This window comes from Filicampus tigris, chromosome 1, assembly GCF_054856515.1.
Source record: "Filicampus tigris isolate MCC_2025a chromosome 1, RoL_Ftig_1.0, whole genome shotgun sequence".
Taxonomy (NCBI): Eukaryota; Metazoa; Chordata; class Actinopteri; order Syngnathiformes; family Syngnathidae; genus Filicampus; species Filicampus tigris.
In genome coordinates this window covers 34820296-35108653 of record NC_141217.1, presented here as the reverse complement: position 1 = coordinate 35108653, position 288358 = coordinate 34820296, and the positions used below count along the sequence as shown (strand labels likewise).

General features: G+C 41.6%; 16 protein-coding genes, 1 long non-coding RNA gene and 1 other non-coding gene across 22 annotated transcripts in view; 6 read left to right on the top strand and 12 right to left on the bottom strand.

Moving 5' to 3' along the window:
- The window catches only part of cpo (carboxypeptidase O), a 1992-nt gene extending 1586 nt beyond the window's left edge, over positions 1-406 (bottom strand). Inside the window, exons 1-3 of the mRNA XM_086043422.1 lie at positions 317-406; positions 138-242; positions 1-39 (exon numbers count right to left, since the gene is read on the bottom strand). The exon at positions 1-39 is cut by the window's left edge and continues 78 nt beyond it. Of these exons, the coding sequence (XP_085899548.1) occupies positions 1-39; positions 138-242; positions 317-406 (234 nt within the window). The remainder of the gene's footprint in view (positions 40-137; positions 243-316) is intronic.
- Positions 1-5952, top strand: part of nudt15 (nudix (nucleoside diphosphate linked moiety X)-type motif 15) — a 13520-nt gene extending 7568 nt beyond the window's left edge. Inside the window, exon 4 of the mRNA XM_086036543.1 lies at positions 3517-5952. Within this exon, the coding sequence (XP_085892669.1) occupies positions 3517-3553 (37 nt within the window). The 3' untranslated portion in view covers positions 3554-5952. The remainder of the gene's footprint in view (positions 1-3516) is intronic.
- A 312-nt stretch (positions 5953-6264) lies between these two features.
- On the top strand, positions 6265-29512 carry LOC147153797 (cholecystokinin receptor-like). Of its 2 annotated transcripts, XM_086036397.1 has the most exons (6): positions 6265-6596; positions 7363-7577; positions 16638-16886; positions 22385-22646; positions 25119-25249; positions 27637-29512. In XM_086036397.1, exons 2-6 carry the CDS (start codon positions 7436-7438, stop codon positions 28242-28244), a joined length of 1392 nt encoding a protein of 463 aa, XP_085892523.1. In that variant the 5' UTR covers positions 6265-6596; positions 7363-7435; the 3' UTR covers positions 28245-29512. The 2 variants fall into 2 exon arrangements, with proteins under 2 accessions (XP_085892523.1, XP_085892515.1); XM_086036389.1 differs by lacking the exon at positions 6265-6596 and having other exon boundaries at positions 6865-7577.
- A 21563-nt stretch (positions 29513-51075) lies between these two features.
- trnav-cac (transfer RNA valine (anticodon CAC)) lies at positions 51076-51148 on the bottom strand. Its single transcript has one exon. It is a non-coding gene; the product is annotated as a tRNA-Val (tRNA).
- A 6225-nt stretch (positions 51149-57373) lies between these two features.
- Positions 57374-72109, bottom strand: nalf1a (NALCN channel auxiliary factor 1a). The gene is made up of 3 exons (XM_086036376.1): positions 70545-72109; positions 59287-59458; positions 57374-58147 (listed from the first exon to the last, which is right to left on the bottom strand). Exons 1-3 carry the CDS (start codon positions 71229-71231, stop codon positions 57855-57857), a joined length of 1152 nt encoding a protein of 383 aa, XP_085892502.1. The 5' UTR covers positions 71232-72109; the 3' UTR covers positions 57374-57854.
- A 9235-nt stretch (positions 72110-81344) lies between these two features.
- Positions 81345-86757, bottom strand: lig4 (ligase IV, DNA, ATP-dependent). Its single transcript, XM_086036361.1, has 4 exons — positions 86520-86757; positions 83536-85232; positions 82841-83211; positions 81345-82758 (listed from the first exon to the last, which is right to left on the bottom strand). Exons 2-4 carry the CDS (start codon positions 85225-85227, stop codon positions 82089-82091), a joined length of 2733 nt encoding a protein of 910 aa, XP_085892487.1. The 5' UTR covers positions 85228-85232; positions 86520-86757; the 3' UTR covers positions 81345-82088.
- Positions 86758-95713: 8956 nt separating this feature from the next.
- LOC147153793 (insulin receptor substrate 2-like) lies at positions 95714-111651 on the bottom strand. The gene is made up of 3 exons (XM_086036347.1): positions 107547-111651; positions 106734-107218; positions 95714-98932 (listed from the first exon to the last, which is right to left on the bottom strand). Exons 1-3 carry the CDS (start codon positions 110195-110197, stop codon positions 98928-98930), a joined length of 3141 nt encoding a protein of 1046 aa, XP_085892473.1. The 5' UTR covers positions 110198-111651; the 3' UTR covers positions 95714-98927.
- A 4284-nt stretch (positions 111652-115935) lies between these two features.
- Positions 115936-131627, top strand: acp2 (acid phosphatase 2, lysosomal). The gene is made up of 13 exons (XM_086036339.1): positions 115936-116111; positions 120036-120131; positions 120472-120558; positions 123010-123070; positions 123187-123278; positions 123372-123470; positions 123591-123680; positions 123790-123873; positions 123946-123994; positions 125741-125829; positions 126175-126281; positions 128153-128328; positions 130723-131627. Exons 1-13 carry the CDS (start codon positions 116025-116027, stop codon positions 130863-130865), a joined length of 1260 nt encoding a protein of 419 aa, XP_085892465.1. The 5' UTR covers positions 115936-116024; the 3' UTR covers positions 130866-131627.
- A 92-nt stretch (positions 131628-131719) lies between these two features.
- On the bottom strand, positions 131720-147084 carry gpr137c (G protein-coupled receptor 137c). Of its 2 annotated transcripts, none has more exons than XM_086036329.1 (8): positions 146273-147084; positions 139413-139462; positions 138950-139057; positions 137340-137472; positions 137017-137163; positions 136492-136617; positions 134450-134568; positions 131720-133753 (listed from the first exon to the last, which is right to left on the bottom strand). In XM_086036329.1, the coding sequence occupies exons 1-8, from the start codon at positions 146648-146650 to the stop codon at positions 133534-133536; spliced, it is 1281 nt and encodes a 426-aa protein (XP_085892455.1). In that variant the 5' UTR covers positions 146651-147084; the 3' UTR covers positions 131720-133533. The 2 variants fall into 2 exon arrangements, with proteins under 2 accessions (XP_085892455.1, XP_085892446.1); XM_086036320.1 differs by having other exon boundaries at positions 137340-137478; positions 146273-147083.
- Positions 147085-147556: 472 nt separating this feature from the next.
- Positions 147557-163433, top strand: txndc16 (thioredoxin domain containing 16). The gene is made up of 20 exons (XM_086036257.1): positions 147557-147948; positions 148727-148910; positions 148994-149076; positions 149194-149267; positions 149408-149482; positions 149961-150082; positions 150875-150965; positions 151089-151236; positions 151360-151529; positions 151618-151678; positions 152731-152866; positions 152952-153098; positions 154149-154208; positions 154322-154526; positions 155474-155610; positions 155782-155866; positions 156364-156505; positions 156734-156921; positions 159545-159735; positions 162839-163433. Exons 2-20 carry the CDS (start codon positions 148751-148753, stop codon positions 163039-163041), a joined length of 2478 nt encoding a protein of 825 aa, XP_085892383.1. The 5' UTR covers positions 147557-147948; positions 148727-148750; the 3' UTR covers positions 163042-163433.
- LOC147153789 (uncharacterized) lies at positions 158717-164576 on the bottom strand. Its single transcript, XR_015087526.1, has 3 exons — positions 164366-164576; positions 163848-163963; positions 158717-163782 (listed from the first exon to the last, which is right to left on the bottom strand). It is a non-coding gene; the product is annotated as an uncharacterized LOC147153789 (long non-coding RNA).
- On the top strand, positions 164115-236875 carry nid2a (nidogen 2a (osteonidogen)). Its single transcript, XM_086036249.1, has 60 exons — positions 164115-164619; positions 165265-165401; positions 192719-192946; positions 194179-194364; positions 195257-195376; positions 202201-202302; positions 202455-202594; positions 204418-204550; positions 205633-205962; positions 206948-207056; positions 207875-207914; positions 207996-208105; positions 208211-208344; positions 208480-208591; positions 208796-208996; positions 209076-209306; positions 214526-214672; positions 216473-216601; positions 217348-217470; positions 219479-219615; positions 219696-219801; positions 219952-220085; positions 220150-220255; positions 220376-220503; positions 220640-220745; positions 221210-221343; positions 221416-221521; positions 221615-221739; positions 221813-221918; positions 222302-222435; positions 222524-222629; positions 222720-222844; positions 222921-223026; positions 223117-223241; positions 223307-223412; positions 223503-223627; positions 223704-223809; positions 223899-224023; positions 224100-224205; positions 224282-224406; positions 224472-224577; positions 224666-224790; positions 224867-224972; positions 225076-225200; positions 225321-225426; positions 225534-225658; positions 225986-226091; positions 226187-226311; positions 226385-226490; positions 226603-226730; positions 226979-227084; positions 228308-228437; positions 229068-229168; positions 229252-229424; positions 229507-229636; positions 229711-229882; positions 232607-232764; positions 233386-233509; positions 233615-233727; positions 236280-236875. The coding sequence occupies exons 3-60, from the start codon at positions 192740-192742 to the stop codon at positions 236288-236290; spliced, it is 7407 nt and encodes a 2468-aa protein (XP_085892375.1). The 5' UTR covers positions 164115-164619; positions 165265-165401; positions 192719-192739; the 3' UTR covers positions 236291-236875.
- Positions 174587-188125, bottom strand: ptger2a (prostaglandin E receptor 2a (subtype EP2)). 3 transcript variants are annotated; one of them, XM_086036285.1, is made up of 4 exons: positions 187970-188125; positions 184867-184922; positions 184000-184795; positions 174587-177317 (listed from the first exon to the last, which is right to left on the bottom strand). In XM_086036285.1, the coding sequence occupies exons 3-4, from the start codon at positions 184747-184749 to the stop codon at positions 177030-177032; spliced, it is 1038 nt and encodes a 345-aa protein (XP_085892411.1). In that variant the 5' UTR covers positions 184750-184795; positions 184867-184922; positions 187970-188125; the 3' UTR covers positions 174587-177029. The 3 variants fall into 3 exon arrangements, with proteins under 3 accessions (XP_085892411.1, XP_085892396.1, XP_085892403.1); XM_086036270.1 differs by having other exon boundaries at positions 184000-184922; XM_086036277.1 differs by having other exon boundaries at positions 184000-184918; positions 187970-188051.
- rtraf (RNA transcription, translation and transport factor) lies at positions 236868-241487 on the bottom strand. Its single transcript, XM_086036299.1, has 8 exons — positions 241291-241487; positions 240317-240441; positions 239865-239964; positions 237979-238059; positions 237796-237884; positions 237637-237705; positions 237350-237398; positions 236868-237262 (listed from the first exon to the last, which is right to left on the bottom strand). The coding sequence occupies exons 1-8, from the start codon at positions 241349-241351 to the stop codon at positions 237108-237110; spliced, it is 729 nt and encodes a 242-aa protein (XP_085892425.1). The 5' UTR covers positions 241352-241487; the 3' UTR covers positions 236868-237107.
- A 763-nt stretch (positions 241488-242250) lies between these two features.
- On the bottom strand, positions 242251-245541 carry sap18 (Sin3A associated protein 18). The gene is made up of 4 exons (XM_086036237.1): positions 245287-245541; positions 244146-244255; positions 242619-242741; positions 242251-242524 (listed from the first exon to the last, which is right to left on the bottom strand). Exons 1-4 carry the CDS (start codon positions 245356-245358, stop codon positions 242368-242370), a joined length of 462 nt encoding a protein of 153 aa, XP_085892363.1. The 5' UTR covers positions 245359-245541; the 3' UTR covers positions 242251-242367.
- A 1664-nt stretch (positions 245542-247205) lies between these two features.
- LOC147153784 (gap junction alpha-3 protein-like) lies at positions 247206-262994 on the top strand. Its single transcript, XM_086036224.1, has 6 exons — positions 247206-247454; positions 249834-249895; positions 255781-255870; positions 256016-256566; positions 257868-258688; positions 261930-262994. The coding sequence occupies exons 3-5, from the start codon at positions 255802-255804 to the stop codon at positions 258649-258651; spliced, it is 1404 nt and encodes a 467-aa protein (XP_085892350.1). The 5' UTR covers positions 247206-247454; positions 249834-249895; positions 255781-255801; the 3' UTR covers positions 258652-258688; positions 261930-262994.
- A 4197-nt stretch (positions 262995-267191) lies between these two features.
- hpxb (hemopexin b) lies at positions 267192-272685 on the bottom strand. Its single transcript, XM_086036211.1, has 10 exons — positions 272492-272685; positions 272018-272043; positions 270407-270505; positions 270097-270254; positions 269848-270001; positions 269276-269488; positions 269088-269180; positions 268883-269013; positions 267564-267711; positions 267192-267492 (listed from the first exon to the last, which is right to left on the bottom strand). Exons 1-10 carry the CDS (start codon positions 272548-272550, stop codon positions 267272-267274), a joined length of 1302 nt encoding a protein of 433 aa, XP_085892337.1. The 5' UTR covers positions 272551-272685; the 3' UTR covers positions 267192-267271.
- A 2031-nt stretch (positions 272686-274716) lies between these two features.
- Positions 274717-277638, bottom strand: LOC147153782 (uncharacterized). The gene has a single exon (XM_086044866.1). The coding sequence runs from the start codon at positions 277636-277638 to the stop codon at positions 275161-275163; it is 2478 nt and encodes an 825-aa protein (XP_085900992.1). The 3' UTR covers positions 274717-275160.
- Between the last annotated feature and the right edge of the window lie 10720 nt (positions 277639-288358).

The window sequence follows — 288358 nt, the reverse complement described above, 5'->3', positions numbered from 1 at the left end:
CTCTCCCAGTTTAGCGTCTGTCTTGTACGTCTGCAAGATCTGAAATGAAAAGATGCTGTTTCAGAGTCTCTGCTCATCGAATGTCCCCGTCCATGCGTCGTCGATGCGGAACACGTTCTACGCGGGGACACGCCTACCTGACTGACAAAGTACTGACAGAAGGCCGGAGCGATCCACTCCCTGGCATGAATACCACAGTCCATCCAGATAGCTTTCTTCCTAGCTCCAGTATCCACACCAATCTGCAAAGCAAACAGGGCTACGTATTTTTAGGTCCTGCTACTCGTTTGCCATTGAGCATTAAACAATCGGTTACCTTGAGCAAGCGAATTGTCCGCAGCTCATAGGTCTTTCCATAATCCACTATGGTCACAATATCAGGATATTCCTTGGCAAGATGAGCCATCCATTCAGAGATCTGTTGGATTCAAAACGGTTAGGCCTTGGTCAGTCTGCAGGCAAAGACTTTTTTTTAAAGAAAAAAATCCATCTGGATCTTCAAGGTGTACTCTCCATTTACAACTACATTTGCAGCTACGTGATGAAATAAAAAGTAGTAAATCCAAACAAAAACGTTTTTCAGTGTATGTGGTTGGGGATCTGTGCTCAAATCATATTTCGTGTGATTTTTGCCGTTGGGATTTCATCAAGTCAGGGCAGATGCTAGCCGGACATGACAAAAATTTGCCTTTGAGTCTGTCAGTCTTTTGTGTGAGCGTGTGTCCCCTTACCTCTGGCATGGGATGGTATTTGTAGTAGTTGTACTCTGGTCTGTAACACACACACCAAAGAAGATTAGCAATAGTTCTTCCCACTTTTTGGAAACATACTAAATACTATATTTAAAACCAGACATTGCTCATTTACACCACTAACAAACAAACATCCAGTTATGAAAAAAACAACAACAAGTGACTCACTTTTCTAGCATTGCAGATCCTGCCATTGAAAGCAGAGCCGCAAGAGCGAGTCCCAGATCACTGATTAATGTCATTTCGAGGAGAATTCTTGGTTGTAAACTTTAGGACTCGTACTTCCTTTTATACTGTAGGTAGCGTAAAATCAGATAAAGATGCACCTTTGCCTCGGTTGCAGGTGTGTTATCATTACGCTGGTCCTGTGTTTATTGACTTCAGTGCCCAGTTAATTTGTAATTTGATTTGAAGGTTACGTGATAATATCGTGTCATATATCATCTTCCACACCGCTTATCCCGTCCACGGGTGTGGGGAGGCGCTGGAGCCTTTCCCAGCCGACTATGGGCGAGAGGCGGACTATACCCTGAACCGGTCGCCAGCCAGTCGCAGGGCGCAAACAAAACCCGTCACTGAGCGGGAACCGATCCCACGCTTTACGCTCAGGCGTAACACTAGACCATCAGCGACCCACATGATAAGATTTCTGAATAAAAGATTATTAATACAGGCTAAAATAGAAAGTCATCATTAAATAAAAAATATATTTTATGGATAACATATATGTTGTCTACTTCTTCACCAAGCGGGCATTAGTGGAAGCGCTCTTGAGTGGTTTGAATACTATTTAGCTGGCAGGACTTTTTCTGTTAGCCTCGGTTGCTCTGGGTCCCCCTCTTCCCCTCTGTCATATGGTGTTCCACAGGGTTCTTGTTTGGGGCCCTTGCTGTTCTCATTGTATTTGCTGCCCCTGGTTAAGACAGGCGGATAGACAGCTTCAGCTAGGCGAAATGTCCAGCTCTGATGGTTTCCTCCCACATCCCAAAACATGCTTGCTAAGTTAATAGAACGCACTAAACTGTCTAAATAGATCACAGACGGCAGCCACACCTCCCAGCGCGGAGGCCCCCCTTTTTTCTAAAAGAAAATGACAACGAAGCTAAAACGACAAAGAAGCTAACAACTTTAAAACAATAAGAGTGGATCAAAGAAGTAAGAGACTAAGAACAATTATTTAAAGGCCAAACTAAAAAAAGTATGTCTAGAGCTTCCCCTTAAAAATATCAACAGTCTCTGCGGACCTGACGTCGTACGTGTGATGAGCGTTGACATTTATAAGATTGTCACTGTTAAAACCACATTGTTTGTGAGTGCGTAGGAAGCGTCTGCCTGTTATTGTCCGAATGAAAAAAACTGTCCGATGGGGGTGCTGGTGATAACCGGGGCCCGCAGGGGGCGCTAGTGAGGGTAGTGAGCTCGTTTTTGCAGTAGTTAGAGGTAGGAGATGAAGAGGGGAGAATGTGTGCAGAGTGATTAGTAAACAGAAGTCGGCCGGGGGTGGAGTTTATGACAGTATGGTGGATATTAGCAGCTAAAATGGAGCTGCCCAGAGTGTTGGGATGAACCCCGTCCGGACGGTATAACGACTGGCGGTTCCAGAATAGGTTCAAATTGTCAATAAGATCAAAGTCAAGGTAGCCACAAGTGCGCCGGAGCCATGTATTCAGACCCAAAAGACGACTAAAGCGCTCGGTGCCGCGAGATAGCGTCGGTAGAATGCCGCTAATCCAGACTGACAACCGGGACGTTCTCGGCGAGGCAAAAAGGGCATGAAAATCTTTCTTTGTCTGCTCTGACTGTCGACGTACTGTCTCGTTCGTCCCCATGTGGATAATAAGCCGGGATATGGATGATGGAAGATTGTCAAGAACGCCAGGCAAGATGCTCACTACGTCCATAATTTTGGCTCCGGGATAACAGCGGGTGATAGTGCGGAAATAATGAGAGCGTCTAATGCTGTCCCCGACTATTTATGTGTCATTAGTTTTATACTGCTCGGCTCTGCCACTGACTAAACAAGAATATGATTTGTTGTAGTTTTTTTTTATGTCTATTTTCCTACATTTGCCACCTCATCTTTTAATTGCATTTCTCAAATTAGTCAGCCAAAGAATGGACTGTTTGACTCTTGAGGCAATAAGCTCACAGTGTTGTGAGAAATAATCACACATGACACGGTGACTGTGGGAGTGGGGAATCCTTTTGTCCAGATTGGATTTGTAGAATCCATTTCAAACCACATCGCTATGTGGTAATAAATCAAAGCATGTAAAATTCCTGCTGATATCGTTTCGGTCGATATTGGCATCAGGCAGTAGTCAAGGGTGCAATATCAGTATCGTATCGGAGGTGAAAAAGTTGTATCGGGACACCCCTAGTAAAAAGTTCAGGAGATGAAAGAACAGAGAAGTTCATACGATTTGTCCAAAAATATCTCCTTTTTTACATTTCTGTTAAGAATCAGAATTGAGAATTGTTAGGAACCGGGATCGAATCAAAGAAGGAGAATCAGAATGATCCAAATTCAAACTATGCCCAACCCTAGTTAATAAATAGCAAAAGGGGACATGATTACCCGTTTGACAAAGTACTGACAGAAGGCCGGAGCAATCCACTCCCTTGCATGAATACCACAATCCATCCAGAGAGCTTTCTTCTCCTTCCGAATATCCACACCGATCTGCAAGTCAAACATGACTGTTTTTTTGTCTCTGTCCTGCTTGTAGTTTGTAATTTAACATCCATCCATTTTCCATATTAGGGTCACGCAGGAGCCTATCCCAGCTGGCTTTTGGTGAGAGGCGAGGTACACTGTGGACTGGTCACCAGCCAATCTTGGTGGATTTTTTTTTTTTTCTGGCATGTGCAATATGTGAGCCCCCCCCCCCCAAGTAAAATTGCTACTTTCAATCATGTTATGCAAAGGAATGACCATTGATGTAAATATGGGGAATTTGCGCCCCCTTGTGAAGAGACGCATTGTGATGCAATAGCTCTCAGCAAACGGCAGGTTTATCTGAGGTCTGACTCTGAATCACAGACACTCAATGATGCATTTTGAAAAAATGGATTCTGCATATACGGTCCAGCCACAAGAACGGTTGTGTCAAACCCTAACATTGCGAAAAGGACAATAATGTAAACACACAATTCCTACGATGATGTTTGCCTCGGACATTTTCGAAGGGTTGTTAAAAGCCGACAAAAGCAAACGTCCTTGGATCAGTTCTTTGCAAAACGCTAGGCAAAAAAACACTTCTGAGAGAGAACAGGAACCAAAGAGGGCAAAAAACGATGGGGACAGCAATTAAAAGGTAAACGACCATCATTTTCATTCTTTATTCTTTTTTTTTTTTTTTTTTAATTAGGGCATTTACATGGAAAACATCTATTTAAGAAATGTCTTCCTGAACCAATTAATTTTGTTGGTAGAGGTACCACTGTACTTCCCTTCTTGAAACGGAAAAGTCTCTGAGTTAAACCTAAGTTGTGAAATGGACCACTGGTCCACTGTTCCATTGCCAGGACAAAAACCACAGTGCTCCTCCTGAATCCGAGATTCAACTTGTTGACGGACCTTCCTCCCCTGAATAGACCTAACCAGGGAGTCTGAAGAGTGTGATTAACCTTGTAGTGCGACGGTTTATAATTCAACTCAACTCAACTTTATTTTATTTATATAGCACTTTCACAACAGCTGAAACAAAGCACTTTCGAACAAAAAACATTTTCAAACTGTTAGTTTGACTGCAAATTACACCACCATGTACAATGCCATATGTGAATCCACATTTTATTTCTTTTAATACTGTTTTTTTATTTTTTTTTATTTTTTCTGCCTTTACAGATCACCCCAATGGATGTAAAACAATCCAAATTTGAAGTGTAGACTTTCAGCTTTGTCAATGCAAAAAACAATGTTTTTAATACCTCACTTTTACAAAAGTCAAGCAGGATAATACGAAGTCAGCGTATTACAATCTGTACATCTCCAGAGACCTCATTTCAGACAGCAGTAAACTATTAGCTTGGTGCATGTTTTGCTTTTTCTTTTCGGCTTTAGGCGACAGCTCTTACGATATATGGATGGTGGTAAAAGAAAAAGGAGAATGTGAAATGAGAATACAAAGACATTATAGGTCGGACAAAATTGTGTCATAGCATGGATTGTGGTCAACCTTTGAAGCGCCATTATACTTTTTTTCCCTTTCCTTTCCTTCTGTGGTACAGCCACAAACACATTATTTTAGTTTCCCCCCCCCCCCCCCAATCAAATATTCCAGTACAATCATTCAACATGTATAGCGGTAATAAAAAAAAAAAACAGAGTACAAAGATTTGAAAATTGTGTTCAACCTATATTTAAGTGAATACACTACAAAGACAAGGTATTAATGTTCAAACTGGTAAACTTGATTGTTTTTAGTAAATAATCATTAACTCAGAATTCTATGGCTGCAACATATTCCCAAAAAAAGCTTGCATGCATATATTTGAGAAACGGGACGGACCAGGCCCGCGGTGGCCCATCTGGAGCACCGTGAAAATTCCTGGTGAGCCACTAGGGGACGCTATTTCAGCCAGTGGTCTTGTTAAGAAAAACAGTAAATAAAGTGCTTTTGGCGGCCCTAGCCAAGCCTAGAGTGACTAACCTGGAGCGATGTGAATTGTCCCACTTGGTCGGACTGGTTTATCGACCATTCAGGCTGCCATTATGTGGATGCTGTTAATGAATGGATCATAAAGCATTTTTGAAGCGTCTCTTTCTCTCCCTCTCTGTGTGTGTGTCTCTTTCTCTCCCTCTTCCTCTGTGTGTGTGTGTGTGTGTGTCTCTCTCTCTCTCACTTGCTCTCTTTCTACCCTTCTTTTTTTTTTAGCACTGTTCACTTTATTATTTGTCCAGAGGTGGGCATTCTGTCGGACTGGATGCCCGTTTTTCTGACGCTAGATGACAGACGGGAAACTTAAGAATAAGAGATGGACTCAGCACAGACGGAAGTGGAATTTTGTCTGTGTGTGTGTAATCATCACTAACTTGGTTAAGTTCGAACAGACCTCACAGTCCATCACTGACGGATGCCCGTTTTGCTGGCCAGATACGGAAACGCGACCCAGACTGCAATGACTGTATACGTACAGCAGGTGGTGGTATGCACCAAAAAGAGAATCATGACTTACTCAGGCTTCTTGACTAAGAAATAATAAAATAGACAGAGAAGTTCTTGCAAATATATATATATATATATATATATATATATATATATATATATATATATATATATATATATATATATATATATATATATATTATTTTTATTTTTTTAAATTCAAACAATAGGTGATTGATGAAGGCTACGTTGCACAGTAGGTTTTTAATTGCGACAAGACGGGTCTTTTTTGTAAAAAGATGCCTCGCCGTACCTTCATCACAGCAGAAGAGCTCAGGTAACTACTCTCAGGGCTCAGGTAACCACCAATCACAGCTCGCCTCTTTTCTCAGCCATGATTGGTCGTTATCTGAGCCCTGAGCAATAGTGATGTCATTTTCAGTAGACAGAAGTGACAAAATGGCAGTCCCTAGAGATGGCTAAAAACGGGTGCTTCCCGCCCAACTGAGCTCGTTTACCTGCCGGTTGAGTAGAAGCACCTGTGGCTAAAGCCAAACTGTGTAATGGTTTTCTGCTATGCTTTTATTTTGAAGGCCGGGAATAGGAGTAGAGGGGAAGTGTGGAAAATAAATAACTTGCTGGAATGTGACTTCTTGCCGTCCGTTGGACTCGCATCATTTTACAATACGGCAAAACCAACCCCAGGGCTCACAGTGAAAGTACACGCAGTTGGGTAAGTACTAGTGGTGTGTTTGAAACATGTTTAAAGCGTGTCCACAGGGGCTTTGAATTGAAAATTTAGCCAGCTAATGATCCTTAAATCAACCTCTGCCGTTAGCGTCACTCCCGCGGCGGCGTCATGCACGGACGCTTTTTTTTTTTTTCGGTGGAGGGGGGGATCATTTTTATGAATAAGGGCGGAGGGTCGAAGCCATAAGGGTACACAAGTCAAGGGGGGGGCGGGGGTGGGGGGCGGGGATGTCGAGGCCGGACCGGCCAAAAAAGTGTCAAGTGCCCAGCTGTGGTTTCAACTAGTGAGCCTGCATTGAACATATTCTGGAAAAAAAAAAAACATGTTAGGGTTGACTTCCCCTTTAAGCAGGTGTGCCTCTTGATGCTGATGAGGGATGTCGCTCATGATGTCGGTGAGGGTTGCAACTTGGAAGCGGCATCCCGATTGGCTGTTATGATGCTGGGGGAGAGAGAGAGAGAGAGAGAGAGAGAGAGAGAGAGAGAGAGAGAGAGAGAGAGAGAGAGAGAGAGGAAAAGAGCGAGCTAGAAAGCTCGAGCTTTCATTCCTCTACAGTAGTGCCTCAGTCTCTGCAGTGTACGTTGTGCGTCACCGCTTCATCGCCACGCTCACAGCTCAATCACCCTTCCTACAACCATCTGGGTGTGCGTGCGTGTGTGTGTGCGTGGACGTGTGCGCGTGTACGTGTGTTGTTGTTGTTTTTTTTTTTTTTTTTTTTTCCTCCTTCTCACTCTGCTTCCCGCCCAAGTTTCTGCCAACCTTGACTTGGATTCCCGCAAGGACGACGGCGGCTCCTTAGTGCGAGCTCAAACGGCGGAGAGATGTCCCTGCAGGAGGCAAACGTGAGCGCGTCAGACGCGTCGGGCTGCGTGGAGCTGTGGAATATCAGCGTGGAAGTGACCGGTTTCAACATGAGCTGCACAAACAGATCCGCCGTCCCCAAATCCGCCAACAGACCCAAAGGTAAAAAAAAAAAAAAAAAAAGGAAACAATTATATATATAATAATAATAATAATAATAAATTGTCATTTTCCTTACGCTGACTCCCTTTACTCCTCGCATCCACGATTGATCGTCACTCGACTCAGCGTGTTAAACTAAAAGTTGTCTTTCTCATTTTTGATCTGGTGAATTTCACCAGCTCTGCGTTGTAAGGAAGAAGAAAAAAAATCTCCCTGCCACATTAGTGTTTAATTAATGTTGCCTCTGAATGCTTGTTGTCCTTTTTATGATCAGATGCAGAAATTGTGTTTTTGTGATGAATTAATTCATGTTCTTCCCAGCGTACTTGTAGCGATTAATAAAACCCCAAAAGTGCAAGAGAGCCTTCCAAAAAAAAAAAAAAAAAGCAGTTACGTAGAGTTAAATTTTCAACTAATCGTTTGCAAAGATCTATATAGGACGTTTTTATTTATTTTTTTTAATGATAGACAGGGATGGGAAAACTTGTCCAATGGACACATTGGATTTTAAAAATGGACAGAAGGTCATTTGTGCAGAAGAAAATATGTGTAGTATAAAACTAGTCATTATCATGACCAACACTAAAATACCACAGGCCGCAACAATGTTCATTTCAAACAAGACGGAAGTCTTAGTCTTAAAACTATAACAATCTAATTTGTAACATGATGCAGTTTTAACATTAGCAGTTATCTTCAATATGTTAAAATTGAAGCGGTGGGGGCAGGGGGGTTTGTGGGGATAAAGAAGCGTTAAGTGTTGTTTATTTTGGATGTAATTCCCCTGTCGACCACTAGACAGCGGCACACTAGTGAGAGAGTGTAAAGGCGAAAAGGGAAATAGTTCAGGACAGACAGTTTGTTGAAAACGATTGCACGTCATCCTCTGTAATCCTGCGTTTTTACACCTCCTAAAAGCGATGGCTGTGGGTTCATTTTAAAACGTACATCTTTGGACATGAATATTGATGTGTTTTCCGACAAGTTGGTTGGCTTTGAAAAATAAAACGGATTACTGTACTTGCATAGCAAGACCTGTACATACTGTTTGTACAACCATTTTATGATTGCTCTTGCTTTCAATACCTTGTGTCAATATTTTGCATTTTCAGTGTTTAAAGAACTTTTTTTTTTTTTTTTTTTTTTAATTAATTGCCATAAAAAAAACAAGTACAGGGCCCAATGTAAATACTGGGTGGTTTGGATGAAAGAATGTGCAAGCATTAGTTTGCCCACCGTTGGTTCAGCCCGAAGAGAACGGTGCTCAATTTGTTCTTTGACTTGTCATGCTTCAGAGAATTCTTGCCAGAAAGCCAAACTTGAGGAATCAAACTCATTTAATTATTTTCTACGATGGATCAAATGGGAGCATTTCTACCGGTCTCAGCCTCTTATCGATCTCGCCGCCGGCCATCTCGTAGTAATCCTGCAATAGAGCCTCAAACTTGGCCGCCTGACTCAACAATGCACAGAAAGGCCGCGGGGGTCTAGACATAAGATTTACACCGTTTATTTCACAGCCACACCAGTAAATTATTCATGGCATTCGCTCTCATTTGCACACATACTGTAGTAGTCTCTGCAGAGGCAGACGGACAAAAAATGGCATCTTTGTTGAGTGTCCACTTGTTGAAAATTAAACCATCAATTATTGCTAATCACTGCTGCCGCCAAACCAGAGCTTTGCCGCGGAACGGCCGAAAGTTGCCTTTTGACGTGATTCGGGAGCGATGCATTGGGCTTCAGAAAATCAGCTGAAGCCATGGTTCTGCATCAAGTCATATGAATCTTCAAAGAATAACAAGCCGACTTAAGTTTCTACTTGTGCGAGAGTCAGATTTGGGGGAATATGGATAAGCAAATTGCCATTTTTGTGGCACCTTAAGTGACAAAACATTGCTTAACTAGGCAAAATAAGTCATCGGCAGTTTAAAATGATTGGAAAGTTCTTAAAAAGCCTTCAGATCCTTTTATTTATTTCTTTTTTTTCAATCAACTGAATGGAAAGGCAATGGGCAGGTGCGCGTGACACTTGGTAACCTGAGCTTGTTCACGTGGATGAGGTGTGCTTCTTGGTGATGGAAGAATTTTAATTGGGTCCTGGTGAAGGATTTGGATCGGCGGCGCTATGAGGCTATGGATTTTCCTGCCTGGAGCCGAATAAAGTCAATCGTTCCTGGAGAGTTAATTAGCGAACGTCATCTGTCTTTGAGTTGAAACTTTTCGGAACCGATGGCATAATCAGGCAAGGAACCAGTTTTGGTGTGTTGTATTTAAAACGTGTTAGCATGAGGCGCCGTGGCGCTTTCAAATATTTGTTCGTTCTGCAGCTATGCTTTTTACGCAAATCTTTTCTCATCGAAATGACTGAAAATGCCGTTAATCTGGTCCGGCAAAATATATATATATATATATATATATATTTTTTTTTTAGCAAGGAAAATACCCCCTTGGTTATATTGTACTATTATAAAAACACGACAACGCAATAGAAAAGGATTCAGCCGTTGTTCCCACTTTTTTCGCTGCAATTCAATCTGCTGCTCTTTTTGGTTATGTGCACCCTGGCCACATGCGGACAAGAAAATATTGACAGACGTAGTTACATGAAGAGTTTCACAACGGACTTTTTGGCAATCTTTGAATCATATTGTTAGTTTGCATGTCATGCTTCACTGTTTGTTGTCAAATATTCTTTGCTTAAAGTGTGAACACCATCACATAGATGGGCTAATGAATAGGATCTATGGCGTTTCCTCATTGTGTTAGCATGAAGCTAACAGACCTAAAGGTGAAGTTACGTGCTTGCTCTGAACACACAATGTGCAATCCTGTTGTGTTAAATTCAACAGTAAACTTTACGGGCTATAACAAACGTCTCGAAGCCTCTTTTTTGTTTAACGTCAAACGTTTCCTCGTGTTGAATTGACATCATTTTTCACTGCCGAAATGTCAAAGGGAGGAAAAAAAAAAAAAAAATCATCCAAACGACAGCTTGTATTTCAAAACATCCCCATCTACAGGATCATCACATGCCAAATTAACCCCCCCAAAAACGAATCGGGTTATTTCCTGAAATGTACTTGCTTTTGTTATATGATAGTTTGTGTTTTATGGCCGTAATGTGTGCACAGTGTAGATGGTTTACATTGATATTGTGGCTCTGAAAGCTTACGTTTGTTGGTTGGAAGCGCAGTGGACGCAGAATTTACTCAATATGTAATCCTCCAGAGAGGCTACAGTGCTGTAATTCAGCCTCCGCTTGTCTGTGCAAGGCTCCCCTTTAAATAGATGTGCGCTCACGCCTACAGTACATGTTCCTTGCGTCCTACTGTTTCCTAGTTAACAGCTCCTTAAAATTCCCACCTGCTGACAAATGACAGAAGTTGATCGACAAAATGATGACCAAACCCTCCAGACGAGACCTTCTAACTAATTGAATATGTGCCGAGCTTGTCGCTAACGTTACCGACCGCTCCGTGAAACGTCGAAGAATGTCCACGCAATGGAGGATCAATGCATCCCCCCCCCCCATGGGATGGCACTGTGTAAGAACTAATTGAGTTGAATACTGCTGTATCAGTAAGTTGCTTTGCAAAAAATGAGTGCGGCCTGAACATTGAGTGCTGTCAAAGGACTCATTTGCCTGCACTTCAATGAGAACCTACCGAGCAGTAGCGCTAAGAAGGCCCGCGCTTTGTATGGGTACGAAAAACGTTTCTTCGGTTAAAAATGGCTGCCTGTTTCTCAGGGGCTGCTCAACCTGCATTCAGCCAACTCCTATCGGTGGAAATTTGGCATTCGTGACAATGTAGATTTTTGCAAACCAACATAACTGTCTTTTCTATTTTATTTATTTATTTTTTAATTTTTTTGGCTCGATGGACAGATGATATAATAGAGGCATTCTTTATCATCTGCCAAGAACAAATATTACTGCAGCTTATGGAGGAGCCGAGGCCAACTATGCACTCTACAGCAGTTTGAAATCCAATTCCCCCCTGGTGGCCAAAGAGCTCCACAATGTCTACCGAATTAAAGCAAACACTTATTTTTTTAATATTGTATTTGTTTTTATAACATAGAACATTATAGAGTGCTATTTTTTTCTTTAAAGTGGTACTCAGACTCTTGCTACCCCTCACTAATATTTGAAAACGGCGCTCAACGGGGGAGTTGTCTGGAGGGCTTGAAAGGGGGGGGGGGGGGGGGGTTGGGCGTGGTTTGGCTGTGATTAACAGCAGCCGTGACAAACTATGACCTAAATCAGGGGTGCCCACACTTTTTCAGCCTGAGAGCTACTTATGACATGACCCAGTCAAAATGATCTACCACCTACTAAAAATGCAAAACACATGATTTATAAATATATTGAGAATGATTTTTATATGTACCGTATATGCTCCATTCAGCAGGTATAAAACAAGTCAACTTTTTTGCACACTACGCTAATGCTATCAATATTGCCTTGTCTTGGTAAAGTTCAAAAACTGTCAAAAAAAAAAAAAAAAAAAGCTGCCATGCCCGATGCTGATTGGCTGCCGCGAGGCGGGATGGCAAAAAAGTTGACTTGTTTATACGCGCCTAGCGGAGCGAATGGGCGGATTTCCGGTGCTTCGCTCCGCGTCCCACCGCTTCAAATGCATCATTCGCGCCCGCCCGCGCGAACTACATTGACTCCAATTGAAACGCGCCGCCAGAAACGCTCCCAACGCAGTTGGTGTGAACGATGCAATACAGTAGTGAGGACGGATAATAGGCTGGCGATCTACCCACGACGCCTTTGCGATCGGCCGGGCACCCCTGACCTAAATCATTTCTATATTATGACAAGCTATGCTAACCAAATTCCATATGAATAAATCACTAACCTGAATATTGATATAACGATGCTCGCAAACGCTCCTCTTCCAACTGCAACTCGCTACGGAGGCGTGGACGAGACTGAGCCACATAGATACGTAGCCGCGGAGTGACTACATCAAGCTCTCTGCTAGTCCAATCAGAGGACAAAAAGCAAAATACACGTGCAGTGCTGTGTTTAGCCTGAAGATGGCTCACCACAAATAGTTTTTGCCCCAAATTCTAGATTTTAACAGACATGCACTAATATGTCAAAATAATGACCAGGACATGAAGAAAGCATTAGTAGACACCCGATTATACTGTTTATCTGTAAAAAAAAAAAAAAAAAAAAAAAATCATTTGGGGTGAGTAGCTCTTTAAAAAAAAAATAGAAAAAACAAATTTAATTTGTTGGGGGTTTTGGATTGCTGGAACGGATTAATGGCATCATTCATTCACTGGTCATGGAACAACTTAAGTCAAGACACCACTGTTATTAAAAAACAAAACAAAAAAACAGGCTAATGTAACAGTTTACAGTTATGAGGAGTTGAGTAAGTAACAAAATGTGCAAACCAGCCCCCCCATACGTTTGAGCTATGGGCTGACATCTGTTTGGACGCTGAGTGTTTGAGTTGACACGTTGCGTCTCTATCCCGTTTTTAGATTTAAATTCTCAACAAGTGGTGTATGATTGGCATGCAAATTAACAATCATTTGCATAAAATGGATTTATCCGATGTTGAAGCAAAATCGTGCGCACTACTGAGCTTGAGACGGCAACATTGTGCCAAATGAAACAATTAAAATTCATACAAGAAAAGTAATAGGGTAATATTTTAATACAATGGTTAGTGTTTAAATAGCAGTTTTTAGGACAATCTGTTGAGGCTGAAAAAAAAATGAGTGAGTACTGTGTCATATTTGGACAAAACTGACTGTCATTGAAATAAATACGGAAATATTGCACAGTCCATTATAACTGCTCATTATCAGACAATCTTTGTGGAAGGTTATTTGACCCAGTCAATCATGCCTGACAGTCTGCTATGAAGCGTCTCATCGTCGCCCGACGATAAAACCAAACGACACGAGGTGTTGAAACTTTAATGACCCCCCCCCCCCCCCCCCCCCCCCGGGGCAGTAGAATTATGGCGCAGCCAGCCAGCCATCATCCTCAGTCAGACACGAAGTGCATTTGTAACGCTTTGCTCCAATGTTTCATGTCAACACTTCGGAATGTGTCTTATGTGCAAGCAACCGTTTAGAAACGTGGCAAACAGTTGTCAGGCTTGAGGGAGTCGATGCGAACAAAGTGGATGGACTGGCGCTGGCGCTCGATGAAGATGAGCCCGTTTTCATTCCACGCCGTCACAAGACCGAGCGCGACTTGGGTCAGCTTCCATCTCTGACATCTGCGTAGCGGCAAGGCTTTTTATTTTTTCCTCGTTACTGCCAATTATGTGGTATTATGTGTCCAAGCAACAGATTTACTTTTATACAGCCTTAGTGAAGGGTGAAATGTGATTAAAACGCCCCCCCCCCCCGCCCCCAACCCCGCGGTGGACTGTCGTTCTGTTATCGCTTTTTGTAATCATCTCAGACAAACTATTGCTTTTTGTATGTGAAGGTGGCAGCAGGCGCTGAAATCACATGTGGCTTCAATTGCAAATGATTCAATGAGCATCGATTTTTGTATTTCACCATGGATCAAGAAAAAAAAAAAAAAAGACACTTTTTGTTTCACACTTGAGAAAATCTTGGGGTGATAACTTGGAGGCATGCACGCCCCACCCTCCAAAATCCTGTGCATTTAATTTTGTTAAAATCCAATGAATTTTTTTTTTTGCAATTTCATGACTTCATTATTTATTTGAGACCTTCAGAGCTGCGAGCGGCACGGATAACGTCAGAGCGAACTGATTTGAATAATTAGTGTGACATCATGACAAGCTTTTTTTTTTGTCCATGTTCTCACCTTCTCAAGTACATCGGAGGCACTGGCTTGGCCAGGAAAATCAGTCCATAGATGTTGATTATAATTGCATCGGGGGAAAGGGGGAGGGGACGATTAACGTTTTTACACACACAAAAAAAACAGGGGTTGGTTCCCCCAAAATAAAAATGATGATTAAAAATAAAAAATCTGCAAATAGGTGACTCCGCAGGTGCCAAAATCGTCAGCATGCAGGGTCCACTGTAAGGTAAAATTTGTTCTATAGAGCGACGGGTAACGAAGCTGCTAAAGTAAGCGTTTTGGTTTTTATGGTAAAAGAGAAGTTGAGCTGTTTGATGCTTTTAAAATGACAACAGTACACTGAAAATTAAATATACTTGTTAAAAATAGCCCTTTGAGTAACTCATAGTAAAGTTCACAAACAGTAAAAAGTTCATGAAATTAAAGTACAGAGAAGTTCATACCATTTGTCCAAAAGTAACTCCTCCTTTATTTTTTTTGTGAAGAATCAAAATCGAGAATCGTTAGGAACTGGAATCGAATCAAAGAACCGTGAATCGTCCAAATTCAAACAATGTCCAAACCTAGTAATTATTTATTTAAAAATATTGTATATTTCCTAACTTTATTTTTTTCTGTGAAGAACCCAGGGAAGGTTATTTGGCTATTTATTTCACAAATAGTCTTATGTATTTCCTGATTTTTTTTTTCTGTGAAGAACCCAGAAATGATCATTTGATTTTTATTGATTTCATAAACAGTGTAACTTTATTCCAGCGTTATTTATTTCCCGACTTTTTTCCGTGACGATCCCACAGAGGGTTCTTTGATTATTATTAATTTCATAACTAATGTTAGTCATTTAAATAATCGTGTTATTATTTCCTGACTTTTTTTCAAACGGGTTCTTCTTACAAACCGACCCCCGGTCCCCTTATCAGAGAAGGAAAAAGTCATATTGCCCGCGCAGCAAAAAGTTTGCGGACCCCTGCCCTGTTCTCAATCTCAACCCAAGCGACGAAGCAGACGGCTGACGGTGTTTCTTCTGCAGAACGAGGCTCACGCTCGACCCGATTCCTTTTCTGACAATGTACGAGTGTGATTCGTAACCTACCCGATGTGCAAAGTGCCTAAAGATCATTTCAATATACATTGGCGCTATAAAAATAAAACTTTCACCTCTTCGGAACTAAACGCTGCACATTCGGGTAGGGCAGAATCCATACAAATGGGAGAAAATAAATACTGCCAACCAGAGAGTGAATCGGTACATAAGAAATAGAAAGTTGTTGCTATAGTACGAACTTTACGCAATAGCCGAACCATTTTGGTTTCTTCAATTGTGAGGAGTTTCATCCAATAACAGGATGTGTGTGTGTGTGTGTGTGTGTATACTGTACATTTGGAAAAGGCACGGCGGGAATAATTGCATGATGGTTACTGGAACGCAAGTACCAAATCTAAAAGTCAGTTAATGCTTAATCATCATTGGCCAGGATGCAACGCGGGGTGACTTGTCGTGCCAAAACGTGTCTGGAGGCTGCGCCGCGGAGCCTGCGACTTGCGCCTCGTCACCAGCGTTAATCAGAGTGCCCGGTCAGCGCCGCGCTCGGCCGTTTCTCGACCTCGTCCTGTCACATGCTCTCACTCTCAAACGGACTGGCAGTGACAGGCAAGGGCCGAGCGCGGGCAGTGCCCCTAAAGTGATTAACGACGATTCGCTGGCGGGGAAAAAGCGTCTTGCCGTCTTTTGGGGAAAACCCCCAGTACAAATATTGATTCAAACTCTCGAGGCGGATATTTAATTTCATTCTCCCCTTTCCAGTTTGACAAATACGTCCTAAAGCGGTATGCTAAGCCTTGTTTGTTGCTTCATCTTCAAGATGGCAAATATTGACACCGGGACGCTAATCTGTTAATTTTGTGACTCGAGTCTTCAATGCGGAGCAAGTCGATCGGCTACCTTTTCCCTCGCTTTTTGCTGGACTTTCCCCATTTTGGCGTTTGGCACCTGCCATACGTCAAGCCGCAAAATTGGAAGGCGTCTGCGTTTTTGTCAGCAGAGACGAACGTTCCAATTATCTTCTGACATTTTATTCATCGTTTCCCCCGCGGGCCCGGGCGTGAGAAATCATTTTGCTGAATGACTGCTTTCTAATTGAGCGCGCGATCCATCGTCGCCGCGCTGCGTGCTTCCTTTAAATGGAATGAAAATAGGACGCTTGCAAATCACCTTTGCGGTTATGGTCTCTCCTCAGAGATGGACACGCTGCGCATTGTGCTCTACACGCTCATCTTCCTCCTCGGCGTGTTTGGCAACCTGCTCATCATCGTGGTGCTGATTCTCAACAAGCGCATGAGGACGGTCACCAACTCCTTCCTGCTGTCGCTCGCTATCAGCGACCTGATGATGGCCGTCTTCTGCATGCCCTTCACGCTCATCCCCAACATCCTGGAAGACTTCATCTTCGGGGCGGCCATGTGCAAGACGGTCGCCTACTTCATGGGTGAGAACGCCGCTTTCTGGCCTGCTGACGGAGTGACGATCAGGGCAGCATTTGGAAGTCACGTTGGAAACAGTGGAGCCATTACTGGAATCGGTGATTTCACCAAATGGCTCCTTCGACCGTTAGTTCGAGGGAAACGTTCATTAGGAAGTGAATTTTTCAATTGCTGGCGTACTCTCGGGGGCCTGCCTGTGAAATTGCGCGACCGACTAATTATTTTCGAATCGTATTTGCCATAAATCAAGCCGGTGACTTTTTTGGCGCAATTGTCACGTCACACTATTTGCTGTCCTTTCAAGTGGGTTCCTGTAAGTCATGCTTGACACAAGAAAGACTGTGGTCCAAATGCTATGCAGGCTAAGCTAACTTTGACCAATCCTGATGAGAGGACCAGAACCACCAAAGTGGATCATCTACGCACTTATATGACCTTTACAGAACTTCTCATCTCGACCTGCTAGATCTTTTCGCAAATGAAGTCTGAATGTGTGTGTGTGTGTGTTTTTTTTTTTTTTTTTTTTTCCCCATCTTCCAACTGTCAAAATGAGGCCTCTTCCTGTGGCTGACAGCCCATCAGAAAATGTGCTGTAACTTTAGAATCCCTCTGACAGCCACTTGACGCCTAACAAGAGCCCGTCTCTCAAAAAAAGGCTTCGCTTAGCTTGTCGGATGGTTAGCCATCGCGCTACAAAACGGTGCCGGCGGTCTCACGCCTCGGAAAGTGTGACTTGGCAATGAGCTGTCTCCCATTCGAACAAAGTCAGGCAGGAATCGGTGTAAGGCTTTTTAGTCGGGGTGAAGCATAAGGGGGGGGGGGGGTTGACTGTAATACTTGACATCTTGGATATAGCTTTTCATCTTTGATGTAGAGTTCAACAATCCCATTTTCACAAGAGTATTTGAGAGGAGGCCTAGCGGAACAATATTCTGATATGAAGTAATGAAAACCTGGCCGACATTCCCGGCAGGATGCTTGCATTCTTTCATCGATATACACCGAAGACCAATAATTGCGGCCCCTCACAACGCATCCACAACTTCAATCTTATTTGGCTTATCATTTAACTCTGAAGTACCTGCCACCCAACCTTGTTGCTACGTAATGAGCGGAGAAACCCAGTGTGGCGCTAGTCTTATAAATGGGCTTCATTGTTTGGAGTTAGGCAAAAATTTTAATAGATTGCTTGACTAAAATGGATTCAATGTCATGATGGCATTGTATTGGGGTTGAATTCACATGCGTTGAATCAAAAAGACACCTAACGTTTGAATACTCGCTGACCAGTGCAAGGCTTCAAACTGGATGAGATTCTGCGTCACGGGTAGTTTGCCAACAGATGTAAACACAGGAAGAGTCACAAAAGCATTGACGGGGTTGTCCGTGGAAAGGTGTTGGTTCATTTTTGGATCAAACACAAGTTGTGTATTTTGCCATTCGGCTCTGTTACAGAGCAGCAAGTTGTGCAAAAAAAAACGACTCAAACGCTCAACATGTACTATCAAAAGTTTTTAAATCAAGTTTTTTCCTTGAAAGCTGTATTAAGATAACTTTTTGAGAGTTGTGTCATTTTCTATTTATATTAATGTTATATTTATATTAATCTCTCTCTCTGAGTGCATTTCGGGTTCTTGACGTCAATGCCGGATGTCAATGCCCAACTCTTGATCTCGGAGAGCTCGTGTGACTCCTTTTTGCCCACGCTGCATTTCAAGTTATTTGCCTGCCTGTGACCGCACCTTCATTGCTTATCATTTAAACTTTAAAAAGCTCCGGTAAAATACAGAATGGTCAAAACATTCCTCGCGGGGCTGTACCGATAATATATTTTTCGGGGATCAGTCACCTAATTGTCTGAACTGTCTTATTTACGTTTAGATTTTTTAATTTCAATACAGCGTTCCATCATTTTTATATGGCTCCAACTTAGTGTAGTGCAGCGGTGATTGGGGAAAAAAAAGCAAACTTTTTATTGCATGTCGGTGGTGCATCACAAAATGATGTAAGCAAATTACATTTCCATCAATCAATCAATCAATACATTTTATTTGCCCCCGAGGGGCAATTTAAAAGGCGTAATGAGCAGCATTGTAGGACAACACAAACACAACACCGTAAAAAACATGCATCAATTACGATAGTAAAAAAAAAAAATAATAATAATAATAACAAATAAATAAAATAATATATCCATCTACTGCAAAGTAAAAAAGTGCTCCGTGCTTGATGCTAAAGTGCTGCGTGCGTTCATCGGTCCATCAGTGCCAGTTGGGACAAGGCAGGGTCATTGTTCAGGAGCAATGCCTAAATTAAATATCCCATCTTAGACTAAAATCTAAATTGTGACAAGTTCCACTTAGCGCGATAACAATTTTTTTCAATGAATACATTTCCCACAGTGGGGAAATTAGAGTGGCCTGCTGATAAATGATTTGATGTCAGTATTGTCAGTATGACCTGTACAAATGTAACATCAAATCTTCACCCATCTGAAAGTTACGTGATGCTCGCAAATTTCCAATGACACGATTGGATGGCCCGGATGGTTAAAACCAGTGGGAAGTGTTCTCATTTCATTCATTTCAGCCCAAAATCTTGTTGTTTTTTTTTTGCTTGCAACCCTAGTCAGCAAAAACCATATATAGCCTTTACCGGATGACTTTTATCACATGGCCATTAGACTCTAATATACCACTGAGCCTTCTCTTCCACAACCTTCTGCCCAAGCATCCGTCTGGTGACCCGGACTTTCATAATCACATCAATCGTAAAACCCCGTTACTCTGTCGGGGGCAGTTATTAGCTAAATTTAACATTGGCCGTGGACGTGAGCGTGTCGCCCTTCATGGAGTTTATGACGCTATGCGGAGCAGTTGTTGCGATGCAGTTAGCGGTCAACCCGGTGGCTCAGTCTCACTTTCCCCCCCCCCCAAAGCTACCTTTTTGCATAATGTATTTCGGTCTTTTGTGCTCTCCACTGAGACAGAACCGCTTTCCGCTTATCCAAGGGCGGCAATTGACTGGAGTCATTCACGTTTTAGGGCATCATCGGGTATGCGGCTAAGTTCATTTGTGTGCAAGGTGTGAAGAAAAACCTTGACTGCAGCCGTTGAGCGGTCTAACGTGAACATCGGCTTGCATTCCTTTCCCCCCCCCCCTAAAGACTATAAATGATTGATAATAGATGCTCCTCGGTTGGCAAATGGTCTTGGGAGTGCTTTGAATGTCCTCGAGCAATTGTTTCGAGAGCAAAGTGCACCTTGCATGGAAATGCTAACTTCCAATAATAATTCCACAGGTAATAAACTAGAGGCAAAAAATGGAGGCGTGTCCAAAGAACAATTTGAATGAATCTGGGGCACATTTTACTGACCGACCTGCTAATCCCTTAAAATGAGAGGCACAATGGTCGGTTTTGAACTTTCCAGGTGTTTGGCAACCACCCACTGTGAAATGGACCCACTCGCGCCTTTCCCATTAGATGGCACTCAACTTGCATTGTTTCCATGCAGCCTAAATGAGCCAGTGCAGCGTTTGTGCTTGTCTGGCGCACCTCATCCAAATGCTCGCAGGCCTTGCGAGAAGTGCGCTGTCCCCCAAAAGGCAGAAAATAAGATCAAAGTTGGCAACAAATTCCGAGAAAATCAAATGTACTTTTGCTTGGCATACTGGAGTAAAAGCAGAAATGCTGATGTCGATAATCCTGTCAGGCATAATTTTGTTTATGATCAGTCTGTATGACATTAAAAATGACCGAACCGAATTCGAATCTTACGCTTAATGGTTTCTATATCAGTTGTTTTGTTGCAAATGTTTTCTTTTATGCATCTACTAGATTATTGGTCCTTCCAAGAGGCAGGTGCGCTCTATTATAACATTTAGTCAGGATGAGACTCGGACCTTCAAATTGAAGTGCGGGGATAAGTTCATCCGCGATGAGTTTGACAAGTGTATATTTTTTGAGAGCTAGGGTTCCAAAACTCATAATCTTTACTTTTCACCATCGTCAATTATTTCATTATTACCACCCGCCGATATGGGAATGTAATCCCTTAAAGTTCCCCAAAGTAGCAATAACTGTTGAAAGAAAAAGCAAAAAGAAATTTCCCAGTTGCTTCTTTTGCATGTATTCTCAAATATGAAGCTGGTGTCGGACCAAATTTTTTTAACGTCCAAGTTGGCCCAAGTAGTATTTTTAATTCTTGGCTTTGTCAGTGACAGACAATCCTCCTGATTCAATTTTGAGCACCAAGGCCTGTTTTTTTTTTTTTTTTTTTTTTAATATGAATGCATTTTTTTCTTCTTTATCTAATCTGTGGCAGACCCTACAACACATAAAGGAAAAACCCGGACATTTAACAGTTTTGGTCGTATTGAATGTAATCTGCTCAGATAATCTCAATGCAGAGCACCACACGTTAAGATTCTATCATCCTCAGAGGCGGAAAGTCGTCATCACCTGGTCTCACAAAAACAAATACGAAAAGTCACTTCCAGTATGCGCCGTTCTTTGAGAGGACTACCGGACGTAGGAGCATTGTAAAATGGCAAGAAAAGATTTGCTTTGGAAAATAGTTCTCTGCATCTGGGCAAGCCACTTGGATTACCTTAACAGCATTTTTTTACTTCCTTGTTCGTCAATTAGGGCGCTTCTTTGAGTGGCTACGTTCCGTTCACGCCGCAGCGAAACGGAGTCAAACGGTTCAAGACGTCGGCTTTCCCCGCACAGATGAAGATTTGCGGTCGTAAATAATGGACGCATTTAAGAATCGGCCCGGTTAACGGGACGGATGCACATTTTAACACACCAGACAGGTGGATAATCTTCATTGATTTTAGACAGTTTGATGTCCTTGGTCAGGAAGGGGCAAAACTGGGACGGATTGCGTTTTTGTGGACCCAGCCTTAAGCGTGCAGCTGAAAATACTTTTTCTCGCAAATCGTTCAATTTCTGTTCAGAATTCCCGATGACTGGTTATGTTGGTCTCGATGGTCCAAAAATTAGCACGGAAACACTTTGTGTTTTTGTAACCTGATTTAAAGTCCAGGCGCTGGTGCGGCTCACAAATGTTCCGGGCGACTGCAAAAACACACGATTTCAGGATAAGATGGATGACGACCGACCCGGGTACAGCGCTAGGGTGCGACTGGTTGTTTCCTGTGGGGCAGCCTCATTCATGTTATTTATCACTGTCCGTATTCTCTGGGCCGCAGCCTGTGCCTTCATCGAAATGCATAGTGGCTCACAGTCATCCCTGCGGGAATTGCTTTGCTCGACTATAAAAGGGGGGGACATGTCTTGCTTGATGATTTTAAGGCAGCGGTGGTGCCATTAAATAGTTAGTCCTCAGGAGAGCAAGACTTTCACCCAATTGCATTTCTTTGAGCCTTTTCTGGCGTCGAACACGGCGAGAGAAGTCAAGCGGCGGTGCGCCCTGTCCGGATTTGAGTCCCGTAAAGCAAGCCAAGTGCGTAAGGTCTTGTTGTTTGCTTCCCGTAGGGCTTTCTGTCAGCATTTCCACCTTCAGCCTGGTGGCTATTGCCATCGAGCGATACAGTGCCATCTGCAACCCGCTGAAGTCCAGAGCGTGGCAGACGCGATCCCACGCATACCGCGTGATCGCCGCCACCTGGGTGCTCTCTCTGCTCATCATGATTCCCTATCCGGTGTTCAGCATCATCAAGACTTTCCCCAAGGCCAACGGTACCGTGGGCCACATGTGCCGCCTCACCTGGCCCAGTCACCACGCGGAGCAAAGCTGGTATGTATGCGTGCGTTTCATTTTGAGTGGGGGGGAAAAAAAAACAAATCCGCAAAACCCGGCCCGGGGAAAGATAATCACGTGCCGTGCTCCAGAGTTCCGGCCAAAATGATTGAACGCATTTTAATCAGTGAGGTTGTTTGAAATGAAGAGAACTGACAAGCCTGGATTGAGGATTAATTAACAGTGGCGTGAAATGAGTTATGAGCCGCAAATGACGACATCCGCGACAAAAGTGCTCAATTGTTGTCCGCGCAGGATACATTTTTAATTGCCTAGCGTCTACAAAGCAATCCATCCACCTGACATGTTCCCAACAGGTCTTTAAAAGGCAGCACACGTCGATGGAGACTGAGAAAATATTCTCCAGCACAGGCTGGTTCAAATTGAGGAGCAATAAGGGGGGGGGGGCAGGTGGCGGGGGCGTTGTCTTCTGGCAGATTTAAAAGGGCTCGCTTATATGAAGGTTGCGGGAGGCAAGAGACGAGCGGAAACTAGTCAAGTCTGTCGGCTTGGTGAACCATCATGCAGTCACTTTCAGTTTTGCCCGTGAAGGCACTGAACATCCGAACCTGCTTTGAAGTCCCGCCCAAGCTTTGCTCACCAACGGTTCGCCGATTTGGCTCATGCGCTAAGGAATAGAAACGCATGGATTCTTCTCTGACCTCCTTTATCCATTCGCTCAAGCCATTCTGGCGATGTGGGAACAATGCAAGACGTCTACCAGGGTTTAAAAGCCTAATAATCCTCTCGTGTATCGGTTTCAAACGGCCGGCTGACGCCCGAGTGAAGCCTTCTGTCCTTTCAAAAGGGGTTTGATGTGTTCAAAGGTTAGAATATCAGAGGGAGAACGCTTGGGCCAAACCTTGATTTTGTAGAATTATTGCCATCAAAGGGACACTTCACTTTTTTTCAAGTTGACGCACACCCAGGAAAACTAAAATTAACCCATTCGTTGATTGTCGGATGAAAGCTGGTCCTTTTTTTTTTTTGAAAAGCATGAAATGCGGCAATATTTCGCCGAGAGCGGAACACAAACTGTTACCAAGCATGTTCATAATCATCACAGTATGAATGTCGAAGTAGTGTTTGACATTTTCTAAGCAGACTTGGAACTGTTTGTGTGCTCTGTCCAGTTGGTAATGCAGGATATGTAGTGTTGTAGATGCCTTAAATGAGGGGTCTTCAATCCTGTTCCACAAATTGTCTTCACAAGGGGGAAGCTTCAGCTCTGACTTCAGCGGGTTGCAAGTCTCAAGAGTTTCCAGTAACATCGGGATAAGTCCCTAATTTTTTTTCTAGTCAGTTTGGAAACATTTACGGCAGGGTTCTTCAATCCTGTTCCCCGAGGGTCGGCGTCCTGCCTGTTTTCCGTCTCTCCCTGCTGCAACACACCTGATTCAAATGAGCAGATAATCAGCAAGGTCTGCGGAAACCGGATAACGACCGTGGTCATTTGAATCAGGCGTTGAAGCAAGGAGAGATGGAAAACAGGCAGGACGCCGGCCCTCGAGGAACAGGATTGAAGACCCCTGCCGTAAATGTTTCCAAACTGACTAGAAAAAAAAAAATAGTGACTTATGCCGATGTTACTGGAAACTCTTGAGACTTGCTACCCGCTGAAGTCAGAGCTGAAGCTTCCCCCTTGTGAAGACAATTTGTGCCTCAAGTGCCAACCTGTCACTGGCTGATTTTTCACAGATGGGATAGAATACTTCTTTCCGTTTTTAACTTGTGCAGACAGAATTTTCAGTTACTTAATTTACAAATAGTAACTACTCTATGGCCATTGACACAATAAGGGAGTTGCGAATGAGACGGAGCCAGTTGGTTACTGTGATGCCTTAAAGCGAAAGTCAACGCATATTTCAAGAATATGTTCCATGCAAGCCCACTAGTTGAAGCAAGGCACGCTGATAAATATTGCGTTTGTGGAATAAGAGTTAATCCACCCGTTTTTAGCCATCTCTGGGGGCGGCCATTTTGTCTTCTGTCGACTGAAAATGACATCACAACTGCTCGCGACAACCAGTCACGGATCAGATTCAGATGATGTCATTTTCAGTCGACAGAAGACAAAATGGCCGCCCCCAGAAATGGCTAAAAACGAGCGCATTTTGCCGCTTAACTTATATTCCACAAACGCAAAATTAATCAGAATGTTTCGACTAGTAGGCCTGCTAGGAATATTTTCTTGAAAAAAAAATACGTTTGGCTTGACTTTCCGCTTGAACAATTCTGACCGTCTTCAGCTAAGTCGTTGTTTTGAAGAAGGTGATTACAGTTTTGGCAAAGCCTTTAAGAATCTTGAAGTTGAGTGTTTGCTCAGAAATGACTGTAGTTCCTTTGGCTTCGTTCACAATTCCGATGATAATTATTATTGATACGATGTCCTCTTTTGCTAGCTTCTTTGCCCTCGACCAAATCAATAGTGACTGTATCCTATCCTCCTGCCCGTCCGCTCTTTTCCAGGTACGTGCTTCTGCTGTTCATTCTGTTCTTCATTCCTGGTGTGGTGATGGCCGTAGCCTACGGGCTGATCTCCAGAGAGCTTTACCGGGGCATGCGCTTTGAAATGAAGCAGACCAAAGCAGAGACCACTGGTGAGATCCCAAGTGCAAATGAAAGCGTTGCGTTCCTCACGGCTCTTCCATTTGATGCCTTATATACAGCTAGATGGCGTCGATTGGTTCGTTGAAGCCGAAAAGGGAACTGCTTCGCTTCATATGCTAATGTGTTTGCCCGAGGCAGCAAATTATTTATCCTCTATCCTCAGGTTCTGCACCCGATTCCAAAATATCCTTGTACTTCACTTTTCATCCCTGCCAGCGTAGTACAGCGCATAAGCTTTGAATACGAATTGCGCAGGCTACTTAAATAGTCCCTTCGGGTTAAATGGGACTACAGCGCAGTTCATTGTTCGGGCCCCCGCTGTACCGCAGTTATTTTTAATTGGATTTTACACTTTACTTGCTACCTGTAATACCCTTGCATGTGGGAAAGGAGAGTCGGTGTCAGCCATTTGACCACCAATAGAACAGTTGAAAGCACAATCTGAACATGTTAGCCGGCATCACATACCGCAACGTCAGGACCCACATCTCAAGGGCATATTTTCTATGGATTCATTTGGCCACTTTCTTGTTCAAATATGCACGTTTAAAGTGTGTGGGAGGAGTTCAACAATTTGTTTGTACAAGTCTGGGCCCACTCAATGGCACCTTGATGGATTCAAAGAATGTAAAATGAAGAAATGTAGAATGAGGAATTAAGTACAGCAAAGGAGTCGAAAACAAGAAGCAACAATAACAAAAGTGGTTATAACCAAAATTACAATGAGAATGCCTGTTTTAAAAGTAACAACCAACCACGGCTCGGCTTCAGAAAACAGGTGTGATTGGTTGATACCTGAGCAACTGTTTTGTCATTTTCAGTTGACAGCAAATGACAAAATGGCCGCCTCCTGAGATGGATAAAAACAGGTGGATTTTGTTTCTTTACTCAATATTGCACAAACGCAATTGTAATCAAAGTGCCGTGTTTGGACTTGTGGGGGCGCATACAACGTATTATTCGAAAGAAAATTTTGGGGTTCGCCTGTGAAAACGCTGCGCATGCACATGGGTGTTAATTGTAGGCATGCGGGAGTGTTAAAAAACGGACCATGCTGTTGTTGTTTGTGCTGATAATGCTTGTCTAGCATTCAATACTGTACACAGCTACTGTTTACTCAACCCAAATATATTTTTTTTCAAGAATATGTTCTATGCAGGCCCACTAGTTGAAACAAGGCATTGTGATAAATATTGCATTTGTGGAATAAGAGTGAATCCACCTGCTTTTATCCATCTTTGGGGGCAGCCATTTTGTCACTTCCGTTGACTGAAAATGACCTCACTGTTAGTTGCTCAGGGCTCAGGCAGCGACCAATCATGGCTCACCTGTTTTCTCAAACTGGGCCGCGATTGGTTGTTACCTGAGCCCTGAGCAGTTGTGATGTCATTTTCAGTCGACAGAAGTGACAAAATGGCCGTCCCCTGAGATGGCCAAAAAGGGCTAATAGATTTAGCTGCTTAACTCATATTCTACAAACAGCAATATCAATCAGAAATATGTTTGTTTTGATTTCCCCTTGAAGGAGTGTTGACGATATGATTTCTGTTCTTGAGCAATTTATTTCAAGTTTCAGTTTATTACGAAATATTGTATGGTGTGTTTCAATTCGCTTCTGTTCAAAAACATTTAGTTTCAGGTCCGAGAAAAGTTTCTCCTATTTGGCATGCGACCTAGAGTGGCCCCCTGTGTGAGTTTAACACCCCGACTCTAGCGGATTTTCCCATTAATTTAATTCCTAGAGCACTTTAACAACCACAGCTGTGACAAAGTGCTGTGCATAAAACAAAACACAAGAATTAAAGCTATGCAGTAATAAATTACAATTATTTTCCAATTAAAATATACCTGAGCTCCCGTTACGTTGACTTTTACCATTTATGAGGCGCGGAGTGGAATTCCTTCCTTGTTGCGCAGTCCACATGCCGCGCAAAGCCATTTAGTCGATGACGGGGGTTTGAATGCTCACAAACAACCGCGTTTTTTAACGGCTATCGTGTTGTCCATTGGGGAGCAACGCGCGTACGAAAAGGAATGGTTTGAATCTCCTTTCCCATTTCGTCCTCTTCACTTGACATTTCCTCATTGTTCCGGATCCTCTCTCACTCGCTCGGAATGCTTTCCCTGCGGAGTGGACGTCGCCGGCCAGGTCCCGCGCTGGGGCGATCATCGCAGGCTATTGGCAAAAGTACAGTTGTGCCAATTACTCTCCGCTCGATTAAAAAAATGGCTGTCCCGAAATGCTGCGATAGTGCTAACGGCCCAGCGAATGGGTGGGGGGAGTAGCAAAGCTGTTGTAAACAGGCTGCCGGTGAAAGTTGAATGTTGCATGGCTCAATGATCGGATCTGCAATCAAACGTGAACTGTCCTCCGCAGAGCTGAAAAACGGCACAATTGCAGAGTCGAACGACGAGGACGAGGACGCCGACGACGGTTGCTACGTTCAGGTTCCCCAAAGGTCGTCCGCCATGGAGCTCCCTGCCCTCCCTACCTCGTCGTCGTCATCATCCGCCGCCGCCGCCGCCGCCGCCGCCGCTTCCACAGTGGCCAAGACTGAGCGCGCTCGCAGCAACACCTCCAACGCCAAGTTACAGGCCAAAAAGCGAGTCATCCGCATGTTGCTGGTGATTGTGGCGCTCTTCTTCATCTGCTGGATGCCGCTGTACTCGGCCAACACCTGGAAGGCTTTTGACTTGAAGGCGGCCTCCAAAGCCCTCTCGGGGATCCCCATTTCCTTCATCCACCTGCTGTCCTACACCTCCGCCTGCGTCAACCCCGTCATCTACTGCTTCATGAACACCCGCTTCCGCAAGGCCCTGCTGTCCACCTTTGCCCGCTGCTGTCGCAACCGCCTGTGTCGCAAGTGCTGCCCGTCCCTGCTGGAGGCGGGGGAGGACGGCGCCACCGGCTATTCCATGGCGACAACCATGGCGACTTCGGTGTCCAAGTACAGTTACACCACCGTGGGCTCCACGCCCACCTGATGAGCCTCCCCAACGGAGGAGATCGCTGCAGCGGTTTTGCTTTGTATGTGCGTTGAGTCGTCTGCTGAGCAACGTTTTTTTTTGGTTTTTCTTTTAAACGCCTTTTTTCTGTTACTCATTTCCGAGAGCACGTCGTAGAATGTTGGACTGAATGTGCCCGTCGAATCGGCGGCGATTGCTTCATCACCCTGAAGAAAAGTGCCTAATTTTTTCTGTTTGTTTTTGTTTGAAGGATTTATAACACCAAACCGTTCTCCTAGAAACACCAAAACGGATCAACTAAAGGGCCCTCCCCTCAATGCAGGTCTTGTTTGCTATCATCGCTTTCGATGTACTGTATCTCGTGATTCTTGTCACGGGCAATGTGTAGCCTCCTTGGACTTTGGGCAAAAGGAAGACCACGCCGGAGCGGTTGCCCGTCAACGGGGATTGATCCATCACCAGCTGCGCAAAAGTCGGTCGGCTATGTAAACAGCGACACGACCAACAGCCTTTCGGTGTATCTGAATACTCAATTTGCGTTCCTTTGCATGTCTCGTTCAGGGCGTCTGTCAAGTCTGGACACAACGGCTAAAAATACAACTTTGAACACCTTCAATGTGACTTTCAGCAATTTGCAATGCAAATGTTGACGCGTTTCCCAGAATTTTCAGGAACTCCATGCAATAAATCCACACGGCCTTCAATTTGGGTGCATTCACCCCTTATTGGTTGAGTCGGTTGATTTAACGTAACCTTTGAGTCAATGTCAACTCTTTCTTCCTTTGACAGAGCCACGCTCAATCTATGGAGGAAAACAATAATAAACGGTTGAACTAAGTGGAAAAATACCCAATTACCCTGAGTCCAGACTTTACCGCCACCCTGTAGATTCATGTCGGCAAATATGAAACTAACATCATTTTTTGCCTTATTACCTCATATTTGTAAGAGGCTTGTTTTGAAACAAGCCGCATTCGTGTTGTTCACAAAACTCATCTGAATTTCTCGTGTTCTTCAAAGCATAGTCCATCTGAGAAATGCAGCATATGCTTCCGTGCAAAACCCCTTCAGTCAGCTTGATTAGCTTTCTCGGCTATTCTACCTTTGACGCCCTGAGCCAAATGTGCTTGAATTTGCCGAAGCGCAAAGATGCTTCTTTCCCCGCAAAATGTTTTGGCTTGCCGAAAGTCAAATCTCCTAACCTTTATGCTTACCCTTTTGAGTGAAATGTCAAAGTTGAGATGAAAAGGTGTTGTCTTTCAAACATACACTCTAAAAAGAGTTGGGTTGAAAATAACACAATTTGGGGTCAAAATTGGACCAATCCACAAATTGAGTACATTTTCACCTACCTTCTTGTGGTTTTTTTTTTGTATAAAACAACCTAGTTTTTGGGGTTGTTTTGTACAAAACTACCCATTTTTGGGTTGTTGTCTGCAAAGACAATCCAGAAAGTTGGGTCGAATTGAGCCAATTAGTGGATCGGTCCTAATTCGACCCCAAATTGTGTTATTTTTAACCCAAGTGTTTTTAGGGTGTAGACTGTTGAAAAATGAATCCAGCCCCGTTTTTTCGGACTGATATGATGGCGCAATGGCGAGTGTTGCTGACGCAAGTCTCTAATGTGGAACTGCAGTAAACGTCCTGTTGCTTGACTACTGCTGCTGTAAAAGATGGTGGGGTAGCCTAACGTATCATCTGTCTTTGGTCAAGGACGGCTTGGAGTAACCAATGCCAACGGTGGGATGTAGGGTTGGATGGAGGCACTTTTTTAGCGTTTGTAAAATTCAAGCAACCTTGTCACCTTGAGGGACGTCCCTTAGCAAAAAACAGAATCCAAATAAAAGTGTCAAGCAAGACGTTTGATGCATTTATTTAGAGTATGGTCATGTTCATCTTGCATAGTTTATTTTGTTAAAAAAAAAAAAAAAAAAAAAATGGGGATAAGGTCATTTTGGAAGGAAAACATTGAAACGATCCCATTTGAAACGTCGTTTTGGCAACAGCGATATACTGCAGCATAATTCAAATCTTTCTTTTGACGGAAATCACCACAACAATCAACTTTAATCCCGATCTCAGTGGCACTTTTTGAAGTTATTGCACCCGTGATCCCTAAAGGTGAAATTTGAGCGGCACGCTGCTGTGCGCGGGATTTTGTTGTGCAAAAGAAGCACACGTGCAGTCATGCAAGGAGAGTTGCCGGAGTGAAAGGGACACGCAAACAGTTGCGAGGGACGCCAACCGTGACCCTCCATTCCAAAGACAAATCCTTACACCTGCCTTTTTAGCTCCGGAACAACACAAAACCGTCCACAGTGACAACGTTAGTATTCAACACGAGACAGACTACACTCCGAACTGGTCGGCAGTCAATCACAGGGCACATACTTTAGAGACTGACAACTGTTTAGTGTCACTGCGTGGTCATTGAACCCACACGGCCTGCACGGAAGTCAGCAAATGAATCGCTACACCATCAGTGACCTTATTTAGCTCTATGGAGCAACACAAATCCATCCATAGTAACCTCCAGACGGGTAACGTCAAAATAATGGATCGACCCAGGAGTACATTTGGGATTGATGACCACATCCCCAAAATTGAGAAAATGACATTTCGAAACCATTCAATCTCAAAAGTATTTCAAGTTTGCTTTGTTGTTGTTGTTGTTGTTGTTGTTGAAATGTGTTAACGATGTAAAAGCGAGGCATTCATTTCAAAGCAGTTCATAGACCGAAGCAGCAATCCATGCTGTCAATTAGAAGTTCTCTATTATTCATAATGGCCTGCTGAAATTAGTTATTGTTTTCAATTATCATTAACTTTTTTTTTTTTTTTTTTTGTTCAGTTTGTCCCCATGAAACATCCGTCACTTGTTGTGAAATTGCGACGTGGCTTGTGTTTGCATTTATAAACGTCTTGTGAAAAACAAAGTCGGATACAGAAAGAAAGAGGGGAGGGGTTGCTGACCTCATATTTATTGATATTGAATATATTTCTTCATCTATGTATATGGTAACCAAAGCTTTTATTTATTTTTATTTGTAAGAATTTGCCACATCCGGTGCCTGCCTGTGCCATGTTGCAAAAGTGTACAATATAGTTTCTGCTTAATGTGAACATGCTCTGTTGTAAATATTTGTGAGCTTATTGATGTAAATCACGTTTAATGTGTTGACTGTTTCCCATGCTTTAGGCTACTGTCTTATTTACAGTATATTTAATGTAATAAAAATGGGGATATATACTTTTTGTGTATGCGTACATATAAAAACAACAGCTTAGTTTTCTTGGCGTTTTTTTTATTTATTTATTTTTTTTAATGTAAAACAGATCCCAGGTGTCATAACGTGTTCTTCAACTACCTAAAAGACTTGACATGACATTGCTATTACGCGCCCTTCTTTCCCTCCCTATAATTAGCCCATTCGGTGTTATGCGGTATTATGTAAATTAACCAAACTGTTATGTCACAAAGTGGCAATTTTTTTAGAAGTGGGCAGACAACTCCCGATTTATTGACTTGTGTAATTTGATACTTGATGGTCGTGGAGGCACTCCAGAGACCCAACTAATCATATACATTTCAAAAGTAAATATTTCACAATATGTCCACGTCGATGACGCCGTGGTTACACTTGGATTCCTCAAGACATTGGCTACACACTAAAATCCATAGTAAGACTGAAAAGGAGTCGCTGCCATAGCAACGCCGAGTGCTGCATCACGAATCAGATGTGTTCAACCAGAAAAGTGGAGGGGGGGGGGCATTTTTAATTTATTATTGTTTTTTTTTTGTTTTTTTAAATCGTAGTTGTCCCTCAAAGTTTCTTTCCACAATTGAAAGACACCCTGTGTTTTGATTAACACCGCACAGATTTGATTTAAAAGCACCACCAGGAATTGGTGGGAATGCCATGTAATTCGAGGTTGCTAAATTCCAGGCATCAATACAGACGATATAGATACAGATACAGTGTGACTGGATTGGTGATTCAAACCTGATTTAAGTCGACTTTTGACTGAGGCAATGCCGTCATTGTATGGAGGGGAGCCAAAGTGCGCCACTGTAGCCATTGACTTGAACTGAAAATAGATTGCGATGTTATTTTGGATGTTTGCATGACGGCTGCGTTTTGTAGCGTGTGAAAACGGAGCACATGCACATGGGTGTTAATTGTAGGCATGCGGGAGTGTTAAAAAAACGGACCATGCTGTTGTTGTTTGTGCTGATAATGCTTGTCTAGCATTCAATACTGTACACAGCTACTGTTTACTCAAAGAGGAAGTCAACCCAAATAATTTTTTCTCAAGAATATGTTCTATGCAGGACCACTAGTTGAAACGAGGCATTCTGATGAATATCACATTTGTGGAATAAGCTCGTTTTTATCCATCTGGTGGCGGCCATTTTGTCACTTCTATTGACTGAAAATGACATCGCACCTGCCCAGGGCTCAGGTCATTTTCATTTTCGGTCGACAAAAGTGACAAAATGGCCGCCCCCGGAGGTGGCTAAAAACGGGTGGATTTCCCTGCATAACACAAAGGCAATATTAATCCGAATGCCGTGTTTCAACTAGTAGGCCTGCATAGAACATATTCTTGAAAAAAATATGTTTGTGTTGCTTTTCGCTTTATGGATGCGCAACACTGTTTGGCGATGCTGTTCTTAACTGTTCAGTATTGACAGGGATGTGACACAGTGGCTATATTAAAAGTGCTGTTTTTTTAACAACCCTGCCAAATTTGAATGATTCAGAAACTCGCCATTCACTACGATCTATTTTTCAATTATTTACATGTTTTCAGTAATTACCCTCAAACCTGTATGATGCATGTCGAAATAAATCTTTGGATTTACTTTACAGGGTCTTTAATAGCCTTAAATTGGTTTAGATTGTAATGCCGCAGGAGTTCATGCTTAGACCTGTTTTTTCTGTCTTTACATGCGCCCTTAGGCAGTATTATTTTTAAAAAAACTCGGCTAGCGTCTAGTTTTATGCAAATGACACACAACTTTATCTCTCAATTAAACTTCATGAAACCAAACCAGTTAATGGAACTTCAGGCGTGTCTTACAGAAATGGTGAATTGGATGAGTGGCAATTTCTTCCAACTGAATTTGGATGAAAGCATAATTACAGGTTGTTGAGGCATGGGCTCTAACAACATCGGCGCTCTTGATCGCTTTAGCCTCTGGCAAAACAGTGAAGAATCTTGGCATTAAACTTTGATCGGAACTTAATATTCAGCTCCCATGTACAAAAACTGCCAAGGGCTGCGGTCAGCCCCCACCCCACCAATTGCGCACCATCAAAAAATGTACATTTCTTGCCACTATTTGATGTTGAAAAACTACTGAATGCTTTTGCGACCTCTGACCTTGAATACTATTTCCTGCCACTATTTGATGTTGAAAAACCTACTGATTGTTTTTGTGACTCGATAGTGACTAGATCAAAGAGACGTGATCATGTTTCCCGGTGCTACGTCCACTCTCCACACTGATTAGAGTGTCCAATCAACTTACCATGCATGTTTTGGGAATGTGGGAAGAAACCGGAGTACCCGGAGAAAACCCACGAAGGCACGGGGAGAACATGCAAACTCCACACAGGTAGGCCGGAGCCGGGATCGAATCCACGACCTCTGAACTGTGAGGCGGACGTGCTAACCAGTCGGCCACCGAAAGCTCTAGTCATAATTATTTCTGTTTCTATGCAATTTACAATATTTATCTATTTCTATAAAAGTCAATAACACCAAGGTTCCTTTCAGAGTTGCCCATTTTGGCACAATTACAAAATCCTGGTCATAATGTCACACAAAGGGTTTCTTAAAAGAGAAGTTAACCTGTACTGACAGGGTGGACAGCAATTTGAGGGACACATGCAAAATGTTATGAAAATAGAATCTACATAATCAAAATGAGTCATTACATCAAATAACTAGTTATGGTCAATAAAACGATGTACAGAATTTTTGATGTAGGATTATTTAACCACGTATAACAATGAAGTTAGTAGAGCAGTGTGTGGCACGTGTATTGCATTCAATGAAAAAAAAAAAAGCTATAAAATGAAGGAAATATTTTAAGGGACATATCATTGAACTGCTATTTGTGTAAATGTTTGCCCACTTATACCTCAGAATTTTGTTTTTCTCATAAAACGTTTTCATGACGACTGAGTGATGCTGATGAAGGCACCAAGGCCACGTTGTAGTGCTATTGATTGATTGATTGATTGATTGATTGATTGATTTTGTGCTGCTTTCTGGTGCCTTAATGTACCCGGATAAATAAAGTTTCCTGACTCCAAATGCCTTAGTTAAGCTTTTCCATAGGTCTGGGACTGCCGGGGATCTTCTCTAATGCAACAACTCCATCCTGTTCACATTTCTACACTGTCCCTGTATGCCACTAACGCTCCCGCTCCCCTTGTAGCAGGTACTCCCACTTCAGTGCTGCAGTAACAGATATTACGTGCACTGTTCTCATAACACTGAAATGCACTGAATGTTGATGTATGCACACGCGCATCTACCCAAACAACACGCATTAACCATTACAAAATGCCAATTTTAAATTTAAACATTGACAGTTAAATATGGGCTACGTACCGTCGCTGTCCTGTGAAAAACATGTACGTATGTCCAATTTGGGATTTAAATTTTTTTATTTTCACGTTAATGCGATGTCTGTAACGTGGAAACGCAATTCACGTAAAAATAAGAAAAATGAAAAAAAAAATGGACATAAGTGTTTTTCACAGGACAGCAATGATATGGTACATTCGATGAAATGAGTATTACCAGTTTTCAACATGTGTAATTAAGTATGAGCAAGTTGGGTGTTATGGTATTTATGTGTCATTTGAAATGTAGAGTACATATAAATAGAAACATATCGGCATTAGATGATGGACTAGTTGACTAGTTGATGAGTCGACGTTATTAACCTGCATCAACGTTTTAACGCATGGAATACTAATCGCTAATCACGTTTTTGGCATCTCGTCTCCAGTCGACTTTGAACTTAGCCGTCAGCTGCCGTCGCCGGACTATAATACTCTGTGGAACAGTGAAATATCCAGCCAACAAAGTGATACGGTTCTTCAAACATCTGCTAAGGTTGGAGACTACAAAACCAGCTGGTTGTGGATAAAAATACAGTAGCTGTTAGCCTCGCTAGCTTTGGCTGTTCTGATGAGGAATGAGGGTAGCCGCGTAAAGCGAAGCTCTATCTTCATCACCAAAATGTCATGCCTAATACACAAACGACAACTACGTGATAAAGACAACTTGATTGATATCATAAAACCAACATCGACACTTTACGACACTGTGCGGTAACACTTGTCAGCATTCTACCGTACTATGCTACAAGCCTGTGAAAACATTTCAGCCCAAATGAAACTGTATCAATGTCCCTTGCAAAACAAGATCCTTAGATACAATAAAAGCACAAGCGTAACAGAAATAGTAAATCGGAGAAAGAGTTCATTTTTGGCCGTCTGGGTGCATTGCCCCGCTATCTTGTGGAACACAAGTTGAGACAGGCCAGCCTTCGAAGAGAAACATGCACATGGCTCCCACTAATTACAACAAGTACATTCAGCATTAACTTTCATCACATTATCTTCGACTACAAAAAAAAATCTTGAGTCGTTCAACCCCTAATAGGCATTACAATGGAATGATGAAAATCCCTTCGACACAAAGAAGGATATCCAAACCATTGCTAGCTACGTCCTGTATGTAGCATGCACATCGCAATGCGCATTTTTGCATATAAATAACTGAACGTACATGCAAGACCAGTGAAAGTTTAAACACGCTTTTCAAGCTTCAAAAGAGAAGTGTTTCTGTGAAAGCTGTCGAATGAAAATGCCAATTTGGTTTTGAAGATTCCAACAGTGGCGACAATGCCGCCTATTAGCAAAGCCCTTCAGTTCCTCTGTAACAGCAGCATGTACCGTGTAGCGCACATCGTAAACCTCCATCTCTCCAAGCTATTTGTCCAAACTGCCATCTGCAACTGAGATGAGTAATGAAAGCAACAGCAGAGCCTCCAGTAAATGGACACAACCTATTTTAACCCCGCCCATTTCCCCACGGCATAACCATAGCCCCACGGACAGCTCGTTTGTCTTCTTTCCGACCCTCTTGCAGCAAGTTCCTAATAATTTATTTACCCTCTTCTGCACGTTCCTCTCCTTCCTCTGAGCCTCCTCGCTCCTTTGCAACACATACCGATACGTTTTTGTTAGCGAGGGAAAAACACTGGATACATATATATTTCATCCTGTAACTCATTGCGGTGGGAAGGTGGTGGTCGCAAGCGGGGGCGGGCAGGGGGGGGGGGTCATTCTATGTTGCATAGCTGAGCCAATGCACCATTTAGGAAATGTTTCCCATTTCTATTCTGATGGCTGGAACATAAATGTAATTTTCATCTCTCACAACAACCTGGCGTGCTTGTGTGCTTATTAAGGAAGCCTGAAGGCTGTGAATAACAATTATTTTGTCGCAGTGCCAATCATATCACATCTGAGTGAAGAAGGTTCATTAAACACATCAGGCCTCAATCATTACCGGCTCTTTGGAAGCAATACATATGCAGCAACAACAAATCATTTACAGTCGCTTCAAGATGCAGACGCGCATTTGAAGTGCACTGGCTTGTTTTTCCTTTACATCTATTATGTTGTTTAAATGATACCTTCTGATTAAACACCCAATAAAAGGGGCCATATTTAAACGACTATGGGCTTCATCAGAAACGGGATTTGTTCACGTTAATACGGTTCGTTGGTAGTTGGTAATTGGGTCATACGTTCATTTTCTACTGCTTCATCCTGTTCAAGATAACGAGGCACCTGGAGCCCAACCCAACCGACATTGGGGCACCGGGCAATCGCAGGGTGACCGAGGATCAATTCTCATTCGATATCCTGTTCAATCGCCTTGTAACCGGTGTCCAGGGTACAGATAGTATACTTTCTGCTGTCACCTGGAATAGACTCAAGCTTTGCAGTAACAGGACACAAGGCCAGATTGACGATGGCCAGGTTAATGCTCTGGTGGGAAAACTGATGTCCGTGTTTAGGGAAGCCCAATGTCAGATGGGACAGTGGACAAGCTCGACACCCTCGGCAGGCCAACTAGTCTACAAGCGCTTTGTGGACCTGGAGAAAGTGTCTGAGCGTGCCCCCATGGGGTTCGCTTGGGGGTTGCTCCCTGTCTCTGTGCAACCGATGTCAGAGTTTGGTCCGTGTCGCCGGCCGGGGGATTTGTTTTTCGGTGAGGGTTGGACTCCGCCGAGGCTGTCCTTTGTCACAGATTCTGTTGATTTTATGGACAGCCTTTCTTGGCTTTGAGGCTGTCTGGCTCGGTGACCTCAGTCCTGCATCTCTGCTTTTTGCTGATGATGTGCTTCTGTTGCTTTCATCAAGCCGTGATCTTCAACTCTCACTGGCAGGTGCGTGTGAAGCGATTAGGATGAGAATCAGAAATTCCAGAGCTAAGACCTTGGTCCTCAGTCGAGAAAAGATTGAGTGCCCGCTCCAAGTCTGGGAAGAGTTTCTGCCACTAGTGGAGTCTTGTTCACAAGTGAGGGAAGAATGGAGAGGGAGATCGAAAGGTACTTTGACGTAGCGTCTGAAGTCATGCAAATCTTGCATCGGTCTGTCGTGCCGAAAGATTTACTGGGCCGACTTGCCTTCACTTATGTTCACGAGCTGTGGGTCATGATTGGAAGAGCAAGATCCCAGATACAAGAGGCCGAAATGAGTTTCTTCCACCCCTTTGAATGATCAAGATTCTATTCAGGCTCCTGCAGAGCTTGCTGATGAGCTGATTGTTCAAATCAGGTGTGAATCAGCGGAGAGCAGCCCTCGAGGACCGCAGTTTGACACGTGTGAGTTAGTATGCTTCCTGGACACTTCCCCGAGGAGGTGTTCCAGACCCGTCTCACGGGAAGGAGACGTTAGGGACGACGCAGGACACTCTGCGGGGGGACAATGTCTCTCAGGTGGCCTGGGAATGGCTCAGGATCCCGCTGGAAAGTGACTGGGTAGAGGGAAGTCTGCGATTCCCTCCTTAAATTGAGGTTGTTGGTTTTTTTCATGTCTTAGGTAAAATAGGACCTCAATGTTTGACAGTAGAAAGTATTTTTTTTAATGAAAAAAAACAAGTGGTGTAAAAAAATAAAATAAATAAGAGAATACACCATCCCTTTTCTCTGAAACATTGATTAAGGATTAATCGTCCATTTATCAATGTCAAACGGGCTAGTAAAACATCTGAAAAGATGTGTAGCTCATCTTTTGATTTTATGAGAATAGTCTTGGCCTGTGTCAAAATGTACCTGTGTAAGCAAAATAAATTGGATGTAAGGGTTAAGCAATTCTGAGGCCTTGGATGTAATAATGTAAAAATAGCATAGAGCTGGCACATTTATCTCTTTTTTATTGGACTGCATCAGTATTATGTATTATAGCTTTCTCATTTTCCACAACATTGCCTCAGCACCTTTAAGGATACTTGTCAAGCAGCATTTTTATGCTTGCTGATGACATTGGCGAGGACCTCTGGCGGAACTATTCCCACGGCCTGCTGGCTCACTGATAGGAATGTGAAAGTATGGAATATGATGGGAATGTCTCGTTTGTTGTTGATGTCTCCATATCTCCAAGCGGGGGCCAACGGGATGATTTGCTTGGCATTTGGTTGATTAAGGTCCTACAATGAGAGACGTGCCAGGAAGTATCCGTCCAGAAGAATTCTATCTTGAATTTGGCCGAGCTATGACATTAATCCCTGTCCGTTTTTGATCTTACTCCAACAAATCTACGAAGAGGTGTCCTGCATAAAGTTGGGGCATGGGGAATGCCGCAGAAGCTCACTCGTAACTCAAGCGTACAAACAGGAAAACTCAAAAGCCAAGGTACCACTGAATCGAATTCAATGTTCACATTCAGTGAGATACTTTTCTAATACACTTTTATTAAATGTCTCTTTTTCAAAAGCAGACAAATGAAGTCATTGAAAAGACAGAAATGTATTCATTTACCACCAGCCCTTAGACGCAAATATCTTCAGAAAAAAACATTCAAAAAGACCTCAAAGCCTTGCCATCACTTAGTTTCTTCACTTCACTAACCCTAACCCACTAACCCTAACCCTAACCCTAACCCCAACCCTAACCCTAACCCCCCTAACCCCAACCCTAACCCTAACCCTAACCCACTAACCCTAACCCTAACCCCAACCCTAACCCTAACCCCCCTAACCCCAACCCTAACCCTAACCCCAACCCTAACCCTAACCCCAACCCTAACCCCCTAACTCTAACCCTAACCCTAACCCTAATGAGATGTCTTTCATCTGGTGTCGCCTCTGTACTTTTGCTCACGGTCTTGTGAGAGCAGTAGATTGTGATACCTTTTAGTCGTGCTCTCTGACGTTTGTGGAGGATGTCGCGACCTGTTGTTTTTGTAGTTCTCAAAATGATTCTGTTGTCAACTGCTGTGGTTTTCCTCAGCCTCTCGGTTCAGTGTCCGTCGCTTGCGACAACCACAGGTTTCTTTCTTCTTCAATACATTCCAAACTTGTTTTCCACTCATGGAGCTCTCTAGTGTACATTTTGTTACACCCAGGGGGCGTGAAAAGGGTGGGGTATATTCGTATCTCAAAGCACCAATGAAATGAAATGAAAGCAGAAATGTGATTTGTTTCATCTTTTTGGCCCCACGGTAAAACCGTAGGAATCAGCCTCACTGTTTGTGATTTGATGCAAAAAAGCATTTCTTGGCAGCTCGTCATAATCCACATCTTCATCTAAATTTGCTCGATTCCTTTCCGCCTCCATTATTGAGTGAGAGTGACTTTCTAATTAAGAGCACCAAAGTGGATGAATAATAACTGCAAGAAAGTGCACGGCCATGCCTCATAACAAAAGCCACCAATGCTTTCAGCAAACCAGTCGCGAGAACGGCTCAGGCTAAATTGTTAATTTAATTTTCATTTCATTAAGTTACGCAGCGCTTGTGTTACATTTATTGAACTTTGGTCAGACTTGAAGTACATCCGGATTCCTTCTATCAATTTATCAAGCCATGTAAATACATACCAGCTGCTGTAATGACTTCACCGCCCACTTATGCAGAGCTAATGTGTCAATTTAATTATAATCTCTGCGACACTATGCATCGGTAGCAGAAGGCCGCCGTGGTTAGGAATTATTAGCAGCAAATGAACGAGTATAAGAGCAACGAACAGCAACGAACAGAAAAATTATGTTTTTGAAATGGAGTGGTTTTTTTTGTTTTTTTTTTATAGCTTTCTATCGTAAAAGGAAAAAAACACTTACTGGCTTCTTCCCCCTCAAAGCACAAGTATTATGGTTCGATAGCTTTTTGAATGAATCCTGATCACTCACAAGCATTAATATACCGTAACCTCCATGTCAAAGATAATGGTGAAGGAATACACACTGCAGCCGTACCCCGGCTCCATCGGTGGAACTTGATTCGAAAGTCAAAGAGTTCAGACAGATCCTTGGAGGAATGCGAGGCCCGCTTGCATCAGCCGACGTGCGTTGATGATGAGAGGGAAGCAAAAAAACGCGTAGTAACGCTGCTTCTGCCTCGTTATCTGCCACAGTCGCCGCCGTCGGAATTATGATGTCACACTTGTGTGCACCAAATCGGGTGACGATCATGTTTTATGTACCATTTCATGTTAAGGTCAGTGCTGGGCAAGGTTATTATAGTGAACGAGATGTTAAAAAAAAAACGAAATAACTGAAATTGAGAAAAGATTTTCGTTAAAGGAATCAAATAAAAATGAGAATGCTTTAAAAAAAAAAAAAAGGAATAAATGAAACTACAATTTAAGGTTGGGGTTAGGGAAGTACCTTTAGATGACGTACTGCAGTTCCATTTTGTCTAATCATGTGACATGTCTTTGCTTTGTCTAAATAAAGTCACGTGATGTCATGATTGACATGACATCTGTTTTTCTAGCAGTAGTCAGTCAATAATGAGGATGGCGGTTGTTGCCTCGTTGGAGTCACAAGGCAGAGTAGCTCGTTCGCTGTGCAAATGTTCATGAGACTTTTACCTTTCTGCAGTGTTTTGCCAAAGGGGAAGTATGAACTCACCATCATTTGACTTTTTCCATAAATGTTTGAAGTCAATAAGCCTGGCTCGCTCAAATATTTGTTTTACAGTTCGCTTGTGTGCGAGCCCTGCAGCAGTGTTTTTTTTTTTTTTTTTTTTTTTACTTTATTTGGAGGACATGTTTTAGTAACACATGAGCACACAAGCATGATAAAAGAAACAAATTCCGTAACGAGGTCAAGGCTTATGGTATTGTGTTATTGTCATACCAGGGGATTATTCGCCATTTCAAAGGATAAAATCAGCATGCTAGCCATTTCGCAACAAAATTCAAAAATCCGAGCAAGAGAAAAGTCATTAACGCTAGGAGTACGAGAGCAGTCATGTTGACTGTTTTCAAAATTTGATGTGTTATTACTCTGCGTGTATGGATACAAGATGCTCCTGGCTTCTGGACTTTTCCTAATTCTGTATTTCATTACCGTGGTGCGATTTTATGGTATTAAAAATCCAAAAATAGTTACAAGTCATTATTCATTTAACTATGGCGTCCTAGTCAATCTGACAATTCTACTTAATCTTACGGGACGGCGTCGCCAGGTTTCTATAGCAACCAGCGGTGGCATTGAGAAACGCCGCTGGTCACCATTATCGCAAAAAAATAAAATAAAATCTTATCGAGTAGAGGAGGCGTTTACATCTGCTTCAAGATACTGACGAATTGCTCGAAAAATAAAATCAAATCTTATCGAGTAGAGGAGGCGTTTACATCTGCTTCAAAATACTGACGAATTGCTCGACTGACACACAGCGAGTCAGAGTAAAGTCATGACCTTGTGGGTGGTACATTCCGGATAAATAAATAAATGAATAAATAAATAAATAAAATAACGATCTTATGTGGTGCTTGTCGACATAATTCCCAGACGGAAAAAGAGTTTTGGGGTGCGATCGGGACGGAGTTGTTTCTTTTTAGTCGATGATGTCTTTGCCGGAGCGCAACGGAGCGCAATCCGTCAAAATCACTGCTCTCGTAAGTTGTAATAGTATCAAAATCCTGGTAGTCCTATTTAATTAGACAGATGCTGAATCATGTCAACTAAGACTTGATGGGAAATTCAGTCAATTTTTGAATTAGCATTCCATCCCACTTGTCAGCAATTTACAGTGCAAAGTATTCACAGTGCTTCACCTTTTCCACATTTGATGTTACAGCCTCATCCCAAAATGGAATAAATTCATTCCCCCACCCCTCAAAATTCCACACACAACATCGATTAATGACAACATGAAAAAATGTCATGTTTTCGTGTTTTTAATTTTTGCTCATTTATTAAAAATAAAAAAACTAAGATAACATATGTACATAAGTATTCCCAGCCTATGCTCAGTAGTTTGTTGATGCCCCTTTGGCAGTTGATTACAGTCTCAAGTCTTTTTTGGAATATGACGCCACAAGCTCGGCACACCTTTCTTTGGACAGGCTTGCCCGTTCCTCTTTTCAGCACCTCTCAAGCGCCATCAGGTTGGATGGGCAGCCGTTTTCAGATCCCTCCAGAGATGGTCCATCAAATTCAAGTCCGGGCTCTGGTTGGGCCACTGGAGGAGTTGTCCCGAAGCCAGTCCTTTGTCGTCTTGGCGGTTGGAAGGTAAACCTTTGCTCCAGCCTTGAGGTCCTGAGCACTCTGGAGCAGGTTTTCATCTAGGATGTCTCTGCATTCATCTTTCCCTCAATCTCGATTAGTTTCCCAGTTCCTACTGCTGAAAATCATGTCCACAGCTTGATGCTGGTGCTGGCTGTCCTTCAGGAAGGAAGTTCTCCTCTCGCCACAGAGAACCGCTGCAGCGCTAATATAGTGTCCTCCGGGTTCTTGGTCACCTCCCTGACTTCCGTTTTCTCAAGATTTTTGCCTCCAGACAATTCTGTCTTCTACAGGCAAGTCCTTTGACTTCATGCTGGGTTTGTGCTCTGACATGCACTCCCCTGTGGGACTTTATACAGACAGGCACGTGTGTACCTTTCCAAATCATCAATTGACTTTATAAGAGGTGGACTCCCAATAACCTGTCAGAACCTCTTAAAGATGATCAGCGGAAACATGACGCGCCTGAGCTCAATTTCGAACTTGGTGACAAAGGCTGAGCATACTTATGTAAAGGTGATTTCTTCATTTTTTTTTTGCTTTTAAATAAATAAACAAAATGAAAAAAAATGAAAACGTTTTTTCATGTTGTGATTATGGGGTGTAGTGTGTAGAATTTTGTGGGTAGAAATGAGTTTATTCCATGAGGCTGTATTATGACAAAATGTGGGAAAAGGGATGCGCTGTGAGTACCAGTACTTTCCTGATGCATTGTACCTCAAATAACATTTTTTTCGACTGACACTCAAAATCATCATTCAAGCCGGGTTTCCCGTTTTCTCAATCACTCTACCTTGGTCAAAGGACATGGAAGGGTTTGCTTGGCTGGTGGGTAATGATGACGATGATGATGTCTTGAGCTTTTGCCACCTCCAGTCGACGTTTGTGTGACGTCATCCTCCAAAAGCGTTGGAACAGTGAGGCGAATTGCTGTATTTATTCCGTAGGCTGCAAACATTTGGGCGTGACATCAAAAGATGTTGATTGCACCTCTATTATGAATGTGTACATATTACACTGTACATATTTATGTAGACATACATATTACATATGTACTGTATACAAACACACACACACCTAAATTAATACCTGGAAAAAAAACGTTTGGCTTCAAATGAGTTATTCAAACACCTTTGAAGTGGTGAATAGTAAACAACAGAGCTCGGCATTGTACTAAAATTTCCTGGTCCATTTCTCACCTTCTGTCTGCAGCCGGGGTACCCTTCCGACGTCCGCCTATCGGCCGATTAGACCAAATAGTAACGCCAATAGGCCAGTCCGACTATCATTTTAACTGGGTTTCCGTTAGCGTTTCCGACTGCCAACTTCGACCGACTTCCACTAGCACCGCCCCTCCCCCGATATTTGCCATATTTGAAACGAAAGACGCACCGCGGCCGGACTAAATGCGTCTCCTTTTAGGACCCGTCAAAAAAAGCCTCGGCCACGGCCAACAGGAAACTGAAGCCTCACTGCGAAAATAGATGATGGAGGATTACATAGACGGAAAAAATGCGCTTCCGACTGTGGTTAGTCCGTCTATTTTTTAAAGTTTCCGCTTACAAAATGGGCGTCCGTCATAGGCGGGTAGACGGACCAGTCTGTCACATAGGTGTAATGCCCAGTTCTGGTAAACAACCACTGTACCAATTTTTTGCATGGATTTTGGTCCAGTCATAACGTAATTTTGTTCTTTATTTTGGGATGTAATTCCACTAGTGGCCACTTGGTGGAGGAGAAAACAGGAAGCGTTTCAAACTCAGCCTCGTTTTTGATGAAGGGATTAGAAAAAAAGATTGATGAATGTCTAAATCTTCTATCGTCTTGCATTTTATGTACAGAAGGCTACCGCTATAGGTTTATTTCATAGTGTACATTTTTGGGCATGACAGTTATGATTGTTAAAATGTGATTTGTCATTGTCATTACAATGTCAGGGCAGTACAATATAGTCATGCAGGCACAAACAAAACGAAGATTAACTTCACAACCGCAGCGACTCAGTATGCTGTTGTGTTAGCAGTCGTTTTTCGCAGAGGATAAAGACTATATGCCTCTGAGTATTGTGATATTGTCGGTTCAATTACTTTGTTTTTTAAATTTTAATTTAAAAACCATTTTAAAATTGTTGGTTCAATTATCCGTTGCTTAAAGACTTATAACACGACGACTATCGATATATTTCCTTGGGAGGAATTTCAGGTATACTATTTAAGGGCCCTGGATTGTGCTTTTACAACATTGTAGACTACGAATCAGATTTGACACCCTAATTTTTGTGCTGGGATAAGAAGCCAAATACTCCCAAACGACTAGTCATTCCTTTCAGTGTTCAAAGCAATGTGAAAAATGGTTTGAAATTGCTGAGCCGGCATCCATGACAAATAATATGAGCTGATGGCAGGATAAACAAGCAGCCTCTTTGGAACACATGAAAGGAGTTCGTTCGGCTTTTATGATATAAAGCTCCTACGTTCAGCATTTTTTTTTTTTCCATCTCGACTTTACTTCCCTGTTGGGCTGAAATAAGCAGAAAGCCACTCAACAGCGTGTTTTAACTTCATTTTGTACTATTATTACTGTTGCTATTGTTATTTGATCTTAGATCCAAAGGAACGGCATGTAGTAATCCGCGCATAGTTAAATCATTCTGGCGTTAAAATACATAACCTGGTGGTTAGCACCTCTGACACTTTATCTCATTTACAGCTAGTTAGCTCATAAAACAACACAAAGGGTAGAAACATAAGTCTAGCCACACCCCCCCCCCCATAAAAATAATTAATTAATGAATTAAGTAATAAGAAATCCTGTGTTCATCATACATCTTGGCATAACACAAGCCTTCCAAATATTCTAGAAAATGATAATGGCAACGAGGAGGTATTGCAGTAGCCCAAGGTGCTCCATGTCCCTTACGAATGTTAATGGTGTGTCAACACTTTATGTTTGTTCTTTGGCGCAACACAAATCAATAGGAGAAACTCTTTTTTTTTTTTTTTTTTTTTTTTAAAGGGAACCCTCACTAATAAAAACGACAAGTGTGTGCTAACGTCTTATACAGTGTGTGGCGTACTTGAGATGACCAACACAGCAGCGTAGTACAAGAATGACGTAAAGTAACGTCCACTCAAAATAACTCAGCAACCCCTGTCAACAAAAGTGACTACACCCCTAAGTGAAAATCCAAATTGATTCCGGTGACGACCTGTGAAACGTTTGGTGAACTCCACGCCCAAGAGGTAATAGTGACACTTTGAGCATAATTTTGACCTTTGCACTTTTGGGGTTTTCACTTTTGTTGCAAGTGGTTTAGACATTCAATGTATTGAGTTATTTTGAAGGGAAAGTAATTTCCCCTGAACACAAGCCGTACATTGACTACGTTGTAGAAAATTGTCATTTCTACAGTGTTTACCCATGAAAGGCTAAGCTACACAAATATTTAGCAAAATGTGTGGGATGTACTCACTTTTGTGAGATCGAGGGGTTTTTTTTGTTTTTGTTTGTAATGAAGTATTTTACGCAGGTTGCCATATTTAACAATTAATGATTTCAACTACACTCATGGCATTTATTTCAGCGCTTTCCGATTTGGAGCACGGTGCAGTCTTCAGGCACAAATAGATGTCTACACTGATTAGTTTTTTGGGGGGAAAAAAGCTGCAGTCAATCAAGATGATGAAAGAGTGAGGTTTAATAGCTGATGACTGGTACAAAGAAAATGGAATGCACTTTGTGAGATCACTGTATTTGTGGGTTTGTACATTTGAACTGTTGTAACCCAGACAGGTTTTACAACATCAATTACGTTGGCCGAAAATAAAACGGGGAAAAGCATCTTGGTTTAGTCGCTAACGTCTTCTTGTTCGAGTCAAGACATCAACGTGCTTGTGAGCTATATAGATGCCATGATGTACACTCGCTGGGGAGGAGAGTGAGCAGGAAGACGCGTGGGTGGGGTGTTAGCATCTCATTTAGAACATGAGGAGACTGTAGGACCACAGTCAACGCTAGCTCCATTTAAGTACTGTGAGCAAACAAACACGAGGAAGGAAAAAGCTTTCCAGACACCAGTGCATGGCCTGGGTCCAATACAAGAGTTGTCGCAATATTTGGGTCATTCTAGACTTGAAGGACATTGAACTCCCGCTATAAAATCAGTGAATACTTGACGCCCTCCCGAAAAGGAGTATGTAATTGCGTATGGATGCCAAAATATGGCAGTAATGCATTTCAAGGGGATCATAAAGCATCAACGTCATGTATCCAGTATGTACAGTGTTACATAAACAACTGTATTCAGTAAATAAATTCTGTAACAAAAACAGCTAGTATCAGCTAGTACACTAACCTAAATAGCTCTTTACAAAGACGGCAAAGAGTTATAAAGAATCTTTGTCAGGCATCTCGCATGTAAACATTCATGAACCAACCATTACATAAACGGTATGTAGGTAAATTATTCAACACAAACAAACCACCTTTGCATGAGTCTTTTCAAGAGTATTAGCTAGCATACTAGGCTAAAAAAAACCACGCTAGTACGCTAAAGTAATTATTTTATTGCTTTGCCCTGACAACAAATTATACAACAAACAAACAGCAAATAATGCACCTATGCTTAACTATAAAATGTTTTTTTTCTTGAAAACAAAACAAATTACATGTTATGTTATTATAAAATAAATGGGCCATTTTTAAAATGTCGGTGACTAAATTGTCCTCCAATTCTGGAATGACCAACTTTCTCCAACTATATTTATAAAGACAGTAATTCTCATTTGTAATGGGAGCAACTTTGTCAGAGACGTATGATATTCATTGAACAATATTTTTAACATCATGGTCATTTTTAAACACTTTATCAACAACTCAATTTATGGACAATTCTGAGTTTACGCCAAAAAAGATGACTGTCAAGTCGGTGGAAACAACTATCCGCTCATTGAAAAGCATCGAACTTTGGGTCATTGTCATTTGATTTGTGAGGATTATTTTGATTTCAAAATGCGATAAAATGTCGGCTGTCACATAGACGGAATGCCCACCTCTGCCTAACACCATATGGCCCCCCCCCCAACCAAGTGTTTATTACGTATGAAGGTAAAAGGCTTCCCCTTGCTGCCGTTAAACTGGTCTTTTTGGACGTCCGCACAAGTTGACCCATCATTCACATTTATCCCTGAGTTTTTGGCTTCGGGAAACAAATAAAGAATACGTACATCCGTCATATGTGGATAGTTGAAGTGTCTGGAGTCGTTTCTGCAAGTTCCATAGCAGCAGTGTTTACTCGACATGTTTCTTTCTGGGAAGCAGCGCGCACCTGTACTTGTCTACAGTCTAAGTTGACCCTTTTTTTTTTGCTCGATGTGACGTCACGTGGCTAAAAATAGCAGTCACGAGGCACGCTATTAGGACCCATTAGCTGACCAAAAACATGCCTGATGTAAAATACACGAATCAAGCAGCAAACTTACCTGCATCGAACGAAACAATAATCATCAATGTCAGATTATCGATGATTACATAAATGGGCGAAAATCCAACTCCGCTGATGCTTAATCCGTCTATTTTTTCCTGTTTTCTTTTCCACGTTTATCATCTATCACCTACAAAATGGGCGTCCGTCATAGGCGGATAGACGGACCGGTCCGTTGGCTAGGCGGAATGCCAGTTCGGTTATTTTACGGGGGTGGGTAATCCAGATCCAGAAAGTAAAACCCCTGCCACAGTTTGGCACAGGTGCTTCTAATCAACTGAGCTTGTTTACCTGCCGGTTGACATTCACATTCGCATGGGTTAATCATCTAAATATTTTATTTCAATGAAGCAACAAAATGTATGCTCAATTGATCAGGATGACTCTAATAATACATGAACATGAACAATAAATGAACTAAATGCAAGGACAGACACTATTGATTGAGCAACACAATTTTAGATCAACATTATTTTACTCCAGATACACAATGCTGTCTCACCAAGATTCAGAAAAAGGTGTGAGAAGGCTGTCTTGTCATTACCAGAAATACCCGAATATTCTGAATTGTCGATTGTGGATGTTGCTTGCAATGTTGTCGGATTGCGTAGCTTTGGCAAATAATTAGAGCTGGGCATTTTACAAAAATTTCCCAGTCCGTTTATCGCCTTCCACCTGCAGCCGGGGTACCCTTCCGCCGTCCGTTTATCCGCCTTTTTGTCCGGCCGGAACAAATAGTACTCGATGGAAGCCTCACCGCGGCCGGACTAAATCCTTTTAGGACACAGAAGCCTCTGCCGCAGCCAAAGAGAAACGGAAACCTCGCGGCCATTGAAGACTCATAGTGAAAATGGACAATGGACAATGACATGGACGGAAAAAAATGGGCTTCTGACTATGCTTAATCCGTTTATTTTTTTCAGGTTACTGTCTATCATTCATCAACAACAAAATCCACCATAGGCGGATAGACGGACCGGTCCGTCACAAAGGTTGAATGCCCAGCTCTGCAAACAGACTTCCGGGGTGACACTGATTACACCACAAGTGAACCGTAAACACACTTTTAAATGTCTTTCATAAACCAGAGCGACTGCGAAAACAGGATGAATGTCTTGAATGATGATATTAGTCATCTTCTCTACCGCTCTGGTTTGAATGAGTGCGGTGTCAGTCCAAGTGAAGATGTTACGTGAGGCAAAGAGTTAAAACTGCTTCAAAGGGAGATTGTATTTAATAATAATTGACATTTCAACAAAATAAAATTGATTCAAAAGACATGGAGGAAATTTTGACATAATTAACATGATTATTGAGGGACTAGCTAATTAAGTAACTTCTGTTGCCCGGCTAGGCACACATATGCTCTTTTGACGTTGAATTCAATGGAGAGCGCAATGTCGTGTCCGAGCAGGTTAGCCATTGTTTTGCTTCAATTTATCAGGCACAGAAGATGTGACACTGAGTCAATGTTTGAATAATTTGAGACAAGATCATAATTAATGTCATTGCAGTATTTATACATTTTGTGAATATCTTTCTTCGGCGATGTGCCGTGAAACTTTTCCAAGGTAAAGTAGATGCCTTGGCTCAAAAAAGGTTCGAAAAACGTATTCATTTTTAACCTTTCCTCGGACGCCATCTACTGCTTAAAAGTCGGCAATGCTAACAATAAATATGCCATTTGTTGCCACGGTGAAGTCAACCGACACCGCTGTAGTTTACGGCTTTAAGCAGCTCAAACGCCCCTCTCTTTTTCATTTGTTTTTTTTCCAAACAAGCTCGAAAAGTGCATAACCATACAGTATTTTGTTGAAAGTCAATATTTAAACAAAAATAATTCAGCACCCACCTTGCCTCCAAAATGGTTTGTTCCACCCAGTACTTCCCACCTCGTTCCAACTAGGCCCCGAAAGTGCTATCTTATCTGCCCAGAGCAATACGCTGCCTTCCAGTGATATAAAGTTGTTGCGTAAGGACCAGGCTGTCGCACAATACCATCATAGTTAACAGTACCATTCTTAATTTTCCTACATTTAACCATAGGTCACTCCTTATGCTGCTAGGTAGGAGGTAGTTGACAGGTCACGTGTTCAGAGACAGCGCCACTGTCCTGTTTGAACTGGAATGAGAGAAGCTAACTTTGGTGTCCAGAGCCTGTAGCCAGAAATTGTTCAGTGGGGTGGTCAGAGTGATACAATACCTCACTGAGGAGCGGCGTGGCCATACATGCACACGCATCATTCTAATTCCCTTGAGAAGCCATTGTTTATCATATCGTCCACAGTCAGGGCTTCATGAAATAAAACACACATATATCCTGAACCTTGCCCAACACACTCATTATACATGCAGGAACAAGTTGAAGTAAAAGGCAAAGTTTTATTGATCTTAATTTATTGGATAATGCAATTTTCTGTGCCATTGCGTTTATGTCCTATCACATAGTCTAATTCTAAATCTCATGCCCCGATTCATTGATAAGAATAAGAATAAGAAGGCCTTTGTTGATCCCACAGTGGGGAAATTTTCAAATATTATAGGCGCTAATAATATAGAGGGCATTTGCAGGGCCAATAAGATACACTAAAGAGTGTTTCCGCCCGGTTTCGAACCGGGGACCTTTCGCGTGTGAGGCGAACGTGATAACCACTACACTACGGAAACCGCTTCCGCAGATTACCAACAACCGACACCTTATTGAAATCATATCTAAAAAGCAGAAATTTCAATTCTTCACAATTTTAAATGTTGCTTTATACTTTGGTTTGTTCCTGCTTGTATTATGAATGTATTGGACAAGATCGGTATACGTGTGCATTTTATTTCATGAAACGTGGATCGTTTGATAAACAATGATTTCTCGGCCATGTTGTTTGCTTGCCATAGTGTGACTGTGAAAGTGATGATTTTGGTTAGCGTTAACTGTTAGAATCAAAAGTTGTTAACTGAAAGCAGATTCTTAAAGTTTGGATTCGGGTCAAGTTTTTTTTCTCCAAATATGCAGTTACTCCCAAATTAATTGTGGTAGAGTATTAAGGGGTCTATAAATATTGAAACGGGCAGAAAAGTCACCGTTATCAAAATGTTCCCTTACATGTGGGTGTGGCCAGAGAGTGACAAGGGGGCGGGAGGCATGCCCACCACTTAGCTCCACCCCTGGTATTGCCATGTGCATGTGTTGATACTAAAAAGCCGAAGTGCTCCTGACTCCAGACTGGATGCCGATTAGCATTACACTGTAAACTCCTATTAGGACAAGAGGAAGCGAGAGGGATGGTATACATCAGTATTAAAAGCATTCTCAAGTCAATACTGTTATTTTGTTTTGCTTGCTGTGCATTACATTCCGTATGAAAAGTCACAAAAATAAGTCCGATATTTTGACTGTTTGTCACGCAATGCATCAGTTGCCATGCAGTTGCTATGGTCCTTTTATGCTTTGTCCTTTATTTTGTCATATAGGCCTGATGTCTGACAGTTTATAAGCTTGAGTTACTGCAGTGACATACCTCCGACGTTTACCCGTATTTAATACGTTTTTTGATCATTTCAAATTGTGTACACCATATAACAATTTTTGTACGGGGAAAAGAAAATTAAAAACGTTTTTTTGTTAGACCGATCTCGTCTTGCCCATCTCGGCTCTAATTTTCCGTAAGCGATTCCGACTGCAAACTTTGGCCGACTCGACTTTCCCAAGCAAAGCCCCCCGCCCACTACCCCCCCCCCCCCCTGTTGAGCGATAAACACTGTGTAAGATTCAATCTAGAAATGTCCGTTACGTTTCCCCCACCTCTCCCGCTGAGCGATAAATACTGTGTAAGATTATATACAGAAATGTACGGGCTAATTACAAGTTTTGTAAGATTCAGCACAGCCCGGGGTTGACAGGTATGCGTTGTCAGTAAATCAAACCTTCTTCGAGTGAGGATGCAAACTCTCTCCCAGTCCAGCTCTCTGTTGTTACTTTGTATTTTCGTTGATAACGACTTCCATGTCTTGTCCGCGTATGGATCCAAATCCCCTTCCCCACGTGACATCCGAGGTCCATTTTTGGTATTTGGGGCTGATTTCCTCCGGAAAAAAAAATACATACGGTTAGTGAGTATGTAAAGGTGCTGTTGTATCAAAATGAGTTGTCTTCCCTCATAAATTAGTAAGGTCACAGTGTGTTTGTTTTCTAAATACAATCCACTCCTCTTTTGCAGTTTAACATTTAAATGACTTCTATAAAATTTGATGATATAGTCACAAATTTTCCCAAAATGTGTTGTGCTTCTCTTTCATTTAAAATGCCTTAAAAAGTACAAAACAGTTGAATTAAACTTGCAATCCTAGAATCGCCCCCAGCTCCTGTCATCACAGCAGCTACTCATAAAAAGACAAAGAAATAATAATAATGTGTAACATAATTTATATTTATTTTTTTTATTTCGAACAAAATGTTAATAAATACATTTTTTTTTACGTCCAAAAAAGATCATGACTTGAGGGACGCATTTTTATAAATAATTTCATTTCATCAAGTCCTTTGTAGAAAAGAAAGGAAAATAGCAAACTAAAGCATCTCTAGTATGACAATATGATAACGTTATGATTTTTTGTCTGTATTTGAACCCTTTTCATAATTCAAGTGTTGGTTTTTTTTTTTTTGTACGTTTTTTTTTTTCACAACCTCTTTCATCGCATCTTTTTAGACATCCAACTTAGTCCTACTCATCAAGTCACACCACTGCAGTAGACAACATAAAATGCGGCAAGAACAATCCAAAAGCAGACGAAAACTGAGGAGGCCAACAGAAATCACAGTGAGATTCAAACAGAGGGTTCGAGAAGGACCGGATGTGAGTCTGCAGAAGGCAATGGGGGGGGGGGGTGCATTTTGCGGGGACATATTTACAACAGAAAGCATCTTCTGCATAGATGCACGCAACATGAACAGGTCGAGATCAAGGGGACGAATACATCCACTGCTGTCTTCCGGGGAATGTTCTCATTATTCAGACAAAGGGGGTCGGACAGGGGTGGCGGTGCAAAGGTCAGGAGGTAAAAGTTTATCAATGGATTTGAAATGGTACGGGAAGAAATGGACGTGAGCAACATTGCTTTTGGGAGATGAGGTTTAATGAGGAAAGAAGTTATGGGGGAGTCGGGCGGTTGCACCGAAAAGCCAAAAGAAAGATAACAAAACGGCAATATTGTAGCAAGAGCATTCGGATGGATTTGAATTTCTATGAGAAAGTTTTAGGGTTACACTAAAAAGAAAAAAAAAAAAAAAAACTACGACCAATCGAAAGAATTCTGACAGCGTCATAACGAAATATGAAAACAAGAAAACCATGTAATCTAGACGAGTGTTTTTCCAAATTTAGAACGAAAAAATCACAGAATTAAATGTTCGAAAACTACACATAATCTTAAAACTTTTTTTTTCAAACCTGAACAGACCACTTTGTTTAATTTAGTTCAGTTGGACATTGGCATTTAATCTTTTAGGAGACTTGTTTTCCAAAAAAATATTTAGGTAGTTTTTAAACAGCCTTTATTTGAATTGTCATTATATAAGTATATAGTTTTTTTATTTTTCAATATTTAAGCATTGTATAAAAGTTCAAACTGTGCATAACGCTACAGTGTCTTACAATAGTATTAAATATACTTTTTAGGAATAAAACCTCTGCCTTGTTTGTTTTGTGACATTGTGATTTGTGTCCTTGTAGTACAACGGTATTTGTCTAATAATACAATGTTTTTTGGTTTTTAATTCGGAGGGGGGGTTATTTGCTGGTGAGCAGGATTAAAACAAAAATACACACTCAATAATCAAACTTCACGGAGGGAGGGAGGGGCAGGATCTCATTTTCGGTGCGTATCCAAATGTAATAAACATTTTACAGTCGAAAGCCAATTTGCTATGGCGCCAAGTGGTGCAATGACCAACCAGATCCAGCAGATGGAGCTGTACCTACAGCACTGAACTTGGAGAGTCTGTACATGGGCCTTTTTCTTTTTTTTTTTGTAATTTCTTTTTTTTAAGTCACACAGGCCTTTTTAGGGTTGTTCTTTCTTGAAAAAAAAAAAACCGAGTCTCTAATTTTACTCTCCCTAATCCCCCTCATTTCTTTTCAGTGTGGCCCTACGACTCCGTTATCTTCCCGATATTGTTGGCATCGGCAAATTCTTGTGGTTGGGTCACTCCTTTTGCCAGCACTAATCAGACAGCACTTGTCTCTTTAAAGCAGGGGTGTCAAACTCATTTTTGTCAAGGGCCACATTGTAGTTATAAATTCCCCCGAGGGCCATGATGACTGAAACCATATAAATGTTCGATCAACTTCGTTTTCTTACATATCCAGTACCAAACAAATTGATGTATCACTGGTTTTAAAATCCCAAGTCAAGAATAACAGTTTGTTCAAGTTACAACAACCTAACAAGAAAACGTTTTGCGATATCGCTTATTTAAATGACAAATTGAAATGTTGGTACAGATTTCAGCAGGCATTACAGAAGTTGACATGCTCGATTTGCTTTCACAGGCCACATAAAATGATGTGGCGGGCCAGATCTTGAGTTTGACGCCTGTGCTTTAAAGAATGCTAACTGATGATGTCATGATTTCAAACTCCATTGTGCACTTTACACAAAGATGGCCAAATAATCATTTGAAAAAACACAAGACGGGTGGGATGGATCAGCCCTTGAATTCTCCTCACATGCCGATGCGAATGGAGCCCTTTGCTTGTCTGGGTCATCAGTTTGGCAAGGGTGGCGTACGTGTTGCGAAATACACACCTTTCTGTGATTCATTTTTCGCTATATATAATATTGCTCCATTGCCAGTACTAACCCGACTAGGGGTGTACAGCATAGAGGCACTCAGCATACGGGGTCTCAATTATCAACCTGAGTGTCGAAGAACAAAAAGTGTCGGAAGGGAACACGTGTCAGCTCCAGATTGATAGAAACATTTATAGCATTACTAAAGGTAAAACTACCGTCGGATTTTCTGAATGTGCAGCTAAATTTATTTCAGTGCTGCCTTAAGATACGGGCGCAATCCGTTCAGTGACCATGCCACGTGGTAAAACAACAACCTAATTCAATACAAGGCCAAGATTCGAGTCGTTTGCGCATCACGAGAATTTGCAGTTTCTTCTGCTGTGTGCAACTTGGCCACCAGGCGGCAGTAAAATGCAGGAAGCGGGCCAAGAATTGTACCTGCAATAGTCTCGTTTCAAGAGGAGAAAGAATAAAGTGTCTTGCGAAAGAATTCGGGCCACCTTGACCTTTTGCCACATTTCAGGCTTCAAACAAATATTTTATATCCAAATCCCACGTTCAACTTCTCCACAATAGTAACTCGGAATTGCCTGGTGTGGCCTTCGTGATGCTGTTTGCGTTTTTAACGGACCTCTGAGACCATTACTGAGAAGGTGCATTTATATTGAGATTGATTACACACACGTGGAATCCATTTGTCACCATCAGTCAGTTAGGTCAACATTAAAAAATTCGGAAGTCCTCAGGGAACTTTTGGAATGAGTTGGCTGCTCTGACAAAAAAAAAAAGGCGCTGAATGATATCGGACGCCCCACTTTTCAGTTTTTATTTTTCAAATAAGTTGGAAATGTCGCGTGCATTTCGTTCCACTGCACGATTGTGTCCCGCTTGGTGTTGATTCTTCACAAAAAAAATGTTATCTATATGTTTGAAGCCTGAAATGTGGCAGAAGGTCAAAAAGTTGAAGGTGGGCCGAATACTTTGGCAAGCCAGTATATATGCCAGTGAGTTTGTCTACATGTGTTGCTGCACCATTTGTGTTCAAAACACTACCATCTAGAGGCTATTTGTTAGCCCTTCTATGCCGTTTCCCTTTATGCATTAGCATTAAGATAGTGGACTTAAAGGCAAAGTTATGTGGTTGTTTTAAATGTACAATGTGTAATTGTCTTTAGTTTGACAATAAACTTTAAGTGGGAGTGGCAATAAACAACTTGAAGCCTCTTTTTTTGAAGAATTGTTGATTGTCTGCCAAACTACTGCTTGTTGTGAAGTGAGCTGAGTTGACTTCACTGTCACCATCCAGCACTAATATCCATTTTTTTTTGTTGGAAATTCAACATTAAAAGAAAAAAAAACAAAAAACAGCTCAGCTTTTATCTGAAAAAATAAATTGGGTCACTCGCATTGCAAGGCACAACTGTATTTTTGGATTTGCTTGAAATGTAACACACTGTAATTGGGAGAAAACCAACTTTTTTTTTTTTTTTTTTTTTTTTTTACGGAAAAGATCAAACGTAAGCACCTTGAGATGACAACAAAATGTTACAATTTTGTGGCCGAACATGCTTTCAGGCTGCGCTTAAAATGCGGGAACAATTCTCAGCTGTAACACAGTGATTAACTCTTTCTACCTTGTCCAAATATATTATTGTGAATACTGTCAATGTAAAACTACAAAAGAGGGAAAAAACAGCAGTGTGTAGTAGTCTTGAGTAGAACGAGATGAGTATATTTACTTAAAACCAAATTATAAGCCCACACACGTGAATAAGAGTTGATTTTGTGTGTGATAGAACTGGGTCAACCAATACTTTGCGTAGGCATTGTTGATAAATGAGGCCCCCGGGGGTTTTGGTTTCAACAACGTTCCTGCTTTCAGCATTTTTCACCCTTTTTTTTTTGTTTTTTTTTTTTTAATTCCGACAGTGTCACAGACAACAAGTCCATGAACCACCTGTCGTCTTCGTGCCACCATTGCCATCGTGAGGTACATTTAACGCTACCAGGTAAGCGCTTGCTCGGCGCCGTTACCTTTAGTCTCAGTGCACTTGAGGCCCAAACTGTTGAGGCATGTCGCATCACAGGGAGGGAGGGAGGGAGGGAGGGGAGGAGTTTAGAAAATATCTACGAGCTGAATTTCGAAAGACCCACGTGAGTGATGGATGAGCTACGAGAAGGTCGCAAGGAAGAGGAATAGTGTGGATTAGTCAAAAGAAGGGATCAACAATTTGGATGTAATGACAAGCAGGGGCGCACACCTCATCGCTGTCCATTTTGACGTGCAATCCAGACATAGAAACACTGAAAAAAAAAAAAAATAATAAAAAAACAGAAAGAGAGGAGAGGTGGAGGCACAAGATGCTCCTAAACATATGGCTGGAATAGAAACAATGAGCAGGTTTTAAGTGGCAAGAGGTCACTTCTTTATAAGGGCGGTCCGTCCTTCAACCAAGCCCTCCGGCGTCCTGTGCTGGGTGTTTTTTAAGAGAGGCGATGCCGAACGTATCCCCGGCCGTGACATTTGCAAAAGCCAAAAAAAAAAAAAAAAAAAAAAAAAACCTTAAACGTTGGCCAATCCCGGCGCTCACTCCTCGCTCTTCTCCGGTGATAAGGTGACGGCCGCGCCCGCCAACGTGGAGTTATGGGAGGCCGATATGATGATGACAGTGTGCAGGAGGACGAGCGCCAGCAGGCAGATCTTCAGCCGCCCGCTGCACAGTCTTGGGGCGGCGGAAGAGGTGACCGAGGAGGCCCCCTTGGGCCGGCAGGAGGAGGCAGTCCTTTTTAGCGTCTCGCCCGAGGGACCGTCCACGTTGGAGTCCCATCGGACGTCACAGCACTCCGCCTTGCTCTCTGATGGATGCTCTCTCAAGAGTCCTGAAATGGGATTGACACGGACCAGAAAAAAGATCTTTTACATCGACATTTAAAACAGGAGAGTCCATTATCAAATTTAATTAGAGAGTAGGGGCTGATCCAATTAGCCGACGAGTCAACTTTACGTTGATGTTTAAAGCTTGGAGTTGATTATTTGGGCATCTTCCCAATCAGTCAATTTACAGAGGACCCTTCGACCCGTCCGTCTCTGCAAAGCAGCAAAATGTCTGCCGAACAAGGTGACAGTTTTCATTTTGTGGCCGCAACTAACGATTATTTGAATAATCGGTTAATCTGTTGATTATTTTGTCAATTAAGCAATGAATCAGATTAAAAAAAAAAAAACTTTTAATTTCCTCCACTTTAATCCCCAAAAAGGACATTTTTTCAAATGGATAATGCAGAAAATGCATGAACAAATAATTATGACTCAGTTACCGGTTTGGTCTGGAAATAGGCAAAAATGTCGTATTTTATAAAAAACAGGAAGGCAATCAGTCTGCTTTTATGGACGACAAAAGAAATCTGAAAGTATTTACTGTCGAGAGTCTGCTGAAATTCCACGGATTGGGACGATTTAAAATTAAACAAGGTATCTAAACGATGATTCAATTCTCAGTTCATTTGATCATCGAAGCAGTCGATTAATCGATTAGTCGTTGCCCCTCTACTTCATACGCTTGAACAAAAATAAGAAATAAAATGGTTGCGAATGAGAACGGCAGCTAGACTCGCTAGCGTCGGCATTCTGACGGATGAAAATCGATAAATACCTAAACCTTTTTTGTCGTCATTTTACGGTCGGGTCAACGCTGGTCAATTACTCTCTGCAACCTCGAAGTATCCTATTGTTTGACCAACTTGATCATAAGGTCGATAGAGGTCTCGCGTTCAACTAAACAGGTCCATCTTACACACAAAGTTGTGAAATTGATGAGCAAACTCATACGAGCTCAACATTATTTCAGTGTAATGACTTTGCGAAAAGTGCCGTGAGAATTATTTCCAATGAAAAAAACGGCGCAAAGGGCTCGGTAAAGATAAGGAAGCATTTCAACACTGTATACGATATTATATCGCTATATATTATACAAGAATAGTGTGAAAGAGTGGAATAGCCAGACAGAGTGGACAATAACCCGCGCAGATGAAGCTGGGGCTGCCGCCGTGGATCAAGTCATCGTTGTCCGGCAAGATGAATGGACAGCTCTGCTGGACCTCCAGGCAGTACTGGTGGCACGATACCTTTCTTTGACACGACTGCTGCATGGTGGGGAAATACTGAGCACACAGCCAGGGCTTGTAGGCTGTCTGTAAGGGACAGAGAAGAATTCATGATTCGAGGGGGGAAAAAAATAAATAAACAAATAGATAAATTAAAAAAAACATGCTGGTCTATGATACAATCTCTGACCGTTACGCATAAACTTGAAAATGAAATTGCCCCCAGTTCCCCTCAGTTCTTCTTGGGAGACTTTCTGTAAGAATTCGGGAGTATGCTGCGCCTATTCATCCAGAAGAGCATAAATGATGTCGGACCTGAAAGAGAGCCTGGCTCACCATCTGTGTTCTTCCCAAATGTGCTTGATGGGATTGAAGTCAAGTTGCTCCGCAGCAAGCTCGTTCAAATCAGTCGGCGGGTAAGATCAATGATAATCACACTTATTTTGACGGCTATTCAAATCACGATTTGCAAACACGATTATTCACTGATTTCAAAACGCGGTATGGATTCAACTCCCGAAAATCAACTTGAAAGAATAACCAGGAATTATTAATACATTAAAAAAATAGCAGTAACATTACATTAATTAATATAACTCCTTTTTCACAGATTAGATCATTTTCTATTTATATTGTTTCTTCAACCAAGTATGTCATGTTTCTAACCCTTGTATGGTGTTCGTATTTTTGTTACTCAGCCAGTGTTGGGTGATGAGCAACGACCAATCAAAGCTGACCTGTTTCCTGCAGCTGAGCCGTGATTGGTCGTGACCTGAGCCCCGAGCAGTTGCGATGTCATTTTCAGTATTTATCCGAATGCCTTGTTTCAACTAGGTGGGCTTGCATAGAACATATTCTTGGAAAAAAAATATGTTTGGGTTGATTTCCCTCTTTAAAAAGAATAAATAAATGGGAACTAGTTTTCTTCCAAGTTTAATTTGCATGTAGTCACTCACAAACAGAAGCATATCCTAATGTTTTGAATTAATAACACATTTTGAAAAATATCAAGTTTTAATTCTGCTGCGTTAGCTGATTTTCGATTTTTGTTGAGGTACCGTTTCGGTAACCGGTATTTAGCCACTTTATGCGGGTATAATATCAAAGTCGAAATATTGGTATCGTGACAACACTACTCTGCAGAATGTAGAAAACAAATGGAACCAAATCTTAAATTCAATCACGCTATGAGGCTTGACACGCATGATGCTCGTCTTGAATTAATAGTAGTACTAAAGTGCAAAAGACAGAAAATGGATCACGGCCAAAAACAAGAAATGAGACACCTCAATGGCTGCATCATATTTCGAGAGTTTGCGCTGCTCCCGAACGCTCCTCTGAAGACGCGGTGGCACCATCATTCCTGACAGCTGAGAGGTGAAATAAGAAGTCCAGGGATGCCGCGGCAATCGAGATGGAACCAAAACAATACTTGACGGACAGAAAATCGGGGTCCTCCTGAAAGTGTGTGCCCGCGGTTACCACGGTAACGTCAGTCCTGGCTTTTCATGAGCGCTCAATAGGTGCTGCCCCACTCGCTGTTGGCTTTCCGCACGAGCGCAACAGCGTGAAAAGGGGAAGCGTATGAGAGCAAATTGAGTTAGCCAGGAAGCAGGCCCGCGGTCTGATTTGATCAGCCTAATGTGTGATCATTGTGAATGGGGGACCTGGCACTCAGAAATCCTCCGTCACCTCGTAGCTCGGTGGGCCGTCGGCCATGTGACGCCACGCCGAACTGCTCCGGACAGTATTGAAGCACGGGCTCCATTATGAACGTTCAACTTGCGAACGCGTCGGACAAACGAGTTGCTTCCGCGTTGGTCGGAAAATGTATTCGCAAGACTCCCGCAGCTCCAGATGTTGAGCGCCGCGCCTCCTTAGACGCTAAAGCGACCCATGCTGAAGAAATACAATACTATACAATACAATTTTATGTATATGGCGCGTTGCATAACAGCTAGAGCTGTAACAAAGCACTTTCCAAACAATAAATAATAAACAATTAAAAAAGGCCATAATACAAAAGTGTTAATCAATAAATTCATATAAAATACTATATACGATTGACACCGGAAAAGAGCCGAAAATTTCAGGTCGGATCAAAAGCCAGAGAATAGAAATGTGTCTTCAACCGGGGGGGTCAAGCCCTATTTACAGTAAGTCAATAATAATAGTAATAATTATAATGAGCTTCCCCCCCCCCCGCTAATGCTCCATTTACCAAATCTAGAAGATCACGGTCCCATTTTGTCCCAGTGTAAAAGTGAAAATATCTGGTTCAACACTCCCTTGCAACCACCACCCCACACCTACTGTGTGCTTTTCCCTTTTTACATTTTAACCAAACAAACCGACTACAAAGTCACGAATCACCAAAAGAAGATCGAAATGATAAGCTTAACCTTTCACTCACCAACCTCCATGACCTGAACTTAAATTGTCACTCGAAGCAAAAGAAAAGTTCTTAATGGTCCTCTTTTATGCAAATCACCTGCCCATGTTGCCCGGTAAGAATATTCTATATTTATAATAATCACCCTAAAGCACACAATTACTGCTATTTCACAGAAACAAAAGAGGGAAGATGTTTACTGATGCAAACAGAAAGCAGCGGCCTAATTAGTAAGTCCTCAATTATATTGACAAGCTTCCAGGGATTTTCAGAAACCCTCAGCTGTTTACTAGAAGTGCCCTGTTGAGCACTGATGGAACCTCAGGTGTTCTCAGGCGAGAACATTATGTGTATTATTGGCGGTCGCCATTCAAAAATTTGGATTTATACCTGCGAAAAATAACCCCGATACCGGCACTGAAACGATACCACGGCAAATACCGTATTGGCCCGAATATAAGACGGCCCTGATTATAAGACGACCCCCCCCCCTCTTTTTTGAAAGTTTGAAAAAAGTTTTTTTGAACCCCAAATTAATTTTTATACAGAAAATAATTACAGTGCATCTGAAACAAATGATTATAACAATATATTTGAGGGAAAAGGCACGTTATTTTGCCTCATTCAAATCTTAATATCTCAACATTTAAACATGTAAACTAAAGTGCGATCGCATTCGTAAATGGACGGCTTCTGGTTTTTGAAATGCAAATAAACCAATCTATTATGATCAAACAACAAAATTAACAAAATAACGGCATTAACCATCAAAGAGAAGTCGAACACATCCGAATAAGGAAAAACATCGCACTAAAATAATGCAAACTTGAGAGTAGCTGAGATCTGTCATGACAGAACATTACTCCTCACAAACAATTATCTGCCTCGCTGTGCTCAGTGTCGCTGTCCTTAATGCCATCCTCTGGCTCCTCCCATAGCACGTCATCCTCACGTGTTGCTTTGGCCAGCGGAGTCAAGTTCAGCATTCGCTTCGATGATATCAAGCGTCGTGAATGGGTATAACGTCTAGACCCCGAATATAAGACTACCCCCACTTTTTCAGTCTTATTTCAATGCAAAAAACACCGTCTTATATTGGGGCCAATACGGTACTTCAGTAAAAAGTTGTTAAATAATAGCTGACAGTGAAATAACTCTAAAATACTCTAAGGATAATAATAAGCAGAGATGGGCACTTTACCCTATTTTGTCTGTCCGTCCTCTGTCCTGGGTAGTACCCTTCCGTCATCGTCCCTCCGTCCTTATTCATAAAAATAATCGCCCTCAAACCCTGTCCGTCCTCGTCCTTTTAAAGCACCTCCGTCCTTACAGTCCGTCAGTCCCGGAACAACCCGCCGCCCCAAAAATCAGAAAAGTGTCCATGCATGCCGTTGGGAAGGGATGCTAACGGCAGAAGTTTCATGATTTAAATACATGATTTAAAGTTCATTAGCTGGCTAATTTCCTATCCACATCCATTTACCGGCTCGGAGTGAATTGAATTGTTTACAACTATTTAACCAAGACAGCATTTAGCTGCCCACACAACCACCATCGGTCACCGGACGACGCAGCCCGCCAGGGGACATCACATGAATATTTAAGATTGCTTTATAACGCAATACTGTTGCATTTTATTGCAAAACTTTTGTGTTATAAAACAATACGTTTTCAGTTTTTATTGCGTTATTTCACAATAAAATAATTCTTGCAAAATAATGCAACGTTAATTTAGGAGGAAACAAAAGACTTCCTCTTCGGGCCTTAGCTTTAAAGCCAAAGTCAACCCAAACATATTTTTTTTAAGAATATGTTCCCAGCAGGACCACTAGTTGAAACACGGCATTCTGATTAATTTTGCCTTTGTGGAATGTAAGCGAAGCAGCAAAATGCACTCATTTTTAGCCATCAGTGGGGGCGGCCATTTTGTCTTCTGTCGACTGAAAATCGCGGCTGATCTGTTTTCTGAATCTGAGCCGTGTTTGGTCGTCAGGGCTGCCAAGATTAGTCGACTTATCACGACGACGTCAAACGATTCAAATCGTCGACGATTAATGTAAGTCGTCGACGGGTCGTTTATTTGGAAATTTGCTAAACTTCGCATAGCTTGAGATACGTCTGTTGTCAACACGTCACTAAGCAGAGCCTCCATTGTGAGTGTAAGTGACCTGAATTGAGGGCAAATGTGTATCAGAAGTCAACTAAAATAAATAGCAGGCCAACGTCATGCACATCCATGGTTCCCGGGGGTCGTGGGCTCACGATCAGATCCTTAAAGGGCATTCCATCACACTGTATTTAAAAATAGTAATGTATGAAATGTAGAAAAACGTATCTTTAAAAATAGTGCTTCTCTTGCACTGAGAAGAGAACCATAAAGCACCAACTTCATGCATAGAGTTTGTACAGAACACAATCATGAACCCATGTTACATAACCAACTGTAGTAAGTAGCTAAATTATTGAACACATACAAACCACCTTCAAACGAGGTTCACAGAAATGTATTAACTTGCATACTAGTCTCAATAAAACACTAATACAAACTGACATGACATTAGACATGGGGCAAACAAGTATGAACACTAGAACCTTACCCAAACAATATTAAGTTATTAAATTCGTTTTGGGGCATTTATACACACGATAATAAATGTTGGGGAATACTGGAAAATTGTAAGAGCAAAGTAGACCAGACAAGGCTTTTAGAAGCTGCGCCGGCAGAGAAACAGAAACACTTTCAATTTCATTTTTGAAAGTGTGGTCAATGACTGCCAAAAAAAACAGGACATGTCAAAAGCAGACAAAAACACCATCAATGAATGAAACCTCAAATCAACACCGAGATTACACCAGATGGAGCCAAAGTAATACTTGGATTGCTTTGGCCTGAGCACAAACAAAAGCGAAGAGACAAGCTTTTCAGCAAATAATGGAGGATACTTGAAAAAAAAAAAAAAAAAACATCTCTAAATATGCGTATTTGCGAATACTGAACCGCGACTTTGCAGGGGTTCACTGTATACTATTAGTGTTAATAATAATAAAAATAACAATGTCGTTTTGCAAGTATTTCTTGATCCACATACCAAAAAAAAAAAGACAAGCGATACTGCCAAAGGGAGCCAGCTAAAAAACATGGCTTGTTACGGATACAGCAGTGTGGATTACTTTTGGTTAGTTTTAGATAGTTGGTGCCTTGTTTGTACTTTTTGGTTGGTGTTGGACTTTTTTTTTTTTTTTTTTGTCACTGTAATGCTCATTTTGTCCTGTTATCGTTTTCACCTGTAGTCTTCTCATGGTCATCCAAGTTTAAATTTCAACTCAAGCTTTGTGGGTGTCTACAAATTAAGGCGCAGGTACGTGCGTGCACGCACTGGGGCACCAATGCACAGGCACACGTAAGATTAAATAGTCATTAAAAAAAAAATGTGTCTGGGGGACGGGGGGGGGGCAGCACACACCACATTAGGAAAAAGATCATTTAATTTAAACAGTAAATATGTTCATCTTACTGCAGACAGAGTAGACCAAAGTGACATCAGGCTTCAGTTGCAGTGCAGGAGCTCATAATGTTCAAGTCTGATGTCCCTTTAAAAAAAAACAAAAAACAAACAAAAACTGACTCACTCATTACCGAGTGTCAATGACCACTACATCATCAGTGACCGTGAAAACTCCTTTTTTTTTTTTTTTTTTTTTTTTTTTTAAAACGTGGAAAATGCTGTATTTCCATTTAAAATCAGAATCTGTATCCTTCTTTCAACCTGCCCACACTCTAATGTCAGTGGCCACGTCCGGTCTGAAGTCTGGCAATGGCGACAAGTTAGCCCTCTGCAAATCTCAGACCTTCCCACTTGCCTGAACACGCTTTTACCCGCCCGCAGCCAACCTCAGTTTCACTGTTTGCTCGACGTGCAAGCGCTGCGGTGGCTAGCTTGTCTCCCTGGATGTGCCAAGGGTTGTAATCACGTGGGGCAAAGTTCCTTGAAGGGTTCGGCTCAAAGCCATCTCTCATGACAACAAAGACTACTAGGAAGGTACGAGTAATATATCGAGTACATGCGAGTGCTCCACCGAGACAGGTGAACAATACGATCCATCAAAACAAACGTTGCCCTCTATAAAACGGCAACACGGTGTGACCCAGGATGAATGGAATAACAATTGAAAGGCACAACGAGTTAAGACGCATCAGTGATCTCAGGATAATGCAGGCTTTAGGGTCAAAACAAACCGACTATGTCTACAGCAGTTTGCCAGTTGAGTTCCACTCTTTTTCCCCTGTGTTCATCTACTTGGAAGCTGTTGTCATGTCATCAACAAATACAGTATTGTTTACCAATTCACTACATGGTTTTTTTCCAGTTGTTAAATTGATTTCATTTTCACAGAAGACGCGGACGTGTTTACACAAATACGCTCAATTTGAATAAAAAGAAGCAGAGAGACGAACAAATGTCATAGTTGTTTCATCAAAACATACTTGGGCATTCATTTGTCTGAGTTGGTCATTAGGTCGCATTATCACTTGAAAAGAGCAAACATGTTCAAAATTTCCCGGTGACAAGAAAAGCTGTTTGTGACCTTAAAACTGTTGGTGAACATCTTTGCAACCATCCGCGACCTTGAACGAACCCTGACGAAGATCAATTTTCGGTTTGTATGCCAGTACTGGGACACAGTTGGGATACAAGTGGGCATTTTACTCAATTTTGCTGGTCCGTCATTCGTCACCCGTCAGTCAGTCCCGTCAGTTAGTCCGTCAAAAGTCCTTCGGTCCATCTTTCTGCAGCAATTTACGTCTTCCTTGACTGACACTCCATCTTTTAATGGATTAAAAAAAAAAGTGTTACGGTACAACGTAGGGCTGTTTGCCTAATAAGAAAATCCCGATTATTTTCTCTCAATCCCGATTTTACGATTACGATTTCTTTGTAAAATAAAAAATAATGAAAGATGAAGTATTTGGAATGTCTTTTATTTAAACTGAATTTTTCTTTCTTTAATCTCAAAATGCCAGTCAATTTAAGTTCAATGAAGGGGATCGGCTGGTTAAAATGCAGCCTCCTACCAGCCCGGCCAGAGCAGGGACGGTTCCGAATGGTTCAGTTCTATTCCAGGCAATTTCCAAGTTTCAATCCTGGGCTCCTAGCTCACCATCGACCTGGTCAATTCCGTCGGTTGAGCATACGCTCCACTTCACTTCCTCACTCACTCGGCAGTCGGCTCAGATAGTCGGTCGGCTCCTGCGGCAAACAATCCCCCGCATGTGTCACTTTCTCCTCGGCCGGCGGACAATCGCTTCCGCATTCCAGCAATTGGATGGAACGCGCTACTCACGTGAGCGCATGACAAAATCGGAAGTAACCGCCCGGAAAAAAGAGCTCTTAATACGAAGAGAAGAGTAACAGAAAGTACAAATACGAAGAGAATGTACAAACAGAACACAATACAGAAAGTACAAATGGGCTACACTTTGATACACCAAAAATAACAAAAATCGAACGTGCCGATTTGAACGTTTCTAACATGGTTTTATCCGGAAAATTCGGTTACGGTTCAAAATCGCTTAGCAGCCCTAGCACAACGCATTGTAAGAGGAGATTCAGAAGGTGATACATACTCGCACAGTTCACATCGCAGTGAGTCCTTATGCTAAATCTCCCAATGAGCGGGGGTGAGCGGCCAACTGTCTTTTTTTTTTTTTTTTTTTTTTTTTTTAGCAATAGTCGCATCCTTGTCGGATTTTTTTTTGCGACCTTGAAAGGAAAACTCCTTGAAGGAGCTCCGGACAAACAAAAGCTTTGCTGGTCGCATAAACCGATTCGTGATATTTTTTAAGATGGCCAGGCATGAAAGGAATACCTGCATTGTGCCTTTTTGTATTGCGGATGTGATTGCACAGACATTCAACATGAATACGTGATAAAATGATGACATGGCACCTGGTTAAGGTTCTACCAACAGATGACTCAAGCAAGAGTATTCAACCGTGGAAAGAATGATGGCATACAGCCTCGGTAGTCAAAGTGTCAGTTCACAAAGCATGCCGTGTTGGCATCCAAACGCGTTTGGGTTCGCTTTTTAGAGGCAAGCAGATGGCTTTGTGGGATTTTCGACATGTATGTGCAGCCTCGCTGTCGGTGTTTGGGTGAATAGAGGCCGTCTGAGATTGGCTGGGGCTTCTGTGAATGGAGTCTGGCATCACCATTCACTAACACCGACGGCTTCCACTCAGATATTCAGCTCTTCACTCCCTCTGAAAAAAACATAGCTGGGGTACCATGTTTTTTTTTGTTGTTTTTTTTCAAGGGTGGTACCTGAAAACATATCGCTTTTTACAATTCGGGAACATGCCAATTCTAATCAATATGGAGTACGTGGAAATGTAAAAGTGAAGCACGTTAACCTAAATCTGTACAGACATTGGCTTCTGTTGTATCAATATTTTGGGTAGTGTATGCGTGCTGTAGTTTTAAGTTGGACCCCCTCAAGCGTAGTCTAAACCGTGGCCGGTGATCAAATCAAGCTGGTCGAGAGGCTTTTTAGTGCATCTGACTAAGATGAGCAAACAAGAGCCTTCCGCCACATTAGGCCGCCAAACCACCTCTTGACTTCAACAACTCATTCTCCATGTGGAGTGGCACGGGCCCGGTGAACACCTGGCGACGGGCAACGCGGTTGAGTATTCCAACAAAGCAGCTTCACGCTGCTCAAAGGAGTCAAAGAAAAAGTATATTTTTTACAAGTACAGTACAATACATGTTCATTTAATATTTAACTGGGCGTTTTTCATTCGGGTACAATTTTTATTTAACTTCTGTGAAAATACATATTAATCAAATCATTTTACAGTAAGTAGACAATTTACTTTCCTAAACGCTGGTTATTATGGCGGTACTTGGACGGTTAATTATTTTTGAGGTGATACATGTTATAAGTAGGGACGGATGTTCAATACCGCTTATTTTCCAAACAGAAACCGGGACGAGTACTCACTCTTGCGTACTTAACCAATACAGAGTACCGATACCGCTAGTACTTCTGCTACATAAAATTTAGATTAACATAATGACAGATAACGGTGACCACTGTGAACAATACCAAAGACCACCCTTTCTTTCTTTCTTTCTTACTCAATGTCAGATTTTTCTTTTTTTTTTGCCTTCGTTATCGGTAGCTGCTGGTACGGAGGACCCAATACCTTGAAATAAGGCTGGTATGGGCTTGATACCGATAGTATCGATACGGTGAAATAAGCATCACTTGTTTTGTTCCTTTAAACAATACATAATTGTCAATGTTATAATATGGTTGATCATTTGCTAGATTGTGGTGGTGGCCAAAACGGAATGTGGAGGCTAACGTTGACAAACAAGCGTCTGTTAATATACAATACCAAACCCCCGGGTCACATAATCACCAATAATTGAATATTATAGTCAAATTCAGTTATGTGGCCCATTTTTCCATTTGATTTTTAGAACGGAACTATGAAATATCAAGTATTTTTTCACAACAAATAACATAACCTCTCACTTTTTTTTGGTTTTTCCAGTCCACCTCACAGTTTTGGGGTTCGGGGGACCGAATCTGGACTCCGATTTTGCTCCTCCATTCCGAAACCATGCATGTTTTTCTTCATTCATTTTTTACTCTAAATTGTCAGCATGAATGATTGTTTGTCTGAACGACAGAGTGGTGCCTTGAGATAAAAGTTCAATTCAATTCAACTCGGTGTGCAGCGCCTTGTTTTTGTGTCTGTCGTCTTGGCCAACAGGGGGCAGGACAAAACAGTCATACAGAAACAGAAAAAGAGGTCACCGCTACTGTCAATACTTCAGTAAGTTGCAATAATAGTAGTTTTTACAGAGGATAAAGAATATATCCCTGTGAGTATTGCGATAAGTGATATGATGTGTAGCGCCACCATTTTTGTTCAAATGTCTGATGCGTACGGCATTATAACTCGCCGACACGTGTGCTAATGGTTAGCCCTTTTCTAATATGTGTTAAGTTTAAGATAGCCAGGGCATTCCTAAGGCAAAGTTGTTCAGTTGTAAATACATGATGTGTAATTCTCTTTGCTTTATGTTTAGTTTGACAGTAAGTTTCACAGATTGAAGCCTCTTTTTTGAGGAACGTGTTCGCTACCTGCCAAATTGCAGTTTATTGTGAAGTGAGTTGAGTTTGCTGACACCATGCAGCACTCGATATCTCAAGTCTGTGGTTACAATCCAAAGCAAAGCAAAAACCAAAAAAAACTGGCCGAACGACTATTCATTATCTCGAGAAAACTCAGAGGCTGTGTCTTTCGTATCTCAAGGCACTGCTGTACGTGCCCTTTGATTGGCTGGAAGCCATTCCAAGGGACGCCACCTCTCGCCCAAACTCATCTGGGATAGGCTCCAGCTCGCCTGCGACCCTGGTAAGGGTAAACAGTATAGAAAACTATGGTTTAGCTGATTTTTCAATTGGAAATGTACAAAAAATGGAAAGAATGAATGATACACAGACTGGAGGAGTTCTGCAGTAGGGCCTCCGTGCGCACACGTTAGCATAGGGCCGCCAGGCAGCTACATGAATGAACATGGGGCCGGTTCATCTCCTTGAATCTGTCACCCGTCTCCATGGCGACAGGAGGAGGAGGGGGACCACAAAGCTGGCGTCTATCCGGGTCCAAATCAACAGATGGCCGCAACATCACCCTCGCCATCAGCCAAAAACCACCAACACCCCCGCTCCTCCTCCCCCCCAAACCGAAATTCCCTCGCCTACCTTGCACTGCTCCATGCACGTCCGTACCGAATACTCGGCCGGCTCGTATTTCCGAGCGAGGAGCTCAAAGTCGTCGTACTTCTCCTGGGCGTGCTGGTCGTAGCGCTGGTACGCCTGCACGCACAGGCTGCATCGGGTCGTGTCGCCGTCACCGAGCACGTCCAGGCTGCAGTTCAAATTGTCCGGACTGGTCGAGCCGCCGAACAAATCCAGCAACGAGTAGGAGTTACAAAAGGAGAGGTACAAATCGCTCATATTTACACCCGACGTGCCCTCTTTACCGGAGAGGCCCCTGCACAAATGGTCGGCGTCGGCGAAAGTCAAGCAGGTGTTGGACAAAGTGTCCGTGTGGCAAGTTTCCAGCCGCCACAAATGCTTGCTCGTGTTTCCTACAAAAATAGCGAGTGGGTTTTCTCTGAGGCTGCTGTGTGCTGAATGGGTCCGGGGGAAGAGGAGGCGGGACGATCCGAACTTGTCCCGGGTCCTGGCCAGTTTGGCCTCGGCGCAGAACCACAGGTGATCAGAGAGAAGGATGGTGAGAAACAAGAGGGATGCCAAGGACAGTCGCCATCTCTGCGCCCTCTCGGAGTCGGTGAATGGCTTTTGGTTCTCGCGGGGGGGTTCTATCCAGATTTGGAAGCCGTCGTCGTCATCTTGCTGCCAACACGTCCCAGCACCCCTGGTCATATTTTGGGAACCGGCCGACTCCACCGTGGCGGCTCCTCTGCCGCAACAGTCATTGACGTGGGGTCCGCTTCGCGTTCCTCCCCCTCCAGGTGTCGGCTGGTGGCTTGTCCCGGCTTGCCTTGGCCTCCGCGTCTAATTCCCATCCAAGTGAGCGTGGGCCGGCTGGCAAATTAGACGCTGGCAAGCCCGGGCCACATCCTCCATGGCTGACCGATGGGCGGAAGCCGCCGCTGTCCTAGCCCCGCGCCGAGGCGAGCCGAGCCGAGCCGAGCCGCGCGCCCCGCTCCGCTCCGCTCCGCTCCGCTCCGCTCCGCTCCTCCTCTCCTCTCCTCTCCTCTCCTCTCCTCTTCTCTTGCGTGGCCTCGCGAACGCGTCTTATCTTATCCACACGCTCACCGACACCTCGGTCGTGCTACGCTGCGGCGGCTGTCTCTTCCAACATGGTCTTGGCTCGGTGTCGGCGGATAGGCCCGCAGCCTGTGACGGACCTCTTTGCTTTTTCAAGCCCTCACCCTCTTCATCCCGCTGCCTTCGTCAAGTCGCCGCCATATTGGCCAAGGAACTGTGCGTGTTCGCAGGAAGCTGTCAGGCTGGCTGTAATAACGCTCGCCAGTTCTGGTCCCTTTTGTACAAAATAAAAGCTCTCCTCGAAAATTGTAGTCAGCGATGGCTTAATGTGTTCCTGTCCCAGAATGTATTTTTGACGCTGATTTCCAAAATGTCTTTACTTTTTTGTGTAGCACATCGGGTTTTTGAGATGTTTTCATTTTTTGTTTTTAAGTTTTATCCTATAAAAGCTTGAGCCATACGGATTTTACCACGCGTTGTTATTAATAGCTATGACGTTTCAGGGAATAAAAATCGACTTGTTCATATTACTAAATTACTATATTACATTTCTTCTTAGGTCCGCTGATAGTGTAGTGGTACACACGCCTGAGTTGTGTGCGGGCAGCGTGGGATCGATTCCCGCTCAGTGACAGTGTCTATGTGTGCCCTGCGACTGGCTGGCGACCAGTTCGGGGTGTAGTCTGCCTTCGCCCATTGACGGCTGGGATAGGCTCCAGCAACTCCCCGCGACCCTATATAGGATAAGCGGTTTGGAAGATGACATGACATTTCTTCTTCTTCTTCTTCTTCTTCTTCTTCTTATTATTATTATTATTATTATTATTATTAATATTATGTAATCCTGATGTGCTAGAGAAAAAAATAAGACATATTGGGAATCAGCACATAAAAGTCATCCATAAAGGTTTACTCGCATCTCTGATTAAAATATTTTGTTATGATTTGTTGACCAGTTTAAGTGCAAAACACCATATCTACGAGTCATTCAATTTAATGTTAGTGTAATTTCCAAAACCGTGGTGCCTTGAGATACAAGTGACCTGACAGTTTTTCAAATTTGAACTGTTGTTCACCCTAGTTTTCACTTTGACTTGCAAGTACATGTGTGGTGGTCTCAGTGTCTGAGAAAAGTAGTGAGCAAAAATAGTGAACAACTCATCAAAAAAGAGATTTCAAGCTGTTTATTGTCATTCCCAGTTTAAGTTTACTGTCAATCTAAATATCAAACACAAAGAATTACATATTGTGCATTAAAAAAAAAACCACATAGCTTAGCCTTTAGCACGCTAATGCTAAAATGGACAGTGATTAGCATCTATGTGACTGTGTTATAATTAAGCTATGAACATTCGAACACAAATGGCGCAGCAGCACATGCAGACAATGTAACAGCACTCCTAGTCATATACTATGTTCTGTATCCTTTGTGAAGAATGACTTTATGAATCCCGCTTGAGTTCTGCTCAGGACACACCCCTCTGCAGTATGATTGGCTGGTGCATCCAGGCAGGAAAATAAGCATGAAGTATTAATAGTACGTGACTGGCTTTCGCAAGTGATTCCAACTGAAAACATCAATACAATCCCCCCGACGCTGGCCAATATTTGAACAGAAAGACTGACTCAGTGACTCTCTGCGCCATGGAAGCTTGTTCACAGCCTGGTCCCTCACTCAAATTTGTCCCCCAAGCATGCAACTCGCTATTGTTGCTCGCCACTGCCATCGAAGCCTGGCCACGAAAAATAGACAAAAGACGGACTACAGACGAAAGACGAATTAAATACATGGGCTTCCGACTATGCTCAGTCCGCCTATTTTCAAATTGTACCCGCCATTCGTCAACCGTCAACAAAACGGGCGTCCGTCATAGGCGGATAGACGGACCGGTCCGTCACATAGACGGAACCTGTCAAGAACCATGTACCGGTAGTCGTCACTCAACCATTCAGAAGAGATCACCCTACATCACAGATCACATGGCAGTGATCTGAATTATAAATAAATAATTAAATGATGAATTACAAATTATCATTTTTTTAGATTTATTCCAACTCTGCTTATGGCACCCAATAACACTTTAAAGTTCATTTTTTTAAATGTCATAGTATTTCAATGAGTGCCCTATTAAGGATTAAGTCATGACTGTATGTTTGTATAAAATATAATATTTCAGTATATTGTTATGTTTCTCATTAAAAAACACATTGCAGATTTTGTTTTGTTTTTCCGTTTTACGGGGGCCTCGAACGGATTCATAGCATGCCCATAACATTTGAATGGAAAAGATATTAGATATGAGTATTTTGAATAACAAGCATGGTCAAAGAACAAATATCTCAAGATACCATGTGTTAATATAGGCCTACTCTTTAAGGGCGCTCAAGGGGGAACATCATCTCATTCGGGTCTAGTTTGAGTTGCTCATCGCATACACTAGAACCAAATAACACACATGTATGCATCAAAGAAGATGATCGAAGGAGATGTGCAAAAACCGCTGCACCACTCGAGCTGTAGTGGTATGGAGGATGCTTTGCTCAAGGGCACCTTGACAGGTGCCAGTATGCTAGCAAGCATCTCTCCAACAACAAGTTGTCACGTTTACTGTACATTTGACCCACAGTGTGACTTGAACCCATGCTCTCTGAATTCAAATCCTGAGACCTTACACACCGAGCTACCGCTTTTAACACCTTCCCCACGTTGCCGTTGTGTTTGCACGCCGACCGGAAGTTGACGTTCCACCTTACATCAAACGGGAAGGGCTGCGTGCATGGAGTCCATCATCATTGCCAACAGCTACGGATCAATTTACATTGAAAAGCCACTCTCCCACGCGTCCGCTCGCGACCCTCCTCAATCTTGTTCAATTGATAAGACACCTCCAGCTCTGACGTTAATGCCGCGCACCGTAGTCGCCACGTCCCTCTCCTCCACTTGAGGTGAGTCAAGTCCAAGAGAGTCAGAGAGAATTTCCACTGGAATACGAAGATTGTGATTTCAAAGTTGCAATTACATAGTCAACCTTAAAGGCATTAGTGCACGGAGAAGAAAATATTAGTACCGGTAATAATACACTGAAAAGATACTGGTTGAAAAACATCAACCTGGTGTCTTAGTGGCGACTACCCAGCAGTAGTATTGCGTCCGACTATTTTCAGGATCAACAAACCGACAATATATCACTATATTGACAGAGGGATAACCGCACACAACCCTGTCTCGTCTGACAGTGTGGAAGGAGTGAGAACTTTGATACGAAGCAATAAAGATTGAAAGGAACATTGTAATGTAACAGACATACATGCAATGCAGTAGTAACACGTTGAGAGCACATATCTTTAACACCCCCATTTGCTCTCACGTTGTTATCTTGACCACACAAAACGCATTTTGATTTAAACGCTGTGTATATATGAACAAACACATCAGCTCCCAAATATGTATTCAACTTAACTTTTGTTGCTGCTTTTGTTAAAACATCTGCCACCACGTGGTCTGGTGGACAGTATTCCAAACTTATTTTCTCATCATTGCTCACTTTTGTGGAAACAACAATGATCAGCTGGGTTTTGCATCGTTTTGTTTTTGTCCAAATAGTCATGCAGCATTTTGTCCCAATTTCTGCCAGACTGTTTTAGTCCATTAAGTGACTTTTGTAACTTGTACACCAATGTCTCAGGTGCCTGATTTGACCTCACATCCCTCCGGCTGCTCTCTGTAAATTTCAGTCAATTGGTGCGTTCAAGTATGCTGTTTTGACATCCATCTGATGTAAAATCCGTTTATCTTGTACTGCCTTTTGCGTTAGCACTCTACTGCTCGTCATGTTTGCAGTGGGTGAAAATGTCTCCTCATAATCTACAGCCATCTTTTGACTATATGCAGCATAACATGCTTTGTAATTGTCACATCCTTCAGTATCGCTTTTGAAGCGCATACACCAATCTACCCCCACCCCCACTGCTTTCTTACCCCTAGGTAAGTTGGTCAGGTTAAATGTGTTATTGTCTCTTAGCGACTACATCTCATCATCCATCGCATCAACCCATTGCTCTGCGTTGGATGGGGTTATGGCTTTGCTGTATGTTACAGGTACATTGACCAATAACAGTCAATATTGGTGAAAATCTGATCTTCAATTTCCTCACCACATATTCGCTTAAATATGTATTTTGGGGACATGACCCTGTGTGACCTTTTGGCTCACACCAATGTTTGCTGCTCATTGGTTTGCCCTGTTCTTTACCAGGTCATTATCATCATCACTAGTGAATAATTTGTGTTTGCCCCTCTGCTGCTACTTTTGTCACAAATGTCACAAATCGGTGTTATTGCACTTTTCCACTATCTGGATAGAACACCAAACAGGCAGGGCTATTTTTGTCATACCCAACAAATATTCCCTCCCTCACAGTTGGAGTCTAGTTGATTTTTGTCTTGTTCATAAGCAAAACACTACGAACCAATTTTTTTGCATCCTACAGAGGTTAGGTCGTTTCCCTGTTCACATTTGATATGCTGTCTTTTTGATTCGACTTTTGAAACATCTGTTTCTCACAATAGCTGCTGACTGGACTGCATAGGTCTGTAACATCTTTGGTAAATCACTCTCTCCCGATTAGCGTGCACCGTGACCTTGCCACGTCAAATAGCGTGCGCCAATTGCCCTCAGTGGTGCCATTTTGATGTGGCGAATATGGTGCTGATGTCGATCATGCTTAATGCTATTTTTAGTTAGCAAACTTTGGTAGGTTTTTTTGTTTTTTTTTACCCGAAAACTCTGTTCCGTTATCAGATCTGATACAGTTGACCTTCCCGTGTGGGGCAGTATCCGCCAGGAATTTATCACTTGCTTGCACTGTGTCACTCTCGTGTTTCATGAAATGCACAAACGCTGTACCGGAATAATCCTCAGTAAATGACAATGCAAAGCGTTGTCCGCCAATTGACTCTGAATCAATTGGTCCTGCTATGTCTGTGTGGACCATATGTCGAGTGCAGCTTTAGCTCTCGCAACTGGTTCTCTACTCCTAGTTTGAATAAACTTTCCCTGAGTGCTCACATCACATTGTAATGTCGCTTTGTCAATGTTACCCTCGATCACCATGCCATCAACAACTTCTTGCAACCTTTGAATATCATCGTAATTGCAGTGACTCATGATCTCATACCATGTGTGCATGTCATAACACCTTTTGCATTGGTCATCATTGTCGCCATTCACAGTATGTAAATAATACAGCCTGTTGTGTTTGTGTCTCAGCGTTACTTTGTGCCACTCCCCGTTGTTGTCCATCCGGCACACCTCCACGTCTCCCCTGCGTTCTGCTACTCCACTCCATTGCATCTTGTGCAGTCAGCCAGTTCCACGCAGTGTCTCTGGGCTTGGAAACTGTCATTGAACTTCCTCAGATCAGTTATGATGTGTGAAGTGGCGCCCGCGTCAACCATCAGACTTGTTTTCTTGACGGTGCGCCCCGGCTGGATATCCGTGCCATCTTCATTCAAGTGAAATGCGTAATCATTGTCATTGGACAATTTTGTGCCCTATTCGACCGTACGCGCCTGCAATTTTGAGTCGCGGTGCTTAAGCGAGAGCAAGAGCTGCGGTGTAATCAGTGGTATTACACGTATGGGACCTCTAGAGGGCAGCCGAGGCTAGTGAGTGCGGTGTTGTGGAAAAGGGAAATAAAGAAAGCAGCTTCGTGATAACACTACTGAAGTGAGCGGCGGTCTTCCTTTTAAAACGAACCCAACACAACAAGAGCCACGATAATGCTTTTGAATAAATCAATCAGAATGCCGTGTTTCAACTAGTGGGCCTTCTGGGAACATATTCTTGAAAAAAAAGTTTGGATTGACTTTCGCTTTACGGAGCTATCTGTTCATGGCCTTCTAGCTACTCAATTGAATTTGAACAGCTCAGAGGTAAGGCGGAGTGAGACCATTGAGCGATTAAAAATAAAGAGTAGAATATTAAAATAACAACAACGATCAAATATGGGGTATTACAATTGTTAACAATTGTAACAATTGTTACATATATGTAGAGCATTTTCAATTAAAGTGCTGTGCAAGTGAGTAACAACAAGTATAAATAGTGTAAAGTGAAAGGCTGCTCCTGTGCGGACTTCCTTAGAGACATTATTCCCATAGGATTTGCCATCTTTCAGCTGCTTCTTTCCCTGTGATTGTCAAAAGAGCAGAAATTGAGCTTTAGGCTCAACAATGTGCTCCATCCACACGCACACAAATGCCCTGCAGGAGTAAATACTAGTTGAGTACCTCTAATTAAAGCCTGACAGTCATACTAAATTCTGCAATACCTAAATAGTCCAGTGTGGGAGAAGCATTTCTGTGTTGTGCATGCTAAAGCACAATGTACTGTAGTTGTAAGAAATATGGAATTGAAGCCTTGCATTCTTCTCAGAAGTGTTACATTTCTGTTAGAATCCCTTGCCGTGATAAAATGTTTAGGGCAGAAACGTGATGTAATCACACAAGGTGTCAATACTTCATGAAAATGAAAACTGCTATCTATTGAATTGCATTGTTTGTACTCTAAAGTGTATTTGAGCATCTTGGAAAGTGCTATATAAACAGTGATGGAAGTTAATTAATTTTAATGCTACACTGTCACTTTCATCACAGTCTTTTCATTTGTACATTTCAGGAAGCGGCCTAACTTGCATTACGGGAAACAGGCTCTAGTATTACTTTGACCTATACAAAAATGTGCTGAAACTTACTTCCACCCGTGCTTTCGTGATTAAAATTTTGTTATTCTGGTTGATTTGTTTTTACAGGACAGTGGACCAAATCTTTTACCACAAGATTTTCTTGTCAAGCAGTGAGCTTTCCCCATCACCCGCACCTCTAAGAACCCAGGAAATCCAAAGAGCACACTGTCTCCTTTCATGGGCAGCAGTACAATAAATTTGTCTCACAATGTTATCTTTGTAAATGAAAGCGATATTGGCAATGCTGGAGTGTAAAGTGAGGTTTATTTTCCACTGTAGGAACTTTTTTTTTTTTTTTTGCAGTGTGAAGGGGAAATGGTACGTTCCAAGGGTGAGGTGAGCTTTTAGTGAGGTTAAACTACAACTCACGGGGGCTTAGGGACTGGGCCGGCACACGAATACAGAAAATCTGTGTATAATTGACCCATATTATAAATGCATTGAAAAAATAAAATGTTAACCTCCAAAACCATCAGTGTCTACATTGACCTAATCTTCACTTGAATTTATTGTACTGTATTTTCAACTGGCTAACGAGTAAACAGTCAGTCAAAATTCTATTTAACTCCCTATTGGATGGACTCCATAATCTACCATTCCCGTATGTAATTTTAAACTGATGCTTATTGCTTCTTTGCATCTGCTAATCAACATTTCACAGCCATGACAATAAAGTTGTATCTAAAAAAAATACATTGCGCATTATACATGCATAATAGACACAGCTTTCATGTTAGCCAGCATCCATGACATCGACTCAGTTGTTGTCGACATCCTAATGTCATCATTTCTCAACTACCTTCCTCCCTTAAAAAAATCAGCTGTTGAGTTGGACCTTCAGGTCATAATGGTGGAAAGTGATGAAGAGGACTTGCTTGACATCTTTACAAGGGTTGGCTTTCACACCACCAAAACAATTGCTCAGAAGGCCCGACTATATAGTTGATTGCCCTTTGTCACCCATGGTACTTGTACAGCAGAAACCATCAGATGAGGAAAGTGTGTTGTGCCTGTACGACTCAAAGAAAGTCACAGACAAAAGAGTGCTGCAGCTGTTTGGAACAACAACGACGATGCTGTCTCAGGAGAGCAGGCAACCTTTAACTATCTCCATCATGCTGACCAAACTGAAGCTGATGAATCCTGCCTTTCTGGACTGGTTCCTCTGTCATATGTGTTGACAAAATTAGAGGACGCTTTAATGGTGACACTGGACTGAACCGAGTGAATGCTGCTCATAGCTGTAGGAGCCATGCTTAGACCCATTTTAGGAATAGAGAATATCCAAAGTTTGTGATCATTTTACAGTTAAAAAAAGAAGCTAAAGTGCAATTAAGTTGCGCAACTGCATATCTGTCGGAAACATTGTTAGCTAATTTGAGCCCACCACCGCTATCCAAACGAATTGCAATCCCTCCAACCGCAGAAGGATAGACACAGCCGCCGGTGCATGTTCAATTGCGTTATTGAAAAACGACAACAAAATAAACACGTGACAAGCACATTCATACACTAGCAGCGTAGCCACAACAGTCACTCAATGCTGCAAACTGGCTCACCGTTAAGCCAGTGGCCCTACACTCTCGTTTGCTGAGTCCCATGTCCTTCAGCTAGACAGGCCCGGCCTTTTAAGTCGCAGGCCTTTAGTCACAAGCACAGATACCGCGGTACAGTTGAACATGAGGATGGCGACCCCAAGTGGCCAAAAATAATACCTTCACCTCAGACCGTAATAGAGCAAAGCAATATAATTATACCTACGAGTGCTAATTCAAAGATTTTGCCCGTCACTCTGGTGGTGGGCGTGCTGAAATTTAACCACCTTAATAAGTGATAATTGTATTGTTTTTTAATTCGTTTTCGTCTCTATTCGTTGTTTTGTGATTTAGACATCTGGTGAAGTGAACCGCTGTAGAGCAGTCTGCAATTGTATTTTCTTTTCTCATAATAGTACACCAACATAATGTTCACATTTCCATTTATCCAATAACCATCCATCCATATTGTACACCCTTGGACTGGCAACCACGCAGGGCGCATACAGCACAGACAAACAACCAACCACTCCTATTGACAATTTCGAGTCCCGAATGAGCCTAACTTGCTTTTTTTTTTTGAATATGCGAGGAAACTGGAGTACGTGGAGAAAAAAAACACGCGAGAACATGCAGATTCTACACGGGACGGGAAGGCCAGAGCCCAGAATCAAAGCCCCAGCCTCAGAACTGTCTGGCTTCTTCCCACATTCCAAAAAATGCTTCTTAGGTTAGTTGAAGATTTAAAATTGTCCAGTATACACCACCTCTCGCTCGAAGTCAGTGAGTCAAAATAATATCTACAGAAAATGGATGCTAATGAAGTCATCCAGGACCGCCAAGTAACAGAATATTTTCAGACAACAGCATCCTCATGTTTGGCTGTCACTTCAGATGTCTCTTACGTATTTGGAGAGAGTGTATAACGGGCAAGCACTGACATTTTATGTTTTTATATTTTAGGCCAATCTCAATGTAAAATTCATTTTACTCTGCAATTGGTTAACGTCCTTCAATGTGGCTGCATTGTATTGACTGGAAGTACATGCACAGAAACTTTACGTCCCCCAGATAAATATTTGTGAGAGAACAAAAATGTTTGCGAGAAAGTGGTTTTTTTTTTGTCACCGAAGAAACTCAGTAGAAAAACGATCGCACACTCCCTGCAAAAAAATGATTTTGCACCCAGTAATGCCCAGGACACCACAGGTATAGCACCCCGGAGTGTGAGGAAATGAAGCTAAGAACATATAAATTAGTCCCAAGACGTAATGGTGACATTTTGGAAGACAGAAAACACAAGGATGTGTTTGTTGTGAGGGGCTTTGCCAGTTTTTACACACCTTAGGCAGGGGCGGAGCCAGAATGTGGCTAATGGGTGTACCTGGAAAAATCAGGGTGGTCCTGTATATTTTTCTCACTGAGCACAATCCTCCTCTCCCGACACATTGTATATTCAAACAAAATGACAAACTGAATAATATGAATTTCAGATCTTCCCGTTTATTTTGTTAAAAACATTCAATCATAAATACAGCCATTATGTGTATTGGAAAACAGTCCATTTTGCACTTACAAATTTCCCGATTATACAAAATGCAAGTGAACTACATGAATCCGGATAATTACAGTGGAAAAAAGAGGCTCTCACAGTGAGGCATGGCCCTAAATGAGCTGTGTGAGATGAGCTATGAGAGCTGCATTGTGGGAAATATCAGAGAGTACAAAACCTCGGCAGCTGTATGCAATACAGTAATTGCTTTCGGGACGTTGGAATAATTTTATATGAACCTTGTAAAATGTGGCAGGTGCCAAGCACAAAAAATACAACTCTAAAACCTAAGCACTTAACCCCAGAAAAGTAATCAAACGTTCACATTCACGCAAACAGTAGCATCACTTAAAAGTTTTTTTTTTTAATGTAAGACTCATATATATATATATTTTTTTTTTACTTTGAAAGGATTTTTCTCGTCATATAATATAGTGGTTCTGAATCATTCAATTTTTTTGTAAGAAAAAAAACTAAACGCATGAGCAGACAAGTGTTGATGTGGAAATGAGGTCATGACCATTTCCAGAAACCTGCCAAGCTAAGGAGTCCAATCGGGATAATCAGCAGCATAGTCCTCAACGCCTTCCTTTTTCGGCCGTTAAACTACACCACGAACCGATCGGCATTCACCACAGGAAGGAATTCAAATGCGGTCTCGGGCGGGGAGTCTTTTCAAACTAAATAGTTGTCGTCATTCATCAGATGCCCCGCTTCGATTGAGTCGGTCACCCAGGAGTCGCGGACGATTTTGAACTTCTTTCGAAAGCTGCGCCTCAATCTCCTCAAATCCTCGAGTCTTGTTTCCGCCATGATGACGACGTGCGACACGCCTTCCTCCAGCGTCGGCGCCACTGCGCCGCCGTGGTAACGAAACTCCATGGCCCTGATGTCCAAACAACTTGCGGGAATGGCGGTGGAAGGGTCGTCGACGTCCGCGTCGTCATCCATATAAGCCGTGAACGGTCTGAACATACTGGCGGGAAGGTCATCAAAGCCGTAGCGCCCCTCAACCTGGCAAACGTCGACGGCCGTCGAGCTGTCCGCCTCCCCCATGCGCCCGAACACCTCCCGGAGCTGCTGCTGGTCAGTGTCCAAGAAGTAGCTGTCGCCGTAGCTGTCGTAGCCCTTGGCGAAGTGTTCCTTGGTGGAGGGCGACATGTGGATCATGTGGCGCGGTTGCCACGGAGCCACTCGCTTCTGCTCCAGACACTCCAGCAGCCAGGAGGCCCGCACCACATCGTGCTGGTTACACAAAATCAGGTTCTTCACGCGCATGTTCTCCACTCCGGCTACCACACAGTAAGTATCCGGCCCTGGGTTCTGAACGATAATACCGCCGCACCTGAAATAAATGCACAGCGCGGGACTTTCATCCTTTGGCCCGCCCACGATCCATCACAGTTGGACATGACTGAGCGATTTACCTGGCCACGCCTTTCTCCAACTCAGCCTTGGGGTGATCCTCCGTCCCGTTCAAGATGCAGAACTCCACGTCCTCAAACACGTCCGTCTCCTTGGCAATCCCAGAGAGATCCTGCTGCTTGTAGAGGTCACTGACCGCCCTCTTGGATTTCGCAGGCAGCTTTTGTCTTTTTCTCCGCGGCTCACCGGCGGCGTCGATGCAAAGGTGGCGCGAGGCCAGTTTCCCTGACGCCTTGCTGCGGAACTGCTCCAGCTCGGCCAGGGTAATGCACTGGTGCCACTCCTTGTCATCGCGGATCTTCTCGATCCTCGGGAAGCGCAGGGTGCAATTGGTTTTATACATGTCGCTGCCGACGATCTCGGCCGCCTTCACCTGTAGGACGACAGAGTTGCCGGGCTTCAAATTTCACTTATCTTTGGTTTGATTTCAAACAAAAACCCAAAGTTCAGAGTGTTCCCAGGGTCAGTAAATAGTAATTTTTTTATTGATTTATTATCGGCCATCAGATTTTTTTTAAAAAAAGCCGATGCTGATATTTGTCAAAATGCTGAATATCGGAGCCGTTAATCGGCCTGGACGATAATCGTCGACCCCTAATCGATAAAGCTGATCTTTCCTGTCGACAGCGCTTTCGCGTTGGCAAATGTAACCACATTTGGAGGAGATTTAATTCCAAACTGATTTCATTTTTTTCACCTGCAGGATGACAGAGTTGCGAGGCTCGATGTACACCTCGGGCTTCTCCGCTGCGCACAGGATGCTGGCCGGCGGGTCGTTTTTGCGGTAAACTTTCCAGTGCTTGGCGAGCCTCAAGCCAAGGTCATACAGTTCCTTCATGGTGTAGCCGGAGCCGACGCGGCACAGCGTGTGGAAAACCGAGGGTTTCTCGCCGGGCTTCGGCGCTTCTGCAACAGCACATAGGAAATGGGACATCATGCCGCCCCTCCTCCCTTTTCCCCAGTAGCCGCCAACAATCAGAACGTCGAGCTCGTCCATCAAGCCACCCACGTATTCGGGCTTGATTTTCAGCCAACCGTCCCCCCGCTTGTCCGGTTTGTACACGGAGAGAGGGTCTTTCACCATGATGCCCTCTTCTCGGTGGTCTATGGCATCATTGAGGGAATTGACCACATCCTGCATGGTTCGGGCCTCCGTCTTCTGCACCAAGTGGATCCTGCCGTCGACCGGTGTGAACACCGTCCGCAGGATCTCGTCGCGCTTCTTCAGCGTTTCCTTGCCAAGCTTCTCCGAATTGACCAGCAGGACGTCAAAGACGCAGTAGCAAGTCTGCAACTCGGAATCGTCCATTAGTCTCTTGATGTCAAATTTGCTCCCTTTCTGCATGAAAGTCTTCGCGCTCGGGTTGTAAGCCATCATCTCGCCGTCGAGAATGCAACTGACGATATGGTGTCGGAATACGTTGTGGATGTGCGGCGTCAGTGAGCCCTCCAAAGGGGAGCCGCCAAACTGCTGCGTATACTCAAAGGCGTTTCGACTGAAGTACTTGTACACGTCGCCATCTTTATGCAGTTGTATTCGCTCCCCATCCAGCTTGGTTTCAATGTAAAAAGGGCTGTTTCCCATCTGCTTCTCAACATTGCCGATGTTAGCCACAGCAGCCAACATGGGTTTGAAGGCGGAGAAAACACCGATGGAAACGTCGCTCAGAGACACCGAGGGGTTGCGGAGCTGCTGACACACTTTGTCCAGGTCCGTGTTCACGTTGTAGAGCTCGGCGGCATCCGGGTGAAAGACTTGAAGGACAGTTTCCTTGCTGATGCCAAGCTTCATGTCCTTCAGGATCATTCTAATGAGCCATTTTTGCTCGAGGGCAGAGCTCTGCGTGATGAGGTGCAGCAGGCTCGTTTTCACAAGCTCTTTCTTCTTGCTTGCGTTGTTGATAGCGACCGAATCAAGAAAGTCATTGACTTCTTTAATGCTGAGCTTTCCCTGGCTGGTGCAACGTTTCTTTAGCACAAAGTACGCCATGCCGGCAAAGTCTCCAGACTCCCCTTGAGACGTGGTCGGCGTGCGGTAATTCAACAGCTTGTTGGCTTCGGGACCATTTTTCGGGAGGCATAATACGTCGATGTAAAGTTTAGCTAGCATGTTTTCTTTGATGCCATAGGCCATTCGCTCTCGCTCGAACGAGGGAACAATGAGACGCATTGCTGGGTAGAAAGAGTCGGTTGTTTTGGGCTCATCCTTATGCAGGGCGCGATGAAAGGTTCTCCACGACTCGATAAAATCCCCGAGGGTCTTGGACTTTTCCGGACGCAGTTTCAATTTCTGGATTTTTTCCAAAGTATTACACAGGTGGAGGAAGGGAACTTGAGCAGCAACAATAGATGGCTGATCAGCAGCAGCACTTTTAGATGTCCCCTCCATTCTACCTGGAATATAATGACAACTTTTTAAAATCAGTCCACACACTGGCAAACAATGCAACGCGATCTCAAAAGGAGTGAAATGTAACCAGATAGTTAGCATTTAGTCTGAAAAATGTGTCGCACCCTCAGAAAACAACTTGTTCTGTTTGACAACAACTGTATCTTCTCCTCCATGTGTTCAATATTACAGAGCCTCAGACATGACATGGGGGGGATTGGAGCCACAATATACAATGCACGCACCAAATTCCAATTTGCGTCCATGAAATTGGTATAACGTGCACACAAATGACTATTTTGCGGGTTTAATATCATTGCCATGGACAACAGCGATGTCAATCAAAGCAACTGGAGCGCATCTTTACTAGAAACTTCTTTCCTTCAGTCCTAAAGGCTATACCTCTGCCAGTAGAGTGACCTGACTCTCAATAGTGTACATATTTGAATGCCTCTCAGCAAAACAGTGACAATTCCTTGCAATGCCTAAATTTTCAGAATGCCACCAGGATTTAGCCACAGCGACTTCAAGGCCACAAATTAGCACAGGTATTTTGTGAGCACATGATGAATGGATGGATGGATGGATAGATACTTTAACTACCCGTTGAAGCAAATTAGAGTGCCACAGCTGTAATATTCACAAGCAACTGAAAAAGTGAATGAAAATAAATAAATAAATACAAGAGCAGCATTCGAGGGGCACCCAAAGATTAACTAACCAAGAATATACACAATTCCATTCCATGTCATGTCTGGTGTTACATATATATTGTTTATTTATGTACAGTATATGTTTGTTTGTTTATTCATTCATTCATTTATTTATTTTAATGTTCCGTGAAAAAAAAACCCAAAGCTCATGTATGTTCTACCCGCATGTACTTCTCAAAGGTTTTCTCCCCAGGTGTGTTTTTTTGTTTTTGTTTTTTTTCCCCTTGCCCTCCAGGGGGTTAATATCAGCAGATGGTTGTTAATATTTGTCAACCGTGGGAATGTTTTTTTGAGATTTTTCTGAGATTAAGTGCAAACAAAAATACATTTGACTTGCCTCCACTTAATATGACGTCATGTCACTCACACATTGTAAATCACGATAAACGGGAAATGTCCGGAAACATTATTTACACATTTCTATGTCGTAATTTGAGCACGCAAACTACGCTGACGTTAAAAAAAATAAAAAGTCTAATCATAAGGTTTGGAATTGAATTCAATTCAATTCAAATGTATCGTTCGCGATCTAAAGTCTTAATTAAAACTATTGTGGGTGTGAGAGAATGTGTTGTTTACCTTGTTACTGAAGCTGTCCGGTTACCTTCCCCAAGTAAACGCGTGCATTTTCATTTTATATTTCTGTTAAACTTGCAAGAGCTCAAGATTGCAACAGTAACAGTACATACACTGATACAGTACATAGCTACTGAATAATTTTTGAATGTATTTAATCAGTACTCAGTGCTTTTTATCCTCAGAGCGGAGCGACGAACCAGTATGGGTACTTCCTGGTTGAGCTTTCTGCAGCCGGGCAGAGATATTCCCCTGGAAACGAAGGCGGAACCAATGTGATATTATATGTCCTGAGCAGTAGAATAGTGTAAAAATAAAAAAAATAAAATAAGATCCACAACATAGAATTCTGCAACCTTTCCAAAAATATACTGTCCATGCACAATGAAATATAATTCAGGTGACCTAAAAATATAACAACATTAAACCGCAGTTGCGTTTGGATTACCAGTAGCCTGCAGAGAAATTAAACAAGTGTGTTTTAATACCCACAAGCCGACAGAGGAAAAGTAAATATTGTCTCTTTAAAAAAAAAAATCTAAATCCTCACCAAATGTATGGCGAACACAATGCTACTGGTACATCTCAATCAATTAGAATCGCGTGGAATTTCAGTTGTTCAATTTAAAAGTCACAACACATTATTTTTATTTGATTTTATTATTATTTTGATAATTATAGCATAAGGGCTACCAGAACTGACGATAAAAATACTACCTAGGATACAAAAATCAATTTAAATATAGAAATTCGACAGGAACTGGCCTTCTGAAAAGTATTTTCTGTGTTTAATGAATTTGGATGATTTGAGTTTCACTTGAACTAAATGGAGTTCTCTATAATTAGCCACAACTAAAACATTAATACTCAATAATAATAAATAATAATAATAATTATATATATATATATTTTTTTTTAATGAATGTATATATATGTATTATTATTATTTTTTTTAATCCTTTTTAGAAACACCACTGTACGGCATACACAACATACTAAAGTAGTGTATGCCAACAAGCCAACAGGGGGCGACCACTGCTCGTACCAGGGGACATGGGAAGCGCTGAGCTGCCAGGGTTGTTTACTTCGCTGCTGCTGCCTCGGAGGATGCTGGGAAATGTGTGTGCGTACGTGTGCGTGGGCCTGTCACATGGAACTATGACGTGCACTTGCTGTGCTTTCACATGCGCATACCTCGGTGCAGCGGGGAGGAAAAGCACTTGCGTCCATTGAGATGTGCTTTTCGTGTTCGTGTGCGTGCGTGTCGCTACGGGATTGGGTGACTCGGTGCCGGGGTGCCTCTGCAGCAAAGTGCCTCCTTCTGTCATGCTGGCCTGCAGCGCGCACGGGGTTGTATTGCTTTAGTTACGTAAATCCTGTCCGACTGCAACCAGCTACAAGATAGTAAACAGATGACGTCACTGTCAAGGAGCGGGGCGGAGGGGTGGGAGGATGAGGTGAATGCTTGTTTACAGAGTATTTTAGAAGCATGATCCGTCAGTCATGGGCAGAAGTGTTCGGAAAAGAAGTTAGAATACTTCGTCACTGGACTGTATTATGTTTTTCATTTGGTTTATTTATGGACATCAGAAAAACATTGGACAACTTTGCCTTTGAAATCCCCTCGCTGGCTTAATAATAAGTTGCCATACACATGCTGATGATTAGCATCGATAGTAACTTGCAGCACAATATATATATATATATATATATATATATATATATATATATATATATATATATATATATATATATATATATATATATATATATATATATATGTAAAACTGTTCACAACATAAACATACACAGAAGAGGTGGGAGGAGCATTAGCTTCTTCATGACTTCATGACGGCTAAGCTATCAATAAACCAATAACTGACGATTAGTTCGTCACAGCCAACAACATTCGGTCACTGTTTAGCACAGCGTTTATAGAAAACAGCAACATGAAAACAACAGAATAGTTGGAGTAGTGGAAAAAGGATACATAATTGCAACACTTGAAAATTACAAACGCAAATTAGTATGTTTAGCTGAGGAGAGTGCTAATAAATACATACAAACTATTTAACTTGTTTGAAGATTTTTGAGCATAAAGACAGATATTTGTATGAAAGCAACTACTAAACAGCGACCGAATGTTGTCAGTCCTAACCAACCCATAGCCACTTGTTTATTTCATTTGTAGCTTAGCCGGCTGACACGTCTAAGCTCGTATTTGCTCCAAGTTGTTAAATAATAGTTAACATTATCATCAGGGGACAAACTAATAATATTACTTCTGTTGGTCACATTACAGACATCGTCTTTTAACCCGACCCCACGTTATCTAGCAGGCTAGCCATTGTGTTTTGCTTAAGTTCTCAAAGACAATCAGCTGTTTGATTGTAAAGACAACCAAAACATCTCTCTATGGCCACAAACAGATCAGTGAGCTCTCGTGCAGAAAAAGCTAGCAGCTGGACACTCTTTTTAGTGTCTTGGTGCAGTAAATCTGTGCATAAGTCAAAACACATTCAACTACTCTAATAGTGAAGTCATAATTACAGTCAATATTTGTATGAAAACTGCGTCCACACCTTAAATCTAAAACAATCAAATGAAAAATAGTAAGTAAGTCATTAAGTGAATCATTGTACCTTTTCATGCGGCGTGATTCTATTCTTATGCAACTAAGCAAGCTGGTTCATTGCACGCCATTCGTAACCTCGAAACATCATATGTCAGGAACCTTAAACAGAGGCCCTTGACTGTTAGAACCATTTGACGTGGTGTTCCTCAGGGAATGGATTGTGAGCTCCTCGTTTTTTCTGCTTCTGCATATTCTTCTTCACAACAGGAGTCATGTGTTTGGTCATAATTTACACATTAGCAACATACATTGTTTCAGTGTAAATACAGTATTCTTGAACACGGTGACCCATGATTCTTTTTTTTTTTTTTTTCCCGAGCATCAAGCGACCTTCAGTCAAGTAACCCGGCTGTCAGCGTCCCACCCAGAAGCTAATCACGCATCAACAGCCACCTGGAAAACAACAACGCTGCACCTTATGCAACCTTGACACTTGCCCCTTTAAGATGCGCTGCTTCGCTCTGAGAAAAACTCAAAGTCATTATATAACATTTAAATGAATAACATACCAGAGTTTGTTGATGCCAACTGGAGACTATCCGATTTAGACAAAGTAGCAGTGCTTAATAGGACTTTGAACCTTGCTATAGCAATGCAGTTTAACTCCCTTTATCTAGCCATTGAACCAAATACACACCACGGCTGATATCGCAGCAATCGGGAATGATCATCAATTTTTTGTTGATATGTCAGCAATTTCTGTTTGTTTACTTCTCTGTGTATGGCAAGACGCAAGGGTTCAGGCATTGCTTACCTTGTATATTACAGGAGAGTCTAATGTTACTTTTGATTTGGTCATGCTTTGATTCGAAAAATAATGAAGAACAAGTTACTCATCAATTACCGGAGTACTTGAGTAGTTTTTCACTGAATACATACAGTACTTTCTCAATGAATTAGTCCTATAACTGCTTTTTACTTGAGTCATATTATTGTAAAGTAGTTCTACTACATTACAATAATATGACTCAAGTAAAAGTACTCTTACTCGAGTGTCCTTTTTGCCCACTCTGCCCACCTCTACTCATGGAACATTCAAGTTTTGAATGACTCATGCAACTTCCGGTTCGTGCACTTTTGTTTTTAGGCACATTAACATCTTTTCATGAAATGCAAATGGAATGAAAAACATGTAAACACGGTAGTTTGGACCAAGACTGCAAAACAAAATGCAGGCGTGTGGGCTGGTTGTGTAAGCATGAGACATATGAAAGGTTCCAAGGCTCTTGTTGTCATCATGTTATGTTGGTTTTACAACACTTTTTTTTTTCTTTGTTATTTTACTTAGAGACGGCCCAGTTTCCTCATATTTTTTAGGCCAACATCTTAGTGTGTGCACGCACTCTCCATTAAGCCCCTCCAAGCATGTGTGTACAAGTGTGTGTGTGTGTCTGTTTTAGCTTGAGCCCTGGAACTGGCATTTTGACGGACACACACACACACACACACACCACGCAAACATGGCCCCCATGTGACCTTGGTTCTGTTGGTGTACATGTACTGCTGAGTAAGATTCCTATCGGCAGTAATTCTCTCTTGCTAATTGGATTAGGTCCAGTTTCAATCATTTGATGACAGTTTATGGAGAAACAATAATATTTGGCCTTTGCAAAGCTGGGTAATATGATAATAATAATTATAGTTATTAAGTCAAGTCAAGAGCCAAGTCACCTTATTAATGCAGTCTTCATAGAGCAAGAATATTAATAAGGTTAAAAAAAAGACAATTTTGGCCAATTTAGCAAACATTATAATAACATCTCATTAAATAATGTATCCCAATTCAACACCACATTTAACACAACTTCAATTATCACGTATCATGTATTTAGTATCTGAGTGTCAATCAAAACTGGTTTTACACACTCAAAGCTCCTGCTTTAAATTTTAAAAAATTACAGCAAAACTACAAGAGCAGTCTGGACACAGAATAGTTTTTTCTTATTTTCTTTTTACAAATTGTTGCGCTGGGAAAATATGATATAACTACATTTTTGAAAGGGTCTTGGTTGCAAACTAAGCATGATGTGGCCTTATAAAGTTTCCAGCGTGGCTGAAGACCTCAGCAAATGAGGCCATTCATGCTCTCATTGCCACTGGGAAAAGTAGTTTTTGGATGAGACTTCGGTTCACAAGCTAATTTATTCCATGTACTTTTTAAAACTTCAAATGCCATCATATTGATATTATACTCATCCCATGTAGGGGAGACTGGGGTAATTTGTGCCAAGGGGCAAGTAGTGCCACACCTGTTACTTAGACAACCATAGAAGTTGGTCATGTGACCACATATTGCACATTTCAGTTCAAAAAACATTTTTTTGCCTTCGAATGTAAAATTTCTATATGAAGTTTTTGTTGATTGGTGTATTTGAACAATTATAGAAAACCTTTGAAAACAGTCCACACGTTTTAGTGGTTTAGTAAGCTACATCATGAGTCTATACCAGGGGTCTGCGAACCGCGGCTCCAGAGCCGCATGCAGCTATTTCATCCTTATGTTGCGGCTCTGTGCGGCTTGGAAAAATAAATTATAAGTGTCCGACTGAAGTGTATTGTAGCGTCTACCAAAGACACGACGTCAGACGTATCTTAGTTATCTCCCGTTGTATTATTCCAGCATGGCTAATGTGGGCCGTAGTCAACGCCAACTACAGTGCAACAACAGCTCCGTCGTACGTACACACGGATCTCTGGTCCTTCGCCGTCTGCTCAGTGCTCACTCCTCTCACTCGCACACCCCTCCAGTCCAGCGAGTCAGGTGATGCAATCAGGAACCTCGGAAACAACGCAACTTAGCAAAACACAAATGTCACCACAACACAAATAACCCAATTTGTTACAGTATGTCTCAAAATACTCCACTCCACAACCGAGTGTGGCCGCATTGGAACGCATCATTTCGGCCCTTACGTTCCATTGGACGGCGAGTGAAAAACTGGGGCCATTCCTCGTCCAAATAAATGTGCACGTCCACTCATTCCCACTTCAGTCTCTGTAAATAGCCTGACTGGTGTGCCTCGCCCGTCCTAACTGTGATCAGCAAAGAAGCAGTGTTTTTTTTTTGTTTGTTTTTTTTATAGCAAAGAAGCAGCGTGCACTCGCTCCAGCACAAATCTATGTAACTCTGCTCGCTTCCACATTTCCTCATTCTCATATAAATCGTCCACGGAGAGGTTAATCCTTTTGATATGTTCAAGTGGTCATTAGTAAGAATGTCCACCTAAATTTTGGTGCCAATTGATCACCGTTTTTGGACGTTACAAGCAATGAAAGAACAATGATTTCCAATGGAGAGATTGTAACCAGTTCCTCCAGTCACTCCGACCGGATAGAACGGTAGAGGCGCGCGGCCATTCTCCTCATTAACAAGAGGAGTTATTCATAGAGTCACTTATTTCCTAATTAGTCCCAAAATTATTGATAAAGTAGAAAATGACAACTCTTTTCATTTTCCTGATCAAAAAATATATAAAATGAACTTGTTAGTGAAAACATGGCCAATACCCCACCGTCGCTTTAAGCTGCCTGAGCTCGCTTCGCTCTGCTTCTGTATTATGGCCAATTAGCAGCAAACAAGGGATGGGCATTTTTCCCCAGAGGTGGATATTCCATGATACTTTCAGCAAGAGCTGGGCATTGGGATGCCCATTTTGCTGATGATAAACGCTAAACGGGAAACTTAAAAAAAGAAAGACGGATTAAACACAAGCAGAAGTGGATTTTTGCCAGTCTATGTAGTGATCTATAACCTGACATTGATGATTATTGTTTCGTTTAACGCAGGTAAGTTTGCTGCTTGATTCATGTATTTTACATCAGGCATGTTTTTGGTCAGCTAATGGGTCCTAATAGCGTGCCGCGCTAATGCTACTTGTAGACGTGATGTTACATCATGAACCGGAAGAGGTTCAGGGGTCAACATGGAAGCGCGCTAGCAGACGACTCCTGGTCGACGGAAGCGTGTTTAAAATGATAGCCGGACCGACAGATAGGTGATTACTATTTGGTCCGCCTGGGCCAAAACGGCGGATACATAGACGGTGGAAGGGTACCCCGGCAATAAACAGATTGCGAATTTTTAGTAAAATGCCCAGCTCTGCTGTAACAGGTTAGCGCAAGGCTGCAATGTGCGCCCGCTGTATGCGAACCTGCGAGTGTTCAAGAAATAATTGGCACCTTGCTAGTCATGCCTTCTTTTTCTGATTGGCTTGTTTGGTCAACAATCATGACAAAAGATTATTTTATTTTTTATTTTTTTATTTCAAACTCTCCTTTTAAAGTACAGTACTGTAATGCAATGGCACGTGGGCAAGGAGTCTCAATCACTAAATCACTTTTATTAAATGGCAGAAACAGTCAAACACAAATACTGTCCAAAATCACAACACTCACAATGAGCTGCTGTAGGAAATAACTCACGACCAGACCCTCAGAAATACCACAAATGTTTATTTATTTATACCCTCATATTGCTTGTTTTCTTTTAATTACAGTGCTACTTTACTTAATTAAAAACACAAAAAAATTGCAGTGTATTTTTGGAGGGGTTGGAAGGGATATGACATTGCTGTAATTTTAACGGGGAAGTTTGATTTAATATTGAGCTTATTTAACACATTTAACACCCAAGTCAAGGTACCACAGTATCTAAAAGCTCATGTATGTGTGTGACTACATTTGAATTTTTGAGATGTCACATCGTGATTTTACAACCGCATTGTCATTCTTTCAAAACATGTTTACAAGCGGCGCAAGCTTTTTGATAAGCAGCCTGCATTTGTCCGCTCTGCTGCCTGCCGCTAAACATCAACAAGGGGTGGGTAGGAACCATGCATGCTCCACATGTTGCCTAAGCACGTGGATTTGTGTGGCTGTGCACAAGTGGAGAGATGAGACGGTTTTTATTTCGTTTTGACTGTAGATTTTTGTAAAGTCAGTTACTTTTAATTAGATTTTGGGTAGGTTATTTTTTTTTTTTTGAAATGCTTCCTTTTTGTTTAGTTTTTAAAAATTAGTTTTAGTGTTGATTTTACTTTTTTTTTTTATATATGTTGCAGTTGTTGAGTGTAAGATGAAAAAAAGGGTAATGAAATGTTGTGTCATAAACTACAATTCCTTAACGACTGTTCAACCTTTCTTTTCTATAGCTGTACAGTTATATGGAAATTAATACATTCAAAAATAATTCCCAAAAGCTCACGGGTGAAATGAATTAAAGACAAAAACAGAGGACATTTTCACTACTATACTTAATTTTATAAACACAAAATGTAGTTTCAGATCGTGATAGTTACTTTTTAAAAGCACTCTCGTTATTTTGTTACATTTCATTAACAACCGTTTTGTTTTTTTTTCATTCGTTTTCAACAGCTATAATAACCTTAACTGGAATCAATGCAATCATAAGAAACGCTCTTATCTAATTACATGTAGTTGGCTATTAATGATCAGTGTATTAATAATTTATAAACCCCGTACTGTTTTTTGCTTATTGTGGAGAAGGATTTGCAGGACTGCCATGGTGGGACCCTGACATATCAATGGAATGCCATGCATTCATCGCTGGGATATAAAAGTCAACATGTGATGGAAAGGCAGAGCATCCTTTTAGAAAGTGGGTCAGGGAGTTCATTGAGGCGGGCTGAAAGCCTCCTTAGGCTGATTCGGGGAGAAATAATGGGGCCAGCCACTTTCAATCCCCTCCACAGCAGCAGCAGGCTGGCAGGGAAGCCAAGTCCAGCAGTTTGGTTGTGGTTGCCAAAGGAGCAGCTAAAGAGCCTCTTAAATGCTTGTAATCTGTGGTCCTTGGCACGGCCATCTCCTCCGTCCCGAAATTTAATATTTAATTATATTTATATTTATGTGTGTATACACACACACACATAGCTGCTATTGTCAATAAGAAGGGGGCCTTCGCAGTCCACCGTCACATTCTCCTCGAAATGTTCACTGGGCGGGAATTCATAATCGTTTTTTTTTTAATGCTGGAAGTGTGGCCATAGTCAAAGTGGAGGGAATTGTGAACAGTTTAAAATACCAGTCAGTTGTAGCACAAACTATTTTGGCTTCTGGAAAGCAAAGAAATGTCAGGAAAAGCCTACTAGCACCGCTAAAATACGATTGGCTAATTCTGTGTACAATAACATAAGCAGTTGTGAGGGTGTTCACACTTGTGCAACCACATTCTCATTTACATCGAAAAGATTTTTTTTTTTTTTAATTCAATTACATTGCATAGGTTAAAGGTCACATTAATGAAGTCATGTTTGTAAAAGATTTATCTCTCAGTCTCATCTTTTTTATTTCACAAAAACCTAGCATTGGAACATGGGTGTGTAGACTTTATAGCCAATTATATGATAAAGACTCAATGTGCATTTGCATTCGTTTTTTTTCCTTAAATTGATGGTGATAGCATACAACATCAAGAAATCACAAAATTGCACACTGAGCAATCAATGATTTTAAATCTTGAAGTTATTGAGATTTACCTGTTGTGTATGAATAGAACATTAGGGACATAATTCATGAGATATTGAAAAAAAAACAAGGAAAGCAGTTGTACCGGTTAAATAAATGATTTATTTAGGTCACTATGCACAATCTATACAGATCAAAGCAATAATTGACCACCAGAATCCATAAATTGTTATAATAATTTCCTGTGAGAGTCACAATAGAGAACATAATGTTATATGTACAATGGAAGACATTGACACGAAAAAAAAACAAAAAAACTCTTCATTTGGCGTGAAGAAAAAAATTGACATCAAACCAAAACAACTAGAATCATAGACACGTTTGTTACATTTGGTTCAACCGTTAAAAACTAGATCATATTCATGTCACTATTGCATAATATACCATTGGGTTAGGTCTGTCAACAAGGCAATTTATTTTTATATTAAAATATTTAGCTTTTAGACAGTGAAGGAGAAAGCATACAATACACTGTAAAACCCTTTTACAGAAATACCGTATATACACAGTACAAGTAAAATCTAGATTTATTACCGGTAATTCTCTGTACTCTCAGAAGAATAGTTTTCACTTTAAACTCTGTCTATTTACACCATATTCACATCCGGGTAGTTAATAAATACAAACACCAGTACCGTCAAGGTATACAGCTCGAATGTCATTCGACAAGGTTAAAACCTGTCACGAGCTCATTGATACTTTGGGGCCTGATACTCAGGTTCACAAGCTCTATAGTACCCTGAAAAGTGTGGAGGTGGATTCGGCACATGTGTATGACGCCGTGGAGGACTTGACATCTAATGTTAACCGCTTTAAGACTGGAACGGGTGGGGATGACAAAAAATTGGGAATGGATCAGATGTAGTGACGGGCTTAAAAGTGTGATTCACTGTTAAACCGATGTGACAATTGTGTCAGAAGCTAAAGCAGGCAATGAACACTAACGCAACAAAGATGTTATTATCATTTTAGGATGCAGCGCAAACAACCGGATGTGGCGTGATTCGTGGTGTTAATTAACATTGATGCTAACGCAAAGATGAATGTTGTGCATAGACCGTACAGTACGTTGGTGATCAGATGCAGTTCTTATTACAAGCCAGTGCAGCATCTCATCCATCCTAAAGCTCTTTCCGATACAATAATTACATATTGTCGCTTTAATTTCATCTCTAGCTTTAGTTCTTTCGACTAGTGGTTCTCAAACTTGGTGGGTCCAAGTACACGATACCGGGAGGAGGCGGTGGGGAAATTTTAAGGACTTCAAAAAAGTCACTTTGCCATTTCCAGTTGAAATTTACTGTCAAAGTAAGCATAAGACAAGGACGAGTACAAGTTGCCGGGAACATTTGCATTGAGTGTTCGGGCCAGAGAGCACATGCAAATAAACAAACAAGCCAATTGACTACCACTGAGGGCTGTGCCTTTCCAACGTGCAAAAGAGCTCTCATGCAGGTAATGCGTTTGTGTGAATGACTATTCAAGATGTGGCGTTTACACACCTGTTCGTACAAGTCCTCTCCCCGCCACTTCAGCGATTTTAAACAGATATTTGAGCCTTTTTCCTTTTATGATTTATTAACAATGTTCACGGGTTAGTAGTGTGACCTGCTCTAATGTTTAAACATCCCCCCCCCCAAAAAAAATCACAACGCAATGTTTTTAATATTAAGAAATGAAAAAAAAAAAAAAAACAGCCAGCCGACAAAGTCAAATCCTTTTTTTTTCTTCCTCTATTGTTTTTTTATAAACGGCTCAATTTTAACTCACGGAAGGGTTAAAAAAAGGTTTTGACATTTGTTTCCATTATAAAATATTAACGATTAATAATTTGTCCAATAATAATAATAATAAATACCTCTTTTTCTTACTAACATTTGAACGTTTAAAACATGAGAAATGTGAGCAAATGTTAATGATGAGGTTTACAGCTTTAAAACATACAGTATAATCATTGTAAAGGAAAAAAAAAAAAGTTTCCTACTTCGCGGATTTCACCTATCGCGGGTTATTTTTGGAAAGTAACCCCCGCGATAAACGAGAGACCACTGTAATTGGGGGAAAAAAAGAGGAAATGACCAAAGAGGAAATGAGTGGAGGACATGAACAAAAACAAAGTGGGATCAAATTCATTATTTCAAATGTACCCAATACAAAATGGTCGCTACAGTTTGGCCACAAGCTTTCGCTATTTCACCCATGTGAAACTATGAATGTGGTCATGGCTAAGAAGTGTTGGAAAACTCAATGTGTGTATATATGTCTGTGTGTATATATATACTGTATATATACTGTATAATCTCCATCAATGGTCAGTGCGCCATCTACCGGGGAAACGCGGGCACCGCAGCGACAAGATGAAATTGAATGATTTTTTTTTTTTTTTTTTTTTTTTTAGTTGGACAAGTTCGGCGGGCCTGATTAAAAAAAAAAAAAAAAGACGTTCATGACCCGCGGGCGGTAGTTTGCCCATGCCTGTATTAGTCCCTCCCCATAGATAGGTATGGACGTTTTAAATGACAACGACAATGTATTTTAAAAGAATTTTGCTGCCGACCACCGTTTGAGAACCACCGCTTTCACTTCCTTTTAACTTTCCACACGGCAGATTCCCCCCCCCCCCCCGAGAGTTTCCATGGTGTGTCCAGATGTTTCAGCCTCTCCAGTCTAGCCCCACTAAACAACACACTCGTGTAGCGTTCTGTGGCATCATAGCAAGGTGGGGGGGCCTTGCATGCGTGGCGCAAACATCAGGCTATAGAACTTTATATATTTAGAAATATATTTTCCTACGTTTGGATAAAAAAATAAGTCTTGTGAGAATAAATAGCAAATTAAGAAAATACTTTGAATGTACTTTTCTGCAACAATACTACTTTCCCGAGTGAATAACAATATAGAAGTTCAGACATACGGCAATAGAATACTTTTATCTTATTTCATTGAAAACAGAGAACAATATAGACATGTAAGGCATCGGGTGGGACCCATTTAACATTCGTTCTCAAGAAATAAATAAAGTCGTCAGATATAATTCTGTACTCAGTGTACTTATCACACGCCTGGTAGTCAGGTTTCATGGTAACAGTGTTCACTGACTGAGTTGTTGCTCCATTACACACACACGCACGCACGCACACACTCTAGCTAATTCCCAACATGCATAAATGGTGGCCTACTTTAGACATGCGCGCGTGTGCGTGTGTCTTTTCATGTAGCATCGAGGTTTGCATTCCATCTCTTGGGGTAGCAGAGGTAAAAGGGGGTCACGATCATTAGGACAGTTGACTGCTTCAATCTGCAAGAAAAACAAGAAATAAAAAGACATTTTACAAACAAAACAAAAAAAAAGAATTCAATGAAATAAAACACCAAAGGATGGAGACCAAATTGTGCGCCATCAAAGCTACTTAGAATATGTCAGTTTTTTTTTTGTTTTTTTTTGCAATGTCCATTTACATGACAGAGAGATGTGGCAAAGTTGCCGTTATCAGCGGCGACACCGCACGCCGGTTGAGTCCTCGGGGGGAAGCACGCAAATGATAGCAAGCGGGGGGGGGGGGGGGGGGGGAACGCTCGGAAGCATTTCTGCAACGGTCATAATTACATAATCCGGGATGGAGAGCGATGGGGGAAGGGCAGGGGGATCTTGTCGGAATGCTGTGTTGCTATGGCCACCAACTGAACAGAGGACGACTAATTACAAGGTGGTACCCGATGAAGTGTTTGAATTATGGTGTGGAACACTAAATCTACAAACAAGGGAAGACATATCTTTGTTTGGTTGTAAAAAATAAACAACTGAAGCAATGCGGTTGCACAAGTGTACACACCCTCTCCTAACTGGGGACTGACTGTGTTCAGAGTTTAAGTGCCTCCTATTAACCCCAAATAAACCTCATACATTCTAAAAGCCTTTTCCTGACATTTTTGCTTCCCGAACAGAAATTTTTTTTTGGTACCGCATTGACTCCTATTTCAATCTGTTCATAATCCCCTGCACCTAGTCCAAGGCCGCAGGTCCAGCTGTAGAAAAACAGCTCCAATATTCAACCATTCCTTGATGGTAAAAATGTTTATCATTCACAACTACAAGATGTTATAAACAAGCTCGTATCCAGACATGCTTTGATTCCATAGTAGGCAGCATCTGATCAAGGCCTGCTGTCTTAATCTGTCCCGCAGAGGATGTAATCTCATCTGGAGCCGAGGCTGGCCACGCACTAATCGAGCAGCTAACGCGTCTATCTGGAACATCCCAGCCTAGTTTATCCTGCCACGCACACACACACACACACATATATATATGCACAGAGACTGGAAAATGTGACACACTTTGCCTGCTGTGTTTATATATGACATGGTTGTTTCCTACAGTATACGCTATCAGGTGACGCGGCCATAATGCGTTTGGATACGCATGTGTGCAGCACGTGTCTTTGTCAGCACACGTCCATTTTTTTGTTTTTGTTTTTTTTTTTGCTGTCAAAGGGGTTGGCGGGTGGGTGACAATGCAACTCACACTCTTGCTAGTGCGTTTCAGTTGCAAACCAAATTAACTATCGGGATGGCTTCAAACGCACAAGTGTTTGCATGTGATGCAAAGGTCGTCAATTTGCATATGAGCGCTCACATTCTTCAGCCCTGTAGTTTGATCAGCCCTGAACCCTCATGGTGTTCATCTTATTTCCTCTTAAAAATGAAAAAAATAAATAGAATAAAATAAAACTAGGTCCGGACCGCCTATCCGCCTATGACGGACGCCCATTTTGTAGGTGATAAACAATTGAAAAAAAAAAATGAAAAAAAATAGTCAGACTAAGCATAGTTGAAAGGCCATTTTTTCCCGTCTATGTATGTCTTTTTTTTTTTTTTAGACCCTCTTTTACCCTTACGCAGTGTTTTTCAAACTGTGTGCCGCGGCACGCTGGTATGCCGCGAGATATTGTCAGGTGTGCTGTGGCAAATAATCTAATTTGTGTGCCTGTGCCGTCTAGCGACTGGCAGCGTAATCCTGCCTTTACTACATTGTAGTACTCTTCCACACCAGCAGGTGGTGGCAGCAGCGGCAGGTAGCCAATTGTCTTTGTTTAGAGACAAACGAATTAGTGACGCATGTTCATCCAAACAAGGTAACAGGCCCATGTTTCAGACTGAGTATCAATATGAAACATTATAAAATACTTTTTTCTTTGTGTTTATTTAATTCCTATTCAAGACGTTATAATATAACGTCATTCTTCAATGTTAAAAAATGCTTATATAAACAATATAACACTTATCTTGTTAAAATAACCTTTTTTTCCCCCCACAATTCCAGCTGCTGGTGTGCCGCGGGATTTTTTCAATTAAATAAATTTTGAAAGTTTGAAAAACACTGCCCTAACGTTTGAATGTTAATTTTTTTTTTAAAAATAAAGTTCTTGGGATTGAATGGCTGGACTGTGAAAAAGACAAGTAAATTCGTCAATAGCAGTGAATGAGTTAAATAAAGGAAAATCCATCATTGTCCTTATATAATGAAATGTGTTGCACAAAAATCGGACAATTATGCCTAAATACAAGATTCAAAATAAAACGTTTTTTAAATTTGCAATGTATTTTAATTAAAAGATGAATACAACTGAATTGTAACTAGCACACATACTATACTGGATTAATTAAAATAATAAAAAAATAAAATCCAGTACAGTACATTATGCACAGTTTGAACATTTAATGAATTGATTTTTCTCGCATACCACTAGAATTACTGTAATGTTATAAACAAACTCCAGTTTGGGATCATTTTGTGTGGACTTGTGCGTCTGAAGTGGCTTATCCATCGCTAGTCTGTAAAGCAAAACTTCCTGTTTACATACATTCTTGTGATCAATTAGAGAAGCAACTTTTCTTCACTTTGTGTTTACACATTCTGGTACACTTGAATTTTTCACTGAGTGAACAGAACACTAAACAAACCGGGGGGGGACAGACTTTGTTTACAAACCATCACCTGAGACGAGACGGCGCTGAGAGCGCCGACTCTAGATGTGGACGCGCCCTTGAAGTGATTCACGCTTACGTTAGGTCTGGTCGAAACTAATTGATGTGATTGCTCTGCTTGTGAGTTCATTTGGTCAAGTGTGAAAGGTGATGAGCTGTTTTTACACCCTGAGGCCTTCTGGATGAGCTGGTCTTGGTCCGCTTGCAAGCTAACGTTGGAGCAGCTAACTGCTAATCGGAACCCTTGCTCTTTTCTGTCTTTCCTGCTCAAATTTGAACGCTACACAAGGCAAACGCATGGACCAGCGTTAAAACCGACCGTAGCCATCTAAGATCTCTTAAACGTGTGCAACGTGTATCCAGTACGGAATGTGCAGTGAAGCGTGCCTGCCGATGGATCAGTGAGATGACGTCACTAGCCATTCTAGTGGATATCTACTGGGTGAGCGGCGTTGGAACGAGAGACGGGGGATTCAGGAGGAAATGGACGCGAATGTTGCTCATCTTCCAGATGATTTCCATAATGCGGACGGTCATGCTCTCTTTGGCCTGTAGGCGTGCCAGATGGCGTCCCTGTCACTACCACAGCAGAGCGAGTGTGTGTGTGTACTTATACGCCAGTGTTGACGTGAGCCGGCCAATGGTTGCAATGACAGTATTTGAATGAGTGTGAAGGTAAAAGCGTTGGTGGAGGTGTTTAAGCCCATCTCTTGCCCTCCGGGGTTTGGGGGGGGTGCGGTTTGGCCATCTGCCACAAGCACAGCTCATCACGTTTCCACAAAACGGGTCAGTTACTTCATGTCAACAAAACGGATTGGAACAGTACCCTCAGTGTGTGGAAGGCATGATGTCATCTATTAGAAACATTTGGCTGTGGGAATTCATGACATTTATGCATTGTATTATTTTCATCTACTGTACGTTTCATTAGTGCAGCGCCGCAGTTAGTCAGTTTGACGGGACAACCACCAGAAATTGCAATTCAAGGTTTATTGCGTGGGACAAATACCTTTGGAGACCTCCTGTGCAACTTATTATTCTTTGAATAAGGAGCGAAACAGATGGCAGCCAAATCCAACACATATGCCACCATGTGATAACTCCATTAAGGTCACCATCGCAGTACTACTTGAGCAACCGGAAACAAGCGGGATGACGCGTTGGAAGGGAGCTAGTTGACCAGAAGCCGCGACCAGACAGCTGAATTTGCTAATTCAATCATTTGTTGTTGTATTACGGGATGGAATTGTTGCTTAATAACCACGGATATAAGTTGAGTCACTTGCTTTTGAGTCCAATACAATCCCTCGGCAACACGTAAATGCTATTATGTTATATTATACTATTTCATTAACTAGCGTGTAATTCCAATTAGCGCATACTGAAGAGTGTATGCAGCTACGTAGTTGGCGGGTAGTGGGGCACAACTTTGCTTGTCACTAAATAAATCACACTTGTTAGACTCCCGTTTGAAGGTAAGTTGTTTAAATGCAGCACTTTTACCAACCTCAAGATTTGATCATGTGATCAGAACAGGACATTCCTGTGAATAAATACAACAGAAACTTAGAAAAAAATCTTTTTAACAGAAAAATAAATTTTAACCTGATTAGTCGATTAAGATAGACAAATGCTTGGGGTTAATCACTTTAATCTTATTTTAGATGATTTGATTTGATTTGATTTATTATTTTAATTATTTATTCATTCATGATTTATTTCATTTATGTCAATAACATTTTTTTTTTCACTTTCTGCAATGCTTTTTAATGTTTCATGTAAAGCACCTTGAATTTGTTCTACAAATAAACTTGCCTTGCCTAATCAACAGGTTGCATACTTGACTGTAAAAAGAACCTATAGCTACACACCTACCGAAGCTACGACGTGTCCGCATCATTCCCATCCACACTAATCATCAGCAAAAATGCTTGATGGGTGCCGGAGTCTAACGTGACATCTACAAGTGAGAAAGCCCGAGCAGTGTTGAACCTGGCTCCATTTTACCCAGCGGTAGGATGGAATATTTGCCAAACTAGCCATTAAGTCTGCCCACCCCAGTGAGTGTTTGGTGGCTAAAGAGCAACCGTCCATTCTCCTTGCCTTTCTGCAAAGCATGCAATACTCTGCGGCGGCCCCTCCCACCTCTGCTTGTCTCACTTCTTCTAAGTGAAGGGCCTAATGAGGCAGAAGGGCAGGGTTTTGCACGCGTCTTCTTGTCCCATTATGCATACATTCATACGCTCTTGCATCACATCAGCCAAGCAGCAAAACAAGTGATTCTTTGAACATCGCAGACATGAATAGGAAAAAAAAAAAAAAAAAAAAAAAGAGCTTCATTCACGTGCTTGGAAATCGAAATGTTAGTCCTCATTTTGTTGGTGCAACAAGTACATATATTCTTGATCACTGAAAGAGTGAACATTATATTCATTTACCCTAACATCTGTATCATCATCAAGTTGATGCTGCATTAAGTCTTGAAGCAGCGTCCATCCGTCATGGAGCACAGGGCACAATTAATTCAAACCAAGCTCATTTGCCCTAAAATCTTTTTCTGCCATGCCCGAAAACGCGACAAGATTAGCCCTGGCTGAATAGGAAAGTAGTAATTGGTGTTGAAGTAATAGATCTTAACTGAGAGACACACTTTGGAAGACAGGAAGGAGCTAAGTTTATCCTGTGTCGTTGCGCAATGTGCTCCCAGTACCTTATTTTCAGAATCAAAATGATCTATAAGCCATTTATTTTAATCGGAATGTTGTAAGATGAGTTTGAAATGATATTCAAAGGGCCTGTATCATGCTATTTTAAGATTTCCGTAGTTAACGATGGGCATATACTATATAGGATTATAGTTCGTTGCTGTCCTGTAAAAAAACTGAAGTCCATTTTTTTCATGTTTACGTGAATGGGGTTTCCACGTTACAGACAGCCCTACAACGTGAATTTTTTTTTTTCCAAAAATGGACATACATGTTTTTCATAGGACAGCGACGATATATTACCTTTGGCACAATGGAGATTTAATTACTCATAAAATATGAGCTATTTTATGGGGTATTTTTTCTAAACGGGAAGTAAGACGCCTGACTCACTAAAGCGTATGCCCTTCCCAGACTAAAAAAAGACTCCTGAAAGTTTGTTACAGCATACATAATGCCTTTTGTGTCATACTACCTTGGCCCATTCAGTCCTACCGCTCTTGCATTATTCAGTGGAAGCGAACCATCTCGCCATGACACAGTTCAGGGAATAAGTCAACACTCTAAATGAGAAATGGGCAAATTGTAAGTCAGGTCCAACTTCAGCTGTAACTGGTTTCATTTATCTTAGTTTGATTAATTCAATCAACTAACTCATCTCAAATTGCACCAGGTACAATGCTCTGGTTTTATGGCATCTTGCAGTTTAATGACATAACAACAACAGCTATGCTAGCTACAAGAACTACGAGTGAAATCAAAGGCAATTCCTGTTGCGCGTTTCTTGCTTAGAAAGCAATCAGGAATATTGTAACAGCCAATTACCTGAAAGCCGCATAGCAACACAACCGCTTTGTTGTTTCCCCCTCTTGCCTTCAAGGACAGTCATTCACTTATGCCAGATCTCACATGTCAGCTCTCAAAGCGCCACGCGCTGTCTCCGACCTTTGAGTGCTCGCGGAAACATGTGAGCTCACGGTGCACGGAGCTCAAATTTCACGACAACATTTTGGCCCTCTCCGTTTCCAACGGACGCTTGCCTGTTTTGTTCATTGAGATATTTCGGTATCGATCATATGGTGAGGAGTCCATCGAGGTCACATTGATGAGCAACACATATTTAATGCCTATCTCACTGCAAAACAACCGCCGGAAATAATGATTACGAGTGCGACAAAGTCCGCTATCAATGAGGCGTTCGCCGTCATTCTCACTATTATATTGCCATTTTAAAGGGTCGCCCTTGATGAAAAATAACCTTTAAAATAACCTTTTTTGTCAAAGTCACCTTTGACAAAAAAAAAAAAAACATTCTTAGAAATAAGGTACAAACTGTACTGTGAGTGAAAGTGTTTGCAGGCTGCATGCGCAGTGGCGTCACGCTCACGCGCAGGGTTGTTTACTTGCTCTATTCTCGGGCCGGTCATGTTCCACAGCAGCCTCACGTTGCCTTCACTTAATGGGGGCAAATGATAGGATTGAACCACTTGGTTTACATGGTTTGTAATTGAGAAAATACATAAAGGTGCAGAAACGGCAATCGCACGCCTCTCGCTTTGTCATTAAACCTCTTTTTACTTCTAACATACTCTGACCACAAAAAAAGAAATCACAACAGGAAGAGTAATGCATCATTTGAATGCAGGCACGCGAGGATGGCCACATGTTAACTAGTCGAAAAGAGGGGTTAAAAAGAAAACCCAAGTCATTATTTTCACAAGCCATTAGGGGCGTGGCATCTCTCCGGTAAAAGAGTATGATGCGATGACTTTCTTGTTGTCGTTTCATACGAATGAACGTGTGGCATTCCGTTCCAAGATACAATTAAGGACAATTCGCTACATATGTCGACGTATTTTAAAGTGGAACGATTCGATTCAGTTTGATTCAATACGCTCTCATCTTTTAAATAAAAAACCCTTCCCCGGTTCAAATCGCTTTTTGTTACACCTCTACAAGTCATAGAAATCAAGGTGTTTAATTAACTATGACCAGGTTTTTACTAAGGATTTTTTTTTTTTTTACATGACTTTCACGATAACTATAATAAGAATGATAATATGGTTACATAATATCACGATATAAATAGATAACAATTGTTATCATGTATCACCATTTGCTGTAATTAATTCATACCATGTACAAGGTCAGGAGAATTTGTATTGCCTTCTGATGATAAAGAAGTTAAAATCTAATTGAGTTATTCACATTCGCTTTTGGATATGTAAATAAGTGAAAAAATAAACTCAGTAGCACACCCAAAGACAGCATATTGACCATGTACGTGAAATCAACAGACTATTTCAAGTGCACGTTTACCACCGTCATTAATCATATAACTGTTGTGAATTCCAGGTAATAAATAAAAGTGATCAATTGTTGCAGGGGAAAAAAAAAAAAAAGTCTCACCTTTGGCAGTAGTCGCAGACTCCTTGAAGCCCAAGCAGACATATGGCGTGCTGTGTAATCCATTGATACCCTGTTTGCAGCTGCTAACTGGTTTGAAGCCAACCAGCTCATCACGTTTGTTGTCCAGCAGGTTCAAGGCAATGTAGTTGTTGAGTCCGTTCGGATAAGCGGCCGAGCCCCGGCGGTTTACGGGGCTGCCGTACTCCTCGTCGGAGCCCTCGCTGCTCCGCGAGATGTTCTCCACGGAGCTGTGCCTCTTCCCGGTCTCACCGCGGGCAAACGAAGGGAGGACGGGCATCACGGTGGCCGTGGAGGAGAAGGTCTCAGAGCTGTGGCGTCTACGTCCTTGCGGATTGGCGCGGATCACCTTGGCGGAGCAGTCGGGGTCCAGCACGGATGACGGGGCAGCCCCGAGGAGGAAGACACCAATTCCTTCTGGGACAGCCGGCTCTTCCAATGAATGCCTTCTCCCTCTGCTTCTCTGACTATTAGAGCAGTTTACAAAAAAAAAAAAACACCTTAAATTCAATATTATAAGACATCAATACCGCTACAAAGGAGAGACACATATCATTAGATACATAGATTACAATTTGCCACCTATTCAAATTTGCATTCCAGTGAGAAGCATTACAATACAAGAATAATTACCCACAAGCCTTTGTTTGAAATCCACGACTTCCTCTATTGATTAGTCAGTTACTTACCCTAAAATGCTGAACTTCCTTGAGCTTGTGGTCAAAAGTGAATAAACTACAATTAATGGTATTAAAAAAAAAAAAAGCAAAAAAAGAAACATGAATACGCACATACCTTGTTATTTGAGGAACGAGCTGAGGGGGTGAGCTTGTCATCCCAAATGTCATCTGTGTATAGTCATTTTGCCCGTCTTCGCCTTCACTTGGTTCTTTGTGCCCATCCAAACGGTACACCGCATCCTCCTCTGAGCTGGGACACAAGGAGAGATCCGGGAGCGCCTCCGGGTGTTCCGCAGCAAGAGCGTCCACCTCCTTGGGCCGCCGCAGGGCCATCTCAAGTTTGACGTAAGGAGTCAGACGGGGCCTTCTGGAACCCTCGTCGCAAGAACGGAGTGACGGCGACTGGCTCTCCGCGGACTCGGTCGAAGGCGGAGAGATTCGAGCGCCGCTGAAGTCAATGTTAATGTATTCTCCGGGGCTGCGGGGCTCGCCGGGCAAGGGGTACTCATGCATGCTTGGTAGGGTCCTGAGAGTTTCCAGGGACAGCCTGTTGGGCCTGCCGAGCCTCCCCCTGTGGGTCAGGCAGGGAGCCCGACTTTGTCTGGCCGCGGAAGCTGTCGAAGGGCTCAGCGGCGAGTCCTGAGCGGCGGCAGGCTGCATGACGGAATAGCAGTCCATATCTGCTGCCCTCTGCCTCGAACTTTGAGGGCTCATCAACACATACTGGTTGCTGTCGTCATTGTTGGAAGCTTGGACTTTAGCGGGGAGGGAGCTGGGCTGGTACGCCGGCCTCGCGGATGTCGCTTCTCCCGCCATTAAACCCGTGTAGTAGTCAGGGGGGGTCTGGAGTGCAGGTGGGTTTCCGGGTGACATGTTCATGTATTCCCCGTGCCTGTCCGGGCTCTCCGCAGAGGACTTGGAGCCACACCACATTCGCATGTAGCCGTTGTCCTCCAGGGAGATGCTGGAGGGGGAGCCGGTTTTGTAACCCCTACCGGTGGCCCCGCGAGGGTGCACCCTGGGGTTGACAATCTGCTTCGGTGCAGAGACGCACATGGGGCTCATGGGCACGTAGTTGTCCACCTTGCCGGATTGCGTCGCCACGCCTGGAGTCATGGGCATGTAGCCATCGTCACCAAGGTTACTGTTCGAGCTTCTGGAAGAGCCAATTTCTATGTCTCCGTAATCTTCGGGGTAGCAGACTTTAGGTGAGGCGGAGTGAGAGTTGTGTCCGTCGCGGGCCCGGATGAGCGTGTACTCATCCAGGGAAGCGGACGACAGCGGCGCCACTGCTTTCTGTTGACGGGGCGTGGTGAGGGAGTGAGTTCGCTTCCTGTACGCCATATCCGTCGCCACCCCTTCGCCACCTGCCCTGGACCTGGCGCCCACCATTAGCATGTAGCCACAAGGGTCGCTCATGTCACGGGACGAAGGGGTGCTCGACAGGGAGTCGGGGGTGTCGCTGCGGGTGAGGGGGAGGAACTTTGCTTCAACTGGACTGCAGCTGTAATCGTCGCACAGCAAGAAGCCGGCGTCGCCGAGAGACCCGCCGCAACCGAAAGGTTGCCCGGCCTTGTTGGGAGTGGAGAGATTATGTCCGGGTGACATGCTGATGGGGCTGGAGGCGACGGGAGGGGAGTTGGAACCCGGCATGGACAGGCTGTGATGCAAGTTGGAGGACGACTCGAGCATCCTGCAGGTGCGTCCGTCGCTCAGAGTGTTGGACCTGCTGAGTTGGGCGCCAGCATTCGGGCTGGCGGGTCTTCCATTCACGGGCATTGACATGGACACGGGCCGTGAGACACCCCCGTCGCCCTCGCTGGAGGTTCTCACCCGGCAGGATGTCAACTTCTTCCCTGGTGATGTGGCGGTCGCGCTGGCTGTTCTGGATCTCCTCACCAGGCCCGTCTGACTCGGGGGCAAGTTATTGAGGTTGCGGCGCGTGGGCACCGATATGGGGGTGGTGCCGGCTGACTGACTTTTGCTTCTGGGCCTGAACTCGGAGAGCTCCTTCATGGCCTTCATGGCTTCCAAGATGGTCTCGTGGATGTTCTGGGCCACCACAGAGTCCTCCGCCTGCATCCAGAACTCCCCAGCCCCGGTTACTGCTGATCGCCCTACCTCGATGAAGAAAAAGCTGTCTGAGTGGCCGCATCTCCTGATGTTCATGAGTTGTAAACACACCGCGGCTGTCTCGGAGTTCAGCTTGACAAAACTGATGGTTCGGCTGGACAAACAAAGCCTATAAACTCCCGTGAGGTTCTTCACCTGACCCAGACCTTTGGATTTTAAATTGACCTGCCATACCTCCTTGTATTCCGCCGTCGCCGGAGTAACGAGTCCATAGTTGGCCTCTTCAAAGCCGACGAGGGAGGAGGTGGAAGCGGGGCTGTCGTACACCCTGCCCTCGGCGAGTAGGTCGGTCAGAACCACGTACCAGCTCTCCTGATCCTGCTCGCTGTCCGCGGCCACGGCGAAGTACTCGTCCTTGGTGTAGAGGGCGATCAGGTGTTTGTGTTTGGCGTCTGCCCGCTTGTTGACGCAGAGGCAGGAGTCCAAACTTATCATCCGTTTAGCGGCGCCCTTGTTACGCCATTTCTTCTCACTCTCGTAGTACTCCAGCCGAGCCGGCGAGCGGTCGGCGGGCTCCCTCAGCACGAAAAAGCGCCTGTGTCCGTGTTTCTGCTTCCTCAAGTAGCCGCACTTCTTTACGCCATTGACGCCATTAGATAACAGGTGTCCCGCCGCCCCTGGAGGACTTGCCATCTCTCGTCACCGAGCACCACAATGCGCTCAATTTGGAAAAAAAAAAAAAAGCCGAATTAAAGATAATACGACGGCACTTTCATTTAATCCATTTCAGACGTGTCCGCTGTGTTCAAAGTAAAAAACGTGCGGCGAAGAGAACTGTAGGACTGATCAGGTTGTGGAGAAAAACAACATGTGACGCGCTGCTCTAAAACCACAGGAGAACACTGAGTCATAGGGGGGCGTGCCTGTCAATCAACCAGCTCCGAGGCCGTCTATTGGCTGTCTCGATCATTCAAACACGGAAAGCCCTGCCCCTTGTACTTACCTCTTTTTGCGGAGACAAACAAGATACGTTGACGACCACTGAAACATCTATTTCTTCCAAACACAGTGAAAGGTCTGCCACAAGATAGCTACATCCATTGAAAGTCATTCAAAAATGTGCATATTTGTGTTGAGACTTTGATGACTAAGGATTTGCAACATTAACGCTGGCTTGTTGGTGTGCATTTAGCATGCACTACCACTTGTAAACAACCCCGACCTCCCAATTGTTATATAAGCGTAGTCGTGGCGTATTTTTATCCCCGTGATTCTTCCTCTCATCTCGTTTCAGTGCAACACATCACATTTTACACTCCCGGCCAGCAAAGGGTTTATCGGTGACTGCATTTAAGTGTATCTCAATGCAAACCTAGAGGAAGAACGAACGTAGAATAGTTCGAAACGTTAAAAAACGCCACTTGACAAGAGTAAATAGTTATGGTCTTGTCTTGCGTATCATGCGTCATAAACGCTATTGCTGTACAAAACATCAGAGGGAGGATGACTTCAGCAAACGTGTCAAAGGGTTCAGTCAGCGTACTGTACTGGTAACAGCAATGTGCGGGAATGCTGCCATCTTCTGGCCTTTTAGCTACACTCTGTCCAAGTGAAGAACTCGAGAGAATGTTGGATACATTCATATTATTTAAAGATAATGGAAAACAATTGTCTTATTTCCACGATTATTATTATGACATGTACCGTTCATGATTGACCTGCATTTTTCTAATAATGTTCCTCATGCCAGAACAAATTATGGACAGTTCTCACAATGTGCTTACAGACACTTAAATAAGAATGACACAACTACTGGTCATCAACGCACACTACTAAACGAACTCACAACCCCATTCGCATGCTAGCCCCAAACACCACACTGTGCTGCACACTCCGTTTCGAGCCACATGTGAAAAAGTGCATTAAGTCACAAGAACTTCACACAAGAATGTTATACAAAGTATGCAAATTAGCAGAGCTGGGCATTTTACAGAAATTTCGCGGTCCGTTTATCGCCTTCCGCCAACAGCCGGGGTACCCTTCAGCCCCCCCGTTTATCCGCCATTTTGTCTGGCCGGACCAAATAGTAATCTCTATAGGCCGGTCCGACTATCATTTCAAACGGGCTTCCGTTAGCGTTTCCGACTACCAACTTGAATGGAAAAAAAAACAAAAAAACCTGGGTCTGGCGCGACATCCACCCTAACAAGCACTACGCATTCAGGATGACAAAAAATCTGCAAATAAAATGTTAAAGCAACCCTGTGTCATATGTTAGTTTTTGTTGATTATGGCGGTACTATGTGGACAAAAGCGGTAGTGTTTTGACAAAAATCAACCACATTTCCCATGCGTGCCAGCGCGTAGTGTCGTGAAATCCTGAGCCGTCCTTACAGTGAAAGGAGGAAGTGAGTATTCCGTAAAGCAATTCGGGACATTTGTATTTTTTTGTGTGCCAGGGTTGATCCCATCCTCCTCGAAGTTGCTTTGTGCCAGTAAAAACGATACAGACCCCCTCAGGGCATGAAGTCCCATTCAACTACTTTACTTGTAAGTCAATGTTTCATCAAAAGAGTTGTGAAAAATTGTATTAAGGTCAATTTCTTGCCCAGTACTGCTTTAAAGTGTTTGTTAAAGTTTGTCTTAGCTTATTTCAACTAGAATCCCGTGTTGCATTTTATCCAAAGGGCCTTGTTGATGTCTAAATCGAAAGTTAACTTGCCATGATTACTTCCAATATGACAGAGCTTCTTCTTCGTCGTCTAAAAAAAAAGACGACAATGAAGAACAAGAAGTCACCACAGCAGCAGCAAGAGAAGAAGTATTGACACTCTTGCTTCGCACAGAACCAACAAGGGTTTAAAAGTGCATTCATCCACTAGGATTGTACCTTTGGCTAAAATGCACCGTGGGATTCTAGTTAAGGTATGCAAATTTTAGGATAAAAATTAAAACTTTAATCGCTTCGCGATATTTGAAACGAAAGACTCCCAGCAAAAAAAAGGTTTCGACATCGCAATCAAGTGGCCTACACTCCCCTCCGTGCAGACCAAATGTGTTCAGTGCACAGCGTTCCTGCTGGGGCTCCCAATGGAAGTAAGTACGCGCAGTTGGGTAACTATTAGTGGCGCGTGTGAAGCGTGTCCACAGCGGGTTTGAATTGTAAATTAGCCAGCTAATGAGGTTTAAATAAGCATCTGCTGTTAGCATCTCTCCCGCGGAGCGTCATGCATGGATGCTTTTTTTTTTTTTTTTTTAAATTTGGTGGGTTGGAGCGGATGTAAGGTTAGAACCGCTTTAAAAGGACGGGGTCGGGGCCGATAATTTTTATGAGTAAGGACGGAGGGACGAGGCCTGAAGGGTACACAGGTCATGGACGGAAGACGGACCGGCAAAAAAGGTTCAATTGCCCAGCTCGTTTTGTTTTTAAACGTGGCACTCAAGTTTCACTCAAATATAACACTTTTTAACATAGCATGGCATGTTTTTCAAACACTCTTGCCAAACATTGCACCTTAATGATGACTAATTGTAACTGTTAACCAAATGTTTCATAGACTGCATATTGGGTCTTAGGTCCAAAACAGTCAACTTTATTGTTTCATGTGTTTTTTTGTAAGGTGTTAGAACATCAATCTTTGTGAATGTTGACTGTTGTTGTTTAAACTGGAAATCAACCCAAATCTTTTTTTAAGAATATGTTCCCAGCAGGCCCACTAGTTGAAACACGGCATTCTGATTAATATTGCATTTGTGGAATATGAGTTAAGCAGCAAAATCCACCCACTTTTAGCCATCTCAGGGATGGCCATTTTGTCACTTATATCGACTGAAAATGACATCACAACTGCTCGGGGCTCAGTTAACAACCAATCACGGCTAAGCATCAGAAAACAGGTCAGCCGTGATTGGCCTGAGCCCTGAGCAGTTATGACATCAGTTTCAGTCGACAGAAGTGACAAGATGGCCGCCCCCAGAGATGGCTAAAAACGGGTGGATTAACTCTTATTCCACAAACGCAACATTTTTCAGAATGCCTTGTTTCAACTAGTGGTCTTGCATAGAACATATTCTTGAAAAAAATATCTTTGGGTTGAGTCCTACTTTAAAAAATTTATAAAGTTAAAAAAAAAATGTATTGAATGATCTGTTCCATATTAGAGTCAGCCTGGTAATTACTAACTCTATTTAACCAAAAACAAATATGTTAGCCATATGTTGATCAGACAGTAATTGCATTACACATTTATGTAATGGTATTATCGTTATGGTCATCACACATAATCAGTTGAAGATCAACAGTAATGGAATCAAGACACCCTTTGTGTCTCGTGTACTTTTTTGTGTGTTCTAATGTGCCACACGCTCACACGCGCACTTCGCACACACACGTGCATTCACACGTTAGTTCACACACGTGCATTCAAGTAGTCTTGTGTAGTGGAATGTAAGTTCAAGGATGTTTATGGGAACAAGGGGAGAATTTGGAGGTTAGGACGCCTTGGTAAAAAAAAATGCAGCTGGAAAGAACGAGCTATACAGACATCTAAACTTTGTCCCGACTTATTGTCGGGACAACACAACATTATAAATGTGAGGGTTGCATTTTAGACCGTGCGCTTTTCTGACTTCGCCTTTCACGGGTGAAAGCATTCGCGTGGTAAGAAAAGCAGCCCAGATCTGATTTTGTATGATTCCACTATTCCAGAGATTGAAAGAAATATACGAGCAAATTCAATCAACTTGGGCGAGTTCTTATTTCCATTGGATGCCTTCTTGAAAGCTAACACGAACGATTGAGTAAATAGTTCGTTTTTTGTGAACTATAAATTGAGTTTACGCCCTATGGACCCGCTAAAAATTACAACAGTATGTAAATAACTTTATTTCAAAAATATATTTCTTTAGTTTCATGTTTGACCTAGTGAGTACAGGTTTGGCTATACAGGGTATATTATATTGTACCCCGACGCACCCGAGGCGTTGCGCCATCTGCTGTCTCCCTGCTAAAATTTGTTTGCGTTGATCACGTGTATGGGATCATGTGACCATTCAAGATGGCGATCTCCGAGTCAGAATAAACTGATCTTGAAGCCGAACAAATATCGCATCGCCTTGTACCGTTTGTGCTTGTCCTATTCCAAGGACCTGACACTGTAAAGGCAGGCGCAATCTTGCCAAAGATCAACTAATTTGTCCTCCAGGAGAGCCTCCGAAATGTACTGAAAGGGTGCCGCCATATTTGGTGTTTGAAGAGCGCATGCGCTGTGGTTAATAACCGCGTGGCGTCACACCGAGCGCCTTGGTCGAACAACCCAGCTCACTGATTGTGTGCATGGTTGTCGTCTCTGTGTGTACCTAGCGATTGGATGGCGACCAGTTCAAAGTGTAGTCCGCCTTTCGCCCGAGGTCAGCTCAGATAGGCTCCAACCCCCGTGCTGGATAAGAGGTCTCGAGAATTACATCCTCTTTGATCCTCGGCGCCGATGGCGCAGCGACATACGCGGTCAAAATTGTTCCCGCACAAGACGGCAATGATCGCCAATGGCACCACATACGCGCCAGGCTTTAGGTACATATTTGGCCGACAAAGGGTCCATATATTGCGTGGAATGAGGGTACCCTTGGCTGTACTCTTGAGGTCGCTGCCCCATGACAAACCATCGGACCCTAAAAAGTACACATTTTAACGCCTTTTTAAAAATTCCATCATATTACTTGATCACTCGACGGTACCTTGTAAGAAAAAACTAAAAATTGGAGTGATAGGTAAACAACACGAAACGTGTCAGCATAACTGCCTGGAGACAAGGCAAACGTAGAATGCGTACGTCAAACATTAACTTTGGTACTCTGATGTATGAACATCTGTACGTCGATGCGACATGCATGTCATTTTAGCTAAGGCGACGATCACCTAGTGTGGGCAGTGTCACAGCGTTCATGTTTGTGGACAGCACGAAAACAAATCGTAACAAGGATGCTTGCGCATTGTTTTCACGTACTCAGTTGCAGACAACGCCAACTTCATACAACGGATTTAGGAATAACCTTTCATAGGTAATAATTTTTGTTTTAAACTAATTACCCCCCACCCCACCCCCAATTTGTTGTAGTAATACCACAAGGTTTGATGTTGACAAAATCTACAGTTCAGGATTTTTCTCTTTTTCTAATATGTCCATGATATACTGATTTCCTCGTGCATTATATGCAGTACTTTTACTGCAATTATAATAAACATTTTGTAATCATCAGATTAAAAAGGACATTCATTGTTTAGTTGCCTAACTAACTGTGTATTATGCATTTTGTCTGCGTGAATGATAGACGAATTATAGGACACATCTAATATGGCGGACGCGCTATCGCAAATATGCATCAACCAAGGCGGGGTCTATGTAAATGATGTCAAAGCTCGTTCATGTGTAGTGCTCGCGGCATCACGTGACATAACTGCGAGCTGTTTGGCTAAAGCTGTTGCAGTTCGCCGAAGAAAAGATCGGCTTTACAGACTGTCATGCTCCCCAGATTTCTGCTCCTTCTGACGGTGGACGCGCTCTGCGTGAAAGTGACAGCGGGGAAAAAACTGGAATATGTAACCGTGGTGAGTATGTACGGTCGGTGCTGGTTGCGCGACCCGCGCCAACTAGACTCGTTCGGCGAAGCAGATTCCAAAACTCATGACAAGACTCGTGTAATTACTACAATACAGTCTACCTGAGCCCCCAGACATGAAATCTGAGGAAGTGTGTATGTTTGGGAGGTGGGGGTGAACAAATTGTGACAATTTAAATATAACGTGAACACAAAATGCTTATTTATGACCAATGTCCAATTTTAGCCTGGGAATGTGGATTACGTACGCACAAGGAGAGACATTTTTGACACGAAATAACTTTCTGGGCTTTTGTTATCCCTTTGAGTCTTTCCGACGTCTGGGTGGTATACAAATGGAGCGCAACTAAGCTTGTAACTTCAATGTTCAATGTCCTGAAGCAACATGGCTTGCTATCAAGTATACTGTATTTAAATGCTTCTCGCTGGAACCAAGTTGCGCGATTTTATTAACATGGCTTCTTGTCAACTAAGTGTGTTTAAATGACTTTTGCCAGTATGACAGTAATGATTATTTGCAATGCCACAATTTTTTTTTGTAGCCAATCGCCCTCAATCACACTAAATTTGTCCCTTAAGTAGCCTCAGAACAGTATAGTAACAACCTTATCGATTCTACAGAAGATGCGCATGATTTGGTTACCTAACCTCCCAAAACAAAACTACAGTTAATTCATGCCACAAATAAGTATTTCATGATCATGCTGTACCTATTTTTATATATCTGTGACACTTAGCGTTTCTGAATCATATTCTTTTCCATCTGTAGGAAACCATGGTAATGTTTTCCTTAGTTTCAGACATGAAACAAACAACAACAAAACAAAACATAAAAAATGTACATTTTCCTATGTGTGGAAACTTACGGCAACAAAACAAAAAAAAAAATCTCCTCATGTTATGTCTGTGGCTCTATCCTATCTGAATACAGTACATTTGAATGGTCATTTAGGCAATTCACTGTACAGCATTTGAATTTCCAGCAATATATATTGATAGTTCCTTCACCACGGTGTCCAGTGACCACGCTCTCTACACGTCATTGTCGTATGACTGCAAACAACTTTACATGTGACAATTTTACACTTTATACATGTTAGAATGAGTGTGTGCTTAGCTGATTAATTCACTCTCCGGTGTACTTAAGTGGCTTACTGGGGAACAGGTGTGTCCAGGTTATTTTTACAGATAAATTACAATGCTTTACAGCTACTGTCGTTCAACTCTGCTGCTGCTCTTCATATCTGTGCAGGTTATTTAACCCTTCATAGCTTTTGTAATTACACTTGATGATATGCTGCCAGTGCATCGGTAGGTTGTAATAACTAAAGAGACACAGAATCTGTCAGGGATGTGACAATTGAAATCGTTTTGGACCCAGTCATAATTTAGCATTTTAACACCATGGCATCAAACATCTGACATGTCACAGTGTTACTGTACAATGTACAACTAAAGGTCTTTGCATTGATGTTTTTCCCCCAACTCTAAACAAAAGTTGTTTTGTTTGCCATTGGTCCGGCTAATGATTGAACTGATTGAGAAGTCACATGTTTTTATTGAGTTTATACTGGAGAACATAGAGAAGGTCAAAGACCAAATAAGCACAGCAGTACACACTATTTGGGTTTGTTTTTGATGGTGGAGTCAGCAATGTGTGATTGGTATTTGCAAGGAATACACTGATACCGATATTATCTTTACAGTACTGCTAATCGTAAAAATGCACGATACCACTTCAACAGCTTGACACTAGGGATAGACCGATATGCTTTTTTCAGGGCCGATACCGATTTAATGTAGTCAAGGCGGCTGATAATTATTTGTAGAAAAAAGGGATAAAATGGTGTCAAATTTAGGAAAAATAAAAACTCCAACACTTAGTTTAAATGCCTTTAAGCCCATGTTTATTAAACAACTTTAGTGATTTACAAGATGTTTTTGTTTTAAGTCTCACCAAAAAGTGCAGGGAGCTCCCAGGGCTCAGCTGCATGTCTAACAAATATCTCCTGACAGTAAATAGTTTTCTAAAAATCCACTATAACTGAAATGTTTATCTTTCACACATCTTTGTTTTAAAGTTCAAAAACATAAAAGTGAATCCTCAACACAGCTACTAGCCAGAAAAATAAGCATGTTTCCAAGATCGGACTTTCACATGCAGTACTTTGCCGTCAATTTTTGCACCATGTACAGCACTTGGAGCAGTTGGTTGTTTTGAAGTGCTCTATAAATAAAGTTGAGTTTAGCTTTTCATTACGTGGCTCACACACAAACACGCACACATTGGCACTCACTCACTTCTTACTTTTACCACCATTTCCCGATATTATCAGCAACTTCTCTCAGGAGCCAACATCATTCACAAAGCAAATTAACTTTTGTGACATTGGGGGAGTGGTTAGCTTGAGGCGCAAGGCAGCTTACTGTGGCGAGCAGAATTGCCCCTTGCGTTTATATGACACAGAAGGTCTCATAGTAATGTTACAAGTGAGTTATAGTAGACTGACATTTACAAAAATTTCGGCGAAGTCTATTGCATTACCTTGAACTACTAACTCGCCGACTCCCGTCGTGTATGTGCCTGGCTCGTCCAGGAGACACATAGAGAGAGCGAGCAGGGAGCACACACGCAGCTTTATGCTGATTGGCTGTTACGCACGTCACTGGGAAGCAATCAGATGGTGCTTTGGGCGGCCCAATCTGCCTGTGCAGGCGGGGCCAGTCAAGCACGAATAAAGCAATTTTTAATTTATCGGCCTTAAAATAAAAAAAAAAAAAGGCTGATGCCGATAATTGCCAAAATGCCAAATATCGGCCCCGATAATCGTCCCGGCCGATAAATCGGTCTATCCCTACCGATTACATAACATTCGGTGCCGGAGACATGCCAATCCTGTGGAGATACTGTTAGGTAAACACAGACGAACAGTTTAAGGACAATGTTCCTCATTGTACAATTGCAAGGAATTTGGGGTTTTCATCATCTACAGTCCATAATATCATGAACAAGATTTGCAAATCATTATATTCTGTTTTATTTATGTTTAACACAGTGTCACAACTTCATTGGAATTGGGTTTGTAGAATGTATTCTTTAGAGAAAAACAAAACAAAACATCATTCCTGTCTGCTGAGTCGAGCTGTATGGTGCTGACTGTGTCTTAGTGTCTGTAACTTGAAACTAACGTGTCTAGAATTCGCTGAAATGTATATTGACAAGCCACAATGAGTTGTGGGACAATGTTCTTTTAACGATTGTGGGTTTTTTTCTATCACAAGAGGAAACAACAATTTTGCCTGTGCCATCTGTAGAAAGACAAAGAACACCGAAACCAATTGCTGAATAAAGAGCAGGCCCAGTTATGTTCTTCACTAAATCCAACACAGGGTGCGTTGAACCTGTACTGGGTGCAAAGGCAACGCAGGACTGCAAAGAATCCTGGAGTGAAATGTTCTGCCCAATGTCAGAAAGCTTGGTTGCAGATCCGGAACATGGATCTGCCAACAGAATTACGACACAAATCAGTATTTACTAAAACAAGAATGGCCAAGAGCAAAACATGAGCCTAATCTGAAGAGTACTGATAGAAATACTATTGGACATATGTGAAAGAAAGCCTGAGTAAGGTTAGAGCACTTTGCTTACGATTATCCATCCCGTAGGGACCAAAAAGGCCTTGAATCGAGAAAAAGTCACATTGATTGTTAAGAAACGACATTTGTGTTGACTTACAGTATTGTTGTTAAATTGTTGAACGTGTAAAAAAGGTTTAAACAAAGCGTGGAAACTATCTGTGGGTGATTGGTAGGGGGTGGACTGGACAAAATAGGAGCGACCAAGATAAGCGTTTTGGAATCCAATCATGGGGGAACAGTTGAGTCTGACACACGTGGCTTCTCTGTCATGCAGTTGTTTCGACATGGGGACAGATCACCAGTCAAAGCCTATCCCACTGACCCATACCAAGAGAGCGCCTGGCCTCAAGGCTTTGGACAGCTATCACAGGTACCGGACCGTACGTAGATATAACATGACATTAACATTTGTTTTCCCTCTACTGTATACATAATGATTCCCTTTGTGACGTCTCTTTGGTCAACCCTAAAACTGGTACATCCGAATTTTAAGAGACTCAAGAAGCTGAAACGACTCGTTGTTGCTTTTATGGGTGCATTTTGGAGGCTTCCATCGGGAATGTGATCAATTGCTCCTTTTAGGTTAGGTACATATCTTGTTACGTTATCAAAATATTTGAGAATGCAAATCAAATGAAGTTGACCTGAGTCGTGTGACACGCGTGCTCTCCTTGTAATGAGTCGTGCTGCATGGTTTTGTTTGTTCTCAGGAAGGGATGCGGCAGCACCTGGAGCTGGGCCAGTTTCTGAGGAAGCGTTATAACGGCTTTCTTAATGAAAGCTATCTCCGACATGAGGTAAATGTTTGGACCTTTTCATCGTGTATGTAAACAATAGGCACCATTTTTTTTTTTTTTCTGATTCTGGGTCGATCACGTGACTTTCAACTGTTCTGGTGAAAAAGATCAAGTTGAAAAAAATCTATGTACTAAAAAGAATCCTTAGCTTCAAAGATACTGCCAAATAGAACAAACCCACAATTTCAGCACAAGTTGTCACGCCCTCAAATCGTGACGAGACTGTTGGATTGACATATCAGCCAGACTACACCAGTGAAGTAAGGAGGCAATTTTGTAATTTCCTGGCTCAGTTGTCACGTTCTGTTGTCACATAGTATCTGAAAACCATGACCAATTTCCACCAAAATCCATAAGCACATTCCTACTGTTGTCCACTTCAATCTGTGAAAATATCAAAGTGGTCTGCGCAATATTTTAGAATTTATTGACATTAAATGTGAACGTCCACAGGAAAAAACATTATCACCTGCACAAAATCCCAAATATTGGGCTGTGAATATGAATTTTGGAATCGCGGTGCAAGGTGGCCCGTTCGACCGCGTCCGTTTCGGATGCGCAGCTGCGTGACAAGCCCCGGTGGTCAGCTTGGCGAAATTTCAAAGTTGGACTTTGAAAAAAAAATCCAACACTTGAAGATTGCTGCATGCAGCCCCTCCTTCTGGGCGGTGGCGGCGGCGGTGACTCAAGACGGGCCGGGCCCTTCCCACAGATCTCCACAGCTGCGGCGCTAGTCGCCCTTCGCGGGGTCGGTGAAAAATAATACAAAAAATAGAAAAAATAAATATGCTGTTTAAAAACAACCCTTTGAGTAATTCATAGTAAAGTTCACAAACAGTAAAAAGTTCATGAAATGAAAGAACAGAGAAGTTCATGCGATTTGTCCCAAAATAATTGTTATGATGATAATTCTTTCGTCTTTAAAATCACAACTTCGGAGGACATTTCCACCTTATAAAGCACCAGCTCCGAGCTATAGAATAGGCCTTTTACAAAAACGCATGTAAAGATTATATAAAGAATTAGGTTATTTTTCCTCCAAATGGCGTCCCGATAGCTTGGAATGTACGTAAGCCGGAAACTCGTACGGGGGGAAATACGTCGTGAGCTGCCGTGCATAGTAGGGCTGCTCGATTATGAAAAAAAAAAATATATATATATATATGTAATGTATATATGTATATATATATATGTATATGTATGTATATATCTATATGTATGTATATATATATATATGTATATATATGTATACATACCTCACGATTATTTTGGTAATAATTGAAATCACGATTATTCAAACAATACTTTATAATATATTTTATATATTTATATTTATTTTATATTTTAAAATACAAAAGGTGCGAATGTATAAATTCAAGTATGATTTCCTTGTGTAAACAAGTTGGATATAATTGCGTATCAATAATCGTTTTTTACAATTATGCCAATTTTGTAATTGTGGGAGTGTAACAATCGTAAGTGTAAGTGAATTTCGATTAATTTCACAGAAAATGACATCATTTTGTCTTCTGTCGACTGAAGTGACATCACAACTGCTCGCAATGACCAATCACGGCTCAGATTCAGAAAACAGGTCAGCTGTGATTGGTTGTTGTGAGCAGTTGTGATGTCATTATCAGTCGACAGAAGACAAAATGGCCGCCCCCAGAAATGGCTAAAAACGATTCCTTTTTGCTGCTTAACTTATATTCCACAAACGCAAAATTAATCAGAATGTCATGTTTCAACTAGTGGGCCTGCTGGGAACATGTTCTTAATATTTCTTGTTTTAAGTGCCCCAATTCAGCCAGTTTTAGATGCCTCCTTCCTCCAACACAACCTGACTCAAATGACCAGCTCACCAGCAAGTTCCGAGAAACCTGATAATGATCCTAAATGAATGAAACATGCCGGATAGGGGCTCTCGAGGAACGGACTTGGGCTCCCTGCACTAGACAATAGTGTACTATCCACTTCTGCGTTACAAGAATCAGGAAACTCTAAACTCAGTGAACCAGTGTAGCCGCTCCGCCACTCCCTCAATGAATGTTAAAAAACGTCTCAATTTCTAAGTCGAACCTGCTTTGGAAACAGATTATCTGTTGAAATGCAAATTACAGCCCCTGGTCCACCCACCTAGCTATGAAGCAATTTACCTCAGTCAAAACCGACGCGTCAAACATGACAACTACACTAAAAAAAAAGGAAGGCTAAGCAAGCCGTTTACCGTCTTTTCTGCCTTGGTCAAATGAGAGAATGGTCTTCTCACCGGCGGTTCCATGCGAGGTTCCATGGATCGGACAGTGCCTCGGGCCATATTGTCGCAATAGTGTTTTTCCAATTTGTTGAATGGCAAAGAAATTTGAGAGGTGCTCAGGTATTAGGAGCATCTTGTTATTCCAGTCATGAAAGGTGCAGTCCAGCCTTCAACTGCAACTTCTTTGTCCTCAGATCTCAGTTCGCAGCACAGACTACGATCGCACCCTGATGAGTGCCGAGGCCAACCTTGCAGGTTACGTCACCCGCTTGCACTCCTTTTTGTTTGTCTAGTTCCCCTGAAGGTGCTTCAATCTAAATGGTGACTTAGAGGGTTTAGGACCTCGAATTGTAAACAGGCTTCCCTTGCAGGTCTGTACCCCCCCAATGGCGAGCAGGTTTTCTCACCAAACATAATGTGGCAGCCCATCCCTGTGCACACAGTTCCACAAAGTGAAGAGAAGGTATGCACATTTTTTATTCTTCTTCTTATTTAAATTCTTTTTCTCTTGTGATTTTCTCTCTTATCGATCAGAGACTCTTGTCATATTTTTCAGCTGCTGGCCTTTCCTCAGCGAGATTGTCCGCGCTTTGAGGAGCTCATGAACGAGACTGAACAAACGGAGGAATTCCGTAACATCACTGCTGCCAACCAGGTGCCCCTTCTCTCCTTTTCTGCAGCATGTACTATAATGACTTTTTAAGAGTAATTGAAATGGAGCAGCTTTACTTGGCAGGCGTGGGATGAATCACTCTTTTGTTTTTATTTTCTCCAGGACATTATGGCGCTGGTGCAGAATAAAACGGGACTGAAGACGATGAGTGTGGATTCTGTCTGGAGTGTGTACGACACCCTCTTCTGTGAGGTGAAGACTTGGATTTGTATACATACATATACATATATACACATATACATATATAAAAATATATATACATATATATAGAAAAAAAAGTGTGTATGGATGTGTTTTTTAGTCACGTCATAACAAGTCAGCTCCTGATTGGCTGACCCCTTCTGTGTGGGAAAGGCTCCACTTTCTGAAAGACTTCGGATTCCGGGTAAAAACTGTTCTTTTATTTTTTTCTGGATTTCAAACTGTTATTAATCCAAATATGCTCCAATCTTCCTAGGTTTTATTTGGTGTCTACAAACAGCAGGAGAAGAGCCGGCTGCAGGGAGGTGTGTGTTAAGACTTGTACACTTTAAAAAAAAAAAAAAGATTTGGAATATCTTGCTCGTATTTTTAAAATGTGAGAGTCTCACATGACGCAAAACAAAATGCAGTCTTACCGGCTCTACTTGTGTTATGCCCACTCAAGATTACCGACACAGCATATCACACAATAAACATGTGGCTTGTAACCATGCCAGAAGTCTGGGCTAATAGCCAGACTGCCCTTTAAGATGAATCCGATTGCCACAGGGCATCCAGAATGTCAGGAAATACAATAGTACCTTGACTTAAGAGTTATTGACACTGTAGTTGACATTTACTGCCAAGCTAAACATACAGCGAAGAGAATTAAAGCTCCTACTAACTTTGCCTTAGGGAATTTGGCAAGATTAATGCGTAACTAAACAGATTGCAAAACGCTGTAGACTGGCCAAAAAAATACAGATCTGGTGTTGCAAGGTTCGAAATATGTCGATTTTTCTTTGTAGAGCACTTTTCAATCTGACTTAATTTGAGGAACAACTTTCTAACTTTGTGGAGCTGTTTTTTTTGTTTTTGATATATTTTTGTAGTTTAATTATATTGAACTGAATAAGGGTTAATGAATAAACAGTAGGTTTTCTTTTTTTATATAATCAACAGCTTCTATTTCTTAAATCCATTTTTTGTATAGCAGCAAACTTTATTTTCTTTTCTAGAAGCAAAGCTAAATGGATTTTTAAAACATCTGGAATGTAATTTCATAAAATAACATTTATTTCAAAGAAAAAATCCATTATTTATTTACCTTACATAGAGCTACAAAAAAAATTAAGTACAAACAAACCTAACTATTTTCAGTTGAGCTTTTAATAATTTAAGCTTGTGTATTTTTTTTGTTTTGTTTTGGCACTCCAAAACACAACAAAATATAACTGAAAATATGTAAAACAAAAAGGTGTGGGGGGGAGGGGACCCAGCATCCAGAATACTTTTGTGTGGTTAAGATTGGCAGTGAGAACAACTAAGTGCTTCTGCTTTGAGCAGCTCATCTGGTTTCGTCTGTTGGAAATGATCTGCCCTGTTTTGGAGAAGAGTCTCAGTTTCAGGAGGTCCTCACATTGCTGACAAGAATACTCCAAAAGCAGATATTTGCATATTTGTCGTCTACAAAACAATTACAGTATTACAGTTGTGGCCGTCTCCTCCATTTTTATCTTTATTACAATGCCCCCGGCGGCCGAGGTGCGCACACCAGATGGAACCGCACAAATTAATCATGATAATACACTTTTTAATGTTTTACATTCTGGTTTATGTTAATGTTTTTAGAAACAATTCAAACACTGTAGAATGTTACTCTTATTAAAAACACATTACAAATATTATTTAGGGGTAGGCTGGATAGGATTAATGGCCTTTCCACTCATTTCAATGGGAAAAGATCATTGTGAAGGTGATCAAAGAACAAATTTGTAAGTCAAGGAACCACTGTACAAAGAAAAAAGATGACCAAGCTTGGCTAACTGAATAAATTGTGACATAAATTGTGTCGGCAAACGATTTGCTTCCTCAAGTTGTTCGGCAACAGCGACAGTTTCAGATTGCATCATAATTGACTACCGTTCCGTCTCATGTCACAATCGGGAGGCCGTGGCTCGGTCCGTCTCTGATTTGTCATGTATCCGACGTTTTGGTGATGAAGTGCTGTCTTTATTTGTAAAAATGAACATTGACTTCATTTAATGGCGGCTCACTTTTCTCTCCATCAGGGATCCTGTTGGGTGAAATAGTGAAGAATCTTTCCCGAGTGGCTTTATCTAAGGAAAGGCAACATCTGAAATTGATGATGCTCTCTGCGGTGAGATACAATAGCAGCAACATGTCGTTGGCGTCGGGCCAAAACCTCATAAGTCACATTTTGGTGAATTTCATATTTGTTCAAAAGTGTATAATATTGGTTAGTCAACGCGTGTGGGGGTGTTATTTTTTCGAATGTTTTGAAAATGGCTTTCTTTCTTTCACGATGCAATGCAAATGGTTGAACAAACTGGCCATTTTTGGGCTCTCGTGGAAAGCGACTAATTTGGCGGCGCGTGGTTTTGGCCCCACGCCAGCGCTATGCTAAATACCGCACTTTGAGCGTTGATTGCTGTATTTACATTGGCTGAAGTAATAACTTTGTGTGTATGTGTGTGTTGGACAGCATGACACTACTGTGACAGCTCTGCAGGTCAGCTTGAATGTCTTCAATGGCAGACAACCCCCATATGCCTCCTGTCACATGATTGAGCTATATTCAGATGACAGCGGGTACACATGCACGCACACACACTCACACGCACACGCATAAGGGAAGGAAGCACGCATACACACAACAGCTGGCTTTTGTGACTTTTTTGAAAAATATTTATTGAGCCATGACCATTGCCGAAAACAATTACCTCTGTTTTGTTTAGGTTTAGCTGAAGGGAATTTTGGTTCATCCAGTTGTAAATTTGCTCTAGACAGTGACACAATACGCCCCCAAAACCCCAAAACAATTCTAAAAAAGAAACTTTGATGCTAAAAAACAAAAAAATTGTATGACGATTGTGCTACATACTGGCAATGAGTCTGATAACATTGGTGACATCTACTGGCGATTGCTCGTCATTACAACGCTTCTCAAGGTTGAAACTATGTGATTAATTGCGTCAGAGCTTTGGGCATCAAATGTACACAAAAAACACATTTCTCGAGTTAACTCGATGTTGGGGGTGTACTAGTAGATTATAAAAAAAAACAATTTAAAACGATATAGGCATCAAAGGAGTTAAGGACGAAAAATTATAAAAGTGTTGAAATAATGAATACTAGATTTTTTTTTTCTTTCAACACATCAGCTCTTTTTGATAACTTCCAATCTAAGTATTGATATAAGTTTGTAATTTTTTGGTTGTTTTGTTTTCATACCCCTTTTGTTATTACAACCACCGCTTTTTTGAAGGGATAAACACAAACGAAGTAAAATTTTCCCCCAAAAAAGTTTCAAAGTGGAATAATTGATTAATTACACTGGGGCCTTTAGTAGGTCAATAATTCATAACATCACTGATTTTGATGGACTTATACTTTTGGAGTAATGGCAGTTTATTAAAAAAAAAACTCACACTCAAGCTCCCGGGGATGCAAGATTGACCTGCTCACAAAAATGTTAAAATATCTAACATTATTGTTGTTAATTTCATTTTCTTTTACATGACCACTTCCTATCTTTTCAACAACTTCAACAAAGGTTTTATTACTTTTGATGAATTACATCCTGGAATAGGTTAATAATTCATAACACACACACACAATAGGAACAAGTAGGAGGGCTATACATGAATGTGTGGTGAATTGATTTCCAAACTGCCTGTCAAAAACTCGCGCCGAATGAGTATTTCCGGATTCGAGTCACATCACACACACACACGTCTCACATCTATGTGTGACATAGGTATGTGGGAGATGATTAATCTCTTGATGATCAATAACCACTTATTCATGACATTGGTTAGCATACTAGCCAAAACATGCCAGCACAAACGGAAGTGAGATTATATATAAGAGAAGAAATATGTCAACTAGCGCTTAACATCGATGGTATAAAGTCTCACCGCATCGCATTTGCACACAGCAATAAAGTGTTTGAGTCTTGCAGCAGCATTTTGGACCAGCTGCAGACTTTTAATACTAGACATGGGAAGACCTGAGAGCAAAATGTTACAATAATTGAAACGCAAGGATTAACATTTCTGCATCCCTATTCGATAGAATTGGACGACTTTTAGCAATATTACAGAGATGGAAAAATGCAGTTCTAGTAATGTCCTTAATGCGCATTTGGAAAGACAGAGTGTATAACAAAATCAAAATGTAAAAACAAGAAATGGGGATACGTGTACACATTATCAAACTGCGACCACTACCCCCCCCCCCCTTTTTTTTTTCCTCCGTCATTCCAGGGAAGTACGCGTATGTGCCGCGCACACGGAAACGCAAGGGGCGATGTTTAGAGATCAATCCGCTCTAGGGACTGGTTATAAACGTTATGGGTTTCAGGGTCCTGAACTCCGCCTTCGCGCGGACGGAATGCCCAAACGCTGAGTAACTTAGGAGGATAAAGTTCTCGCCTTACTCTCTGCTTTGTGTCCTCCCAGGTCTCTGACAGTGTCCATGTTTTACCGGAATGACAGCAAGGTTGAGCCTTATACTCTTCAGTTGCCAGGCTGCTCCCTTGACTGCCCCCTGGAGGAGTTTGTGAGAATTACAAAGCTGTCTATATCTGAGGACAGACAGAAGGAGTGTCAGTTGCCGTCAAGTGGGAGCAATAAAGGTGAGCTTTGAACTCTACAACACAAAAATAACACCGTTGACTAATGCACTGGTGTCAAATATCAATACTTAGCCCCTCGGAAGGTTTGTTTCATTGTAGCTTCATTTGTTGTGTTCTGCAGAACCAAAACTGCTTTTCACAAGTTGACATTTTCTTAACAGGAATCAATGTGCTGCCGATATTTTGTTATACTTGGCTTTTGTATTTTTTTCAGAGCCTTGGCATCCTCGCTCTGTTGTGTCATTAAGGTCTTTCTTTTTCTTGCGACATTTCGTTTTGTTAGAAAATTATTCCGAGCGACCTGGCCAAATGCGACTGAACTGGACCGTCGTGAACGGATTACATTTGACGATTCACAGCAGCACACCCGCTGATTGACCCCTGCACACACACACACACACCAACTTTCTGCAACGTCAGAACTGTGACACTCGAGGGCCTTATCGGGAAAACACTTTGTGGCTCCACTCATGTAGTACTGTGCTTTTTTTTTTTTTCATTGAACCACAATCAAACCAACACAACAGAAACAAGGAGCTGATTTGCCTGGGCTCTGTATCTATAATAAAACAAAGAGAGGTGAGAAATTAAGAAGAGTGTGCAGACATTTGGGAAGCTCAACAATGATCAATTGCTCCATTCATCAACTGCACTCGAGCATTTCAGGGGCCAAGATTCTGGAGTATATCCCAGCTGACCTGGGGCAGTAGGCGGGGGGACACCCCGAATTGGTTGCCAGCCAAACGCAGGGCACACACAGACAAACATTCACACTCACAATCACACCTAGGGGCAATTTAGAGCAGTGTTATTCAAACTTTTTTGAGTCAAGGCACATTTTATTTCATTGAAAAAATCCCGCGGTACACCACCAGCTGAAATTGTGGGGAAAAAAAGCTTCTTCTAACAGTATAAGTGTTATATTGTTTATAGAAGCATTTTTTTAACGTTGAAGAATGACGTTATATTATAACGTCTTGAATAGGAATTAAATAAACACTAAGAAAAAAGTGTTTTATAATGTTTCATATTGATACTTACTCAGTGTGAAACATGAGCCTGTTTGGATAAACACCTCACTAATTCGCTTGTCTCGAAACAAAGACAATTAGCTACCTGATGCTGCTGCCACCTGCTGGTATGGAACAGTACTACAATGAAGTAAAGACAGGATTACGCCGCCAGGCGCTAGACCGCACAGGCACACAAATGAGATCATTTACCACAGCACACCTGACAAACATCTCGCGGCACACTGGGCACAGAGTTTGAAAAACACATATTTAGAGTGTTCAACTAACCTACCATGCGTGTTTTTGGAATGTGGGAGGAAACCGGAGTAACAGGAGAAAACCTACGCTGGCACGGGGAAAACATGCAAACTCCACACAGGAAGGCCGGGGCTGGATTCGAACCCGACGGCCTCTGTGGCGGACTTGCTAACCAGTCGACCGTCCAGATGACTTAATGTGTCCCCAAATGTATTTTTGATGCTGATTTCAAAACTTTTTTTTTTTTTTTTTTTTAGCATATCAGGTTTTTTTTTTTTTTTTTTTTTTTTTTTAAGTTTGCACAATAAGAATTTTATCATGTTGTAAATTATAGCAATGATGTTTCAGGAAAAAAAATAGTTACTCAGCATCATGACAACAGCATGTGAAAAAAAACTTCATCACTTGAGGGAATACTAGAAGTCATTTGTGGTGACATTTTGCTTGGACCTCTGCTGAAGAAATTGGTATTGGCCTTGCGACTTGTGGTCGCTGAGGCGCCGTAGTGCGTCTGCTTCAAAATGCACGGGAACCTACGTCTTTGTGTTTTATTGGCTCATCGGGAGATGGCACCGAATTTTACACAATCGTCCCTTTAAAAAAATGTAAAAAAAAAAAAAAAACATGATCAGATGTCAAAATGACATCTTTGATAGAATTCCAGTTTACTTAAATTGTATGATATACATAGTTGAACTGAAAAGGGAGACATGTTATTGTTAATTTCACATGTTGGGAAGGCTCCCCTCACCTGAGCCTCAGTGAGATACCACCTTTAAATAAGTCCATTTAGCTTAATGCTAACAAACATTGCAAAACTGCATGGATGGGCTAACGAATAGCATTGCTGCTTTTTTAAGCAATGGCCCTTGGCACACAAACAGTGCAGCAACACACGTAGGTCGACAATATTACAACACTGTCATATATTCTTTATCCGATTCTTTACTCTTTATCTGCAAATGACGACTAATACCAGAGTCGCTTACTGCAGTTGTGACTGTTCAAGTCGTCTACATGCTGGGGCGATGATTGCAGCAATAGCCCGACGCAAGGCACGGCACATGAAGTGATTCCCATCCCGACGAGGTGTTAATGGTCTTTTTGTCTCACCACCCCTCAGAGGTGATCATCACTCTGGCAGTGTTCGGTTGCCTGTTGCTGGTCCTCATCGTCGTCCTCTTCCTGTCCATCGTTCGCCACAAGGAGCCGTTGGGCAACCGGGGATATCGCCAGATCAGCCACGAGGGGGGCGAGGAGTCCTGACAGAAGTGCAAGCTCCTCCTTTGCAGATCAAGCAGCTCTTCATCACTGGACAGCAGCGAAGATGACGCTCACGATGAACTTTGACCTCTTTTCCGTAGCTTCGTCAACGCTGGTTTTTAACTCGCTCGCTGTTTTTATTCCCGCGAGGACGACGTTTGGGGCTAGAGAAGCTTTTACAAATATTTCACAATATTGTCATGATGACAAAAGAATGCGACATGGACAGATTTGTACCCTTTAACCCTTTTTGGTGTGTTTTTTCTGATTTGAATCCAGTCAATGGTTGATTCTATGGTTTTATTCTATTCTATTCTATTGTGAAAATGAAAGTCAAGAATGTTTACTTTTGAGGGGGTTTTTTTTGTTTTTTTTTTTACCTAGAGAGGTTACATTACTTACTTGCAAATGCGTTCATTGTTTGAATTTTGTGAATTGTTTTGCCGTCGGTCAAATCGGAGGCCAAATGACCTTTGGTTTGTCAGCATCTGTTTTAAACTGACTAACTTATGCAGCAACACTGGAGCATATTTCAATGACTTGATATTTGTTTGCAGTACGGCAGTTTTGTTTCATTTTAAATTCATGATCAAACTACATGATGAGCAATGAGGACCATTTGTCAGCGTTGAGCTGAGGTGTTTGGTTTCAAGGAGATTATTAAATGACTCTGTACTTTTTTTTTTTTGTTGCTGTTGCTGTCCATGTTTTCTTCGGTGCTCTTTTCAAATTTTGCTGGTACATTAAACCCCTCCCAAGATCATAGTGATGTTAATTGGCTTGGCTTATGTATCATTTATTGAAGTAAATTGTAGTTTGAGGCGGTAAAATGATTAGACAAACTGAATGATCTCAAAAACAGTGCAGGAAGCCTTTATTCAAACATTGCTTATTTTTTAATGACATTAGCGATTTGTCTGTCACAAAACCGGTTACATTCAGTATGGTCCTGGTTAAAGACAAAACCTTTCTTGAGGGATTGGATCATACAACATAAAGTTGACTTGTTGCATTATGATGCAGAGCCTTGATGTCAATAAAGAGAACGGAGAACTTGCCTTCAACGAGCAACAAACTTTTTGCAAACTGACCACATTTCCAGAACGCGCTGGCAGTGACTTTCGACGGGAGTTTGAAGTTGAATTCTACCAGCTGGTGGACCAATATTTGTTACAAGCATTCCTTTTCTGGAATTTCTCTTGGGATCACCTTTCAGAAAAAGAGTGATTTAAACTGCAAGCGATCTTTATTTTTGTAGTTTACATGGAAACCTTTTGGGGGGGGGGGGGGGGTTAAGCCAAAAACATGATGTTTCCAATTGCCCCCCCCCCCCCCATTCCTATGCTGTCTATCAAGTTGAGGGCACGTAGAGGCCACAACCATCTAAATTCAAAGAGATTTAACACACAACATGGTCAATTGCTTTAGAAATGAGGTCAGGCACGAAAACAAATTCGACAACTGCCAACAACGGAAAAACAATGGAAAAGTACAAACTTGTTAATCAGTAACGCTATGGTGAATAATCAACAACAACAAAAAAAAGCATATAAAAGCATCCTCATTGTTCAGCTCACAAACAAACGTAACTTTCATCATGATACATGCAAATGATTCCATACATACATCACTAGACTGTATCTTGTGCAAACATTTTCCGTAAGGAATGAAAAGTATGAGATTTGACGTGACGGCAGTGACATCTCCTCCCTCTTTCAGAGGGTAAACACATCCGAGTGCAAAAGGTTGCAGGAAAGCTTATAAAGGTTATTTGGCCATACCGTCCAACCTGTGGACCACGACGATCTTATTCTTGATTACTGTGACATCTACAATAGATGGTGCAAACTTACTTTTGTAGTACTGTGTTGATATTTGCGACCATGAGACGGCCGAGGATCACGTTCAGTCAGGACGCGTTGTGGTGGAAACTTGATTCGGCTCTTCCATCCTCTCATTTGCTACCGCTTATCCCGTTTAGCATCGCAGATTAGCTTTAGCATTAGCTAGCACTAAAAGAGCGCGCAAACTCCCCACATTTTTGGGCAAGACACGCGCTAACCACGTGTTCTACAATGACGCAGTCACATGTCAACAGCCTATTTCGGAATACGTATCCCAACATGGCCTGTGATTGACTGGCGACCGGTCGAGGGCGTACCTTACTTCTCGCTCAAATTCACCTTGGCTAGGCAACCCCAGTGAGGATAAGCACAAACAGAAAGCGGCTGCGTGGATGGCCTTCAACTTTCGCAGTACTGTACACCACGGCAAAAGTACAAAAACAGTCATACTCATGTGATGAACCTCGAAAATTGCAATTCACTCAGAAATTGGGTGAGTGCGCCGAGAGACGATAGGGAACCAAATAAGAAAAAAAACAAAACATTGAGGGCATACAAATGGCAAGACAACAGAAACCAAGCTTTTTCACTTGGGTTAAAAGTAAAATCTTTTCGTTAAAGTCTGACCTTTTGACGCAGTTTGTCTACGTTTCCAAACAAAGTCTCCTTTTGGTTCCTTTCACATGAACGTATTCTCCATCCGAAATCGACGCTGACCATCTTAGTTCATTTACACTCCTGGTCCGCAATCCGCACATAGTCCTCATCAGACGATCCTTGTAGCCCGAGCGTGCGGGGCGGCTCCAAAACGAAAGGGCTTGATCTACTCAGTTCTGAGGGGTGGAGTGATAATAACCTTGATGGTGGTGGTGACTTTGTGGGGTGGAGTAGTAGTTGTGGTGGTGGTGCTGGGTACTCTGGATGTTTCCGTAAGCGAACAGGAGGGGGGCCGTGGAGGGGGGCTGGCTGGACGCCGGGGTCCCGTTACACTGGATGGAGCCGTACCAATTGGACACGCAACTGGGCTGTGCAGCGGAGGAGGGCAGGCTGAAAGAGAGACATGAGACCGTGTCCGCCGTGTATGTTGCAGGTGCTGGACCCGTTCATCGGGAAAAAAAAAAAAAAAAAAAAAAAGTCCAAGGAATGAATGGTCGCGCTATTAGGCGCATGGGAAATGGTTGTAACGTGTCTTTTAATGAGGTGGGGAAATAGCGGTCCACAATACATATAAAAATATACAGTAATGGAGTGATGCAAATGAGAGGCAACTTTCCTTGTCATTTGCTAAGCGCACCTAGTCCGGATAAATTGATTTTTTTTTTACCTTGCCGCCTTGAACCGGCGGTGGGCCCTTGCGTTGTTTGGCCCTAATCAATTAATCAGAGCCGTTGGATCCTTGAGCAATTTTGAACCGGATTGTTTTGTCACAAACGTCGACAAAGTGTTACGTCGAGCAACGGCGCGATAACAACCAATGTGCAAACGGGATCTTTTATGTACCGCAGGAGTTGTGCGATACAACAATGCCGCGCTCATGTCGCTTTACGACATATCTAATGCTGCATAGTTGCTACAAGCGGGTGGAAATACCGTCGCTGTTGTGAAATGCGCTCTATAAATTAAGTTGTATCGTATTGAAATACACATGACATCATCTGGTACCGCAAACTGAATTTGACTCGACTTTCATCGAATTCTCGTCGACTACGTCAACGTCTTTAGCCATCGCGTGTGGGTTCGCACCTGGCCCGATCGCCCCTGTTGCTTCTGGACAGGTCGTCGTCGCTGTCATATCGCCTTGGGTTGTCAAAAAAAGAATCCCTGGAGCCGAATGTGTGGCCGTTGAGGATCCCCGCGGGAACCTGGCACACATGCAAGCTTTGTTATAACATCTGGGTTGCACCATTCACGTCTTTGTAAAAGATTGGCAGCGTGACGTCCATTCCTTTATAAGCTTGTAGACTAAAACCATCAAAGGACAGCGCGCCGATAATAACAGTTCGCTAACTACCGTATGCACTTTAATACAAATAATGTGTGTTTGTTTGTCTATCTATGCCACATGACAGATAAAATTCATTCTCTTCCACTAGATGGCCAAAGGTACAACTGAATTGTTTATCTGCCCGTTGCCATTCTATAAGATAATAATAGCTTTGGGTTTGGCAAAACAGGCCCAGATTTCTCACTTTGCGAGTAAACGAGAAGAGATATCGCTTCATTATCATCATCATCATCATCATCATCACAAAAGACAAATGAGAGTATAGTAAAGTTAGTAGGGGTGTGATGAATATCGATTTGAATTGCAAAATCGGTTTTGATGTGCAAGATGTGAGTGTATTGGTGCACAAACCATCAATCAGTCATCATATTGCACCTCGTGCATCGGGTATAAGTACTGAATCAGATTTTATTAGAGAGATGCACAACCCCACCCCCCAATTTACGCTACTAACGGGTTAATTCATATTGTAAAACGAGGCTTGACATGTGACTATTTTTCTTTGCAGAGCAGTTTTGCGAATCTACATCTTCATTTGAGGAGCAACTTTCCAACTTTGTGGTGCTTTTTATTTTTTAAAATTATTTTTGAAGGTTAATCCCAGTGCACTGAGGCAAGGGTTTTATTAGACAATAACAATATGACAATACAATGAATGAAAAAAAAAAAAAACGTTTTTTTTTTATACACATATAGAATCAAGTTTTTATTTTTTTAAATCCGCAATGTGTACAGTAAACTTTATTTTCTCATCCAGAAATTGTCAAATCTTGAAGCTAAACTGATTTAAAAAAGCGCTGCTGCCATGTGATTCTATAAAATGGCATTGATTAAAACCGTATTTACATTTGTTCCTTTATTTACTCTACGTAGAGCTACAAAATAACGTGTACCAAAAAAAAAAAAAACCTTAAAAAACAAACAAACTGCATCCAGATAACTTTTTTATAGTTAGGATTGGTAATGAGTAAAAAAAAAAAAAAAAAAAAATAGCGGTAAGCAGTGCCTCTGCTTTGAGTAGCTGGGTGTGTCCAGATAACCCCTTTTCCTGCCCTCCCACATTTCCTTCAACGCTTCCTTACTAGGGTTTGTCTCTCCTTTGTGCTCTCTTACTGCGTAACTTGAGCTCGTGCAGTCAGTGGCTAATTAGTAATAATTAGTCATTGAAAATCAGGTGCGGGCTCTTTTAAGTTCACATGAGAAAGGCTCCCGATGCACACCGCTACTTTTGATGGTAGGCACTTTTTAATTAATGATTATTAATTGATTATTAAATGAGTATTAATGAGGCGCAAAACAGTTTGAAGCAAAAACAGCCAAGCGAAACCGCTTTTTTTTTTTTTCGAGCCTGGTCAAATGATTTCCTACTTCCAACAATAAACTCGTTACATCATACTCCGTAGAACTGAACCGTTCCTTATTGAATCAAAATTGTTATCCCACCTTAAACGGCGCCGTCCTTTGAATCGTACCACTCCTCGTGTATCGAGACGCGCACCCAATCGCCTTTTGTTGGATAGGTGCACACCTCTAAATGTTAGCTACCTGTATTCATATATTTTAAGTCCTAGTCACTGTAGTCGTGTCTTTTAAGTCGAAGTGTCCCAATACGTTTGCTCACCAACTATAGTTTCATTACAAATTTTGTATATCCGATGAAGAAATAAATAGATGAACTGTTGATCTCTCAGTCATCTTTTTATGTCAAACTCGGACACACACACACACACAAAAGAGGAATTACTGTTAATAATGACAATTTTTTTTCTTTTCTTTTTACCAGGTTCTGTTTGGGCTTCTGGACTCGGAAGAAAAGGACCATCAAGCTGGTAGGCAGCAGCTCCCAAAAGAACAAAATAATCCCATACACCATGTAGGCCTCGTCGCTGAACTTCAGAACATCAGCCTGCAACACACGCACACACAATCTAAATATTGCACCAGGGACGCGTGGTCCGGGCTGTCCCCTCTCCTGCAAACGAATAGTATAAAAGAGTCAACACTAATCGTGATTTAGTTTCCATTTGAATAAGAATTGTCCATTTTAATTCTGCGGTTCGTGCTTTGGATTGATTTTTCTTTTTCAATCCAATTATGGTAAATGAACGATTGTGCCAATCGGTAACGGGAGATGTAACTTAAACTATGTTAGCAATGGCACTTTTCTTCAGCTAATCAGATTTCAGATGAATTAAATCAGCAAAAATTTGGGCGATTTTTGAGTCCCGTCCCCCCCCCCCCCCCTCCTGTTAGAAGTTGCAAGTTTTAGTGACTCCACTCCCCAAATTGAGCAGTAACTATTCACCTGATCTGAAACACTGTACCAGCTGTAGTTGCACAAATCAGGTCTGCCCAGTGGAGACAGCGCCACCACCAGGTTGTAACAAGCTCTCGACGTGTACAGGAGGATGACAATCGCTCCTACAGCTGTCGCTTGACACACTGATGTCCCCTGCGGAAAAACAGAAAATGAAAACGGTATTTTTAAGTGTCTTGCGGCACATCTTCAACACATGCCAGCAGTTCGTTTTCCACACAGTTTATCAAGGCGTATTTTTTTTTTTTTAGGATTGGTCTGTGATTGCGAGCTACCGCCCGTGTGTGAAAGTGACTTTCACCTTCCCCTACCTTGGATTGGAGGAAAACATTGGCGGATGACATCTTGGCAATGCGGAAGATGCAGACGGCCAAAGACACGGCGCACAAGACAAACAGACTGTCGTTGATCAGGACGCGTGCCAAGACGGCGTGTCTCACACTCCTGTCGCTTGACACATCACAAGTCAATCGTTAAAACGTAGCCTTGAGGTGTCTGTGCCTTACTTGAGTATTCATTATTCTGACATTTTACTTTGACTCTGGACATTTGAACAAAAATATCTGTATATTGTACTCCTTATATGTGAAAATAAGTGTTTTTTTTTTTTTTTCAACCACTGTAGATGCTGACAACATAAAAAAAAAGATAACAATAGAGGTCAGGTGAAAGAGGTCAATAGCGGTCTAGTCAAGCGCGGTTGTCTTGTGCTAGCCAAAAAAAAACAGCAACAATTCAACAATTCAATTATTTAAAAAAAAAAAAAAAAAAAAAAAAAAAATGTACAAGCAAGGCTATATTTTTTCACTTGGTATCATTAGCTACTTAAAGCGGAAGTCAAAGCAAACATATTTATTTCAAGAATATGTTTTATATGTGAAAATAAGTGTTTTTTTGTTTTTAACCACTGTAGATGCTGACAACATAAAAAAAAGATAACAATAGAGGTCAGGTGAAAGAGGTCAATAGCGGTCTAGTCAAGCGCAGTTGTCTTGTGCTAGCCAAAAAAAAACAGCAACAATTCAACAATTCAATTATTTAAAAAAAAAAAAAAAAAAATGTACAAGCAAGGCTATATTTTTTCACTTGGTATCATTAGCTACTTAAAGCGGAAGTCAAAGCAAACATATTTATTTCAAGAATATGTTTTATGCAAGCCGACTAGTTGAAACAGGGCATTCTGATAAATATTGCGTTTGTGGAATAAGTGTTAATCCACTCGTTTTTAGCCATCTCTGGGGGCGGCCATTTTGTCTTCTGTCGACTGAAAATGACATCACAACCGCTCACGACGACCAATCACGGCTCAGATTCAGAAAACAGGTCAGCCGTGATTGGTCGTTGTGAGCAGTTGTGATGTCATTTTCAGTCGACAGAAGACAAAATGGCCACCCCCCAGAGATGGCTAAAAACAAGTGCATTTTGCAACTTAACTTATATTCCACAAACGCAAAATTAATCAGAATGCCGTGTTTCAACTAGTGGGCCTGCTGGGAACATATTCTTGAAAAAAAAATAGGCTTGGGTTGACTTCCGGTTTAAGGATATTTTTGCTAGTCAGTTCACGTTAGCAAAGGTACTGGAGCATGTTTTGATAATATTAAAGATTGAGCTATTGCTAGCTAGCAACTTGGTTTGGAAAAACAACTAACAAAAACACATTTTGTATGTAACTGACAGCAAATTTTCAGTTAATTTCTTTTTAAGTTTTGTACTGAAGTATATGGGAGAGTCATGATAAATGATGACTTGGATGAGGTTAATTCAAGCCAACTGGACTTGTCTTGTTTGTGGAATTTCTCATGTTTTTTTTTTTCTTGTTTTCCAAAAACGTTTAAAAAATGACTTGGCCAATCAATCACACTATATGACTGACAATATATGTCCTTTATTGTAATCATTCACTTGTTCGAACCCTTACCTTGGCAATTCCGAACGCTCCAAAGCTCCTTGCACCAACAACGCGCATGTTAAATTCACCACCAGGAAACATATACAGAGGGACAGCAAGAACAATGATAGAGCAATCCTAGAGAGAAATAAAAAAAACAGTAGAGTTTTTTTAAGTTTCATTCTATACACTTATTGGACACTTTGTTAGGTACAGCTGCACCATCTATTTTAATTCGCTCAAATATGAGACTAGTGCTCACTGGCAAAAAAAAGAAAAAAAAACACAACGTTGATTAATGTGGTGGTGGATGCTCGAGGGATACAACAGCCATTTAGAACATGTAACATTCCACATTTTTAAATGTATTATTTACTATACCGTCACTCCAAAATAAACACGATAAACACTACTCCAGCACCGCAAACTACAACCACAAACACAATGGTAGATTCATATCTTTGAAAGTATTTGTATGTCAACAAACCTTTACCTGTATTTGGTGAGCTCTGGGGAATATTTGGCTTTTGCCTTAAACACCACCTAAGAAATACATAAAAAATAAATAAATAAGTATTATTGTAGAAAGGCAACACGTGATGAAGTGTTGGTTATGAGAAGGTAGGAAGAGGAGTAAAATGTTCCCTTCTTTTAGTAGAGCCATGTGAACTTGACAGAGTCTCAGGACATTCCTGTGGAATTAAATGAACACTCACGCGCATACACAGGACATAAAATGCAGTCTGTGAGGTGGAAACAAATTGGATTTGCAATGCGCTCGCACAGCTCCTAATTTCACAACTGTCAGATAACATGCGTGTGTTACACTGCATGTAGGGAAAATCATCATCTCAGTGTTTGAATAACACATGTAATGTTTACCACATCTCCTTCTCTGACATTAATGGAAAAAAAAAAAAAAATGCACGAACATCGCCAATCATTCAGGTGGCCGGGGCCTTTGACCAAACTATTGCTAGCTTGGTTCAACAGCTGAAAACAAGTTCATACGCTTACTTATTAATCTTGTATTGCTCACTTATCCTTCCTTATTTCGGCTTATTGCATTGCGGTTTGGGGAAATACCTACAGAAGTCATTGAGGGACTTTATTTAGCCTTCAGAAAAAAAAGCAGTCTGGATTGTGCGCACTGATGTCGGGTTCAGACCCCGTACAAAAACACGCTGTTCCTCAAATCAAACATTTCAAAGCTTGAAGAGTAAAACTAGATACAAATATTTGAATGTTATACACAGCAAGTAACAACCAACTTCCCAGTAATATTCAACAGTCGTTGACAAACAGGGAGGGTGAATATACTTTAAGAGGAGCATTTAATTTTAAGGTTGCGCGTGTTCGCAAGAGCCAGTGCATCACTCGAAGTGGTTTTCATTTATGGAGGAATGGTTTAGATGACTTAAAAAGTGCTGCTAATATATATCAATTTAAAAACGATATAACTATTTTCATAAATACTTTAATGATAACTAAATGAATAATAGTAATATATGAATATATATGTATATAAACTTAAAAACTATATAAATATTTTGATAAATACTATAATGATAACTAAATGAATAATAATAATAACCAATAACATAAATACTAAATATGCATAATATATAGCTCCAGGGTTTCTCCTGGTCAAAATTTGTGTTATGGCTTGTAAGAATTGAGCAGATGACATCTATACTGCAGCGATGATGACATCTTGTTTTTATTTTATACCTACTGCACGTGGCATTTTTGTTTTTCATATCAGCATTTCAACTTGTCAGCGGCTCCAGAGGCAATGAAGACACAACCTTCTACCCCCACACGAGGTTTGAAGAGAAATAGTGACTCACTGCATTTTGGAAGCCTCTTCCCAGCCTGGTCCCTCACTCAAATCTGTCCCACAAGCAACAACAACTCGCCATTTTCCTCCCCGCGAAAAATACACTAATGACGGATTGATGAGGGATGACGAACTAAATAAAGGTTAATCTGTCTATTTTAAAATTTGTCCTGTCACTCGTCGACCATCAGCAAAATGGGCGTCCGTCAGGGACGGAAGGACGGACCGGGCCGTCACACAGACGGAACGCCCAGCTCTGTCTATAAGCTTGTGTGCTATTGAAAGGTTCGTCAGACTCGCCGACGGACGCCCGTTTAAAAATAGAGGCGGACCGGCGCTATAGACGGGTACTATTTTTTTTTCCCCCTGGAAAAAAAAGTCAGTCATTCGCCTTTTTTTCCCCCCCTGGGAAAAAAAGGCGAATGACGGACAACGGAAGGGTACCCACGCTGCAGACGGATGACGAATAATGGACGCTCAATTTTTAGAAAAATCCCCAGCTTTGATTTTGTCCTACATTACACTTTTTCCCTGACGTGTTTGTGACGTAGTTAGCACATTCTCGAAGCCAGGGGTGTCCAAACGTTCTGCAAAGAGGTGAGGTGAGGTGAAAATGTGCGGGGCTGACCATTCAGCTTGTGTAGATAGACAGATATATATCGTATTCGCTATGGACCCCAAGAAAGTGATGGAGAAACTAGGAAAAAAAAAAAGAAGAAAACTGTTGTTTTTTTTTTCTTTCTAAAAAGGGACGCGTTTGGTTGATCTCGCCAAAGAATATGACCGTAATGTATCGACAGTCGCCACGTTATTAAATATGTACTTTCAAAACGGCATGTAAAAAACACTTCTGAGAGAGAACATGAACCAAAAGAGGGCAAAAAGCGATGAGGACCGCAATTAAAAGGTAAACGACCATCATTTTTTTATTCTTTACTCGGACACGGACAACTCTCATTTATTGTGCAATAATCTAATTGTAACATGTATTTGTTACATGTTTTGATGCATTTTTATGCTTTATAAAACATTTATGTCTCAATATTGGGGGGCTTGGAACGGATTAGGGCATTTACATGGAAAACACGCCTCTACTCGTTAAGAAATTTCTTCCAGAACCAATTAATTTCGTAAGTAGAGGTACCACTATATATGACAATTTCCACTTGTCCTGGAAGCAACGGCCTTCTCTGTGTCAACTTTTTTTCCCCCCACTACACTATTTTAAAAACGGACAGGAAAGGGCAACACAAAAGGTCATGCCGCAAGGTGTTCATTCTGACACCGATTACACGACTTTGCGATGGCTGTTCGGAGAGGCAGAGTGTTCTCGGAGCCTATTTCCGAAAGCGCCCGAGAGGGCAACCGCAGCTCATCGATATCTGGTGGTCAAATACAAACGAGCTTTTTTTTTTTTTTTTACATGTGTATTTTGTACTAGAGAACTAGATTAGAACTAGAGAACTAGATTAGCTTTCGGGCTCACATATGCCTCATGGCAACACAGAAGATCGCCGACGGCGAACGCAGTTGAGTTTGCTGTAATGTCTTATTTCACGGATCCGATCTATGATTCATTGATCAAACGGGAAAATCACGTAATTACAGTCAATCAAAGATCACGCATAAAATGCAAAATATTGACGAATGTAAATGTCTACTATTTGGTAAACTGCTGCTTGTTGTGAAGTGAGGTTTTTTTTTTTGGGGGGGGGGGATGTTTTGAATATCATGATCTTTGTCTTATGTTTAAAAAAAAACAAGAACAATCAGGAAAAAATAAAAAATTTGGTCGATGTTTGCCCATTTTAAATTGAAGTGATTTAATCGGCGGGTTTCGATCAGGTGTGTTGCAGCGGGGAGGGATGGAAAACATGCGGCATAGGTGCCCTTGAGGACCGGACTTGGTGACCCCTGTCATACAGAAAGCGAAAGAGCATTTTAAACTTGCTGAATGTGTATTTCAATGAGGCCTAATCAGAAGATAATCATTTTTCTCCTCCTCCTCATCTCTTTTGGGGTCCGCGACTATTGCGGTTAGTTTTTGCGGTGTGTGTGCACTCAACGTGGGTTCCGCTGACTTTTCAAGTTGCGTAACTGCATATGTGTAAACAATCTGGATTGTGTGTCAGAATGAAGGTCAGAAGGCAGCCTAGAAAGGAGGCGACTGCGCCAAGAACATAAAACTGTGGGTTCATCCATTCTGGACGCGTGTCTTTGTGCTGCAAATATGGTAATTGACATTGTTACAAGTACAAGCACAGTACAAGTAAGTGCTCAATGGTAAGGAGACGAAGTAAGCAGCTTGAGGCTTTTATCGCAGTAAATGACTTCAAATGCCGCTTGCCCGTGGTGCGGGAATGCAGGATGTGAACACAAAAAGTCCGTGTACTGTAGCAGTCCAATCAGGCTCTGTGCCGTTTCCTTTTTGCACATTTGGCACATTTAGCAACAGTATTAAATTGTTGAGTTCCCTTGACAAATGCGTGTCACATGTAGCAAATGTAGTATACTGCATTTAGCTATGTTTTGGCGTCCACTCCCTAGGCCAGAATCTTTTCGCAGACAAGTGCCAAGTGTAGCGCCACTGCATAACTTGATGTACACCGACACAGATGTTTGACGTTCGAAACAAAAGCTGCAGTTGAAATGGTCACGTAAGACATTTGAAATTTGATCACGGTTTATCCGTAGACCACTTTCATCCGTAATCCTAATACCGTGATATATTTTTTAACAAAAATCATTTCAGGCAATTGCAAATGTGAGACAATTTGCTCAAAGTGGCTAATACGGCAAATGAGTGACGACCTGAGATCAGGGATTACGCAATAGTGCAGTCGGGAATTCGGCTCAGTAAAAACAAAAAACAAACAAAAAATAAAATAAAATATATATATATATATATATATATATAAATAAAGTAAATAAATTTATATATATATATATTTTTTTTTAATTCATTTACTTTTTATATATATATATATATATATATATATATATATATATATATATAAAAAGTAAATACATTTAAAAAAATATATATATATATATATATAAATTTATTTACTTATATATATAAATTTATTTACTTATATATATATATATATATATATATATATATATATATATATATATATATAAGAAAAGTAAATAAATTAAAATAGAGAGAGAGAGAGAGAGAGAGAGAGATTAGTCATGACATATTGTACATATGTCGTCGACAGAAGGCCAATATCTGATTTCTGGTGTAACCAAGTAACAAAAAAGCAATAAAGTTCCTGTCAAAGTCTTCCCGTTTCCTCTTGCGAGCGCAAATTATCTGATGGGCAGCAGTGTTTGATCAGATGTCATGTGAGCAGTCTGAAAAGCCTCATTACTTCTTCCTCACTTCACCGGGATTCAAGGGAATATTCCTTAAGCAGCAGATTTAGCAGTGTTAGTGTGGAGGCGTTGCGCAGACACACACAAACGGCCCTTTGCTACAAACTGTGACTTGCCGAATGTCGGCGTTCATTCTCCATGTTTCTGTTCTACAAGCACCAATAAAGGAAAAAAAAAAAAAAAAAAACGATTGATCTATTGATCTATGTATACTTTGACTCCTTATTGCTGCTAAACTAATTTCACATCTCTGAAACTTGTATATGTTTTAAAGAAGATGTGATCCGCAAAGTCAAATTATGTGTCAAAAAGTCAAGGAACTCAAATATGCACCAATCTTCTAAATGACTGCAGATTTGAAATCCTTGTTGAATTGCCTTTCCAACATTACTTGCTTTGTGAAGTAGTTCCTGTTATATATGAGGTCAAAGCCTTTTTGCCAAAAACGTTGGTGGGCCGTAGCTCCCAAACCCCTGTTCCGATTGACGTAAAAAGTTGAGATTTAGTGTTGTACCGTCACGATCCACAAGTACAAGTTTCATTAAAATCTAAATCTGCTTGGTTCAACCCGCTGGGTGATGTGGGATGGAACGACCCCCACCAGGTGAATTATCATTGTGGAGCATTGTATGTTAAATCGTTTCTTCTAATCATACTGTACGTACTTGATGGATTTAGTGCTATTATGCTAGGTTGGAGACAAAATATCAGGTAGCGCCATGGGGTTCGCTTGCTTTTGTTCGCCGTGTCACTACACGATGGTTGCTTCAAGCGTCGAAAAGGAGGGGATCCTCCGACAGATGAAAAAAAAAAAAAAAAAAAAGTTTGAACATTGCTCGTCTGATGACGGGTGGTTATGTTATTACTTTGGAAACGTGCTGCTAGAAACGCTTAGCTTGCATTCGGTCTGACCGCAACATTAGGCTAGTAGGACTACATTTCTCAGTATTCCTTGGACACAGAAGCGGGAAGTAGTTCTCGTTCCGGCATGACGAAAACATGGACGCCTGGTCGCGATTAGACTCGTGAAAAAGTAAATAGGAAGGAATTTGAATTAAAAAGGACAAACTGAAAAGCCGACATCCATGCATAAGGCGCATCGGATTACAAAGCAAACTTGTCAATTTTGGAGAAAAGGATTTGAAGTGTGCCTTATGTATGATCCGGAAAATACCGTACATTAAAGAAATACTTATATAATATAAACCCAGGAGGGCTCTGAGGTCAGATTCAATCGGGTCAATTAGTGAAGCCCGGAGTTCAAAGCAAACACGGTGAAGCAGCATTAAGATGTTATGCTGCAAATGGAATAGGCTGCCAACAGAAGTGCAGTCAGCCCCAAGTTTTAAATCCTGGTTAAAAACTATGTTTTTATTTCTCATACCTATGATTGAGCTCTTTAATTATTTATTTTTTTGCCCTGTATGTTCTTTTAAGCTATAAAGCTAGTCTGTATTTTGTTTTTAAATGCTTTGAAATGTTGTTCGTGTAATCATGTAAAGAACATCGAGTTACCTTTTGTATGAAATGTGCTATCTAAATTAAGACATCTTGCCTTGATGCCCCATGAAAAATTGATCGCGTGTCCGAGATCGATGCCCCCTTCAAATGGTTTGACAAGGAGGAATTTGAGGGATTCGTTAAGACTTTGCTGGTTGATACGCGAGTCTTCAATTTTTGGGGGTTGTCAGGGATGGGATTGCTGTATGTCCCTTGCTGCCTCACTTCTGCACACCCCTAGCGCATCGTCAGGTGTGTCGCGTTAATTTGTCTATTGCTGGGCATATAATGGATTACTTGTGATTTTTCACTATATTGCATTACAAATAAGGTGCTTTTCTAGGGTAACAAGGTAACAGGTTTTCCTCAGGCGCGGTGGTTTCTTGTAAACCAAATTAGAGGCAGGTGTGGCCAGACACAGCTGAGATGTATCATTCATTACTGTCAAATCAAAATGACTCTTAAAGAAATCAACAACACATTGTTGTGATATGTTAAATTGCATACTCCCTTTGTGAGTATTTTAGCACAATAAAGTTGATGGAGGTGCAAACATGCATTTTGTTTCCTGAACGAACGCACTAAAAACGAAATGGTGTACACGACCCCATCCGGTTGAGAGTCCTTACCTGCCAGAAGTAGAGGTTGAGTAGGCACAGGGTGAAGAACTGGAGGCACACCGGGCAGCAGTAAAGCAGCCAGTAGGCCAGCGGCTGCAGCTGCACGGCCTGCGCCCCATTTTCAAAGTAGAAAGAGAAGAGGGTCGTCCTGAGAGCTGCCCACAGCAAGCACAGAAACAAGAAAGCACTCTGGTAGCTGAAGCGCTTGTATCCGTAGTGCAGAATGAGCCACAGCTGCAGGTAGACGAAGCCGAAGAGGAGCGCGTACAGGACGGTGTACGCGGTGGTGAGGCTCAGCTCCAAGGCAGGAGAGATGGCATCTCCTGCGGGGTTCTCCCGCACGGTGCTCAACAAGCTGGAAGTGACCTCCTCGGCCGTCGAAAACATCTCCGCTCGGGACTAACGCAAGCAAAGCCGCGAACGGCAAAATGGGGTCAAAGCTGACTTGAATTCACAAAAGAGTCCTTTGAAATGTGCGGTCAAAGCATTTTTCCTAAAAATAAGGGGCATCGTGGAACTGCGCGAGGCTGTATGAACTAAAATGATAGCATGAGGGAAAAAAGCCAGTCCAATTTCTCAAAGCACAAAGAAGGTAAAATGGAAATTAAGAAGGAGTTCTCCAGTGACTCTCATGATAAAAAACAACTGGGGGACGGGGGTGGGGGGGGTGTTCTCCGGATCAGCTGTGATGCAATTACCGACCCGCCCCCAAGACTCTAGTTTGAAACAAGAAAAAAAAGCGCTCCGTCACCGCCATCTTGGCTCAATAATCGACCCGCTTCAATGTGATACAGATGACTCAGGAGCCGCCGGGTCGAGATAGTTTCCTTGCAAAAGCGACCACGTGGGAGACACGCCCACTCAGCCAATGGGATATTTTATTGGCTGACCGTGGCACCCATCCTCCACAATGTGCTTTTTCCATTGGTCAATGATGATGTCAACTGACAAGCTACCCGCCTTCTATCTGCGGCGATTGGCCAAACTTCTCAAGCCTTTCGACGGCCCGATTGGTTCAGAAAAAACACGTGTTATCCGAAGTAAACATTTACCTGAAATGTTAATGGCGCTACAAAAAAACTTCTACAAAATAAAAGATAATGAAAATGTTGCAACACATTTTTGTCTAATTGAAAACGCTGACTCTTATCAATCGCAAAAAGCATATTGACATTCTATCACGAGTGATTTCTTTTATGTTTGTTGCCCCGTTTTCTAGTGCACATGGGCACTCCAATTATAATATTTTGAAAACCACACAAGGAAGTTGGGTAAAACATGTAGTAAGGCGACCTGTATTCGTGACAGTACAGTAATTCAAAACAACAACAGAATGTGACGTTGCTTCACAATGCGCCTTCCAAGGAACAACAGTACTATATTACAATCTAGCTTTTACCAAGGACTTATACTTTAACGCTTTTTCAGACTCTTTGCTTGGTCGCTAATTTAAAAACAAAATCAAAACAAACCGCAGTAAACTACAGTGGTAGCTAGCACACAATGCTAATACACATGTCACTAGTTCTTTTTTTTAACCCAATGCTCAATTTTTGCACGTTCCAACTGTTTTTTTACACCGCGAGGAATGAGGTAGCTGGTGCCGTAATGCTTTTGGGATTTCACAATTCACCTTAACTGAGGTTTCTTGCCAATTTTACTCTTTGAACGACAAAAGTTCTCGGGTAGGTTATCCATCAATTCATATTATCATACTGGTTAATCTTTTTACACAGTGTAAATTTACATGATATGGATTAACTTTACTATGTATTAATATACTTTGAAAAAGTAGCTATTTTAATACAGTTTTCTTCGCTCTTGGTCTTTTCCTTCCGACCCTCTTCCTTCTAAACCTCTTTATTTTTTCCCTTCCTCTCGACTCACTATTTATTCACACATGTTGACATCCATTCTTCATTCCTTCCTTCATACGTGTTTTTATTTATTATTCATTCCATCCTTTCTTCCTTCGCTGATACGTATTTTTATGCCTTCCTTTGTCCCCACCTCTACTCTCTTGGCTTTTGACCTCTTTCCTGCCTTGCTTCCTCAGATATGATCCCCCCCCCACCCCTCGTTCCTTCCTTCCTTCCTTTCGTCATCTCCTTCCTCCCTCCCTCCCTCCTCTCCTTCCTTTCTGCCTTCAATCATCCGAAATTCCCAACCTACTTCCTTACCTTCGACACACCTTTTATTTCGCTCCTACGTCTTTTTCTGTAGTACTTTTCTGCTTTCCTTCCTTTGGGACCTGCCCAAAACGGCTTTGGCATCCACTTTCTTTTTTTTATAGCCTCAAATGAGTTGCCATTACCATTACACCCCCGCATCCCAAGAAAAAGCCCAGTAAATATATATATACATGTACAATTAAAGTAGCAATTCAAACACTTTCTGGCCTCCATTGCGTTTGCTGGACATGAGAACTCTGAATTCTCAATTCTCTCCAATTTTTCCTTGCAGAGGCCACCTCAGCCTTGCTTGTCCATGATGTGGCTGCTTGTGACTTTCTTCCTGCTGGGCACGAGCGCTGCCGGATGCACAGACATGTTCAACACATCAGGCCTGATGCTCGAATTCACAGCTGTGGACTTTTATGACAAAATGAATTCCGGGAAGATGGTCTTCATCTATTTTGAGACTCAAGGTACTGCAGTGCCACACGAACCACATTGCTTGCACCTGCGTGCCAAGAATGAATCGTTTCTTGCTGTTCTCCTCTGCCATCAGTCTCCCAAACCATCTCTCTCTTCTTGGGGGAATTGAAAAAGTCTGCAGATGTTCTGAAAGATTATGGAATACTAGTGGGCAAGGTAACACAAAATGTCACGAGCCCGTAAGGATGGGTATGAATATGCAAAAGAGGATTATCAGTTTGTTGTTGATATGGAGAAGGGCTACCCATGTGACACTATCCTATTTTTTTGTAGATCAACTGCAAAAAGGAGATGGTTCCCTCATATTGCACAAAGGAAATGGTGCAACATACTGCTTTTCTTTTCAGGTACGGTATGTGGAGCGGGGGTACAGTAGCATACATACTGGTACATGCCCAGTATTAAGTGGTATTCCCAGTAAGATACAAATTATTTCTTACATTGGTGACGGTGATTTTTTTTAAACTCCAAATCTCTCTCTTTGAAGGGATGGTAAGGAGTTCTTGAGTTTTGATTTGGACACTGTGTTTGACGTCAACTCCATTGTCTCTGAAGTCTTGTTGTAAGTAAGCAAACAGTCCTTCACCCTAAGTACAAATATGTTTTTGTTGTTGTGGTTTATTTGTTTATTTTTGTATGAATAGTGATTTTTCTCTTTTTCCCCATGATCATCATCTCTAATACGGTTATGCTTTTTTTTTTGGCGTGTGTACATTTTATCTTTCGAATATGTACAGTCACATTTTCCTGTGGTCCGCATGCGAGTACATTCACGTTCACAAATGGTTGTGTTTGTTTATCCGTCACACTTACTGGGTTTTTTTTTCACGCTAAAAAAAAAACATGCTGTGCATCTTTCCCATTTGCACTCTGTCATGCCGTCTAATGAGAAGCTGTGTCCGTCTTTATGATCAGACAAACACATTTGAACAAGTACCCATCTGTATGGTCTTGACTTCATTCACAATCCTCAGAGTCACTATTCCATCATCTGTGCACCTGCTAAGGTGAACAAACACAGTCTCTGATTTGCCCTTTAGTGCCATTTTGCGCGACGAGGTCAAGTACGTGCACTCAGACGCCGACCTCTTGGTCATGGAGAAGTCAGTCAGAGGAAAGAAAAATATCGTGCTGGGTTATGTCAGCAGTCTTGGCACACAAGGTATGGACATCACTGATCAAATATACACGCTGGTGTCGTGGTTCACACAGCTAACTTCAAATATAATACATTCAAGAATAGGCAATGGCGGTCACAATGTATAGTGTGACTACCCAGCCCTCAGTGATTGGAATGCTGTGTAATACGGCTCCTGGCTCCCCATTTATCTTTTTCTTGTTATTGGGGATTATTTTCACTTTATCATATTTTATCATACTGATTTTAGTTCTTGGATTATAATACTGTTTTGTCTTTTACTTTTGTTGTTTTCTGTTGTTGGTTTTTAGCTTCAGTGTGTCCTCACGGGGGGCCTCCACGTTGGGGGAGGGGGGGGTGGATGCCCTTCCCGCGGGGGGCGTCATCGCAGGGGCTCCTTAGGTCCAGGTGACTGGGGGCCTCCACACTAGGTGTGGGGTCTCCCCGGCTAAATCGGGCCGGGGGTCTCTGTGATGGTGGCCCGTGGGCTGTCATTCCCCTCAGCGTGAATGAGCCCCCCTCGGGTACCCTTTCCTCACATGGTTCCTCTGTGCCTTGTCATGACTTTTTTAACACACTTTATCAGGTTGTGTGTATGTGTGTGTGAATGTGCGAGTGCTGATATACTGGCGGAAATATGTCTCTGGGTTTGTTGGGCGGGAGGGTGCGAGCGCGTCTTCCTTTTATGATGTGTTTTGGACATTTTTATTGGACAGCACTTTGAGTTGCATTTTTTTTTTGGGATGAAAAGTGCTATATAAATAAATTTGATTTGGTGGACTGCCGCCTTAACCTGTTGCGTCTGCATTACTTTAGAGCACAGATCAGTCATGGAGACGGCTTATGTGTACGGATCTAAGTACCAGTTCATCGTCATAACTGGAGGGCCTGTCTTGAAGCACTTGGGGTATTTTGTCTTCTCTTACCATCTCGTTGTGAAGGAAGATTAATTGGAATTCTGTCTTTTTAATTCAAAATAAATCCGTTGATTTAAATGAGCGCCGTCAGCGCTTCTCTCTTTTCCTCTCAGTGTTCACAGATCCTCTCCATTGTCTCGGGTGTGGTTCCTCCACTGCTTGGCTCCTCACGCCGAGCGCTGCCCTTTGACACCTATGAGGACACCGCTGTCCACACTAAGCCTGCACACCTTCTTGCAACTCATGGAGGCACCGCTGTTGGTACCCAGACGACTTTGTTTCCTCACAAACGCCAAAGGAGAGCAACGCATTTTTACAGACTTGTGATTCATTTTCATTTTTGGTGTATTTTCTGTCTGTCTGCTGCGTCACCTTTGTCACCAGTCGGAAGTATACAAAGACCCCACTGCTGTTCCCAGCCCGCAATTCCCCTACCAACAGACCCCCCAGGTCTTTCTGTTCTCACATTCCGAAACGGAGCAACTGGACCGGGACACGGCCAACACACTGGCCTGGAGGCTCCGAGGCATCGCCCTGCTCACGCTTGTGCACAGGTAAGATGCACGGTACACGATCGTGGGTCTTGCATATCTTGTTTTGTTAATCAGACTATTGGAATGGATTTTATCTTTGGGTCATCAGGAAGAGCCCTGCGGTGAAAACTCCTGTTGAATATAACGCTGCTTACAGGCTGCCGGACAAGGTTTGGTGATTGTTTACAATATTTTTGTATACAGTGGTGCCACGATATGAGTCTTTGAGGTACGAGACGATTTTTAAAAATGATTTATTCATTCATTTTTGCTTTTGATCCGTGAGCAAAAATTTGAGCTACGCGTGCTGAATGGTGGCAGTGAACTCAACTCACTTTACAATGAGCAAGCTGTGTACTGTCACTCTTGAAGTTTATTGTAACCAAGCATAAAACAAAGAGAATTACGCATTTATTTAAAACAAACACAAAACTTGACCTTAATAAAGTCAGTTTAATGCTAATAAACAATGCAAAACACCAAAAGTAGGCTAAATTAGCATCACTATTCCGGTGGCATAGACCTTAAGCAAGGGATGTTTGAATACAAACGGGGGAGCAACACCTTTTTAGTTTGGCTTTCAACAACTTTTAAATAATTTATCTTTTCTTTTGATTGAAGATAATTCTATGTTTTGCTTTGAATGTTTTAAAGCACTTTGAGTTGCATTTTTATGTATGAAAAGTGCTATATAAATAAAATGTGATTGACAAGTGGACAGCCAATATAACAACACTCACAGGCATGTGTTCTTTAACGTTTTCAAAAAAATACTAATATTACTGCATCTTTCCAAATCAGTTGTGAAGTAATTCTTTGAATCTGTATCTGTATTATACTGCCCCCAGGTGACAAAATTACGCACACCAGAAGGAGCAGAATAATGTCCGTTGAATAGAAGCAAAAAATGTGGCAGAAGCTGTTTATTATTTATCTTTAATTATGCCATTACTGTATGTTTTTATAAAGTACAATATTGTAGCATGTAAATAATCTGATTAAACACATTACAGTTTTATTTTTATTTTTTTGAGGGAGGGGGGGCTTGGAACCGATTATTGGCATTTCCATTCATTTCAATGGGAAAAGATGATGTGGGATCCAAGTTTTGCAAGTGACGAGCATGGTCACAACAATTTTAACTCGTATCTCAAGGCTCCATTCCATTCTCAGCCCCCTTTATTTATATTTACCTTGTTGCCCGTGTCATACTTTCTTCTAGGCCTCTGAGGTCAAGTATTTGACCTTAGACAAAATGGACGAGCTCTTGGAGCTCTTCCTTCATCATGAGGGAGATGAAATGCATGATGAGGAGTTGGAAGGGGAAGAGTGTAACATTGAAGACGATGTGTCCAATGGTAAAGTTGAGAAATTGAGAATGAATGACCAGAAACTGTGCCAGAAGGACAACGAGGGAGGTGTATTTTAATTTTTGTCCTCCAGGGGAGTTGGAAGACGAGATTGTGGCATCGGTCTATGTGAACCGAGGCCACACGGTGCACCTGGACTCCATTACCCAACTGACGTCTGATGACTTCCCCGATGCAGTAGCTCAAAGCGGCCTCACGGTGATGCTTTTCTACCTGAAATGTATGTCTCCCACTTTTCCCGGTGCATTGACCTTGAACACTTTCGCTTGATTTTCATGCCATAAAATGAACTCTTTCCTGTCAAGGTGGATGAAGCAAACAAACAATACTCTGAGAAAGAGGCCACCGCTAGCTTTGTTTTTAATGATGTACCTTTTTCATATAATTAATTTTGACATATAAACCTGTAAAGTAGGAATACAGTTTATATATTTTTTTTTACCATTTGAGTCCACCCACCAAAGTCATAATGGCATCTCCTGCCTGATGGTCTTAATCCTCCATAAACCAGCCAGTAGACTGTTAACTAATGAATAGTGGTGCGTACAAACAAACACAAAAATGGTGCTTTTTTTTTTTTTTTTTTCACTTGTTTTAACAGTTACTGTATGTAGCCTACTGACAGACATTCGAGTTATATAAGATCATTATGGCATATGGCTAACACAGCAACTCGAAAGGTGGACTAAGACTTTTGCATAAAACAAGAACGGGCCATTAAGTCATAACGGCGTCTGAAAAGTTGTACAGTGTGCTCCCATACACGATTTAACCAAGGGTGGAAGTTGACCCTTTGTTATCTGGTAAGATCTTACGTAAGGCGAGCATTTGAAACATTTCAAATTGCCCTGAAAAAAAGGACAAAGATTAATTTATCTGAAAATGTTAAACAGGACTTCCCAGGGTACATCTAAAACTGTGCCAATTGTGACATTGAAGCAAAATATACCCTAACTTAATTTGACCCATAGATAAAGACAGTTTTTTTGCGTGGGGGGGAAAAGGTGTTGCTCATAATAAAAAAAAACCAACAACATCAAAACAAAAACAAACAGACAAACAAAAACAAAAGTGTCACAGGGAAGCTGGAGCCTATTCCAGCTGACTTTAGGCAAGAGCCAGACTACCTTTCACGTTGAGATGCACACTTCCATTCACTGAGCGACAATCAATTCCACTCTGTCTGCACCGAATGCGATATCGTAAAACTTTTAAAAACACTTGTACGTATGTGCATTTTAGTAACTGTAGTTTGTAATACCACCACCAGGGGACGCTGTCTCAATGGCCTTCCTCAGCTCATTTACAGAAGTGGCAGAGAGGCTTGCAGGTAATCACTACTAGCGGACAGTATGACGTGTTTTTTTAGTCACTAATACGTAAATGTGAGCGGGCTGACTTATGTGCGCATGCTGACACTTCTTTTCATCGCCACATTTCTAGATGCTGGCATCGTTGATGTTCACATGAGCGCAGTGGATTGCGGAGAGTGGACTGACCTCTGCGCTGCTCGGTGGGTCGGCTCTCGCCCAATCTCATTCCAGCCAATCACCGCCTTCCCAAGTGTCCTGCTACTCCGCCCTCATGAGCCGATTCAGGAGTACAGAGGAATGTTGGGACGTGAGCCGCTGCTTCGCTTCATTTTACTGTGAGATTCGACTCTTATTAGTTTCCTTAAAGCGGAAGTCGACGCTAAAATTTTCTTGATAGTGCCTTTGTGAAATATGACTTAAGCAGCAAAATCCACCATTTCTTTTAGCCATCTCGGGGCGGCCATTTTGTCACTTTCTGTCGACCGGAAATGACATCACATTTGCTCAGGGGTCAGCTAACGACCGATCACGGCTCACCTGTTTTCTGAAACTGAGCCATGATTGGTTATTACCTGAGCGATTTAACGATAAACATGAAGCAGACACACTTTGTTTGTTTTAGTGGACCACCGAATATGATTTTGTGGGCCGGACCTGGTTTCCGAGCCTTGAGTTTGGCACATGTGCTCTAAGGCCCGCTAAAATATCGTCAACATAAAAACTACATGTCAGCGGATGCCATTTGCAGATGAAGCAAATATTATGGCGCTATCAGAAGCTTTAGATAGGATGAAAAAAGCTGAGGAAAAACATCTCAAAGGAATGTTTGTCTTGGACATCATTGGAGCTGTGATAAAGCAGCACACAGACTCCACAAAATGTGAGTGTGCGTGATTGATGACCATTAAATAATTTATCTTCACCGCCCCAAATAAATACAAACAGGAAACACATTATTAGCTGAGTTGTGTGTAAGCACACAAAAATAGACCAATTAGTGGAGGGGGTTTCAGTTTGAGAGAAAACACTGGTGCTGACATTGGGAATAGTGCCCACTCACTCCCTGCACAATGCTATTGATACCGAACCGATCGTGATCGTATTTATTGTTTGTGTCCAGGGACGTAAGGGGAGATAAGTGATGACGTTTCTCAGGGAACTCGAGAAAATAGTATTGTCCGTTTGTGTTATTGCAGTGGCCCAAAGTAAGAAAGTTTTCACGGCCTCCAAATCTTTGCCGGCCCCCTTCTTTGCGTCTGTCTGTCCATTGTCCGTCATCCAGGAGCCGTCCGGCCTCTCCCCAGATACTGTCTACTCAGCAGGAAGTGACATCATTCCTTCACGGGACGCCTCATCCTCATCTAGCAGGCTATAAACCCGACAAAATAGTTGGACTGTTTGGGACGCGCACACTTTCAGGTAATATGTGAGTGGTTTGTCTAGCTGACCAATGAGCTCAGATAATAAGATAATCCTTTTTTGAGAATGAAGTTTAAACCATGCCAAGAAGTATGACTGAAATGTGAGATGGTAAAAGATGGATTATGAGTTTGTGTGAAGCAATGGCCGCGTCTCTGGTTGCGTTGGCAGATGTGCCGGTTTTCAATGAAGCGGCAAAGTCGTTGCGAGGGAAGGTGCTGAGTGCCCTGCTGACAGATGTGCTGGCACAGGAATGGTAGGCGCTGTGAATTGTTCCTCCTTTTCAAGGTTGTCTCCGACTATTAAATTGCACTGCTTGTTTTTATTTGAGGTTGCTGCTGTCACTTAAAAATCGACAAGAAAATCATCATCAGAAAACACTGAAGGCTTTGATTCAATGAAAGTAGTCAGTATACAGCTTATATAATTTACCGTCTGCTCAAAATAACCCGAAGGCCCGCCTGAAGCGCTGGCAACAAAAGTGAGTACACCCCTAAGGGAAAAATTTCCAAATTGTGACCAAATTGTCAATATTTTGTGTAGTGTAAGTGTAATTTTCACTTAGGGGTGCGCTCGCTTTTGTTGCCAGCAGTTCAGACATTATAGCTGTTGGGGCATTTTGTGGAAACAGTGAATTTACACTGTTATCCTTGTAAATTGTAAAGTCATTTATCATTCAGCATCTCAAAAATGTGTGTAGTCCTTTGTGTGGGATACTGTATCTTTTGTGTGTGCTCCATATGTGCTTTGTAGGGCTGCCGACCTCTCTGTCAACCTTCCGGCGGTTTTAGTGTTTCCATCTTGGAAGAGACACTCCCAGCCCTCTGTGTTGTCGCTGTTCTCCTCTGTAGAAAAGTTGGTCTCCCACGTTGATGAGGCACTGCTCCATCCTTTGGTGATTTTTATTGTCGACTTTTGTGTTCATATCTTTATGAAGAACAGTTGAAGTATCCTTTTTTTTTTCTTCTTCTTCTTTTTGCACAGTCTTTCACACTGTCAGCAAAATCTTCTGATTAAGTCTGGTTCTAAAGTGACTTGAATAGTCATTTAATTTAATATTTGTTTCTCCCACATTCGCACGACTGATGATTTTTTTTTTTCCCCCCCGCTGTTGTATTGTCAGCCTGAACTGACAGTGGAAAACCTGCCATCCTTCCTCAGTCTGGGTAAAGCTCTTCTCCTGCTGTTTGTTGGAGAAGAGGAGGATGAGATCGGGCTGAGGCAGAACAAGGTGCTGCTGGAGGAGATGAAAGAGGTGCTGGAATTGGGAGGCGAGCGGATGGAGCGATACTTGACCTGCTGGATCCATCTGTATGCTCTCTTTACATTATACATTCATTCTTATATATACACACGTACACACACTTTGTTCATTGTGTTTGTTAGTGTGTATGCCTATTGGACCGTAATCAGCCATCTTTAAAATCGATGTGATAGTACGCTGGCTTTTAATTAGGAGAATAGTGTTGCTGTCATTGTCATGGTTTGACCCCCTCATAATTTGTTATGAACAGTGGTCGTCATTTATACCAAGTAAAACCTAAAAAAAAAAAAAAAAAAAAAAAAAATACTTAGCTCTCCAAATAACAGCATCATCATAACATACGGTAAAATGTGTAGTATACACAGTTGCCCTAAGTGTTCATCAAAATCGAGAGGTTCTGTCCCTAAAATGTATTTTTAATGTTAATGCAAGTGACTGTAAAAAATACCACTGTGCTTCAATATAGGAAAATAAAAGTACTTAATTATTGAATTAAAATGCTTTGCACATAAATACAGTGTTCTACATAACAGACAGTTCTTAGAGATTAGATGCAAATGTATTTGACGTGAAATGTTAATTACAACTGAACCGCCCTTAGGTGGGGATTCTTTGGTGTCCCACTTGAAGGACTGCGACCGTTTGAGAATCACTGGTCTGCAATATTTGTGAACCAACCAAGAGAGACCTCTCATGTTTTGTGCGCTCCACGGTGTCTGCATGAATTTAGTTGCACAGTGCATTGATCGGCAGATGTTTATTTCTTTTCATTTAAAAACTCAAATTCTGATCCCCTCAAATAACGTTGAGCATCGCCTCTGTCCGATGGCAACAGTGGATGATCCAAGGCAAGACTCAAAATAAACAATTTCACATCTGACTGCTATCCGAGTTGGCAATCTGCAAGTCAAAATGACCATTTTACGCCTTACATAAACACATTGGAAAGTAAAACCGCCGGTTTGCACTAGGCGCTGACGTCACTTATGTGCAGGACGTCGGCGGCAGAAGTGAAGCCAGTCTTTTGACGGTGAGAGAAGATGGCAAAAAGTGTGGGAGCATTTGCACAAATCAGTTAGATTCACTTTAATGTGCCTCACTAACAGAACATTAGCCCAGTGGAGGGCTTGGTCTCTGTTAATTTCGACTACCCGTGAATTTATGGCTTGTTATTACCAAGGTGACAATTTCAGTATATGCCCGCGATCATAATTACAATATCAGCACGGCCAGTGTAGTTCTCCGAGTGGCGATACTTTGCGATATTTTTGGCGAAGTCGGAGAAAATATTTTTCCTCTCGAGGTGTCTTCATTTTAGTTTGAACACTTCCAAAACTGCCAAAAGCATATTTTCTTATTTCTTGCCTGCTGGTCTAAGCTCATAAACCCACCGCCATGAACAACCTTTATTATGTCACATGCTAAAATGCTCGCTTCTCCATTGAAATTACATAAAAGATGTTAATGCCTTTTTTTAAATGATTGCCTTCTGTTTGTAATGCAAGAAATGCTAAGTTTAAACTGAAATGCCCCACCGAAAAATGCTTCTAGAGAAGAAAAATTGTTTCCTCTATGCACAATAGGAATTTCATAAATAGAAACGGTTGATGATATTAAAAAGGAAACAAACTGCCGTTTGTTATTAAGTCACCGGGATTAACCTGCAAAAAATTGCTCCTCAGAATTACAAAGTTGCTCCTCAAATGAAGTCACTGATTAGCAAAAACGCTCCTAGAAAAAGTTATTTCCTTGCATTACTATTTTTTTTTTAAAAGTATTACAGGAAAGCATTTCATTAAACTCACAAGCACATGCACATACACACACACACACACACACACACACAAACAAAATGGCTTTATTTAGGTATGCAAAAATATAAATCCATTTTAGAGGCACCATTGTATGTGCACACATGCATGTCATGCTTAAAATTGTTTAAACTGACTTGACCTTGTCAGAACAATGTGGAAATGTGACACATTATACAGTAATGGCTTACTCAAAATTTCCAGTTCATTTTTCTTCCAACTTAGCAAGCAAAAATCTCTATAAAAAAAGTTTTAAAGTGTATCATGCATTACATTGGTACAGTATTTTGCATTAAGATCAGCCTAATTAAATGGCTAATTTAATGACCTGCTTTTGACCTGCATGCATCAGTCAGACTTGGTTCAGAGAAAATAGACCTGTGGTGCCAGTCGCCTTAAAACATAACATTCGTTGTCCAAGGTTGCCACGTTTGAAGGACAGTTGACAGCAAGTGGAGATACTCACTGTAAGCATAGGTTGCTTAGCTACAACGTTTTTAACGGATTAAAAAAAAAAAAAAAAAAAAAAGAATCTCATTGTGTCAAGAGGTCAAAATGATAGTGGACAGTAACGGTATTTAATTTACCCATTGTTGCATCCAATAAATGAGAATATTGTTGAACAGCTCATTCATTTCAGTAGTTCACTTCAAAAAGTGAAACTTATATGTTGTTGACATTCATTAAACACAGGAAAATATGTTTTAAAACACAAATTCCTACTGAACAGGCTTATGGAACAAACTGAAAGCCGTGACAGCAATTCTTCCCACCTATCATACAACAAAGCAAGGCAAACACAACATTTTTTTTCCTCTTTTCTTTTTTGCCTTGAATCTTTGTTGGTATTCTATTGCAGTGGTCGTACTCCAGCTGGTATGTCAGTCCTGGGCTCCTATCTGGGTTCTATGCCCCCCCTTCCTGCACTGGTTCTCACTCATTTGCCCTCTGGACATGAAGTTTACGAGTACCCGCCCAACACACCCATCACAGCCCAGTCTGTCCTGCAGTGGCTGCAAAGGGTGGAGGAAGCCAGAGAGTCTCCTGCAGGTAAGGATCCCAACGTCTCAGGGGAATCAGATCCAGAGGCAGAAAATTCTCATGGCAGTTGTCCATTTTAAAAGCTAGTAAAGTGGGTTTGAAAAACTTGCAGGAAAAGATGTCATGCTGAGTTTGCAATTTAAACCGAAGCCGGGACAAGTTACCCTTTACACACATGGTTGAGAACCATCAGGTCATTTAGAGTCTTTAATGAACATACCGATACATGACTCCAATGCTGTTAAGAAATTTTGACAATGGTCACTCATTCATAGTTTTTTTTTTTTTTAATCAACCATTTAAAAAAAATGAAAGTCTCATAACTCTTCACAGAAGATAACGCTCTCGAAATATATTACTGTTGGCACTTTCCTGTGTTTAAAAAGACATCTGAAGGGTGGATGTTTTGGAAGTGGGGTTTAAATGTAATCATACAATCAAGCAATTTATGTCCTTGTCAATTTTGTACAAATACATTCATTTACGCCACGTCTGTATTACAACGTATATTTATATTAGGGCTGTCAAACGATTAAAAATTATAATCGAGTTAATCACAGCTTAAACAAATACTTAATCGTAATTAAATGTAATTCGAACTATCTCCAAAATATGCCATATTTTTCTGTAAATTGTTGTTGAAATGGAAAGATAAACACAAGACGGATAATATACAGTCAACATACTGTTCATATGCAATGTATTTCTTTTCATACAAATCCTCATGACATGAGCATTTAAATTTTTAAATAAAAATTATTAACATTCTGTCTGTAGTAGTCAGTATTTTTATTCACTACAAAAACAAAAACGCTAAAGGGCCTCAGAACAGTGACAGAAATATTTCGCATGTGTGCAAACAAAGCGTGTGCGTGTATGTGTGTAACGTACACATTTATATGTGGCCCTTGCAATATTCTTAGAGTGTATGTTTTCCGAGTGGTCCCTGAAGTGCACACGAATATGATTGGCTCATATGACGGGTGAGTGTTATGCTCTGTTCTACTATAGTGAGAAGCAGTACAGTTATCGGCACGTTGTGTGTTAGATTAAGTGACTTTATTCGCACAAAACAAGACAGCCCTTTTCTCTCGTCCTCAGTCGCTGAGGCAAAACAATTTATTCACTTTTCTGAGATTTAAAGCTGCCCTCTTCTTCCGAAAATGCTTGGCAAAAATAAAGGGCAGTATTAAGTATTTAATTAAAGAAAAACAAAAAGGCAAACAAAGCACTGGGATAACAAAAATGTTGAAGTCCAAAAACAACAAGGATCCAAGGACTACACAAATGCTCGGGAAAAAGGACTGTGACTTGACACTGACAGCAGCGATAGACAAATCGGGAAATGACAACGAACTGACAAGGACCGAAAGAAAGCGGGGAACTAAATACAAACAAGTTGACGATACATCGAGTACTCAATAACTTAACGAGAGACAGACAAAGGAACACAAGGAAAAACATGAAACTAAAGTCAAAAACCAAAGACAAAAGACAGACTATGACAGCATTATCCAAATAGCATCTAACTCCTATTGTGTCCTGTTCCACAACACGGCCATCATCATAACAATAATAGATGGCATTTTGCAATGAGTCAACATCTCTGTCATAATTCCGAAAAGCTGCCCTCAATTAGCTTCTTTGCCTCTTGTTATGGCTCGAAAATGATTTCCAGAGCCATTAAAGTTAAACTTGAGGCGTGCCTGCTGTGAGTGTGGACTCGGCGCCTAAGTGCAATGTGGGATAATGTGTTGTTGTTTACACCATAATTAACATAATGTGTGGCAACACATTCCTTGTATTGTGCTCCCCGCCATATTATCCAGCTTCATATTACTTGGAAAGTCATGCCGATGTTGTTCTCTGGCACTTTGAAACTTTTTATTTACAGTACATTACACTACCATCATAGTCACGGAAATGCAACCTCGGGACGGTATATTTTGAATATTATTGTATTTTCTTTTTATGTGGAACCAATTCTTTTTTTTTTTTTTTTTTTCCTGTCAAGATGGCGTACAGTGCGCCGGTATGTTCGACGACCCTCTCTATACTTCGGCTTTTATTTCTCTTTTTGGCGATTGGTGCTCTATTCACGCACTGTGCTCTTTGATGTCATGTTTTCCTGTGCTGTTAAAACGACTGCTAGTGAGTGCAGCCGTCGGATATTTCTCCGATGCCGCTGATCGGTTTTGTGTTCCGCCATCAAACACAGAGCAACTCATTGACATACTAAATTGGATTCTGTGGCTCCTTTAAAAATTATGCCAAAAGTAAGACCGGAGACATGGTTTAATGAGAGAACTCGTGCAGCTAAACAAGAATCCCGCAGGTGGAAAAGCAGGTCTCTTGTCAAATCCTAAAAGACTGATGGCGTTGTTACCAAAAAAAGGTGAACGAGTCCTAAGGGGAACACTTGTCAAGTGTTATTCAGGCAAATCGTTATAATCCACGTACTCTATTTAAAACAATTCTGCATTTAATCCCCGTCAGTTGATTTGCACAGACTCGTCCCCTGAAATTGACAAGGTTGCTACAGTTAGGGCTCTGGTTTCAAACGCCACATTTAACCCCTCTGTCCACCTTCCTTGTTCCGCAGTGTTGATGATTCCTTTGAGTTCTATTTTGGGGCCCTTGCCGTTTTCATTGTATTTGCTGTCCGTGGGTTCCATCCTTCGAAAACATGATATTTCCTTCCACCGCTATGCGGATGACTGTCGAATCTGTCCCGCTGTGCAAAAAAGATGCTTTCTCCTTAACACCACTTGTGTCCTGTCTAGAGGAAATCAAAGCCTGGATGTCACTGAATTTGTTAAATATCAATGAAAAGAGAACAGAAGTTATGGTGTTTGGTCCCAGTGGCCATTTTTAAAACTCGTTTGAAGACACATTTTTATTCTTTGGACTTTGACGTGAGACTGACACTTTTCTGCTCTTTTACGGTGTCTAGATTGTCTTTAAAGTTGTATTATTGCTTTGTTAACGTAAAGTACTTTGCCACAGCTGCAGATGATATGAAATGCACTACATACACGAAGCTGTATTGTATTGTATATTTGAATTATGTCACTCTTTTACATTTAATTTATTCATTGGTCTCTGTCTGTAGGGATGTTAGGTAAAGGTGACTGGCCTCCCTCTGTGGAGTTCTATGACTTTCTGAAAATCATGGATGAGGAGGACCCTGGCTTTGCTAAACAACGCGTTCCTAAAGAGGACCACCAAGAAGTGGAGGCGGATGAGACAGAGTTGACGGTGGAGGAAGCGACAACAGATTCCCCCTACCACACGCCTCATCACTCAGAATTATGACAAATGTTTTAGGGATTATTCTATCATCGTAACAAGGGTCATCTGGTAGTGTAGTGGCTCACGGCGCTGCCACGCAATTGGACTGCGGTTGTTTCCCGCAAAGGTTATCAATCCAAGGTGTACCCCGTCCCCCACCGAGTCTGCTGCGGTTGTATATGAATGTATTGTACTTATAAGTTAAATGTAACTGAACTGTACTTAAAAAATGTATTTGACTGGTTAAAAAAAAAAAAACAAGCTACTGTAACAATGCACAGTTTACTGAACTTTACAAATCACTGAGGCAAGCAGTACTGAACGCGTATGATGAGTGGATTTTAATCACCGGGGATGACTTTGAAATTTATACTTTGGTATTTTCTTGTTGCTGTAAAAAAACTAAATCACCCAAATTCCAGTGTCCTTATATTAAGGTCAAATGTGTTGGAAATTAGCAAAGTTGGGCATTTTGTCCGAAGGATGGAACGGTCCGTCTGTCCGTCCTGGACGGAGAGAGGATGAGAAGTTTTCTTAAAAAGGACGGACTAAGCAAGGATGGAAATTTTTCATCCGTCCCTGTGATCGTCTCTAATCGGGTAAAGTACCGAATGACGTGTTGTGTTGGTTTCTTTTAAAAAGAAAGACAGCTATTCTCTTCTGCAATACCACGGAGCCGGAACCATAGTCTGCCCTCAAGTGGTTCAACACATCCGCGTCCTGTGGCGTGATCCATGATATTACGGCTACAGGACGGCCATTTCACTGACAAGGGAAAAGATGGATAGCAATTTTGTTTTGTTAACCAACTGTTAACATTTAGTACATACCTTATCCCTTTGCATGCGAAGTACGTCCTTGTCTCTCCAAACCGTCATTCATGCTCACTCCAGTGCCGCCATACAGTTAAAGCTACGACAGGAAGTGGAATTCTTTCGTTCTCCTCCTAAAATAACATTGCATTATTTTGCAATCATTATTTTGATTGCAAAATACAGTGATCCCTCAATTATCGGGATTAATGGGGACCAGAGCCCCCCCGCGATAGGTGAAAAACTGCAAAGTAGCGGTTGACTTATTATTATTATTATTTTAATTTGATATTATATTTATTTTAAAGTTTTATTTTTGCGGGGATTTACGCCTCTGTTGCAAACCCCCCGACATGGTTCCCACCCTTCTAAATACTAAATACAACAAACTTGACTTTAAAAATGCAAAATGAAGAATAAATACCAAACTACAGGCTGTGAGACGTGAGCTTAAACCGCTGGAGCGGACGATTACGACGGAGCGTTCGTTAATAACTACGTTACAGTTTTAATTTTTCATTATAAAATGGACTTACCTTAATTAAAATGCCGTGGTGCATTTTATCCAAAGCTACAATCCTGGTGTAATGCACTTTTAAACGCTTGCCGTCGTCGCTGTGCAAAGCGAAAGTGGCACTGCTGCTGTTACTGCCGCTTCTTCTTCGTTGCCTACTTCTTTAAAACGGAGAAGAAGCATGGTCGCCGGAAGTAAACATGGCTTAATTTTTCCTTTGCACAATAACATCAACAAGGTCCTTTGGAGAAAACGCAACACGGGATTCTAGTTAAGGTAAGATGTGTTAAGGCAAACTTGAGTCAAAACTAACAAACAATTTAACATTTTATTTGCCGATGTTTCGTCGTCCTTGTGTTGAGCACGTCATGCTTGCCGAGTGGCATAGCGCGCTCCGCTCACAATTCATATGAACACGGCTGTTTACTATCCGCTTATCCGGCTTGACTCTGACTAACCGAACGGCGCATTTGAAGAACGTGGTGAGTTTCCGAACAGAACGTTGTTCAAAAGTGCTTGTTCCTTTGTGAACGTGGATGAGACTAGCGAGAGGCTGCAATGATGCGCAGCCATCATCTCGCGGAATAAATCCACTTGTGCTCTCGTTGGTCAATCTGGCGGCGGGAACCAATCATGCACCTTTTGTGTGTGCCCGCGGGTATGTGCAAAGCCTCCGAGTCAACTCAATTCTTTGTATCAATGTGGCTTTCTGCAATATGGCTGTATTTTTCATTTTTATTTTTTGATGAATACTTTTTGAAAACCCGCGATGCACTCAGGCCCCGAAACTCGAACCGCCAAGTGGCGAGGGATCACTGTAACGCAATAACAACGGAAAACGTATTGCGTTATAACGCAAAGGTTTTGCACTAAAACGTAATAGTATTGCGTTATAACACAATCTTAAATATTCTCATTTAGAAATGTAAGGACGGAAGCGCTTTAAAAGGGCAAGGACAGACGGGGTCGGAGGATGATTATATTTATGAGTAAGGACGGAAGGACGATGACAGAAAGGATGCCCAGGTCGCAGACGGAGGACGGACCAGCAAAATAAGGTAAAGTGCCCACTACAAACTGTTCTGTAATCGCAAACACACAGCAGCACTTCAATGACTTTGTAAAAGCATACACCTAGAGAGTACAGTTTCAACTAAGTACATTATTACATAACAGTTATCTACAGTTGATGCCAATACATACTGTATACGAATAGAAAATATGGCAGTGTTTGGTAAAATGCCCCCCCAAAAATAACGCAGTATAGAACAGTATCTTTTTTCCTGTGCTAGCACTTCTTTTCTAGAGGTTCGAATGCGTAGTCTAATTTGTGTAAACAACTATGAGGTTCATGCATTGACGCTCCTTGTGTCCACAGCTTCACCATTTTACAGGTTTATGTAAGCTACGCACTGTGCTGATTTGATTATTTTTGACAAATTTGAAGTTAAGCAGTTCTGACTGAGATTTCTTCTTAATGATGTCACAGTTCAGCTCACGGGCTGTTACTCAAGTTCAGTGAGTGATGAGACTTGGATGAGAACACTTCTTCACTCTCTGGCCTCTTCATTAGGCGCACTTGCGCAATCGAGGCCAATATATGAGCTGTATGAAAAGATTCCACCTTTATGCTCGATTTTCCTGGACACTGTCAAGAGCGGTATTCTCTTGTTACAGTATGTTTATTATTGTGGAGTGGGCCACCGCTGCCCTTAAAACTTCAGTGTCAGTCTCGAGAAGGATTTTTCCATTGTGCAGGTACGCCAGTTCTTGGGCAGCACACTATTTACTTTGGATTTCGTGACAAGAAAGGGATTAAATCTTGAGCCTGTGATTCTCAGAAAGTGTTTTATTTGTGGTTGTTATCCATGCCTGTGCCACAGTCAGACAGTGTGCTTGAGCCTGAAAATTAGAAACGCATATTGCGCCTGTATGTTTGCCTCTGACTGATGCTTTTGTGTTAAGCAGACCCATACAATTATCTAAATCACCTTGTGTGCAGCTGCAGCCACTTTGATAAATGGTCACTAATAAAAAAAAAGTCACTAAATATAGCCACAATGTTACTAGTTGGCAACAGTGGAGCAGAGAAACTCAAGAGTGGGGGCACTGAGTATGCAAATGAACAGGACTGCTACAGTGGAGCATAAATTCCAAACTGCTCGTTCACAGACACATTTGTACAGATAGGCAGATAAAAGATTTACATTACTTACTGCACAATTAGTGGGCGGACAGGTCCATTTTCTTTGTCTTCTTTAATAAGACTGACATTTGAAAATCAAAACCGACTCTTAAGGCTCATCCAAAATGGCAGCCCTGACTACGCTTACATGCAGCCAATAACCATTTTAAAACTCAAATATTGGCAATATTTACATTTTTAAAGATTATTTGAACGTGCGCTAAAAAACCTGAATATGCTCTTATTCTGTTTTTTTTAAAACTCAAATAAGACAAACAATCTTGGACTTTGTATTACTTGAATGATTTGTAGGCGAGAGAGGTTAACTCAAATACATTGATTTCTCTTTGGCGTTTTCACGTTTTTTTTTCTGTCTCTGTGGCGAAAATGACACAATGTGTAAAAGGACTCACATATACATGTGTATAAATCTGTACTTTTGGTGTCTAATTGGCTGGAAATTCACAAGCAGAGGTAAGCATTAAGCAATCACGGAGACTCTGAGATGCAGCTCAAAAGCACACTTTTGGAGGGAAGAGGAAAGTGACAGCTTTATTACTTTTATTGACGGTAGAAAGTGGAAATGATGTCTATTCACGTCACGACGCCTGTGCGTCTCCATTTAAATCGGGTTACTCAAATGCGGGAGTAACACGCATGTAAACTTATTATTCTAAATGCTTCAGAAACCATCATTTTGACCTTAACCCGAATATTGACTGCATGTAAACGTAGTCACCGTGCTTTTATTGTGATCTCACGCACCTCTGGACATGTTCGCTGCCGCCATGTTGAGGTCAACGTGTTACTTTCCATCTTTTTTGGAGTATCCGAACAGAATTTGAACAGAAATAATGATGAGTTAGCTACCGTTCGGCATTTTGCAGCAACAATACTGGTAAGAGGGACCAAGTTGTATTTCACCATTTACCAGCATCAATTTGGAGTCAGGGCCAAAAAACAGATATGTCAAGGAAAAGATGAGGCTTTCACAAAGTTCAGTAGTCTTCAGTAAGTGAAGAAAATGTTTCCTCTTTAAGGTAAACCTTGAATGGAGAACCATGTTGACTGGACAGCTAATCTTAACCACTAAAATATATTTCATTGTTGCTGGCATCTGTGTTTTGCTAGCATGAGTACTTCCCAGCCAACTTCCTCTCGTTTACTCATTGCTGTGGTACCTCCGCTGGGAATTGTTAAAAACTACTATTATCATGCCGCGTGTGGCAACTAAACAATAACTGAGTGATTCAGTGAACCAGAGTGCTTGCTGTCTCTTAGCTTTCGAAACATTAGCACGCTAGTGAGCCCAACAACAAAACAGCGTGATGTGTGTGTGTGTCAACGTTCGCTCTGACTTTACCAACACAAATGTAATTTATTTCCATTTAATAAACTTAACGTGTTGTCAAGTTGACAATGTAATGTTTTCATTTATTCAATATTAGACCAAACACTTGATTTATAGCTGCTAAATGTACCAGTGACAGCCAAACAACTAATACTGTAACAATAATGAAGCCACACACTTCCCAGCATGCTTGTAAATAATTGCATTGTGGTATTAAAGGGGAGTCAACCCAAACCTATTTTTTGTTACATGCAGGCCCACTACTTGAAACACGGCATTCTAATTAATATCGCATTTGTGGAATATGAGGTAAGCAGCCAAATCCGCCCATTTTTAGCCATCTCGGGGGGGCGGCCATTTTGTCACTTCTGTCGACTGAAAATGACATCACAGATGCTCAGGGCTCAGTTAACGACCAATCATGGCTCAGCTTCAGAAAACGGGTGAGCTGTGATTGGTTGTTACCTGAGCAACTGTGATGTCATTTTTAGTCGACAGAAGTGACAAAATGCCCTCAAATGGCTAAAAACGGGTGGATTAACTCTTATTCCACAAACGCAATATTTATCAGAATGCCTTGTTTCAACTAGTGGGCTTGCACAGAACATATTCTTGAAAAAAAATGATGTTTGGGTTGATGTCTTTAAGGCCTTACAATACATTTGTCATTGTGTTGTGGCTTTGCCACTGCATCCAAACTTTCTCCATTCTCTATCAATTTTAACACTCATCATAACACATTTGTAAATAGACAAAATTGCTGATATTAACTGATTACAGAAGGCATTTTTCTGAGAACAGCGTTGTATCCATCCACGGACTTTGCTGATGGAATTTCCTGTTAAAAAGGATTGTTTTCCCAGTCTGACAGTACTCTGACTGAGGTTTCCCCTGTGCTAAGTAAGTTTCCGGGTAAAAATAGGATGAGTGTGCAGCATGGTTGAAGGGGTTTTATTGAATGCTACTTAAAAAAAACAACAACAAAAAAAAAACAAGCAGAACGGGGGAGAGCCAGAAAGAGGAAGAGCAGAGGTCAGCATTCCTGCTGCTCTTTGGAGACTCGAAAAGCACAAGATGCGTTAGCCATGAAGACAATTAGCCAGACGATGTAAGAAAAACATGCCAGTTATTGCGCAAAATAAAACCAAAAGTGATTGGTATTTGTGAGTCTTCGGCAGTGCGGGGGGTCAAGCCTTCATGGGTCCCTCAGCAGAATTTCATTTGTAGCGCCCCCACGCCACCATGTTTAACACTTTTTTTTTTTTTTTTTTTTTTAAATTTGGGATTTTTGGGGGCATCCTATTGGCCAGGGTGTCCCAAGCAGCTGCTTAGTTAGCGCATACCTCGGGGACGGCTCTGCCCTATGGTGTCAATCCATGCACCAGTTGGACTTCTTTAACAGGCAAAGTGTGTTCTTCATTTTCACTGAGTGCAATCAGAGCATGCTGTGGTAACATAGATGTTAATGTATCGAATGATACATAATAATAATTAGGATAATAATTGTCGGCATTAGTCACTGAGCCACAACTCTCATCCAGCCATTTGATGTCCATCCAGAGCAGCACTCACCATGCGCCGCTAATGCTAATCACACAAAGGCATTTGTGTGCGTTTGAGAGTTAAACCGTAGCGTATGCGTAATAGTCGAGTCCCATGGTGACGATATCGCAAGAATTTCCTGGAACCAAATGGCCCAATTTGCTTTGCCAGACCTTAGCTTCCTTATTAAGGGAAAGAGGGAGATCTCAGGGGGTTTATGTAGTATGTCCATGATTCGACTAATGTCATGATTTATTTATTTATTTTTTTGCTTGTGGAAATGATCATTAAAAACACATCAATCTAGTAACATTTAAAAATGGACTTAATGGATTCAAATTGATTGCATTTTTTTAATGTGGGCCTATCTGAAGAAATGTTGAAAAAAACAATTCTTAAAGTGGAAATCAACCCAAAGATAATTTTTTTCAAGGTTATGTTCCCTCGGCTGGACAGAAATAGTGTTCAACCCGCTACGGCAGTGGCTCCACGCTGCCTGTGCTCATACAACTCATACATTTTCTACATTGACAAAAGACTCATTCCTCTCAAATATTGTTCACAAAGCTCTCTGTAGTGAGCACTTCTCCTCTGCCGAGATAAAATCATCCACCCCGTGCGATCTCCAGATGCTGACTAAACAGCATCATTATCGCACAGGTGTGCCTTTGGCTGCCCACAATGAACGGACACTCCAAAATGTGCAGTCGCTCTCACAGTTTTTTTTTCCCCTGAAAATCACAGCTTGGACCGCTCTATGAGAAATTTGCAAATCCAAATCCAAAAGTCCAATCTCTTTATATTTCCTCTTATGGGGCTGCAGGATGCAAAACTTCCTCGTCTTTGTGCCTCCCTTTGTCTTCTCATGTACGACGTGGTGAACATCTTCCTGTTTCAGAAACCCAGAAAGACGTGCGAGTGAACGCATGTGTATGAGGAGCCGCCGGGAATGTTATTCAGGATTACCTCTCACACGCGCACAACTGAGAAATTCTCACAAAAGCAACTGCTTTTTTTTTTTTTTTTTTTTACTCACATCCATTACAGGCACACTCTGTAACGCACCGCCAAAATGCTCTCATATAAATTACTGAAATGTTTTTATACGCCTCCTGAAGCGCTCTCACACATTAGCTACTGATTTAGCTTTTGCTCAAATACACGACTGAAGCCATCTCAAGGCCACGACTCAAATGCTCTCACGCTGCTCTTACATGCATTCCTGATACACTCTCACACACTTCTGTAATGTTCTCATAGGCACTACCGAAACACGCTCATGCGCCTGAAACATTTTAATACACACTACCGAAATCCTCCCACTCACTACCCAAACTCTCATACACACCACATGAAACGATCTCAGGGTCACTGCAAAACACTCTCGAACACATCATTGAAGCACTCTCATTTGCTACTGGAATGCTCTCATACAAAAAAAAAAGAAACATTCTGACACACACTACTGAAACAACACTACTGAAACACAACTGATTTTTCCTGCACGCACACTACTGATGTGCTCTCACGCATTATTGAAACACTCTGACACGCACGCACACCCAAACCCACACACACACACACGCTACTTACTAACGTATTTAGCAACGTGTTCTCCGGGATGCTACTTACTGACTGACTAATTACCAACTGTCTGTTCTCCCTATGTTTGTGTGTTTTCACCCCAGGGGCTCCCAGCTCCCCTCCCAAAAGTCAAAATCGTCCATTGGTGTGAATGACTGTTTGTCTATACGTGCCCAGATATTGCCCCCCCCCCCCCCCCCCCCCCGGTTGAGGGTGGTCCAAGGCCCAAGGTCAGCCGGGATCGGCTTCAGCTCACTTCAACTCGCGTGACCCAAATGATGCCAAGTCATTCGAAAAGTCGGGGTGTAGAATCTGAACCACACCTTTTGAAAGTTGCGAGTCTGGCCATGAGTCATATGATTGGAGCTTAATTGCTGGAGGCTCTGCCGGGAGTCTTCGTTTACTGGTTACTCGGAACCAGTTCGGACAGGCCTTCACACCCACATGCGCTCAAAAATGTGCAACCAGGTAGCAACACGACACCTCTTTCAACATCTTGGAGAAAGTTTTGTTGCGATTTTGTGGTTGTTGAATGTTTTGTCGGTCTTTCGCTTTACTTTTGATATTTTTGTCTCGGGGTATAGTTTGAATCAGCCACGTCAATGAGGTTGATTTTGAGACCTCAGACATGTGGCTTGCGCACAGGCCCGAGTTTATTCATTCATCTTTACTGTTTCAATCGAGGATGTAAAATTAAAGTGTCAGGAGCACTATTTTTTTATTTTCAAAATCGAGTGGTAATTACCATGCTCTATTTTGTTACAAAGACGTCGATATTGTCATTGTCTACAAACATATATCTTAACCATAAGTCACAACTCCTCAACGGATATGAATTAGCCCACTGCTCTTAACTCTGCATACCAATTCTATCTGATTGATAATATGAACGTTGTGCACATAAATCTTCTCCAAAAACATGTCAAACAAAGTGTCAATCTAATCATGTGGCTCAAAACAAAAGGCGGTGCTATTTCACTCCACACAAACTGTCAGAACAAATATTTAACATTTTCCACTGTTCATCTCTCTTGCGCTACGGCCTTTGCACGGTAAATTGATTAAACCATGATTATTTCAAGGCGAAATTTGGAAACACAGACATGCTGTGTTTGCGTTTCGCCATGTGTCCGTCTTTTGTCAACGTCTTTGTAACGCGCGCACGTTTACCCATGTCCATTTGTTTGGACCGCTGTGGTTCCAAAGGCAGTTAAACGTCCCACCTGCCGGGAAAGCCCTGCAGCATAATTGGCTAATTGATCCTATTATTTTAATTTAAATTTGTTGTACTAATTTTAATCCCTTAAGGGGAAATAGTTCATGTGCAGAGCCTTTACTAAATCAAGACAGGTGGGTGAAGCTTTAAGTGTGGACACTTAGAAATGTCAAATTCTAATTTCCTTGCTTATTTAATGAATTGTTTAAACAGGCTGGTTGCTGGTTTTCACGCAACCTCATTTGGAACTTAATCAAATGCCCTCTCGATCTTTTGGATTTAAAATTGCATCAACATTTCATTAGTGGTGCAGGTGATGAGTGTTCATTTCCAAATGGATGTTGAACACTCCTCGGTTGGATTGTCATCGGCATTTTTGGCTCCTGAAGGGAGCAGGGTTGATCCAAGTAACCATCTGAAAAATACGCCGATTCTGTTCAGCAAAATGAAACACCTCCTGTGTTCGATTCCAAGCCTGCGATCGAGGTACACAGAGCGAGTTCACCAGGTCGAAGATAAGAAATCATCCAAATCTTTGGGCGTCCCTCTCGGAAAAAAAACGCCTGAGCAAATTGGACAATTGTTCGTACTTGTCCTCTTCCCCCACAGCTATGTTTTTCCTGCTTGCATGACGACCCCGTGACCCATGGCTGGCGGTTTGTTTAGTTTAACCTTTGACCTTCTAAAGAATCAGTACAAAACACATTTTCTCCAAAAGAGCCGGGACAAACCAGTACACCAAACGCATCTCCTTCCTTCCGCCGATTTCAGAGATGATCCAATGAAATGGACAATGTCAATTAATCACCGAATCAATTGCGTTGAATAAACTCAATTAGGTCTGTCGTGTTCCTGGTTCCTGGCTACTTTTGTGGATGCTAATTATTTATTAGTGCCACAGTACGCATGCGGGATGAATTATCGGTCGATGAGGGTCGTCCTTATTAATTTAACAACAGACATGAATGAAATTATACGAATTTTGATTGGCTAATTTGCCCCCGTGGTTTGCCAGTGTTGAGCAGAAACATTTCTGTCGTGCCTGCTCGTTGGCACAGTGTTGTTTGTTGCCACGGGGCGCACTTTGCTTATTACAAGGTGAAAAGAGCACATTGAAACGTGCCAAAAGGGACGGCGGGCAAGGAGAAATGTCCATGCAAATTGGTACCGGCATTCAACGTGTCAACTGCAGGATCATAATTCTTAATAAATGGTATTATCTCACTCTGATTGGCTAATGGCTGTGAAAGATGAAGGAGGGAAGGATCGAGCGAGGAGAGGAGTGAGACCTTCCAGCGGGAAACGGAATCCAGCGTTTGATTCATGTCAAAGAAATACAAATTATTATTGCAACACAGCAAATGACACTTGCCCGACATTAGAACCCAGAGTCATAGTCAAGATCTTCACTAAGAAATGTGGACATTTGCAGATTTCTTTCGGAAACAATGCCATGTGACGCACTTCGGAGCGTTTCTTCTTTGTGGTGGATGCAGGGGCGGAGCCATGGGTGGGCTTGGGTGTGCACAGGCACCCCCAAATTGACACACTGCCCACCCAGTGAGATTCATGAAATATATGCTTTTAAATTTTTTGTAAATTATTATTAACCTCCTAAGGCCTAAGCTGTTTTTTTTTGTTTTTTTTACATGCATTTTTTTAATTTCTTTTTGCTATTTGGGCTTATTGGAACCCAATTTGAAGAAAAACTAAGCATCATCTTTTAGTTTTTTATGTTGTATTGTACTGTATTTTGTATACTGTAGCTTGACTGTATGTAATACTCTTCTGAGACCACATAATGGCAGTGTAAGTGCCCACATGTGTGTACGAAAACACCCACAGTCCCACAGTGCACACACTTGGGGACACAAGCGCTAGAAAGTGCTGTCCACGTATGTGGCCACTAAGCCTTAGGAGGTTAAATTATTTTTGAATTTGCGTTTCCATGTTTGTTTGTTTGTTTGTTTTTTCTTGAACATTAACAATGGCATAATTGTGGTTGTCTAAGATCTGAACTTCATATTATTCAGTTTGTCATTTTATTTGAATATACAATGTGTCGGGACAGGAGGATTGGGCTCAGTGAGAGAAATATTCAGGCCCACCCTGATTTTTACCAGGCACACCCATTAGCCACGTTCTGGCTCCGCCCCTGGGTAGAGGACATTTCTTTTCTCTTTACAGGTCCTTCAAATGCATTATCGGATTGTATAAAGGCAAATAAAACCCTCTCATTGTCCCAATACTTCAGGAAATGATCAAATTGACACAATTGGGGTTGTGGGCGCTTCAGCTGTAATCTTCACAATATGGAATCAATTTGAGTGTGTCAGTGTGTGCGCGAAAAGGGCAACAAAGCAGATTGGAGCAAATATTTACTGGATGAAAAACAGGCACATTCAGTGAGCTCACTTTCACATACACGAAGTCATTACATCATTACATAGCACACGTTTTCCGCATTACATCATCTACATGGCGTTATTTTCAAGCTTTTTTCATTTCGGAAGGCGTCGACGTCACAGAAAGCATGTTCACAATCGTAACAAGGCTGCCTGACTATCACAATCTAATATGTGTCGTATTTATATCATCTTTTGGAAATGTGTTCAATTCTAATAAAAATCTGATATTAGTAAAAACAGAAAAACATATATTTGGCGCGTGGGGTGGAGCGTTGCCCGATTTCTTATCCACTTTGAAACGGTGGCAAACGAAACCGTCATGGCTGAACAATGTGCTCTGCCTTTTCTGTCATGCCTGACTCAATTAGAGAGCACTTATAGTGACTAAGCAGTAACATGCACGCACAGCTCTAACACGTACGTCACAGGTACAGTAAGGCAGTGAACAACAACATCTGTTTCAAGCAGCATCGAACATACATCTAAAAAGCATCTGCGTCAAACTCCTGCCCGGTGGGCCACAGTTGACCCTCTATGGATGATTGAAGTGTCGGCGTGAGGGTGTGCGACGCCTCACTTGCAATTGTTGGTACATCTTGTGCATTTTGGATTAGTAGTGGACAATAGAGATCAAACTCACAAATAAGGAAAATCAGCCAATGATTGACACCCCTCGCTGAAAGGGGTTTGTAATTGTGTATAGATGCCGTAACGTAGCGGCAAAGCGCTTAAAACGGAGCATCATAAAGCGTGTACACAAATCAGGAACCCGTGCCACATAAAACAACTGTATTCAGAGGTTAAGTTATTCAATTCAAACAAACGACCTTCACTTGAGGCTCGTCAATGGTATTAGCCGGCTTGCTAGCTTAAATAACACAGTAGCACAAATTGACGTGACGTATGGACGAACAAATATGCGCACCGGCGCTTTCCACAAACGGTGTCACTAAATTCACCCTTTAGCCTTTACACAAAAATAAATGTGCGGAGAAACAGGCAAATTGTAGAAAAGAAAAAAAAAAAAGTAGATGACACGGCTATTAATAGCTGGAGCTGGAGAAAAGCAAAAACAAACATGCACTTTCATTTTCACTTGGACTGTTCACGAGAAGCATTCGAGGACTTTTCAAATACAGTCAATAGAACACCGAATGACATCATCCTAAAAACAATACCAAGATGGCGCCAAAGTACTACTTTATTTCTTTGGCCTGAGCACAAAAAGGCAAATGGATGAGGTTTTCAGAAATAAAATCGACAAGTAGACAAGTACGCAAATGTTGAACCGTGACTATGCAGGGGTTTACTCTATTTGAACGTATGGAATACTACTCCTTTTAATATAATATCCTTGATGCATTTTAATTGTATCGGACTACACACTAGTGCCCCAACCGATTAATCAGCCGGTCGGTTTAAGTGTCCAATATTTGCTCTTTTAAAATGAGTGAATATCAGCTAAAAATCAGCCGATTTTTTTGTTTTTATATATATATATTTTTTACTCATTAACACATTACCGCATAAGATAAAGATGCTGACATTCAAACATTCCCCGCCCCATTAAAAAAAAAAAAAAATCTGCAAAGAAATAGGCGGGGTTTTGCCAATTTTTCTTTCTGTTGTTAATAATAAAAGACATGGTAATGTGAATCAGTCAAATGTTCTGCCTGTAATTCATACTGTATCATTATTATTGTAAGCTTTAAGGGAACAAAATATGAACCTATTTTTTTTAAAAGTATGAACTGATGAATTGGTTATCCAAATTTTATTCTCGGCGGCACGGTGGGCGACTGGTTAGCACGTCCGCCTCACAGTTCAGAAGTCGCGGATTCGATCCCGGCTCCGGCCTCCCTGTGTGGAGTTTGCATGTTCTCCCCGTGCCTGCGTGAGTTTTCTCCGGGTACTCCGGTTTCCTCCCACATTCCAAAAACATGCATGGTAAGTTGATTGGACTCTCTAAATTGCCCCTAGGTGCGATTGTGAGTGCGGATGTTTGTCTCTCTGTGGATGGAAATTTTATTCTGTCAAATATCGGAATCAGCATCAGCATATTGGTCGGGCCCTGCTACACACAAGCCTTAGCCACTTAACCTTTTACAAAAATACTCAAGTACTTAAAACGCATAGCTTGACGGAACTCACACATGCATGAACATATTTGAGCAAGAAGTAGTATGGAAACAACACGGACATGACAAGGAAGTGCAAGAGGCTGATAAAACCGGAACTGCCCAAAAATAGATAAACAAAACGTTCAAAATGTCTGTGCCTCATGTGATTAGCAAGGAGCTCCAACCCAGTGACCTTTAGACAGCAACAATAAATACAACTATCAAATTACAAAAAACAACAACAACAAAAAAAAAAAAAAAGCACCCCAAAAGATCAGAATCATAAATTTTCTAGAGGTGGAAAAGACTCTGTGTATTCCAGTCCTGGGCACGACAGCTCTACGTTTGCCCGAGGCTCTTTGGCCTTTGACGATTTGAGCCGAGACACCTTCAAAGTTCTTCGGCGGGATCTGCAAATGGAGGCCCAGCAAAAGTGCAGCACGCCAGGAGAGAGGAGGATGAAGACCCAGGGGTCAATGATGGAGTTGACCGAGATGAAACGGAGGGCAATCAGGTCCAGGGGGTGGGACTCGATGCGGACCCCAACCGAATTGATGTACACACGAACCTGTAACGAGACCAAATTATGGTGGTGCGTAAGCTTGGCTGTACATCGACTTTTTACGACAAATCACTATTTACGCATTTTTGTGCCGTGAAAAATAATCAGATGTGAAACGGGAAATTTTATAAGATAAGATAAGATAAGATAAGAAGATATCAATAAGATATTGATCCCACGGTGGGGAAATTTTCAGCGGTGAACATTCAGAATCAAACCAATGTAAATATACGCAGTAACCATGCGTATAACCACATGTATATACACACCAACATACATCTACATATAAAGTATGAAGAAACACTCATTTTAGCCTGTATAAATGAAGGAAGGTACAACAAAACCCGTGTATCCACAGCTTTGTGTTCAACTAAATATGCTCAGATTTCACACCTTTCACATTTCACACATTTTGTGAATTGATTTAGACAAGATCCTATGTGCTTTTTGTGACGTTTTTATTCAGTGCTGAGCGATTTCTGGACTGTAAAATGTAAAATATTTGCCTTGGTTCAATAAAAGGCTGGGAAACACTGCTCAATACTACCAAAGAGGACAATGGCCACAGTAAAAAAAGACAAAATGTTTACGGAAAAATGTTAGCCATTTAGAAACAAGTACTTATAATAATGAGAGATACCACAGGCTTTGTCTCACAGAAAAGTGACAATAGAAAATCAACCAGAGAGAGAGGAACAAGGTCTACTTTCTTATCCTCAAACACAAACAGAAGATTGTATGTGTTTATTTACAATTGGCACTGAATACATTTTATAAATTTAAAGGCATCTATTTTTACAACAAATGACATAATTGCAATTATGAGATTACAATCAGGATTTGGGGTGAAGAAAGTTTATGTATAAAGTGTTGTATTTTTTTTTTTAATTTCGAAGAATAAAAGTACATATTTTTGAGGAATAAACATAGCGTGATTGCACAAATTACTTAAATATTGTAAAATTATGACAATATGATTACAATGTAATCTGATATTGTATTTTCTTTGACATGACAAAGATCCATTTGTATCTCGTTATTTTGTCAACTAAGTCTTCATGGTTGACTGAAAGTAGACTCAACTTTAGACCAGCTGAAAGCAGGTCGTACAATTTTGGGTGGAAAATGGTCTCCGGGTGCCCACGTCAGAGCGGCCAACTTTCCATCATCCACAAGTGGAGATCTTGCAGTTCCTTATATACGTACTTTCCGCACGTCAATCTCCTGCGTGGACTCCAGCGAGTCAATTTATGTTTCTGTCACGTAGACGGCGTGCATCATCGGCGCTGAATTTAAAGACAATAAAAGGAGCCGCTTCCATTGGTCGGGAAGCAAATTGACTGTGTTCACTCGTTCGTTCGTTCATTCGAACTGGGCACGTCTCCACCCATGTGCGCGCTTACATCGCCCTTTGTCTTGCTTTTTGCACAGTTGCCTATTTTTGGCAGGAGATGAAAACGTGTGATTGCACTCTTATCGTTTTTGGAAAGACTACAAAGTTGACCAAAAGGCTTTTTAAAACATTCTATTCAACTTTCAAATTTCCGTTTGATGTGCAGCTGTTTGTTATTTACCCAGGGAGACAAAATTCTGTTTTTGTGCATTCCTTTTTCATTAAAAAAAAAAAAGGAAAAAAAAAAGAAAGTTCTAATTACAGTTTTATGTCTTACTTGTTGATTTGATTTCTCACTGGAGTATAGGAAGCCCATGCTTCCACCTAGTTCCAGTCCAACCTAGCCATCTGCTTTGTGTTTCCACTGCAGGGTGCCGACAATTATAAAGAGCCCAAAAAAGATTTCCTTCCCAACCAGCGTTCTGTAACCGATTGCTCTGATCTTGGTTCCGCTGCAGCGTGACTTCACTGCAGTGGATTGCCAGACAACCGTTCACACCGTCACTGAGTGGGAACTGAACCTACGCTCAGACGAGTGAACCACTACATCAGGGGTGCCCATTCAGTAGATTGTGAGCTACCAGTAGCTCGCAAAGGGAGTCTTGGTAGCTCTCGTGGCTTAAACAAAATCACCGCATGCCCTCCAAATTGTACGCTGTGGGCAGAGATGTGTTCTATGTGATGTGTGTGTTGTGTTGTTGTTATGTTTGCGTTTGTATGTTGGACCCCCTCTAAAATGAGATGGCTCATCTCAGGGGGTTTTATCCAAATAACATACATTTAAAATTTGAATTAAAATCTTTCACTTGATTGAGATACAGGGCCAGCCGATCGGTACCTCAGAAAAGGTGCCCGAAAGTTCAGCGCTTGTTCATTTAAACGGCCCAAACTGTGTGAACCAAACTGAACCTGCTTGACGGAAAATAACATCCAAGTGAACGCGTGCATTAAACAATAAACCACTTTCTCAAGGGCATGCCGTGTGCGTGGGCAGGTCGCCGTCTGTTAATGTGTCATCGAGCTGCGCGGCGATCGCCACAAAACGTAATGACAGATAAACATCCAATGCTATTGTGTGAGACGACTCGGGCATGACGGGACCAAACTCCTTCGAATATTGGGGGAATACAATCCATGGAAGCCGTGACGGGTTCACAGGTTTTGAAATTCCTCCTGCTGGTCTCTCTGGGGAGGTCGCGGAGGAACAATGTCCAGCAACTTTTTAGTCACCTGACAATAGTTTGTCCTCATTACATTCACGCACAAAACACTACATTTTTATTTAGGCTATTGGCGGTATCGCCGCTATCGCACTGAAGGTCCCAGTATTAGTGTAGCAGAATAATTCTTACTGTTGCTGCTGCACTTGTTTACATTCAAAAGAAGACAAACTATTGATGTTGCACTTTCCTAATGAGAAAAGATTCATGGCGTTGATGTTTATTTTGTACTGTCATGGCCCTAGGCCAGGGGTCACCATCATGTTGCCCGTGGGCACCAGGTAGCCCCCAAGGACCACATGAGTAGCCCGCGGGCCTTTTCTGAAAGTAGCTCACCAGTGAAGAGACATTGCGAATTTCTAGGAATGTCGTGTAAGTGATCATGTGAAAAAAAAAAAAAAAAAAAAAAAAAAAAAACTTTCCGTAGGTTTATGCCTCTGCGTTAGCGCATCAGACCCTGACAGTCTTAGTACACTCTTGTAGAAGTGATCATGTGAAAATCTAAACACTGGCAGAGATGAATAGAAATGAAATATTGTGAGGAATCGATAACATAATCACGAGTTGAAATACGGCTTCCTGATTCATTTTGCGTTTGTAGAATATAAATTAAGCAGCAAAAGGCACCCACTTTTTAGCCATCTCAGGGGGGCGGCCATTTTGTCACGTCTGTTGACTGAAGCTGAGCCATGATTGGTCATTATCTGAGCCCTGAGCAACTGTGATGTCATCTTCAGTCGACAGAAGTGACAAGATGGCCGCCCCCTGAGCTAGCAAAAACGGGTGGATTACTCATCTTCCACAAAGACAATATTAATCAGAGGCGTGACCACTCTCTGATTTTCTGTGGTGCAGATATTCACATGTGTGTATTTGGAGATGCGTTTGCTGCAGTCAAATAAGATTAAAACTTCCATTGAGGAGCGAGGAGACTGAGGGGAGTGAGGCAGGAGAAGCCGCAAATGTTTACGAGAAGCTACAAATGTTTACGAGAAATGAGGTGATCACTCCTCCAGACCTCTGTTAAAACTGACGTCACGTCATTTACGTGTCTCAAGTAAACCGTCTGCGTCGCTAAATTATTACTATCACCACAAATGTCCAATTTATGATTCAAATGGGATACAATTAAACTCAAGTACCAACATTGTTATTCTTCACAACTTTGCCGATGCAAAGACCAGAGGCTACTAAAATTTGCCGGTCCGTTTATCGCCATCCGCCTGCAGACTGCATGGGTATGCCCTTCCGCCGTCCGCCTATCTGCCTTTTTGTCAAGCCGGATCAAATAGTAATCGCCTTTCGGTCGGTCCGTCTATCATTACTGTTACTGCAATACTAGTGTGCCATACTACAGGTGACAAATTCCTTGTGCGTTTTTACATACTTGGCCAATAAAGGCGATTCTGATGACTAAGCCTGTCCACCAAAAGATTGCGCGTGTACGAGAATGTTTAGCCTGCTAATGAGCATTAAATGAAACTGTTCAGCAATCAGTCAATAAAATCCCTCCAGGTAGTGTGTTAGCACCTTTGTTGTTATTTCAGCCTAGTGAGTTTGCAAACTTGGACACTGGACCGGAGAGATGAACCCTGCCGGGTTATCTTAGCGCTAGCTAGCTAGTACGACAGAACACGAATGGATATAAAACTATGCCAAAAGTGCAAAAACACCCTGGGTTCTTCTGGGATCCTGGAGATTAAAGTATTTTAGTAATTTTCCGATTCCGGTTGTTTTTTTTTGTTGTTGCGCCCCTAATGTTTTCATTTTTAACAAGCTCAGGTCACTGAGTGCATCCTTAACGACCGCCAGAAAGACGAGAGTAGTACAAAGGAAAAAAAAAAATCTGCCGTCTTTAACCCGTCTTGTACCTCCGGTTTGACTTTTAAGAAATCACAATGCCCAATGAAACACAACCAATCAGAGAGAGAAGGCACGATTGATGAGGTGAAGCTATAATAATAATAATAATAAATTAACACATTGCCAGCAGTTTAAAAACTGCAAAGTGCACTTTTATGTTCGCCTTGTTTTTTTTTTTTGGGGGTGTGTGTGTGTTAAGTTAAGCACCATTGACAACAAGCGCTCAATGACCAATGCAGAGTCATTGCACAAGTGTACAACAAATCTCAAAACATTTGTTAATTCAAATTTCATGACGATGTCGATTTTTCTTTTTCCATTCATTCATTTTCTCTCTGCCAATACGCTCAAACATTGCCTCCTAAAGTTTTTACGCCGTCATAAATAACTGGTGGAACATAACATGCACCGCCCAGTTTTTGGCTGAAAAAGGCAATGTGATCCAGTGGAATCAGACCCACCTGCAGTATCGAATTGCTGCAGCCATCAGAGTATAAAAGAAGCTTGTGATAAATTATACATTTTCACTAGTGTGGAGTATTGGGCAGTAATGTCCCTGCGATGTCTGTCTGTGTTGTTGTTGATGAACAATTCAGTCACTTTAATTAGCAGCTCTGGGTAAAGGTTTTCTGGAATCTTCAGTCAGGGCCTCAATGGGCAATTGGAAAAATGAGGCTGGAATACAGGCCATGTTAATAATGTATCTGGACAGATACAGATTAGCAGGCATAGTCAAAAAATGTATTAACCCGCTTTCTGGAAAGGGATGTGCCACTATTTGTCTTTAACTTTTGTTAAAGTGGGAGTCAAACACAAAAATGTCTTTACAATAATATGTGCCTCCACTAGTCCAAACACGGCATTCCGATTAAGATCGCATTTGTGGAATATGAGTTAAGCAGCAAAATCCACCCGTTTTTAGCCATCTCTGGGGGCGGCCATTTTGTCACTTCTTTCGACAGAAAATGACATCACAGTTGCTCAGGGCTCAGGTAACAACCAATCACGGCTCACCTGTTCTCTGAAGCTCTGCCATGATTGAGCAACTGTCATTTTCAGTTGACAGCAATTGACAAAATGTCCGTCCCCTGCGATGGACAAAAATGGGAGCATTTTACAACTTAACTCATATTCCACAAACACAGTACCAATCAGAATGCCGTGTTTAGACTAGTGGGGCTACAAAGAACATATTCTTGTAAAGAACATTTTTGGGTTAACTTCCTTTTTAACAAATTGGTGGTGTACTGTGGCATGTGGCAAACCTGGAGCCAATCGTTGAGCCTCTGTGGCAGCAATATCTCATTCAAATGTCTGCCCTATCAACTTTCGAAGGCCACTTCTGTAAAAAAAACAGTGGTGACGATGGGAGGACAACATCAGTTGGTGGCAGTAATGCGACATTAAGACAACTGCCAAAAGACGCCACAAAAGATGAACAAGGAAGGAATAAACATTAGGTACAGTCATGTTTTGAGGTCTATTATTATTATTATTATTATTATTATTGTAGGACGCAGTAAAAAATACTGTTGGGTACATTTTTTGTTTCTTATGAAAAAACAGTTTAAAAATTAGACCTTTGGTTGTTTTTGGCACGGGGGGTCGGGGGGGGGGTTTGGTCTTACGGTAGTAAAGAAAAAAATAAAAATGAAAAGAATTAAACACATTTTATATTCAAATATAGGGCAACACTTTGTTTTAGAAACAAGACCAGCCCTCATGCTAACAGTCAATGTAAAATCCCACTGACACACACGCTCATAGAAAATGAGTATCGGGAGCCAAGTGTGCGAATACTCACACGCAAAAACTGTAGTACCATGTACAGTGCATACAAGCAATACAGTAATAAAAGCATATAGTCTTCCTAATCTGTGAAAAATGAATCGAGTTACATTAAGAAGCTCAATCACAACTTTGATGATGTACTCTTTATATCTAAATGAGTGCTATTTTCTTAAATATATTATTATTCTGATTTGTTACTAATTTCTTTTCGGGGGGGGGTTCTTTCAAGTTATATTTAAAGTTTTGTTAGTTCAATAAATACTGTTGAATAATGGTGTTTATTTATCCGTATTTCAATCGAAATAATGGAGATTTTTTTTTTTTTCCCCCTTAATCACCCATCCCTACTCTTAATTGAGTACAGTTTATGGCTACTCTTGCTAATCGCGCAAACAAGCGTGTCGTGTCGCCGCGCTCTTACCACTAGGGGCATCGTGCAGATGATGAAGATGGTCGTCATGAAGACCAGTAGGATGAGATGCTCCACCTCCTCCGCCATGGACATGGGCCTGCGCTCGCTGTTGGAGCGCGCGCTCGCCATGACGGAGCCTCCGTTCCTCCGACGGCGCTGGTACATGCGCAGCAACTGGTAGCCCACAAAGACGTTGCACACCACTATGGTCAGCACCAGCACTAGCATGACCGTGGCGTACAGGCTGGCGTAGACGCGGTCTTTCTTCCTCTCTGGCTTCATGTCAATGAAGCACCAAGTGCCGGGGCAATATTGTACGTATTTCCCAAATCCCGCAAAAGGGAGGAGACAGAATAGAATAGACACTAGAAACACCACTGGGATTGTGATGTAGGCAAATTTTTTGGTGACGTGCCGAGTGTACAGGTAGGGGTAGCCGATAGCCAAGCACCTTTCTAGAGCCATCATGAGGAGAAGGGACATGGTCGCCAAGCTGAAGAAGGTCATGCTGAATCCAAAGTAGGCGCACACCCCGTGGGTGTCGGGTGACATTCCCTCCAAAGTGATGTTGTGCGAGTACGAAAGCTGCACCAGCGGACTGACCAGACACGTTCCGCCCAGGTCCGTCACCACCAGCGACGTGATGAGAACATGGAAAAGCGCCCGTCGCCGACTGTCCGCGGCCTTCACGTCTCGCCGCCGACGGATCTCCAGGATCACCAGGGCGGCCACGTTGCCCAGGAGCCCCGCGGCAAACATGATGGCGCTGATCACGGGACTCTTCCTGGAATCGATGTGGTGCTTGCTGTGGCAGGGGTCGGGTAATTCCGTTACGCTCGAAAACTGCGCCACCGTCATCCCGAAATATGTCTCTACCTTTCCAAAACGGTGTCGAAAACATTTCACTCAGTCGTTGTCAGCAGCCATCCTGTCTGAACACAAATATGACCTTGTGAGCAAGATAGCACCCAGACGTGACGTCGCTCTTATCTATGACGCCGTCAAGGCAAGTTCCGACTGGAGTCGCACTAGAGCAGTTTGCCCACCTCTTAGAAAATCTCAAGCGCAGACAACCGAACAAAAATGTCACCAAGATGTATATCCATCCATTATCGATACCGCTAATCCTCACAAGGGTCGCGGGGCGTGCTAGAGCCTATCCCAGCTGTCTTCGGGCAGTAGGCGGGGGACACCCCGAATTGGTTGCCAGCCAATCGCAGGGCACACAGAGACAAACAAACAACCGCACTCACAATCACACCTAGGGGCAATTTAGAGTATCCAATCAACCTACCATGCATCTTTTTTTTTTTAATGTGGGAGGAAACCCACGCAGGCACGGGGAGAACATGCAAACTCCACACAGGGAGTCCGGAGCCGGGATCGAACACACGACCTCTGAACTGTGAGGCGGACGTGCTAACCAGTCGACCACCGTGCCGCCCCCCTATATTAATAGAAAATAATTGAAATGTTCTGCTTGTCACTATAGGCTACATTGAACGAAGCAACAGTGGTACCATGACATACAAGTTAAATTCATTCTGTGACCACACCCGTAACTGAAAATATTTTGAATCAACTTTCCCCATCTTTCAAGCTTTTTTTTTTTCAAGGTGTTTTCTTAATAAAAAAAAAAATAGCACTGTAAAATATTGTTGATAAAAACATAGTAATGACATAGTTAAATAGAATGTGAAGAATTCTAGACATTTTTTTCCATTGAATGGATATTGTGTTGCTCCTTCCGGTGTGTGTACCATGGCCACCTGGGGGCAGTATAATACTGTATACATACACGCAGGCATATATGGACTCCTTTGGTAGTTTGGCACCTCTTCTTCGCTGGTAGGGCGGACAAGGTTCGCAGAAATGGTTCTTGTGCACTCAAAGCACACTTTCGTGCTCCAAATTTCCTCTTAGGTGCTTGTAATTGTGGCACAAATCGAACATCATAATGTTGCCTCCGCAGACAGCACGTAGAATGCCGGGGTCAGGGTTTGCTTCCTGATTTATTTATTTTTTAATTTTCTATTGATAGTGACCACGTGTCTATCGTGATATATATTAATATTGAATTTTCACCCGTCCCTATGTTATAGATTATGTGTAATAAATAATGAGACCAGTGTTACTTGTGCACAACTGCTACAAGTAGTTAGCATACATAAAGGTAAAATCTACATGTGTTGCGCCGATGTTTGTATTCAAATATCCATTGCTTAAATGTTTATTAAAACATGATATCGTTATGTTTATCCCATGGTAACATCGTTGTGGGTTTCCACACAGTGACGAGAGGCCAGCTATAACAGGCTTCCCGGACTCCCGGACCGGTGGCATTCAGGGAAGATGAATTTTCAGGACGTAGACATAACCAGTTAGCTAGCTAACGGCACGCGGTAGTAATAGAAATGGATTGCTGTGAACGAAGGAGCTCAAGTTTTTATATAGTGGGGGCGGGTAACATGCCAGACGCCCAAGGGCATTACTGGACGCCGATTTAGCCACGCCCAAAAAAGTACGGGCAACTAAAATGGTGAAAAACAGTTAAATACTACAGTTTATGGCCACAATTCAGTGCCACATAGTTCTCTCATTGTAAATTTTCAGCAATTATCGTCTAACATGTATAATGTATTAACAAACACGTCTCTGATTTCACTTTGCATAATCTTTTATGATGGAGACAGTAGAATGAAATGGCTTAATCCAGTCTGAAATTACAAAAATTGATTCTCACTTCAAATAAATTAGGTCGACTAGCTTCATTAAATAGAGTGCGTTTGGTGGTCATAAAGCTTTTGCGTGGTACTGTTCTTGGCAAAGGTCATGAAATGGCCTATCAAATGACTGAATAGATGTATAAACGCATACTAAATGCAAAAAGCACATGACGCTCACGATATTTTTAATTCATTGTATCTTCGTTTGTTTACAAACCACTTAATCATAACTGCACTTCTTGCCCAATCCTTTTGACGCTCGTGTAAAGAAATCAGTATCATTTGTCGTGTTTACAAGGCTCTTGGGATGAACATTTCAAATCGGGATATTCGTGGCTAGGATAACATTTACAAAATAAATCTAAACGCCAACAACACAAATCATAAATGCATGCACCTGCAGTAAAACGCTGCAACAAGTTTTATTTGACATACAAAAAGATACAATCAGAAACTGTACCCTTTGCGTACTGAAAAATAAGGAAAACAGCAACCAAATTGCATCACTGCAACAGCCGACAAAATGTACTGGAAATTACTCAGTCTACTGTACCGCTAACAGAACATCACATAAACACTAGATTATGTGATTTGATGTGTTTGCTATTCATTTAACTTGGACTCCTGCAATATTAGCCCAGGTGGGCCATTAAATGGACATATAACCTAAATATGCTCCTCTGCCCTTTAGACATTTAACAGCTAGACGCCAGACAGCCTGGAGATCCATTAAAATCTGTCTGTCTTTGTGCTTTGGAGGTACTATAGTGCACAATTGGCTCTATATAGTACCCCTTGGTCAATATAGCACCTTTGGGATTTTTTAGGTGTGATTTACTGGTTCTTTACTAAGGTATAGTTCTGTACGGCACCCATTATTCTGCATGTATAGTTCCTCAGAGATTCATAGACCTTAGTTTAATATCCAAGAGCCATTTGGTTGTATTGTGGTGCTATATAGACTGGTTATTGGTTGGATCCACTAAGAATAGTATTACGTGAAACCTTTATATTTTGGATTTCACTTGAAACGAGGGGGAAAACATCAAATGCCAAATTCTGCCATAATAAATATAAATACAACTTTGAGAAAGTGTCGCGAGTGGATGTTAAAATGTGTGTGTGGGTGCGTGCGTGTTTTAAATATATTCCTTCGCGTCAAATGAGATCGAGAGAGGGCACAGAGTCGCCGAAGTGACACAAGCAAAACAACATGAGAATTCAACAAAACAGAACAACAACGAAGTGATCACCTGTCGCACCGGTTTGCTCCGCTTCGTCATGTTTCCAGTCCTCGGCGTGGAGAAACGTGGCGCCAAGATCCGTGCGTACATGGAGATGAAGAGAAATGAAGAAGCAGCTCACATAAGGGGACCCGGGTTAGTGGAGAGAGGTGCGGTGACGTCATGCGCTCTTTCCACGCCCACCGCTGCAAATGCTGCACAGCTTGAAAAGTAAGTACTGCACAGTAAAAGTAAAACCACATCATACGGTGCCGTGCAGTCATTGTACTTCCAGAAAGTGACAGTGGCCACAGGCATTTGTGGAAAACAACAATGACAAACGATTGTTTTGAATGATTACTTTGATTTTGAGAGTCAATCGAAAGCGTATATCATTAGATATTATATTATCACAAATGCACATTTGTATTAATCAGAGGCGGCAAACCACTCACACTCTTCGGCAAAAGTTGTGTAAAAAAATGACCCTGGTAAAAGGAGAAGTGCTGATTCAACTTCTTTCATGTCTAAAAGTAAAAATGCGGTTTTTTTTCATTGTTAATTACGCACAATACCCGTTTTTTCATCTTTTTTTTACATTAGAGAGAGAGAAAAAGTATCAAGTCTATTTTGACAAATGAAGGTGTATAAAGCACACATCTCTGTGTTCAAATTTGGGGTGTAAAAGTAAAAAATAGTCCGAAACATAAACACTCAATTAAAGTACATATCCGAAAAATCAACTTAAATGGCATTGAGGAAGAATTTTCGATATTTAAATCTAATACAAACAAGAAAAACAAACATGTAAGTCATGGATATAGTCTAATAATGCTACAGTAATATTTGTATAGTTAGCGCAAAATGGAAAGCACATGGTGTCCCAATTGTCAGTATTTACTTCCTTTTTTCTATTTCAGATTTCATTTGGACAAACGTGGGGCAATCAGCATTTGACAGCTTAGACTTTGCAGGTTTTGCAAATATATCATTCCATTGCCCATGCCTTGCCATTTGGCATTGGAGCAGCACTGCAAAATTGTCGTCTGGCAAGGCGTTTTGGAACTGCTGTTTCAGTGTATGAAACTGTTTGATATGCAAAATATGTATGCATAATAGTTTTCTCGTACAACAGACATTAAAATGATGAAATGTTCTGGTCAAATTCTGCAGTCACATTTTAAATGCCATCAAGTCTGTCACTGTTTACATGAAAGATAAACGGTTCATTTTGCATTTTACTGTGCTAAACTTAAAACCAAGGTGTGTACCAAGCTGGGATTTTTGGCCTGTGAGGCGAAGAGATTTTGACACTCCTGCTTTATGCAATTATTATATAGCCCTCTCCCTGCCCACCAATCAAATTTATTGACGTAGTGCTGCCATTTCCATTTGATCCACCTTTGAGTCTGCACTGATCCATGTGAATCTAACACAAGAGTGCAGTGCCCTTTACTTTTTGTGTACGTTATCCACTTATTGATTAAGGCTTGAATCTGCGAATCCCCTGCTTGTAAACAGCTTTTTGTTGTGGTGAAAGCTTGGCAGGTGCTAAAAGCGCTGACAAGGGACACCTAAATAGACACAACAGCACACACATCCCCCCCCCACACCCACATACACACACTCACAGGCTTCGGTGATTCCTAAGGGAGGAAAGTGAACTTTTAGTCAAGGCTATGGTGGCAGTGAATTTCCCAGAAATGACTGCAAGTGGCGTCCCAATGGTGACAGAAATGTATCACATATGCATTTGTTTCCGCTTGCACACTAATGGCCCCCGTCTGAATCATTGATGAGTTTATTGGATTTTTTGGTGGGTATCCGTTTCCGCAAATGCAAGCTGAGGTCAGCAGCATCACATATTTAGTGCAGTCATAATCATTAATTACAGGATAGAACATTTGCATTGCACAGTGCAGTGGTGCAAAGTAACAAAGTACAAACACTTTTGTATTGAAGTACAATTTTCAGGGGTTTGCGCGTAACTCTACGCACTTTCTACCTTTTACATACATTTCGAGTTATAGACTTTTTAACTTTTAGTAAAGGAGTTTAACCAGTGTTACTTTTGCCAGACTATTTTTATTTGTTTGTTTCAGTTTTTTTGTGTTGTTGCTGTTGTTGTTGTTGTTTTACAGAAATATCTGCACTTCTGCTGTGTGAGTACTTTTGCCACCTCTAGTATAGTGGTGAAATTATTTATTGAAGTTACTGCAGTGTAGTTTTACTGTGGGAAAATAATATATAACTTAATCAAATGCAATTACTCCGTTTTAAACTAACTAGAATTTACAGTTCAGTACAAAACAGAATTAATACTATGTGGTAATCCAGCTCACTGTAGTGGTATGTAAAATAATTATGCTACTGGCCAAGTGCAGTTCATTTGCATTCAACTTTTTGTCAGAACAATTCTCCAATATTTGGGGTTGGGGAAAATATTCAAATTGTGCATAATGTTACAGTAACTTGCAATAATATTATTTTCATGAAAACATTTAACCTACTACGGTACTGTATTTTAATCTTAGTCCTTAATGGTGGTACTTGGTGCACTTGATATTTTTTTAAGAGGTTTCTGGCGTGAAAGGGTTGAGAATGATTGCACTAGCGGTATGTGGGCTCCCTCTAGTGGTATGATAAAGAATCACTGTCAACATCCAATTTAATTGTATTTAACGTTTAAATTCAAAACATTCGCATTTTTCTTTAAGAATTGATTATTTTAAACCTTTAAACCTAAAAGTACGTACATTTTTTTAAATTAAGCGTATGTCCAATTTATTTATTTATTTATTTATTTATTTATTTATTTTCCTATGTTCAAGCGCAGTTTTGATGTTTAAACATATATTACCACGTAGGCTTATTATAATATTAAATATACTTTTGTAGACACAATTCATACCATAAAAAAATTGTAATGTGCTATTACAGACGCCAGATGGCACCCTACGCCAGGTCTGTCAGAATTGCATTGAGTGGACGGTCTCAATGTAGTGCCTTGCTGCCACCTCGTGCAAGCTATGGCCATTATAAACATTTTTTTTTTAGGGGAGGGGGTGTCACTTACGTGCGTATTTTCACAATATTCACAGACTCGGTTCCTCTGTCACGCTCTTGCCACTTGAAAAAAAAAATCATAGACATCAACGGCTTATATGTTTTTGAAACGGCGTTTAATTTAAGAAGACATTACACTGTACGTGTCTTTTCAGAAGCTATTTTTAAACAATAAATGTTCTTTATAGTTTTTAACTTTTAAGAGTGTGCTGCGACTTTGCACTGTGAGTAAAATGCAGGTCCCGTGGTGACGACAGTTGAGAAAAACTGATTTAGAGTCTTCAATGAACCTAACGAGCATGTTTTTGGAATGTGGAGGAGGCGACGAAATATCATGTAAGCATGGAGAGAACAAGCAAACTCCACACACTAAGGCTGGAGCCAGAACCTTCAAACCACAGAACTGTGATGCTGACATGCAAACCACTTGTCCACTCAGCTGCTCGCTGGTGCTTTGATGGACTTTAAATTAAATTACATGAATGCAGTGGTGCCTTGAGTACAAGTGACCCGATTCAGGAATTTTTCAAGATATGAGCCGTCATTCGACTACATTTTTTTTTTATCTTTGACTTACAAGCGTGATTATGTGCTCGCAGTGAACTCAACTCAGCTCACGTCACACCAAGCAGCAGTTAGGCAGAACTCTTTAAAAATGGCTGCGAAGATGTTTATTGCCATAACCAGTTGAAGTTTACTGTCAAATAAACTTTGTTTTAAAGTCCACCAGCCATCTAAATGCTAACACATAATGAGAAACACCATAGGTGGGCATCATTGTGGTGAAATTATAACACAACAACGTATGACATATAGCAATGCATATTTCAACACAAATGGGTGCAGCAACACATGTAGACAGACAATACACCAATACTCACTGACATATACACTTTACCTTCTGAGAGAAACAACAAATACTACTGCGGATTAGTGAGTTACTTGCAGCAGTTGAGTCAAACTATTTGTTTGTCTGCATCACTGGAACGGATTAATAGCATTTCTATTCATTTAAATGGGTAAAGATGATTTGAAATTAAATTAAACCTGATCTCAAGGTACCTCTGTACTGAAAAGGTACTTTTAGGTTTTCGTAATTACAGTTAAGGCCCCCCCCGCCCAGAAGCACCCCCCACCCCCAAAACAAACAATTTAAAAAAATAAATAAATAACCCTATTGCCTATAAGTTTGTTAGTTTGGAACAAATGAGATTTGTGTACCGTAAACACAAAGGGGGATCGGTTCACTGTTTGTACAATGTCTTTGTGTTTATCCATTGCTCTTGCGCTTTCTCAATATATGCATTTCAAATGTGCTCGTAAATATTACATATTAACATTTATACCTTGGGACCTTTATTCGTGTGAAGAGAATACAAGCACTCCTGGAGAAAAAAGGAATATGGAGAAATATTTGATTCGTACCGTGGTGGTGATCGCGTCCAAGTGTGCGAAACTAATTCACGTTTTTCACGTTGTTGTGAAACAGATCCGGAATAAAAATGCTCTATTTGTTTTGTCTTAATTCGAGACAGATGTTGCCTCCGCCGCTGTCGCCACCCACATCCACCCCCCCCCCCCCCCAATGCCCCACCAGCATCCCCTTAACTCCTCCCTCCCTCTCCCGGGGTATTAGCGCCTCTGCTGAGTGGAGTTGAGGAGTCCTTCCTCTTTCTTTTGCTCTCTGTGAGTCCAGCTGTCTCCTTGTCGCAGCTTCTACTTCGGCCCTCTGCAATGGAAAGAGGGCAAATGGTGAGCGTCTACCTTCTGGGCCTGTGCTGCAGCATGTGTGTGGTTGCAGCCATCCAGAGGGCCCAAATGTTCCCCTATGGCACGTTAAGTGGAGATTCACTTTTGGAAGAAGGAGACGATGAAACCTCCAAAGTCTTATCTCTGCCTAAACCCTTCTACTTCTACGACACCCCCTTCTATCAGCTTTATGTAAGTACATTTTGCATGCCTTTACTTTTATTTGCCCCCCCCCCCCCCCCGCCCCACACACACACTTTTGCCACATGCATTCAAGTGCTCTCACATGGAAAAGTGAACATGTCTTTTTTTCTCAAATAGCATGTAATTATTTTTCTTTATTTACATGCGGCGGTTTCAACGAGGCCAGGACTTGAGCCCTTCCATTTAGTGACGAGCAAAGGGGGCAGAATCGTCGTCAACACATCACGAATTATTCTCGCTAGGTTTATGCTCATTTTTTTATTTTATTTTTGTATTTCTATTTTTTAATGACAGCTGCTTCATCTGTTTGGAGTCAGGTTTGTGAGTTATACAAACTCCTGGTGGTCCTAGTAAAACATAGTTAACACTGGAGAGGCTAAATGGGATCCTGATTGGACCACATGGAACAATTTTTAGTTCATAATTGTGTTGTGGATTAAATGTTTGGTATGCTCCTAATATAGAAAGTAAACCAGCAATACAAATGCAGTGAATCTTTATAAAACCGCTGAGTAAACTATTAACCGAGGTATAGTGCTTGGATAAATATACCACGCTCCTTCCGTCTTTCAATGGATGTAAAACGTCCACCACATTATTCAAACTTGGTACTAAAATTCCCCACATCTGCAAAGATGTGTTTTGCTGTAACTTGGTGGAGGGAATTGTGAACAGTTCAAAATAGCAGTCAGCATTCATCCAAAACCTTCTAGCATCTGCGAGAAAGGGAGAAATATTGTCAGGAAAAGCCTACTAGAACACTGGAATTTTATTTGGAGGTAATCAGAGGCGATGTAATTGGTGGCGAGTGTGTGTCTTTGTTAACGTCGATTTAAATGTGATTGTTTAATTCTGAACACGGCCACACCCCCATTTGTAAGAGGGTGTGCACACTTGTGCAACCGCATTATCTCAGTTGTCCCCCAAAACATTTTGTCAACATTCAATTGAGTTGTACAAGTCACAGCTTGCTTTATGTTGAAAAAAGTGACGTCGGTATTCCTTTTTATATCGCCCCAAAAAAAAAAACGGGCATTTGACCAGGGGTGTGTAGACTTTCTAGATCCGCCGTACATGTCAGCAGCACATTAACGGCCTGCGAAGTGGCTGATGTTGGTGGTGCATTGAAAAAGGACTCAGGTCTACTTGAAGGCTTGCGCTCATGTTTCCGCTGTTCCAAAATAACACCGCAACGATTATCTCCTGGTGACGTTGCCCAGGTGTCCACCAACGGGATCATCTCAGCTCAGGACTTGCCGATGGAGACGGAGTACGTGGACGACGGCTTCCCCACGGACTTCCCGGCGGTGGCGCCGTTTCTGGCTGATATGGACACCGGTGGAGGACGAGGGCAGATTTACTACAGGGTGACCGAGACGCCCAGTGTGCTCAACAGAGTGGCCCAGGTGTGTTGACTCAAGCAAAAGAGCAAAAGGGTTGTTACCACTTTGAAGGCAAATTGCTGTCAGGCAGACACTTTTAGCACGCTGAGTAAGAGGACAAGACGTTTTTCGATTGCCCGATTGAACATTTTATTTCGAATATGCAGGGCAAAATACGTATGTATACAAAGCACCAGGCAGTAGCGGTCAGTGTTGGCGCAAAAAACCTTCAGGCTCCTGTGAGGAAGAAAAACATTTTAGGAAAAGCCTACAAGAAAAGCTGAACTTTACTGAGGGTTAATCAGAGGTGCTTTAAATGCTGACAGGTATTTAGCTCATTCACTGCCATTGACGTATTTATTCGTCTTTTCACAGTCCAGCCATTCAATCCCAGGAATTTATTTGTATTTTTTTGCAATTTTTTTGTTAGGGTAAAAGAGGGGCTGAAAATGTCTGCCAGTGAATGAGTTAACACAAGTTTGAAAGTTTCGAAATGCTTTGTCTGAGTCTTATTTATTTTTTTTCAAATCACAAAAACCTGGCATTCGAACAGGGGCGTGTAGACTTTTTTATATCGACTCCACACACAAATGTATATAGTGTATACATACATATTTTATACATTCTTTTCACCTGGTTCCTGGTTCGGACACTGCTTCAATTCCTCGCACATACTTTTCCACACTTTCAAACCACAAATTGACAACTATTTATGGTTTTGCGTTTGTTTGATATTGTAAAGTTGTGTACAGCCCGCAAATCGGAATTCCTTTCCTTAATCCGAAAAAGATTTGGAATGTTGTCCGTTACTGTTTTTGGCTGTGTACATTGTATATGAGTAAAATACTTGGCAATTGACTTCTTCTTTTCTCTTCCCCCATCATCTGCATGCGTGTGTGTTCACCCGCCAACCCAGGAAGTTCACCAAAGCTTCCCGGACGCCAAATTCACACCCACCTACGCTGTGGTGGCAACATGGGAGAATGTGGCCGCGTATGAGGAGCCCACTCGAACCAGTGGGGGGGCCTCGAACAAGGTAAGACGGATACGGAGGACCTGACCGCACAAGCACAACACGCAGTTAGCCTAAATTTTTGGAGGTTTCATGCATTCAGCCTCGGGGGCAGGGTTGGGAACTTCATTTGTACTCCTTCTTCTTCTTCATCTTCTAATCTACCTCTTAACCTTCTCAAGAGGTCAGAAGTCATCGTTAAGGTTCATCGAAATGTCCTCCCCTTCGCTCCCTTTCAATTTACACACAGGTAGACATAAACTATCCCAATCCCAAACTCTGTTGGTGGCAGCTGTCTTTCGTCCTCCTTTTTTTTGTTTGTTTTGTTTTCCCGATCACCGGTGGATTACTACACAAATTATTGACCTTTTTAATCAAATCTGCGGAATAGCTACAGCTGAGGTTATTTTAAATATGCGTCCAGAAAAAGAAATGCCTGAATGCACACGCAGGAGGTATGCAACTAAAATGATCTAAATTGAGATTGGTTGCCTCTGCCAGGGATCTGCTTTTTTCAGAGTTTTTGATAGAGTCAAATGTCACATTTTTGCATGTTAAGCCAACCTGCAGTACATTAAACTAATATCTTGGGAGGCCACAAAGCCGAGACTCCATCCACTCCAAGAAACAAGCTCTAGTGGAAGTCAAAATGTCATAAAAGCAAAAAAAAAGAAAAGAAAAGAATAATAAATAGAACCTTTGCGCAAGAATATATCACTGCTCAGTGTACTTGTTCAGTAAACACTTGGCCATGCGGCTTGCTAGAGGTTTAGTCAGCGGTGGGAAGTCACAAAGTACAAATATTTCACTACTGTACTTTACTTGAGTATTCATTTCCTGATGACTTTGTACGGTTGAAAACAGCTACCTTGTGTACACTGGTACACAAATGGCATGCTGATTGATTTTGCGTTTGTGGCATATAAGTTAAGCAGCAAAATGCACTCGTTTTTAGCCATATCCGGGGGCGGCCATTTTGTCACTTCTGTCGACTGAAAATGACATCACAACTGCTCACAACGACCAATCACGGCTCGGATTCAGAAAACAGGTCAGCCGTGACTGGTCGTTATCAGCAGTTGTGATGTCATTTTCAGTCGACAGAAGTGACAAAATGGCCGCCCCCGGAGATGGCTAAAAACGAGTGCATTTTGCTGCTTAATTTATATGGCACAAAGGCAATATTAATCAGAATGCCGTATTTCAACTAGTGGGCCTGCATAGAACATATTCTGGAAAAAAATATTTTTGGGTTGACTTCTGCTTTAAATAGGTTTTTATCAATACTTCAGTATTTTTTTCTGACGGCATTTCACTTTTGCTCAACCATGTTTGACAACAAGTACCTGTACTTTCTGGTCTTACTTTGTCAATTAGACTTGTTACCTGTTTCAATAATACAATGTAAAAACAAAAAACAAAAACCGAAAAAAAAGCCATCCATCCGCTTTTGGCGTCTTGATTGATTGAGATCTTGGGGTCGGAATTGTATGTAAGTGACAATACAAATTCATTTGAACTTTTTACTCTTGTGCTCAAGTACTTTTCAGAGTCATTACTTTTTAAATTTGACTTAAGTACAGAAGCTGGATTGGGGATTCTATTTCTATCCGTTTTTTTTTTTTTAAGACATGTATTAATTCTACTTAAGTATATATGGTGAGTACTTTTTGCCATGTCTGAATAAAAGCACGTCCGTGCTGTGCTATCTTTATATTCCGGGCACATAGGATGGATAGATGAATGGATGATGGAGGGAGTGGTTGGAGTAAAACCACAGGGGATCGCCCCGTGTCTCGCCTTCTCATCTGTGTTTGTCTTTGCTTGTGTTTCACAGGCCGTTTTATCTCACTCGTCAGCCCAACTCCTCCCCCGACCCGACGAAACAAAACGCCAAACGTGCAAATATGAAATGCTACGCACGTCAGTGGCAGTTGCCTTGGAGTCGATTGACTTTGTGGCAATACGGATGAGAGCATGTGAATGTATTAAATTGTTGAATGTGTAAAAAGGGAGTTTAGGGGGCGGGGGGGTTAAGCGGCCTTGCCCATCACAGCAGTCTGGGGGTCTCTGGACAGATAGCATCTTGCTTTGAAGAGATTAGCCGGAGGTGCTGGGTGGAGTTCAGTGGGGGGTGGAGTGTTGAGGGTGTGTGAACTGATTAAGCGGAGTCCTGTGTGCCCCTCAGGATGTATCTTGGAGGTGATGCTTGTTCGGGGGAAAGGGGTCATGAACGGCATCTATGTCACGATGTCGTAACCCTTTCAGCAACGGCTATTTGAACACAAACGGCGGGGTAATATATGTAGACAGACAATTAAACAATGCTCACATGCTTATATTCCTTATCCTCTGCGAAGAATTACTCATATTACTGCTGAGGAGTTTTGACGTATACGTGTGTCTATATTATACTGCCCCCAGGTGGCTAAGGCGCACATACCTGAAGGGAAGGAGCAACATAACGTCCTTTGAATAGAAGAAAAAAATGTGACAAAACGGTTACATTCTTGACATTTTATTTTATTATGTTATTCGTGCATGCTTTTATAAAGTACAATAACATGAAGTGCTATTTTCCTTATTAACAAACACAGTATAACATTTTTGGCCTGGCTTTTTTGGGAAGGCTGGACCAGATTATAGAGTAGAACGACCTTTGTGCTAAAAATAGTAATATATCCCACAATCCCATGCGGCAGACCATGCTTCGCCGGTACACTAGTGAGTGTAAATATTTTGATTAGTTTACCACTTTATAGTCGACTAGAAGTTTTAAGTGGACTTTGACGATTTGTCGCGACGGAGAAGTATGCGGAGACTTTAGGTTTAGGTCCAAATGAAAAATTCTGCTTTCTGGGGCATATAGGCTTGTTTGGCTGAATAAGAGTGAGCATTTGTGCTGTTTGCTGGGTAGGGTAGGATGCGGTGTCCATTATCTTGAAGTTGTTTGGTGGTATAGTGACTTTCATAAGGGACCCATGGAGAATGCTCCGCCCCCTCTGTGCTGATACCGACGCTCTGCCACTGACCTAAAGCAAATTGCAGCAACTCTAACCTTAACCCTAACCCTCAAATAATATTGCTGTATGCCACTCTTGTTTTCTTGTTTTCCATGTGATTGTTTTTCCTGTGGCTTTTTTCAACCCTCAAAGCTTTGTGTCCTTCAGTAGATATCAGATGGCCACTACGATGCACTATTGCCTCTTTTCGACGTTTATTTATCCTTTCATTTTTTCCCCGCCTGTGTAAAACAATAGGAACTATTATCCCTCCTAGTTGTATTTGTTGTTTCTCGGGGCCCACTTGATCGACACGGGCGTTCTTCCTGTCTCAAAGCAGACTGAACATATGCGATTCCTCTCTCACACAATGTTTGTCAGGTGATGAGGGAATACTCATCATGCGCTCATTAATTATCGAATATTTTTACAATCAATTATTCTATGGATTATTTCATCCATTGCTTGAATAATAGGTTCACATTTTATTGTGCATTGAAGTGTCTTACGAAACTATTTTTCCCTATTACTGTCTATTAAACAGATATTGTTTATTTAGTGTTTTTGTGATTTAAAAAAAAAAAAAAAAAAAAAACTAAACCGCAATTAAGCAATATCACACAAGAGGGAATAATGTTGTAATCGCCAACCTTATTAGTTAGTGTGGTTTGGTGATTGTTTTCCAAAGTAAAAGCAGATGTCTGCAAATGTCTTATTTTGTGTCAACACAAAAGATAATAGTAGTCATGAAGGACTAATCAGAAAGTAATTACTGCTGACGGGCTGAAATCAGAGGAGTCAGTTTATCAATGGCCCGGAACGATCACGCAATTATTAAAACACTGTAGTTGTCGATTAATCGATGATTGTGTCGATTCATGGATTAATATTGACACCCGTAACACGCACATATTTTTCTGTTTGCATGTACATCGCCCGTTTATTTATATATATATATTTTTTTTAAAGTGTGGTCGCTTGATCCACATGCATTTTTAACAGCATAACACTTACATAAAACAATGAATTTGAAGTTCTACGGAAAATATTCGATTCTGTTTTGATGAAATGGTGAGGTCTCAAACTCATAGGGCAGATAGTGTAGTTAAACACTTTTGTGCTTGGCAATGTTACAACGAACTTAAGTGTCCTAACTGTATTCAACAAGGTACACACAGGTACTGTATATTATACCTGCTATATGTACAGCACATATTATGTACATATTATGTAGTAGAAGCAAGGCAGTATTCGTGATTGAGTTCTTGGTCCCAAGTAATTGTCTATAGGTCAATGTTCGGTCATGGGATATCAGTTGAGTAACTGCGTAAACTTGCTTGCTAAAGGGGCGCTTGATGCAATACTGTTTTAAATGACAACAGATGCCAATTGTTATTTTGGCTCATTTGTTTGTTTGATGTTGAAGCCCCCCAAGAAAAAATAAAATACAAATTGAAAACATCTCAAAGTAGACGTTTTTCGAAATAGTTGATCCATCCAAATCAGGGGTGTCCACAAGTTCAGCCCGCGGGCCCTTTGCTGTCCATTATTTAGCGACTTGCTGCATACGATAAAAAGCGTTTGATATGGCCCATAACTACTATGACTAAAAAAAAAAAAAAATCTATTTAAGTACACTGGCCTTGTATGCGTAATATGTTTTGTGTTGTTTTTGCAGGTCTGTGTGACTTTGTAGTCTGTATGTGAAACTTGTGAGTGCGTGTGTGGGTATAAGTGTTTGTGTGTGTGTACCGTCTACACCCACACAACTACTGTGGTCTTTTTGTGGGGGGTGTCTGTGTGCTGCAATTAGTTGTCTTTCCCCTGTGTGTGAACCCCCCCCGTACACACAAAGGGACACCCAGCCCAAATTGGCTTCGGGGCGGCTGTGGAAGTTTGTGTTCAATTGAATCAAATGACATGTACTGCCACTATTCTTTTCTCTCTATCTAGCTACCTACATATGTGTCTCTACTGACAGTATCATCTAGTAACCTTTGTATCCCTTAATTGTTATAAGTGGATTAAAAAAAAAAAAAAAAGTCTACACACCCCTATTAAAATCGTGCTTTCGGGCTGTTGTTTGTCCACAGGAACGGGCGCTTTAATTAAGGAGGGAATTTCAAAGTGTTTTAAATAGCAATCAGTGTTAGCACAAAAACTTCTGGCGTGTGCTCAAAAGAAAACAATGTCAGCAAAAGCCTACTAGAACGGCAGACATTTATTTGGGGTTAATCAGAGGCACTTTAAATGGTGGCAGGTGTGTGTTGATGCCCATTTAACATGAGTTTGAAAGTGATCGGTTCGTTCTAAACATCTCCCAGCTATGATAGGGTGTTTCCGTTCATTTTTACCTTGATAAGATTTCTTTTTTTTTTTTTTCCTCCAAAATGAGTCGTACTTAGTCGTCACATTTATGAAGGAAAACGTTGACGAAATGTCATCATCTTGTTCAGATTTTTTTTGTATCACAAAAGCCTGGCATTTGAACAGTGATGTGTCGACATTCCCCCCCCCCCCCCCCCCCCCCAATATCCACAGTGCGTTTCCCTCTTCAACATTACAACATGAGTGTCCCTGTATTAAAGACAAAGCAAAAGCAGATTTTATACAGACACCACGCAACCTCCCAGACCAGACTCACTAATTAAAACAAGCCCGCAGGCTGCAAGGAAGATGGTTTAAAGATGTGCTGGTAAACATTTAGAAGCAACGCACACGTATACTTTCCTTGGGTGTAGGTGAAGAGACATTGTGTGAGTCCTGCTCCCACGTCTTGAACATCACCATGAAAGATGTCCGCACACACAGGAAGACAGCTGTGCTCGTCGGTCGCTTGGGAATCGTGTGTGCTTTGTGTGCAGATGATAATCACTAACAGTCCTCCGTCAAATGTAGACACCTCTTCTCGCATGCGCTGTGGAACGGTCTTAACAATAGTTCCTTTTAATGCAGGGAAAAGAACGAAAAGTGCATTTCAAATGAAGTGCTTTCAGTTAATAGAATGAACTAATTCTGTTCGTAGACAGGTGCACAATGTAAGTTCTTACTCGGCCCTCCCCCAATTCTTTTCTTTTTGCTATTAGGAAACGTGATTTGCTTGCCGCGTATTAGCATCTCTTTTAATGAGAGCTTTATTGGGCTGTGAGTCCTCCCTGTGAGAAGCGCTGGAGAAATAACGTGATTTGAATGAATGAATGAAGGATTTATTTGAACCTGCAACATAAACAATAATTACAATAACAATGAAAATGAAATATGACAAATAGAAATAACAACAACGATCACAACTTGCCAAAGCACACGCCTAACAAAAGTCTTCCATGCTCAAAAGGGAGTGGGAGGAAGTCTCGACCCCTTCCGCAAACGCACCCCTTCTCCATTTTTTGTTAATTTACACCTCTATTCATCATCTACGGCAAAATGATACTGAAGATAATAATAGTTATAATAATAGTAATAATAATAATGAACCACATATAAATTAATACTTATCAGGTACATCATTAAAAAAAAAAAAAAAAAAATACACATAGACAAGGTCCAAAACCCATCAGTCAACAACAGCAAAACACATCTAAATACAAATCAACAATTCTCTTATACACCTGGTGAGTATCTCCCACTCCCATTACCTTTATATTCCACGAATATATGACATTTATATTTTATTTTAAATTGATTTATGTTTGTGCATTGTTTTAATCCCTCACCGACACTGTTCCATAATTTCACCCCGCAAAATGAAATACAGAATCGTTTTATTTACTTTGTGATGCACTTGATTGAAGTAGTTGAAATCACACTGTGGTCTTTATTGAAGAGCCGACTTCCTCCCTCGTACAGGGCAACACCTTCCAGGCAGTGATTGGTTACGACGAAACCGACTCGTATGTTCTCTTCCTCTACCCCGAGGGTGGCCTGAACTTCTTTGGGACGAGACCCAAGGTAAACTGAGCAGAAACAAGGATGTGCTTGTTTTCGGCGAACACTCCCGCATGCAGATGCTGAGCATCATAGTTTTGCATCCCCCCACACACCAGTGAAAATACAACCTCGCCTGCCCAGACAACTTTTACATTGTTTGTTTCTTTTCCCAGCAGTCATATAACGTGGCGATAGAGCTTGCTGCTCGAGTCGGATTCAGCAGAGGAGAAATCACCTATCTCATTTTTTCCCGAACCGAGGGACCTCACTACAGTGTGAGCGGCAATGAGCAGAGTATCAAACATCTCAACCAGTTAGTATATTCCGCCTTCATTTACTGCTTTTGTTGTCAGTCATACATGTGTCTATAGAATATTGAGAACAGATCAAACAGGAAGACTGCAAGGGCCTTCAAGATCAATTTAGCAAACTCACCAAACCTGCTAAAGCCAATCCATCAAGCAATTATGTGTACCTGTATATGCTGTAGACCGTAAAAAACGGTCACTTGTATCTCAAGACTGTATGCATGTAAAAACGATTCATTATTATTAATATTATTATTATTATTTTTATTTTTATTATTATTATTATTATTATTGGGCCAGTAGTTGAAACACTGAATTCTGATTTATATTGCATTTGTGGAGTATGAGTTAATCAGCAAAATCCACCCGTTTTTGTCCATCTCAGGGGGCGGCCATTTTGTCACTTCTGTCGACTGAAAATGACATCACAGCTGCTCATGGCTCAGGTAACGACCAATCACGGCTGACCTGTTTCCTGAAGCTGAGCCGTGATTGGTCGTTACCTGAACCCTGAGTAGTTGTGATGTCATTTTCAGTCGACAGAAGTGACAAAATGGACACACCCAAAGATGGCTAAAAACGAGTTGATTAACTCTTATTTCACAAACGCAATATCTATAAGAATGCCTCGTTTAAACACGTTTTTGGCCGTATCAGGGGGCGGCCATTTTGTCACTTCTGTCGACTGAAAATGACATCACAACTGCTCATGGCTCAGGTAACGACCAATCACGGCTGACTTGTTTCCTGAAGCTGAGCCGTGATTGGTCGTTACCTGAACCCTGAGTAGTTGTGATGTCATTTTCAGTCGACAGAAGTGACAAAATGGCCGCCCCCAAAGATGGCTAAAAACGAGTTGATTAACTCTTATTCCACAAACGCAATATTTATCAGAAAGCCTCATTTAAACACGTTTTTGGCCGTATCAGGGGGCGGCCATTTTGTCACTTCTGTCGACTGAAAATGACATCACAGTCGTTCAGGGCTCTGCTGACGACCAATCATGGCTCAGCTTCAGAAAACAGGTGATCCCTGAGCAACTGTGATGTCATTATCAGTCGAAAGAAGTGACAAAATGGCCGCCCCTTCAGATGGCTAAAAAAGGGTGAATTTGCTGCTTAACTCATATTCCACAAACGCAATATTAATAAGAATGCTTCAACTAGTGGGCCTGCATATTCTTGAAAAAAATATGTTTGGGTTGACTTCCCTTTTAAGGTATACTTGGATGAGTTTGGCGTGGAGGAATCTGCCCTGAGCTTTGACTTGAAATCCATGAAACATCTTTGCGATGACCTAGAACAGAGATTGTGAGCCAACATCAGCACATCTGTGACACTCACAAATGCTGTTCATGATGAATCCACAAAAAAAAAAGTCCCACAGAATGGCGGTCATCCTTCTTTGTTCACTTCCAGATGTCTCAATACTCAAGTCCGTACTGTGTCATTAAGTGAGCAAGGCTATTGTTGTTATTTAAGCATGATACGATGATATATTGGGACTCGTAAAATTGTGTGCTAATAGGCTCCAGTTGTTGACAACCACACGGATGGCTTTGAGTCATCTTTCCACTTTTGTTTATTTTTCTTTTCAAATGGGAGACCATTATCTCCCGAGAACTCAGTGTGCTCTTGTGTGTCTAGCTGCAGCCATGCCCTGCTATGTTCAACTCTAGTTGACGCTTTGTACCCATCCCAACAATGGTGTACTTAAACAGAAGAGATGTGGTCTTTATTACGGAATTGGGGTTTAAGCATAAAGTGTTAGTTCAAGGAAAATATTCATTGCATTGCTTAAATGACTGGTTTTTTTTTCCCCATTCAAGGGTTGGGAACACTGGAACTCCGGGCGTTTGGCTTTTCCACACTGGGAACCGCTATTCTTTTGACAACATTGTCCCTGCATCTATTAGTGGTATTCTTGCTACCCCTCTTCCAAGAGAACATGACCACAATATGGTAATTTCCCTCTGTGTCTTTTTTTTTTTTTATATAGGCTCTTGAAATGAATATAAATCTGCCTTCTAAGTTTGACACACCACAGGCAAGTGTGTTTGTTTCTAACCCTGTCAAATTTGAATGAAAAAAAATCATAGCCGTATATAAAACAAGGTTTCAAAAATCAAGAGCGATCAAACCGTTGTTTACGCTCTAAACGCTGTAAGCTGTCAATCAAATACCGTACATTTTGTGATACCTACATTTGTCCATTTTAGTTTTTTAACTTTTATTTATCCAGGTAAGGAATTGATTTTCATTTGCGTATACAACAAACGGTACAATGTGATATAGGTACATATTTACATAATTATATTACATCATAGCATATATTGAATACAAGGCTCATAAAGCTTGCAGTGGCTGGAATGTAACCGATTTGAATCGGAAAATAATTTTTCATTTAAAATATGTGAGCGCATCGGTACACGAATTAATGACTCGGTTTCGATATAGCTCGAACCAGTCAAAAAAACAATCAAAAAGTTATAAATCGGTTTGATGTTGCTAATGATTTCTTGTTTTTTAACATTGAAATAACTTGAATAGTTTGGGCTCTGGGGAACTTTTACAAGTTGTTACCTGTTAATAAACATGACAAAAGCTACTAATACAGTTCTTCTTCATCTGATAAATCTTCTTTGAAGGAAATGCTGCGTTTACAGTCCTGAAAAGTGAACTCATTTTGTATAACGATTGTCTACTTTCAGCTGGAAACTCATTGTATCACACAATCTCAAACGGATCCGCACCGTATCGAATCGAATCGCCATCCCACTGAATTGAACCAAATGGCATCGTCCCCGCTTTAAAGTCGAACCGTCCTTGAATCGTATCGCTCCACATGAAATCGAGATACCCTAACTAATCATCTTTTGTTGGAGGGACGGACTCCCAACACATACATAAATACAGTGTTTATATTCTGTACAGACGCAATTCTGTGAAGTCACTTTACAGGGTCTTTAAATTATACATCATACTGCATATCATGCTTGATGCCTCTGCAAGTCGTGATTTCTCGGTGGTTGTTACCCCCCCAGGGCGCCACTACTCCCGAGTACAATGACTTTGAAGAGTACACCGACAACAGCAGCTTTGACCCTGTTCGTCGAGAGGAGGACAGTGATTTCCCTCTGACAGGTGAAGATCTGGAATTCCAGCCAGTGGTCGCCGGTGAATCTCCCCAGCCGGGAAGTTCTGACCTTCCGTCGTCAGCGAGGTCCGAGGTGTCGCATGGCGGCGAAGATCTACCTCTGACCTCTGAACCCAGGCGCGGTTCAGAGGTGGTGGGGAGGCAGTATGCGCCGCCCCCCCTGCGAGAGGCCATCCCCGACGGAGGTGCTCAGTGGTCCCAGGAGCAGCAACCACATGTAAAACCTGCAATAACCAATATTAGAGAGATTTATGTTGCCCGTGTTGGTCAAAAACCTCAAATTTTAACGGAATGGTTTGTTGCTGGGGAATTAAAATAGAACATATGTTCATTACAGTATGTACTATACACTGCATTCAGCCACACCTCTCAATTTGCACTCATCCTTCAGTGTTTTATACCTTTGGGGTATGTCATAATTCATCAACATCTCATTGTATACAGTATCTTACAAAAGTGAGTGCAGCCCTTACATTTTTGTCGTTTGTCTGTTCATGGAAGGAGGGAGGGGCCTAATTGGGCCCAGTTTGGACGGTTTCATTTAGGGGTGTACTCACTTTTGTTGGTAGCGCTTTACACATTAATGGCTGTGTGTTTAGCTATTGTAAAGACTCGGTAAATTTCCACTATTATACAAAGTACAAGCTAGTAGCTACTTGACATTGTAGAAAAGTGTCATGAAACCTAATCTAAAAAGCTGGCAGCAAAAGTTAGTGATACATCTCTGGGTGAAAATGTGGGCATGAACCTGCATATGCGTCATTCCCTGGGCGTATTTTGATAAATATTGCCTTTGTGTAACAAGTGTTAACCCACCAGATTTTAGCCATCTCCGGGGGCGGCCATTTTGTCTTCTGTCGACTGAAAATGACATCACAACTGCTCACAACGACCAATCACGGCTCAGATTCAGAAAACAGGTCAGCCGCGATTGGTCGTTGTGAGCAGTTGTGACGTCATTTTCAGTCGACTGAAGACAAAATGGCCGCCCCCAGAGATGGCTAAAAACGAGTGCATTTTGCTAACTTATATTCAACAAACGGAAAATGAATCAGAATGCCGTGTTTCAACTAGTTCGCCTGCTGGGAACATATTCTTGAAAAAAATATGTTTGGGTTGACTTCCGCTGGATACATGACATTGGCCCTCACTCACATTACCTTTCATAAAATGCCGGCTCCATAATGTTTCTCCTCCTATAGACTCCCGTGGAGGTGGGAGATTTGTATCCCCCTCACAGAAATGAGCCACCCCTGTCCCCTGGAGGTCATGTGGTCAGCGTGGAGGAAGATGTTGACTTTGACACAGGAGGTAAGACACATTCGCAGAAATGTATATTTACGGCGTACTTAGTCATAAATGTATGAACGGAGAATGGCTGACAGGAAGTGGAGGGGAACGATACCTCACCCTCAGCAGCTGCACTACAATATGGCTGTTGTGCAACTACCAAGTGTGTGCGTGTGTGTAAGTGTTTGCACTACTTGGACTGTGCGCGCGTGTGTGTGTGTGTGTTTTAATGTCTCTTGCCATAAATTAGAATCTGTTCACAGTAAAATTGGACCCCCCACAAAATTTGTCGTTTTTGTGAGTTTGAAATGACAGAAGGCTACTTCAAATGCATTTTGGATTGTAACTTTAAAACCCAAGTCCTTGTTCATTCCATTATCCTACTTTCTTCTTTATTTGGCAATAATACACCTTAGTGACACGTCCCCCCCCCCCCATTATGTGAATAGTATCTGACATTTATGCTCTTTTAAATGTGTTTTTTTTTTATTTTTTAGCAGCATTTCAAGATTGTCGGAGTGAAACTGTATCCGAAGTTTCCTCAAACAAGTATTGAAGCGTTTAACATGCCTGTGAGATGAGGGTCATTGTAAAGGACGCAGCATTGCAACAGCTGTTCTGTCTCCAAGTGTTGCATACTGTATATACAGTATCCGTGCATGCATGCCTATGTGTGTGTGAGTGTGTGTGTGTGTGTTTCAGGAATGTTCTCCCATCCTCCTTTCTGTCGACAGTATAATGTGAATTTACCATAAACTCAAGCACTTGTTGCGCTTTTTATTGCTTGACACACAGTAGGGCGACAAAATCTTCATTTTTTTTTCTCTTCTGTTTCGCAGTTATTCACTACACCACTGAGAATAAGGAAACATGCGCGAGGTATGTTTTTGTTTTGAATCCTATATCATTATGGGATATTCTCCGCCCGTATTCGGCGTCGTTGATTTGTGTTTGTCGCAGGTTCCAGCAGCAGTGCTCTCAGAATGCCGTTTGCTCCGACTACGCTACGGGCTTCTGCTGTCACTGCCGAGCCGGCTTTTACGGAAATGGCCGCCACTGCCTGCCAGAGGGTTCGTCGCCGCCGGCGCCCACCGTGCTCGTCTTCTATTTCGTTCAGTGAAAAAACAGTGAGCATGACGAGGCGCTCGGTGTTTTTTTTTTTTTTTTGTCTCCAGCGGCCCCCCAGCGCGTCAGTGGCAAGCTCAGCGGGACAGTAACCGTGGGTTCGACTCCCGTGGAGCTGAACGGCATCGATCTGCACGCTTACATTGTGGTGGGAGACGGGAGGGCTTACACAGCCGTCAGTGAGGTACCAACACTTCCCAAATGAATTTGATACCACATGAAAACCAATGAACGATCATATATTCCAATCATTATATCTACCGCATTATGCACATTTCATCTCGTGGGTTCTCTGCTGGCCTTGACGTTGATCGGTTAGATCCCTGAGCCGGTGGGTTGGGCCTTGATGCCGGCTGCGCCGATTGGAGAGCTGTTTGGATGGCTGTTTGCGCTCGAGCTGCCCAACAGCCAAGCGGGATTCAAAACAACAGGTATTGAACTATTCGCCATGATGGCGCACTGAACTTTCTCCGAAGGCACCACAAACAAACTCGCGATATCGTTTTGACCAAGGCAGGGCGCTGGTGAAAACGCAGAAAAAAAAAAAAGGATTTAATTTTCAGTTGAAGTCAGTGGTAGTCATATTGTTTGACAACGATATGAAACTACTATTTAACATATTTGTTGTTCGCCAGGGGCCGAGTTCACTCGTCGGGCCGAACTCGTCTTTTACCCTGGCAACCAGCGGCTGTCAATCAGTCAGACGGGACGGGGCCTCGACGAGAACAACCACTTCACCGTGGACACCGTGCTCAGCGGCAGTGTGCCTTTCCTACCACCTGCCGCTGAAGTGATCATGGATCCTTTCAAGGAGACATACCATTACTACCCGTCGGGTAACCACGACGACCGCTGAAATCACCCGGCACTAAGGTGTGCCTTTCGCTTAAAAGCACCCGTTGTGTTCGTTTCCAGTTGCCACCTCCAGCTCCGTGAGGGAGTATACCGTCGCCTCACCGGATCGAGGATCCGAATCCTTCTCGTTCCAGCTAAAACAGAACATCACCTACCGCGACTGTCGACACGACAACCGGGCTACGCCTGTGGAGACCCTGCAGATCACCATGGAGAGAGTGTTTGTGATGTACGTGAAGGAGGAGCGCATCTTGAGATACGCCATCACCAACAAAATCAGCCCGGTCGGAGGTTAGTGGACATAAAAAGGTCGAATTGTGTGATAGAGCATTCGCTGTATTCAGATTTTTGGTCTTTTGAGTTGGTTGCATCAGGGGCGGAGCCAGAATGGGGCTAATGGGTGTGCGCGGAAAAATCAGGGCGGCCGCTTCTCACGTTGCTAGTTAAAGTTAGTGTTTCGTGTTAGTGATTAGAGTAGGGGGTTAGGGTAAGGGTTGAATTAAGGTTAGTTCCTAGTTTCACCTGTCGTTGTGCAACACAAATATGATTTGTGCTGGCCTCTATTTGCCTTGCCTGTCGAACTTGTCATTCTGGCACCTCAGCGGGAGTCACGTCCCTTAGATCAGGGGTCCCCAACCACCGGGCAGCAGGCCACTTTGGATCGGAAGAAAGATGAAAGAAAAAAAAAAAAAAAAAAAAAAAGTACAGTATTTCTGGTTTGTTTATCATCCGAGGCTGAAAAACATTTTATTTTGAAAAGTGATGGGACTCTCTCCGTTACATCCATCTATGACTGACTCTTTAACGCATGTCAAGTTGTCTCCATGGCGTAACGCTAATATTAAATGCACAAGCTAGCAAATGAGTCAAATCAACAGATGTACTTGGAACGTTTTTTCATCCAACACCAATTTTGATTGTCACATTGATTATCAAGGTTATGAAGAAGCACACGCACGCACGCACATATGAAACGCACTCACACGCACACGCGCACTAAAACACACGTATACACCCAGAACACAGCTGGAAGAGCTTTTGGGATCAAGGGTTTTGTAAACATGGGCTAAGTGCTGTGTTTGTGCGTGTGTGCGTGCGTGCGCCTGCGTGCACGTGTGTGTGTTTCTACATGTGTGAGTTTGTAAACGCGCACACACATGCATGGAAGGGTCTCACTCTCTCTGGGAAATAATACCCGATCCAATGACAGATTTTAGGGAAGGGGGTGGGTTGCCGGGCAGAATAGCTTCCCTGTGATGTCATGAGAATCACCGGACTGAATTGAATGGGACGGAATAGAGCACAGGCCTCCTCCGGGGCCAAACAATCGTAATCTGGATCGGTACCAATTTCTGCGCCCTCATACTGTTGATTTTGAAGGGCGAAATGAGAAATTCTTTATTCTTCATATGTACACAGACTAATCGTTGATATGAGAGCAATGGGAATATGTTGCAAAGCAACATTTCGATTAAATTAGAGCGGTCAGTGCAGATGTAATGAACAGTGTTTGGACTAATTTATTAATAAAAAAGGGCAGCTGATGCACATTTAAATGGAAAAATTGAAACTTTGCAATGGGCCAGCAGTGTGCAGTCTAAGATTTACACGCCAGGTTCCCTTAGTCAGACAGGACCAGCTGCAGCACTTCTATGTGCTTTCCACAAGTTTTTTTTATTTTTTTTTAAATGGATTTAGATAATCACAGCTGTTTGTCAATCAGTTAACGGACCAGTACAAAAGTTTGAGGGGCTAGAGCAATTCTGAAAAAATGTTTCTCACTTTTGCTTTCATTTGTCAGGTAATAATGCATGAATCCGGTGCCAAAAAGTCTGTGCTGACTTTGTTAACCTAAAGTTAAGAATCTTTGTTCTGTTAAAGTGCCATTAGTCAAAGATGTCGTTCAGTTGTTTTCCAAAGCCGGTGCACCACAGCCGTGTTGTTTATTGCTGTTGTATTTCTCAACCATGACCCCATGTTGAGATTGAGTGTTGAGCCGAAGAGGGAATCTCATCTTAAAAAGTCATTGCACTTGGAGGTGTACTTCTTTCCTTTACGCGCCATATTAATAACTTGAAAGTCAACGTGAAAATACATGTCTTGTAAATTCAACACACTTCAGAGAAGAATGCTGTCAACAATCACACCGGCACGACTGATTAAAACAATCCAGGTGTATCAAACGAAGCTTCAAAATCGTGGGGAATCAAGCCGTCGTCTCCACTCTCCAGTGCTGCGGGCGTGTCTGCTGAATGTGTGAAACCATGGCCAGCTGAAGAATGGATGCTACTTCAGCTAGCATTTTTCTTATAGCTACACATAACTACAGGTTTCAGCGGTGAATACACATCATCTTAAAGAGTTTCCAGTGGCTAGATTACATCCCTCCGGGTCACCTTTAGCAAGCCGCAATTTGCGCCGCTGATACAAAAAAGTCGCTGAAGTTCTGACATAGTCGGGGGAGGGGGTGAGTTGTGCCGCAACTTCAAAATGCGTCCCCAGGCACTGTTTTAGCCATGCCTGAAAAAATTCAGTATTCAGTAACGGTTCTCGATCTTTGTGCTTTTTCTGCAATCATCTTCAGATGCATACAGTATCATGTATTTAGAAACAAATCTTGAATGATCTACCCTCCTTTTTGTGTCCGTCCGTTTTCACGTAAGCCTCTCACGTCTACGTTGGGGACGTGCCTTGATTACAAGCAAGCGTCAAGCTCTGGCCTCAGGAAATGGAAGCAATCTGGACTAAACGTCATTGTCTGTGTTCTGTCTGTTTGCCATCCATTTCTGACTCACTCGACTTGCAGTAGAAAAAAAAAAAAAAATTATAGTTGGTAATGAGGGTGGTGACACTTGACACTGGTAAGGCACTTCAGTAAAACGTTTGGGAACCAGTGGTGTAGTGTGTGAGAAAATTGTATTTTCTTCTTCTTGAGCTTGTTTGGGAAATAGAAGATTTAGTTTATTTTTTTCGATGTGGTTCTGAAATATTGAGGTTTTTGTTGAAGATGATAAACACCCAGGCAGCGCATCATGAACACAGATTTCAGATTTTTCTTTTTTGACCCATGTACTACCAGCGCGTGATATCCATTTACACCAGTTAAGCGGGTTTAGATTGGATACAAAAACTCAGAAAATTAATTTCTTCAACATTACAGCTCAGTATCCACCTCCCTCAGCATTCACATTAGTAACCAGAATATAGTGAAGCTCTATTTGTGACTTGGAATGTTGGAACTAATATGCCAATCGGTAGTTGAGAAGTACAAAAGATTTCATGGTGTAACACATGGTCAATGCGAGGTCATGCATGGTGGAGGAAACCTTTCACACACATCTGCTCACTCATCATACTGCGTGTGCGTGTGTGTGTGTGTGTGTGTGTGTGTGTCTCTTCTCGGTGTGGCTAACTTCAACCATGTGTTGATTAATGAGAAGACGAAGGAAGTCACTTCCTAAAAGAAAGCCATCCTGTGGGAATTGGTCTGACGTGTTTACTTTGCCTTGTTGCTGTAATCATTCGAAGTACTTAACACTAAATAGTCCAAAGGTCAACTCAATGTGAATTTAGCACTTTTAGAAGGTCCTTTCCTATGCCAGTACGATTTGTTTCAATATACGGCACATTTTCTGTTGTTGTGTGAACAGTTTGTGATATTTCAACCAGTTTATTTTTTAAAGGGGAAGTCAACCCAAACATATTTTTTGTCATGAATATGTTCTATGCAAGGCCACTAGTTGAAACAGTGTTCTGATAAATATTGCGTTTGTGGAATCAAAGTTAATCCACCCGTTTTTAGACCATCTCCGGGCATGGCCATTTTGTCACTTTTGTCAACAGGAAATGACATCACAGTTGGCCAGGGCTCAGGTAACGACCAATCACAGCTCACCTGTTTTCTGAAGCTGAGCCATGATTGGTTGTTATCCGGGATGTCATTTTCAGTTGACAGAAGTGACGACATGGCCGCCCCCTGAGATGGCTAAAAAGGGGTGGATTAACTCTTATTCCACAAACGTAATATTAATCAGAATGCCGTGTTTCAACTAGTGGGCCTGCATAGAACATATTCTTGAAAAAAAATACGTTTGGGTGTACTTCCCCTTTAATGAGAGGTAACAAAATACAAAACAATTAAAAGAACAACAAAGAAGGTATTCGTTACAGTATAGTGTCACGAGCTTTTTCCAAATCTAGGCCTTTTTGAACAAAATGTGATGCGCATGCATGGTCAGAAGCTATACAGTACTAGGTACCGAGCCTTGCTGCAAATAGTGAAAATCTGCAAGTAATTGACACCTCCCAAAAGAGGTATATATAATTGCCTATAAATGCCACAAAATCATCGAAAAGCACTACTTTTGTCTAAATGAAGCCTCTCAACTTTCACGAGATGGTGCCCAAAAAAGGTGGAAATGTGAGTTTTTCAGTGAGTAATGGTGTATAGGTTCAATGAAAAAAAAATATGCCAAAAGGTGAAGTTGCGAATGTTGATTTCTGAATACTGCGGTACCTTGAGATACAAGTGGCCTGACGGCGTTCGGACGATTTATTTTTTGTGAGGAAAAATTTGAGATCTGCCTGTGAACGCTGTATGGTGGCAGTGAACTCAACTCATGTCACAGCAAGAAGCAAAAGAGGCTTTGAGATGTTATTTTGCCACTCCTGGTTTAAGTTTACTTTCAAACTAAACAAACAAAGAGAACTTCATGTTGTGTATTTAAAAAACAAAAGCTTTGCATTGAAGTCTGGAAAACGCCAAAGGTGGGCTAACAAATAGCGTCAGTGTTGCGGTATTATAACCCTTTAAGCAGTGGATATTTGAACACAAATGGTGGAGCAACAAACACAGGCAGATAATAGAACAATATCACAGGCGTATATTCTTTATCCTTAGACTGACTAATATTACTGCTGCTCACTGAGGAGCTGAGACCATCGCCATGTACAGTAAATTGGTTTGTCTGTGTTATACTACCTCAAGGTCCATTGCATTGAAGCAAATAAAGCAAGTAAAAAATTTAATTTATTTACAATCTGTTTAAATATGTCTTAACTGTTTGTTTTCATAGAGTCTAATATTATAGAGTGCTATTTTCTTTTTTTTTAGTCTGGAATGGATTATTGGCATTTTTAATCATTTCAATGAGCAATGGTGATTTGAGTCACAAGCGTGGTCAGAAAACGAATTGATCTCATATCTCAAGGCACCACTGTATGCATGGTTTCAATGTAACGTCAAATTACGTTTTCTCCAGCGGTGCGTTTGCTATCAATTTGAATATAACATATGTTTTTTTTTTTTTTTTTTTTATCAAATGTCATCAGATTAACCAAAAGGTCTGTTTTTGGTTAGCTAACATTTCCCTTGTGTCAGAAGCAGTACCCTAAATCTTTTCATCATTGCAAATTCACTCCAAAAAAAAAAATGAAAGCAACACATTTAATAATGGGCCAAGATTTTGTTGTTGATGTAAAAATAATTTGTTTCTCTTGTTTTGCTTCAGCCGGGTTGACGGGACCAGAGTTGGTTAACCCCTGCTATGATGGAAGCCACGACTGTGACACGACTGCCCAGTGCATCCCACTGGAAGACAAAGCTTTCCAGTGCCGATGTGGAACTGGTTTCAGGGGGGATGGACACAACTGTCACGGTACTTAACCTAGTCTCCTGTGGGACTCCCATGCATTTTTCTTCATGGAAATGATGTCTGGCTCACACAAACAGAGGTGGCATAAGTACTCGCACCGTGTACCTCAGTACAAATACTAGTTTAAAAAAAGCCAGGTTGAAATACTGTAAAGTAAAAAAAAGATATAAATATTTGTAAACCTTTCTAGATGTATTTTTTGCGCTGATTCTAAATCTGCCATTGTGTTCTCTAGCACAGGCTCTCATAATAATGTAATACAGGAAGTCCTCAACTTACGAACGAGTTCCGTTTCGTACACTGGCGATGTAACCTGAATTTCCGCGTATGTCAGATTTCACCGTTGAAGTCTAAATTTACATCAAAATGCTGGGTATAAAAAAAAACATAGTCACTATGGTGCTGGGGACAAAAGAGAAGAGGAAGAGGCAAGGGCGTCGTAAAGTCGAAACGTCGTAGTAATTCGAGGACTTCCTATATAGCAATATATATTTATGGGTTAAGGTTTATGTGGAATGTTTTTTTCTGAAAAAATGAAGGGTCAAATGCGTATTGTACACGCTTTTATCGATCAAACGTAAACAATTTTTTTGAAAAAGATCTCGAAAACCTGATGTGCTAGGAAAAAAGTGAAGACATTTTTTTAAATCATGTTAAGGTCAACAAAGCCATCTCTGATTCAATTTTGCTGTTGATCATCATGAATGTTCCTTGGTTCACATTCGGGCGGCACGGTGTTCGACTGGTCGACACGTCCGCCTCACAGTTCAGAGGTCGTGGGTTCGATCCCGGCTCCGGCCTCCCTGTGTGGAGTTTGCATGTTCTCCCCGTGCCTGCGTGGGTTTTCTACGGGTACTCCGGTTTCCTCCCACATTTAAAAAAAAAAGATGCATGGTAGGTTGATTGGATACTCTAAATTGCCCCTAGGTGTGATTGTGAGTGTGGTTGTTTGTTTGTCTCTGTGTGCCCTGCGATTGGCTGACAACCAATTCAGGGTGTCCCCCGCCCACTGCCCGAAGACAGCTGGGATAGGCTGCAGCACGCCACCGCGACCCTTGTGAGGAGAAGCGGTATTGATAATGGATGGATGGCTCACATTCCTCTGTGTTGTGGCTATTTCAGTTTTTTTCTGCCTTACAAGTTCTCAAGATCTAAATCAGTCAAGATCTCAACTGCGGTTGCCTTTTTTTTAATGTTGTGTCATCATCTAAAATAAATGTAACAAGCCTATTTTGACAAAGTAAGGAGTACAAAGTAAAGACATCTGTTTTCACATGAGGGAGGAACAAGTAAAAAGTCATTACAAAAATAAATTGTCAAGTAAAGTAGAGATACCTGAAAAAAAAAAAACTACTGAAGTACAGTCACAAAGTGTTCCTCCCCACCACAGCGCAGAAAACATGCACAAAGACTTTGACAGTTCAAGGCGCTGGGGCGGTGTTTTCAACATCTGTCCATCCAGTGTGTATGGAAGGAATCATCACTCCCTCTTCTCCTCCTCCTCGTCTGCCCCTCCCCCCTCCCCCTCCTTGTGTTTCATGATGTAATTAACAGGGACTTCCATTGCTTAAAGCTTGTCCGTGGCCTGTCATTAGCCCAGCATTATCTCCGTGTCCCCTGCTGACAGCACTAGGAAAGCCCCAGGCTCTGCCTCGGTTCCCATGGATGGGCCCCAGTGTCGCTCCATGACCGCATAATCACAATGTCTTACTAAAAATGCAGCCTTGGCTCCAGGTGTTTGCACTCAAATATGGACAGGCAACATGTTCTTGTTTTTTAAGTGTTTTCTCCCTCTCTGGTTAGATGTCGATGAGTGTGCAGAGGGCCTGTCTACATGTGGGGCTCATTCGCGATGCATCAACTTACCTGGTAGCCATCGTTGCCAGTGCCAGAGCGGCTATGAATTTGGCTTTGACGGACGTACTTGTGTGGGTGAGTTGTGAGACACAACATGTTAGATAGCTTGAAGAGCACACGCGACACAGGTTGGGATTCTTTGCGGCTATGCGTATTATTAACCTTTTAGGATCTAGTCACTGGCATTTGAATGTGTTACTTTATGGTATTAATGTCTTGGAATCATACTGTGTTACTACATAACTTTTGAAGCACCCCCCAAAAGTAGACTTGGCAGTCTTATTTATGGCATTTAACTTACACATTACACAGACATCCTGAAATGATCATCATGACAGCCCTACTTTTGGGTGAATTTTTGTACTTTTTCACTAAATCAACGTCAAATTCTAAAGTCAGTTGTTTGAAAAACAACAACATTTTTTTTCAAAACGTTGCAGATGTAACAGACAATAAAAAATACACATGAAAAAAAGGGTTGAAAAAGGCGTGTGATCTGATTGGAGGAGAGCTGGACAACAAATCCGGAGAATAATGATATATTTTGTATTGCTTTGGAATATGCGTATATGATTTATTGATTTATTTGTGTTTGTGTGTATTGTGTGTGTGTGTGTGTGCGCGTGTGCGTGTGTGCGCGCGCAACTCTTTTTCAGCCAACAATGTGAACTTTTGATGAACTTCCCCCTGGAAACTCTCTGAGTTGTTTTTTTTGGGGGGGGACAATATAGCTCTTGATTTATCCAGTTGCAATATAACATATTTTACGATACATTAGCACGCATAAAAGTGTTCCTCTTCCTATGACCGCATGTCTTCAGACATGGATGAATGCAGGTCCTCTCCATGCCACATCAATGCGAGATGCACCAACAACCTAGGCTCCTTCCACTGTCAGTGTCAGAATGGTTTTCATGGAGATGGTCTCCTCTGCACCCAACAAGGTCAGTGATCTTGAGTAGGTTTTTCTGTGCTTGTACAGTTTACATGGAGACGAATATGAGCCCCAATTCCATTGAAGTTGAGATGTTGTGCAAAACAGAATTCAGTTATTTGCACATCCTTTTCAACCTATATTCAGGCGAATACACTACAAAGATATTTCATGTTCAAATTGACAAACTTTTCTTTTTTGGCAAATACTCACTCATTTTGAATTTGATGCCCGCAACACATTGCAAAAAATCTGGGACAGGGGCATGTTTACCACTATGTCACGTCATTCATTTTAACAACACTCAACAAGCGTTTGGTAACTGAGGATACCAAGTGTAGAAGCTTTCTTTGTAGGTGGAATTCTTTCCCATTCTTGCATGATGTACAATTTCAGTTGCTCAACAGTCTGGTGTCTTTGTTGTTATATTTTACACTTCATAACGCGCCTCACGTTTTCAATGGGAGATGGGTCTGAACTGCTGACGGGTCAGTCTAGTCCCCGTGCTCATTTACTAGACACGCTGTTGCAACATATACAGAATGTGGTTTTGAATTGTCCTGCTAAAATAAGCAGGGACACCCCAAAAAAAGACGTTGCTAGGATGGCAGCCGACGTTGCTCCAAAACTTGGATGTATTTCATTTTTAATGGTGCCGTCACAGATGTGCAAGTTGTGGGCAACTTGTTAGTACAGACGGAAGGTCCGTCGCGGACGGACTCCCATTTTGCCAGCGGACTGACAACTGACGGAAACGTAAGTTTCTTAAGACGTAAGCGATTTTTGGACGTCACCTGGACTGTCACTACCCCGAAAAATAAAGTGACCTTTGGCAAAAAAATGCTTTGCGGCACACGTTAGCCCGGTCCACTCTCGAGAGATTTCGGTGTGACCACGCATATCAGATGCAATGATGATGCCATTTTTTTAATGTAGTGCACTGCAGCCTGAGGGATCGAAGTTTACGGGTTTACAATGTTGGTTCACGTTCTTTACACTTACGTGCAGGGATTTCTGCAGATTATTTGAATCTGTTCAAATTAAGGACACCGTAGATAATGAAATCCCTAAATTCTTTGCAATTGTACATTGAGAATTTTTGCTGTTAAACTGTTGGACTATTTAGCTCACGCAGTTGTTAGCAAAGTGCTGAATTTTTTTTTTTTTTTTTTAATATGAGATCATTTTGAAAACAACCCCAAAACGACTTTTATTTTGCTAGAAAACTGATCAACTATATGTATCTGTCCTGGAAATAATAATTACAAGTAAAGGTAAAGTAATAGATATAAAAGGACTGGAGTCTTCAGTGAAAATGTAATTTGTCCAAGGTGGTTTCCAGACCCCTTCTGTTGAAGATCGAATTGCAACAGTAATATGACTGACATTGTACTGTATATGCATTGAGTATGGCATGCATACACTATAAACAGTAACTGAAAAATGTTGTACAGTGGAAGCATACATATCGACTGAGGTAATGACATCCCAGAAAATTGCAGCCAGATACTTTTTCGAAGGTTCCACAAACTGGAGATGTTTGGGAAAATAGGACATTTTGACACCTAAGTGGTAATGAAAGTTTTTCCCTTCAGATATTCCATCATCGACTTTAAACAAAGTAGAATTGTGTGCATAAAGTTGGTCACATGTTGTGTGTGGGCTTAGAGTCAGCCCTTTTCTAATTTGAATGTAAACACATGCAAACTGTGTTTCCTCGTTTAAGCACCTGCATACAATCCTTACATTAAATATTGGATCAAGTGGTGTGCAACTGTGCAACCTAGTCCGGTGACTGACCAATTCGGCTCCTCCTTTGATGGACAGCTATTTCACTTGTGATTGTGGAAATGGACACCGTAAGACCAAAAAAGTATTAGCTCAATGAGTCCAACAATTTTGGAATAAACTTGAACAGGGTTGGTGAGCCTGGCCTTCTCTCGCAAATGCTCTGTTTAGGGCAAATTCAATACAGTCATTGCAAAAAGTGCCTAATTACCATTCATACTTGTCTAAAGGGCAGACAGATGGTACTAAAAGCCAGTGTGAGCAGCACAGAGACAGTCTACAAAGAGGTCCGGAGCAAGCGGGTCAGGCGCCTGTTGGGGTTTTTATTCCACAATGCGACTCTGATGGACGATACAGACCATTGCAGGTGGGTAATGAGAGCCAGAAAGTAGATTGGTGCCCACTAACTGAAAAGTGGAGCTCAAGAGTTTGATTGCTCATTCACAGTGCCATGGCTCCACCGGACATTGTTGGTGTGTGGATAATAGGGGGCAAGAGAGAGCAGGAACCAGGACCCCTCCCGGTATGGCACCAACAGATTGTGACAGACATGGTGAGGAGCCCACGCAATAAAGCTCAGTGACAGTGCATGTACTGGACTGGACATCATTTCAACACCTTGAGCATTGTCTTGCTGTACTCACAAAAGGGGTCGGTTTGGACCATTGCGTTTACATGCTTTGTTTGCGTCTAAACCAACCAGAGCAACCGCAACAACCTAAAACGCGATGTGAGCACCACAGAGACAATGTGCAGACCACCAGTCCAGAGGGTTATCCTCTCGTGGGAGCCTTCGTACCTCAGTGTGACGCTAGCGGACGGTACACTCCTCAACAGGTAAGCACTTTTTAAATTGCGGCGTGTTTACCATATGATGTGTTTATAAATCTTGTTACTTCAGTGTCATGGCTCTACCGGACACTGTTGGTGCGTGGACAGCCAAGGACAGGAAAGACATGGAACCAGAACGCCACCTGGTACAACTCCCATCGACTGTGAGAAACCGGGTACGAAACTGACTTTCGGCAGAAAAACCTTTCATTTGCTGTCAACGTCAGGGATGGAAGTTTTATTGTCGTGACAATGCTTATGCTTTCCACTCTCTAAAGTGAGTCTTATGTCCTCAGATGACCGTCCTAAAAGCCACTGTGAGCACCACAGAGACAATGTACAGACCACCAGTCCAGAGGGTTATCCACTCGTTGGAGCATTTGTACCTCAGTGTGATGCTAATGGACAGTACACGCCACTGCAGGTCAGGAGAAGATATCTGAAGCACTAACTCGAGCTGCAAAGATGTTGTTGTTTTTTTTTTTTTTTTTTAACATTTGATTTCATCCAACACCGACACATTTAATCTCCATGAATTCGATAACACCCATGTGTCACAGTGCCATGGTTCCACTGGGCATTGTTGGTGTGTGGACAGCCAGGGACAAGAAAGACCCGGAACCAGAACTAGGCCAGATGAACCACCCACAGACTGCGACAAACCAGGTGAGAGAATGAAAACTACACACGGAAACATGGACTTCTTCCACAAAGCTACGTCATTAAGTCGTTAATCATTTACGCTCTTGGCAGTATCAGAACCACTGCAGCAGATGTATTGTTTCATTGTCATGAAGGCTGCCATACTTTCCTTGCTTAACACTGACCTTAGAACACTGTCATTCCTCAACACAAACCGGCATCAACTTGCGTAAGTGGTGCTGCCTTGAGGTCATCAGGTGATCACTTTTAAAAAGCCTTGGAAAAAAAAAGAGATGAAATAATTGCAGTAAACAAATGCATGTGTATGGCTTTGAGAGGTAAAGGGTCAGTGAAGGGTCAGTGAGTGCACAGCAAAAACAACAGATATTACATGACTTTTACAGGGATTTAAACAGTACTTTCCAAAAATAATCAGGAAAATCAATTGGTTTTACACAACAAGATCGCAATCTTTCTTTCACAACTAGAAGAACCGGATCGTACAAAAACCCACTGTGAGCGACACAGAGACACTGTGCAGCCCACCAGTCCCGAGGGTTATCCTCGAGTGGGAGCCTTTGTGCCTCAGTGTGATGCAAATGGACAATATACGCCACAGCAGGTAAATATGTTCTAACTCGAGTCATTGTCTTTTATATATTTTGCCTGGACTAAAACCAAATGCATATTTTAGTGTCATGGCTCTACCGGACATTGTTGGTGTGTGACCAGTCAAGGAGAAGAAAGACCCGGTACTAGAACCTCTCCTGGTGTAACACCCATCGACTGTGACAAACCAGGTGCCAAAGCTAAATATTTTTCAGTGTTGCTAGAATGACTTTATATTTAAAAATATTGCAATTAAATATATAACTTTGCATTACAATTTCCAGAGCAACCTAAAACCCAATGTGAGCAACACAGAGACAGCATACAGACCGTCAGTCCAGAGGGTTATCCAGTAGTGGGAGCCTTTGTACCTCGTTGTGATTCCAACGGACATTACACACCTCTGCAGGTACATTATTTGATACTGGAGAAATGGTGTTTAATGCATGATGTGTTTTATTAAATGTTATTGTTCATTTCAGTGTCACGGCTCTACTGGACATTGTTGGTGTGTGGACAGGCAAGGACAGGAAAGACTGGGAACCAGAACTCTACCTGGTACAACACCCACTGACTGTGACAAACCAGGTGCAAAAGTCAAATCCTGCCCAATATGTAAAGTATACAGTACTATAGTCAGGGACGTACTGGAACCAAAAATCGGCCCGGGAATATTCTTCGATGGTCAGGGGTGGTGGGTTGGCCAGGGGGAGTCGTCACACGCCTACACGTAATAGACGACGGGGGGAGGGGTTTTTGTATGGCAGATGTCACACTACAAAAGTTAATCAGCGACGGTGGTGGGGGAGTGGCCGTCACTTCCGGAAATAGACCGGCTGTCTAGGAAAATCAACACATTTTCTTGAAATTCCCAATGACCAGCACGCCCCTGACTATGCTAGAGTACCGCTGTCTTGTATTTTTAAATCATTTAGTTGGCTAGAACCTGTACTGTTAAATCAATGTAACAGAAGAACCGGCCCGTCTAAAAAGTCATTGTGAGCAGCACAGAGAGAGTGTACAGACCACCAGTCCAGAGGGTTATCCACTAGTGGGGGCCTTTGTACCTCAGTGTGATGCAAATGGAGAGTACACGCCTCAACAGGTAAATTTTAAGAGGGTTTGAGGTATTATATTTTTTGTATATCACCAATACGACTAAAACATATAAAGCCGCCTATTGTGTATTTTAGTGTCACGGTTCTAGTGGGCATTGTTGGTGTGTGGACAACAAAGGACAAGAAAGACCTGGTACTAGAACCCCTCCTGGTGCAACACCCATCGACTGTGACAAACCAGGTGCTATAACTAACTTTCCTGATGTTTACACTCTAAAATTACTCTTCTTATATTGTCAATTTAAGCATAACTTTGCAATGTAATCTCTAGAGCGCCCTAAAAGCCATTGTGAGTTGCACAGAGACAGTATACAAACCACCAGTCCAGGGGGTTATCCACTGACAGGGGCCTTTGTACCTCAGTGTGATGCTAATGGACAATACACTCCTCAGCAGGTACAATTCTAGACGGTTTGAGGCATTGTGTCTTTTCTACATCATCAATCTGACTAAAACAAACTATGTATTCTAGTGTCACGGTTCAAGTGGAAATTGTTGGTGTGTGGATAGCCAAGGACAAGAACGGTCCGGTACTAGAACGCCTCCTGGTACAACACCCATCGACTGTGAAAAAGCAGGTGCCAAAGTTTAACTGTGATTTTCTTTACACTATATGATGACACTCTTATATTGTAGATTTAAGTATAACTCTCGAATATAATCTTTAGAACGTCCTAAAAGCCACTGTGAGTTGCACAGAGACAGTATACAAACCACCAGTCCAGAGGGCTATCCACTGGTGGGAGCCTTTGTACCTCAGTGTGATGCGAATGGGCAGTACACTTCTCAGCAGGTACATTCTAGATGGTTTGTCTTTTCTATCTTATCTATGTGACTAAAATGTATTGTGTATTTTAGTGTCATGGTTCTAGTGGGCATTGTTGGTGTGTGGACAGCCAAGGACAAGAAAGACCTGGTACTAGAACTCCTCCTGGTGCATCACCCATCGACTGTGACATACCAGGTGCCAAAGTTCAACCCTTCCATTGTCTTTACGCTCTGATGACTCATTTGTGTTTTCAATTCACGTATAACTCTGGAATATAATCTCTAGAACGTCCTAAAAGCCACTGTGAGTTGCACAGAGACAGTATACAAACCACCAGTCCAGAGGGTTATCCACTGGTGGGAGCCTTTGTACCTCAGTGTGATGCTAACGGACAGTACACTCCTCAGCAGGTACAATTCTAGACAGTTTCAAGCATTCTGTCTTTTGTATATCATCAATCGGACTAAAACAAATTGGGTATTCTAGTGTCACGGTTCTAGTGGACATTGTTGGTGTGTAGACAGCCAAGGACAGGAAAGACCTGGTACTAGAACTCCTCCTGGTGCATCACCCATCGACTGTGACATACCAGGTGCCAAAGTTCAACCTTCCATTGTCTTTACGCTCTGATGACTCATTTGTGTTTTCAATTCACGTATAACTCTGGAATATAACCTCTAGAACGTCCTAAAAGCCACTGTGAGTTGCACAGAGACAGTATACAAACCACCAGTCCAGAGGGTTATCCACTGGTGGGAGCCTTTGTACCTCAGTGTGATGCTAACGGACAGTACACTCCTCAGCAGGTACAATTCTAGACAGTTTCAAGCATTTTGTCTTTTGTATATCATCAATCGGACTAAAACAAATTGGGTATTCTAGTGTCACGGTTCTAGTGGACATTGTTGGTGTGTGGACAGCCAAGGACAAGAAAGGTCTGGTACTAGAACACCTCCCGGTGCAACACCCAGCGACTGTGAAAAAGCAGGTGCCAAAGGTTCAACTTTACTTTTTTTTACACGATATTATGACACTCTTGTATAACTATGGAATATAATCTCTAGAACGTCCTAAAAGCCACTGTGAGTTGCACAGAGACAGTATACAAACCACCAGTCCAGAGGGCTATCCACTGGTGGGAGCCTTTGTACCTCAGTGTGATGCGAATGGGCAGTACACTTCTCAGCAGGTACATTCTAGATGGTTTGTCTTTTGTATATCATTTATGTGACTAAAATGCATTGTGTATTTTAGTGTCATGGTTCTAGTGGGCATTGTTGGTGTGTGGACAGCCAAGGACAAGAAAGACCTGGTACTAGAAGTCCTCCTGGTGCAACACCCATCGACTGTGACAAACCAGGTGCCAAAATTTAACCTTCCCTTGTCTTTACACTCTGATGACTCTGTTATATTTTCAATTCAAGTATAACTTAACAATGTAATTCTAGAACATCCTAAAAGCCACTGTGAGCACCACAGGGACAGTATTCAGACGACCAGTCCAGAAGGTTATCCACTAGTGGGAACCTTTGTACCTCAGTGTGATTCTAATGGACAGTACACTCCTCAACAGGTAATTTCTTGACAGTTTGATGCATTATGTCTTTTGTATATCATTCTATACGATTAAAACATATTGTGTATTTTAGTGTCACGGTTCTAGTGGACATTGTTGGTGTGTGGACAACCAAGGACAAGAAAGACCTGGTACTAGAACTCCTCCTGGTGCGACACCCATCGACTGTGACAAACCAGGTGACAAAGCTAACCTTTCCTTGTCTTTACACTCTGATGATTCAACCAATTTTCAATTCAAGTAGATTCAATTCAACTTGAACAGTAACGATGTACTTTCTAGAACGTCCTAAAAGCCACTGTGAGCAGCACAGAGAAAGTATTCAAACCAGCAGTCCAGAGGGTTATCCACTCGTGGGAGCCTTTGTACCTCAGTGTGATACGAATGGACAGTACACTCCTCAACAGGTACTTTCTTTACAGTTTAATGCATTCATTCTTTTATGTATCATTTATGCGACCACCACCACCTATGGTGCACCCATGGGTATGGGTCTGTGTGTGACCAAAACATATTGTGTATTTTAGTGTCATGGTTCTAGTGGGCATTGTTGGTGTGTGGACAGCCAAGGACAAGAAAGACCTGGTACTAGAACTCCTCCTGGTGCAACACCAGTCGACTGTGACAAACCAGGTGCTAATGCTAAACCGTTGCTTGTGTTTCCATTGTTGATTTACAGTATATATATAATTCAGTCTTGTATTTTCAATCCGTGCGTAACTTTGCAATGTAATCTGCAGAACATCCTAAAAGTCACTGTGAGCAGCATCGAGACAGTGTACAGACCACCAGTCCAGAGGGCTATCCCATATTGGGAGCCTTTGTACCTCAGTGTGATGCTAATGGACAGTACACACCTCAACAGGTAAATACAACAAGTATCAAGGATTTTTGTGCCTTGTCCCTTTACTTAATGACAATTTCTAGCCTGTTTGAATGAGTGATTTGCATCTTCTGGTATAGCCTCAGTAATTTTTTGTTCATGAAATGTTAATGGTGATTTTTCAAAAATTAATATCAAAACCAAATGTCTTTAGTTTGCGGAAAAATAAAGGATTGGCCTCACTGTTCCAATACTTTTGGATAGGGAGTGTACTGTACATGGGTACGGGAGGAGCCCATCGATAGGATATTGGTATTTCATCAGTATAGATGGAAAAATGTTTGGACTGAAACATGACGTTTGTCCCAGTGTCATGGTTCGAGTGGACATTGTTGGTGTGTGGACAGCCAAGGACAGGAACGACCTGGGACCAGAACTCCTCCTGGTGCAACACCCATTGAATGTGACAACCAAGGTCTTAACTTAAATGTTTTCTCATGGTTGTGTGCAAGAATGGCTATATTAAATAAGGCTGCCATCCAATGCATTATATGAATTTTATTTTACCAGAACGTCCTAAAAGCCACTGTGAGCAGCACAGAGACCGTGTACAGACCACCAGTCCAGAGGGCTATCCCATATTGGGAGCCTTTGTACCTCAATGTGATATTAACGGACGGTACACACCTCAACAGGTAAGCAATTTTTGAATTAGAGGTTTAATGTCTTTCCCACATGATGTTATTTTAAATGTTATTGCCGTTTCAGTGTCACGGCTCTACTGGGCATTGTTGGTGTGTGGACAGCCAAGGACAGGAAAGACCTGGAACCAGAACTCCATCTGGTACAACACCCATCGACTGTGCGAGGCCAAGTAAGGAATAGACTCTCAGCAGACAGCTATTTTACTTGTCACTTTCACTGAATGTCACTGGTAGACATTTAAACAATGCTTGCTCTTTCCATATTCTCGATCAAATTTTCAGATGAAGGTCCTAAAACTCAATGTGAACACCACAGAGCAAGTGTACAGACCACCAGTCCAGATGGTTATCCATTAGTGGGAGCCTTTGTACCTCAGTGTGATGCTAATGGCCAGTACACACCACAACAGGTAAATTCGAGGTTTCAGACTTTTTTTATCGATAAAAATCACTTTGCGGTTTGTATTTTTTTCATAACTGACGTGTTTCAATATATAGAATACTCACATACAGTACCTCCCATATCCTACTTTGAACAACTTTCTGAACACTCGGTATATACAGATCGCGATGGCTGTTGAACTGAAACTGATGATTCTTGCTATTCTGTTATTATGCACTTCCATTATCATATGAAAATGATTGTTTGGTGGAGTAGTGCCATGGTTCCACTGGCCAATGTTGGTGTGTGGACAGCAATGGTCAAGAGAGAGCAAGAACAAGAACTCCACCTGGTGTTTCTCCTGTAGACTGTGATGGTCCCGGTAAGCTAAGACCATTCTTCATTTACACGTCATGTCCTCTTGGATATTTTACTCTTTGCCCTAATGTCCTCACTCACCCTCTCTCTGTCTGAGCCACACACACACACACACACACACACGCACGCGCGCATGCACGTGTAGGCTAAAAGCAGTTCTTGCTGTAAACTAAACTACTTTTATGACTGTCCAAACATCGTCAGAGTTTGTCTTGTAAGAACTCGGATGGACTGTTTCCTTGGCAACCAAAACATAGGCAAACCCTGCTTTTTTCAGGGTGACGCCTACCACCTGGTAGGTTGTTGTCACCTGACAATTCAGTTGTAGATCTTCTGCTTTTGTGCATGTCATATTACAAATGACCGTCGTCATCCTGATTCCCTCCATCTTGAAACATTTGCAATCTTTCCTGAGAAACAGCTGCAGCTTTTAAAGTTCTCTAATAAAGTGAGTTATTAGAGGTATTTTACAAGGTAAACACAAAGGCAAGACAAAGTGTGTGTGTGTGTCAACATAGGGATACTCCACACAATTAATTGCACTCTCCACATATACTGTAGATGTTATATACTGTAAACTCAAGTCAGAAGCATGAGAATATTTCACCATGGTTGAATCAAGGCGTCCGGATTCTTCTTGTTTGTAGAAGATGTTTCATCTTTAATCCAAAAGACTTTCTCAGTTCTACATTTTAGATGAGGAGTCTCTAGTGTCCCTGGTGCTTGTGTTCCCAAGGGTTGGTCACAGACTATATGGTTGTTGCATTTCTGGTTTTGGATACCAACCGGTCGTTAACCGAAAAGAGCCATCTATGTCAAAGCCAAAAGACCCTCGCTAAACGGAGGAGGTGATTTTAGCTATCACTTGTTGCCAACGTCCCCCCCCTCAGATTGTCTCATCCGATAGGAAGTGTGGCCACTAATGAGCCAGTCTGCCACCTGGCAAATCAGTCATTCCAACCTTCCTGGCGACAACCCTATCGTGACCACCCACCAGAGACATAAGGAGGGACACTCCATATCTAAAATTTAGAACTGAAGAAGCCTTTTGAATGTAAGACGAGATGTGTTCCATAAACCAGAAGAGTCAAGCTGCCTCGATTCAATCTTTGCAGATCACCATGACCTGGATGACTGCGAATCTGCACGGACACCCTCAGAATAAATCCGAGGGATTACTGTAAATCATAACAGAGATGTTTAGCTTTGTGGATGTGACTCTTGCAGTCCACGTGGTTCCGACCGAGCGTTCCGAGAGTGTGTGCGAGCGTTGGAGGAGCAGTTTAATGGAGCATTACGGTGGGAAGCCGGAGCCGCAACAGTACTTGCCCCAGTGTGAGCCAGATGGGCAGTTCAGGTAATTCCTCATCCATATTATATTAATCAGTAATTTAGGTGGCGAAAGTACTCACACTCTGTACTTAATAAAGACCCTGTAACATGAACTCAGTGATTGCTTTCTAATTGCATTATACATGTTTGAATATAATTGCTGGATATGTGCAAAGCCTAAGAACTACGTATGTAGTACTCAATTGTAATATATAACGTTAAACCGTTTTTTCACCTGGATATGACTCAAATGAGGCATGGTGACGCACTGTTACTGGCATTAGTTACCCCTCCACACTATATACAGTAGGAACCAGTAAGAACTTGAGCGCCTTCGTTCGCATCCTTGGTTATCTGGCGCTGTTGTCACATGCAATTAGTTGGCTAGCTTTGCCTACACCGTGGAAATGCATCTTTCCTTTAGATAGTCCACTGGCGGGGCTATATTAGAGAACCTTGTTGTAGGCCATAGTGTGCCCACATCATGCAAAGAAAGGCAGAAGTTCAAAGAGGGGGATGTTTTCCAACTTTGATAGCAAGCGTGTGGACAGGGGCTTGCGTGACCGCTTTAGAGTGCCTCGTTGTCGCAGCGTGGGACACCATTTCTTGTATAAGATCTTGATTTTGAATGATTGTAACTGTTCTGGCCTCTCAGACCAGTCCAGTGCTATGGGGGGACCACCTACTGCTGGTGCGTGGACCAGGATGGGCGAGAGGTTCCCGGCACCAGATCAAATGATGTCGTCAAGCCTGCATGTGAGCCTTGGATCATCCCTGCCGCGTCTCCCGTCCAAACATGCCAACATATGTGACAATTTTTACCTCCCGTTCTGTTGCAGGCCTTCCCTCGGTGGCCCCACCAACCGTGCGCCCATTACCCCGCCCGGATGTGACCCTTCCCCCTAACACTGATGTCACACTGCTGTATGCGCAGGGACAGAAAATAGGAGCACTTCCTCTCAACGGGACAAGACTAGATGCAAGCCGGTCCAGAACACTACTGACTCTACATGTAAAATGCACAGATTGGAACTTTGGCTGGAATGATTTTCGTATAACTGTGTTCCAAAGATTTTGTCCGTGCGTGTGTGCAGGGCTCAATAGTTGTCGGTCTGTCATATGACTGCAAGCAGAACCAAGTCTATTGGACAGATTTGTCCGCGCGGACCATCAATAGAGCATCAATGGTGCCAGGAGCTGAGCCAGAGATACTCATTAACTCAAGTGAGTGATCACACACTTTTACACACTGGCTAATGTTTTTGGGTGATTTTTTTAAAATGATCTGCTCCTTGTAGATCTGGTCAGTCCAGAGGGTTTGGCTGTAGACGTCAATCGAAGGCTGATGTTCTGGGTGGACTCCAACCCTGACCTGATCGAAAGGTCCAACTTGGACGGCAGCGATAGAAGGACACTTTTTGACACAGACTTGGTCAACCCGCGGGCCATCATCGTGGTCTCATCCACAGGGTAATGTTCACTTTCTTCCTCCTGCTACACGACCCCCAGTAGGGCTGAATGATTTAGAAAAATAATATAATTGCGATTTTTCTTTTTCACCCCTCGATATTGCGATTTGAGATTTAAAATGCAATACTTTATCAAGGTCATGTTTTTTTTTATCAAACAGAAACAATAAATTCATCTGTATTACAATAAACAGTAACATTTATTATACATAAATGTTTTGGTCTTATAGGCTTACACTAAAGTAAAGGCAAATGAACCATGAATGAATTTGACATACAGTTTATTTATCTACTTCAATTAGTTGTTAACTGACTGAGCCCTTTGAGAGAGCTGGGCATTTTACAAAAAAATTGCGGTCTGTTTATCACCTACCGCCTACAACCTGGGTGCCCTTCCGACGTCCGTCTATCCGCCTTTTTGTCCAGTCGGAAAAATAGTAATCGCCTACAAGTCGGACCGCCTATGATTTCAAACCGGCTTGTTAGCGTTTCCGACTACCGACAAACTTCCACAAAAGACTGACTCACTCAAATCCGTCACACAAACAACAACTCAATCTAACAATACTATTGTTACAGAAACCTCGCCAACAAAACGGACGTCCGTCCTAGGCAGATAGACGGACCGGTCCGTCACCTCTGCCTTTGACTTGCAGTCTTTTAAGTGTTCACCACGACAACTTCACAAAATTTGACCAACCGAGTGTGGCATAAACAATCAGTAAATCACAAGTCGGATTACAACAATAATGCAAACCAATATGTGGCTTTCTCACTTCAACTTTTTATATCTCACCAAACAATGATATGGTAATATGTGGCTTGCACTTCAAAAGCACTAGAATCTATCCAACTATATAAAACACACATAATTATATAAACAAAAATAAAGCTTACCGGCTGACCGAAATTATTTTTTTTCCTCCAAATTGCAGTCTTTGAGATTTGAAAATTGCATTCTACTACGGTACATTGCGACGTTGCTTTAAATGTGATGAATTGTTCAGCCCGACCCTCCCAAGCCAGAACCGTCCAGTGATGCAACACAGAGGTGATCGGCTCACTGTGGGACTATGCACAAACAAGGCCTGTATCTCATTTATTAGGACTGACATCTTGTTGAGTCTGGTTTGTCCCGCACTGGAGACATGGCAGCCTCCATACGAATCCATCACCAGCTGATAAAATTTCAATCACTGGGCTTTTTTAGCAACATGTGTTTACTCTGTGTAAGACACGAGCAAATTTTAGTGCTCTCTGAGTGACGGCGGCCAAGACTCATGAACACAGAGTGAGAGCACAAGGCCATCATCAGTCGGCTTTTCAGGAATAACATCTGCTTTTCATCATTGCAACTAATCACAGATCGTCAACAGAAATGTGTATGCGCGCGCGTGTGTGTGTCTGTGTGTGTGTGGCTTAGGAAAAGGAGGAAAGTGTGTTTGTGTGTTTAATCCATCATTAAACACAACAGCAATAAGCCGAATAATAAAACTTAAAATGTCTGTAACTGTTTAGTTTTAGACCTCAGGCCAACTGTGTGCATAAACGTGTGTGTGTGTGTGTGTGTTTGTGAATCGTCTGACCTAAAGCCAAGCACCAAAGTTAATTATTGCTTCACATGGGTACACTTATGTTCCATCTTGTGTTCTTTGATTTCGGAGTGTGCGCCTGTCACACTTACATGCACATACACATGCATATGCGTGAGAAAACGTACCCACCCCACACACACACACACACACACACACAAACTGGGATAGCAATGAGATGATGACAAATGATGCATATGCGTGAACACTCTTACACAAACATCTGCTCAGACATACCTTGTTTTTCAAACTGATTAACTGCCACAAACTGTGTGTTTGTAATCTGATAGCACATGTGGTGTGTATTACTTACTTATTCACAATAGACTTGCCACATGTATGCCATCATTTATGATGAAAAGCAGCAGACCCCCCCGCCCCCACACACACACACACTGCCCGGAGCTGTGATCATCCCGCTGAGCATCTTTGACTGGCTGACTGAACTTGTTCTATGTGCAAAAAAGTCTTTAAGATTCCACTACATTTGCTGTTTCAATAACTGAATATTAATTTAAGTACATTGGTGCCTTCGGGTACGAGTGACCCAACATACACGTTTTTTTGAGATATGAGACGTCACTCAACTGATTTTTTTTTTTTTTTGCTTTGCGTAGCAGCAACTCAACTAACTTCACAATACGCAGCAGTTTTGCTGATTTTTTATATTTTTTTTTATAATTATTTTACTAAACAACATTGCCTTAAGAATGGAAAATGCCATAGACTTGGCCAATGACTAACATAGCCGTGATGTTATCCTTTAACTAAGAGATATTTGAACACAAGCGGTGGAGAAACATGTAGACAGACAAAATAACAATATTCATTGGCATACTCTTTATCCTCAATAATATTGCTTGTTTATTCATTCAGATTTTTTTGTCAAAACCCATGTTATTATTTACTCCTTTATATTACAAAAACAAATGTGAATTTAAAAGAACAAAAGTCAAAACGAGACAAAAATGAGCTACAATGGAAAATTTTAAATGATAACATTGGCTCATTACTCTCTTTGACCTAAGATGTAGCCCTCTAACTATCAAACCTTTCCAGAATTTTTATTGCACTTTTGTGAACGGTTCTTGTTGTATCCCCTTATTGACTAGTCATCCCTTGTCCTTTTGCAGTTCTCTGTACTGGACCGACTGGAATCGAGAAGCTCCCAAGATTGAATGCGCGTCAGTGGATGGTCAGAACCGCCGGGTGGTGGTTTCTGACAGCATCGGCTTGCCGAATGCATTGACGTACGATTATTCTTCTGGGCACATCTGCTGGGCCGATGCAGGTAAACAAAATGCCTGCAACACGTATTTAATCTTCATCTGTCATAACTACGTCCGAGCAATTTTGAAAAATAATATCATTGCAATTTTATTTCCCTTCAATATTGTGATTGCAATTTAATATGTGATGTTTATCTCTCTCTCTATATATATATCTACACATCTATCCCTCTCTATATCTATATATCTATCGCTCTCTATATCTATCTCTCTCTCTCTATATCTATCTATCTATCTATCTATCTATCTATATCTCTCTCTATATCTATCTATCTATCTATCTATCTATCTATCTATCTCTCTAGCTCTCTATCTATCTATCTCTCTAGCTCTCTATCTCTCTCTAGCTCTAACTGTCTCTAGCTCTAGCTCTAGCTCTCTCTAGCTCTAGCTCTCTCTCTCTCTCTATATATATATATATATATATATATATATATATATGTGTGTGTCTGTGTGTGTACAGTATATGTACACACACATACATACTTAACATACCATTAACATCAAATTTTGACATCTGACAGCAATAGAAATAGCGCAAATGTCATTCTTTCTAATTAACAGTATGTATGCCTTCAACAAAATGACTGCTGACCATTTGGATCGTTATCTCTCTGTGTCAGGTACTAAGCGTTTGGAGTGCATATTCCCCGATGGTTCTGGGCGAAGAGTAGTAAACCCCAGCCTCAACTACCCATTTAGCATGGTTTACCACAGAAACAACTTCTACTACACTGACTGGAGGAGGTGAGCGTCGTCATTGATTTTTCCACAACTGAATTTTATCCATTAAACTTAGTTCAACTAATGAGTACTGCTGCTTATATTGCGCTGCCTCAACACTTCCTCCAGGGATGGTGTGATCACAGTCAGCAAAGACGATGGTAAGCTCACCGATGAATATTTGCCGGACCAGAGGTCTCACCTATATGGCATCGCCATAGCAACATCCCACTGTCTATCAGGTGAGGCCAAATAAGAACCATATGGGCAAAGGTGCTGTGCTCGGACACTTGGTGCCTTGAGATACGAGTGACCCAACTTCAGAGATTCTTCAGCTTCAGAGCTGTCGTTCGGACAAATTTTTACTTTAACTTGCAAGTAAAAAAATCGAAATTATTTCAAAAAGAGGCTTCAAGTGTTTTGTTTACTTTCCCACGTGAAGTGTAATGTCAAAGTAAACACAAGACAAATGGAAATCACTGTTTTGTATTTACACTGCATAACATAGCCTTTAAGTCCGCTATTTTAATGCTAACACACAATGGAAAACGCCTTGTTAATAGCTAGCATTGATAGTCCAGTTCTTTAAACCCCTAAAACAAAGCGGTTATACAAAAACAACTGGTGGGGAAATACATGTGGACAGATAATATTATAACACTCACAGGGATATATTCTTTATCCTCTGTGAAGAACGGCTAATATTAGTGTGGCTTAGTGAGGACTGACCCGTCTTCATTTACAGTGTCTCCGTGTCGCCATTATACTGATTAAAGGTGGCCGGAGCGCACACGCCAGAAGGAGCAGTCCATTCAATTGAGGCAAAAGGTGTGGCAAAATCTGTTTAATTTATTTGTTTTATCCTCGTTAATTACTGTATGTCCTATTCAGTACAATATTATAGAGTGCTATTTTTCTCATCAAAAAACTGTATTGTTTGGAGGGGCTAGAAACGATTAATAGCATTTCCATTCATTTCAAAGTGGAACGAATGGATTAAACATGTATCTCAAGGCATCACTGTTAGAATTTTCGGACAAATTCAGTGAACTAACTGTGCTAGAACTATTTGTCAGTTGCACGTTACCTCCCCGATCAGTGTTTTGATTTTCTTTGATGTAATTGTGCATGTAGTGATACATGACAACAGTGTAGGAATGTAATCCCTTTTTGTGTGTGTGCGTGTGTGCGCGCACCTTGACGCCAGTGATGAAACATTCCGAGGTTGCTACTTGTAGTCCATGAAACCAATTACATCCACCGGTGTCATTTAATGCACTGATGTCATCTACAAGACTGTCGTAAAACACCTGTAAAGAACAAAGTATCGCTCTACTAAACACAAGACGATGCCCAAAGTAGTAACTTGCTACCAACCCCCCACAACCCTGACACACACGTCATGCATCATGTGTACTTGACACTGGCTAAAGCTGTAATAACAGCAGCCCGCTTCAAAGATGTCGCGTGGTGTAATTGTGAGCGCGATGACAGCTTTGAAAGGCACTGCCTTAAAAGCCGTTATTGTTCAACACACACAGACTACACACACTTGAGTAAAGTTGTTGGGTGTTGCTTGTTCAGGATGTTAGTTGTTTAGGCTGCTTTACACCTTCGCACCAACGAGGCACGCTTTTGTTAAAGGAATGCAAGTCAGACTATTCTATGTTGACCTGATACTTAGATTAAGCTGGCAGTGTTAAAACCGCTAGCACATGCGGCTTAACTTTACTAAACCCGACCCCTCTCAAAGTCTCTGACCAAAGCCAGCCTCTTCGGTGCGATTCTCAAACATGGCCGTTGATAACAGCAGTGTGTAGTCACGATAAATAGTCACTGAGATCCAGCCTCAACAAAATAGCTGCGCTAGCAATTCTAATATACTAAAGTACACCGAAGCACACGTTAGCCACAGCTGCTATACTAGTAGCATGTCTTATGTAGTGTTACTATAATGCTAATCGGTTTCGAGTTTTAATTTTTGTAATACAATTCAATTAAAAATCAATAAGAGGTGATAAACGTACCTGAACGGCAGAAGTGCTACTAATTCCGTATCGCTGCCTCTCAGCTGCTTGAGGTCACTTGTTTAGATTCTGTTTGCTTGTTTTATGCCCAGTTGTTGGCAAGCGAGGGATCGGCATTTGTTGTCCGGAGGAGGATATTCCACCACGGTTATGATATCCATGATAATTACAGGCTGATGATGACATAGTGCAATTAACAAACTGCTGTGTTTGGATAAAGATTAGCTTGCGCAAATGCTATATACAGGAGTTTTCTATTTAATGCTATCAACTAAGATAAGACGCTTATTGTTGACGATCTACATAAACATTTGCACCATTTTATACTTTTAGGTTACAGTGTCTTGCGTTTTATTATAAATAGAAGTTATGAAGCTAATGTTGGAAAATAGACATTTTATACTATCATTGGTCTCCCGCCAGTGAGCTGGACCGGAAGGAAGTGCTTGAATGTGTTAGCTGGTTGCGCATAACCCCTATTAGTGTACCCGCGAGCACAGGGGAAATAATTGACACCTCGTCAGTCATGCCTTCTGTCTTCTCATATTCGTTATTTTTCCTTGGTCACTGCGGTTTCTTGTAAGTGAAAATAGAGGCACAAGATGCAGCCATACATGGCTAATTTTACTCATATACGCCTGCCAAGTCATACTGACAATTTTAACAAATATGACGAAAGTGTTTTTTTTTTTTTTTTTTTTTAAATTGCAAACCCGACTTTAAAACTTCTTGCCATAATGCTCTAATGTGTTGTATGTGTGTGTCAGGGAATCATTAACAACTGAATGGCAGCCACACGGTCCTTTGGTGCTAAAATTCTGGGACCATTTTTGAGCCGGGGTTGTGACGAGCCCTCCCGGTGTCCTTCATAGGAAAAGGATTCTCCCAAAGGGACACGGCTTCCTGTGGATCAGCTCCCAACCCCCACCTCCAAGATATAACCGCACATTAAAAGTTGTGTACATTTGTTTTGTACCTCATTTTTTTTTCTACTGAATTTTTATATGCAAGTTTGTTTTTGTAGCCTAAGAGTAATATCACATTTTAAAATTTGTGTGTTTGAGCAGTAAAGAACTGTAAAACCTTTGCATCCAACTTTTTGTGTAATAATGGGCCAAATTACTATGCAGCTTTTAATGAGCTCAATTTAGCTTAGCATGAAGACAGGAAATGTGGAAACAGCCATCCAAACTGAGGAATGTAAATCAGATTACAATCATTAAGGCTTCCCTCCACTCTGTCAGAATGCAGCAGCTCCATGTATGTCACAATTTCCCTGCACCACTAATAGTCTCCCGCCTCCTGATTTTTTTTTCCCGCTTTATCAGATGTGATATTTATAACATTAAAAAGTGTTTTGGTACTGGACTCGTTGTTTATTTATTTAAGTTTGCAGCTCTGTGTAAGAACACAAAACAGGAACAAAAAGCAAATCAGTTCTTTCCAATAACAAATGTCTGTATCAACTTTAAACAAAGTCTTTGTAAAATGGAAGATAGCAATGTGCACAAAAAAGTGTCACAGAAGAAAAAAATGGGTGTCAACCACAGGCTTTCAAATAATAACGCCAGTCCTCCAGAACGTCTTCATGGCCCTCATCTGCCGACCTTGCCCAGCCTGTGGTCTGTTTTTGGGTCAGCAATGACAGCTTGGACTGCTACGATGGCTTCGTTGATCCTGGTCTGAAGCTCCCTCAGCTCCTCGATGTGCAACAGACGTAGGATCTGTGCTGCTTCGTTCAGCGTGGCATCTAGTGAGGAGAACACAATTCAAATCTAAGTCCAACACGCAAACATACATGCAGGCATTGTCCTTAATTGAAAATAAAGATACGCACCGCCAGTATCAAATCCCAAGATGTGCTTGTCTAAGGATACTGGGACACCCTGAATGCACGGAGAGAATACATTTACTGACTTAGCAATTCGAGTTCACGATAAATTAGAGAATGCAGTTTCTGGAGAAATTGTGTGTTTAAAAGTTGAAATGTTTTTTAGCGTTTGAAGAGGGTTAAACAACTCAAAATGGTTTTTTTTTGTTGTTGGTTTTTTTTAGCAACTTCTAGCAAAAAGCAAGAAAGACATTAAATTCAAGGCTTCTCGAGTGTTATGCCAATGTGTTTACCTCTCTGTTATTGCTCGCTTTTGCAATGGCCTCTGGTGAAAGCCTTTCTTGGATGAGGATACGAATGGCCTTTTAGGAGACCAAAAATAAGATCACATTCAATTCAGTGAAATAGAAGGGTGTGTGCGTTCAATCCGGTTTGGAGTGTTGGAGAGTTACCTTAAGCATCACCAGGTAATCGTCATGCCGCTGTATCTTGAGGATGTTGGCCAGGGCGAGCACGCCCGCTTTGAAATCTGGCGAGTCACCTGAGTCACACAAAAGCACCACAAGAGCCTCGGTTCACCCACAATAAGGTTTGGAGAAAGGGCAACAAGGTGTCGGTTCCGTCGTGATGCCTACTGTCCAGGTTGACGAGAGGGTCGGACGCCGCCTTACAATCGCTGGACGCTTCCAGTGGTGGACAATTTCTGTACTTGTCCACTAGGCGGAGACGCAGAAGACACAATTATACACTATTCACAGTCAGTTAATAGAGTTGGAAACCGGCTTTTCACAGGTGATAGGGACCGGCCTGACCACAAATAGTGGGGGGAAAAACCCAAAACAACAACAACAACAACAACACATATTTTCAAAAATACTCAGGGGGGAAAAAATTGTTTGTCTGCAGGTGCCAAACTGCCAATATGCGGGGGTTCACTGTAGAGATAATTTGGTTGAAATGCGCTATGAACTTTAATAGTAGAGGACGCAGCTGCTGCGAGTGTGTGTACTGTCTTAGGCAAGGTTCACACCGCAGGCAAATGGATTTTTTTGCCCATATGCGACCTGTATCTGATTTTTTTTATGACAGTCTGAACGCCTCATCTCGGATTTTTTCAAATCCGACCCGGGTCCCTTTCATATGTCGTCAAAAAATCGGATACGTATCCGATTTTTTTCAATGCGGCCGCGGTCTTAACGGCCAGGTCGCATATATCCGATATTGACGTCATCCGGAAACCAAAATGCGCTCCGCGCAGGCAGAGGGAAAGTGCTGGCAGCAGAGGATCGAATCTGCAAAGTTGTTTTGAGTAACACTTATTGACTTTATATTTTACTTTAATTTAATCCCACTTGAAACATGAAGCAGAGAGTGGACATTTATGGTGATAGTTGTAATTCATCCACGGTTCAGCCCGATTCATTTTTTTACGCACGGTTATGACGATGACATCATCGTTTGTGATGTCTCCATGAAATGAGATAATAAAGCCTCGCCTCATAATTTCCACCAAATACTGTATTTACTTCTACCTCCTACCTGATCGCTTCACTGTATAAATGCTCAAACACGCTGGACCACATTTACTTCCGCAAACACAACATCGGGAGTGACATCGTCTCTTTTTCTGCGCATGTGAGTCACTTTGGCGACGCATGTGTTCATATAGCAGACAAGACCGAGCTCGCATTTATAAGTAATATGAACGCTTACACAAAAAAAATCTTATTTTTTCAAAAAATCCGAATTGAGCATTAAGACCTGCGGTGTAAACCTAGCCTTATAGGTTTTTGTTCAGCTCGATGGAAAAATGATAATGTGAAACAACAAGCAACAGTAAACACCTTGTTAGCATTAGCCATTACCCGTCATGCCAGAATACGTTGTTGGAGTGTTTAACAAGATGTTAACTGGTGAAAGTTACCATGTGACAATCGCTAAGGCAGTCAGCGATGAATGCAGCAATCTGCGACTGGGAGTGATGCGCTTTGTCTTTCAGAATAAGAGCAAAAAAAACTGATTATGCGATGTGAATTGTGTGAAGACGTGTTACGTCTGTCTTAGTGTCTGTACGGCTAAACTATTCAGTTTGTCATAATGTAAATAATTGAATATATTTGTATTTGGTCACAACGTTTGAAGTGTTTTATGTTAATTCTCAAATCTCACCCAAAATATTAATTCAACTTTTTGTAAATAGCGCACTTCTGAATCACCTGCAGCATTAGCTATGCACATTGGTGTCTAACTAATTCACTGCCCCACAGACCCTCTATTACCCTAACGTTTCCCAAAATTTTGAAAAAAATATAAATAAATTCCTGAGATTGAATGGCTGGACTATGAAATGACAAATAAATGTCTATGGCAGTAATAAAGTTAAATGGGATCAGCGTGTACGGTACAGTAACGTGCTTTTACTGTCATTGATTGCTGACAAGGTATTCCCTTTTCCTATGGCGCCATCTACTGACTAGCATCTGTATGGCAAGAAACACACACAAGTCTGTTGCCCACTTACCATTGTCTCCATATTCATATCGCACGGCCAGGCCCAGCAGCCAGTCCACAGCCTCCGCTCTCTCAGGCGCTCCAAACGGACAGTTGACGTCCTGCAGATACTGCACGCAAAACAAAACAATACAAACAAAATAATAATAATAATAAATGAGTATTTTGTGGTTTATACAGCCATTTGTATACCTTAATCTCACAAGCTAACTATTCAGTCAGATACTGTAGCTATGTTACATTGAGCTATAAGTGGCAAAATACATTCAAAACAAACATCAAGACAACGCAAGGAGAGCTGCACCATTGCCCGCCACAATAATAAACACATTGCTAAAATTATACACTGACAGCATCAATCCATACCGAGCATCAGTAGCGATGTAATTTGTGATGCAGCTCGTGTACCAGATCTTCTTGGATTAAGAGTGCGGTGAGTCCGGGCCAGGTGGATGTGCTCACCTTCTGGTATGCTTTGGGCCAGTCTGAGCTGGGGATGTTTCGCAGGTTGCCTCGGTCTTCAATCTTGTAGTGTCGAATCTTCTGGTCTTCCAGCCACACTACAAAGTTCCTGAACTGAGTCTCATCTGGGAAAAAGACATACATGATAGGGATGTTTTGGAATACTATGTTAAAACGTGGTGTGTTCGGATTCAATTCAAGTGTACTAAGAACAAGTCCAATCGCTGACTGGCATCCAGTTATACCACCAGTTTAAAAAGCGACAGGTTGTGATGCATTTCCAACACTTCCCTCAAAAATAAGTAGAGTGTGAATTATTTTGTTCAAAATTTGTATAATTTGACGAGACATTCGACTAGCTGGGAGCGGACTCGAGACGAGTAGACACACACACATGCACCCCCCCCCCCCCACCCACACACACACACAAAGCCACATTACGTTTTTTCAATATAACTTACTATAAAAATGCTTAGGTTACACCATAGAGATTCTACTGATTGACTTTGCCAAAACAAATGAAGTAGTTCCAAGGGAGACAACAGAAGTTACAATTTACACCAATGTCTTTCTTGAGCCTTTTTTTTGGTTGCAAATGTGTTCACCTCTCTGTTATTGCTCGCTATTGCAATGGCCTCTGGTGATGAATCCGATGAACAATTTCAAATGACAATTATTTCTTATTTGTAATTAGTTAACGATTAGGTAAGAGCCAGACATTCTTCCAAACTATATTATCCACAAAGCCAGACCAGAACGTGATCACATGTGGGACTGAGGTAACAATTTTCTGAAAAGTACTCTTATTTTGTTTTTACCAGAAGATTTAGAGAAACATTATTTCCCCAAATGTACATATTGGGAGATAAAACGCCATACACAGTAGTGTGTGTGTGGGGGGGGCGTACGGGGGACGTCACAATAAAGACAGTCGTTCTGCTAGTGCGAGGAAGTGTTATTCTAGTTCGTCTTACCTGCACAGTCGAATGCACTCGGACTGTGGTAGTCTAAGGCGGTCAGTTTTCTCCTAAACATTACTACGTTTGGCTTCAAAATTCTACAATAAAAAAGCTTGTCACGTCACAGGAGCTAATTCCTCTAGCTCTCCGATGACGGCAGCACGCATGCGCAAGGCCGGCCGACGGCCATCCCGTTACAGCTTCCGTCTTTTTCTTCTTCTTGGTGTACATTGGCGGCTGGCAAACCAACTTAATCGTACATTGCCGCCACCACCTGAACTGAGGTACTGTTTACATTGAGAATAAACAGCTACACTGTAAATGTAAAGAAAACGATATGATGGGTCATACAAGTATTGGAGACACCCTTTTTGAAGAACAATGAAAAGGGTCTTTTTTTAAAAAAAGTTTTCAAAAAGAAAGAAAGAAATGTAATAAAGTATTACATAACTATCTTAACCAATGCTGGAAAACGTTATCCTATACAATTAAAGTTAAATGGTATTTGAATTATAATTTTAGTAGTACTCTACAACCACTAACAATGTTGCAAATCAATGTTTAACTTGTGTTCAAGAATACATGCCAGCTGTGTTACCATTGTGCCAACGACCAATAATTTAGTGGTATTTAAAAAAAAACCTTTTGATACTGCCATTTTCTGATACTGTATTTGTACTGCATTAGTTTGAGTGCCAATTACGACTGAAAACAATGAAAAATGTGAGAGGAGGTAGGCTATATATTTGGTTAACCGTTTAGGCCACAGTTTAGATAAAATGTAGGAATCACTTTTACAAAAGGTAGTTATTGTTGGTCTCAGCATGGCTACAGTTTACCCAACAAGTGCATCTTCCTCTATTTTGCACATGGGTTATTTGAAATTTCATGTGGGTTTGTGGGTGCTCCAAGGCCAGCTACAGCACACAGCTTCACTACTGCACGCTGAGGAACAAACAAAATAAAACACTCAAAAGGTGGGGAAAATGTTTATTGAACAAGATAAGACAAAAAATGTTTCAAGATGATTAAAAAAAATAGCAACAGACTAACAATGGGAGTGGGTTTGCGTCTTATCAAGAAAGTATTGCCTCAAAAGGGCCTCATGCGTGGTCCAAGGGGTTGAGCTCTGCTCGGAGGCGTGATGGCTATGTCTAGATAGTCTCCAATCTGGAAGCGCTGAGACTGAAGTGTCATGGAGTCATCAGCACACTTCTTTCCAGACACTGTATTGCCAATGTCTTTAAAGCTAAAAGAAGAGGGGTGGCAAAGGGACATTTTTATCAGTATTGTCAGCAATGTCAAAAGCAAATTATCATAGCAAGTGGTGCTGTGGCACTAACCGATACACTTTCCCTCGTAGGTCAGGGAAGACTATGGCAAAACTGAAATGGGTTCCTTTTTTCCTGGCCTCTGGGTACACTTCCTTCACGAGGCTGGTCAACTCCCGCAGTGTAGCGTCCATCCTGGAACAAACACAACAAACCTCAGAGAACGGTGTCACAGCATATTGGCTAACTTGGGGGAAAGAAAGCTCCTTTCGGCACTGCTGTTCGATGGGGAAATTTGCATAACTTGGCTAAAGAGGCGACAGATCATCCTGACATAACTCCATTTTGAGGTTACGAATGACATGCAGCAGAAGAATATGTGGTCACATGGCGCAAGACAGATACTAAGTGTTTTTCACACGGTTACTGTGCTTGTGACATGAACACTAGAAATGCAGAATTCTGTCAATTTTCAAAGTTGGAAACGCTCAATGGGAACTGACAGCAACGTATGGGAATTAACCATAATAAACTAGGAACGTATAAAACCTAAGGTTGGCCATTAGCAGAGAACTCAAATATAGTTAGAGAAAAAACATTTCAGACCAGCCCTGACTAAAATAACCCATTATGTGTTTTAGCTTGGTTGATTTTTTTTTTTCAGTTTTTTTTATTTATTTTTTGTTTTGGGTTGAAAGCGAGCTTCATCTTAGGGCTGCAGCTATCAAACATTTTAGAATCAGGTTATCTACCAATTATTACATCAAGTAATCATATGAAAAATGGTTTCGCATTACTAAACACAAAAACATGCATGTGAGGTGGAGGCATTATTTGCGTGCACTTAAGCCTCTGTCCCACTTAGTTGCGAACATTTCTGACTGTTGGCGAAGGTCAGGGTTCGTTCAAGGTCGCAAACATTCGCCAAATTGTCGTCAGACGTTCGTCTGTATTTTTCTTGCTGCAAGCGAATTTTGAACATGACAAGAAAATTCATTAAAACTGTTGGCGAACGCTTTGCGAAAATTTGCGACATTGACCGAACTGCGGCGAACTCTGACATGAACGTAACATTCGCTGCCTTCGAACACACTCGCGATTGTTCGCCGCTCAGTGGGATAGGGGCTATATCACAGGTGTCAAGCTCCAGTCCTGGAGGGCTGCTTTCCTGCATGTTTTCCAATCCTCCCTGCTGCAACACACCTGTTTCAAATGATCAGGATCCTTCAGAGTTTGCTGATCATTTGAATCAGGTATATTGCAGCAAGGAGAGATGGAAAACATGCAGGAAAGCAGCCCTTGAGGACATGAGTTTGACACCTATGGGCTATAGGATCACCATCTTCATGTTCTACTGTTGTATCTGTGACTAAGTGTGTGTGGTTTTAAAAGGTTGGGGGGGGGGGGGGGAGCAGTGAGTGACATGGGCGTCTGCCAATGAGAGTGTCGAGTTGTCTGGCTGGATGTTAACCAGATAACTTGAGGGACTTGGGTGTTGTCGCCATGGGCAGCTCAGCTGTTCAATAACGTGATTTAAAGTGGCCGTGTCTATCCATGAGCAATTTGATCAAATTATTTGATTTATCATTATAGTCTCACCATGTGTATATCTGCAGTTCACTGGAAGGAACATTTCCACGGGCAAATTCATCTTGGCGGTGGTGTCGGCCATTGTTGGTGGTGAAAACTCGCAGGAGAAGGGGACAGGTCTATGACAGAGAGAAATGTACACATACATTAAACCAGTGTTTCTCAACCTTTATTGAGCCAAGGCACATATTTCACATTGGAAAAAAACTCACAGCACACCACTGAACAAAACGATTAAAAAATAGTGGCTATATAGGGTCATTAAGTACCTTCTGTCATCTAGTGGAAGAACATGTTATTCTTTTGACCGTTACTGTACATGGTTGACAAAAACAAATTAACAAAACAGTTTTTTTTTATTTGAAAGTATATATAGTTTGTCAAAATAATAGAGATTTGATAATTTCCCGCAGCACAAATCATGATCTCCAGGGCACACTGGTTGAGAACCACTGCATTAAACTATAAATTATAACAGTAGAGAACAATTTAAAAAAAAAACTCTGTTACATTAAATTTTTATGCATTGCTGATGAATACTAAAATTGGCATGCTGATTCCAGAATTGCAATCACCCCCCCACCCCCCCACCCCAATTCTCCACAATTTACCAGATAAGCACAATTCCACTGATTATCTTGCAGGAGCCCTGCCGCATTTAAATTTTGAATTCAATGAAATTTAATTCATTTTTATAACTTTTTGAAAATATTTCAATGTAATTTTGAGCAATACATTTGAATTTTATTATTTAAATACAATTCCCGTTTGTTTTTTTAAAACATTGTGCTGAACTTTATTTAAACTGTGACTATGGTTACAGATTAACAGTAGGTAAACATACTGTACTTTTAATCCTCTGCCTAGTTTATGGTGAACCTCGCTCTCTTCTGTATTTTAATGATGGTCATGCATGGTCGTGCTACTTCAACGAAAACACATGCTTACACGTATTTGCCTGTTGCATTTGAGCCCCCGCCACCTCAAAAAAAAAAAAAAAAAAAAAAAAAGACCAGACATGATTTAGAACACGAATAACACTTTCGACGTATCCTGAAATTTGAAATAACAAACTGAGCTACAAGCAAAGCACACTAGTTAGCTTCGTGCTAACAGTTAAACTGAGACGCCCTTGCGCTGCACAGCATACCTTTTCTCTGTCAATTGGCTTCTCTGTTTCCTTCTTGATTTCTTCCTGTGTAACACGCGATTCTAGGGCCATTGTTCAATTTGCTTAAACTGTTTGTTTTACGCAGTTTATCGGAACGTTCCACCGTCTTGTTTGGATGGATTCGTCGTAACCCCGTGCACGGAACAAAACCGGTGGCACTGTTTCCGTTTCCTGTTCGGCGACTTTCCGCCCTCTGCTGATTGGGAGTGGTCGTTTCCAGAGACATCCATAGATAACGCGCTTGTTTTGTCTGCTCCCTTATTCAGTACGTCAGAGCTGCCGCCATATTGTAGCAGTCTTTTTTTGACCTGCTGGTTGAGTAGAAGTACCTGTGGATAAAGAGCTGGATTAGACACTTCTGTCAGTAATCACTGTATGCAATATAGTTAGAGATATTGAAGTTTTATGTATGTACAGATGCAACCATGGAGAGGAAATGGAAAAAGAAAATTGAATGGTGAGGTGACACTGTAGTGCGTTCTCATTTTGGTCATGGCAAAAACATGGGAAAACACACACACACACACATATATAGGCTTGGGTATCTGGTTAGGATGCCTCCTGCACATCCCACAATGAGGAAGCCCCGGGGAGAGCCATGACTCGCTGGAGAGACTACGTCTGAAGGTTGGCCTGGGAACGCCTTGGGATCCCCACAAAAGAGCTGGACCCTGACCCCAGCTAAGCATAAGAAAATGGATTGATATATATATATGTATGTATAAATGTTTTTTTCTGTGTTCAAAATCGCGAGGCGGCTGCCTCCAGCTATATTGCTCAACACAGCGCAATTGATTTTCCTCTGCTAAAGCAATGTATTTTAACTTCAGTTCCAGCGTTCGCCACTATGGAGGTGCTATATCAGGCCTGGCCAACTGGCTACTCGTGAGCCACATGCGGCTCTTTGCCCGGTTTCATGCGGCTCTTAAAGCCTTTTTCATTGTGAACTTACAGTGCGCCGTTGTCAACCCCATTCTTTGTGCATGTGGTGAGAGGCGGTCCCACAGAATGGAGAGTTGCTGGGTGCCGTCATGATATCAGAAAACGTTTCTAATAGGAGAGGGGCTGGCAAGCAATTTACTGCTATTTTGGCGGATTTACGGCATGAGTCCTCCAATGTCCTCAAGCCTTGATAAATAAAGTGCATTAACTGTATTAACACTGAAAGACACATCTTGTCTCCACTTGATTTTCCTTTTTAATTTTCCTGGGCATTTTTTGGGGAACAATGAAAGCCTCACAGTGCAGAGGTTGTGGGTTCGAATTTGGCCCCGGCCTTCCTGTGTGGAGTTTGCATGTTCTCCCTGTGCCTGTGTGGGTTTTCTCCGGGTACTCCGGTTTCCTCCCATGTTCCAAAAACATGCATGGTAAGTTGATTGGACACTCGAAATTGCCCCTAGGTGTGATTGTGAGTGCGGATGTTTGTCTCTGTGTGCCCTGCGATTGGCTGGCAACCAGTTTGGGGTGTCCCCCCACCTACTGCTGGGATAGGCTCCAGCACTAAAATATATATATATATATATATATATATATATATATATATATATATATATATATATATATATATATATATATATATATATATATATATATATATATATAAATATATATATGTGTGTGTATATAGTAACTTTTGGGGTGCCTCATGTAGATTTCAAGAAGCTTTTGCTAAAACAATGAATATGAAACACTACAGGGTGTACACATGCTTGCACTCATTCCTCCCTCCCACATGCCACCCACCCTGAGCCACACACCACACTAAACACCCCCCAGCCCCCACCACCCCGTGCACCCCCTACGCGGGGGCACACTATGTGACAGAGGCGGATGGCCTTGGCCACGCGGGACGCAGCCGCTGCGCTTGGCCTTGGTGGGACACATCGTTCCACGCGCGCCTTCTTCACACTGGACTTGCCTCATTCCTTCTTTTGTTTCACTTAAACTCTACCTTGCTCTCTCAGCCAGTCTCTCTCTCTCTCTCTCTCTCTCTTTGTGCCCCCCACCCCACTCCCCACCCCCACCCCCCATCCCCACTGCTCATCACCCCTACTCCACGAGTGGTCGCCTCCTACTCACCTGTGGGAGAAGAAGGATTGGAAGAAGACTTGCTTGGGCAGATGAGCTCGGAGGAGAGTGGGAAGAAGGTGGGTGCAAAGTGATGCTCTTGTTGAAAGTGGGAGGGAGTGAGGGAACCACCCGGCATCTCCCATGTTGACTCACTTCTATGATCATGGTGATGGAAAACAGGAATTTGGGTTACTGTGCACAGTGTTAATATTTTCGGAAAAGAGTTGAATAATTGTGAACAGAGTGACTGGATACCATTAAAACGTGTCAGAAATCAAGGTTTTAATGATCATCTTAAAAATGAGTTGAGTAATCTTGCAACTTTGCTGGCCCATTTTTTTTCTTCAGACTACAAGGATGGTTTAAAAAAAAAAAAATCAGTTGCTACTGAAGTCAAATAAAGCAGATGCAAACTAGGGATTGTCTCTAGTCATGAAAGATAGTAAAAAAGATGAGTATTACTTCTAAAAATTGTTAGTGAGATCATCGTGTAGCTGAGGGTGTAATTTTTAAAATCTTTTTATCATACTTAACGTGCACGGTATTCACAATGTGTCGTTATTTGCAGGTTTGTAAAATAAATTAATCTGTTTTCATTATATATATACATATTAAGAGTGTAACAAAAATGATTTGAATTGGAAAATCGCTTTTGACTTAAAACATTATTTTGATTGATTTTCAATTTTGATTCATAAGATTTCAGCGAATCCGAATGGAATTGTTCCACTTTTTGAAGGAAATGCCGTATTTAAACTAACTCATTGGCAAGTTCATTCATGCTGTATATTCACAAGAAACACATTGCGTCATACCCTCTCGAACTGAGCTGTGCCACATTGAATGGAATTGTAATCCCACTGAATCGAACCTAATCGAATAGTTCCACTTTAAATTGTCTTTGAATCGTACTGCACCCCATGTGTTGAAATATGTATTGAATTGTTTTTTATTGGAGAGATGCAAACACACACTATATATATATATATATATATATATATATATATATATATATATATATATACATACACATATGTTATCATAATTTGTTTAGTAATTACCCAATATATATGAGCCAGTGGAAAATACCTTTTTTTTTTAAGCCATTTTGCATCTTTATGTATGCACAGGTTGAGAGAATGTATGCAGCTAAGATCTTGTCATGTTTACGTCAATGCAATAAACATGCACCTGACCCGATCACACGTGCAGTGCCTCCATGTGAGTCCAAGTTTAACCGAGTGTTAAAATGAGAGAAGGTCAGCTACTTATCTTCCACCTTTTTTTTTTATGTGCTTGTTTTTTGGGGGGGTGCAAACAGTCGGCCAAGAGTTAACTATTTGACTGTTTGAGCACAAAGACCTCCGCGCCATCAATAGTGCACGGCGCCGCTGGGACAATGTCCATCTGGCAGCTTCTCTATTATGCCCCAGGGCGGGTGGCATTTCATCATGTGAACAAATCATGTACATGTCCGTATGCAAATCAGTCACAGTGGTGTCGTTGGTATTTTTTTAATATTTATTTCTTTTTTAAGAGTAGGATTTTAAGTAACAGTCACCCGTACGTTTGAATCATTTGATGTGGATATCTTTGCGAACTTGCATTGCGATAATGCCAACATTTTTTCAAGTTCCTCTTAGCTTGACTTTTACCAAATCTATTGAAAAAAAAAAAGATCTTTAATTCATGTTATGTTTAAATGAAACTTTTCTTTCTTGCATCATGCGATGGGATTCTTGGAATCACATCTCAGAGGTAAACTAGATTGTCGAACCGCCAAGGTCAAACAATCTTAATTTGGATACGCATGCACAGATAATTGTCTCCTTCATATTTTGTCATCAAAATGCCCGCATTGTTCCTTATATTGTTATTTACTATTTTTTTGTGTAGTCTTGCTGACTAACAAACAGAAAAAAAAATACTGTATAAACAAAATACATTGTGGAAGCCTTGGTCGACCTCTGACAATTTGGTGGATTAGACATAGTAGATTAGGCTACTGTAAGAGTGTGTGTGCGTGCAAGCGTGTGTGTGTGTGTGTGTGTGTGTTTGTGAATATCAGTTGATCCCAGGCAAACATTTGCCCTCCTCAGCATTCCTGGGATGTGATGAGTCCAGCATTCAACAGGGACAACCTGTTATCCACTCATTCACTTCCCACAGATGGCCAGCCATTGTCCAGCGGCCAGCCAGCCCTGCGGCGCACACACACGTGCGCACAAATTCTTGCAACCGTTCACATGTCTGGTGTATAAAGTTAATTTCAAGGTAGCACACATTCCTGTTAATGTTCGATTGGTTCACTATCGTACTCCAAATAAGTATACGTGGTTCAATGTTAAGACCCGATTCGCATATCAATACGGTCTCTTTCCTATGTTTGATTTCAGGTATATTAGGGATTTAATTTGTACGCAAATAAACTTACTGTATGTTTTTCTCCTTTGCAGACATCCTTTTTCTTCTGCTTTCTAGTCGATGGATTTATCACTGGCAACGCAACGATATTTTAGTAAGTTTTGCTTGTTTTGTGGTACACCGTATTCCACTGCTTTCAAAGCAAATGAAGGACAACATGTCTGGCCGTGGCTTGATGTCAATGGGGGGTGGTAGATTTAGGGCAAAATTCCACCCTCAATTCATTTGCATTATTAAACCAGGATGGGAGAGACCTTCATGGAGGAATTGGGGAAAATTCCAATTTTGACCAACACTGCATTGTACACCATCATAAATACCCATATCTTACTTTATATTGTTCTAGTATAATATCACTTATTACATCACATGGAACTACTCTACCATTCCTTAACTACAAAAAAATAACGCAGTACTGTATTGCAAGACTGGTTAACTTCAATTTTTTTTTCCAATATCCAGTTGTTTTCTCGAATCCTGTTTTTCTCAAACTTTTTATAACAAGTACCACCTGAAAAAATACTTAGCTTGCCAAGCACCACGACATGACCAACATTGAATTACACGCATAGGAGGCTTAAGTGCTTATCAAAAATGAGGACCCCACGAGGGTCGTTTAAATACGCAGGCAATGCCCAGCTCTGAAAATTAAATTAAAACTTCCGTGAAGAAGTAGTAAAGTAAAAAATCAGACTCGGCCATCTATGGCTAGCTTATAGCTATGGCGAACAATTTGCGGCTCCTGCACGATCTGCGGCGCATGCTCAGAAGGTCGCTAAGTACGGCAGCTACACTCGGACAAAATACGTAGATGACTTTTAAAACATAGATTGACATCGATTACACAGATAAAAATGATGAACTATATAATAATTTGATATTTACACTTGAGACATTTTTTTTCGGAACAGGTACAGGAATTCCACCGAACGTTGTCAGTTTCCCGCTATTTTGGTCAAATCCGCAAGGAATTGTGGGAAATATGCTTCGGCTGAGGGGCCGAGGGGCGGGACGACGGAGCACTTCTGAGAATTATACAAATATACACTTGCAGCCTTGACGGGAACGCGCAATTGAGGGGGACAAGGGTGCAAGTGTGGGTATTGAGATTGGGCCTCATTCAATCCTCTTCCTCCTGTCACTGGCCCCTCTGCCTAAATCACTCATCCAATCACTAATTACAAACACCTTCAGGGCCTCACAGACAGTCAGATCCTATAAAGCTATTCCATTAGGCCACACAACACAACTGCAGGTTTGCGTCAAATGCAATATTATAAAGCATTCCCTCCTCCTGTAATTTTTAGCGAGTTTGCAGTTGTGTCTTGTGAATTGGTGTTTTATAAGTTCTGACTGTCAGCGAGGCCATGAAGGTGTCTGAATGTGACTGGATGATTGAATTGGGAGTGGGGCCTGCGCAACTGCGGAGGGTGAGGACAGTGAGTCAGCGAGCTTGTTTCTGTAGATGTGCACAACGAGTTGACGAGTGACCAAAAAATGTTCATTGACGTCATCGATTCATTGAAGTGGACTCAACTATTAGCACCGGGTCCACGTCGCTCGGTATTAAAAACAACTCCTCCACTATGTTCCTTAGTGCATAAACACCCGTCCGATTAGCAAAAAGAAGTCCAGAACATGTAGTGCAATCTTTCACATATATCTCTAACCTGTCATTCAAAGGTGGAATCGTTCAAATGAAAACACCAAAAGTTGTGCTGATTGATTTATAAAAATGGAGAGGGACATCTATTCACCAATTATGGACCAATATCATTACTGTCACAGTTCTGAAAAATTTGAGGAAAAATATTTCCACTTCGACCTTAGAGGAAAAAACACCTCCATGGCAATAATGGAACTTGTGGAAGCAATAGCTAGTAGATGGAAAAAACAACAACAACAAAAAAACATTTGATACAATAAATCATACTTGTAGTGTATTAATGAATAAATTAGAAAGATGTGGCATAAGAGGTTTCTCTTAACAGATATCAGTATGAGCATTTCAACAACGTACTACCAAATCAATTGAAGCACTCACGGGGTTCCCCAAGGGTCTGTGCTAGGCCCTAAACTTTTCATATTTTATATAAATAAAAATCTGCTGCAAACTTTGATACTTGAATCACTCAAAAGACTTCTCCACAGAATCAGTCTGGGACTGCTCCAATGTGACCTGCTCGGGAAAGTACAATACTTCGGACTGATTGGGCGTCATGGGCGATACGGCAACTTGTGCACGCCTACCAAACTTTTGTTTTGACCAATCCCGGAAACGGATGAAAATGTCGTCACCGGTATGAGCCTTGTTTTGACCTGCTGAGTCCTGTTATCTTCATGGTTGGCACAGATGGCATCACGGCGTCGAGTGATAGTTGTCATTTTTGCAATGGGAATACGCGGATAAACGATGTCTTAAAATAACACAACGTCGATTTTTTTAATCAAGCCGATTGTCAACCGAGAAAAGTTTTCATCACAGCCGCATATCACGCTCCGAAACACACTGTTGTGCAGTGATTGGTCCGCACCACCAGTGGCGCCACTCAGAGAAAATAAGTGGTCTCAGGACAAGGTGGATTCTCTGAGTTTTGTGAACACACAAACACAGTGAGAATTCATCTTGCAGTCCAGGTTAATCTGCTGCGTCTCAAAACTACTTTTAAGTGTTTTATTTCTATTCATTTGTATTTTGAAGGACTTAACCTAGTTCAGGAAATATGGAGAATTTTCTCAAATTCACACTTTTTAGATGAAGCTAAATATTAATATTCAAAATTTTGGGAGGTAAATACAGTATTAATTCTGTAACTTAAGATATCTGATCATGTAAAAGATTTAAAAAGCAGGACAAAGTGGCCTAAATTACATAAGTCACCTTTTGTCAAAATTGAGCTATAGTACAGCGAAGCAGGGGTGCTCTGGCTGTTTGCTTTCAAATGACCACAGCCTGGACTGAGCTCGCCAAAGTGTGATTATTCGCTGCCCGTACATTGATGACGAAGGCGACTAGTAGGGGCTGCTCGAACTCATGTCAATTGCAACATACATTGACTACGTTTACATGTAGACAATATACGGGTTAACGTCAAAATTCTGATTTATTAAACATTTGGAATTACCCGTTTACATATGTGTGATCGGACAGTTACTCCCCGCATTTGAATAACCCGTTTAAAGTGGTGACGCACGGACTTCGTGACGCAATTATACATCATCTCAGATTGCGACTCGCTACCGTCAATAAAATAGATTATGTTCATGTCACTCACGGCACAAATGAAGCAGACGGTTTCCTCCTCGCTCCAAAAGTGTTGTGTTGCACTTAATCTAGTTTTCGCCACGTTTGGCTTATCATAATTGTGTATTTCCGGTGGGTTGAGCGCCAAACGCCGTGTATACACGTCCTGTACTACAAAGACCAAGATTCCTTGCGGTTGAGCATGCACAGAGTGCATTTTTATGTGCATTCGGCATATTCCGATCGGCATGTACATGCGCGCATGATCGGGTTGGAATGGGAGTAACCCAGGCATGATATTAGTCATTTTAAAAACCTGAATAAAGGCATATTCGGGTTATTGTGGGCATATATATGTCTTTACAAAACCTGAAAACTGCCAATAATCTGGTTTACGAAGGTTTATTGAATGCACGTAAATGTAATCACTGACCATCGACACTTCATACGTACTGTATGTCAGGTAATATGCTTCAGCTGCGTAGAGACATTCTCACCCAGCGTAGGGGCAGGCACTTTTCCCAAATCGGTTATGAATGAGTTGCCAATGTGGCGAAGGGACAGCACGAACGCAAGACAGCATTGCGTCTGCAAATGATGTGTTGTCAAACACATAGCAACTATTTAACAGCAATTGTTTTCAAGCTGTTTGAGGAATTTGTCCCATGATTTTTTATTTTCATTTTTAAATATCCTGAACAATCCGTGTTACGGGCATAACAGTTAGCGTATACTGCACTTTTCACCATTTGTAATGAACAAGCCACAAATTGACAGTAGTCATACTTAACGGAGACTAAGCCCTCCGGAGGGGTAATGTTACTGTATATTACACTCAACAAAAATATAATATCACCATTTCTCACAAATATAGTTCATAAAAACTAAATCTGTGATAGTGAGCACTTACCCTTTGCCGAGATAATCCATTCCACCTCACAGGTGTGCCACATCAAGATGCCGATTAGACACCATGATTAGTGCTCACAAAAAAAAACTCTGAAAGGGGCAGTTTTATCACACAGCACAATGCCACAGATGTCGCAATATTTGAGGGAGCGTCCGATTGGCGTGCTGAGAGCAGGAATGTCAGCCAGAGCTACCGCTCGTGTATTGAATGTATTGTATGGTAGATTATTTCTCTACCATAATCCGTCTCCAAAGGCATTTCTGAGTATTTGGCAGTACATCCAATCAGCCTCACAACTGCAGACAACATGTAACGACATCAGTCCAGGAATTCCACATCCACATCCATCACGAGCAGCCACTCAAACAGCTGCTGAAACTATCGGTTTGCACAACCAAAGAATTTCTGCACAGACTGTCAGAAACCGCCGCAGGAATGATCATCTGCATGCTGGTCAACCTCATCGGGGTTTCGACCTGACTCCAGTTCGTCCTCGTAACCGACCTGAGTGGGCAAATGCTCACATTTGATGGCGTCTGGCACGTTGGAGAGGTGTTCTCTTTACGGATGAATCCCGGTTTACACTGTTCAGGGCAAATGGCAGACAGCGTGTGGCCTGTGGTTTTCTGAGTCCCCAGACACTCACCCCCCAAAAAAACCAAAACTGATCACAGATTTAGACTGGTTAGTGAACAATATTTGAGAGAAATGGTGATATTGTGTATGTGGAAAAAGTTTTTGATTTTGACCTTTGATCTCATACAATTGGGAGCAAAAACAAGTGTTGCGTTTATATTTTTGTTGAGTATTGTAAGGTACGTTAACATTGATATCACTTTCGATTTGTTTATATGATTCAAATATGGAAATGCAAAATGCAAATACAGCTCAGGTTAGATTTTTTTTTTAATGCGCTGCATACATATGCTGTGTGTGGAGAAGTTGAGAGCAGTGCGCAATTCAGCTTGCACGCATCGTAGAGGTAACATTGTTTGGGACTCATGTTCACTAGGTTGGATTTCTGCCACAGTAACTTCGGACTTGCTTGAAACCTACTTGCAACTCGCTCATTGTGACTTACTCACACCACTGCAAATAGCCTCCTTACAAACCTTATGTCACATTTTGTTGAATTTAATCTTTTTTCAAAAATCAATGCTATTAATCAGTGCACACGTGTGGGTATTTTTTTTTTTTTTTTTTTTTTTTACACGTTATTGACCAATCTAAAGTATTGAAAATAGCTTGCACACTTTCACGATGCAATATGAATGGTCGAACAAACTTGCCATTTTTGGGGTTTCCTGAAAAGTGACTAATTTGGAGGTACAACGTTTTGGCCTCACGCTAATGATATTATACATGGACAGCAGACAGAATGTACGGTATTAGGTTTTAACTTATAACAATGAAATGATTGTTTTATTGGGTGCTGTTATTCTATTAATTAAAGCCAAAGTTTAAAACAATGATTTCTTTTGTAAGCACATGTAAATTGCAAGTGAAGGGAGGCACCAGATAAAATCTCGCCTAAGACGCCACAGTGGTTAATAATCACCTTTGTGTCTCTCTCTGCATGATTTGTATAACGTTCAGTCTTCAGTACTACTGCCTAACCTCTGCTGAACGACTCCGTACTCATGTGTTACATCCTAAATGTTCTTGTTATCATAGTTGCTTGCGGTTGTAACGCTGTGAAAAATGACTTGTGTGTTTTGCATACTTGGCCAATAAAGAGGATTCTGATTCCGATTGTTAGCACCGTTTCCAAACAATCCGAAAGTTGTTGAACACCTGTCCTCATTCTTGACTAATTTCTCTCCAGGTTAAAAAAGCGAGTGAAGCAATGGGTGACTGGAGCTTTCTGGGGCGACTGCTGGAGAACGCTCAGGAACACTCCACTGTGATAGGAAAGGTAACCGATCGCTTAAGAGTGTTTGCTCACATGATCTCACTTTGTTGACCACCATTCCAAACTATAGTCACCACTTCATATGACACATTCAAAGGTGTCCTTGGTCTTCTGTCTTCCTCAAACCTTGTGGTCCCGCCTCCCCAAGGTTTGGCTGACCGTCCTCTTCATCTTCCGTATCTTGGTGCTGGGCGCAGCGGCTGAAGAAGTGTGGGGCGACGAGCAGTCCGACTTCACTTGCAACACGCAGCAGCCCGGTTGTGAGAATGTTTGCTACGACGAGGCCTTTCCCATCTCCCACATGCGCTTCTGGGTGCTGCAGATCATCTTTGTGTCCACGCCGACCCTCATCTACCTGGGACACGTGCTGCACATTGTGCGCATGGAGGAGAAGAGGCGGGAGCGGGAAGATGAGAACAGGAAGTTGGGTCGCCACCCGGAGGACCATGACCCCCTCTACCACAATGGAGACGGCGGGGGCGGTTGGAAGAAGGAGAAGCCACCGATCCGCGATGAGCACGGCAAAATCCGTATCCGCGGGGCATTATTGAGGACCTACATCTTCAACATAATTTTCAAGACCCTGTTTGAGGTGGGCTTCATCCTGGGACAGTACTTCCTCTACGGCTTCCACTTGAAGCCGCTCTACAAATGCCGCCGCTGGCCCTGTCCCAACACAGTGGACTGCTTTATATCCAGGTCAGTTCTTTTCTGAGTACCTACCGTAAGGACCTTTGCTTGTGTACAACCTCCTGTCTATAGCCTTTGGTACATCAACCTGGATTTCCTTACTATGATCTTATCTCTGTCAATCAAAACTTAGCAAATTGCTGCGCAGAGTAAGAAACCATAATAGAAGCGAGATTTCTTCTGAGTTCAATTTGAATATTTGACAGAAATGTGCTAGGACTGCTTGATTTTGCCTAACAAGAAAATCACGATTATTTTCTCTCAAACCCGATTTTACGATTACGATTGCTTTGTAAAATAAAAAAAAATGAAAAATGAAGTATGTCTTTTATTTAAACTTAATTTTTCTTTCTTTGAACTCAAAATGCCAGTCAATTTAATTTAAAACAAAGAACAATCCATTGGGATTAACAGCATTTTACTTACACAATAGATTTCAGATCTGTTCCTAATTAAACCAATAATGAAAGAAGAAAGTGCATATACCATCTGAAACGAAATCAGCAACATGAGAGAAGGTAGACTGTCAAGTCTGTAAACCAAACAGTCTGTCAGCAAGTCATTTTGCAACTAATTGCCAAATCATTTATTAACTAAACGCTCACTTGCCTGAGCAAATAGCAGAATCGCCGGTAGCCATGGATGTTGTTGTTGTTGTTGTTGTCGGACCTCGGGCTCGTGGGAGGAAGCGGAAATGCAGAGGAAACTACTGTGGCTTAGATACACCAAAAATAAAAAATCGAACGTACCGATTTGAACGTTTTTAACATCGTTTTATCCAGAAAATTCGGTTTCGGTTCAAAATCGCTTAATCGAGCAGCCCTAATATGTGCATTTCACATGGCATTTAACATGCTCAGATAGTCATAGTTCAATCAAATGTCATGAAATCAGGCTGTATGTTGTTGTGCATATCGCTGCACTCTAAAAACAGTTGGGTTAAAAAATAGAAATCTCACAGCATCTCACCTAACAAAAATGCCACATAAAGTGGATCCAAATTGTGCTCGAGTAGAAGGGAGTTATTAAATTTTTCTGCCTGTCACTATACTTCGCTGGCATAGGTAGATGAACAAAGCCATATCATTTGTCATCAATTTTTTTGCGAGGCCAAATTAAGTAAAACTGGGTAGTGTCCCGGGGCACATCTGGTGAGGTCGCAAGGCCACAATAAACTGGTTGGGAATCACTGCTGTATATCATAACTGCAACCACAAACCTAATGGTGGTTAAAGCTGGGTTACACCGAATGCTTATCGTCCATTTTTACCTGACCCCCGATTACTCTTCATCACTATGTGTTGCTGCAGGCCGACTGAAAAAACGATATTCATCATCTTCATGCTGGCGGTGGCTTGCGTTTCCTTGGTCCTCAACCTGCTGGAGATCTACCACCTGGGCTGGAAAAAAGTCAAGCAGAGCGTCACTAACGAGTTTGTCGCTGACAATGAGTCCATGCTGCTGGGCGCAGTACGAGCCGGAGACGCCAAGACGCTTCCTGAGGAGGTCAGTCCACCGGCGCTCGACTGTTTGCCAACGTACGCCAGTGTGAGTGTGGTGGGGGGAAGCGCAGCCGAGGGGGGTGCCGACAGTCCCGCCGAGGCCATCTCCTTAAGTCCTGATATGGCAACTGGTTCTGTCAAGATGGACCGCACGTTGTTCCACCCAGATGACCTCCTGTTACAGTCGCTGCCTGCTTCCTTTTATGGCGGAGTTCACAGACAGCTGCCAGAAGAGAAGCAGAACTGGAGCAACATGGCATTGGAGCTGCAGGATGCAGATGGAAAAAACTCCCCCGGCTCTTACCCTCCTCCCTCACCTCGAGTCTCCTCCTCCTCCTCCCATCCGGAGGAGACCATCATACCCCCTCCGCCAGAGTCGCAACACTCCACTTTTCCCACACTCCCTTGCCACGCTCGTCTCTACCTCCTCTCGCTGGAGGAGGCCTTGGCAAGCGAGGAGAAAGCAATGCCGAGTGACGACTTCACCGTGGTTACCAAAGCGGAGATGCATCAGCCCCCCGACATGCAGAAGCCGAGACGGGTGAGCGAGAGCAGTGGTGCCAGGGCTCGGCCTGACGATTTGGCTGTGTAACCGTGGCGATGTGAACAAAATCCTTCTTTAATCTGGAGTAAGTAGACAAATTGCCCATCAGTCATCAGCAACAACATAAACTAGGCAAATTCCCACCAAAGTCTAAAAGTGACCTCAAACCTTTACTTCTAAAATGGCACTTAGAGAGCAGACCTCCGCCAAGGCCAAACAATCCTACACTGTACCCCGGCTTATTCCCAAATTCACCATTATTTTTTTTTTCATTGGGGGGGGGGTATTTGCATGACTTTGGCGCCATCTTGTGGCATCTTGGTGCCAAGGAACTATGTTGAAATGAATTGAGGAGTGTTGTTTAGACAACAGCAGTGCTTTGCTGTCGTCTCATGGCATGTCGGTGTCAAGGAACTATGTTGAAGTGAGTTGAAGGGTTTCATTTAGACAAAAATAGTGCTTCGCTGCCATCTTGTGGCATGTATAGGCAATTATAAACCTTCTTAGGGGGACAGTCAATTACTCACAGGAGGGCTCAGACCTTCACTCTATCTTCATAGATAACCGATACTGAAAATGTGTGGAAAAAATCTGTGCCTTCATCCAGATCTGCACTGATCTTGAATGCGTTTTTCCTTGGCCCACGCCCCACCCACAAGATCCTGTGGAAATCAATTTGTTATTTTTTGGGCACTATTGCTATCTAGGAATCCAACAATGAGAACATAACTGCCTTATATAGATAGCTAGAGCTCCACGGTTAGGTGAATAAAGAGGAGACAAGCCTAGTCTATATTTTCTACTGAAATGGGTATTTGAAGATTCCCAACATTGCAAAGAGTATAAAATAAATCATCAGGGCCTCCTTTGTGTAATCTATTCCCAAATTTGAGAAAAAAAAAGCAGATATGGGGAGCGGCAGCACATTGGGATACAGACCAGACAGAAAACACGGGACGGATGTGAGGTCCGCATTCAAAATTTGTGTGATGTTGTGATACAGAACGTTGGCATGGCACACCTGTAGGCGGTGCCAGGTTAGTTGTCTTAACATTTGGCACTAACATGCTGCAACATTTGATACATTGAATGTATAAGGTTATGTTACAGAAGTGCAAAAAAACCCAACAATGTCTTGTAGAGCCTGTAGCTGCGGTTTCGTAACGTTAGCTTTTAGCTAGCTGTGTTGCCGGAGGAGGTTCACTTGATTAGTATAACATTCACATCAGAAATGTGAGATCGTTTTTTTTTCAATCCAAACTTGTTGGTGCAGGGTCCTACTTTTACATCCTGCTGCTCCCTGCTGATTAAAACTCCACAACCGCAAGATTTGGACCGTTGGTAATTGACGCTAAATCTCCAAACTGGGTTTGACGATTTTCTTAATATTAAAAGCAGCTCCTTTATGAACCCGCCACAAATATTTTTACCATCCATATGCACAACACATGTTGGTCTTAGGTTATTGGCTGATTCTAAAGCTAAAACAAGCTAATGGGATACACACATACCGATAAACGGGCCTAATTAGAGCCTTCCCTCCACAATTTCAAGCAAAGTCAGCAAAGGTTCTCGAATGTCTCCAAAAGATTGTCCCGGCCGATTATCCTGTGGTGGGGCCATCTGTAGTACACGAAACACGTGTCAAAAAAAGTCCCAGAGCTATTTCAAGTCCAAACTGCAAAAGGTTTCCCCTTTTCAAGTAATCCTCCCAGTGCTCAATTTTGTTGGCTCCCCATGCGGAAATTCTGACGTATCCTGATATTCGTGCAGGTGTTAAGTTTCGCTACACCTGTTTGCCAATTTGGCAGACTGCTCTGCACCGATATAACCGGCGTGTGTCGTTGAAGACATAATGACAGTTTGGTGGCAAAAAGTCGGTTTAAAGAATCTCGCCTACATGGACCACGTTTAAATAGTGGCGTTGGCAGTCTAATGCGATTCTGATGAAGATGATCGGGGCACAGGCAGCTCTGGATGTCAGATGCGTTTCATTCATTAATATGACAACAGTGGGCATTAAACCCTCTGCATCATTGTAAAAATCTATTTACTTAACTCATTATCATATTACTGGATTATTATTATTACCCGCTTACATTGTCTGTTGCCAGACCTGCAAAGAGCAGTGACAATGCTACGGTCATGCACGTATTTTTCCGCACTGAGACGTCACCACGCGAGTTGATGAATGAGAAAAGCCACTTTGATTGCTGCCAAATGAGGTCAGTTGTGTTCACGCCCACAACGGTGCAAACCCCAGATTTTAAATACGCCGCCTTACGTGCATCTGTGTGTCCAACACCCAGTCTTCAATGCCTCGGCACAGACTTATACTGCGCATCGCACCGCATTTGCAGAGCCCCCTGAGTCTTTCGCACTTCCCCAGCATTCACTGCCACACCTTAATGCACGGATTGACGGATTCTTCTGGGATCCTCCGCAATGCCTCCATCTTGATGTTGTCCACGTATTCCAAACGGGTCCCTTTACGACCTCCTTGAACTATGAGGTTGCTCAAACATGGAAAAACTGTCAGATGCTCGGGGGAATTGTGAGCAGGCGCGAGTTGTCCGACCACAACTCTCACCTATTCTCACACACTGAACGAAGCCAACGCCGCGGGATCTCTTTGTAGACGAGATGGTTGATCGTCTGGTCCACATTGAAGGGGAAAACTCGGTTTGGGTTTGAAATATATCATCTATGAAACCAGTCCCGGAACTTTTCTGACGTGCCTCGTCAAGCAGAAAGCACGCATTTGCTGATTTTTTTATCCTCATCATGTGGCGGGGCGCTCACATTTAAAAAATAGGTTGAAATGTTAAAAAGAAATGATTGTGTTTGAATAAAATGCGTACACCGCTTCAGTCACTTATCCAATGGAAAGACGGAAATTCTTCTATTTTGATACATGCATACCTAACACACACTTTGACAGAAAAGAGGTAGTAGTGATGATGATGACGATGATGGTGACGATGATGATGATTGGACTAATTTGTAAGTTTGGGATCTTAGAGGCAACAGTACAGTGTCTTCATATTTGTCTTTTGTGTCTTTGCTGGGAGAGACACAAAGACAGGTTTGCACTTTTGTTTTTATTTTTATTAATCATGATGGAGCCGAGCGGCCCACATGGGTGTGTTGGATTTGTGTGTATGTGTTCATTAATATTGTTTCAGTGTTGACACAAACACATCTCTGCTGTTACATCAGGGTCAATTATAAATATGTATACAGTATAAATAAGGAGTAGAGGCTATTATAGGTCACTCAATGTGTGATGCAGAATTTCAACTTTTTTCCTTTTTTTTTTTTTCAAGGATTTTTGGTTCCGTTTGGAGATTTTTCACAATTTCATTGTAAGAGGACGTCGGTAACAAACCGAAACATCTCCAAAGGTCAAACTGTAGGTCATAAAAGCAAATGTTCAACATTGAGCGATGTCGCTGAGCATCTCCGAGGGTCCAAACCCAAGTTGGCTGTTTTGGTTGGAGGACTTGTTGTACATCTTTCTGATGCTTGTGATTGCAGTGTGTTACAGAACTGTTGACTTCCTTCTAGCTGTTCTGTATAGGATGAGTTTCATTTTCTAGACTAGCTGTAGATTATCATTGTGACTTTTAGGTTTCGGGGGTGGGGGTTGGGGGATATGATCTTTTTTGTTTGTTTGTTTGTTTGTTTTTTACCAGATATCCCATGTGGATTTTTATTATTTTCCTGTCCCTCTCACGAATTCCTGCCTGTCTCACAAAAGTTTCACTTGCAACACACGAGATCAGATATCTAGCTAGCTAGCTGGCTATCGCTCTCTTTTAAGTAGATCACCACGGTTGAGGGTGACGTGGAGTTATCTCACCCAACAGTGAACGAAACCACAAGATTCTGTACTTCCAGCACTTTGAAATTTACAATTCAACCAAAAAAAAGACATACTGTTTGTCTCTAAACTGGGCTCATTTTACTAAATGTTAGCGAGCTGTTTTCTAACCTTTAATAAAGGATTGCACATTGACTTTGTAGCCCGCTATAATTAGGGTATAATGATGCTAATACAAACACAAAGATTTGTCTTAGAATAATTTAGAAATTAAATTTGCAATGATGGAGAAATTCATCTAAAGTGACTGTTCTTATTTTGTTTTATGTGTATGGATCAAGAGACTTCCAGCTTAAACATATGTGCCTGAGGGACTTCCATGGCAAAAACTGTTAGTAGGGGCAAACCCTGCTTTTAATCCACACTGTGTGTGCACGTGTTTGTGTGTTTGTGTGTGTGAGAGAAAGTCTTTCTATATAAGTTTTTGTTGAAGAGCATGTTGATGTAAATGTTCATTTACCTCAGATGTTTAAAAAAGTGTTACTCAATAAACTTATTTTGTACCGTTGCCCGTCTGCTTCATTTGTCGTCGGTTTACATTATGCGTGGATCAAACGGTTTGGCGTGCGTTTGTGTGCATTTGTGTCTGTGCCGGAGTGTGAAGCCATGCTGAGGCCAGCACTCCCTTTATTGTTCGTGAAAGTCACAGGGATTTTAATTGAACAAAAAGTGTGGAGGGAGTGAAAGGGCCTTGAATGCTTGCTAACGCCAGCATGACCTCTGGACTCTTGTAGGCTGCAGTTAAACTGAATGTTGAGCTCATTCTTTAACTTTTACCAATGTGGAATTGTGGAAACAGCCTGTGATGTATAAATCGGCGTTACATTCCTCAATGTCTTACTTTCTTTGCCTTTTCAAACAAAATCTCTCACAAATTCATACGCATTTCTGACAGTTGTAATTTACACTGGGGTTAAAACTGGATTATTTTTTTAAATTTGGAATGAAAACCCATGCTTGCTTGGACTTTCTCAACTTGTCCAGCTTCCTCACACATTCCAAAAACATGCATGTCTAAAAAGTGGATGTGTTTGTGCAAATGCAGATGTCTGCTCACCAGAGTGATGTTCAAACAATGGGGTCGACTACGCTAGCGTTAGCCGCCCGTCGTCTAGCAGTGGACCCGGGTGGACATGTTGTCTGTTGTTATCAAAGGTAGAGGCCAGAAGGTGTTACTGATGTTATGCTTTTCATTAGCATTACATTATGGTAGAAGATTGCTGAAAAAAAGAAACAAAAAGTGCGCGTACGAGTACACTGGATGGTGTTGTGTTGTAGATCATTGGTCCCCAACCTATTTTGTGTCACGGACCGGTTCAGACAAGTACATGCTTTTCGCGGACCAGCAACCATTCACCGATGGAGGGGTGCGGGTGAGTAGGGGGTCAGCGGCGGGGGGCAAGGGTGGATTTTATGGTGTTATGGTGGAGCCGGGGGTGGGGCTATAAAAATTGATTTTACTTTGCTTTTAAATTTCCAGTGTTAAAGCATTGGTACTGACAACGATTCTAGAGTAATTCAACATTTTATTGTTTACAAAAATTTTTATTCAACATGAAATAAATGAAATACTAAAATGGACCCCTTAGGAATAATGCATATGCCTTAAAATGAAAAAAACTAAACTTTTTTAACTATGATAAACTTATAAACTTTTTTAACTATGATCCTACATAAGGCGTTAGCATTATTGCTACTTGCAAAAGTACATTACAAAAGATGACACAATTGCTGGCAGCTACCGGCTAGTTATTAGCAGCTAAACTTCTAATGTTTACATGGGCAGGCTATGCAAACTCTGCTCGCATTTTTAATCTTTCTACTTCATCACTTGGGTGTTATTTCGTCAAATAATTCGACAGGTTTGTTGTATTACCCTGTTTTTGACAACATACCTTGTACAACAGATTCTTCCAGGTCGCTCTGGAGATACCGCCACAAATGTGAAGGGAAGGAACTTCTCGCCAAAATAGCTTCACCTTTGGAAGATTAAGCTAAGTTGTGGCTGCACATCAGCTGCTCGTTTAGCTGCGCGTTCGGTTATTGTTACTATTACTTTCTGTTGACTGCTTTTTCTTTCATTTATTGACGGACTCTGTTTACTTCAACTTGCAAAAAGGAATCTGATTGACTGAAGTTTTGCACATTCCCGTTACGTGTAACGGAGTAAATATACTCACATTTTGCGTATTGTCACGTAATATCATTATTCTTAATCCTATACTGTACTCACCCAACCCTACTTATATTGGCCTGGAAGGGGTTGTGGAGTGGCTGATGCTGACGGAAAAAAAAAAAAAGTCTATCTCTGGGTACCAAATGGGCCGCAGCCTGGTACCGGTCAGCAGACGGGTGGTTGATGACCACTTTGGTTGAGTAGTGCAACCATTTGCGCTCTCTGTAAGAATACCATTATAAATGTCTAAACTTTCAGAAACAGCATTTTATAGGCGTTGGGCCAATCTGTTAAATTTAATATTTCTCACAAATCTATAGGCCTACTGTCAGTCCCCACGCATGGGTGTTATTTTTACACATTTTTGACCAATCTAAAGTGTTGAAAATGGTATAATTGCCCTCTTAGAGGTTGTCCCCCATCTTGGCGGTCTCTTGAAAAGTGATGATTTGGCCTCCGCCCGATGCCAGCAATATACTGTCTGTAGTGTAATTGCTGCTTGTGTTGGCTCTCAGTCTCTGGCATTATGTGTCGAACATAAGATTAATCAATTCTGTAAACCGTTCATGGTTTGAAACTAGTTTATGACTAATGATTCAACAGGAGAAAAGACAGAAAGAACAGAATCAGGGATTTTGACAGTTACAATGGACTCGTAGCCACGTATCAAAGCGTATTATATTGTAAATATATACATATAATGTGAATATCTCCTTTATCTGATGCTGCTCACTTAAATTTATGACATATTTTTTCTAAAAGATATGTTCAAAACAGCATCTACTTGTTATCTGGGGGACGCTATATTTACATTATCATGTGTTTGAACTTGCTGGAATGTGATGTAAATCAGCCCTTCCTGCCGGTCTTATTGACAAAACAGAGCGAGTAAATATTCAGCAACAGCAAGCTACATGTTGGTCAGTCACTGATCTAGTTATGGAGTAAAATAGCTTGCAAAAAGACATGCGTGTTTAACAATTCGTTTCGATAATAGTAATAATTTTTGTTTTAATAATTTCAAAAGTACAAATCAAAATTGTGAGGGTTTGAATTTTTTTATTGAGTACAAATTTGAATTGTGAGGCTTAGAATTTTTTTTTGTGAGTACGAATGAAAATTGTGAGAGTTTGAATTTTTTTTCTTGTGAGTACGAATTAAAATTGTGAGAGTTTTTAAATGTTTTATTGTGAGTACAGATCAAAACCTGTGAGTGGATTTGTCTTGTCAATACAACTCTCGCGTCCACCATTATGAAATTTCACTACGCACGAATTGCCAGCTGAGCATATGAATCACTTTTGTGAGGCGACAACATGCAAATTAGATGACATCACGCAGGTCACAGGCAGGTCCCAAGAGGAGCTAGTCGAGCCGCAATTCCTCCACCCTCGCATGCGTGAAGAAGAAAACAAAGATGGCGACCGCCGGCACCTCGGACGGCGCTTTCAACAGTTCACGTGAAACATCTCCACAGCAGGTATAGTCAACAGCGTGTATGTCCAATTTATTAATGATAATTTATTCCACAAAATTGTTCTATTTCAAATAATACCTTTGGACTCGTAGGCTTAAAGATATAGATATAGTTAAAAAAAATGGGCTTCCCACTATGCTTAGCCCGACTATTTTTTAAAGTTTCCCGTTTATCGCCTACAAAATTGGTGTCCGTTATATGTGGACTGGTTTGTCACATATACGCAGAATGCCCAGCTCTGTTGATATTAGTTCTTGACCTGTTAGCATAGCAGCTAACACAGCTAACATGTATTCTTGAATAAAAAGTAACGTTATCATGTCATATTCAAACTAGGTTTTCAACCCTGCTACTCTATTTAGAACAATACTAAAATCAAATTAGTTTTCAATTATTCGAATTACCACTCGATTTTTTAAATTAGAAATAGTGCTTCTCTTACACTGACACTTTATTTTTACATATTCGATTGAAACTGTAAATTAACTGTGGCCTGTGTGAAAACCACATGTCTAAGCTCTAAAATTCTTTTGAAAGTAAGTTTCTATCTGCTACAGGGGCTGAGGTCCTTAACGGGTTAAAGGAAGGGAATGTGCCTTAAATTGCACTTTGAGGTCTTTTTCATTATGGAAAAAAAACCTAGCTAAATAAAACTTTGTCTTCATTTATTTTATAAAACTCTTTTGCTCATTCAATAATTTTATGAAAACATCCAGGTCAAAATGTCTAGCAGGATATCTTATTTTCTACACTGTACAATGTATAAAATAGGAATGTATCCTGCCTCATACTGTATTGCGTTCTTAAATCCTAAAGGGTCATATTAGACATCAGGAGTTGATTTTATTTTATTTTTTGATGGGCAAAGGCATTTTATAAAATAAGGACAAAGTTCTATTTACTTTATTTTTTGCTCATCCGAAAAACGATCCAATTACCGGTAGCGACTCAAAATGCATGACCGAACCGTGACTTATGTGATCCGTTGCACCACTAGAGACAACCATTGGTCGCAGATTGACAACACTCCAACAAACATGAACGAGAATCCATTGAACCTTTTATAAATGTTTATTCACCAACATCGAATCATTCACATGTCCTGATAATGATATTAAGCTGGAGTTTGTGTCTATTCCTGACATCCCAGCATAGCGTGGGTAATATTTTCAGGCACGGGGTTTATTCTGGCCGTAGACAGGGTAAAAGCACTCGCATAATGGTAGTAAATTGGACCTTTGTATACAAAAACGCCGTCCTGACCGCATAAAGCAGCATCAACGTCAGAAAAGGGCAGGGGGTAGTCTCTGGTTACAGCTCTGGTCGTCAGGTCAATCTCGTAAATATTCTTTCCTGAAAATAGTAAAGTGAATTGTTAATGAATTGTTTGATATAAGTGTATGCATAAAATCCAACAGACTTACCTTTGATTATGTGAACTACACTTTTATTGGGGCACAGAAAAGCAGCATCTACATGTCCCTCGATGCCTAATTCTTCCTTAATGGATTTAGGGTAGCCTTCCATGAGGGTGTTGTGCGCGTCCGATTTATATATGTACAATTGATCACCCTGCATGTGAAGAAGTTCACCTCAGTCAGTGTATACAACAACTTAAATAAAAACAGCATCATTTTTTTTCTTTGCATTGTAAGACGGCAATGTTGGCTAAATCATCCCTTGATTATTACAAACATGAAAAAACAACGTGTAAAAAACGCTGGTATTTGCATTCCAGGCCATCAGAGGTGGCAAAAGTACGCACACTCTGTAGTTGAGAAATACAGATACTTGTGTGAAAATGTAAATGTAAATTCCTTTAGTTAAGTCAAACTTAAAAAAATAGTATTAGAAGGAAAAATTTGGAAATTAAATTATTATTACTATATGTTGATGACCTGTTGCGCTGTTTCAGACCCAATTAAAACATGCAGTGCCATTTCATTCTTTCACACGTTTGGCTTGTTTTCTGGATATAAAGTCAACATTTCTAAGGGTGTAGGTTGTCCAGTTATTAATAATAATATATTTTTTTCATTTGACAGGGACTATGCAGTCAAACATGGATACAAGCTTGCAGCTGATGTGATGCATGTAGAGGTTATAGCTAAAGTTAATTTTCAACTCCAGTCCCCAGCTGGGCTCTTCCACAACATAAAGTCATAAGAAAAATACATCAATTATCAAAACAGATAACTCAATCATCAATTACAGTATATAACATAAAACCGTCACTTAGATAAGAACAAAAACAACATGTTTTATAATTCAGTAATACCACACAAAATACATTTACAGGTGAATACAGTTTTGTTTCTTCTCTAGCCAAGTTTTAATTTTTGAAGTGAAAATCTTAAAATGCAAAACGGATTATATTTCTGACGGCAGTGTGTTCCGCAGTTTACAACCTTTATAGGGGAAGGCTGATTGTCCAAAAGTTGTCCTGCAGAAAGGGATTTTGCGGTGTTGGCGTGTTTGAGTATGTGTGAAAGAAGACACCCTTATCAAACTCGAAAGGCCCTCTCTAAACCGAGCAGGAGGATCGTGACATCCCTCTCCCCAACATCGTGTCATTCCATAACTAAAGAAGCCTTTTGGATTAAAGGCAAAATGTCTTCAATAAGCAAGAATAGTCCAGTTGCCTCGATTCAACCTTGCAGAATACTATAACACGGATGAGTGAGAATCTACGCAAACAACCCAGTTTTCAGCGGGCCCAAGTGCGGTTTTCGACAAATGCTACCTTCATCATGTAGAGTCTGTCTGCGTACGCAAAGACAGCATCCACCCCTCTGGTCATCTCCTTCCACGCCTTCGTTATCGGGAACGCGTGAAGACCATCACGATGGCTGTCCAGACGCACGTAGATTGGTCCTTTGCAGGAGATACGACTTGAGCACGGCCTGTCCTTGACGTTACTGAGAATATTTTACAGTAAGAGACCTTACCTGCAAAAAAATATTTTTTGCCTTGGTCGTCCATGGTGATGGCATCTATTTTGACTTCGCTGCATTTTGGGACTTCATAATCACCTCCATGGCCTGTAAGCCCATGCATCGAATTAAAATGATTGAATGGCAATTTTATGAATTTATAAAAAAAAAAAAAGTTTTGGAGGAAAATTTGATGAGCTCACCAAAATTGGTACAGTTCATGAAGTAATTGCGGGCATCTTTTGGGTAGGCACCGCTCACTTCTCCCGAGACCGGGTTAAATCTGGTGAAGTTGTGCCCATGGAAGCAGTAGTAGTGTTCCAGCCAGCGCAAAGCCGACGTGCACACTGGCAGGTGGGACCACGTCTTGGTTTTCACCAGCTTTGTGTCAAGGTCATAAACATGCACCTCATGCCCTGTGAGGACATCATCATGAGTCATCACACTTTTGGAGAAATCAGATCATGATGACAGGATTATCATAACCATACTTATCATGGACACTGTTGACATGGGTCAAGACTATCCATGTAATAATTGTCTCTATCAAATTATGAATGACAGCTCTTTTCAAATTGTATCCATAGCCTGTCTGACAATCCTACTGCGACCTGGAAAAGGGATGCTACTTTTTGACCCGAACAGTGTGTAATGGTTAACTATTTGTTTAATATTTGTCCCCGTCGTAACAAATGTCATCGTCTTTATAAAAGTGTAATTGATTGTTTTGCCATTTTTATGATTCCCCCCCCCGACCAAGCAAAAGCCTGCATACCCTTGAAGAACAGAACTGAGTTGGTCACGCACTCTCCTTTTGGACACTCCACAGCTGCATCCAGGTGAGAGGGGATTCCAGGGAAGTCTTCCTGTATTGATTTGGGATACCCATTCTCCAGGGATTGCTTATAGTAGCTAAACACTTTGTCATCCTTGGAAGAAAAAAAAAAAAAAAAAAATAGACACATTTGTCACACTGCAGCTATCAACATAGCTTACAATCACCAATGAAAGGTTCTGCTCATACCAGGAAGAAATACACGTGATCATGGTCATCATGGTCGTCTGGGTTGTGCATGCGAAAGGCAGCGTCCACGTGGCCAATGTGATGATCATCATCAAGTTCCTTGAATAACTCATTGGAGAGCTGAGCTGAACTGTGGAACCCTTTCCACAGGTGGGCACCTACAGGGAATGAATCACAATAGTGTCATTACATGAAAAGACACTGGTGGACGTTCAAATTCACAGCTAAGAGAAACGAAATGAAGCAATTCACGGGAGTCTACCGAGTGGGCTTGGTAAATGTACGTAATGTTAGATGGACTGTCGTATACCTTTGAAGAAGATGGTATTTCCTTTCTCATCTGGAGTGATGGCGTCAAACTCTATCCCATCACATCTATCTGGCATGGTTGCATCTTGGACACCGCCATCTTTATTATGCCAATGAAAACAAGAGACACACCACATGAAATCTTTAGACACACCAAGTTGGAGGTCAGGCTGCACCCACTTGCCACCCTGAATCTTAATCCTCCATCTTGCCTACACACGATGCACATTACATAATGAAGCAAAGAATGCCATTTCCATCGATTTAAATAAACAATTTGCTAAATTGTTGAAGTTAAGAATGTGAGATTTAGGCCGGTTTGAATTGGTTCAACCCACGCAGGCACGGGGAGAACATGCAAACTCCACACAGGGAGGCCGGAGCCGGGATCGAACCCACGACCTCTGAACTGTGAGGCGGACGTACTAACCAGTCGAACAGTTAACTGCCGCCGAGGGAGAAACAATGTGGATCAAATTATCAGAGGTGGGTAATCCAGGTCCAGAAAGTAAAAACCCTGCCACAGTTCGACTTTAGCCACAGGTGCTTCTAATCAACTGAGCTCGTTTACCTGCTGGTTGAGTAGAAGCACCTGTGGCTAAAGCCTGTGGCAGGGTTTTTACTTTATGGACCTGGATTACCCACCTCTGCAAATCATTTGAATCTGTGTGTGTGTGTGTGTGTGTGTGTGTGTGTGTGTGTGTGTGTGTGTGTGTGTGTGTGTGTGTGTGTGTGTGCACGCGTAAATGTGGAATGCTGGATAAAATGGAGATTTGGGGAATGTTGAAAGCAGTGTTTCGAATGTCATGAATGAGGTGAAGAGAAATGTGGAAATTACCAGAATAAATCTGGTAATGTTTTTGAGTGTAGAATGTTGCACAATACAGTATGTTACAATATGACAATTTGGGGAAGGCTATGAGTTCAAGGTCATGTTCCAGTCTGCCCGTGGCAACACAAGGTCCATAAGAACATGCCTGGATGAGTTCAGTGTTTAACTTGATAACTATCCCAAACAATCAACCCCACGTTTTTTCCATTTCCTATATTCTGCCTTTAAGAAGATCATATTCATTCATTATCATAACGCTCATCGAAAAGGAAAATGCATGTGACTGAACCTGCCTATTAGATTACATTGGGCAACAGAATATTTTAATCAGAGATGGCTTTATGTGTCCTTAAACCTATTTTTGACACAGATTTTAAAAATGTCTTTACTTCTTGAGGTATTTTAAATTTTGACCTTTAAGTTTGACCTATAAAAGCGTGCGCAGTACGGATTTTACCATGTGTTGTAATTTATAGCTATGACGTGAACCTAACCTTTAATTCATAAATATTACTAACTAAAATTATTATTATTATTATTATTATTATTATTATTATTATTATTATTATTATTATTATTATTATTATTATTATTATTATTATTATGAAAATCTGATATACTAGGAAAAAAACAAGGGCAGATTCAGAATCAGCACCAAAAAAAAAAAGGTTACTTGCATCTCTGATTAAAAAAAATTAGTAAAAATGTGTTGACCAGTGTTACCTTTGGCATTCAAATCTTGGAATCTAATTTAACATTCTAATTTAAAAATCGGCCCACCTTCTTTGGTGACATCTGCAAGGGGCCTGTCAAAGATAAAAACCAAAAGCATTATTTTTAAAGTTTTGCATTCATGTTCTTAAAGTCTCCAATTCAAGTTATAACATGATGAGTCAGCACCGTGCATGAGTCAACACACGCATATTTGTTCACTCAAACCACAAAGTAAACAAAGTTTTGAAATCTGCAGGTCCAGTGAATGACCAATTGACCTGCACTGCACGTTACAGGGGGAAAAAAACAAACACAAAAAGTGCAAATAATGTTGCTCATTTAAAAAATCTATACATTTGCTATAGAAGGATTATATTGACTTGCATTATGTTAAGTAGGCTAAATGTATATGCTGCATGACTACAAGGAATGAATGATACAAAATATCACAGAAATCAAGCTGTTATTATTTGGACATTGGGACATATTGGATTGAATTTCAATACAATCCACGAATTTAAAAAAAGAAAAATGACTTACACTGATGCGCCGAGGCCGAGTACAAGGCACACAAGGTAGAGCGTTGTGAGCAGCTTCATACTGAGCGATCTTGATCAGATGGCCACCAGTTGGGCTTTTATCCTTGTGTGTCTTTGGATTACTTTGTTTACATACGTGAGTCATTAGTATGCCAGTGGTTTCAACATGCAGTACCGGTCATAGTCTGTCTTTGTTGATTTTTGACTTACCGTAGTTTCATGATTTCCTTCTGTTACTTTGTCTATGTAAGTCTCATTAAGTTATTGGGCACAGGTGGTGCTGGTCATCCCAGTCCCTTGTGTTAGCCAATCAGCTCCCTCCAACCCTTTGTGTTTTGTCCAGGTGTTGTTGTCTCGTAAATTTGTCTGTATTTTGTTAACTGCTCTCGGTTCATTGTCCTTTGTTCATGTCACGTGCAGATGCTTTTCGTTTGTCTGTGGTCTAAGTAAAGTCCAAGTCCTTATTCCTAGTGTTTGTTGAGTTACTTTGATCCTTGTTGTTTTGGACTTTTGTTAAGTATTTTTCATTAGTTTGCCTTTTGCATTTTGGGATTTAAACATTTTGTTTGGAACGTCTCCCTGCTTCGCTGCATTTGGGTTCACCTGCATGCCGCACCTTGACATCAGCGGTCAGGGGCAATCATTAACAGTCCGGATGTCTTTGGTGGTCTTTTTGTCCTCATTTTTTTAATTAGCTCACGTTAATGTTTTACATTCTGTAGTTGTGCGGTTGATTAATAGTTTGCACTGTGTTACCTGATAAGATTAGAAGAACGGGGAAAACAACAATTGAGTGCAAAGGGTATTCTCATTCAAAGTTTTATTATGACTCAGACATTGCAAAGTACCTCATTATCATTGCAACCTGTCCTTTGAGGAACATTCAACATAAAATCACAATAAAATGTTGCTTCTTATTTGAAACAATATGTTCTTCCAAATGTCTATTCTATTTACAATAACTGGTTAAAACATAAGGTACACTTGCATTAGTATGATGACGTCCAACATGAGCTGCATCACAATGCTCCCTTTTGACTGACACTGTTAGTGGGGTAGAACTGCAATGCATGATATAGAATTCAGTCGTCCTTTGAGGGAAGTGTTTAGTAAGACAAAACTCTGAATCATCTTCCCGCATTGAAATGAATGAAAATGTCATTATTCTGCTACGGCCTCACTAAAACTTACAACAAGTGTTTTTAGTGTGGAAACTAGCACTCTATAATATTGTAGTTTATGAAAACAGAGTACCACCATTATTAAGTAGAATGTAAAGAGTTAAACAGTTTGTGCATCTACTGTTTCAATTCAATTTCTTGTGCTGCTCCCTCTGGTGTGCCTTCCTTAGCCACTGGGGGGCAATATAATACAGTCAGTTTTTTTTGCAGAGGATAAATAATCCTGTGAATACAGGAAATTAAACAGGTGGAACCCTCTCGCTATAAGAATTGTTCACTGTCTGTCAAACTGCTGTTTGTTGTCAAGTGAGTTGAGTTCACTGCGCCATTCAGTGCTCATAACTCAAGTTTGCAACTCAAAGCAAAACATCAGCCGAAAGATGACTTTTATCTTGGAAACGTGTAAATCGAATCACCCATACCTCAAGGCTCCGCTGTTTTTCAGTTATCTTACCCAGGAGAAACAAAATATCAGAAACAGCTGTCCTTGTGGCCGATTGAAGTATGACAGCATTGCAAACAACTGGAATAAAAAAAAATAACGAAATAAAGTCTTTCCCCAAAATCAAAACTATTTTTTCTTTTCTTTTATTTATTTTTTTTTAAACTCAAAGAGGAAGTAAACTCAAACATATTTTTTTTCCAGAATGTGTTCTATGCAGGCCCACGAGTTGAAATACGGCATTCTGATTAATATTGCGTTTGTGGAATAAGAGTTCATCCTCACGTTTCTAGCCATCTCATTGGGCGGCCATTTTGTCACTTCTGTCGACTGAAGATGACATCAAAGTTGCTCAGGGCTCAGATAACAACAAATCACGGCTCACCTGTTTTCTGAAGCTGAGCCATGATTGATCGTTATCTGAGCCCTGAGAAACCGTGATGTCATCTTCAGTCGATAGAAGTGACAAAATGGCCGCCCCCTGAGCTACCTAAAACAGGTAGATTTCTCATATTCCACAAACGCAATATTAATCACAATGCCGTGTTTAGACTAGTGGGCCTGCATAGAACACACATTCTGGAAAAACGTATGTTTGGATTGACTGCATCCTCAAATACAGATCTTGAGTCAAATATATTAATTCGTGCAGGTGCAACTAATGTTACATTTAGTCTGTGAATATCACAATACGTCATAAAGCAATTAACCTCTTATGAAACATGATACCATTGCTATACGTGTAACTATAAAATTAATGATTTTCTTTTCTGAAAAACCGAAGTTTATTGCTACTAAAAATGTCTCACTTTTGACAAGATGTAACGATCACATGTGATAATATATACACTTCATCTTTCAAGAGTAAATCACATTTGTACAATCACTTTGTGTAAAGAGGTGAAAATATTTTAGTCCAACGTAGATAAGTAAGCAGTCCAAGCTAGTTATAGTGAAACTTTCATGCTATGCTACTTCAAATGTTATCACCAAGTTAATCAAATGGTTTACTACAAAACTTTTGTAGTCTCCGTAATCCTCTAGAAGTCATTTGTAACGATAGATCTTGATGGAATGATTCATGCTGTCCGACACTACCATGTGGCCATCAGGGAGCAGCGCTAGACCTCTTGGACTGTTCAAATTATCCGTCACAAGTGGCCAGCCGACACCCTTGGACGGGTAAAGAAGAACTCGATGGGCCTGCTTTCCCCAGTCTGCTACCAGTACATCCCCAGTGCTGTCAATACAAAGGCCCCAAGGACAGGATAGGACAGGCCCGAGGCCGGAGCAGACCCCCAAGACTCGTATTGTACTCCATCCCGGTTCCAGAACACGTATACATGGCACACGGCCAGTCTCGTTGCCTCTTTCTGACAGCGCCATGAGCCCCGATGCGAGGCAGGCTGCCACCAGGTATGGCCTGTGGTAACCAGTGACAACTGTACGCTCTAGTCTGGCCCCAGTTTTGGGGTCCAGCTTCAGGGCCGTAAGGGTGCCACGCTTGATGTCAGCAACCAAGAAGTCGTCTTGACGGGTCACAGTGACCCCCCGGGGAGCATCCAGGTCTTCATTTGTGGAACCATTCGTTGTGCCTCCAAATATCTGCAGTAGACGTCCATGACGGTTGAAGACCAACACGGCTCGTTCAGCTGCGCAGGTCAGAGCGATGAGTCCTTTTGAGTTGACAGCCACGTCAAAGTAATTGCAGATACGGGAAGATCTCTCTGATCCGGAAGGGGACACCTGCTGCACGATGTTTTTTTGGAGGTCGGTCACCTGAATGCGTGCATTTCCACAATCCACCACGAACAGTTGCCCTTTACCAGTTGCATGTATACCGCTTGGCAGGTTGAAATCACTGCGGCCTGATCCTTGTTTTCCAAATTGATTCACCAGATAAGCTGAGTCAAGTGCAGTCGAACCACCCTCTTCGTCCAACTGCCTCAAAGCTGCCACATTGTTGTCTTTGTTGTCATTTTTGTATTGATGTAATTCCTCACTTTCTATGTCTGGCACGGATAGAGATCGATTCACAGGATTGCAATCAGACACCTTTCTAACGGAAGTCTGGGGTCTGGAATGCGGCTTGCTGGCGTTTGTAGCATTGCTCTCTGCTTCTGACTCTGGGCCATGTCCCTGGCCTTGCTCAACGGTCGGCTCAGCTGCCAGGCGCATTCTATTGACTTTCCTAATAGCTCCACAGTCACCGTGGTTCACAGGGTTTAGTTTACCAGAGAAGTTGTCAAAAGAAAGTGAATGGCGGTGCACCTGCTTGAAGGATCCGTAGATTGATATATTCTCAGGGCTCGTGTAACATGAATCATCACTGGCTGCTGAGGATGGAGGGCTTCCACTGTCCTTTGACGATTCATTTGATTTGGATTGGGCTTTTTGAGAAAACAACTTATCTCTCGTGGAAAGGTATCCGAGACGGGGCTTAGAATAGGAATCGCTTTCTAGAGGGGAGGAAGTTTCTTCACATGAGACAAGAACAATGGCTTTTTTCTTTTTCTTTCCCTTTACAGTGGAGAGCTTCTTGGTTCGTTGGCATTTGCCATTCGATTCATCACTTTCAGATTCTCCTTGACTGGACACTGCTGGAATAGCAGTTAAGAGGTCTTGTTCATGTACATCTTCCTCCTCCTGGGAGGACTCTGATACACCACGATTTCTTGCTGTAGCGGACATTGCCGATCTAAACTCCTCATTCGCAGCAGAACTTAACAGATTCCGTTTCTGTGCAATTTTCAGGTTCCCGCTCTTTGACTCCTCTGGACTTTGTCTTTGCCCTGCTTTGACTGTTGAAAGTTCTTTACGGATGTCAAGAGGGGTGATGTTTGAAAATGTTGAGTGTCCTGAGTGCAACGCACACTTCTGTCCTTGGACTCCACAGACACCAATGGGATAAGTTATACCTTGCTCATAGACATTGACCTCCCCCAAGCATAAACGTTTGGACTCGGTTGGTAGGAAGCTGACCCTTTTAATTGTGAGAGAGATTTCCCATGGCTGGGTAACCTCCGCTACCCCTCCTTGTAGACGATTTTTATCGGCACCCCCAGCTGTACTGCCCCATCTTTGTATCTGCTCCTTCAGCTGCCACATTTTTCGGAGTTGCTGATCAATGAGGGATTGCACAACCCTCGCTGCTGCTGCGTTTTCTCTCTTCACCTGACTCAGGAGACGCTGGGCTTCTCGGTGATCCTGCTCAACCTTTTCAAGAAGACGGCGCTCTTCTCGCTGTGCATCAATCGCTGCATTGTCCAACTCCCGGTTCACCTCATCCACCTCAGCTTGCTGGCGCTCCCTGAGGCTTTGCAGTTCTTTCTCGCCTTGCTCCAAATTGGAGAGTGCCTGTGTTGCCCAGGGAGGGGGTGCGGTAAGAGAATGCAACGTAAAGATGGATTCTTTCGGACTCCTGAAAGGCACTGTGGATGCCAGTTGTCCTTGTTGGGGAATGCTTTGCGTTAATAGTGCTGAAAACCCGAGGAGAGGTCTTCTGTCTTGAGAGCGCAGTAACATTGCGGCTGCCAGTAGAAAGCACAAATCAGTTTGTGTTTTCTGCCTATGAAGACACAAGAACATTTTGGATCACAATCATGGAAAAACAAAACAAATAAATGGGTCACACTAGAAAAGGCTCGACCAGGTTTATCAAAGGGTGTGTCAATGTGGTCTTGAATATGAACTACTGTAGGTCTTCTCGAGTTTCTCTTTGACCTACCTGCAGACTCAGATGTGATACATAAACTTGCGAGGGCTCATGTGACTTGTTTTTTTCCCCCTGAAATTGGGGCACAGCATAGGCACTTTGCAACTGTATCCTTCATCATCAACTGCACAATATTCAGTTTCTCTTGAGATTATAAATTGTTCTCATACAACATTGTCCTTATACTCTGATCCTGCAATTCTATGTAGTACTAAGACCTCAACATTGTTGGGAGTCTTTGGTTACTTAAATAATTTCCCACACCGGTCCATCTCTAACCAAATAAAATAATCTCTGTATATCTATCTGTAAAAATATTTGAGCAGTTTAATGGTTTAATGGTCATTTCATAGGCTGAGATGAATTGAATGAAAGCACTCAAAGAACACAGCTCTTTACAAAGACTTTAACATGAACGGCCTGTGAACAGCAAGCCCCCCCCAGCTCTTACAATTTCCAATTTAAAAGCATGACCTCTGTACATGATTGGATTTTACTTAGGCAATCTTGATAACCAGGACCCAAGGACCAGACATAGGCCAGGGTGGTTAGAGAAGAATAAAACAGAAATTAATTGTGTTGTATTCAAGAAGCCAGTTTGACCCTGGAAGGCATTATTGCAGATGTCATAATTTCCCAATTTGATTTCAGCTCCACATTAATCAGAACTTGACCTTGCTTCCCAGAACAGGTCAAGTTCTACTTTGAGGGTTTCACTTGACTTTTATCTGATAGCATGCCAACTTGTGGTTCAAAAGACCCATCGCTCCCAATCATCAAAATACTTCTACAATGTCAAATAGTTTCATCCTAAAGTTACACAGACGCTCATTGTTCCACTCAAGGCATTGAAAGTGAGCTAAATCTTTCAGCCACAAGATCAACAGGAATGTTGTGTGGTGGCACCAGTGAGGGGGGGGTCATGTTTGTCCGCTTGAGAATGAACTTTTATTACTGATGTCGTACGTGTGAAATGGATGGTAGGATGTGACAAAGCAATTTTTGGTATCACTCTGCACACATTAGCAATTTCCCAACCCCTCCACCCGCTTAGTGGAAAAATAAGATGGCTTTTGCACAGGATGAATGGCTGAGGTGTCAGGTTGCCTCTGGAAGCATGTGACCGCCAAAATCCCACTCACACGATGGAAAGAGAAGATGAGAAAAAAAAGAAATCAGAGGTTGGATTATTTGAATTTTGAGGGAGAAGTAGGAGAGGGCAATACGTGGTATACTGTCCCTACTATCCGCCATAAGAATTTTTACTTCTCACCACGGCTCATTGAGAGAGAACAAGGAGGATGCATATCAGGGTCAATCCCATGACCCGTGTGAGACGACGCTCACATTACACAGCATTAAAGTTAAATTAGCTGTGCAGGTGGCCAAATTATTGAAAGGCCTTTTTTGGAGGTCAGGAGACAAAATAACAAACAAATGGCACCATCTTTAATATAACTGGAGTGGGCAAACTTTAGTGCTCAAGGGCCACATTTAAATTTTAAAACAGGCAGATTTTTTTCGTTTGAATGTGGTCTGAAAAAAAAAAGTTAGGAATCGAATTTGAAAGATGTAAACTGGATTATTTTAATTAAAACAAAAATACTATTCTTCATTTGCAGTTCTTTGAAGAGTTAATAAAAACATTAAATGCGTATTTAGTTTTACTAAAAACAATAGTTTTGTGATTTGCATTAAATCAACTAACCGATGGGAAAAGTGAACGTCATTTTGTTTTCCTAAATGAATAAATAAATACATTTTAATTAAAAAATAACAGGTAATAAAAGAATTATGTAATCATTCTCAGTTGTACTTTTATTTAAACTACTTCAATTATAATTAATTGACCAGTTATTTAATAAATTAGAAATGAAATGCATATGAATTTTAATTGTGCTATTTATTTATTTATTTATTTATTTATTTATTTATTTATTTACTTAACTCAATAACATAAATAATAAAAGAATTATGTAATCATTCTCAGTTTTACTTTAAAGTACTTCAATTATAATTAATTAACCAGTTATTTAATAAATGAGAAATTAAATGCATATGATTTTAATTATACTAATATTTTTTTTATGTATTTATTTATTTATTTACTGTAAATCAACTAAATATTTTATGAGTCACATTGCAAAAAATGAAGAATGAATCAATTTTAATCAACCAATTTTAGGGAAAAGTAATTTATAATCCTAAATTGTTCAATTTATTTGACTTATATTTTATATTACTATTATATTATTGTTATATTGTATTGTTTACATTAAATACATTTACCAATTATTTAACGAGATAAAACAAACATTTTGATAAACGAAACAAATAATAATAAATCGTAATGTCCTATATATTTGGGGAACAAATTGCTTAATCATTGCAGCACATATTGCATAACCTCTGATAATGTATGACTGGAGATTTGCCCATCCCCTGATCTTTAAAGATCCTTAATATTTCAAACGAAACCACTTCACAACTAATCAATGAGCCGAAAGATGAAGCTGTTTACAAACAGCGCAGTAGAGACTTCAAAATGGATCAATAATGGATAAAGCTCAAGATACCGTACATTAAGAGAGAAGAGAACCTACCTGCATGTCAGGTGCTCTTCTCCACTCTGCTCTCCAACCTGGACTTCTTCCTTTCATCAGCCTCTTTCGTCTCCCCCCAACACACACACGCACACACACGCGCGCACACACACACACACACACACGCATACGCACACACACCGACACGCACACACACGCGCGCACAAAACCTCTCTCTGTCATGGCATTCTTTGAAATCTCTTTGTACTCCATACCCAAAAACTTGTGTTCAGTGACTCAAGGTTAAATGGATAAATGTGCATAGCATACATACTTTAGTATATATTCTATACGGCAAGTTATTCTATGCCTTTATACGGCAAGTTATTACTTATAAATGTCTTTTTTTATGAGTGTGGGTGTAATGCATTTACAAACTATCTTGTCACAATTAGTATACTGCATCATTTCTAGTTTTTTTTTAGTCAGAATTAAATGATGTTTTTTGGGGAAATCATTTTTTTGTCAGTCTGAATATGGCTCATTTAATACCAAAGGAACAGTATGTGGGTAATTCCAAAGTTGGAGGACAATTTAGGTACCAACAATTTCGAAAACGCGACAATTTATTTTATCCTTTTATTTTTTAATTAAGTTATTCCATTTTTTTTGTTTTGTTTCCTACAAAAAGAGGTGATAAAACATTATATAACATATTCCACAGTATATAAATTGTATATCAGCGGTAGACTACACATTTTATGAGAATTTATTTCACGCCGTATATTTTGCTGATTTTGGCGCAACACCGTGACATACAGTCCGGCACCTGAAAAACATATTATATTGCTGTCTATACAACTACACTTACATTTACAACTAAATGTAGTTACATTTGATCTGGATACTAATTTAAAGTTAGTATTATCTATATTATTATATCTAATTACATAAACAGGCTTGTAAATCAATGCTAATGTTAGTTTTTGCTTAAGAGTACATGCTGGCTGCTATGCTAATCGATCAAGTTAGCTATATATTAAAAAAGAAAAACTAACATGTCCATTTGTGATAATATGAGTAACAGGGTTCTGTTAGTTTGAGTGACACTATCAGCTGAAAACACAGACCCAAAAAAAAGTACTTCCGTGGTCAGAGCAATTAGCTTGATTATGTCTGAGAAAAAATACAGTACAGTATAACCTGCTATTTCTTTCAGATACAAGTAACGGTGTATCTCCAGTTCACCACTAGATGGCAGCAAACACACAATTTTAAAGGGCCTAAGTCGACGTGCAACCATGGCTTGGCAATGCTGTATTGATTCAAACTAAAATAACAAACAAGCCCTTCTTACAACTGGGATTCATGAAGCAGAAAGATGCAAAAAGACCAACTGCTGTATATCAATTCAATATTTCTGATCCAGAAAGACATTTTTATTTCAGACATTTTGCAGATGGTTGACTTTTTCTGAAACATCAGCAATGTGTCACAACTTGTCCAAACAGGACAGCCACAGCAGACTAAACAGCCAATTAGGCGCTCACACATGGTTTCTTTAGCAGTAGAGCAAGTGCAAGTCGTGTTAGAGCAATTTTCCATCCCATGTTTGCAGCCAATATTTCTCTCTTATTGGTGGAAGCAAGCTGCGTGTTCACAGCTGCTGTCAACAAATGGACCCAGAAATGCACTCCAGTGGACGTCATTTGCTGTTTCATTTGTCATGTGTTAAACTGAGCCTGAGACGCCCTCTGTAGCTTAGGCTTGATGAAGAAGCTTAACCTTTACATTATGTTTGGGTCCAATTTGGCCTGCTTTAACATTTGACAGCAATAAATATATCACAAAAGTATTTCATCATTGTTTCACCACACAAAACGAAAATATTTAAGTGTCATTCTTTAGTACAGGTGCATTTAAGCGACCCACGTGGTGCCAGTCGCTCAGAGTCATCCAAACGAAGTAGAGAACGGATTTAACCTGTACCAGGTCACATTCAGGTGCAGCACTCCTGACATGCGGCCGAGTAAGGAAAAAATTAGACAGTGTTGTGTACCTCACGGTCCCACAGACGCAATGACATGCGTCTTGTTTTTATTTCACCGATCACCACACGGTGCGTGTGTGTGTCTGTTGTTTTTGTTTGATTTTTTTTTTTCTTTGTTTGGCCGCGTGTCTGCTCGTGCGGCGCCTGCTTGTGACATGAGATTACATCCTCGACGCCGATTAGCTGTCGCCGACGAGGGATGGACCGGGACCACGGGGTCGATTAAACATGCAGGACGGAACGCGGTGGCGGTTAGGCGATGCCCAGCTCTGCTGATTTGATGACGTTTTAGACAAAGGTTAAGAAAAGTTGGTGTAATGGTTATGAGATTTGACCTTCCAATGAGGCCCAAACACAACCCCACCCACACTTAGTGGACAATGTAAAACCTGTTTTTGGTTTTAAGTGAGTGAAATACAGCCGGCCACCACCAAGCCATACGAATACAGTAAGTATATACAGTATATTCTAACAATACTTACCTATATTTATCATTTATAATGTATCTGTGGATGAAATAGTGAAGCTTACAGCGTCTGCTGCCAAAATGCATGCGAGCGATGTACGTATGCCAGGTACAGTCAGTGGGTGGGCACGAGGCCTCTCAAAATATTCACACTTTCACTTTATTCTTACCCACTTCATCTTTCTGTAGTAACCCGCTTCTTCCTCGAGTGTTACCGTATCTTTTTATGGTTAATTAATTGTAATAAAGTACAATATACTGTATGTGCAGCCCCAATAGCGTACGCAGGCTCGGTATTCCGGGATCAATGTGCAGTTAAAGCGGAATTCAACTCAAACCTAATTTATTTTAAGAATATGTTCCCAGCAGGCCCACTAGTTGAAACACGGCATTCTGTTTAATATTGTGTTTGTGGAATATGAGTTAACAGTAAAATCCACCCCTTTGTAGCCATCTCAGGGGCCGTGCATTTTGTTACTTCTGTCGACTGAAAATGACATCACAACTACTCAGGGCTGAGGTAACGATCAATCACGGCTCAGCTACAGAAAACAGGTCAGCCGTGATTGGTCGTTACCTGAGCCCTAAGCAGTTGTGATGTCATTTTCAGTCGACAGAAGTGACAATATGGCCGCCCTCAGAGATGGCTAAAACGGGTGGATTAACTCTTATTCCACAAACGCAATATTTATCAGAATGCCTTGTTTCAACCAGTGGGCTTGCGTAGAATATTGAAAAAAAATGTTTTGGTTGACTTCCGCTTTAAGTCATCATCACTTGGTTCATTCCTGACATGCCAATCAGAGGAAAGGTGAATTCCATATTCAATTTGAGGACAACAGTGATCCAACCAGAGCAATGCTAATTCAAATACGGGAAATCCACCTGTTCAAAAGGCCAGGCGTTTTTGAAGAACTCGAATAGATGAATAAGGGGCATCCTGGGCATTTCCAAATGAAATGATCGTCCAAACCAAATCAAAGATGATTTAGATGAAAAAAAAGTTTAAAACACCGTGGCATGGGATCTTTATTCATTGTGAGAATTATTAGTGATCATTGGAACATGTTCTCGCGACTTGGTCCTTGGCCTCAAAATGTTTGCTTGAACATAATGAAAGCCTATGAAACCCTTTTGAAAGTCACACAGAGTCAGTCAGGCATGTGGCGCTCACATTGGCTATAGAAGCCAAAAGCCATCCTCTCACCCCCACTCGGACACCCGCCACACGGGGGTTCCTACAGGCAGTCCGGCTGCCTCTGTGACTGATTGTTTCTATCTCCGGCCATGTCAGCAGAGATGGAGAATTATCTCTGCCTAAGGTGGCGCCCAGCTCGCCCGTTATTATTTTTATTATTGACATAAGTGATAAACCTTTGATGCTCGCTTCACGTCCCAACATGGATGCAATTAAATCAGCGCCACATCCGGGCTGGCGCACGGCAGAGTAATGGGTCCAATAGCTGCTTCAACAAAATAATAATGTGATTTCGCGAGGGGGAATTACAGCCTGCTACTGTATATATGCTTCCATATAGATCAGTTTGATACATGACAGGAAGGCTAATGCATTATTATTACCATGCAGCAACCAAGTAGACCTGTTGCTCACAAACAATTAAAAAAAGCCATCACAGATGGCGTTAAAAGGGTGGTCAAGAAAGTCTGGCCCACTTTACATAAAGAAGGTAATATGAGGTGATGAATATGCTAATGCTGCTCATTCTAGGGGGACTGTCTCTTTTCAGAGGGGAAGATCTGCTTCTACTATAAATTCGATTAATTCCTCTTCATGCCACTCCTCATTTTGGTGTCCCACTGCCACCTCGCCCCCCGCTTCCCCGCTCATGCTGTCGGGCCGATGATATTAGACGAACAATCGCAGAAACAAAATGAGCTGGAACAACCAAGATGGGAACAGATGGCATGTAATTGCCTGGCGGAGGAAGCCAGGGAGTCAATTTTTACCCATCCCAGAGGAGTTGCACTTGTGGTGGGGGGGGGTTTAGTGCAGGTGCATTTGTTTTGATCAGATATGGCCTGGAGGAAGCATGTGAAAAAAGATTCATCACAGCCACATTAAGCTGAGAGATTTAACAAGGCGCACTGGCTATGACTTCAATGCAGAAGTTTTGACAGGGCCAAGACATTAATATCACACTCAAGTGTTGCACAAACTGTCAGATGGTGCCGAGATCGGCCAACTCAATTTAACACTCCTTTGACAAAGTAACGCTATCAATAAGGTGGGACAACTTTACATCCAGAGCAAAACCAGAAATACGATTTTTTTTTTTAAAAAAAGATGCAAAGTGCTTTTTCATAGATACCAACATAGGATATGTTACAACTGTTTCAGTGTCATAATGTAAAGTCCATGTAAAGCGAAAAAAATATATATCTTCTAAATTTGACACACCACAGAGGAGACTCCGACTTTCTTATGCCGACACGCCACTAGTCACTATATGTTTGAACTGGCAAAATATATCTGCTTAAAGCCTCCGGTGGCGATACTATATCCCGCTAGCTCATGCTAACCACTAGCTAGCTCACAATGCAGTAGTAGCAGCTAGTAGTATAGTCATAGTATCTTGCTGCTGTCTGTACTTGATAACCACTGATGTGAAAGAAGGCGCTCAAATTCTTATGTAGTGAGTGAGGAGGAAAGAAACGCCAGACTCCAAAGTGCGTCATTAGATACTGCAAAAAATTAGGAAAATGAAAATGGATCGCAGATTGCTGTGGATAGTCAAGTGGATATGACCTGGTCATATTAAGTTGCCTGTAGTTTTTAGTTCATCCCTTAAGTTTTCTTTGTTCCTTGAATATTGACGTTTATAAACTCTGTTTATTTCATATTTTGGTAATTCCTCATGGCTCGTTTGTTATGTGAATAAATACAATCGTTTTGGAATACTACTGCTTCCCGCACTTGTTCCTCTACTTCACAAAAACTTTGACCTTAAGGGTTACTACACAAGACATCAGTTCTGGTGCACTCACTTTATTGTTTTTTATTGACAAAACATAATGCTTATCATTTTAGGGTAGGATACCTTTCAACCCCGGGGTGTACTGAATCTTACAAAAGTTGTAATAAGCCCGTACATATCTGTATACAATGTTACCACTGTATTTGTGTGTGCATCAGCGATGGACATGTTGATGACGGTCATGACCGGTTTTGGATGACTGAAGTAAACTGAAGGCAGCACTCCATCCTTGGACGTGAATCAGTCACACACTGTTCGAGGAAATATTTTTTTCTGGGCACTTCAAGCCTTCAGACCACATCTGTTCAATTACCAGCATGGAAAGTGCATTACCATTGGCTTTGTTGTTGGAGATGCTTGTTTTTCATGGTTAAAAAAAAAAAAGGGGGGGGGGGGGAGTGGATGAATTTGTAATGCGGTGATCCCCGTCACTTCTTCTTACAATCTCAAACTTACGTTGGCCGCCCAATATCAAACTAATAAATTACAGCCACCATCTCCCACATAACTGGCTGATAAATAAAAAAAAAGGATTTGCCGTAGTCTGCAGCTGTGACCCAGGGTTACCTAGCAACAGGTCATGCCCAGACACGACGCACAAGGTGGAGATACACCTCTCCAAGGAGTGAGAGCAAGAGGAGGGGGGAGTCATGGAGGGTGACAACAGGTCTCATTCTTGCTCTCTATGACCCTTGACAGATAGAAAACGCACTCAGAGGAAACGGCGTTTGATTGACAGCCATAGTTGAGGAACCTGAGATTCCCTGCTTGAAGGAAACGGGACAAGCTTTCCAGTGGGGACATCAAGCTTCTTCCCGAATCTAAGCGAGCCTCACAGTTTTGGGGAGCTTTTACATTTACACTGTATACCTTAGTACACAGATATTTTTATCAACACGTTCAATATGATCGTCATTGGCCAGTCCGTTATTTTTTGTGACGAACCGAATTGTAATCGTCAATTCTTCAGCCCGTCAGTTAGTGAGTCAGAGGTACGTCGGCCCGTCCCCCCAGCCCAAGAAAAGAAACGTTAGCAAAACAGTGACGGACCGTGGTTAGTGACAGTTGCCGGTATCCTGAAGGCCAAAATTCCACTCCCGTCAGTGCTTAGTCCGTCATTTTTTAAAAAGTGTCCCGTCATTCGTCAATTATCAGCAAAACGGGCGTCCGTCAGTGACGGACTGACAAAGCGGTCCGTCAATCAGTGTGATGTAAATGCCCACCTTTGCTTCTAGTACATGTGGAGGTTGGATTTTTACGATCCAATTAGATTTCAGCTTCTGTGTGTTGCCATCTCAATCAAATCTGCTCGAGGCCTTCAGAATCAGCAGTGCTCGCCAATGTAAACTAAATTATATTAGCAACGGGACTGTTTCTGTAATCAACCAGATGTTAAATTCGTCCTCACAGGGCCAGAATGCTGGCCCTTTATGATGTCAGCATTTTTCCATCCTCTGATTGGTTGGTCTGAGCAAAACGTTTTACAGCCAACTTCAACTAGCAAAACATTTGTAACTTTTGTAATCAGCATTTATGGAGAGAATGATGTATTTTTAAAAGATTTTACCCACTGGGATGTACAAAGAAATATATGAAGACACTCCATCAGGACCACTCACTACCCGGGCTAAACTTAGCTCCTCCCTAACAACCTCCCAAAGCTCTCTCTCAGTCGCGATGTATCACTTCAACAATACCTTTTACCAATTACTACTTTCCGATCAGCCACAGCTTTATCGCCCTCTTGTGGCATTCCACAAATAGGTTTCGCTGAGGTTCCACTGGGGGGGAAAAGGTGATATTCCTGAAAAGTGAACAGGCAAGGGTTCACTGTACATTTCATGTTCCACTTTGAGGAGCTTGTGCGTTTATTTCCAATGTAAACATGCACACATGCTCATTTTCCACACTAACCAATCAGTTTTGGGAGCAATGACTGATGGAAAGCGTAAGTGACAAGCCGAAAAAGATTGCACAACCACAGCAGTGTGCAAAATCTTTGCCGGAAAGGCACCGCATGAAAATGAGAGATGCCGCTTTTAGTAGCATCCTCCCCCTTGCAACCTTCCTCTTCTTCGTCCTCCTCCTGTGTTGCCTGTGTGACAAACCCTCAAGGGGACTCTGCAGCTGTGTGGGGTTAGCACATGGTCGAGTGAGGGGCCACACATACACACACTAACGCTGACAGATTGCAATGCGTTTTGCTTTAATGACAATATTTTACCGGGTTGATTTCAGGCATCATCCCTGCCATTGCAGAATTATAAACACACGTCTCCTTTCGTCAACTCTGGACGATGTGGTGGCCAGTCCAAGTGGGAAAGTGTCATTTCGCTTCTTGACGCGCGCTTGCACAATAAGAGCCCCATGTATTCTGACATTGTCAACTTGGAATATGCTTCATTCAAAAGGTTATGGTCACTTAGAAATGTCATCATTTTTGAATGAAGAGCGCGTATAAATGAATGGACGGAC

What these genes read in the sequence shown, in the direction of transcription:
- LOC147153797 (XM_086036397.1), top strand. Translation starts at nt 7,436, where the DNA reads ATGTCCCTGCAGGAGGCAAACGTGAGCGCGTCAGACGCGTCGGGCTGC. An exon ending in ATCCGCCAACAGACCCAAAG is followed by an intron (nt 7,578 to 16,637) that starts GTAAAAAAAAAA and finishes GTCTCTCCTCAG; the next exon opens with AGATGGACACGCTGCGCATT. An exon ending in CACCACGCGGAGCAAAGCTG is followed by an intron (nt 22,647 to 25,118) that starts GTATGTATGCGT and finishes GCTCTTTTCCAG; the next exon opens with GTACGTGCTTCTGCTGTTCA.
- nalf1a (XM_086036376.1), bottom strand. Translation starts at nt 71,231, where the DNA reads ATGACCAGGGGTGCTGGGACGTGTTGGCAGCAAGATGACGACGACGGC. An exon ending in CGTGCATGGAGCAGTGCAAG is followed by an intron (nt 59,459 to 70,544) that starts GTAGGCGAGGGA and finishes TGTCCCTTACAG; the next exon opens with ACAGCCTACAAGCCCTGGCT. An exon ending in CCCCAGCTTCATCTGCGCGG is followed by an intron (nt 58,148 to 59,286) that starts GTTATTGTCCAC and finishes ATCCCATTTCAG; the next exon opens with GACTCTTGAGAGAGCATCCA.
- lig4 (XM_086036361.1), bottom strand. Translation starts at nt 85,227, where the DNA reads ATGGAGGGGACATCTAAAAGTGCTGCTGCTGATCAGCCATCTATTGTT. An exon ending in GCAACTCTGTCATCCTGCAG is followed by an intron (nt 83,212 to 83,535) that starts GTGAAAAAAATG and finishes GTCGTCCTACAG; the next exon opens with GTGAAGGCGGCCGAGATCGT. An exon ending in TTGGAGAAAGGCGTGGCCAG is followed by an intron (nt 82,759 to 82,840) that starts GTAAATCGCTCA and finishes CATTTATTTCAG; the next exon opens with GTGCGGCGGTATTATCGTTC.
- LOC147153793 (XM_086036347.1), bottom strand. Translation starts at nt 110,197, where the DNA reads ATGGCAAGTCCTCCAGGGGCGGCGGGACACCTGTTATCTAATGGCGTC. An exon ending in CTCGTTCCTCAAATAACAAG is followed by an intron (nt 107,219 to 107,546) that starts GTATGTGCGTAT and finishes CTGCTCTAATAG; the next exon opens with TCAGAGAAGCAGAGGGAGAA.
- acp2 (XM_086036339.1), top strand. Translation starts at nt 116,025, where the DNA reads ATGCTCCCCAGATTTCTGCTCCTTCTGACGGTGGACGCGCTCTGCGTG. An exon ending in ACATCACTGCTGCCAACCAG is followed by an intron (nt 123,471 to 123,590) that starts GTGCCCCTTCTC and finishes TATTTTCTCCAG; the next exon opens with GACATTATGGCGCTGGTGCA. An exon ending in AATTGATGATGCTCTCTGCG is followed by an intron (nt 125,830 to 126,174) that starts GTGAGATACAAT and finishes TGTGTTGGACAG; the next exon opens with CATGACACTACTGTGACAGC.
- gpr137c (XM_086036320.1), bottom strand. Translation starts at nt 146,650, where the DNA reads ATGTTTTCGACGGCCGAGGAGGTCACTTCCAGCTTGTTGAGCACCGTG. An exon ending in CCAGAGCTCACCAAATACAG is followed by an intron (nt 139,058 to 139,412) that starts GTAAAGGTTTGT and finishes ATTTCTCTCTAG; the next exon opens with GATTGCTCTATCATTGTTCT. An exon ending in ATGTTTTCCTCCAATCCAAG is followed by an intron (nt 137,164 to 137,339) that starts GTAGGGGAAGGT and finishes GTTTTTCCGCAG; the next exon opens with GGGACATCAGTGTGTCAAGC.
- txndc16 (XM_086036257.1), top strand. Translation starts at nt 148,751, where the DNA reads ATGATGTGGCTGCTTGTGACTTTCTTCCTGCTGGGCACGAGCGCTGCC. An exon ending in TCATGGAGGCACCGCTGTTG is followed by an intron (nt 151,237 to 151,359) that starts GTACCCAGACGA and finishes CTTTGTCACCAG; the next exon opens with TCGGAAGTATACAAAGACCC. An exon ending in TTGACCTGCTGGATCCATCT is followed by an intron (nt 156,922 to 159,544) that starts GTATGCTCTCTT and finishes ATTCTATTGCAG; the next exon opens with TGGTCGTACTCCAGCTGGTA.
- ptger2a (XM_086036270.1), bottom strand. Translation starts at nt 184,848, where the DNA reads ATGACGGTGGCGCAGTTTTCGAGCGTAACGGAATTACCCGACCCCTGC. An exon ending in TCTGCACGATGCCCCTAGTG is followed by an intron (nt 177,318 to 183,999) that starts GTAAGAGCGCGG and finishes GTCTCGTTACAG; the next exon opens with GTTCGTGTGTACATCAATTC.
- nid2a (XM_086036249.1), top strand. Translation starts at nt 192,740, where the DNA reads ATGGAAAGAGGGCAAATGGTGAGCGTCTACCTTCTGGGCCTGTGCTGC. An exon ending in GGATGGACACAACTGTCACG is followed by an intron (nt 214,673 to 216,472) that starts GTACTTAACCTA and finishes CTCTCTGGTTAG; the next exon opens with ATGTCGATGAGTGTGCAGAG. An exon ending in GACAGTACACTCCTCAGCAG is followed by an intron (nt 224,024 to 224,099) that starts GTACAATTCTAG and finishes TGGGTATTCTAG; the next exon opens with TGTCACGGTTCTAGTGGACA.
- rtraf (XM_086036299.1), bottom strand. Translation starts at nt 241,351, where the DNA reads ATGTTTAGGAGAAAACTGACCGCCTTAGACTACCACAGTCCGAGTGCA. An exon ending in GAGTGCATTCGACTGTGCAG is followed by an intron (nt 240,442 to 241,290) that starts GTAAGACGAACT and finishes TCTTTTTCCCAG; the next exon opens with ATGAGACTCAGTTCAGGAAC. An exon ending in CCCTCTCGTCAACCTGGACA is followed by an intron (nt 237,885 to 237,978) that starts GTAGGCATCACG and finishes TGTGTGACTCAG; the next exon opens with GTGACTCGCCAGATTTCAAA.
- sap18 (XM_086036237.1), bottom strand. Translation starts at nt 245,358, where the DNA reads ATGGCCCTAGAATCGCGTGTTACACAGGAAGAAATCAAGAAGGAAACA. An exon ending in GAACTGCAGATATACACATG is followed by an intron (nt 242,742 to 244,145) that starts GTGAGACTATAA and finishes TGTTTGTTCCAG; the next exon opens with GATGGACGCTACACTGCGGG. An exon ending in CTACGAGGGAAAGTGTATCG is followed by an intron (nt 242,525 to 242,618) that starts GTTAGTGCCACA and finishes CTCTTCTTTTAG; the next exon opens with CTTTAAAGACATTGGCAATA.
- LOC147153784 (XM_086036224.1), top strand. Translation starts at nt 255,802, where the DNA reads ATGGGTGACTGGAGCTTTCTGGGGCGACTGCTGGAGAACGCTCAGGAA. An exon ending in ACTCCACTGTGATAGGAAAG is followed by an intron (nt 255,871 to 256,015) that starts GTAACCGATCGC and finishes CGCCTCCCCAAG; the next exon opens with GTTTGGCTGACCGTCCTCTT. An exon ending in GTGGACTGCTTTATATCCAG is followed by an intron (nt 256,567 to 257,867) that starts GTCAGTTCTTTT and finishes GTGTTGCTGCAG; the next exon opens with GCCGACTGAAAAAACGATAT.
- hpxb (XM_086036211.1), bottom strand. Translation starts at nt 272,550, where the DNA reads ATGAAGCTGCTCACAACGCTCTACCTTGTGTGCCTTGTACTCGGCCTC. An exon ending in ACAGACTCTACATGATGAAG is followed by an intron (nt 267,712 to 268,882) that starts GTAGCATTTGTC and finishes CTTCACATGCAG; the next exon opens with GGTGATCAATTGTACATATA. An exon ending in TGTAGTTCACATAATCAAAG is followed by an intron (nt 267,493 to 267,563) that starts GTAAGTCTGTTG and finishes TACTATTTTCAG; the next exon opens with GAAAGAATATTTACGAGATT.
- LOC147153782 (XM_086044866.1), bottom strand. Translation starts at nt 277,638, where the DNA reads ATGTTACTGCGCTCTCAAGACAGAAGACCTCTCCTCGGGTTTTCAGCA.